Here is a 282917-nt window from a genome sequence, read left to right as displayed (position 1 = left end):
GAAGCGCTCAGGCGATGAGGCCTTAAGAGGAAGGACTTCTTAGAGCCGAAAAGGCTGAGGGGCTGTGAGGCGGCAGCCTTGCCGGGTTCTCGGCGGGAAGCCCCGGGTCCTAGTTCCGCCAGACAGGAGACTGGGAAGAAGGCTGGAGGCAGTGAGCAGGGAAAGCAAGGAGAAGCGACGGGCCAAAGAGCGAGGCCTTCAGGCAGGAGCGGCTGCCAGGCGGGTGCAGGGTGAAGGTCGGGACGGGAAGAAGCCGCTGCAGTAGAGGAGCCACAAGGGAGGCGCCCTCTTCAGGGAGAAGCGGGGTTTCGGGCAGGAAGGAGAAGGGAGAAAACAAGAGGCGGGACCACTTTCTGTCCCTCCGTCCAGGCAATCCCGTGCCTTAGTGACCCAGCATCAGGCAGGGCTGGCAGGTGGAGCACTCGGACACGCGGGTCTGCAAACAGCACAGCTCTGCGGGGGGGCAGCTCAGGAGCACACACGTCCAGAAGAGACACACGCGCACAGTGACACCCTGCATCAAGTCAAGAAAAACAAGCCACAGCCAGGAAGGAGACACTGCAAAGCACCTAAGTCACAAAGGATTAAAAAGAAGACCATATCAAGCACTTGGAGAAGCAACAGGAAAGAGACAACCCAAGTGAAAAACAGGCGAAAGAGAGGAAGAGACGATTCAAAGCCAAGGAAACCCAGATAATCAATAAAACACGAACCGAACCGGCACTCCGCCTCTGAAACCAGGAAAACGCAAACGAAGCCACGCGACGCTGCTGCACAGTCGAAGAGTGGAAGACACCGAGGCGTGAAGACCCTCCAACGTTAGCAAAAACGCAGGGAAAGAAAAACTGTCGGCATTGCCGGTAAACACGTAAACCACCACCAACAGCGAGCAGGTGTGGCCTCGCAAGGGGAAGCATCGCACACGCCGCTCCCGCCGGCTGGTTTACGGGGACGCGAGCGCGTTCCCCGTATAAGAACGCTGGTTACTCACAACACGCGGAAAGGCTCTGATCTCCCCGCAAGACTACACAGCGGCTCATCACACACCAATTAAACGGAACGATTTTATCCAGGCCCACTTTCCGACAATGACACGGGGTAAAACAAGCCCCTGCCAACGGCTGCGTGGAGAAATGGTGTCGAGTGTACAAAACTGAACACACACGCTGCTCTACATCATCCAAGGACACACAGAGAAGACGACCGCGTGCCGGGTGAGGAGGCTTAGCGATTTCCGAGGGGAAAGGACTGGGAAAGCTTATGCGGAGTCGCCGTATTTTTTCCTTTTTTCTTTTCTTTGTCTTTTCTAGGGCCACACCCGTGGCCTATGGAGGTTCCCAGGCTAGGGGTCGAATCGGAGCTGTAGCCACCGGCCTACACCACAGCCACAGCAACGCAGGATCCAAGCCACATCTGCGGCCTACACCACAGCCACAGCAACGCAGGATCCAAGCCACATCTGTGGCCTACACCACAGCCACAGCAACGCAGGATCCAAGCCACATCTGCAGCCTACACCACAGCTCACGGCAACACTGAATCTGAGTCACTATCCAGCCATGTCTGCGACCTACACCACAGCTCACGGCAACGCCAGATCCTTAACACACTGAGCGAGGCCAGGGATCGAACACACAACCTCATGGTTCCTCGTCAGATTCGTTAGCAACTGAGCGAAGGGAACTCCAGTCATATCTGTCATATTTTAAAAAATTTTAAATAAGAGACCTGAAGCAAATACAGTAAAATGCTAATATTAAATCTGAGTGGTGGGTGCACAGGTTTTCATTAAATCAACTTTTTTCTTTTGCTTTAATATTTGTCTGTGGAAGATACCCAAATAATATTAGTCAAAAAAGGAAGTTTCGACACAATGCTATGTGCGTTTGTTTTTTGCTTTTAAAGAGCAAACCTAGAACATATTAAAAAAAAGGGTTTAATCCCAAAACATAACAGTACTTAATGCTACTCTGGTAATGGGGTGATATGTGATTTTGGCTTTTCTTCCTAATAATTTTTGCTGTGTACAAATATTCTGCAACGAGCATGGCTTTCTTCTATTATTTAAAAATTGTTGAAGTTAGCTGACTTTGCACACAAGAATTGAAAAAGTAAAGGAAACGTGGAGAAGCTGGTCTGCCAACAGGAGGGGCTTTTACCGGGAATAGGGCAAGAGGTTGGCAGGGAAAGAGGGAGGCAGGGTGGACAGAAGTCTGACCAAAGCTCTACAAAAATGAAGCGTTGGGAGAGCAGGGATCAGAGGGTCACACACCCGAGGGAGAATCTTCCAACAGGAGACGAAGGCAGAGGCAGACGGTCCCCGAGACCCAGAGTCACGGCTGTGCTGACTGCACAGAGCACGAGGCAGCGAGGACCACGCGGCCCCCAGTCCCACTCACAACGCTGGTAACCGCTCATTCTCCATTCAGAGTCTGAACCTGGCAGAGAAACCCGCTCGAGGGCCGGAAGGAAGACTCCAGGCCAAGCCGCCTGGGTACAAAGTCCCTCCTAAGAACAGACCCCAGAGGAGTGACCTTACAGCCCAAACCCTGCCCTCTCCTCGGCTCGCCCACCCTCCCGCCCCGCATGCACCCTCGGAAGCTTTGAAGGGATGCCAGGCCTGACCGCACGTGCTGTGATGAGAGGGTCACTGCGGCCCCACAGTGGCCTCGGCCTCGTCCGCACAGCCACCGACCCTCCTTCTCTGGACCTCGCCAGAAAGGCGAGGGGCATTCAAGGGACAGAACGAGAAAGGTGGGCTGCTGAGCAGCTGGGGCTCGCAGGCCCATCCTGCACTTGGGCAAATACGAGCTGTCTAAAACCTCAAACCAGCCAAGAGAGCACCGGCTGTGCGGCACTTAGGCACTGACACACTCTGCCGGCGTGCGCCTTTTCCTCCTGGGAATGGCACCCCGTCACGTCAGCTCCCGGAGGGTCACGCCGCTGTCACACAGCCCCGGGAGGCCCACCGAGCACGCGCGGACCTGAGGCCGCCCTGCACGCTTTTACAAACTGCGGGCCTCGTCCGAGGAGCCAGCGGCGGTCAAGCTTCGCCCAGAGGCCCCAAAGCCTCAATCTGCCTAATGTCAGCTTTTCTTTACGTTGAAAACCTCACGCCATTTCAAAAGTCTACCAACAACAGACGCCAGAGAGAGTTGGGGGAGAAGGGAGCCCTCCTGCACTGCTGCAGGAATGTGGGGATGTAGACGGGCACCGCTGTGGGGAAGAGCAGGGAGGCTCCTCAAGAACTAAAACTGCAGTTGCCCTACGATCCACTCTGGGGCATGGATCCAGAGAAAACGCTCGTTCCAGAAAATGCATGCACCCCAGCGCTCACGGCCACCCTGCGTACAACAGAGGAGACAGAGGAGTGGACTAAGAAGACGTGGTATGTAGATAGCACACCACACTACTCGGCCGTAAAAAGGAATGAAATAATGCCACTGGCGGCAACATGGATGGACCCAGAGAGGATCATCGTAAGTGAATTCAGAAAGAGCAAAACAAATACCACATGGCATCACTCACACGTGGATCTGAATGTGACGCAAAAGAACTTTCTTATGAAAGAGAAACAGACTCAGAGACACAGGAGACAAACACGGTTTTACCCTGGGGAGGTACAAGGGATAAATGAGGGTTAGCAGATTCAAACTACTGTGTGGAAGACAAGAACGAGGTCCTACAGCAGAGGGAATTAGAACCAACATCCCACAGTGACCACCGTGAAAGAGCCCGCGAGGAAGTGTACACACGCAGGCACGCACAAAGGGCTCACCGTGCTGCACACCGGAAATCAACACGAGACTGCAAATCAACTACACCTCAGTTTAAAGAAATAAAAATGGAACATTGATTGTGGTCACAGCGGTTTTTCCTGTTTTTCTAGGACCACTGCTACAAAGAGGAAGAGGCGCAAGAGGGTGAAAGAACACACACGCAAGTGCCTCGGTGGCTCAGTTTCCCCTCTTTCCACCTGCCTCTGACCCATGACGCCACACTGCAAGGGGTACCTCCTGCACGCGCCTTCTTGCGAGAAGGCGGCCACCCGCCCCACCTAGGATCATGATTTGTTGGGGATGTGAGCTTCAATCCACAGCTGCCCGGGACGGGTGTCATCTGGAAGTGACGGCAGGCACTTCCAGATCAGAAACTGTCGCACGGATGAAGCAAAGGACAACCCCTGCCTGGCGCCAATGACCCAGGAGCTGGAGAAGGGCGAGGGGCCGGCAAATGGCTTGTCCCTGACCTCTCACCACTGAGTCAGCCTCCCGTCTGTGAGTGGAGGAGAAGCCCAGCCCCTGGTGGTGCCGAGGGAACTCAGCTCTCGGTCGGCCCTCTTCCCACCCAGGGCCGCTATGCAGGTTAGACAAAATCATGCCTTCGCAGGGGCCAGAGCACAGGGGACGCAGCTCTGTCTTGTCGGAAGCCAGTGCTCCCATCCGGTTCCCAGACGCCACCGATGCCTTCCCCGGACGTGAGAACACAGGCCTCGGGCCTCGACCGACTGCAGTCGGCTCTCAGGACACCGAGACTCACAAAGCGGCGTTTAAAGACCGTCTGCGGGCGCTCGAGGAACATCCGGGCCCCGGGCACGTTCAGCTCCCTGTCTCTCATCCCTAGAAAGCGACTCAGACACACCATGAGCGCAGCTCCGGACAGAGTGGTTCTCTCCGAGCCGCAGTCTCACCTCGCACATCTGTATTTTATCAGCCGTCCCTGTCAGAGCTTTGGAAATTCCTTTGTGGTAAAAATGGTACAGAAATGTCCTGTACTTGTAAAAACAAAAGGAACACAGCTCCGGATTTTTAAGATGGCAAGGATGACTACTTATGACACCATTCAACACGCCACCAGAGATGGCGTTAAAACTGAGCCGCGTTCACCAAAGAAGAGGGTCTGTCTCCTCCCTCCGACGCTAAGGTGTCCGAGGTCCGCCGCCCAGCCTGCCGAGGACCTCCGAGCGGACGGCCCTTCCCGGAACCCCCTTCGCTGGCGACGCCAGGACCCCCGCATGCTCTCCTGCTCGCTGCTGTGGACGCTGTGTCCCCCTCCCGTCACCTGCGGGGTGCCAGGCCTCTCCCTGTGGGTTGGCTGCGTTAATTTCATGCCCCAAAACAATCTTGGGTGCCAAGAGTTGTCCATCCTACTTCACCAAACAGGAAAACTACAGCCCGAGATCCTACGGCTGCCCAAAGGCGAAGCCGGGCTCCAGCAGGCCTGACTACGGCTCCTGTTCTCCCACCGTCCCGTGGAAAGTGCGGCCCGGTGCTGCTTTTATCGCCTCCGCTTCTGAAAAGGAAAAGCACAGAAACCGCGAAAGAGTCCATACAATACTTTATATGCTGTTATTCCTCAAATGCGAGTGACTCTCGTTACCTTCCAGGAGAAGAGGCACAAAGCAGGGCTGACTCGCTGCTCACGCGCGCACACACACATGCACACGCACGCATGCCAATAGTCCCAGGAAGTGAACTCCAAATGCAGCCCGACAGGAGACTTGTCTCTCAACATTCAAACTCATAAAACCCTGAAAACCTGTGGTCCGGTCCCCGCCATCACACAAGGTGTTTGGCAAGACGGTGAGCAAGCTTCCCACTTCCGGCCTCCCTGGCACAGACTGGGCTTGCTGCGGGTATCAAGTCAGCTAGGCCTTCCTGTCTGCCACCCCCCAATCTCCTCTCCTTCTGTGACGACCGTCCTTAAAGCATTATTTCAAGACACACTGTCTTTAGGAGGAGCAACTGCATTTCAAGTTTTCACTCCTGACTCCTGCCCAAGCCCGCGACTCTGGTTCCAAGTTCTTGAAAACGCTGAAACCCACAACCCGCTTCGTTCCGTAACCTGGCGGCCGTGGCCAGGGGAAGAGAGCCCGGCGCCTGGCCCCGTATTTCAGAGACAAAGTTCAGAGAAGGCGGGTCAGGAAAGAGGACGCTCCGCCTCTAGGCCTGAGGCACGAATGGCTTTCGAGAAGTTTAAGAGGCTGGCGGTCAGCGGCAGCAGGAAAATGCCCGAAGTTCTGGACCAGTTCTTCATTCAGGGACACACACACACACAGTCCACAGCAAGAGGCAGAGAACACAACACAAACCCTGATGAAGGCTGGCTCTCAAAACCAGACTCACTCAAGAGGTACAGGGTCCGCCCCCAGAGGCGGCCCTCAGGGAGGAAGGGGTGAGCAGGGGCTCGACGGCCAACCCCCCGGTGCTGGTTCCACCTGGGCGTCCCGTCCCGCCTGTCTCCGGGGCTCCTGCCTCAGCTCGCACCCACATTTCACACTTCGCTTCCTCTTCAACCAGTCCCCGTCCGCAACCAGGGGATGCAGGGTCTACCAGAGCACAGCGGGCTTAGTTAGAAGCTCTCGAAAAGGGTGTCCTGCGTTTTTCCACCTTGCCCTCTGCCACCACCGACACGCTCACGAGCTTTCCTCCAGCGCCCCCACTCTGCTGTACAGCGACCCCCCCACGTCCTTGGGCTCGCAGACGCGCCGGCACCTGCTGCCCTGAACGCACACCAGGCTCGCCCTGGGCCCTCTCCTCCCCTGGCAACCTCACCGTCTATGTGCAGGGCCCACTCGGACCCTCGCCTCCCAACGGGCAGCCTGGCTTCAATTTTACGTTGTCACCCATGCCTATTGATCGTTCTCGGACCTTGGCGTTGCCTGAGATAATGCATCTCAGTCTTGCCTCTAAAACCCTTCCCCCTGAGCACAACGTCCCTTCCTGGCTGTCCATCTTTTTAGCATCCAACGCTGCCCTTTGGCCTTGGTCCGGGCCGCTTCCCTGGAGCCCCTCCTCCTTCCTCGGTGCCACCAGCCCGCCCTCTGTCCTTCCATGAGCCCACGATCCGCCCCACCCTCGGATCCCTGGCCCTGTTCTCTCTCACTGCCCAAGGAGGACACAGGTACCAACACATGGGGATACTCGGGGCTCCTACAGGACGCAGCATTTGCTTTTAGCCAGTGTACACACTCCCACGCCCTTCCGTCCTTCCTAGCATGTTACAAACCTAGGACTACGGAAGGGACATGCAAACAGTTGTAAATGCAGTGTAAACGCTGGGTAAACAGTTGCTGATGCGGGCGAGGGGCACATTCAAGCTTTGCTTTCTGAAACTCTCTGGGACTTTTCTCCTGAATATCTGAGGTTGTGGTGGAATCTGCACAGGTGGCGCCCACGCATACAAAGGAACAACATGCTACTGATGAGGCGCGACGCGGGGTCAAGTCAATCATCAGCCTTCTCTGCTCCTTCGGGGGGTCGGCTCAACACGGCTGATCAGGAATCAGTACAGCTGGGGGTTCCTGCCGCGGCACAGGGGGTCCAGACCGGGTTGCTACAACCACCATGGAGAACAGGATGGAGATACCTCGGAAAACTAAACACAGAACTACCACGTGACCCAGCAATCCCACTCCTGGGCATCCATCCAGACAAAGTTCATTCAAGAAGACACACGGGGAGTTTCCACTGTGGCTCACTGGTAATGAACCCGACTAGCATCCCTGAGGACGCAGGTTCGATCCCTGGTCTCACTCGCTGGTTACAGATCTGGCTTTGCTGTGGCTGTGGTGTAGGCCAGCGGTCACAGCTCCAATTCGACCCCTAGACTGGGAACCTCCACATGCCGTGGGTGTGGCCCTAAAAAGAGAAAAAGAAAGAAAGAATCGGGTTGCTGCGGAGGCACAGGTTTGATCCCCAGCCTGGCGCAGTGGGTTAAGGGATCTGACCGCTGTGGCTTGGATTGAATCCCTGGCCCAGGAATTTCACATGCCCCGGGTGCAGCCATAAAATTTAAAAAAAGAAAGAAAAAGGAAGAAATCAACACATCTAAACGTGCCTGAAATGTCTTTTCAAGACGCTGTGAAGCGTTCAAGAATGAGATGGTCTACTGTCGGGAATTCACCTGCAAAACTCCACCGGAGAAGGAGAGGGAGCGGACGGGGCAGGAAAAAGCAGCGGGTCCAGGCGCCGCTGGCAGCTGAGGCTGGATGGGGTACGCGCGTCCATCTTCCACCCCTCTGCTTGGGTGCCTGTCTGACATTTTCCACAATAAAAGTTAAAAAATAAAACCGCTTAATTTGAAGATTGAAGGGGAGTTGCGCCAAAGGTCACCCACAGATTATCTGCTGGTTACACACTGAAAGCTGTAATTTTATAATGGAGACATCTGGCTGCCCTACCTTACGTGGTGACCAAAGTCAGCCTCAGAAATAGTGAGGAAACCAGCCATTATGCGCCTCCGAGCTGCTGCTTAACCCAACCCTAACGAGCCTCTACGTCTAATTCACAGAGAACACGGGGCAAAGAGGAAGAACCTGAACAATACCCGCGAAGAAACAATAAGACGAATCCATCAAGTGGCAAGAAAATTCATGCTGAAAATGTAAGAAGGAGGAATGCCTCCCACTGCACTCGTTTCCCACTGCGCCTCCCGGAAGCCACCTCCCACCTGGCCTCTTCCACGGTGTCCCCAGGTCTCTGCCGGTCACCCCGACCCGCCGGTCTCCCACCAAGCGCTCCAAATTCCTCCTCCTTCCACTCGCGCCTCCTTCCCCGCCGCTCTCGGACCCGTGGACGTGACGACCTACGGCAGAAGCCTCCTACAACCAGTTCTTTGCTCCACGTTCACCTTCTTCAAATCTATTCCCTACAATTCAGCCAAAGTGATCTTGCACATTCAACCCTATCAGGCCGGTGTGCACTTCTTTCAGCAGCTCGACTGCCCAGAGCAGCGCGTCCTAAAATGTGGGAGGAACCACCAGACTGCATTACACAGAATTAAATGGCATAAAATCAGAAGGCCAACAAGCCATTCATTCTGTAAATCTTTCAAACCTTCTCACTAGACTAAGAGGAAAGTCCCCACCTGCCATGTCTTGATCACTGAGAATCTTGGGGAACCGGGGGCGGGGGGGGGGGGGGGGAGCAGACACTCAAGGCAGCAGTTTCTGGCAAAATTTTTCCAGACTGTTTTTTGCGTTCACTGTATTTACTTTAGAACGTACCTCCTGATTTTGGCAAGTTATTTTGATCTTCCACTTTAACAAAGGGAGATAACGTTCCCTTTGAAAACACATTTCAGTTGGGAAGTTAGCTGACTTAAGTACGTAAATCTCAGTTCAGAGCGGCCTGAAGATGGTGAGCAGTGATTTGGGTCTGGGGAACACTGCCCCACAGCATAAAATCCAAATTAATCTGTGTGACCGTGGGCATCTAAAACAAGCTCAAATGGTTTGATCTGTCGCCGCGAACCAGAAGGACCTCAGCAGCCACCTCGAGGACGTGAAGGAACCTACTTTCCAAGGCTACAGGGTAGACAGGGCCAGGCAACTTCCGCCAGGCTCTCGGGCCACTGACTTCCCAGGCCTGAGCCGTCACGTGGAGGGGCCACAGGGGTCACGGTAGGAGGCCGAGGAGCAGCGGCCAGAGGGCCAGGGTCCCAGCCGCTGGAGTTCTCCCCAGTCAGGCTCCACCTGTGGGAACGAGTCCAGCCCCAGCCCCCTCTGAAAAAAATTACATGAGCAGACCCCAGGCAAGACCCCAAACCACGAGAGATGATACGAAAGCTGTTGAAGGCTCCCCGGTGTTTGGGGTGGCCTGGCACGGCCACCAATGCACCTGCAGGCTCCCCTTCTCTCTGCCCCGAGACTGCCTCCGCCCAGCGCGACCCCTCAGCATGGCTGCTTGGCTCTCCTCTGGCCTCGCGCAGGCCCTGCCCGCCCTGCACCGCCCCCCCATTTGAAAAATAACTCCTCACAGCGGCCAAAGGCACAAAGTATCAAAAAGAAAGCCAACCGACCCTACTTCACACTTGGAACCAGCACGACTCCCTCTGCCACCCACCGCCCTGACCCACCCGCCTTCCCGCCAGCAACTGGATGACTCCTGTCCTCTCGGGACCCCTGGACGCTGGCGGCGGCCTCGGCCCAGGGTCCTGGCCCTGCCCGTCCCGGCGACCCCCCGAAGCCGTCTCCCCCGTGGCTCCCTTAGCCGCGTCCTTCCTCGAAGGGCCTCCCGGGAAGCCTCTGGCGGCCCCGGGCATCGAGGCCGAGGGGTCCAGGCTGTCCTCTCGGCAGCCTCTCACCCCGAATTTCCGGTCCCAAGAGCTTCCTCATTCTGATCGGTGAACAAGGCTTTCTTTTCTGGGTTCACAACCCTCGGGCGCCGCACGTCCAGGTGGCTGAAAGGTGCTGTGGTTTCCAACGCAACCAGGAAGCGCCTGCGAGCCGCGTCCCTGGGGCTGCGGCGGGGCCTCGTCCTCCCCTCGCCCCGCGGGCCTTCCTCCGTCGGTCCCAGGCAGCCGAGCACCTCCGCACTTCTTCCCGCCGCATCCTCGCGGCCCCTGACCCGCGTCTCCCCAGCAGCAAGCCAGGCCCTCCCCCAGGCGGCCCCTCCCGGCCACACCGCAGCCACAGCCGCAGCCGCAGCCAGGCCGGGCCGGCGTCACACCGCCTGCGATCTAAGAGCAACCCCTTTCCGTCGCTGCCACGCCGTCTGGCCCTGGAGCGCCGGGTCCCCGGCACAGAGGGGGCGCCGGCTCCCGGAAGGGGCCCGGTGCAGGGGCCCCCAGCACCCAGAGAAGCCGCCGGGCTCCCGGGGAAAGGGCGAACGAAAACAGGCTGGGACCCGAGGACCTCTCACACAAGGGCGTGTTTTGGAAACCGAAGGGGAAATGTTCCCTATAAACAGCGCAGCACGTTTTCAGGGGTCAGGGTTCATGCTGAACGAGGAATATCCGAAGAAGCTGAAGCCAGGCAGCCTCGCGCCCTAAGACCCTCAGGCGAACAGAAGCCTATCGATTTTATCTCAAGACCAAATGTAACATGAAAAAGTTATTTTAGGTTTTTTATCAATAGAATTTAATTCCTGCTTCACCTTACTACAAACTTACTTAGTTTGAGTGTAAGAACTGGAATCATAAAAACACAAGAAAAAAAGAATCAATTATTTTTATAATTCTAGCGAGTGAAGAAAATTTTTCAAAGCATGACATAAAATACAACTCAAAAGCCATGAAGGAAAACATCATACATGGACCTACACAAAAATTTAAAACATATGAAAGGCAGCACAAAGTCAAAAATTAAAACAACTGAGGAGAAAAATAATCACCAGCACTTGCGGCAAAAACAGCTCTAACGTGATCTGTATGGAAAAGCACTTAGAATCTACAAGAAAAACAATGACCACATCAAAAATAAAGCATTTGAACAGAAAATTCGCGTAAGAAGCAGCTCAACTACCAGCGAGCATCAAAGGGCTTCAGTGTTCCTAGAACGGAGGCGATGTTACAGACGGCAAGAAACCCTGCACACATCAGGCCGGCCAAGGCCGGACACCCCAGAAGACCCGTGTCGGCAGAGGGCGGTGAGGCAGGGCTGCTGCTGAGATCCCAGCCGAGGCAGCCTCTGCGGAAAGCGGTCTGCCGGTTCCTACCGACACGCTAAATGAGCACGACCTCGGATCGGCAACCTTCCTTCTGGGGCCTTTGCCTAAAGGGGCAGGAGAAACGGGGGCAAAGACAGCTGCTCACCACTGTTTCCTGCTCACCTGTTTCCAACCGGAAACACGGGGAAGGACTCAAACACCCATCAATCCATCAATCGCGGTGGTTAAATAAATGAGGACACACCCACCTGGAGAAAGCTGCTCCTAACACTGATGCGCCGACGTGGAAAGACGGCCTAGGTACATTATCAAGTGAGAAAATCTCAACCAGTTTTTAAATTGTGTTAAATACATAGAATATAAACGTTGCTGTTTAAAGTTTTTTTTTTTAATTTTTATTTTTTTTTTGTCTTTTTGCTAATTTGGGGGCCACTCCCGTGGCATATGGAGGTTCCCAGGCTAGGGGTCCAATCGGAGCTGTAGCCACTGGCCTACGCCAGAGCCACAGCAACGCGGGATCCGAGCCGTGTCTGCAACCTACACCACAGCTCACGGCAACGCCGGATCGTTAACCCACTGAGCAGGGGCAGGGATCGAACCCGCAACCTCATGGTTCCTAGTCGGATTCGTTAACCGCTGCGCCACGATGGGAACTCCTGTTTAAAGTATTTTTAAGGGGCAAACCCAGTGGCATTAATGTCATTCACGATGGTGTGCAACCATCACCACTATTCCCAAGACTCTTTCGCACTCCCGGAGAGAAACGCTCTAACCATTTAGGACAGCTCGCAGTTCTCCCCGGGCTCCTGGGAACTGCTCATCTACCTTCTGTCTCTACGCCTTAGCTTGTTACTGATGTTGCACAGAAGCAGAATCAAAGACTCTTTGTCCTCTTATGCCTGATCTACGTCACTTAGCCCCCAGTGCTTTAAAGGTCCATCCGTGTATCAGAATCTCATCCCTTTTTATGGGTGAATAATATTCCACTGCACATACACACCACATTCCCTTCATTCATTTATCCATGGGTGAACACTTGGGTTGTTTTCACCTTTGGGGACAGTGAATAATGCTGCCATGAACGTGCCGTGAAGCCTCCGAGTTCTGTTTTCAATTCTGCTGGGTTCGTACTTGGGAGTGGAACTGCTGCATCACGAGCTTTTCGAGGAACCAAAAGAAGGCAGTCTCATGCACCATTTACATTCCCGTCAGCAGCATAAAAAGGTTCCGAATTTCTGCACACTGTCATAATGCTTCTTGCCATGTTTTTATTAAAGTATAATCTGTTTTGTAAAAGTAAAATAAATGTATATACAAATGTAGAAATAAATCCATTTTCACCCAACTGTTACCAATGATTATATTCCTGAGGCATGGGTTTATACAACAGGTTCCTATTCTGACTTACAGATTTTTCTACTTGGCAAGTTTTTAGAACAAATGTATTGCCTTTGTTACCGAAAAATAAAAAAGGAAAAAAATCTTACACAAAAATGAGCCTGGCACAGTTCTGTGCATGCTTGCTCATCTGAAATTCTAACACCTCCCAGCTCTTGAGCTGTGGACACAGCAGGTGGGTCCCGAGTGGGCAGCAGTGAGAAGCTCTGCGTCCCAGCCCTGCGGCTCTGCCACCTTGGCGCTGGCTCTCTCCCCTCGAAACTCCTGCGCACGGGGCTGGACCAGGCTCTGAGCCGGCAGCCCCAGAACCGTCCTGGCCGCTCAGGCACCTTCGAGCCCGGGGCCTTGCCAGGGCTCAGCGCCACCGGCAGCCCCCTCCTCTTAGCGGGGTATGCCTACGAAAACCCTCGTTTCCGGAGTGTGCGGGACACGACAAGGCTGGGCCGAGGAGGAGGAGGTCTCTTTAGCAGCCCTTCCTAGGCCGAGACAGGGCTCCACGGCTGGGCCGAACTCGGGAGGGGGCTGAAAAGGAGAGCGTTAGGAACACCTAAGAGTCACTGACCACAGCAGACAGGAGCGCAGACACGGACTCGAGAACCTGAGAACGTCCCAGACGCACGGGCAGCTGGCATCCACCGCGACGAGGGTCACACCTGAGGCAACAGCAAGGCGCTGGGCCTGCGGCCACGCGGCTCCAGCAGGGGACCTTGCCTACGTCGCCCACGCGGGCAGCAGACAAATGGAAAGCCTGACCTCCGAGGGAGAGGCCTGAGACCCGGCGGCGAAGGGGAGCCAGGGCAAGTCCTCCCTTCCAGGCGTCCTCAGCCGACTGGCCGCCAACTGCGGACTTTGCCCTTGAAATTCAACTCCTGGGCTAGAGAGAGATAATCCCCCGGGCATGTCCTGTGCAAACGTGGCTCATCCACAGAACTACCAGATGCCGAGCCTGCGGCAGGAGGCTGTCCCGAAGGGCGGGGGACCTTTCGGGCATGAAGGTCACCCATCTTAAAAGAATCATGTGCCCAGACGGCCGTGTCCCAACTCGAGCGCACACAGCTGGAGAGCTCACGCGGAGGCGACAGGGATACGGCGAGTCCTGGGGGCCTGGACCAGGCTCTGCCGATGCTCTGGCCTAAGCACCCAGGAGTCGCCAAAATGCAGCCGTGGGACTCTCAGCGAGAGAAAGAAGGTGCGCGGTCAACACCCGGCCTCACGCCCTCCCGGGTCCCAGCCAGAGCAGGAAGCGACTTAGGAACCTGCTAAAAAGGCAACCTCTCAGGCCCCACTTTAGAGCGAGTAAATTGGAAACAAGCTTTCCAGGTGAGTCTGGGGCTGCTCTGGTCTGAAAACCACGGCTCTAAGAGCCTAGAGGGCTCTGTACAAGGAGCTGGGACGCCCCTAAAGTGCATTTAATTGGACGGCAAGGGGCGTCCGGACGGCGGGGACTGAGGGTCCCAACTCCGAGTTACACCCAAGAAGACCAGTTTCTTCCCGCTCTAATTCTATCCCCCCCGTAGGCTCCTAAGTTTCTTTTCTCCCCACTGAATTCAACTGTGTCCCTTTTCTGCTTTCAGAAGAACGACGCCCCAATTCTTGAGGAGTCCCAACACTTCAAGTTCTGGCCTCAACCAAGCTTTCCCCTCATCCCCTTGCTCACTTTGTCCCTCACTCACGGCAGGTGACCAACTAACGCGGGCTCAGTGACAGGGGCTGGAGACAAAAGCACCTGCTGATGGAGTCTTCCCAAACCACGGGGCAACCTCCGATGCAAAGGGGTTGCTAAGACAGGCAGGGCTGGGGAAACAGGAAAGCAGAACACAGAGCAGCTGCTGTGTGTGTCCGCAGTCCACGCTCAGAGCGAAAGCCAAAGGCGCCCTGCCCTGCTCTCCACGGACTCTTCCGTCCAGCTGGTGCGCTGGGCTGAACTCGGACCTCATCAAGCCGGGGGTTCGAAGCCTACAAACACCTCATCCATCTTCATGTCAGAATCCTGGCCCTTCCTTGAGTCACTGCGTCCAAACATGACCAGTCCCTCAAAAAAGAAGTTCCCACCAACAGAGACTAGTCCACGTTCAATTTCCCGCAAATGGAAGTTGTGACCTGATACATTTCTTCCCTCAAATACGTCCCACAAACTTGAAGACTCTGAGAGAGACCTGTACACTGGAAAGTCAGTTTATAAACGCTGGCTTACGGACAAATTCAGTCTTCCAGAACCAAACTCCGTCTTCTCATCCTGAACCGGAGGGGACCTCACGGGAGATCTAGCGAACTCACCGTGGAGGACTGACGAGGGGTCGCGGCCCCTCCCGCCCAGAGAGAGAGGGGGGTCCAGGCTCTTCCCGGCCGGGCCCCACCCGCCCCCAGGCCCCGCTGTGGCCGCCTTCTCCACTCGTAACCAGGGGCTCCCTTCAGAGAAAGACACTTAACCCCCGAGACAGACACTACCTACCCCAGCTGTCGATGGAGAGAGGAGAACAAGACGGCAGACAACACACAGCGATCCAGGGAAAAGAGGCTCATTCCTCGTCCGGGGCGAACCAGGAGGGGGTGCAGAGGGCTTCAGAGGAGGGCACGGCGCCGGGAATCACACCACCGCGAGCTGGATTAGGCCCGTCAGTGGCTCTCAGCTCCTCAGCTGTGGACACGGACACCAACAAATTCACCTGCTGCTGTAAGAACTCGCTCCAGTGACGCCAGTGAGAACACCTAGCACGAGGCGCTGCCCGAGCGGGGCTGGCATCTCCTGGTGACGCGACACAAGGCTGCCATCTACGAACGCTTCACCAACACACACTGCTTGATCCCGAGCATCACCCAGACCTGTCAACATCGTTCACGCTTCTCTCGTTCATGAGTTATGAGCCTATCCACCCTCCAGGTCCCTTCGACTGCCCCAAACTCCTTCCCTTGACTCTCTTCCATCAAATTCCGTGTTCCCCTTAGCCAGCCACCCCTCTCGAGTTTCGACACCTCATCCCGGGTCGTGCCAGAGACCTAGAATCCGCCCCGACACACTGGTTTTCCACAGACGGGCGGCGGGGGGGGGGGGTGTTAGATGGAAAAAAATAAGTTTCTCCTTCCTTATTTAATGAGATTTAAATACAACTAAGCCCTCCCGTTGCTCCTCACTGCTCCCTTTTCAACTGGATCCACTTCCCTTGCGGCTCCGACCCAGAGCTGATAAAACCCACGGCCCTCTCAGTGCCCGTATCCTCTCGGCAGGCCCTCCTAGCACAGCTGAGCAGTGACCCAGTCGGGAGCGGTGGCGACTCTGGCAGCACAGGGCCCAGGCCCAGAGGCCTGCTCTCTCCGGCATTCCCATTTCTGTCCGAACCCAAAAGGGTGAGTAAATCCGGTGGGGGGCGGGGGGGCAAAGAAAAGAACCTTGCGCACTCTCTGTCCCTTGCAGACTCCAGAGCGCGAGTCGCCGAGTCCGTCAAGTCACAGACTGTAAACCAAGGCCACTGCCACCGCAATCCCGGACTTTCCTCCGCGTCCAGACGCCGCGGCCGGTCGGGCTCTTCAACTTCTGCTCCTGCGGATCCCACGCTCTCATTCTCAGATCCCACACGGGAGGACAAAGCCCCGCGCGTGGCTCCTGCGCCCTGCCTCCTCTTTCCGCCGCTCCTTCGGAACACAGAGCGGCTCCACGCCGCCGATCCACGAAGGCGGGTCCGGTGGAGCTCCGTGCCAGGCACACCCGCCTCCGGGACTGGGCTTTGGGAGGTGACAGAGCCATCACCACGGCTGCGCCTCTCCTGCGTCCTCAGGGAGCCACCCACAGTCTGAGCTCCCGCCTCTGGGAGCTACTGAAGGGAAACTGCCGGAGAAATACGCCGCTTGGCCTCACCTGCGGGCCTTGGTTCTCCAAAGCGAAGGAAACTCGAAATCGAGAGCCTCCCTCAGGGGCCAAAGCCCGGAAGCAGCCGCGCCCAGCCTGTCCGAGGCCCGCGGGGCACAGAGGCCTGCCAGCGGATGCTGCTGATGTGCCCTCCCTATTTCCACACGAGACGACAGCACAGCTGAGTGCTTTGGGGGCGCTCAGAGGAGATGTGAGGCCTCCCAACACGCTGCTCCGTCCGGCAGCAACGCTCCTGCTTCTTGCAGTTGAAAAAGAAAACCTCTTTCTAATTACACTTGCAGATGAGATGCACCAAGCTGCGTGTGCTACTCCTTCTCGGGAGGAAGGGGTAGAACCTCCTCGTCCCGACCCACCGCTCCTCGGAGACGGAAATCCTGGTGTCCGCTGCGGAGGCAGTCTCACCCGAAGCGTGTCTCCTGGAAGATCAAGGACCCGGAGCTTCCCACACAGCTCCCGGTCTCGGCCACACGCACGTGCCAGGAGCCTCAGCACACTCTGTCACCTCCCTCTCTCAGCCCCTGAATTTACCCTCGACCCACCTGCCATCCTGCTCTGCGACTCACGGCTCTGCCCACAGAGAGGGGGTCCCTTTCACCTCGGAGGCTCCCCCGTTCAGCCAGACTGCCCTCTGGTTTACATCCTGCTTCACAAAAGCAAGTGACAAAAGCCAGCTTAGGATCCATGTACGGAGAGGGAACACTCGCTGCTGCCCTGCTAACACGAGACACCTGTCCAGGACACAGAGGAAGGGGCTGCCGCCTGGCATTCCTCAGAGAGCAAACCCGACGGATCAGCACTCCGACACAAGCTCTGCTTGGCTTAGTCATGGTTCACTCGGCTTTAGGCAGTAACGCAGGTACTCTTCTCAGCACCTGACAGTGAGAACAGCATAGGCACGAAATCTCGCCAACCCTCCGAAACCGGGGCTATCGCCACCTCCATCGTACAGAAGCGGAACAGGGGCTGCAGAGCTGGGAAGTGGCGGAGCCAGACGCAAGGCCCAAAAGTCTGACCCGGCTCCGAACATCACTCTTGGGTTGGATGGCTCTTCTCCTAACACACAGATCTGTCTCTGAACACAACTGGCCACTCCAGGCTCTAAACAAGAGAGGGGCAAACACTGCCAGTTTTCTCCACTGAGAGGAAAACAGTGCCAGCAGTATTCATTCCCAGAGCTGGTCTCAGTCTAGGTAGCAAAACAAACGCGTGCCCCAAACACCTGCCGACCAAACTTTTCCCGGAGGCACTGACTGAAACCACCCAGCTCCTTCCACTGACCTGGAAGCCTTTCCGGCTGCCTGGGGGGAGCCTCTCCAGAAGCCGTTGCAACCAAGCCCCAGCCGGCTGAGCGCCCAGTCTCCAGCATGAGAACCAGTTTGAAATGCTCCAGCTGATGAGGTGAAGTTACTCAAATATTTTTAAGCATAAATGACGTATAGTGGTCAATTTGAGGAAATAAAACACATCAAACATTACGCTTAATTTCACAGGACTTGAGGGAGTCTCGCGGCAAAGGTAAGAGTCAAGTCGGGACGTCGAGGAAAACGATCCGTGACTCCCACTTCCCGGAAGAGGGAGCTGGAGCCTCGAGAAGCCAGCTTTCTTCCCCAAGGTCACCCTGTGACCTGGCGGGGCTCTTGGCCTTCCTCAATCAATAGAAATGGATAAGAGGTCCGATAAGAAACCCAGGCAGGGCTTTATCCCAGCCCTGCTGCGGCGGGCGAGTGAGAACAGCACCAGCCTCCCAGGCAGCGGCTTCTTGGTTGCGGCGAAGGCAGGGCGGGGGCCAGGGCCGGGCCAGAGGGCGGCTGAGGGGTTTCGCCCACCCTCTGGGGGTGTTGTGTGCAGCACCCTGCTTTTGCTCAGCTCTTCAGAAGTGGCAGCTGGGTGTTCTGGTCTTTGTGGATCTTGTCCATAACTTGCCCCAACTGCACAGAACACAGTTGTTTTGGTCGCTTCTAGTTTCCTTGGATGTTGTCGCTTAGAGGAGACATTTTTCCAGGTCAGGCACTGCAGCGAAGGGTCCCAGGCCCCAGCCTATCTCAACCCAGCAAGTCACAGCTGGAGCCAGGACTAAGCCCAGATCTGCTGACAACCTGGCCAGGCCTCTTGCGGCTGCGCTGTGCACGCAGAGGGCTGTGCACGCAGAGGGCTGTGCACGCAGAGGGGTTCACGGCGGAGAGCAGTGACAGAGAGCACAGGTGTGCCAGAAACCAAGTGCTTTATGTCAATTAACTCACTTAACCCTTGCGACAGATCTCTGAGTGGGTACCACTGCTCCCAATTCACAGACGAAGACACCAAGGTTGACAGAGGTTGCCTCTCTAGAGGCCCCCAGACCTGGGTCTGGAAGGCTCGGAGTCAGAGCTGGCGGAAGCAGAGGCGAGGCGCGCTGGGGCAGCTGGGTCCAGAGCACCGGGAGGAGCCCCCGCTGCCGGGCAGGACCTCAGGAATCCTCCCGGGGCTGGCCTGCAGCTACGGAGCGGCCAAGAGGCCACTCGAGACCCCATGACCTAGGAGGAGAAGCGTCCCACAGGCAGGCAAAGCCGAGCCGATAAAGCTGGGTGAGAAGGACCACCCAGAGACCCTCCTGGGGTCTTGACAGAAAGATGAATAAAATATTTGCTCCTCCTAACAGAGTGTCCGACTGGACCTGGCCAACAAGTAAGCCAGGCTTCTTCTCTCCAAGTGCTGCTGTGCACGGGTAACGATGACGGAAAAGCATGGACCGCTCACCACGCACCGGCCCTGGGCTGAGAGCGCCGCCTGAGTCCGCCCCTTCCATCCGCACCACGACTGTGACAAGCTAAGAACTACCATCACACCCACTGTACACGTGCCTCACGGGAAACCGAGGCTCAGACAGATTCGATCCATGACCGAGGTTCCGCAGCCGGTGAACAGGAATGGCAGGTTCTTAACCCAGGCGTTTAAGAGCCCTGCGTGCCAGCTTTCCTCTCTCCAGCGCACTGCACGTGAGACCCGCTCACGTCATGTGCAAACAGCTCCATCGGAGCCCTCCACGGCAGCACCGCACGCTCGCTCGGTGTCCAGCAGGCACTGAGAGCGGAATAAACACGGTACAGGCTGACTCAAAAGCAATCTCTAAAACTCAGTTGCCAGGAGGTCCCTGGTGGCCTCGCAGGTTAAGGATCCAGAGTTGTCACTGCTGTGGCGCAGGTTTGAACTTCTGCATGCCACGGCCAAAACGGGACAAAAACAGAACCGCAGTGGTCCCAGCTCCGCAGGGGAATCCGTGATCTAAGACACAAGTGAGCCTGGACCGAAATGAAGGCCTCAAACACAGCTAAAGATTCTAAAAACTGGCTGACTTTAGTTTTCTTTCCAGTTTTCCCATTTTCCTATTCCCCACCCCCACCCCCACCCCAACACACATGCACCTCACGTTGGACGCCCACAGGGAAGCTCTGACCCCGGCCCGGACCCGTCCCCCCGCCGCTCCCAGCCCGTAGCTGGCTCTCTTCCATCCGTCAAACACTGCTTCAAATCCGAGTGGAAGCCTGGCACCATCTCCTGCCCAGCCTGAAGCACGAACGGTTCAGCCCCCAGCTCCCCACCCCGTCGAAACCTGCAACCACGGGAGGTCCATGTTTTTCCTGGTTACACGGACAGAGGGGAGGAAACGACTGCAAAACGACGTCTGACAAACGAGAGCGGTCTGCGTCCACACCTGATACCTCTCTGGACCGGCCCGGCTCGGAGCCTGGAGCCTTCGTCCCCACGGCCTAAGCAGGACACACGGGCGCTGAGACGACCACGGGCCCAGAGCAAGTAGACAGCGGGGTCCGTCCCAAGGCGCCCGCCTGCGCAGCGCCTGTCAGGCCGCCTGGGGACAGATCCGCTTTCTGCTAAGTCAGGAAGGCCCCCGAGTCCGCCCAGGGACCCCCTGTCACCCCCCGTCCTGAGACCGACCTTCGCCCCAGGCCCCTCTCCCATGAGCCTGAGCAGCCTCCCTGCTGCTTCCCACTCAGCCGGCTCCTTGCGCCCCCGGGTTCAAAGGTCCTTCCTTCACTGTCCCGCTTCCTGTCGGCCAGGCCCCAGTAACATACAGACCCCTTCAGGGACAAGCCCTGCGGAAGAAGGGTCTGGAACTGAGAAACAGACAGTGTCGTGGCGAACCCTCATCGGCGGGTCTGCTTTAGCTTCGAGGGGGCAGCTCCTGACCGCAGGTAACCCACCCTCACCCGGATGCCAGTCGGGCGGGTTTGAGAGGAGATGTCGTGAGCCTCTTGGCAGCGTCCCAACATCTGCGCATCGGAGCCCCCAAACGAAGACGGGGCTCTGGAGGAGCCCTTCGACAAGGCAGCCCGGCCGCCCCGCGGCCTCCAGGCCCTCCGCCACACGGGCCCGCTTTCCAGGGCCTGTGGCTACCAACAGAGACCCCGGGTTTCTCTGTTGGACGGTGTGGTGCAGCATGTCCCCAGGGACAGACGTCCCCGGAATGTCGCTGCACCCCCGACACCAGGAAACAGCACGCAGTTGCCCGCCTGCGCACCCGGACGCCGCTCGGCGAGGCCCCATTTCCCACAGAGACAGAGAGTTTGCGGACAGGCCGACGGCCGCGTTTTCCTTCCAGGCCTCAGCTCACTTTCCTGGGTCCCTGTAACTCAGAGAACTCGACCACCTGCCAAGACCCGTGCCCTCCCCGCGCCAGCCCACTGGCTCCCCAAGCTAAGGCAGAAGCACAGAGGGAGACAAGCCGCCCGCAGGCTCCACACGCAGCCCCTTTTGCGATGTCCCAGGCCAGGGGTCAAATCGAAGCTGCAGCCGCAGCAACGCCGGATCCTTAACCCGCTGAGCGCGGCCAGGGCTCGAACCCGCGTCCTCATGGATACCAGCCGGGTTGGTGACCACTGAGCCACCTTGGGAACTCCCCTGCTAGACTTTAGTTTAAAGCCGAACCATAGCACAGATGTGTGGGGATGAACCACGGGTGTGTCTGGACCCCTCTTAGCCACCTGGCTGCCTCGGCCGACTGTCCTGGGCCCCGCACGGGACATCAGGAGTCTCCGGGGCTGCGACCAGTCCCGGCCAAGAGAAGCAACAGGAAGACACGCTCCCGCCGGCCTGCAGGGAGCAGCCCGCGAGGCCCAGGCCACAGGCAGTCCACCTCCCTCGGGCGCCAGTGGACCCCCGGCAGCAGTTCTCCGAGTCGGGTCAGGTGGGGAATGGAGCCCACGGGGGCTCCGGACCAGCAGTGTGGCCCTGACATCTGGAGTCGGGGTGCCCGTCCAAACTTCCACCCAAGTCCTTGTCCAGGGACAGGGCGGAGCCAGCAGAGCTGAGGATGGCCTTGGCCTGCCCTCAAGGCATCTCCAAGTTGCACCCTCCCCGGGTAACTGACCGTCCCATTCGGTGGAGAGAAGGAGCCCAGGAGGAGAGCGCACAGCAAGAGGAGCAGAGGAAGCGGGAGGGGACCGGACAGCAGGGCTCCCGGGCACAGCCCCACGCACAGAGAGGACCTCGGCTCTTGGAAGTCCCACTTCCTCGTTTCTTTCTTTCTTGTTTCCCTCTGAGCTGTGGCTGCAGGTTCCTGAAAGAGCTGCCCAACCCCCAGGCACCTGAACAGCAACAGCTCCTCCTGCCAGTGAGACCTGCCTTCGAACCCGAAACCTAGGAGAAAGCCTCTCTGCCCACTCAAAACAGACTCCCCAGAAGAACCTCGCAGGATGAGGGGCCGGCCCGGCAACCAGCAGCCTCTCCTCCAGCTCCGAAAACCGATGCCTCTGAAACAGCCAGGTGTCTGCGGGACACTGGAAAAGCCCCTGCGCTGTACTAAAGACGTGAGTCAGGAGGTGGCTGAAGGGTCACCTGGGAGGCTCAGAGGCTGCAGTCAGCGTCACTCTGCCCAACTTCCCAGCACAGACAAAGCACTTTTTGTGTCCTTCACCATCTTGCAGAAGTTTTAAAAGGTTTTCCTCATTTTTATTTATAAATGCAAAAAAGAAGACGGGACTTTATTAATGGGAAAGCCAGAAGCGAGAGGCAAAGTGACCTCCCAGAGAGAGGGGGACCCTATGCTTCAAGTGCCAGGACTGAGAGGCAGAGTGACCTCCCAGAGAGAGGGGGACCCTATGCTTCGAGTGCCAGGACCGAGAGGCAGAGTGACCTCCCAGAGAGAGGGGGACCCTATGCTTCGAGTGCCAGGACCGAGAGGCAGAGTGACCTCCCAGAGAGAGGGGACCCTATGCTTCAAGTGCCAGGACAGAGAGGCAGAGTGACCTCCCTGAGAGAGGGGACCCTATGCTTCAAGTGCCAGGACTGAGAGGCAGAGTGACCTCCCAGAGAGAGGGGGACCCTATGCTTCGAGTGCCAGGACCGAGAGGCAGAGTGACCTCCCAGAGAGAGGGGGACCCTATGCTTCGAGTGCCAGGACCGAGAGGCAGAGTGACCTCCCAGAGAGAGGGGACCCTATGCTTCAAGTGCCAGGACAGAGAGGCAGAGTGACCTCCCTGAGAGAGGGGACCCTATGCTTCAAGTGCCAGGACTGAGAGGCAGAGTGACCTCCCAGAGAGAGGGGACCCTATGCTTCAAGTGCCAGGACAGAGAGGCAGAGTGACCTCCCTGAGAGAGGGGACCCTATGCTTCAAGTGCCAGGACTGAGAGGCAGAGTGACCTCCCAGAGAGAGGGGGACCCTATGCTTCGAGTGCCAGGACCGAGAGGCAGAGTGACCTCCCAGAGAGAGGGGGACCCTATGCTTCAAGTGCCAGGACCGAGAGGGAGAGTGACCTCCCAGAGAGAGGGGACCCTATGCTTCAAGTGCCAGGACAGAGAGGCAGAGTGACCTCCCTGAGAGAGGGGACCCTATGCTTCAAGTGCCAGGACTGAGAGGCAGAGTGACCTCCCAGAGAGAGGGGGACCCTATGCTTCGAGTGCCAGGACCGAGAGGCAGAGTGACCTCCCAGAGAGAGGGGGACCCTATGCTTCGAGTGCCAGGACCGAGAGGCAGAGTGACCTCCCAGAGAGAGGGGACCCTATGCTTCAAGTGCCAGGACAGAGAGGCAGAGTGACCTCCCTGAGAGAGGGGACCCTATGCTTCAAGTGCCAGGACTGAGAGGCAGAGTGACCTCCCAGAGAGAGGGGACCCTATGCTTCGAGTGCCAGGACCGAGAGGCAGAGTGACCTCCCAGAGAGAGGGGGACCCTATGCTTCAAGTGCCAGGACCGAGAGGGAGAGTGACCTCCCAGAGAGAGGGGACCCTATGCTTCAAGTGCCAGGACAGAGAGGCAGAGTGACCTCCCTGAGAGAGGGGACCCTATGCTTCAAGTGCCAGGACTGAGAGGCAGAGTGACCTCCCAGAGAGAGGGGGACCCTATGCTTCAAGTGCCAGGACCGAGAGGGAGAGTGACCTCCCAGAGAGAGGGGACCCTATGCTTCAAGTGCCAGGACAGAGAGGCAGAGTGACCTCCCTGAGAGAGGGGACCCTATGCTTCAAGTGCCAGGACTGAGAGGCAGAGTGACCTCCCAGAGAGAGGGGGACCCTATGCTTCAAGTGCCAGGACTGAGAGGCAAAGTGACCTCCCAGAGAGAGGGGACCCTATGCTTCAAGTGCCAGGACTGAGAGGCAGAGTGACCTCCCAGAGAGAGGGGGACCCTATGCTTCGAGTGCCAGGACCGAGAGGCAGAGTGACCTCCCAGAGAGAGGGGGACCCTATGCTTCAAGTGCCAGGACCGAGAGGGAGAGTGACCTCCCTGAGAGAGGGGGACCCTATGCTTCGAGTGCCAGGACCGAGAGGCAGAGTGACCTCCCAGAGAGAGGGGGACCCTATGCTTCGAGTGCCAGGACCGAGAGGCAGAGTGACCTCCCAGAGAGAGGGGACCCTATGCTTCAAGTGCCAGGACAGAGAGGCAGAGTGACCTCCCAGAGAGAGGGGACCCTATGCTTCAAGTGCCAGGACAGAGAGGCAGAGTGACCTCCCTGAGAGAGGGGACCCTATGCTTCAAGTGCCAGGACTGAGAGGCAGAGTGACCTCCCAGAGAGAGGGGGACCCTATGCTTCGAGTGCCAGGACCTCAGTTCCGCAGAACCTGACTTGCTGCAGACTTTCCCAGGGGTGATTTCCTTTGCTCTCCCAACCGTCCTGTGACGGAGTTACTCTCATCACCTCCGTCTCACAGCCACACACCCAAAGGTACCCGAGGCCCAGGGCCTCCCCACGGCCCCCTGTCCCACAGGCAGGAGAACCCGGCCTGCCCATGTCCTAAGCGCCAGTCCGCTATTCCCGCTGCTGCACGAAAGCAGGTTCACCTGCCAGCCCTCCTCACACGTGTGGGGGCAAGGACACTGGAGGAGCGGCCCCGCCACATCCACGGGAGTAGAGAAGACCCCAGATCCTGGATATGCGTTGCCTGCGAAGGGCCCGGTGACTCAGAGGCCCCTCCTCGCAGCCCCCAAGCGAGCCCCAGCCTGTGGTGCCCGCACCCCCAGCCAAACAGAGGCTTCGACCAGGCGGAGGGGCCGCGGAGTGCAGTGCAAGGGCCTGGCTTTCGAAGGGGCCCATCTGAGGCCCAGGGCCACTGGGTTCACCCTGTGGAGCCTCAGGCCACATGCGGGCAGCCCGGCTGGGGACATGGCCAGTGCTTTCATTGGCAAGCTGACCCAAAGTTCATCAGAAGCCCCCTCCTTGTTTGCCAGAGTACAAAAGACATTCTGTTCAGAAAGTTCAAGAAGAAAACCGAAGAGCCAGGACAGCAGCTGTTCCCTCATCCCACAGAGAAACCAGAGGTACCCACCAGGCTTCCTGAGGCCCAGGAGGAAGGTCAGCGACAACACGGCTGAGGCGGAGGCACCTCCCTGACGCGCTGCAGGAGTGTCTCCCGCGGCCTTCCTCCGGCCAGCATTGCGGCTGATAAACCTGAAGGTTCTAGAGTGGCCGGCGCCCCATCGCCTGCAAGGCGCTTTCTGGGCCGTCTCCTCTCTGAGGCCACCCCGAGGGCACCACCCACCAGGTCACAACAGGTGCTATCAAAACGCCCGTGCAGAGAAGGGACAAGGTTAAATCACCAGCCAGGAATGCATTCGGCACAAGCTCAGCACCTCACGCGTCTTGGCAGCCGCTCACTCTGCCATCCGGCTCAGACACCTCTCTACAGGCCGCCGCCCCCCCCCCCCCACGCATCTTTCAGCAAAGCCGAGGGCTTCACCAGTCAAGGGGGACAGCGTGCTTCTCTCCAGGCTCCCTGGGAGGGAGCGCGGCCTGCTCAGACCTCGCTGGGACAGCCCCTCTCCTGCGGACTCCGCTGCCGCCGGAGCCCTGGAACGCACCACCGGCTCCCAGCTGAGTTAATTCGCTTTTCTTTCTTTCTCTCTTTTTTTTTATTAGGTCAGACATAGCAGCACCAAGAGACAAAACAGGCAGTGTTCACTGGAACAAACCAAGCCACTCAAAAGACACTGGAATTTCCTTGTACAAACTACAAACACAATGAGGAGTGATGAGAACTCATTTTTTCCCTGCATAAAGGACTCTTCCTGTGCTAAACAAAAGTCAGACGATGATTTCCCAGAGTGGAGTCCCCACACCGCAGGTTCAGCACCAGTGAGCTCAGCAGGATTTGCAAAGTCAAGCGAGCTGGCTCTTTGCCTCCCCCTCCAGCTAAGAGACTCCGACCGCTGGAGCCCGACGCCCGGCGCGGAGCTCGGGGCCGGGGCAGGGACACTCGGAGCTCTCGGGACGCCCGGCGCGGGGCTCGGGGCCCGGGCCCGGGACCGAGCAGGGACGCTCGGAGCTCTCGGGGCGGGAGCAGGGACGCTCGCCGGCCTCCCAGGAAACAGCCGGCGGCCAGGGAAGGAGGAGAGAAGGGCCGGCGCCCGGGCCCAGCTTACCTGAGAGTCCCGGCGCTTTCCGGTCCACTCCATCCTCACACCCCGTCTGCCAGCGAGCCCCGGGCCCCCAAATCCCCTCACTCGGCTCGGAACCTGCGGAGGGCGGCCCGCAGCTCCTTCCGCTGACCTTCCCGGCTCCTTCCAGCCAGGCGAGCGGGGCTGCGGGCCGGCCGGGCCGGTCGTCATGGAGACGCGCCCCGCCCGCCGGCCCCCCTCCCTCCCGCTCCCTCCGCCTCTTCCCGCCTCCGCCCTGCCCGCTCCCCCCTCCCTCCCTCTCCTCCGCCTCCTCCGCCTCCACCTCCCCCTTCCTCCCCTGCTCCCCCCATCTCCCTCCTCCCTCCCTCCCTCCCTCCGTTGGGAGGCTTGCAGGGTGCAGCACAGTCTTTCGCTCCCTGGGTCTCCGCAGACATTCCACTCCTCCTGCCTCCCTGCCCGTCAAGCAAGGGCTCCGGGCTGCCCCCGGGAACCGGCTTCAGCAGCCCAGGGGGAGACGGGAAAGGACAGCGAGTGGATTTGTCTTGCTCCCCCCAGGGCCTCAGTTTTTGTAACTTGAAGAGTCCCGGCCGCCGGGAGGGAGCGAGCGGGCGCACCTGGAGGGGAGCAAGCCCTTCGCCTGGGTCCTGGGGCGCGGGGAGGACCCAGAGGCACTGCCTTGACTTGTCTGTGCACTTGGGGTTTTCCGGCGGCCGCTGAGGCGGAAATGCACTCACGCCCCAGGAGCCGCCTGGACTGGCCGCTCTGCTTACCTTGCTGCTGCCCAGGTCCCGGCGATGGCTTTAACCAGCGCAGGGCCTCATGGTACTACTGCTGGTGCCAGAGCCGTCTCTCATCTTCCTGCAGTGAGAGGAAAGGCACTAGGTAAGGGCCAGAAGAATCCTGGCCCAGCCCAAAGTCACAGCCTGAGCAACAGCTGTGATGCAGACACAGCCTAACGCCCAGGCTTTCTGGGAGCTGCTGCCACAGCCACAAGGAATATCAGTCCTTTCAGGAGTGCGCACAGAGCCTGGGACACAGCAGGCCCTACTGCCTCCCCAGCCCAGCCCATACCCCCGTATATTTCTGCTTTGTGATATTCTTTTATGTGCACTTTTATTTTTTTTCGGGCTGCCCCCACTGCATATGGGAGGTCCCAGGCTAGGGGTCAAATTGGAGCTACAGCTGCCAGCCTACACTACAGCCGCAGCCACACAGGATCTGAGCTCCGTCTGCAACCTACACCACAGCTCATGGCAACGCCAGATCCTTAATCCACTTTGCGAGGCCAGGGATCGAAACCGAATCCTCATGGATATTAGTCAGTTCGTTACCACTGAGCCACACTGAGAACTCCTATATGCACTATTTTATTCGATCCTGAAATCCTTTTAAAGTATACTGGATAGATATATGACCATTTTATGGATGGGAAAACTGAGGCTTGGGGGGGTTGTCAGATATTTAGTTGGTAGCCATGAAGCCAGTTAGGCTCTCGCGAACCTAACAGCAGAAACCAACCCGCCACCCTCTGGTCTGGTGCTTTCCACTCAAGTCCACCGCCATCTGACCTTAAAAGCTAACAGCTGTTTTGACAGCCAGCGATGAGCTAAAAGGCTGGTCCCAGGGGAGACAGAGACCCTTTCTGAGTCATGATGAAGTAGTCCTGACTCAGCCCTGAAGACCCCACGAGAGCCTCCAGGAGACGTGGAATGGACTGGCACAGTTAGAAAAAAGCCCTGCCCTACTCCTATCAACTACCTTCTAATTTGCTAAAACACACTCACAAATCTTGGCTCATCCATTCAACCCAGCAGACCTGACAGTTAGGATTGATGTCATCATGCTAATTTAATCGATTTTTTAAAAACCTAAGAGAGGCCAAATAACTTGCCTTCTTCCTTGTCACAGAACCAGGAGATAACAGACGTAGCAAGAGCAACCAAGCCTTTCAACTCTCTTTTGCCACATTAAGCAGAGAGGGGATCAGAAGACCATGGCAGTGCCATGTGTCCGTAGGCAAGTCACCCAGCCTCCTGGTTTCCACCTTTAAAACCTGTCCCCTGGCCAAGCGACAGGGCTGGGACGAGCATGAAAAGAGACAATGCGTGTGAAAGCGCTTCTCCTGAAGTCGGGCACCGTGCTAAGAACTTCACCTCTGCTGCTCTTCGCCACAAACAAACAGAAACTTGGGGCAGCTGGTGCGTCCCTAAGAAGTAGACACTGAGGCTCCAGAAAGATGTTTCCCAGGTTGCTTTTTCCTAAAAGGGTGCTAGAGACCCTGCTGGTGTCTTTGTACTTCTAACCTCCAATGTATCACAAACGTCTTGAGATCTGAACTCACTTGAAATTAAAAGGTAAATATATGCCAGGAGCTGAGGTAAGAGGGGTGTCACAACATCCAACAGGAACTAACAGGACGGCACCAATCCTACGTGGGGGAACGGTTGCTTTAGTGAAGCAGTCATGGCTTCTAAGAGCGCTTACTCAACCACCCACTAAAAACACCCGACCCGGCCCAAGGACCAGTTCAGGAATCCCTCACGGGCTCCGGCGTCCCTGTCTGCGAAGGAAAACAAGATGGACCGGCAAGGGCAACGCCACTGACTCAGTAAATTCCTCCCCTCTTCATTCCCAAAAGGAGCCCTTTGCTCTCCTCCTGACCCCCCAGGGCACAGACCATTGGCCACACTCGAGGAAGAGGCGGCACCCACTCGTGTGCCTCCTACTAACACTAGTAACGCTCACCGAGCACCTGCCACTGGAGGAGCCAGGGCCCAGCACTAGAGAGGACATGCTCAGTCTCTAAAATAATGCAAATTTCAAAAAGCTCCCCAGACCAGCACAAAATGCAGGCCTTGTGCCCCCTAGCGGCAGGCAGGGTTATAGCAGCTCCTAGGGCCTTGCCCTGGGCAGCGACCCAAGGGTCGCAGTTAGAGCTCCAGTCATGGGAGAACTGGAACCTCTGCTTAGGTGCTGCTATTGCTTATATGCTCCTGGAACTGGGCCAAGAAAAAGCACCGCTGAATCCTTCCGCTGCCTCTGCAAGGCTGGATTCAGTCAATGCCACCTCACCCTTCCAGAAAGACAGGGCTTTGACCGTCTCACGTGGTCTAGGGTCTGCTGAGAGACCCACAGGCAGAAACTGTGCCGGACGCCCGGGAGATACCCTTGCAGGCCCCCAGTTCTCTCCTCGCTGACGATCCACCCACAACTTGGAGAACACAGCTGTAATCGCTCCACTGTTCTGCTCCTCCGCTGCCTTGGAGTCGCCCCCGCACCTACGGCGCAGCCTCCTCCCCCGGCTTTCGCTCGGGCCCTCACAGCTCCACTGGCCACGGAGCTGCCTGAATCACCCTTTGACACCAAATCATGTCATTTCCGGCCTAACACACATCAGTGGCTGCCCACTGCCTTTAGGAAAAACATCTAAATTCCTACCAGAACGGACCAGGCGAGCAGGAGCCTCCTCCAGCCTCCTGGCCTCCTGCTCTGGGTTCCAGCCTCCCGGCCTCCTTTCAGTCCCCGAAGGGCCAGATTTGCTCCAGGCTGTTCCCCTCGGCCCAGGACACTCCCCAGCCCAGCCTTCAGCTGGCTGGCCCTGCTGAATCCAACTCGCCTCTCCCCTCCTCAGAGAACCCTGCAACGCAGCCGAGGACCTCTCCTCTCGGCGCGCGCCATACCCTGTGGCTGCATTTGGGGGGGTCTTTGCTTCCTGCCAGTCTCCCCAGGTCCTCAGAGGCGGGCGTCCTGACTGCCTTGCTCACCAGCACGCTCTCTGCCATGAGCGGAGGGCCGCGCTCACCGCTGGCCCGCAGTAAGAATCTGCTGAATGCACGCGGACCCCGTTTCCTCCTGCCCAACAGGACGAGGACATTCGGAGGAGCTCTTCCGTGTCCCTCGCTGCATCTTGTCGCAGACCTAAAACTGTCATGGCATCTACCTTCCTCATGCGTCTGGCCCGCGGGCTCAACCGAAGATTCCTATCAAGTCTCCCTGTGGCTTCCTTCCCAGAACTGTCCTCGTAAGGCCGCTCTTCTGGGGACACGCTCTAGGGTTTTACAGGCACTGCCACCCGCAGGGGGCCGCTCCCAGGGGGCCGCTCCCAGGGGGCCGCAGGCATGGCCGATGGCGAGGGTCTCAGGCCCGCTCCACGCGGGGACAAGACTGCTTTCTCTCACCTCCCCGGCGCCGGTCACTGTGCTCACGGAGAGACGGGTTTTACTGTAAAAAGCCACCTTAGGTTTTGTCGTTTGGAGATGGGTATAGAGGCTGCGTGAAAAAGAAAGTTTTTCCATTACGCCGGGTCTGGGCGGGGGCATAACGGAGGCCTAAGTAATCGCGACAGCAGCGGCGACCAAGGCCAGCCCTCTCGCATGACACACATGGCCACCAACATCTGAAATCCCTTCAGGCTTCATCTCCGGCCACAGTCCCCTGCCGCCACCACCCCACGGCCAGGGCATCCCAGCCGGGCTCGGAAAACTGCCTGTTTCCTCCCCTCCCCGACTGCTCACTCACACGGGCACCGTTTTCTGAGCGCCGCTCCTCCCCCAGCGGGCAAAACCAGGCCCCCTTCGAGGCCCAATTTGCTCACCACCTGCTCCCTGAGCCGCTGCCTGACCTCCGGGCAGAATCTGTCCGCCGGGAGCCCAGGGCAGCTTCCCGAGGCCTCTACCATCGCGATTATGCCGCTTTCTCGCTGCTCCTTGGGCTCCTGTCTCCCCTGCAGTCGCCAGCCCCTTGAAGTCTATCCATTTTCAAATCTCACTCGGAATGAGCAACCGATTAATGTGCGTCTGATAGATGAGTCACTTAAACAGACACTTTAAGAAAAAAACAGGGATAGCGGTCCCCTCCCTAAGACGAGGGAATTTGACTGGATGGACGTACATAATTTACCCACTCAAATTCAAAAGAAGAAAAAAAAAAATATATATATATATACACAGACATTACGTATGTGATCATTAGATTCTAGATTTAGTCACTAGAAGAGATTACAGTATTTCTTGTCCCTTTAAAAACTGCAACTCCAAATCCGAAAACCCAGGAGCAGGATAACCCCCCCGCTTTTTCTTTGGCCCTGCCCACGGCATGCACAAGTTCCTGCGCTAAGGATCAAACCCACAGCACAGCAGCCACCCAAGCCACAGAAGCGACCATGCCAGATCCTTAACCTGCTGAGCCACACAAGAACTCCCAGGATGAATCTTTTAAAGTCACTCCTTACTTTGGGGTCAGTGTAATTCAAGAAAAGAAAGCTGTTATCTCAGGATTACTGGTTGGATCCCAGAATGCCTAGGAGATGCAGCATAACTTCAGATGCCTCCAGGGAGCCCACTCCCAGTGCGCAGCAGACGGGGGCCCGCTGCACGTGCCCTGAAGACCTTCCGTTCTGCCCAGGGTCCTGCCCATCTTCCTACATTCAGCTTGGCTGCTGCTGTGTGAGAGGCAGGTTTACACACGAGCTCTCTTCCTCTCGCGCCTCGGAGTGGCAGTGTGGTGAAGACGGGGAAACTAGAAATCCAGTAGAAAAAATCATTGGAATGGAGCCCAGGCCCTGGTTACAGGGCGGTGGGGTCTTGAACAGACTCCTAACCCCGCAGGGCCTCCGCCTTTCCCCGCATCTAATGAGGGGCTGCGGGGCTGCTGGAAGGAGCTGCTCTCCAACGTCCCTTCCAGCGGCGACCTGCTATGGCCTTGTTCTCTGGCAGTCACCCAGGCCTACTGCTCAGGCCTAGGCCCCCAGGCCCCTTGCTGTCTGCAGGGGCACGGTCTCCCCCTGACCCTTTCCGCAGCGTCCCCGTGGGCGCTGGAGTCACCGGCCTGGGGTCAGGCAGAAGAAGACCGTTTCCTGGAGGAAAAGAGGGCAGATTCCGGCTCCCCGCCTCACGATGGCTGGAGAGAGAAGAACGTGCCAAACACAGGATGGGGAAATCAGGCAACGGGCTGGGAAGCGTCTGGAAGAAGACTGGCTCTGCCGGGGCCTCAGGCCTGGCCCTCGGTCTCAGACGCAGCAAAAGGACACACGACACCTAAGGAGGTTCTCCTGGGAGACGATCTGCCTGCTGCCAATCAAGCTGTCTCTCTGCCGTCCCACCAGGGCCTTTGAATCGGCAAAGCAAACATCTCCCTCCAGACGGCAAGCCCAGCCCTCCTCTGTCCCGGAGCCACGCCGTGGGACCTCCAGGGTGTGGCCACTGCTTCCCAGCCTTTGTTTCCCAGCCTTCCTGGGAAAAGAGAGAAAGGCCCCGCTGGGCTCAAGTCCTGGCGTTTCAGGCAGGGTAGGGAATTCTCCCAGGTCCTGCTTGCTGCGCTCGTCCCAGCCGCCTCTGACCCATTTCCCACCCACTCCCCTCCAGCGCTAGGCTCTGAACTAGCAAAGGGTGGCCTTAATTCTCCTGCTTATCAGCCTGTAATTACCCAGGTCCCACTGCCTTGTGGGGAAGCAGCTGCTGGACCTCTGGACATCTGCATGCTGAGCTGGGCATGCCCTCCTCCCACGGGCCAGCCTCCCAGCCTGCTACACCCCGACATGACGCTCACATCCAGATCACCGGGACACCAGGTACTCGGTTCCTTGACCCAGTCTCTTGGAATATCTGCCACAAGCCATATCAGGGCTAACTTCTGGAATCTCTCAATCCACAGGCCCCGGAGCACTGCTCCTGTTAAGTCCAAGCAGTTACCACTGGGCGACATAAACAGAGTCCCAGGGCCAGGAAAGACTGGACCGAGGAGCTCGTATCCCAGGCCCCTCTGGAAGCAGCCTTTGCCCTTTCAGAGTGGCCTTCTCAGGCCTGCTTGGCTTGGAACTCAGAGCTCGACCAAGCTTTTACCTGTTGCGACTCAAGTTTCAGGATGGGGGGTAGGGTGCAAAGTAGGGGGAAAGGAGACGGGGGCGTAAGAGGAACGTGGACTCAAATGCTTTGCCAGGACACGACCGAGAAAACACCCTGAGCCCGGAAAAGGTGTACCCCTCAGAATAAGTTCTGGGCAAAGCTGTGACGAATGTGGATCCAGACGGTGTCCCCTCCTCCACGCTGTCTGCCCTGATTTTCCCAGGCTGGGCTGGATTCTCTACCCCCACCCCCTATACCTCTGCCACTCCAGTGTCAGCCGTGTTCACTGCCTGGTCGTTTGCACCAAGGCCTTTTCAGCTCATTTCCTATACTAGCCTAGAGCTTGTCTTAACTCTGAACCCTACCTTAGGGTTCTGTACCAAGTACAATTAACAAGTTTTTAGCATATGAACTAGAGAAACCAACCAACTAACCAATCTAACTAATACAGGATCAATAATATCACCACCGAACCTAAACCATTTGCTGCTGAGCGCCTCACAGTGGTGCAAGGGTTTCAAGACCTGGTGTGTATACAAGGGGATTATAAGTGGTAGACGACATTTTTTTTACATTTTTAATACTCTATATTTATTCTAATGTGTATTTTTTAAAAAGATAACCAGCTATGCGCCTCATTTTCACTGATCTCACTGATTAGACCAAAGCTAAAGAATCTATATATTTTTTGTTTGTTTGTTTGCTTTTTTGTTTTGTCCTGCTAAAATTGGTAGGTAAAAGTTTAAAGAGAAAAGCGGATACTAACTCAAAGCACCTGTCTCGGAATACTCCCAATTACAAAGGCAGAAAGTGTTCATTCATCCGTGGAGAAACCTGGCAGGTGTTACCGCAACCACGCGGTCAAGGTTAACAAACAGTAATGGGCCACGCGCAGCCCGTGTCCCTGACGTGAAGCCCGGAGAGGGCCCTTCACCTCCAAGGTGCTCGGCCCCACATCCGCAACCTCACTCTAAAGACGAGAAAACACCAAGCAAACCCGCACAAAACACCTGCCCGGCACTCCCCAAAATCTCAAGGTCATAAAAGTCAAGGCCAAACTGAAGACCTGCCATAGACTGGAGGAGACCAAGGTCTAAGTGGAAAGTGGGATCCTGGACTGGCTCCTAGAACCGAGAAAGGACCTTAACAGGAAAGACGAATGAAAGTCAAATCAACCGACGGTTTCCTCAACCCACCGTCAGCTTCTCACCTGACGCTCCTGCCACAGAGACATGAGGGGAACTCGTACTGTCTTTGCAGCTTTTCTGCAAGTGTACAATTATTTACAAATAAAGACTTGTTTAAAAGCCAGAAGGAAAGATAACTAAAAGTATATATATGGTATAAATCATAAAGATGAGCAAGAATGACTCAAGTCTGACAACCAAGAGTGGCCACGGGTCACCCCTCATCCAAGGAAAGCTGCCCCAGAATAAGAATCCTGGATGCAGAATATTTAGTAAAACTGGCAAGTTTACAGCTTATACTACTGGAGAAAAATCATTACCCTATTTTGTAGAAAAGAAAATAGATATTACATGTAGAATGCATAGGAAAGAGGTCTGTATGAAATAAAAATAACCTCTGCTGAACAAAGTACAGATGGCATTTATTAAACAGCAAACAAGATAAAGCTTCCGGAAAGCAACTTGTCTAGATCAATTAAAATGTGCGTATCTTTTGTTTCAGTGGCCTCACTTCTGGGAAGCTGTCCTAAGAGAAAAACTCCCAAGAATGAGGAAAGTAACTCATGTTCCCAGCATTATTTATAATAATGAAAACTAGAAACAACCTTCATGTCAGTCATGAGGAGACTGGTCAATTTCAAGCGTTTCTGACCGTGACCCACGGGAAAGGGCATTTTACACAGGAAAGGAGCTTGTGCAGACATAAAAGAGCAGGTGCCACGGGTGAACCCCTACAAAACTGAAACAAAGTTTCTCCAAACAATACCTATGTTTACTTTGTGTGATGCTCTCTGCTATTTTCTCTCCTGATCTATTACATGAAGAAAACAAACAGGAGTTCCCGCTGTGGCTCAGTGGGTTAAGACCCCAACACAGTCTCCAAGAGGATGCAGGTTTGATCCCTGGCCTCATTCAGTGGGTTAAGGATCCAGCATTACTGCAAGCTGTGACGTAGGCCTGCAGCAACAACTCTGATTCGACCCCTAGCCTGGAAACTTCTGTGTGCTGCAGGTTCAGCCATCAAAAGAAAACAAATACAAGCTTGCAAAGCCCCACTAAATTGCTTCCCCAACCCTCTAATGAGGACCTGCAGCCTAGCAAAAACCGCACGAGATGGACCGTTGTGCGGCCATTAAGGAAACGACTAGGGGAGACAGGACTCAGACGGTGGAGGAGAAGGACTGGAGCTCACCTTCGCTCATAAAACCAGCAAAATCACAACCAACTTCTGAACAACCTTCCACCAAACGGACTGTAAACCATCAGAAAAGATATCCCTCCAGGAGAGGCCACACTGAGATGGTGGGAGGGGCGATTGCGTAATACAAGCAACCCTACTGCCACCAGGGGGGCGGCCCACAGACTGGAGAGTAACTGTATGGCAGAGACTCACCCATGAGAGGGAAAGTTCTGAACCCCAAGTCAGGTTCCCACGCCTGGGGGTCTGGCATTGGGAGGAGGATCTCCCTGGAGCACTTGGGGTTGAGGGCCAGTGGGGGGGAGACGGAGACTCTACTCTTGAAAGGTACATACCCAGGCTTTCATGTGCACTGGGTCTCAGGGCAAAGCTGAGGCTCCATAGGAATCTGGGTCGGACCTGACTGCAGTTCTTGGAGGATCTCCTAGGAAAACAGGGGGTGCCTGTGGCTCGTTGTGGGGGAATGACATTGGAGGCAAAGCGTGTGTTTCTCTAGAGGTGGCCACTTTGGGAAAACCTGGCCCCACCCATCAGGGCTGAGAAGCCCCAGGCCAAACAATAATCTGGGTGGGAACACAGCCCCACCCTTCAGTAAACAGGCTGCCTAAAGACCCCCCCACCCCAGGCACACAGCCCCCTCTAATCTCACCCAGAGACAAAGCCCAAACCACCTGAGAGATAAGAATCGGCTCCACCTACCAGTGGGCAGGCACCAGTCCCTCCCATCAGGAAGCCTGCAGCAAGCCCCCATAACCAACTTCAGCCACAAAGGGGACGGACATCAGAAGCAAGAGAGGCTACAACTCTTACTATCTGCAAAAAGGAGACCACACCAAAAATATATACAAAATGAAAAAGCAGAGAATTATGACGGAAATAAGGCAACAAGACAAAAACCCAGAAAAACAGCTGGGTGATCTTAAGAGAAGCAACGTCCATGAGAAAGACTCGAGACTGATGATAGCAGAGAAGAGTCAAGATCTTGGAAATAAACCAGAGACAATGACTGACAAATTACAAGAATCACTGAGCAAAGAAATAGAAGGTTTGAGGATTAAGAATGCAGAGATGCAGAATATAACCACTGAAATAAAAATTCACTAGAAACAGCCAAGAGCAGAATACAGGAGGCAGAGGAGCCAATAAGTGGGGTAAAACCAGACTAGTGGGACCACCGACGCAGAACAGAAAAGACAAAAAAGACTGAAAAGAAATGAAGAGCCTCAGAGAACTCCGGGACAGTGTTAAACGTACCGACGTCCGCATTACAGGGGTGCCAGAAGGAGGAGAGAGAGAGAAAGGGCCGGGGAAATACTTGAAGGGATAACAGCTGGAAACTTCCCTCACACGGGGAAGGAACCACTCACAAACCCAGGAAGCACAAGGAGTACCACGCAAAATAAACCCAAGGAGGAACACCCCGAGACACATATTAATCAAACCGACCAAAATGAAAGACAAAGAGAAAATCTTGAAAGCAGCTAGGGAAAAGAAACAAGTAGCATACAAGGGAACCCCGATAAGGTTATCGGCAGATTTTTCAGCAGAAACTCTGCAGGCCAGAAGGGAGTGGCATGATACACTTCACGTGATGCAAGGACAAAACCTCCAACCAAGATGACTCTACCCAGCAAGGCTCTCATGCAGATTTGAAGGAGAAATCAAAAGCTTTAGAGATGAGCAAAAGCCCAGAGAATTCAGCATCACTAAACCAGCTTTACAACAAATACTAAAGGAAGTTCTCTATGTGGAAAACAAAAGGCCACAACTAGAGACAAAAACATGACAAATGACAAGGCTCATTGGTAAAGACACACATATAGTAAAGGTAGGAAATCACTCACACACAAATATGCCACCAAAGTCAGAAATCCTGAGAAGAGCAGGGTCCAGACGCAGGACACTGGGGAGGCATTTGCAATTAAGAGACCAACAATTTAAAACAATCTCCTATGTATACAAACTTTATCAAAACTTCAGTGTAACTGCAAACCAAAAACCCTACAATAGGTACACACGCAAATAAGAAAAAGCAATCCAAATATGACACTAAAGATAGTCATCAAATCACAAGTGAAGAAGTGAAGTAAAAAGACCAACAAAAACAAATCCAAAACAGTTAATAAAATGGCAATAAGAACATAACTATCAATAATTACCTTAAATGTAAACGGACTAAATGTCCCAACCAAAAGACACAGACTGGCTGAACGGATACCAAACCAAGACCATATATATACATGCTGTCTTCAAGAAACCCATTTCAGTTTTAGGAACACAGACAAATTCAAAGCGACTGGATAGAAGGAAATATTCCATGCAAATGCAAACAAAAGAAAGCTGGAGCAGCAATACTCGTATCAGACAAAATAGACCTTAAAATAAAGAATATTATAAGAGACAAAGAAGGACATGACATAGTGATCAAGGGATCAGTCTAAGAAGAAGATAGGTAACAATTACAAATATATATGCACCTAACATAGGATCACCTCAATACATAAGGCAACTGCTAACAACCTTACAAGGAGAAGTTGACAATAACAAAATAGGAGTGGGGGAGTTTAAATGCCTCACTTACAGCAATGGACATATCATCCAGACAGAAAATCAACAAGGAAACACAGGCCTTAAATGATGCATTAGACCAGATGGACTTAACAGATATTTAGAGAACATTCCATCCAAAAGCAGCAGAATACACATTCTTGTCAAGTGCACATGGAACATTCTCTAGGATTGATCACATTCTGGGCCACAAATCAAGCCTTGGTAAATTTAAGAAAAATGAAATCATATCAAGCATCTTTTCTGACCACAATGCTATGTGACTGGAAATCAACAAGAAAAAAAACTGCAAAAAAACACAAACATGTGGAGACTAAATAACATGCTACTAAACAATCAGTGGATCACTGAAGAAATCAAAGAGGAAATTAAAAAATACCAAGAAGCAAATGACAACACAGGTACAACACTCCAAAACCTATGGGATGCAGGAAAAGCTGTTATAAGAGGAATGTTTACAGCAATACAAGCCTGCCTCAGGAAACAAGGAAAAGCTCAAATAAACAACCTAACTTTACACCTAAAGGAACTAGAGAGAGAACAGACAAGCCCTAAAGGTAGCAGAAGGAAAGAAATCATAAAGATCAGAGCAGAAATCAATGAAACAGAAATGAAGAAAACAGGAGTTCCCACTGTGACACAGCAGAAACGAATCCAACTAGGAACCATGAGGTTGCGGGTTCGATCCCTGGCCTCGCTCAGTGGATTAAGGCTCCAGTGTTGCCATGAGCTGTGGTATAGGTCGCAGACACAGCTTAGATCTGGCATTGCTGTGGCTGTGGCATAGGCCAACGGCTACAGTTCCAATTCAACCCTAGACTGGGAACCTCCATATGCTGCTGGTGTGGCCCTAAAAAAACAAAAAGGCAAAAAAAAAAAAGAAAGAAAAGAAAGAAAGAAAAAAAGAAAACCATAGAAAATATCAATGAAACTCAAAGCTGGTTCTTTGAAAAGGTCGACAAGCCAGACTCATCAAGAAAAAAAGGGAGAGAACTCAAATCAATAAAATTAGAAATGAAAAAGAAGTTACAATGGACATCACAGAAATACAAAGGATCATAAGAGACTACTACAAGCAACCATATGCCAGTAAAATGGACAACCCAGAAGAAGTGGACAAATTCTTAGAAAAGTACAATCTTCCAAGACTAAACCAAGACAAAATAGAAAAGATGAATGGACCAATTGCAAGCACTGAAATTGAAACTGTGATTTAAAACCTTCCAACAAACAAAAGTCCAGGACCAGATGGCTTCACAGGTGAATTCCATAAAACATTTAGGGAAGAGCTAACACCTATCCTGAAACTATTCCAAAAGACTACAACGGAAGGAACACTCCCAAACTCATTCTATGAGGCCACCATCACCCTGATACCAAAACCAGAAAAAGATACCACACACACACAAAAATTAAAGGCCAGTATCACTGATGAAAATCAATGGAAAAACCCTCAACAACACACTAACAAACCAAATCCAGCAACACATTAAAAGGATTGCACACCATGATCAAGTGGGACTTATCCCAGGGATGCAAGGATTTTTCACTATCTGCTGATCAATTTGTGTAATAAACCACACTGTAACAAACTGAAGAATAAAAACCTAAGATCCTCTCAACAGATGCAGAAAAATCTTTGACAAAATCCAACACCCATTTCTGATAAAAACCCTCCAGAAAGTGGACACAGAGGGAACCTATCTCAACATAATAAATCCATATATGACAAACCCACAGCTAACATCATTCTCAATGGTGAAAAGCTGAAAGAATTCCCACTAAGATGAGGAACATGACAAAGATGTCTGCTTTCACCACCACTATTCTACAGCTTTGCTGACAGCCACAGCAATCAAAGAAGTAAAACAGATAAAAGGAATCCAAATTGGAAAGGAAGAAATAAAACTATCCCTGTTTGCAGATGACATGATACTATACCTGGAAAATCCTAAAGACACTACCAGAAAACAGAGTTTATCAATGAATTTGGTAAAGTTGCAGGATACAAAATTAATACACAGACATGAACTACATTTCTATATACCAACAATGAAAGATCAGAAAATTAGGGAAACCAATCCCATTTACTACTGCATCAAAAAGAATAAAATACCTAGGAATAAACCTACCTACAGAGACAAAAGACCTGTACCCTGAAAACCCTATGATGCTAATGAAAGAAGTCAAAGATGACACAAACAGATGGAAAGACATCCCATGCTCTTGGATTGGAAGAGTCAGTATTTTCAAAAGGACTGTACTACCCAAGACAATCTACAGATTCAATGCAATCCCTATCAAACTAGCAAGGACATTTTTCACAGAACTAGAACAAAATATTTTAAAGTTTGTTTGGAAGCACAAAAGACCCAGAATAGCCAAAGCCATCCTGAGAAAGAAAAATGGAGCTGGAGGAATCAGGCTCCCGGACTTCAGACTATACTTCAAAGTAACAGTCATCAAAACCATATGGTACTGGCACAAAGACAGAAATAGAGATCAGTGGAATAGGATAGAAAGCCCAGAATTAAACTCACGCACCTACAGCCAACTCATCTATGAAAAAGAAGGCAAGAATATACAATGGAGAAAAGACAGTCCCTTCAAGAAGTGGTGCTGGGAAAACTGGACAACTGCATGTAAAAGAGTCAAACTAGAACACTCCCTGACACCATACACACAAATAAACTCAAAATGGATTAAAAACCTGAATGTAAGACCAGATACTATAAAACTCTTGGAGGAAAACACAGACCAAACACTCTCTGACATAAACCACAGCAACATCTTCTCAGATCCACCTCCTAGAGTAATGACAATAAAAAAAAAAAAAAAACAAACAAAAAAAAAAAACAAAAAACAAATGGGACTTAATTAAACTTCAAAGTTTCGGCACAGCAAAGGAAACCCTAAACGAAACGAAAAAACCCACAGAATGGGAGAAAATCTTTGCAAATGAGGTGACCGACAAGGGATTACTCTCCAAAATATATGAAACTTCCTGCAGCTCAATACCAAAAAAACAACCCTATCAAAAAATGGGCAGAAGATCTCAATTGACATGCAGATGGCCAAAAAACACATGAAAAGATGCTCAACATCACTCATTATTAGAGAAATGCAAATCTACTATGAGGTACCACCTTACACCAGCCAGAACGGCCATCATCAAAAAGTCTACAAACAATAAATGCTGGAGAAGGTGTGTGTGTGGAGAAAAGGAACCCTATTACACTGCTGGTGGGATGTAAATTGGTGCAACCACCATGGAAAACAGTATGGGGATTCCTCAAAAAACTAAAAATAGAACTACCATTTGCTCCAGCAATCCCACTCCTGGGCATCTATCCAAAGAAAACCACGACTCACAAAGACACATGTACGCCAATGTTCATTGCAGCACTATACACAATAGCCAAGACATGGAAGCAACCTCAATGTCCATCAACAGAGGAGTGGATAAAGAAGGTGTGGTACATAGACACAGTGGAATATTACTCAGCCATGAAGAGAAATGAAACAATGGCATTTGCAGCAACATGGATGGAACTAAAACTATCATGCTAAAGTGAAGTTACTCAGACAGTGAGACACAAATGTCATATGCCATCACTTAAATGTGGAATCTAAAAAAAGGAATCAATGGACTTGACTGATTGAGTCAGAAACTGACTCACAAACTTTAAAACCTTATGGTTACCAAAGGAAACAGGTTTTGGGGGGAGGTATAGACTAGGAGTTTGGGATGGAAATGGAAAATTGGGTTGTGACGATAGTTGTTCAACTATAAATACAATAAAATTCATTGAGTTTAAAAAAACTCTTAATTAGTAAGTACAACTAACAAAAAAAGAAATGACTGGAGTTCCCGTCATGGCTCAGTGGTTAAGGAATCTGACTAGCATCCATGAGGACAGAGGTTCGATCCCTGGCCTTGCTCAGTGGGTTAAGCATCCAGCATTGCCGAGAGCTGTGGTGCATATCACAGATGCGACTCAGACCCCACGTTGCTGTGGCTGTGGGGTAGGCCAGCAGCAACAGCTCTGATTCGACCCCTAGCTTGGGAACCTCTGTATGCCTCAGGTGTGGCCCTAAAAAGCAAAAAAAAGTAAAAAGAAAAAAGAAATGACTAAGGAGTCCCCTCGGCTCGGCAGGTTAAGGATCTGGTGTTGTCACAGCAGTGGCTCAGGTCACTGCTGTGGCACGGGTTCGATCCCTGGCCTGGGAACTTCCACATGCCATAGGTGCAGCCAAAAAAAAAAGAGAGAGAGAGACATGATTATAATCCATAAACTGGTAAAAGCGACAGGCTCTGGGGAAAGAAAGGAAAAGGTGGAAAGAAGCCTTGCTTTGCACTGCACACGTTTTGTAGTTTTTGAATCTGCAATTTATACAAGAATTCCTAATTTTAAAAAGCTGACTGTGAGGAAGGACTTCAACAGCATCAGAAAACGCCAATTATGCGTGACAAAGCTGTGACTGCATTAAAGTGTAAAATCACATACCAGTGAAAAAGGAAATCATACAGAAACAATAATCGCGCATTAGCAATTTTTTCCTGCTTATTAAGTAAGTTCTAAATACTCCACATGGTCATTCATAAATTATTCCATAATTTAACATACATGTTTAACAAAATTTTTTAACTGAAAGATTGCAAAAGTGGAACCTTTTTTCCAGGTCTGCCTCTCCTTACCCTCAAACTCAAGAAGACACTCCAGCCAAGTGCTGGGACAGGATTTAAAGCCGTCAGTCAAAGGACACCTGCCATTCATGTGAAGAGTTTCTAACATGTTAGAACCTGGCTCCTAAAGACTTCCATTCAGAACACGGTAGGTGGCCCAGCCTCAGGGTTCAGCCACAATCAGGACTCTTTTTCGCTGTGTTGTTGCTTTTCTTTTTCCCTTCCACGAAGCCATCGTTTATTCCTTCACATTTTTAAGCACATATACGCTCTTCCAAGCAAAGAGACCATTTCTTACTCATCTTTGAATATCCAACAGGCTGTAATGCAATGTTTTCTTACGCACAGCAAATGCTCAGTAAGTATTTAGTTATTTATTTGTCTTCTGTCTTTTTAGGGCCGCACCCACAGCACACGGAGCTTCCCAGGCGAGGTGTCAAACTGGAGCTACAGCTGCCGGCCTACACCACAGCCACAGGAATGCCGGATCCGAGCCATGTCTGCGGCCTAAACCACAGTTCCTAGGAATGCCAGATCCTTGACCCACTGAGCAAGGCCAGGGATCGAATCCACGTCCTCATGGCTACTAGTCAGGTTTGTTAACCGCTAAGCCACCACAGGAACACCCTTGGTAAGTACTTACGAAATAGGCAGTATCATAGGCAGAATTCCAGAACAGACTGTATGAAACATGAAAAGCAGTGAGGACATAGAGCAGGAAGCACTGATCACTGGAGATTCAGTGAAGTCATGCAAAAAAAGGCACTACTTCAATAAAGTTAACATAGAATTACAGTAGAGAGTAAAGGAGATGACACAGGCTAAACACTCAACAAGAGACAGCAAAGCAAGTGGCCTCTAAATAAGAGTCTGGGGTTTCAAAAACAATGTGCACACATATTCACGACACATATAGGGTAGCTATTACGCATCACAGAAATAAACACATACATATGCACACACACATAGCAAAGACTGCTGGGACAGGATTTATCTGGACATTAGAAAAAATCTCTTGATCTCATGGATGAAGTGGAAACGCACTGGCAGCTGCATGATCTGTAACTCAGGACAGCTGGGTCCAGGTGGATGGCAAAACGGATTTCCCATCATCTGGAAAGGAGGGCTCTGGAACTCCTAGAAGGCTGGACAGTCGCATCTGTCCTAGACCCTGGCCTAGGCACCCTTCTCATCAATGACCTGGGAAAGGCACACCTACCAAAAATGCACATAACAAGTTAATCAGGAGGGAAAATTGATGTATTAGAGATAGTTCCAAAAAAGGCCTCCGTAAACTAGAACCATAGGTTAAGTGTAACAAGATGAAATGTTAAAAGGACAAAAGATATCATTTTACACTGAAGTTTAGAAAAAAGCTGCATGACAACAAGATGAAAATGGTTTAAGTGAAAGAGACCTGAGGACCGGTTCACTACGAGTCAACGCGGTTGAGTTTACTGACTGAAAACGGAGCCCAGAAAAATGAGGGCCACGTCTCACTTGGGTCCATTCTTACTAAACCAACCGTGTACCCACAGGACACAAGCTAGACTTGCAGACCCAGGGGCAAAAGCTGTCCTCATAGTGTCACAGGCAGGTGTGCTGAAAAGAATGAAGGAAATGACGTCGGGGGGCGGGGCCACACCGAGAAGTGACGCGTCTGGGTCACGCGGCTCCGAAGGCGACCTGGGGGCAAGAAGACGGAAAACGGTCGCGCTGCCCAGGAGTCAAGTCTGGAACCGGGGCTACGTGAGCTGAGAAGGCTCACGGGGCAGACACTGACCGAGCTTGTAAACCAACTATAATAAAAACTGGTTCATTTTAAAAAAGGAAGCCCACACTAAGAAGAGACCGCTGCGCCCTGCCTGCCCTGCCCTTTGTCACTCCCGCTGCTCACGCCAGACCCTCTCGTTCGGGGCTCTGACCATCCTCCAAGCTCTGCTGAGAAACCCAGGAATCCAAACAGGCCCCCACACCGAGGTTCACCACGGGCAGAATGACAAAGGGATACTGTTAACTCTCCGAGTGCATGCTTGTGGGTCTTGAACCTTCTCTGCCGGGCTGTTCCCCGACCGGCTTTGACTGTGGTGGCTGAAACGCCACACAGCAGGAGGGCAGCAGGTCAGCCCCCGCCAGCCTGGCAGGGACACAGACCCGCCTGTCTCCCGCAACGGGACCACAGGCTTCTGAGGACGAGAGAGTCGGAAGGAAAGAGCAGCGGTGGGCCCTCGAACCCGGGTTCTCATCCTCGGAACGTGGAAGGTGGCCCTGGTCTTCGGAAGAGTGTCACACTAAGTGAACGCCGAGTCCACAGTGGAAGAAGCTGGGTTTTTTTTTTTTTAACCATTCTCTCTTTTCTCCACAAGGATAGGGAGACCATCCAAGCTCTGGTGAGAAACTCAGGAAACCTTCCTTTTTTTTTTTTGGTTTTTTCTTGGGCCGCATGTGCAGCATATGGAGGTTCCCAGCCTCGGGGTCGAATCGGAGCTGCAGCTGCCGGCCTGCACCACAGCCACGGCCAACTCGGGATCTGAGCCGCGTCTGTGACCTACCCCACAGCTCATGGCAACGCTGGATCCTTAGCCCACTGAGCGAGGCCAGGGGTCGAACCTCGTCCTCATGGACCCTAGTCGGGTTCATTGCCGCTGATCCACAACGGGAACTGCTAGAAGTTTCTAATCCGTGCCATGATTACACGCTCTGGGTGTGTTCCAGAGTCATGTGCAACAGACTGAACGAGTTTGATTTTGGTTTGGAAAGAGGTGCTTGTAAACATCATTCGCTTGGAGATGAACACAGAGCAGAAGCCGGCGGAGGTTTCGAGGAAGGGAAGGGGGTGAGGGTGAGCCCAGGGGCTGCAACTGGGAGACGTGGCTCGCCTCAAACCCGAGCAAGCAAAGGGAGCCGCCGGCTGGGAGTCCTCGAGGTGACCAAAGGCGGCAGCCACTCGTCCCCGACGCAGATGAGCTCTGCCGTCAGTGACGCACGGTCACCCGCTTCCAAGGACGAGGCTGCCGGAGCCGAGAAGGGACGTGTACCCAGGAAGAGCCACCGGGAAAAGGCGGCGTGTGTCCTGCGCCCCAGGGAGCGGCCGCGGCCGAGGTCAGCCCCCTCTCCAGGCCCCGCATTTCTCCCAGCACGGCCGCCCGCCCATCCCAGAGGGTCCGAGACCCAGAGGCAGCTGTGAGAGGCAAAGGCGGGGACGCCAAGTTGCGTCTCGAGGCTTCAGAGGACCGTGAAGGTGCTGCTCGGCTCCGTGAGCTCTCTCGGCTCCTCCCCGCCCGATGCGGGGGACAAGGACACCAGCAGGCGGGTCAAGGCGCAGGGGACGGCCCGGAGCGGAGGCTGCAGCCAGACTGACTCCCAGACCCCGGCTGGGGCCACGGAGCACCAGCCACCACGTCCAGGAACAGACGAAACGGAATATTCCAAGGTGCTCTGCGGCTGTCGGGCCTGAGTTTCACCGAGACGGGAAGCCGCTCCGCACAGGAAGTTACTTAGACAACAGGACAGACGAGAGCGGAGAGGACAGAGATGGGGAAGCGGGACAGACGAGAAGAGTAAGGAGAAAAAATAAAAAGGACAGCAGGGAGAGCCGGGGGGGACTGGAGTGCGCGCGTGTGTGCGCCCGGGTGTGCGTGCGTGTGTGCTGCACGTGGGGGGGGGGCGCACTCGTGTGCATTTTAAGGGAAGTGGGAAGGGGAGTGGCTGACACAATCAAGGCCATCCGTGCACCTCTGCAGAGAGCGAGTTCCACTGTCGGCCAGAGCCACTAACAGCGGAGGCGTGTAACCTCAGCAGCGAGGTCCCGGTCAGCGCACAAGCGGGGGAATCACGGGCACTCAATTCGCTCTAGAGATTCTCACAGGGGAAACCAGCTCGATACTCTGTGCACTCTTAAGAATCTCAGAACTAGAAGCACCGCGGAATCCACCTTCCCCATCCAGGGGTTCTCAGCAAGATGCCTGGTACCAGAACCGCGGATTCAGCAGACGCTTCTGAGGGAGCGTCAGGCAGCTCAGAGACTGGTAATCACCCAATGTCCCCCGACTAGACCAGACCGCTCTCTGCCACCCCCCAACCCTTTCTCCGCGGCACTCTGTCTGAACGCTCCCCTGGAGGGGGTGTGGAGAAAAGGGAACCCTCCCGCACTGTTGGTGGGAATGTATGTTGGTACCACCACTGTGGAAAACAGGATGAGGGTACCTCAGAAAACTAAATACAAAACTACGGTATGACCCAGCAATTGCACTGCTGGGCCTCTATCTGGACAAAAGGTTCCTTGAAAAAGACACATGCACCCATATGTTCACTGCAGCACTATTCACAAGAGCCAAGACACGGAAACAACCTAAATGTCCATGGACAGATGAATGCATTAAGAGGGTGTGCTACAGATACACAATGGAATACTACTCAGCCATAAAAAAGAACAAAATAACGCCATTTGCAGCAACATGGAGGAACTAGAGACTCTCATACTAAGCAAAGTCTGTCAGAAAGAGAAAGACAAATACCATATGCTATCACTTATATCTGGAACCTAATATACAGCACAAATGAACCCTTTCCACAGACAAGAAATCCATGGACTTGGAAAACAGACTTGTGGTTACCAAGGGGGAAGGAATGGGAGGGACTGGGAGTTTGGGGTTAATAGGTGCAAACTATTGCATTTGGATGGATAAGCAATGAGGTCCTGCAGTAGAGCACAGAGAACTGTGTCTAGTCACCTGTGATGGAACATGATGGAGGATAATGTGAGAAAAAGAAGATATATACATAGATAGATTCATATATATATGACTGGGTCACTTTGCTATACAGTAGAAAATTGACAGAACACTCTAAACCAACTATAATGGAAAAAATAAAAATCATTTAAATAAATCAATAACTAAAACTGAAACTCCCCAGGGGGCAGAAGGCCGAGACGGGACATCCGCTCCACCGCCAGCTGCGGTGCGAACGGGGACTAGCCCCTCTCCTTCCTTGGCTCGCGTCTCCTCATCTGGAAAACAGAGCCAGATAAGACGGACTCTAAGAGCGGGGTAACTGAGAAACTTCCTGAAAACGCGCTTGGAAAAGTGCTTCACAACCCTAAGATGCCAGTAACGTCCAGCTCTCCCGGGGCAGAAAGGCCGGCGCCCACGCATCCCCTCGATCCCGCGTCCGGGTTCCGCCGAGGTGCCTCGGGAATATCCTCCAGGACGCCCCCCTCTCTGTTCTGTGGCGGATATAACCCAGACTCTAGAGGGCTGCCCTCCTGCCCACCTCTGCCCTCAGCAAAATCACCTACTTCCTTCCGTGGAGAGCTCCACACAGTCCCTTCCACCGCCTCACTCCCAGCTCCGGGCACAGGGCAGAGCCCGCAGAGTTCAGACCTGCCGGTCCCGGGGCGGGAGGGCGCAGGGACCCGGGGGCCGCACCCTCTCCCCGTTCCTGCGGTTCCCCGCAACCGAAGCTCGCCCTCCTCTGCTCCTATCAAGTCGGCCCAACTTTCAAACGCCTCCTCCTATCGTTTTAAGACACAGCTCTCCTCATGCTGAACCTTTGTGTACACACACACACACACACACACACACACACACACACACACACACACACACACGGCTGGTGACCAAAGCCAGGTAAGGCCTCCCACATCCCCCGCTGAGCAAACGCTGCCTCTCCCAACAGACGCTCCATTCCCTCGGTGAGAAGCCAAGTTTCACATAATATCTGGACCCTAACGGCGGTTACCCTGAAAAATTCAGCTGCTCCTGTTACCTGTCTGATGGCTGAACAAGACCTCGGCCTTGACCCGTCACAGGACGTGTGTCAAGCGTGCGGCCAGGAGTGGGGGGGGTCAATGTGGCCCCGACTCGCGAAGCCCCTTCCCACCTTCTCCTCCCGACCGCCACGCGCCCTTCCTGGGGCGGAAGGGCCCCTCCGTCACACGTTCAAAGCAAGCTCTTCCCTCAGGATGAGCCCGGCCCGTCGGGGCAGCCCTCCCTACAACACTGCGTTAGCCTGGGCCGTCCTGCCCGCTCCGCTCTGAATCCCGAGCGGTCCGATCACAGTGAGAGCGGCAGGCAGGCCGCTGAAGGCACGGGAGCAACGCAGAAGAGAGAAGAGCTGAGACGAGCAGGAATTTGGTGACACACGTGTCAGATCGGACCCCTGCGACAGGTCTGCTTCAAATTAAGCCCCATCTGTTGTCGCGCCCCAAAGAGGCCGGGCAACCATGAAATGAGGCCCTGGGACCTGCCAGGGCCCAGGCACCTCGACCAGCCAGGCCAGCGAGGCCCGGAAGCTGCAGGAACGCTTCTCATCCCCAGGGAGGCAGCCGCCTGGAGGCGGGGACTCCGGCCGAGCATCTCTGCCAAGGGTTACCCACACATCCTGCCACCACCCCGAGTGTCAACGTGCCAGACGGGAGAGACACCCAGAAGACGGGGGCTCCACCGGCCTCTCAGTTCCCTCCTCACCAAAGCCCTCTGCTGCCCCCGCCTCGGGACCGAAGAAACACGCCAGGGAGCTGAGCGCTGAGCTTCCGCAGAGGCAAGGAGACAGGTTCACAAGTCAGGGAAGGCCTTAAGAGACTCCCTACCACGGCACCCCACCAACAGCTAGCTCCTGAGTCCAGGAACGCAAGAGAGGGCAGCTGTGCATTCAGACTGCGGGGTGTCTCCAGGGGCTGGTCTCCGGGGCTGTCTCAGCACCTACACCACAGAGGCCCCCAAGGCAGGGAGCTCCGGGCAGGGAACGCGGACGGCTTCCCAGAAGCGCCCGATGAGAAGGACGGCACGCGCCGAGCACAGCCCGCGGGGCCCGGAGGGAGGAAGGAGCCTCGGCCAAGGACCCTGGCGGCTCAGCGATCGAGAGGTTCTTCATGTCGGAACGTCCGGAACAAGAGAAGGGACAGTGGTGGGAAGACGCCCGAGGACAGCAGCCGGGTGGGCCCCAGATGGCCTCCCGGGCAGCGGGCCCCTCAACGTGAGCACATCTTCGCGAGACCCTCGACGACAGACGGCTCCGGAGAAACCCATGGCGGGTCTGGGTGGGGTGTCGGGACCTCTCGGTCAAGCTTTTCTGGGGCTTTATCATCTGCCTTCCATGCCGAAGCATCAGATTTTTTCCACATCTTGGGGGAGGAGGTGGAACCAGAGCCAGTGTCCAACATCTGGCAGGAAAGCAAAGCTGGTGAGCAGATGGCTTCGTGGGCTCCGGTGCCCCCAGCACCGCTCTCTGCCGTGACCCGGAGGACACGAAGCTTCTTCCGTCCCTGCTGTGACCTGCGGGCTTCCCCAGGAGCCCCCACCTAGGGCTGAGCAGAGAGGAAGCGCTTCCCTGCAGAGGGGAGTCTCCAGTCTCGGGAGGCTCTGCTCCAGAATAAGCACAGGAAGCTTCATGAACATGCTTTCCTGTGGGGCAGTAAGCGTCCCCATTCACCGTGTCAGCGAAAATCATCCAGTAATTTTAATTAAAAATGAGTGGACTCGTAAGCTGCCTTCCCTTCCAGGGAAAGGGCACCTGCTCCTACAGATCCCCAAACTCAGACGACGCGTGCCCTTCCCTTCTCCCTTCGGCGTCGGCTTGGAACCCCTCATCAGCTGTCAGCATTAGCACAAAAGCACACAGACCCACAGAGGTGCACACGTCTGCTCATTCCTCAAAGCTCTGTTCCCACAGCCACGGTTCCAAGACCCTCTTTCCAAGTCCAGGTCCCCATGAGGCCGGCAGGAGGCAAGAGTCAGACGCAGGCTTTTCTAAGCAAAGGCCCAGGCTGCCAACAGGACCCCGCCCCATGCAGGACGGAGGCTGAGCGCCTGGAGTCCCCCCGCCCAGACAGTCACCCAGCTGATGTCATGGCTCCAGAAGCCACACGCCTGCCTCCAGCCAATGGGATCTGGCCCATCCTCACCTCAAAACTGCAGTCGGGGAACTCCCTTTGTAGATCGGTGGTTAACAAAGCCGAGTAGGATCCATGAGGACGCGCGTTCGATCCATGGCCTCGCTCAGCGGGTTGAGGATCTGGCGTGGCTGCAGCTGTGGCGCAGGCCAGCGGCAACAGCTCCGCTTGGACCCCTAGCCTGGGAACCTCCACATGCCGCGGGTGCGGCCCTAAAAAGCAAAAAAAACCCCACAAAAACCCCTGCCGTCAGGTAACTTACAGCCTGGTACGGAGACAAAGGTGCAAGGCTGCTCCTTATAAAACCATGGGTCTCGCCCTGCCCTGGCACAGGCCACACCGCCACACCTTAATTAACAAGCGCACCGCTTTCTGCAAAGCATGAGACCAAAGATGCGCTCAGACCGTCTCCGGGCACCACAGACAGAAAGACAGAGAAAGAGCAATCAGCTACGGACATGCTTCTTTAGAACTGGATGACAAATACCGCCCCGGCCAAACGGCTGGATAAACTTTCCCACGCGGACAGGAAATCCTCAGACACTTGGAACCCGGTAGAGTGTGGAATTTTATTCCACAATTTGTTCCATTCTCCTGAACTGTTCATTCCACAAGGAGACGTTACAGTTTACACACGGAGCACAGGGCCACCACCGGTTTGCATGAACTGGCAGCAGATTTATCCCACTGGAAACAGATCCAGATTCAAACTAGAAGCTTTCCATTCAGGACCTGACAGTGTCACAGTAAGAATGTATTGTTTCCTACTCAAAACAGGAGGAGAGAATTCAGTTAACTCCACTGAAGACGTGTTTAAAGACTGTGGTCCTGTCCTAACTGGGTCCTGATTTTCCAAGAGGGGGACTTCCTGGGCTTTAAGCTCAAGTATTTCCTGAAGCGACAGCCAGAGAGAGAGAGGGGGGAGCTGGGCTGGGCAGGGACCTCGCCGCCCAGCTCAGAGCCTCAGGTCAGGCAAGGACCCCGCTCACCCAGTGCAGCAACAGGCATCTGTGGGGAGCACCCCCCTCCACCCCACGTGACAGGAAGGGACTGGCCCTTCCTCAGCAGCATCGGCCGGTCAGAGGGCCAACACTCCTCAGTCGGTCGGTCACTTTGATAAGCCGACGACACTTTCCCAAAGAAACAGCATTAGATGCGGTAGCTGGATGCCAGACAGGGTCATGACGGGACAACACGGCGAAGAAGCCACCTCTACGCAGTGAGGACACGAGAAAGTGCCCGTGTAAGTAAATCCTTGCAATTAAACAAAACATAAGAGATACAAAACTAGGTAGTTTTACATATCCCCAAATTGTGGTCCTGGAAGAAGGGCCCACAGTTAACGGAAAGGTGGGCGGTTTTGAGGACTCAGACGGCGTCCTGCAGGCCGGGGCCACAGCACGCGTTTCCCCACCATCTCATCTCCCCCACACGTGTCCCTTTCCAAGGAAAGCGTGTTCCTGGTGTCACGCTTATTAGCTGTGACCTAGCGGCTTTCAGTCCACAGCCAGAGAGGGACAGGGACAGGGGGGTAACGCAGCAGAACAGGCAGGAGAGAACGAGAATGGAGAGGAGGTTAGAGGGTGGGAGCAGGATTTGAAAAACCCACACTTGACGGGGAGCTGTACGCGCCCCGACACGCGGGAGGCCTGGTGGAAAGAGGCTTCCTGAGCTTCTGGAGCTGGGGAGGCAGGGGGGCTCTGTCAGGCGCTGCGGGGCAGCCACTGCCGGGTTTACGGACAAGCGGGGTAGAAGGAAATGCGGGCTCACGGCCCACATCAGGCCCAGAGGCAAACCACCGTGTCGCCCAGGGACCCTGGCATATTCACACCAGGCACGTCTACAGAGCCCAGGGTGACCGCCCGCGCTGGGAGCTGGCTGGACTGGACTCCCCAGCTCCCTAAAGAAGAGGGGCTGCCCCAGGGTCCATGTCACCCAGCTCCAAGCAGCTCCAGGAAAGGAGATGGACCCTCCCTGGGGACGGAGGATCAGGATGGAGCCAGAGCGTATCAAGCACAAAAAAGAAAAAAAAAGAATCTAGCACTGTGGCGTCTGTCGCAGGGCCCGAGGACTCGGAGCTGCTCAAGGGCAGAGGCCCAGGCAAGAGAATACACAGTCCAGCGGGGAGCTCCTCCCAGGCCGTTCGAGTCCGTCCCATGACCTCCCGCAGCAGGTCTCAGCAGACAGGCTCCCGCGCCGGCGGAGCTGGAGCGAGGGCGGGTCTTGCTCACCGACCCCAGAGAGACAGGCCACCCTCTGCCAAGCTCAAGTGCCAAGGTTTCTGCTGACTATGCCTGACCGAGGATGACAGGGCAGCAAAAGAGGTTGCCAATCTTCCTCCAAATCTGCACCGGAGGAAACGAACGCAAACCTGCCACTGGAAGGAAGTATCACGGAGGCAAATCTGATGAAATCCAGCCACTTCGGAGCGGCCAGGGCGGGATGGGGAGACGTGTGGCTCTGCCTGTCTGAGGATGTGTGGGGGGCTGTGGTTTACACGGGAAGACGTTAAACGGCCTTTGTTCTCCTTCCCAGAGCTGCCTCTCACAATCACCGGTGGGCATCTCTCAGGGCTTCCGTCTACCTGCAGCTCCCAGCTGCTGGGGGCAGGATCCCCGTCACACCCCCCTGAGTCACACCACCTTCGGGCACAAGAACGGGCACGCGGCCACACACAGCAGGGCTGTCAACAAACGCAGAGGCTGGACGTGTCAGCCAACGCTTACGGTTTCTGGAAACTACCACGTCCAAGACGGGGAAATCAAAGCCAGGTGAACATCTGGGCTGCGTTTCAAGTATTCCTGGGTTTATGAAGGAGGTGGACGGTGGGAGGCAGGATTCTGGAACGGAACCGCAGACGGCCAAGCTTCCCACCTCCCAAGGGGGACAGCAAACAGGTGTGGCCCCGGAGCGAGCCCGGCGGTGGACAAGGCAGCTATCTCCTGGTCCTGTCACAGAACTTGTTAACACAGCTTATACTTTTTCGAAGTGACTATGAAGTGACATTAATTTTATCTCTTTGGATCTGAGTTTCCCTCTGGTCCCACTAAGGATACTCAGGGTCCCGGTTCTCTGCCTCCACACTGTCCACTCTAATTTTTGGGGCTGCGCCCACGGCATATGTAAGTTCCTGGGCCAGGGATTGAACCCACGCCACAGCAGTGAGCCAGGCCGCTGCAGTGACAGTGTCAGATCCTCAACCCACAGCACCCCAGGAGAACCTGTGTACTCTGTGACCCCCCCCCAGACGCACTCTCTGGGTCCCCATCTCACATCCAGAGATTCCTGTCTTCTTTATCACAAGGTCCCTTTTGGCAAAAGGAAATTGGGACATAGATACGAGCCTTGCGCAAGATCACACCGCAAATGAGGAGCACAGCAGGGACGAGAGTCCAATTCTCCAAACTCTAGTCCAGCGCTCTTTCCAACTGACCACAAGACCTCCGTTACAGGAGGAACGTCTGCCCCGGAGCGCCAAGACCAAGAACTCAAAACAGTTTATCTGCATGTCTTCTTAAGCAAAACAACACGGCCGGAATGTTTGGCAGAGACTGACCAAATAGTTCCTCTGTGATCTACGCCGGAGGGGAAGACAGACTGTGGGAGTCAGGCGGGCCCAGAACACGGGGACACCAGGGCCAACCAGGGCCATCCGCGGCCGAGGCGGCGAAGCAGTGACCAAGAGGAGAGACGCAGTCTTGACAGAGGACAAGCTGGGCAAAAGAAACAGATTTTCTCTTTAATCCTGAGGTTTAAAAATAGGATTCTAGAGCTAAATGTGACTGTAAACAGACTGTCATCTAAGAACTGACCCAACAGAAGCTGGAAGAAGAGGGATCAGAGTTTCAGGTCACGCAGGCAGCAATCTACGCAAGCGCAATGGGGGCGCCTAGGAACCCGGGGGCGGGGCCACAGGCTGGAGGCAGAGACCCTCCCTCGAGCATCATTAGCAGAACTGGAAGGGAGCTCAAGGGACTCCCACAAGGCTCTTTCAAATGCAGGGGGAAAAAAAAGGCTGGGGAACTGAAGAAGTCACTGCACAGACTAGCCCCACTGGCTTAAAAAAACAAAAACCACCGCAGACAAACAGAAAAACCGATTTGAATTACCCAAGAGAGAAACCCTCCCAAGAGTGCGTAAGCTGCGGACAGAGAGTTACTACCCCCAAGGAAAGTCCACTGAGCTTTTGAGGGGCCTTTAAGAACAGGCTTCAAAGGGCAGAGACGATCCCAGGATTGTGTCAAAGAAAAGGGAGAGGCCCACAAAAGGAGGAGGAGGTCTGGGCAGGCCCTGCGCCCCGGCCTGCCCCCCACCCCACCCCCACCCCGGGGGGGGTGGGGGCAAAAGGCTTTTCTCTAGCGGGGAGCGCACAGTGAGGTCAGCAGACTGGGAGCAAGTGAGGCAGCCTCACAGCAAACTCAGCCACTGGTGCAAAGAGGAACAAAGACCCCAGAGCTTCTTAACCTCAGCAGATTTACATTCCACTTGAGGCGCCAAGACACACGCTCCAGAGAACTAAGAGGAGTTCCCACTGGGGCACGGTGGGTTAAGAACCTGACTTCAGCTGCTCAGGTCGCTGTGGAGGTGCGGGATCCATCCCGGCCCCATGCGGTGGGTTGAAGGATCCAGCGCTGCCGCAGCTGCAGTGCAGGTGGCAGCGGAGGCTCAGATTCAATCCCTGGCCTCGCATGTGGCCAAAAAAAAAAAAAGCAAAAGATCCAAGAAATTCAGCATCACGGGAGGTCCACAAGCTCCAGAAGCAGTGCCGCCCTGCCTGGAAGATGTTCCCTTCCTAGAGGCCAGGACCCAGGCCCGCCGTCACCGCGCAGCCAGAGGCAGGTTCCCTGCTGGCTGGGACCTGAGTCCCTCACTAGGCAAAGTCTATGCAACAAGAAGTTAAGCCAAAGAAAGTGGATTTTTTGGGGGGTGCTCCTCCTCATGTGGAAAAATTGAGAAAAAAAGCAGACGAAAGGAGGACTGAGCTCCATGGCTACAGGGAGAACCCCCCCCCCGCCCCCGCCCCAGGCCTCTTCTGCAACCAAAGGCAGAAAGGACCAACTACTCTAAACAGACACGGGGAGCCAGCCTGCCCGCCTCGGAGGGGCCAGCACACACCCTTCCCCAGCAAGGCCTGGAAACGCAAGAGGCAGGGGTTCCCTGGACAGGACCGGAGCGGCGGGCAGGGCACGGGGGAGTCCTCCCAGGCTAAGTTCTCAGGCACTCAGGGCTCACGAAGACTCCCGGCACAGAGAGCAAGCGGAAGGTAAGGCTGGGATGGCATCGCTCCGAGGAAAAGGCAGTTTGCCCAGCGCTCCCAGAAGAAAACCACCACGCAGAGCAGCAGGACCCCTCCCAGTCTGGGCACCGCGGCCACGGGCTGCACGCCCGCCTCTTCGGCGTGGATGCAATAAGCAGCTGCCCTGAGAAGACAGGGGGCCTCTGCCTGCGCCTCTCCTTGAGATCATCTTGGAGAACCAAACAGGGTGACCCTTCAGAGGAGCGGTTCTCTTAAACACTAGCTCAGCCACGATGAAGGCCGCGTCATCCTCAGCATCCCTCTCAAGTCCGCTTCTACCTGTGCAGCCCTTGCCCTCGCCCGGCACTCAAGCCAGTGGCAGGCAGGCCTGGCAGCACCCTTCCTGGAGGCCTCATCCGTCAGACACCAGAGCTGCGACTCCTGCAGTCTCCTCGGCCTGGCAACAGAACGAACTGCTGAACAACTCACCCCTTCTCTCCACTGACCAGAATATCCCGTCCTGCGTGAAGTACACAGACTGCTGTTTTCATGAACACACCTGGCGAAAGGCACGGTCAACAGTAACGGCGATAAAGCGAGAAATGAGAGAGACAGGCAAGGTCCTGTGCTGTCGAAGAGAAATTCCCAAACTGACAAAGAATGAACTGCATGTGCTAAGTCTTGATCCAAAATGTTTCGAATCTAAATTCCCTTCGTAAAAGATGAGAATAAGATGCTTTTCTCAGAAAGAGCTGTTCTTTATTATTTTTAATTTATCATTCTGCTTTTCAAATGTCCTTTCGTATATGGTATGGACGGTGATGGGTGTTAGGTTTTCGTATGTTTCGGGCCTCTTTTCCCGGGGAAAATCTTAAAATCTAGGAATTCTATGTTGGCCTCAAAAACAACCAACCAACCCCGAGCTGTGTCTCATGAAAAGCAACATCCTGCCGTGTGCGGGTCATTTCCCCTCTGCCGCAACAGAAATAGCTGGTGGCAAATGAAGTCAGGAGCCGTTTCTTTCAAACCACGGCCAAGGCCCCGACGCCTGAGCGTAAAATCCCTCTGCGGGGAACAGAGGCAGCTGAAGAATCTTCCTGGAGTCCGTCCTCAGTGTCCCCGCATCAGCGTCACTCCTCTCCTCCGATGCCTCCAAACAAAGCGGCCTCGGGTTTTTCGGAGCCGGGGCTGGAGGCCACGAGCTCCCTCATTCAAGCCAGAAGATCGCTCCTGACCGGGGATCTGAGCACCAGGAAGCAACGCGAGGCAGCAGAAAGGGTTCTGGAATCAAACGCACGTGGGTTCCGACGCGGGATCGGGGGACAGTCACTTGATCTTTCCGAGCCGCGATGTCCGCCTGCTCCAGGGGAACCGAGGAAAGCGGGGAGCCGTGACCGCTGCGCAGCCCCTCCCGCCCTGACTCCCTGACGACGCCCCTCCTGCTGCCCCCCAGGCGCTGGGCTCTTCAGAGGTGTTTTTGAAAACAGATTTGCTGGAAACGACGAGGCCGCGCACACCTCTTCCCGCAGCACCGCCGTGCGTGCGGCCTTCTCGACTTTGCCGCCGGCCGCGTCCTGGCGCAGCCCTGGGCTCCGTTCCGGGCTCTGCTGGCAAAGGCCCCGGGGAACCGTTCACGCTATCAGTGTCCCTCGTCTGCCCGAGAGCCTGGAAGCAGGAATGATGAGGCGGCTCAGGGCTGAGGGCAGGACTCTTAGCGTCACCCCGGAAAATATGACAATGTGGAAAACGGCTCGTCCCGCACCTCATGTTTGGGTGGCAGGGACCCGGCCCTCGGCCGGTTTCCTCTTGGAGTCGGCTCGGTCCGCCAGGCATCAGGCCTCCGGAACTCTGCTGAGCACATGCTCCAAACAGGCAACTAAAAACGGTCATCGTGTTTTTCAAGACGACATACAGTCTCGTCTTCCGGCGCTCCTGTTTGGGTCCCGATTAAGGGAAGCCTGTCCATGAAAGCCCGAGAACGCCCAGCACCCGACGGGCCAGCAGAGGGACGGCTCGTGCTCGATTTGCTGCCCCGCGAGTTTTACGCAGCGAAATTCCTTCTAACAAGGGTTATTCGGGAAGTGAAAATGTTAACTTGGATTGAATCTGCAGAATTTTCTAAGTTTTTCATGTAAACACACTCACAAATTAGAAAAAAACAATTGTTTACTGGCCAAGGAGCTCAATTTTTCATTCCAATATTGAAGCTACCCTTTTATTTATTTATTTATTTGTCTTTTTGCTATTTCTTGGGCCGCTCCCGCGGCATATGGAGGTTCCCAGGCTAGGGGTCGAATCGCAGCTGCAGCCACCAGCCTACGCCAGAGCCACAGCAACTCGGGATCCGAGCCGCGTCTGCAACCTACACCACAGCTCATGGCAACGCCGAATCATTAACCCGCTGAGCAAGGGCAGGGACCGAACCCGCAACCTCATGGTTCCTAGTCGGATTCCTTAACCACTGCACCACGACAGGAACTCCGAAGCTACCCTTTTAAATGCCAGGCTGAGGGCCTCATCCAAGCCTGCAGCCAGGGTGGATGCCAGGCCCCGGGACTGGCCAGCTCGCCCCGAGCTGCCCTGGTGACTACGAGAGAAGCTGTGAGAGGACGAGGCCCCGGGCCTCACGTCCCTCCCGCAGCCAAATGGACATGAGGCCTCCGCGTGCCAAAGAGGAGGATCAGCCACCGCAAGACAGGGCCAGGAAGGAGCGGCTCGCCACCTCCTGCGGGCCCCGGCAGGACCCCCTCGAGAGACCCCCACCCAGTCGCCTCCGCTGTCCAGGCCGGGGGGTCGACTGTCAGGTTGGCGTCCGTCGCCGTCCGCCTCACGGCACTCCTGCCACCGCCCCCAGGTCTCCATGACCTCTTATGCCCCCAGGCCTTTTGCACACACTGTTCCCTCTTCCTCGAATGCCCTTCCCTCTGTGCTGCCAGCCAGCTCCGAAGTCCCTGGACTCGGCTCCCCCGGCACTCCCCTGCTCACTGGCTCTGCCCCGGGGCTTCCTCTGCCGCGCTGCCTCTGAATCCTGCCCTGCCCTGGGATCACGCTCCATTGTAACGGTTCACTTTCCATGTGCGTCCTAAGCGAATTTTACGGAACAAGTTCTCCCTCCATATATTTAAATTCACATTTACATTCCTGCATCATAGACAACAGTCTGGCATACTGCAAACATTGGCATTTATACATATTGACATCTGAAAATAAAACTGCATTACTCTGGTAAATGAATTCAGTGAAAACTAAACACCACAGTGCCTTAGAATCCATCACCACTGGAGCTCCTGCCGTGGTGCAGGGGGTTAGGAATCCAGCTGCAGCAGCCCTGGCTGCTGCCGAGGCGCCCAGAGCACTGGGTTAAAGGACCCAGCACTGCCACAGCTGCAGCTGAGATTCAACCCCAGCCCAGGAACTCCCATGTGTGGTGATGCAAAAGTAAAAATAAAATCCATCCTCATTCATTTAAAAGAACCTGATTTTTTTTTTTTTTTTTTTTTGGTCTTTTTAGGGCCACACCTTCGGCATATGGTGGTTCCCAGGCTAGGGGTTGAATCGGAGCTACAGCCGCCGGCCTACACCACAGCCACAGCAACGCGGGATCCGAGCCTCATCTGCAACCTACACCACAGCTCACGGCAATGCCAGATCCTTAACCCACTGATCAAGGCCAGGGATCGAACCCCTATCCTCATGGATACTAGTCAAGTTCATCAACTACTGAGCCATGTCAGGCCCAAAAACATGAAATTTTATACTATTTGTTTTTCTCCTTGTACACTTACCATTTTTAATTCCTCTTTAGAATTTTCTCTAGTATTTATGCTTTAAAGTGTTTTACTGATAAACCTATGATATTTCTCTGCAATGTTATTATACACAAATATAATTTTTAAAATTTTCCTATGACAGTAAACTCTAAAGTTACACAAAATTTTCTTCTCTGGATTGGGGTTTCATTACATTTATTGTTAATATGCAATTGATCAAAAATATTACGAATTTGTATTATTAAATATAAATATTATTAACCATAAAAAGTAAGTTTCTATTATTTATTTTATTGTCTTTTTAGGGCCGCACCCATGGCATATGGAAGTTCCCAGGCTAGGGGTCAAATCGGAGCTATAGTGGCCAGCCTACACCACAGCCACAGCAACGCCAGATCTGAGCCTACACCCCACCTCCCAGCAACACTGGATCCTTAACCCACTGAGTGAGGCCAGGGATTGAACCCGCATCCTCACGGATCCTAGTCAGATTTGTTACTGCTGAACCACAAGGGGAACTCCGAAATTTTACTGTAAATGCATTAATTTTCCGTTTTTATAGTTACAAGTGTCAAGACATTTTGTTCACATAAATAACTAGGATGGGAATGAGGGAAATTTTTGTTGCGTCAAGTATCAGTCAGCCTTTGAACCTTGAACTAAATCCCAAAATTACACAGTGACCTATCATCGAAAAATATTTGTAAATCTACCAACTGACAATTCTTCCAGTTCTCTTGAAAGTAAAAACGAATATCCATCTGATTTGTAAAAGGATTTGTTACTCGGCGTCGTTCATTTTCTTAAAAGTATTTCTAACCATTCCTTTGTTAGCCAACGGGGAGGTGTGCACACAGACAGCAGATTCGGGACGAGAGGCGCTATGCCCTCCTTCTGGCACGAGAGGGAAGAGTGACCGAGAAAGGGGCGTCTTGGGCGCAGCTGCACACGCACAGGCCCGGCGGCCTCGGCGCCCATCGGCCGGCACCCCAGAAACAGGACAGATTCCGCGTCTCTCGGGTGCCAATGACGTCCCTAGAAAGGCTGTCTCCTACTAGGAGGGGCTCTTCCTTCAAGTTAATCTTAACAAAGATGAAAGGGGAGCTTAGAGTTTCATTTCTCTCACACAAAGTAATTTTCCAAAATGAGGGGTCTGTAATTCAAATGTGGCCATTAATTAGTTTCACACTGCAAAAAAAAAGGGCTCAATTCCTCCAATTCCTCAACCTTTATAATGAGCCTGAAACGAAACTTCTATATTGAAAGACTTCTCAAAAATCTCAGTAAACACAGCACAAGCGAAACAGTCTGCAACCATGGAAGGAAGATTAGCAACTAAACGTACAAGAATGAACAAATAAGAAAAAGATGTATGCGGTCCAAGAAAAAAATCTTATTGTAGAAAGAAGAACAAAGCCAATTCCTTTCAATGAATGCCTTCCCCACAATAAACAATCAATCAACTCCTCAGAGTGGCTGAAACAGACATAACTACATAAGCACAGGTTGCAAAGCAAACAGTGGAATCATAAGGTCTGCACAAAATCAATGAATAGATAAATGTAATAAAAACAGAAGTGATGCTACAGAGAAAGCTAATCAGAGAAAGATATCATACAGAGATCTTTTTAACGAAAGAAATAGAGAAATTCAAAGAATATGCACAAAACGACGGTCATGTGAAGAGACGCGGCTCAGAGACCCAGCCAGCAAACAACACAAGTCTTTGAACAAATGGCCTCAAATCTATGATTAAAAGCGTAATAAAAGCAAACTGTTCAGAAATGTCAAAAGAGCATAGTCCAAAAACAAAAGACTTAGGGAATCTTAAAGACAATTAAGAGCCAGAAACTAACATTATGATAGTCTCCCCCGCCGCCTTTTTTTTTTTTTTGGTTTTTTTAGGGCCGTGCCTGAAGCACATGGAGGTTCCTGGGCTAGGGGTCGAACTGGAGCTGTAGCTGCCGGCCTCATCACAGCCACAGCAATGCGGGATCCAAGCCTCGCCTACGACCTACACCACAGCTCAGGGCAACGCCAGATCCTTAACCCACAGAGAGAGACCAGGGATTGAACCCACAGCCTCATGGTTCCTAGTCGGATTCGTTAACCACTGAGCCACAACGGGAACTCCATCACGTTTTCAAACATGAAAGAAAAGAGAAAACGGCATATAGAGAAGATCCAAATTTGAATTCCTTAACCCACGGAGAGAGGCCAGGGATTGAACCCACAGCCTCGTGGTTCCTAGTCGGATTCATTAACCACTGAGCCACAACGGGAACTCCATCACGTTTTCAAACATGAAAGAAAAGAGAAAACGGCATATAGAGAAGATCCAAATTTGAATTCCTTAACCCACGGAGAGAGGCCAGGGATCGAACCCACAGCCTCGTGGTTCCTAGTCAGATTCGTTAACCACTGAGCCACAACGGGAACTCCATCACGTTTTCAAACATGAAAGAAAAGAGAAAAACGGCATATAGAGAAGATCCAAATTTGAATTCCTTCCAGTTTTGCAAAGGATACAATTAAAGCCCAGAGCGCCATTAAAAAAACTCAGACAGGAATTCCCAATGTGGTTCAGCAGGTTACAAACCTGACTGCTATCAATGGGGACGCAGGTTCGATCCCTGGCCTTGCTCAGTGGGTTAAGGATCTGCCATTGCCATGAGCAGTGGTGCAGGTCACAGACCTCAGAACCAGCACTGCTGGGGTGCAGGCCGGCAGCTGCAGCTCCAATCTGACCCCTGGCCTGGGAACTTCCATATGCTGTACCTGTGGCCTGAAAGAGAAAGAAAAAAGAAAAAAAACCCTCTGAGAAAGTATTTTACCTCAAATTTTTTAACAAGGTGAGATGACTCCTTCTGAAAATGAAAAGCAATTAAGAAATTTACCCCTCACATATCTCAGTTCGAAATACACCTCAAAGAATAACTTTAAATGAGACTTAAGTCTTTAAGTTTAAAAAATAAGATCCAATACCCCAAATCAACAATTGCTTATTAAAAAGATAACCAAAATGTTAAATCGGGAAAGAACAGCCGTCAGGAATAAGCCATCAGTAAAACGGTAACAAAAGTAAGAAGCGACAGAGAAGGAGAGCGGAAGTGTCGGAACTCGAAGACACGTGAGCGGGGATCTACAGTGTCACCGGCATCTACAGAAGAGGCAGGGCAAACCAGTGGGCACTCTGGCGGCATTGCACAGGTGCCCACGCACACATCCCGTTTAAGAGACATCTTTGGACAATAGAGGCCATCCGAACATGGCCTGAGTAACAGATGATATAAAGGAATTATTGCTAATTGGTTAAATGTGATGAGGGGTTTTGTGTGTCTGTGTGTGTCTGTGCATGTGTGTGTGTGTTTGGCTGCTCTTGCAGCATGCAGAAGTTCCCAGGCCAAGGATCGAATCCAAGCCGCAACTGCAACCTTCATTGTGGCTGCAGCAACACCGGATCCTTAACCCACTGCACTGGGTCAGGGATCAAATGCACATCTCCACGGCAACCCGAGCGCTGCAGTCAGATTCTTAACACACTGCCCCACAGTGGGAACTCCCGCCTATACTCATAATTAAAAGAAATACTAAATTTCAATCAGTGGTCGGGGAAAGTGACGTAATTCTTCCTACCCAAGTCACAGGCCCTCTGAATTCTATCCATGAGCCTACAAGGATTACATCGTTGTGCAAATATTCATTAAAACATCTACGAGGTGACAGCCACTGCGAGGCACTGAGGACACAAAGAGGAGGCGCATACCGTCTTTAAGCTACGCAGATTAAAACAGTGTCGCATCATCACCAGGACCGTTCCGGGAACAAAAGTCTAGAGACACACCTAAATACACCTATGAATTTAGCATATGATTAAAACTGGCATTTTCAAAGCAGTGGGGAAAGAATGGTTTCCTCAACAAGTAACAGTAAGACAATCCTTGTGGGCAAAAACAGCAGAGTCGTTAAGGGCAGGGGCTCTGGGATTCAACCACCTGAACTTGAATTCTATTTTTGCCACTTACTAGCTGGACAACCTTTAGTCCATTCGCAGTGACTCCAACAGGGAAAACAACAATGCCCACATCACAGGGTTGCCCAAAGCACTAAATGAGTCTCCAACAGAAGCAGGCGCCGGGAATCAGCGCCTGGCACACGACCTGCACCCGAGAATGGTAGCTATCATTACTATTTCACAACAGAGCAAATTCCGGGTTGAGTCAATCTTAAAATGCAAAACATAACAGCATAAACAAGTTAGGAGAATATATAATGAATATTTACTAATCTTGCTAAAGGAAGATCCTTCTAAGAAATGACACTACAGGTAAAAAGTTTTGTTAAAAGACCAAGAATCTTCACTACATCAAATCATTTTATTTTATTTATTTATTGTCTTTTTGCCATTTCTGGGGCCGCTCCCACAGCATATGGAGGTTCCCAGGCTAGGGGTTGAATCAGAGCTGTAGCCGCCGGCCTACGCCAGAGCCACAGCAACACTGCGGGATCCAAGCCGCCTCTGCGACCTACACCACAGCTCACGGCAAGGCCGGATCCTTAACCCACCGAGCAAGGCCAGGGATTGAACCCGAAACCTCATGGCTCCTAGTCGGATTCGTTAACCACTGAGTCACAACAGGAACTCCCATCAAATCATTTTGAGGTGGCAAAATCAATAAGAATAAAATGTAAAACCATGAACATGTAAATTACAAAAGAAGTATAAATTAAACGGCATTAAACACGTGAGGAAATATTCAGCCTCAGGAGCCAGCACACAAACGCCCAATAAGACAACAATGCAACACCACCTTCACCTCATCGGATTTGCAGATGCTACCATCATCCTCTTCGTTAGGCAGGAACGGCTAAAACCAGGCGCGCACTCGCCCTGGGCAAGTGTACCCACCTTAAGGACTTTCTGGAGGGCAGCTGAGCTAAATGCCTCAAATCCTTCGAGCACGTTCCTCTCCTCACCTACCCGTTCATGGCTATGAACGTATCCTCCAAAACCACACACGCGGCAGCACGTTATCACGGTGTTTTCAGAACAGAAACAACAGGTAGGAAACCAAATGTAAACAACGTTGAAGTGGGTACTTACATTTCGCGACTGTTCGTTCATTTACGTCACAGTGTTGGTACAAATTCTGGCATGAAAAGTATACAAGGGTCATCTCTGTATGGTGGGATTAGGGGTGATTTTTTTAGTCTTTGTTTTCTAATTTTTCTGGAAAGAATATGAATTACTTGTACAAAACTCAGATAAATAGGGTTCCTGCCCCATCCATGGGCTCTTGAAAGTGCTGAACAGAGAAAGACATGTAAAGAAGTAACTACGTGTAACAATCATGCCTCCAAAGCACACGGCAGGGCTAGACTCTGTCTGGAGATGAGTTTGGAAGGATGAACTTGCCAGGGAATGGAGTCAGAAGCCAAGAGAAGAGCAAGTGCAAAAACCGCAAGCGAACAAAGCCTGAGTCGGAAACTTACGCGCCTCTCAGGCCGGGAGGGGCCAGGCGTGAAGGGAAGCAAAAGCCAGACGACAAAGATTTTTCAATGAGCTGCTAGATGAGTTGGGATCACCCCACCAAAGAAGATTCAATAAAAAGCTTTTGCGATTCACTTATAGGAAGATCAGAAAAGGCAAGAGAGGAGCTCCCTTGTGGCACAGTGGATTAAGGATCTAGCGTTGTCACTGCAGTGGGCCAAGTCGCTGCTGTGGGATGGGTTCGATCCCTGGCCCAGGAACTTCCACATGCCGCAGGCGTAGCCCCCCAAAAGGGACACACAAATGGGAGAGAGGTTAGGGCGAGGACCCAGAAACCACCCAGGCAAAGAAAAGGCACCCTGTGGGCTGCTGGAGACGCTCACATCGTGATCTGAGGGGCAGAGTCACATGGCAGACACAGCCCACGCTCGAGTCCATGAAGTTCCACGCTTCCTATGTGCACACTTGGCTGCGTGTCGTAAAAGGAAAGAGTCCTGAGCAAGGCAGAACGGGAACTGTATTGGGAACGCGCTCTTGGGAGAAGCCTGGGAGACTGACTGAGGAACATTCCGAGACATGCAAGCCGCCTTCCAGGAAAACGACGGTCAGGACTCTAAACGGGCTGGAGGCAGCAAGACAGCAGGAGGCCTTGGGGAAATGGGACGGGCGAGGCTGCCGGAGCACGGCGACCGAGAAAGGGGGAGGAATCCAGGTGACTCTGCAAAGGAGCCGGACAGGCCGGAGGGCGGAGGGCAGCAGGCCAGGCTGACCCCGGCGAGGGAGGGTCTGGGGTTCGAGGGGCGCCTGGCTGTCCAGCGACACTCATGAGACACACCGACCACGTGCCAGCTCGTCTTCTGAGCACTTCACACGCAGGAACTGACTGCCCCTCGCAGGAACCTTAGGAGGTAGGCACTGTTCCCAGGGCATCTCACAGACCAGGAGACTGAGGCACCGCGAAGATAAATGACCCGCCCGGCATCAGACAAAATAAGAGGCAACAGAATGTGACCCCAGGCCATCTGCTCAAGAGCTCATGCTCTTAAGGGGACCACTGAGACACAGGCGATGTGGCCTCTGACATAAACAGTGAGGCCCTGGGGAGACCTGACATCTCACAGGAAGAGAGCACACAACACGCTTCTTCGTGCCATCATAAGGCTTAAGTGAGGAGACATTTGATGCGCAGGTCACAGAGTCAGTACTCAATCAAAGGAATCTATTGAGCATACATAATTCTTCAACTAGATAATATCTGACAAAAGGACTCACTGGACTAGATTAAAAGAAGTTCAGGGGACATAAAACCACATTTAACGTGGGGTAACGTGCAATGTCGGTATGGAAAAACGACAGGATACTTGGGGGTCAGTGGGGAGCTGAGACACGGTCTGGGTGTTAGTTAAAGCAAATTCACTGAACAGCAAAAGGAGATCATTTTTAAAAAGCAGAATGAAATATAGCATGGAGACTATGATCTTGTTTTGGTTTAAAAAGAAAAAAAAGGAGGAGTTCCTGTTGTGGCTCAGTGGTTAACGAATCTGACTAGGAACCATGAGGTTGCGGGTTCAATCCCTGGCCTTGCTCTGTGGGTTAAGGATCTGGCCTTGCCGTGAGCTGTGGTGTAGGTTGCAGAGGCGGCTCGGATCCCACGTTGCTGTGGCTGTGGTGTAGTGTAATCGCAGCTTCAGCTCCGATTCGACCCCTAGCCTGGGAGCCTCCATATGCCGTGGGTGTGGCACTAGAAAAAGACAGAAAGACCCCCCCCAAAAAAAAAAAGGAGACTACAAATATGTCCACAGAAGCTTAGAGAAAGTTCTAGAAGAGGGTGCACCAGACAGTGGTGACATCCAGGTGTTGGGAAAGTGAAGCTTTAAAGTTTTTATAATGTACTACAATGCACGACAGTATGTTTTCAAAGGCACCAGTTTAAAGTTGAAGGTAAAGATAATTTTATATTCCGTAGTTTTCTATTAAAGGAGCCCACAGACATGAAGCAAGCAAACCTCAAACCGTGTACAAGCTGGTTCCAGATGCCAAGCACAAGAGGGAAAGACGACCTCACTCCAGACGGCAATGCGAAGGGTCAATGAAACACCCTCTTCTGCCTCCGTCCTCTGCTCTGAGCGGCTGCCCCCCAAGTGATGGGAAAATTCAGCAGGACTGCCGCCCTCTACTTCGTGTCGCTCATTCTAAGAAAACAAGACACATGCCCCTGCCAGCATCCCCAAAGAGCCAGCAAAGCAGGCAGAGGGGAAGAGCCTGAGAAATACTGAGCCCCACGTGCCCTGTATCACAGGGCAGGCAAAGCAACTTTCCAAAGAAAGAAAAAAGACCCCTTGGAGAAGGCTCTTCCTGAGATTTCAAACTTAAAGCTTTCATCAGGAAAGCTGTCCTTCCCAAAGGTAATGCAAAGAAGCCAATTTTCATCTCTCTGCAATTTAAAGTCGGCCCCGGGACAGGGGGGAGGGGGGAGGGGGCCGCTGTGGGCAGAACAAATGCAGGGCTTACACCGCGAGGCCCACACTCGCCTTTGGCCGGGAATCCCAGCAAACTGGGAGCCGCCAGATGTTCGGGGAAAATCCCAGTCACCCAGCTGAGGACCGCCTCGGTTCTCACGCTCCTCAAACCTGCCTGAGCCTCCAGCAGATTGCCCGTCACGCGGCAAACCCTCAACAAGGGAACCCCGCTTCGGTGAACCTCGGAACGAGGGCTTGTGCACTGAGCCGTGCGACCTTAGGGGCTTTCAGACCTTAGTGCAGAGTGGCATCAAATGTTAATGCACTCGAATGCTAACAGTGTGACCACAACACTCGGGCGGGGAACAGGTCCTGCTCATTAAGCACCTGCTGAATTTAAATGCGCCAGGACGTTCTCTCAACGCAAAGTCTTCGACCCGGTGTGAGCCATTATTTGAAGGTCTGTGTTCTCCCTGTCTTGCTGACTTTTAAAGTTTTCCCTTCGAGATGGAAAAAGGTTCCCGAAGACGGAGAAGCTGTTAAAGCATCCCAGCCCGTGCCAATTCCCTGGCCTGGAAGGACTGTATCCCTCTACTCCCTACAGCTCTGGCTGAGAAGTGATGTGGACTCCATGCCGGGGCCTGGCCTTCAGCACAAGCCACCCCAAAGCCTTTGTGGGCCCGAGAGCCAGGTCTTAGCTCCATCAGCTTCTTGCGTCCTAAAAAGAGAAGCAGGTGGAGGGTGGGGTTGCCGGGTGCCTGACCCGCTCGGCCCCCTCGGAAGCTGCCCCTTCAGCCCTCGCATCCTCATCAGCGTTTCTCCTCTGCGGGGTTTTCTCCTATCCCTGCTTTCCTAAGCTGGCCCGGCTTCCTTAAGAGGAACTACCACTTAGATGCTAAACTGTCATTTATGGCCACATACAGAACGAGGGGAAGAGCCGTTCTTCGGGCTTCTTACTCCCGCCTCTCTTAGAAACCTGGAGACACCTACTTTACCAAAGAGTCTTCTGTCATCTTCAAACGTCCCCATTTCCCAAACCAGAAAACAGGCTGAAATGCTACTAGGCCCCTCACCACACTAATACCTCGGTTGCTACGAGGGCCTGTAATCCTCCGAGGCTCCAGTTTCTTGCTCGACTCCAATCCGTGTTCCACGCTGCCTCTCGTGTCGCCTTCACTGGGGAGAAAAGACAGACCACGACTTGAGGCATCTTCACACTCCTCCCGCCACGACATCAGGACGCTCCAGGATCCGGTCCTCCCTCGCCCGGCTCCCCGGCTCCCCTGCATCTCGCACACAACCTCGGATCAACCGGGAGGGCCTGATGTCCACCGCAGTCTCGCTCTCACAGCGCGGAGAGGACAGCGGACCACGCAGGGACCGACACACCTGGACTCCAGGCACGGCTCTGACACAAACCAGCTGAAGGCCTTTGCCGCTCCGAGCTCCATCTCCCTCCTCTCCACGATCGGAAAGACGGAACGAGATTTTTTCCCCCATGCCCATGGCATGCGGAAGTTCCCAGTCCAGGGATCAAACTCACAAGAAAGCAATGACCCAAGCCACTGCAGTGACAATGCCGGATCCTTTAACCACAAGGCCACCAGGGAACTCCCAAACCAGATCATCTTAATAGACCTTCCAGCTTTAAAAAGAAAAAAAAAAAAAATGACACTAGGATTCCTCTATGAGCAGCCAAATCTATCCTTCCTTCAAAGTCTACGAGTCCTCCCAGAATTTTCTCTAAGCACTCTCATGTACCCGACTCTTTTTCTGAACTTCTTTCTCCATCTGGAATTCAAAAACAAATCAAATTCATTCAACCAAGATCTTCTGAGCACTTTCTTGGCCAGATATCATGGCAAAGCCTTGGTAAAATACACGTGAAGTCAGGGGAGACCTAGGCCTGTACGATCCCTCCCCTGCCCTCTCCACTGTTCCACATGCCAAGCAGTCACATTACACACGGACACCCACTGCACGACACCACTTGGTCACTGAACGAATGTTTAAAGGAAACTTTCTACGTCCTGTTCGCAAAAGGAAAGACACCAGCAAACAGATGGACCAACTCCCTAACCTCATGGTGTTTATTTTTGTAAAAGCAGATAGGGAAAGGCACGCAAGTATGTTACGTAAGTTCGGGAAGGAAGACAAAGCAAGGATTAAGGATTGACGAGTTTGCAAAGGACGGTCAGGGAACGCCTCAGGACGAGGTGCACGGGAGCCCCGACGCCGACGAGAAGAGAGGGTACCTGCCGGCCGTCTTCAGGCAGAGGGGCCCGCGTGCAGGGCGCGCGGGGCAGAGGCTCGAAGGGCAGAGCCGGGAGGAGGGGGAGGGTGGTGGAAGGGCTGGGGTTAGAGCGCACAAGGACGCGGCGGGAACTGCGAATTCTTCCTCCCCGTGTGACGGGCAGGACGCCTCGTGAGGGCCAGCGTTAGCGGTGAACGTCCACTCTGGTTACGATGTCGAGAAAGGACAAGGAGAGAGGAGTCAGGGCGGTTGGAAGGCGAAACAGAACCGTCAAGAGCCTGGCATCCAGGCTCCAGGGATCTGAGTGCACCTCTGGGCTTTTCCGTGTAGGAGCTCTGGGCCCTCGGGAACGTTCGTTTCTCTGTCCCTGGGTTTCCGCATCCTCACGTGGGGATGACAGGAGCCTCGACGTGAAGCTGTCGGAAGGTTCGACGAAGGCATGCAAAGCCCTCAGAGCCAAGTCTGCCCCAAGGAAGCAGCCACGAAGGCTAGTGCTTTAGAGCCACCAGGTGGCCCAAGAAAAGCACAGAGAGAGAGAAAGTGGCTGGAGCTGAGCCCTGGGCACACGGACGCCTCCACGGGCCTCGGCCAACCCCAGGCTGTTCCACCAGCCTGCATGTCCTCAGCCTCGCCCGGGGCCCCAAGCCCTGCCTGTGACTCACAATGTAAAAATGTAAAACTTGATAATTGGATACTTTCTGTAGTTCTTTAGGCAACAATGACATGGTCCGAGTTCAGAGGGGTTTTATCCCCACACGCCTGTGTGTCCCTATCATGCCTGGCGTAGAGCCAGACACACACCAGGGTGTTCACAACTCACACGTGGATACATCAGAGAGATGGGAACAAATTTTTTCTGTCTTTCTGCCTTTTCTTCTAGGGCCGCTCCCCGCAGCATATGGAGGTTCCCAGGCTAGGGGTCTAATCAGAGCTGCAGCCGCCAGCCTACACCACAGCCACAGCAACGCGGGATCCAAGCTGTGTCTGTGAGCTACACCACAGGTCACGGCAACGCCGGATCCTTAGCCCACCGAGCAAGGCCAGGATCGACTCCGCAACCTCGTGGTTCCCAGTCGGATTCCTTAACTACTGCGCCACGACGGGAACTCCAAGATGGAACATTTCGAAGCCAGTGGTACTGTACTTACTCTTGGGGGAAACATCATCTCCTTCCTCAAGGAGTGACGTGGATGAGGAGACACCGTCCGCACAACCCCATCAGCCAACCGTCAGGTCCATCGTGGCAGCGACGGTCCCAACGGCCAGGGCACCTGCCACACCATTTCCCTCCTGGCGTCCAGTCCTCACGCGTGGTCTATGAACCTTCCTCTCCCTTCCTTCCTGGAGATCTGTCCAGGCACAAAGGCCTCTCCCATCCAGCAACACGCATACTCAGCCTCCCTATCCTCAGTTCCCACAGCCCCAAAAAAATCTGGACACTGAACCCAAGACATTCTTAAAATACAACAGTATCAAAACTTGGGTGAAAAAGAGGGAAAGAAAATGGGGATAAGCCAAGAACACATCCAAAAAATCACCTGGGAGGGGGAGGGCCCCTCCCTGCCCTCCCATGTCCAGGGGCCACAGGGTCTTCCGGTGGCTACCATACGTATAAAATGACCTCAAGGGACGCGTCTCCAGCAGCTCGAAGGTGCACGTCAGTGAGCGGAAGAAGAGTTCTAAGAGTGTATTTCTTGATTCAGCTTCCACAGAGCCATCTGCCCTCTGTTTTTCTTCCCCATCCCACCCCCGCCTCCCCACAGCCCCAGCCCTGGGGACAACCACAGAAAACACTGCTGAACCTCCAGGACCAGCTCTGGATGTGGCTTCACCCAAGTGTGAGGCTCAGATCCCGAGACCCGCCCCGGCCCCCCAGGGACCAGGACGTGGGAACTATGCAGGCGACGTGGATGTGGGCAGAGCTGAGCCCAGAAACTGCTCCCAAAGTGTCTATTTCAGGGTTAGAGACCAGTGAGAAAGCCAAAGGGCTGCTACATGTTATTTTATCAACAGCTCTCAGCAAAGCTCTCTCCAACTCATTTGGACCACTTAGCTACCTTAGGGATTTTAAAAATGACCTAAGATACAAAGTAGCCTCTGCCCATCTCCCAGGACTGCTCTCACCCTCTGAATAAACACTTTGGTCCTAAATTCTAGTCTACTTCACAGGGATGTGGAGAAAAAACGGCAAAACGAAACGCTCTGGGCTGGTATTTCTGATTCACTGGACATTAAGGACTCAAACGAGCCACACGTGACCCTTAAATCCCATTCTTCCGCCTTCTTCCTCGCCCTATACAGCACTACCTAGTCGCTGTGAGCTGGCTGTGCTCACTCCCAGGTCTCCGTGCAGAGATTCGAACATCCACTGAGAAGCAAGAGGCGTGGATGCCCCTCCCATCCTAACACAAAATTTCAGAACCGCCATCCCTCTGGATCCCGTCGTTAGCGTCACTCCGGTTTGGGTGGAAGTGCTTCGGGCTGGGCCCCCAGAGCCCATCCCCGGCTCAAGGGGCAGGACCAGACTCTCAGGAAAAACTTCTCCCAGCAAAAATCATTACCACTGACCCCAGTGGGCATTTCCTAATGCAAGTGACAGCACCAGCAACAGCAAGTGTAATCTCAGGTGACTAACAGCCAAAGAAACTGACCAGGCCCTGGCGACTCACTAGAAAACACCCACCCACTTGAGCCTCCTTAGCCGGGGTCATCTCACACCCAGAGCGGAAGCCAGAGTGATACATAAACAGCCACTTCCCCATAGCAGTGCTCTAAGCAGGGGGTATCCAAAAATTACTTTGCATCTAATTTCTTATCGCTACTCATTCATTGATTCATCAAACACCTAACATTAAGCATGCTCACGGAAGAAAAGCAATAAGAAAACAGATGCTTGTGGAGAAGGTGTGGAGAAAAGGGACCCTCCTACACTGCTGGTGGGAATGTAAACCGGTACAACCACTGTGGAAGATAGGATGGAGGTGCCTCAGAAAACTGAGCATAGAACCACCATACGACCCAGCAATCCCACTCTTGGGCATCTATCCAGACAAAACTTTCCTTGAAAAAGACACACTCGCCCCTACGTTCACTATTCACAATAGCCGAGACATGGAAATAACCCAAATGTCCATCGACAGATGACTGGATTAGGAAGAAGTGGTATATATACACAATGGAATACTACTCAGCCATAAAAAGGAGTAATGCCATTTGCAGCAACATGGATGGAACTAGAGACTCTCATACTAAGTGAAGTCCGTCAGAAAGAGAAAGACAAATACCATATGCTATCACTTATATCTGGAATCTAATATACAGCACAAATGAACCTTTTCACAGACAAGAAATTCATGGACTTGGAAAAGAGACTTGTGGTTGCCGAGGGGGAGGGAGTGGGAGGGACTGGGAGTTTGGGGTTAAAAGATGCAGACTTACTGGGAGTGGGTAAGCCACAAGGTGCTGCTGTAGAGCACAGGGAACCATATCCAGTCACTTGTGATGGAACACAGTGGAGGATAACGTGAGAAAAGGAGTATATACATATGTATGTATGACTGAGTCACTTTGCTGTACAGTAGAAATTGACAGAACACTGTAAACCAGCTATAATGGAAAAAATAAGTCATTAAAACAAGAGGACAGATGCTCGAAAGCACTAGCCAGTGCTTTTTCCAAAGCAGATCTTCAAAAATCCCGAACATCAGAAAGAGCTTGTGAATGACAGTGACACAAAGCACTTCCTTGAAGACCAGTGTCTGACAAAACATCCCAAGACACTGACTCCTTGATCACAGGCGACTTCTGCTCCGCCCTAGGCAGCCTCCAGGAAAGGGAAGAGTCGGGAGGAAGGGAGAATGACCTAAAAACATCCATATTCAAAACTGGCCTGAGCTAAGTTAACACCTGAGATCCCAACTTCATGTCAAGGAAAGCCAAAAAGCCACCAACACTGACACGTGTCCACTCAAAGTCATTTCCAGAACACTGACCATCAAGGGTCCTCAGCATATTCTAATCACACGGCCTTTATCACCAGGGGTCCCTAAAAAGAGTTTTCTTTCTTATGCTATCAATGAAGGGCCCAGAGGATTAGTTCCATCATATTTGCTTCGGGCCCTAAATTCTGGTTTAAACAAATGATCCCCACACAGTTAGAAACGCCTTAACTGGGTTAGTCTGTTACTTTTAGTGCAATCTTGCAAAGGCTGGATTCTTTCTAAGTCCTTAGAAGACTCGGGCAAAATTCTCGTTGTGATATTTTTTTAAAGCTCATCTCCAGAGTTTACATATGTTTCACAATTACTCATTATGACGGGGGAGAGAAAAGGCACAATTACCAAAAGGCTCCCTTCAATCTGAAAGCTCTAATTGCCTACATTCTCTGATACTGACTTCCTGCGTAAAACAACATAGCATAATCATAGGTCTACAAAGCAAGCCTTAAAGAAAAAAACAGAGCAAGTTCAGCTTATTTAAGCCAGGGCAAAGGAAGGGAGGGACAGGTGCAAAAGGGACGACCTTTGGTAGCTGACTGAGGACCCAGGAGAGACAACCCGTTCGCTCGGTGACCAGCCGCACTGAAGAGGGATGAGGACACGGTGAGAGAGAGAGACACTAAAAGAAACTCAGGCTAACTGCCAGGAGATAACCCGTGAGCATCAGTCTGGAAAGCTCAGAAGACATTTCCTGGAAAGGATGTAAAGTCTCTTGAGAGAGATTTAAGGGCATCTGGAGTAGAGCACGTTAAAACAGTCAAACGGTTCTACTAAACTAGGAGGTTACACCTGAGTGTCAAAAGCATGTTCTGGTCCTATTTCTGTAAGCTTTTGACTATCTCAGAAAATCTAAATCATTCCTTTAATAAATTACAAAAATGACAAATGTGTACCAAACATAAAGCCATTAACAACTGTGTGAGCAACGAGCCGAAAATGCAACCAAGTATCTCTGACATTTAAAACAAGAGCACTGCCAAAGTCTTCTTTCGAGACCCCGACTCTCAAAACAAACCTCAAGAGCATTCTCACAGAAATCCACACCAAAAGGCCACCAGGCAGCTGACAATGAAATCTGCCCTTCTCTGCAGGAAACCCTGGAGGCTTTTCCTTTCTCATCTCTAACCGCCGGCTACAGATCAAACAATGGCCTTCCTGTGATACTAGATACAAAATGGGATAAGGAGCCAAAAGACTGCTCAGGGCACCAACTCAGCTGGTCCTGGGGTTTCCCTGATCTGCAAGAACTAGATAACGGAGTTAAGACACTTCTCCAACGTCCAATTCCAGACACGTCTAAATCAGTGGCAGAGCGGGAACCTCAATCCCTATCTTTGGACTCCGATCCCCTGCACTGAGAGGTCACATTCCTCAGAGGTCCAAACCCCAAACTGAGTCACATCCTGACACATTTAGAGGGGCTGGTGAGACTGTCACACACCAAAGCCCCAATCAGTAGGGCCAGCTCTCCCGCAAGAGGCGGTTAAAGGAACGAAGATCAAATCTTGGTTTGCACTCTTTTATCCTACAAAAAATAAACCAACAAACAAAGAAACAGGGTTGGCTCTTAACATGAATTAAAAGAAAACTTTCTCTTGTTGTCAAACTTGATTTTTCCGACCGCTGCCATTTTTTTGTGCAACCTCCTTGTCCAACAAGGAACAAGGCTTCGGAGCGCCGACACGCACAGAGGAAAGGTCTGGAGGTTTGCACAAGGAAGAGCAAGAAATCTGGACGGTTTTCATCGAGGAAACATTCCAGCAAAAGGCTCCACGAGCTGCTGCCCTTCCTGAGCCCGTGATCTGTAAAGAATCAAAGGGCTATAAACCCGGCATTCAAGGGCCCCAGCTGTACCTCGGAACAACACGATTCACTGGTGAGAAACCCGGCTGAGGAGAAAGAGCCCAGCACATCTCCAAATCCTGGCTCTCCTATCCCTCCCAAGGACACGGTAACCCCCCCAAAGGCGTCCTGTTGCGCCTCCATAACAAGAAGGGAAATGAATGTACATTGTCTCTCAAGTGGGATCGTCAGTGGGAAAGGTACTGTCCGTTCATTTTCACCGCGCTAGCACCAAGTGTGAAAACTGCTGGAGAAACAAGGGACTGCCAGGGGGAAAGGGCATCTCAACCTAAACGAGATCTTCCGGGCAGTGGCCCTCGATGGGGACATCGACTTCTGCCCGATTCCAACACTGACCTCCACCCCCGCGAAGGCTGTCACCAAAGCAGTGGGAAGCACCGGGAGGACACAAGAGACAGAGCAGCAGTCGGGCTGCTCGACCCGCACACGCCACGTCCACGCTCACCCACGCGGACCCAGCTCTTCTCTGACCCCCGGCAGCCTCGTGGTCTGGGCCACCAGTTCTCCCCCGTGAACTGAGGCATCGAAGGGGGCAGAACCCCAGGCAAGAATGCCCACGGCCAGATATCCTGCCCACGTCACGTCCTTTAACCTGCTAATTAAGAGCCACATCCTACACGGTACCTGAGACACGTGTCACATTCCTATACACAGATGTCGCATTAATCTGCTAAAAACAGTTTTGCCCGTCATTTCTTTTCTCAAAAATCTTTAAAAGCTGGACAGTGTTACAGGATAAAGTTTTTTTTAAAAAAAATCAACTATCAAGCCAATCACAATTTTTTTTTTGTCTTTTCTAGGGCCACACCTGCGGCACACGGAAGTTCCCAGGCTAGGGGTTGAATTGGAGCTGTAGCCACCAGCCTACACCAGAGCCACAGCAACGTGGGATCTGAGCCGCGTCTGCAAACTAGACCACAGCTCAGGGCAACGCCAGATCCTTAACCCACTGAGCAAGGCCAGGGACCGAACCTGCAACCTCGTGGTTCCCAGTCAGATTCGTTAACCACTGTGCCACGACGGGAACTCCACCAATCACAATTTTTAAGTGTTCAGTAAAAAATACCCTGAAGATACAGTTGCCTTGAGGTTGTCTACCAAAAACGGTTGCCCTCTGGCCCAATTACTGGATAACACCACCTTGCCCCTGTAGGTGAGTAAATCTGTCCCATGTCAGATACTATTTTGGGGGTAAAGGAACCTGAAGACTTTGGTCTACGTCTTCCGGGGCTCCAAGCAGGCCAGCGGAGCACAAGGAGGCTTCTCCACTCCACGCACTCAACACACTCCTTTTCAGCTCTTGCTTTGTGCGGTCCTTAAACCAGCCCGAGACACACCACGACCATTCTGGTTGCGACCTCTGATGAGCCTTCTGGAACCCAGACTATTTCTGGTCCTGTGGAAACCCTTTTTCTGAACTCTCCTCAATGCAGGGACTCACCTTCTAGAATTACACTTGGAGAAAAAATAAAACCACTAGACTCACTTAGGTTTTACCCTTGCAGCCCTACCTTGAGACGGCCAGCTGAAGCGAGGGCACATAAGGACAGCTCAAAACAGCCTGGAGATGGGCCAGCCACCTCTTACCAGTGCCCAGACTCTGCCACCCAAAGAGCAGAAGCACCTGCATGGGGATAAGAGCAAGCCCTGGATGCGGCAGTAAGAAGGCGAGTTCTCTCACGCAGCGAGGCTGTCTGACTCAGGTTCAAGCAATCATAACCCATCCTCATTAAGATCCCAGGAAAACCCCACCATCTCCTTAGAAACACTTGAAGACGCCCAGTGTATTCGACTCTACAAGCTACTAAGTTCTTTAATAAGGCAGCATAAGTGTTGGCTAAAGTGCGTTCCTTTAGCCTTGGGTCACTTAAAAATAATACACCTTAGATACTCAGTGCACTTCAGACCCGAAGGGCCGGAGAGCACAGGCAATCGTAAGCACGGTTTAATTTGCCGAAGGGACAGCGTGCGCAGTTATTTTCCCTTTGTTTGAAATGCGTGTGTGTGTGTGTGTGTGTGTGTGTGTGTGTGTCTCGAGGGACCCCGCACACAAACGACCAGGCACGAGCGGCATCGGGGACCCGCCGAGAGCCCCGCGCCAGGCGGGCCGGGGTCTCGGCTCGGCGCCCCGCAGCCCGGCCCCGCCCGCCGCCCACCCCCGCCGGCGCAGCCCGGGAAGCGGGAGAGCGGCGCTCGCCACCGCCGCCCGGAGGGCCCGCAGCCGCCCACCTCTCCGCGCCCGCGGAGGCCCTCACCCCGAGAGGCCGGGCGCCGGGACGCAGACACTCACCGGGCTGGGAGCCCGCGGCGAGCGGCCGGGCGGAGCGGGACCCGGGCCGGGAGGGCGGCGGCCGCCCGGCCGGGAGCGAGGGCCGCGGGCGGCCAAGCGGGCGGGGGCGCCGGGGCGGCGGCCGGGACGCACTCACCTCGGCGCCCCCAGCCAGGCTGGGCGCTCGCGCGGCTGGGGGCTCGCTGGGGCCGCGAGGCCGGGAGGAGGAGCCGCGCCGGGGAGAGGGCGGTGGGCGAGCGCGCCTCGGCGCCCGGGGCTGCCGCCGGGCTGGAAGCGGGGCCGGGAGGCCGCGCAGATCCGGGCGGCGGGGGCGTGGAGGGGGTGTGCCTCCGCCCGGGACCGGGTGGGGTGCGGAGCCGGGAGGAGGGGGAAGCTCGCAGGCTGCGGAGGGAAGCAGAAAGCCGCGCGGCGAGGGCGCCGAGGGGGCTGGGAGGGCGCCGGGGTGGGGAGGGGGAGGGGGCAGGAGGAGGAGGAGGAGGAGGTGGCCCCCCAGCTGGACCGGCCCTCACCTCGAACCCTCCGACCAAGACTCGTCTGGGTCTGGAGCAAAGCACGAGGGATCTGAAACTTTATGTCATTTTCTCATACACACGTGACCCCCCTACAGTCCAGATGGTTTCAATCACTGGAGGAAAAAAGCGGCTCTGCTGGTCTGCGTGAAAAGCCGGAGCTGGGCGAGTCTGGGAAAAGCTGCCTCTACAGCCTGCCTGCCTGCCTGCCTGCCTGCCAACTAACCGACGACGAGCTCTTTCCGTTCTCCCAGCCCGAGGCTCGGGATCCCTGCAAAAGCCAAAAGCGCAGCGCAAGAAGCTCCGTTTGGTGCGGCCGCAGTAGCGAAAAGCCTGAGAGCGCTAGAGTCCCAAGGCGTCCGAGCTGAGCGGAGACTTCTAAGGGGATCCTGAGAATTTGTTTAAAATACTCCATTAGCTTACAAAGCCAAAAACTGGAAAAGGGTGGCATGCAAGAAGAAGCAATGGAATACTGCCAGTGAGAATCTGTGATTTATCAGTGGAATTCTGAAAGAAACTGTTAACCCAGTAGGACCATCCACTTGGAAAAGAATCATGCAACTCACTTAAAATCAAAACCCGGACCTACTCAGTGGATGTGAGGAAGCCACGTCACCTAATTGCTCATTCCCTAAATCACTCTAAATGGAACTGGATGCTGAAATGCACAAAATTGACGTTCACAAACCTAGCTACATTTTGAAGGAACAAACATGTATGAATGACCATAAACAGACTCTAAGGCCAAGCCAATTCAATTGTCATATCCTAAAGGAATATTTACTCAGCTCCAGGGCAAGCATCAAAAATATGGGCTGTTTAAGATACATCTTGGAAATAATTTAACTTGTTCATGGTTCAATAGAAATAGTTCCAAGAACCAAACTCACCGTCTGCTGTTCCTTTGCCAAAAAAGTCATCGATGTGAATTACCAGTATTAACACTTTATCTCAGTAATACTGGTGCCAGAGGAGACCTTAGGTCTCTCTAGCAGGAGGCCTTACACACCATGGGACCCAGTTGTCTCTGCGTGAAAAAGAGGTCAACTTTTGTGACTTGGTTCTACGTTAGGAAAACCCAAGTTTCCATTTTTCTACTGGAAAACACAGACAACCTGAAACACGTTTCACTCCAAACTCAAAATCTAACAGTGACTTTCTCCTACTCCAGTTCACTGACATGCTTGAACCCTGCAGGAGACCGAGGCCACCTGGATGGACTGAGTCCTCTCCAGCCTTCTCCAGCCTCAAGTGAGGGTGGCCCTACCCTCCCCAAGCCACACGAGAAGTCACAGAAGAATCCTCAGGGAACGAACCCAGGCCACATAATTTAACAATGCTCTAGGCAGACTCCACCTGCAGCTCCCCAGCTCTGAAGGGAAGTTCTTAGGTTTCCCACTTCCAGAACTATTCGCATTTGTATTAGAGTCTTGTTCCTCTTACGAGTGACACCTGTGAAGAAAGCCAGCTCAGCGGAAGACATCAAGATCTCCTCCATTGTGGTCGCCAAGGGGTAGTGAGGGTTGGGGAGAGAAGGGTTGCGCGTCTGGGATTAGCAGCGGCAAACTGGCGCATACGGGGTGGATAAACGAGGTGCTGCTGTGCAGCTCAGGAAGGGCTACTCGCTGTCCTGTGATAAACCGGAATGGAAAAGCATATGAAAAAGAGTACGGATGTAGGCAGTATAACTGGTCATTTTGCTCCACAGCAGAAATGAACGCAACATTGGAACTCGACTATACTTCGTAAAGTTTTTAAAAAAGATTTTCTCTATTCAGACCCAGGATACTAACTCCTTTCACCCCTGGCAGCTGCTGGGGCCTCTCACATGCGCTAAAGACAAGTAAGGGGGCAATAGCGAGATACAGATAGTTGTTCTTTTTGTTTGCCAAGGCTTTGCAAATTATGAATGGGGCTTTTTTAATTCCTAAGAAAAACCTTAATTAGAGATCCTCTTTCAGAAAGAAAAAGTAATGTCCCTTAATTTTTCTAAATACAGTCTTGAGTCTAAACTTCACTGATGTCGGCATTAGGTAATCTGCTTCTCTCCTTTTTCAGCTGCACCTGCAGCATATGGAAGTTCCCAGGCCAGGGGTCAACTTGGAGCTGCACCTATAGCCTGTGCCACAGCCACAGCCACAGCCAACAATGGATCCGAGCTGCACCTGTGACCTACGCTGCAGCTTGCAGCAACACCAGATCCTTAGCCCACTAAGCAAGGCCAGGGATCAAACCTACATCCTCAGAGACAACATCAAGTCCTTAACCTGCCGAGCCACAATGGGAACCCCTATTTAGTTAATCATAACACTGGCCAAAGATTTTTAGAGACACTAACATATGAAATGTTTTTAATGCTACTTTAAATAGTGTTAATGTAGTGATTTGCATCAACCTAATGTCCACGTCACTTGATAAAAGCCAAATGTGTACGAGGTGCTACGGGAGATGCAAGCTCTGAGCCTGGGTCTGAGGCTTTTTTTTTTTTTAAGGAATGCACCTGCAGCATATGGAGGTTCCCAGGCCAGGGGTCGAATCAGAGCTACAGCTGCCGACCTACACCACAGCCACAGCAACTCCAGATCAGAGCTGAGTCTGCAACCTACACGGCAGTTCACTGTAACACTGGATCCTTAACCCACTGAGCAGGGCCAGGGATCAAACCCACAACCTCATGGATATTAGTTAAGTTCATTACCGCTGAGCCACAATGGGAACTCCAGAGTCTAGGTTTATCTTTCTAAAAACTACATCCTATGTGCCTACCACAGTGCCCAGCATGAAAAAGGTGCACAGCAAATATATTCTCTTTGAATAAATGAAAGATAAATAAAACACTCGTCACAAGGTTACAGTCCTGCAGAGGCAAGAGATACGTAAACAGCAGAATGAAACAACTGCTTTCAGAAGGATACCAGCAACAAAACAGAGAGAGGAGTAATTAGAATTAGCTGGCTTTGGATTTTAATCACAACAGATATTCAGAAATGTGCAGAGATTGCCCCAAAGAGAAGCATTTGCAGGAGAAACGTGGGATGTTCCATGTATCTCAGAGACTTGCTTTCCCATGTGCTTCCATTATTCAGTCCCCTCTGCACAGAGCCAGACAAGATCTGAGCGTAAACATCCTGGCTCTAATTTGGAGAGTATGCATGCTCTGCCTTTCATCCTCCCCAACAGCTCCTCCACCCCCAAGCCGCTTCCTCCGTCCTGTCTTCTCTCAGTCTAATGAAAGTTCCCTAATCTTCAGAAGCAGTAGTGCTGGTTCTCTTTGTGGGGAGAAGTACAATGCCCTCTGATTACGTGGTTATGTTCCACACAGATGCCTGGCAGCACATCATATAGCTGAGGGGCTGTTTGACATTTTAACTTCGAGGGACTTATAATTCAACTGTTTTGCTAGGACCAAAATAGCAGCTGACGTCACGGAGAAGGGCTTTACTTCCTTTTGCTATTTTAAATCCTTACTTAAGCACAGTGAGTAGTCTGGATTTTTGGTTCATGGATTTTGCGTTGGCATGTTTTTTTTTCTCTAAGGAACAAAGGGGTTAAGATTTGGAGGCGGTCTTTCAGGAATGAGGCCTCGTGCCCATGGAGCAGTCAATCCCCCTAGTGCCCTTTCTGCCCACAACGTGATACGTGGTCATTAGAGGGCTCACTTGTGCCAGCTGAGCCGCAAGGCGGGCGACGGGGCTGTGGTCGCCCAGACGACCTTTTCCTCTTCTAGGTCATATGCCCCAGCGCATAGCAGTTCCTTCTTCAATGGGTTTTTGGTTTTTGGGTTTTTTGCTTTTTTAGGGCCACGCCTGTGGCACATGGAGGTTCCCAGGCTAGGGGTCAAATCGGAGCTGCAGCCGCCGGCCTACACCACAGCCACAGCAACACCAGATCCTTAATCCACTGAGCGAGTCCAGGGATCAAACCCGCATCCTGATGCATCCTAGTTGGGTTAATTTCCCCTGAGCTACAACGGGAACACCCCAAGTTTTTTTATTTTGAATAAAAATAGTATGTTTTGTTGAAACAGGTAAATTTAAATGCTAAAGATTAAAATGAATTCCCGTCGTGGCTCAGTGGTTAAAAAATCCGACTAGGAACCATGAGGTTGCAGATTCGATCCCTGGTCTTGCTCAGTGGGTTAAGGATCTGGCATTGCCGTGAGCTGTGGTGTAGGTCACAGACACGGCTCAGATCTGGCATTGCTGTGGCTATGGGGTAGGCCGGCGGCTACAGCTCCAATTCGACCCCTAGCCTGGGAACCTCCATATGCCATGGGTGTGGCCCACAAAAGACAAAATAAAATAAAATAAAATCATCCTAAAATTTTTTTTAAAAGAAAGTAATTATTGGAGTTCTGTTCGTGACTCAGTAGTGAGGGAACCCGACTAGGATCCATGAGGATGCGGGTTCAATCCCTGGCCTCGCTCAGTGGGTTAAGGCTCTGGCGTTGCTGTGGCTGTGGTGCAGGCCGGCAGCTGTAGCTCCCATTCAGCCCCTAGCCTGGAAACCTCCCTATGTCACGAGTATGGCCCTAAAAAGCAAAAGAATTTAAAAAAGAAAATAATTATTCATCAGGAATCCGTAACCTCAACAAGTACTACCTAATGGAATCCTGCTTTCCATTCTCCCTAAACTTAAGTACATTTCTAAAGCACCTCTTGGAGTTCCCGTCGTGGCGCAGTGGTTAACGAATCCGACTAGGAACCATGAGGTTGCGGGTTCGGTCCCTGCCCTTGCTCAGTGGGTTAACGACCCGGCGTTGCCGTGAGCTGTGGTGTAGGTTGCAGACGCGGCTCGGATCCCGCGTTGCTGTGGCTCTGGCGTGGGCCAGTGGCTATAGCTCCGATTGGACCCCTAGCCTGGGAACCTCCATATGCCACAGGAGCGGCCCAAGAAATAGCAAAAAGACAAAAAAAAAAAAAAAAAAAAAAAAAAAAAGCACCTCTTATTCACTCTGGATGTTCCTCCAGAAGCTTGAAGATTTGGGGCCAGTCTGGACAGAAACCCCTCCCCCTGTAACCTGCAGGGGCCGGCAGACCTCAGAAACAGCTGCCAGGGCAAAGGGACGGCCTCACCCTCCCTTGGGCTTTTACTTTCCTCTTTTCCAGGCATTGAAAAGGTGAATGGGGCTCACGTTCCTACAGATGTAACCAAGTCGGCAGCATGAGTCCTTGTAAACAGCTTTTGCAATCGGTAGAGCATAGCAGTGTGTACTAGATCACTAATTCCCACACCTCCTCGCCCTTCAGAATCAGATAAGAAGCTTGTCAGAAATGCTGATTTGGCTCCAGTCCCAGATTTACTGAATTAGAATCTCCAAGGTCAAGAAACACAAGACTAAGTTAATTCCAGGATTTTTACTTTGCCAGTTATACATAGGGTAATTTTCCCTTAGAAGAAAGCCCCTCTTGGAGTTCCCTTTGTGCTGAAGGGGAAACGGCTCTGACTAGCATCCACGAGGACATGGTTCGATCCCTGGCCTTGCTCAGTGGGTTAAGGATCCAGCATCGCCGTGAGCTGTGGTGTAGGCCGGTGGCTACAGCTCTGATTCGACCCCTAGCCTGGGAACCTCCATATACCGCGAGTACAGCCCTAAAAATAAAGAAGAAGGGGGAGGAGAAGAAGAAAGCCCCTCTGTCACCACACATTCGAACAGGCTTCCTGAAAAGAACCAAGAATAAGCAACTTACTTGGGCACAATGGCCGTTACAGCCTACCTCTGAAAGGAAAAAAAAAAAAATCCTCAAACTGAGTGTTTTTAAAAAATTATTCCTACCAAATACTCGTTTAAAAAGTTTAAGAAGATTATAAAATTGAGGAACCAGCAATGTTTTGTTAGACAAACATAACAGCAATAATAGGCCACTGAAACTATTGATTACATTTCTATTTTTGTAATCAAGTAAAATAATCCATAATAACAACTGACTAAATATATATTCTATTAAAATATGTGTGGCTCAACAGCTACAACCCCAGCTAGTATCCATAAGGACAGGAGTTCAATCCCTGGCCTTGCGCACTGGCTCAGGCCAGTGTAGCCATCGGCCTACACCACAGGTCAGTTAAGGATCCGGCGTTGCCGTGAGCTGTGGTGTAGGTTGCAGATACGGCCTGGATCCTGCGTGGCTGTGGCTGCGGTGCTGGCCGGCAGCTACTGCTCCGATTCGACCCCCTAGTCTGGGACCCTCCACATGCCACAGGTGTGGGCCTAAAAAGACCAAAAAATATACACATACATGATAAGATACATGTGTACGATATAGACCCGGCTTAAAGCCTTTAAAAACAGTATAAAGGAGACGACAGGACGTCTTCCTTCCTCCAGTTCCTCCCTTCAGACAATCACTGTAGTTTCTTACATATTTTTTCAGAAATGTTGAAGGCGAATGCAAAATTATTTCAGTGTGCGTAATACATGCTGGGGAGGAGCGATCCATATCCCGTAACAGACTTTCAGAGAAGCTCATGATCTCAAGAAAGGTAAAAATCACCATTCCCAGCAGGGCTAAGGGTTCCGGCTTGACCCAGTCCGCTGGGAGGGTCGGCAGAACTCAACGTCCAGTTTGCTGCTGAGTCTTCCTGTGCGCAATTCCGCACACAAAACAGCCGCTGAAAGTGCTGTCGCTTAACACAGAATGTGGCCAACAAGACACCACATCTGTCTGTAAATGACCGCCTGATTTTTATGTTCTTCTCGAAGAATCTCTGTAATGAATAGTTCCTTCTGAGGACTGGCCGACAATGAAAAGCTGCAGGAAATTTCTTGCAGATACACAAAGACAATCGATATTTTCCCCTCACCACCTAACAATTTTATATCAGGATAAAATAAACATTTTATTTATGTCCACACAGAATTTATGGGGGGGAATTAACTTAGTAGTCCTGGTAGACATAATTAACCTAAGTTTGGGGTTAAGAAAGATCTTAAGAACCTGTCCTTCAGGATATAAATTAACTTTGTCAAGCTGGTAGGTCGCATTTGGATTTCAGTGATTATTCCTTTCTCGCGTGTTTTCGTTGGGATTTTAAGGTAAAATTACAGATAAGCTATTCGTGTGTTAGAGTCTCTGAGGGATAACGGCACGGAAGTGCCTCGCTTATCCCTTTTCATAGTATTTCCCCCCTTCGCCTAAGCATCACATGCTGCTGTCCACTCTCCCTCCCACGGTACTCGAAAGGTAAAGCACAGGACATGAAGCTTCCTTCTGAGAGTCAGCTGGCAAAAGGTTCAGTCTGACCTAGGTTCAGTTCATTTTTCTTCTGTAATATTGTTTGGGTTTTATTCCCATAAATAAGGCTATTTGTTATTGAAAGAAAGTATGAGGCTAGCCTGACGCGTGATGCCGGGTGGGCTGGACCTGTGGGAGATGAGGTGAGATGCCAGGAGCTCTCCAGTCGGAGAAGAGACAAGCACAGGCTCAGAGAGGCTCACGAAGCCCGGAGCGAGCCAAGCCTCACGCAGCCGTCCTGCGGACCGGTCCTTTTTCCCTCTCTCCGAGGCGGGAAGATAATTTCTGATTGGGAGACATTGAAAGAATGAGTTGCCCTCATCACTAAGTCCACTGAATGTTGCTCAACAAGCATCCCTGAAGTAAGCATTGGAAGACTGTAATATCTCCTGTTCATTTTCCATATTACTTGCAAAAAAAGAACTTACAGTAAAGAGATACCCATAGCTATTTACTAACTTATTTACCCAACAAGCACTTATTAAACATCAACAACGAAATGATTCCATCTGGGGAATACACGACAAACACATCATACAAGCAAGTTTAACATCTAGTGAGGAAGGAGCATCTAAACAGCTAGTCAGAATAAAATAAGAGGTTTAAAGAGGAGGAAACACAGGAATTCGCAGAAGTCGTCGAGATTCCTATTGAAAACTGAGGGAGAGGCGGGCCGAGTCTTGAATGACTGCTAGAATTTCCATTTCCACAGACAGAAAAGAAGGGGAAATAATTCACAGCCAGAGGCTTGCCCAGCCCTGGAAGGAAAACTGCAGCGCTGGGAGCCGGGGCTCGTCCGCTCTGGACGAGACCAACACAGGCTGAAAAGGCAGATTCGGGGGGACGGCTGGGCAGCTCCTCAAAGAGGAGAATGCACGCTCGCGCCGTAACCCCGCACCATCACTCCCGGGTACACACCTCACGACGGAAAACACGGTCACGCTAATCCTCGTGCGCGAAAGTTCACGCAGCGCTGTTCTCAGCAATCGGAAAGGAGAAAACCCCAGCTGCCTGTCAACAGACGACCGGAGAAACAAAATGTCTCACATTCAAATGCTGGAACACTCTCTGGCCACAAAAGGGAGTTAACGCACCTGCACGATGTGGAGGGGACATTATGCACCTGAAAGAAGCCAGACTCAAAGGTCGCCACGTCGTGTGATTCCATTTATACGAACCATCTAAAATAAGGAAATCCAGAGGGACCAAAAGAAGACCAGTGCTAGGGTTCGGGTTCGGGTTCGGGTTGCCAGGGGCTGGGGAGGGAGAAAGGGGCCTAAGGTCTCCTTTGGGGGATGGAAGTGTTGGAACCACACAGAAGCACTGGTTGCACCTCATTGTGAGTGTGATTCATGCCACCAAATTACACGTTTTAAAATGGTTCCTCGGTGACCTAATGGTTAACCATCCGGCGTTGTTACCACTGCGGCGAGGCTTTGATCCCTGACCCAGGAACTTCTGCATGACACGCGTGCAGCTAAATAAATAAGTAAATTAAATGGTTAAATGTTATTTTATTTTATTTATTTTCCTTTAACTTTTTAGGGCTGCACCTGCAGCATATGGAGGTTCCCCGGCTGGGGGTCTAATCAGAGCTGGAACTGCCAGCCTACACCTCAGCCACGGCAATACCTGATCCGATCTGTGTCTGCGACCTACCCCACAGCTCACAGCATCACTGGATCCTTAACCTACTGAACGAGGCCAGGGATCAAACCCACATCCTCGTGGATACCAGTCAGGTTCGTAACCTGCTGAGCCACAACAGGAACTCCAAAAACGGTTAACTTTTATGTTGTATGAATTCCACCTCAATTTGTGTAAAAACAACAACAGCCACAACAAAAGGTAGACCAAGGGCCTGTGGTACATAGAACTGGTGCTTGCCAACACCCTTCCCAGGCCTCAGCAGTTTGTGTCGTCCAGTCACTCTGCAGCTGGGCAGGGCCACAGGACTATTCGAGCAAAAGGCCGTGAGCAGGAGCAGCACTTCACTTCCTGGCCAAAGAAATGGAGGGTGGATGAAAGACACACATGCCTCTCTCCCCTGCCACCTGTACCCAAGCCACGCGAGCAACAGAGCCGCCGGCGACCCAAACCAAGAGTGCCTCCCTAACGGCCCGTGCTGCACGTGTCACAGGCGCAAGAAATTACGCTTTTCCTGTCTTAGCCACTGACATTTCAGGGGTTGTTCCTGCCGTGTACGCTCAGCCTACTCTGACTGACTAGAGGAAGATCCAGGAGAGCCATGAGGACAATGGTAAGAAATCTGAATCTTATTCCGAAGGTGGTAGAGAGACAGGGTTTTAGGAGGGACATGATGTGCATTCGAGGAGAACAGCTCTGGACCCAACGTGCTGAGGAAAGCGGAAACCAGAGCAGTCCCCAACTCTGGTGGCCTCAGAAATCACCCGAGGAGAACGGCAGTTATCGTCTAAATTCTTTACATTTCTGTAAAGAATAAAATACTCGTCTTCTGAGAAGGAAAAAAACCGTCTGAAGAGCTTCTCAAGATGCAATGCTCTGCTCCAGGGGGTCTCTGGATATTCTGGGTGTTTGGGGGGGGGGGTGTCTTCATTTTGGCCGACCCCTTGGCATGCGGAAATTCCCAGGCCAGGGGTCGGACCCCTGCCACAGCCGTGACAACATGGGATCCTTAACCCACTGAGCCACCAGGGAAGCCCTAGTCTGGACCAGACTCTCTAGAGGTGGGACTAGGCACCTGTAACTGAAAAAATTCTATGGGAAATCCCAGACTACAGGTTAGAGTCAAGGCGGAGCTGTCTGGTTCTGAGATGACCAAAATTACCCGGGTAGTGAATTTAAATAAACAGTATAACAAAATAACCATTTTCTTGACAAATGGAATGATAAATGCTTAGGGAGTGTCTGTTAAAACACTAAGCCACGAAAAGGTGTCTCACCTTGACACTTGCGTGGAGGGCCACACAGACAACGCTCATTCCTCTGTAGGGATTTAAGCCTTGCTGAGGTCTTTTGGTTTACTTTAGTTTGGGTTTGATTTTCTCTTCGAAAACTATGCCCTAATGCCAAAACCTTACATTTTTTTTCTTTTTCCTGTTGAACTGATGCTGCGTTAAGATACAGGCACAAACATCTTGTAAGTGTTTTAAATCCATCCAGTTGTTTGAGAAGGCATACGTGCGGGGCCAAAGAAGCCAAAACATTAGAGCTAGGAATTTTGATGAAGATAATAATTGCTTACAGACCAGCTTGTTTTAACTTGCTGAACAAAGAACACAATTTTATAACACATTTTCATCTCAGGCTTTTTCTTTAGATAATCACCACTATACATAATGAGCACTTTGAAAAGGGAGATTATTCACAGGTTAAAGGAAGTTATCAATTAGATTCCATCATCTTCAAAATTTCACTTACTCAAACGCTGTATTAATTTTAAAAACCCTTTTTTCGCTGCGCTAAGCACTGTTTTGAAGCTCGACAATCCGTTTGCTTCGTGTGCGCAGCATACATCTAGGAATGAAGACACTTCATTTCCAGTGCTTCCCTGAATGGTTCTAGAGCCTTGGTCAGGTCAATAATTTCTTTGTGCCTGAGTTTTTTTCTAGGATATTCCTATATGGCAGTAAGGTTCCATCTTCCTCACATCCGAAAGCTGCACTCGGCTCCCTGCCTGTGTCAGGAGTTAAGCCCTCACTCCTCCCATCCGCTTGCTCCCATCACTCGCAGAGCCCACAGTTCAATACGCAGCCCCCACACAGGGCTTCCTACCCGCAGACAGCGCAGGGAGGGTGGGGAGTTCTGTGCCAGGAGGACGGGGCATCTAGTTTCCTAACTACTACCTAACAGAAAGCCTGTCTCGGTCCTTCTGCTTGTCTCTGCCGACTCTGGATTCCTATTCTCCACCTCCTCTGGAATACACAGCTGGAAGTCCTGAAATTTAAGGTGGTATAAATTCTCAGGACTGGGTTAAGGCCGTCGCTCGGTGACCAGGTGGTCACAGGGCCACATAGTCCAAGAGTCAACACGGTCTCGAGACAGAGATAAGACGTAAGGAAGGAGCCAAAGTCACAACACCGAGATAAGCCTTTGCAGGGTGACCCCAGGGGGCTGCATCTTTTTGCCCTTGTAACTCCAGCCTCTCAGGCAGAACTCTTCGGACCTCAGCAAGCTGTGCTGAGTTCTGATTCCCTTAAAGCAGGGAGCCATTCACCTCGGCGTCCGTGTGCAGAAGCAGGGCCATGACCGCCAACTGAGTCTGAACACTTCTAAATGGCAGGTGAAAGGGAGGGTGGCCGTGAGAGACCCGAGCTGTCCAGAAATTCCAAGGGGGCAGATTCTAATGGTAGACCTTAAGTTTGAGGCCGCAAGCCCCGGCCATGTGCTCAGCATCCCCCGTCTACCCAGGCTGCAGGTGTTTGCAGAGCAGTCTCTTACCTTCGGTCTCAGGTCTGCTGCTTGCCCTGGGCCTTGCCATGCGGAGGCCATCAGATCCTGACCCATGGCCTTGTTTTGGTCTGTATGCTCCCAGTCTCAAACGCTTACCTGATTCCGGATCCCTGGCCCAGGCCTGATCACAAATGTTATTCTCTTGCCACCTATTCTCATGCCATTAATTTCAGTCTCGTCACAGCTTCTTGTCCTGCTTCCCCATCCATTGTTGCCTACAGTTTGGGGCTGGACAGAATTTTAGGGTCCTTTTTAGCTCAATCTGGCAGGACAGAGGAGGTAAGTAAGAATGAGTTTTTAACAACAGTGTACAGAAAGGATCTAAATTTGCTCACATTTAACTGCAATATGTACATCAAGTTATTATGACTTTCTGCATCTCAAGTTTCTCATCTTTAATACATTTACCACCTCTTTTCTTCAAAGGTATATTTACACTTAACTGAAATGGCATGCATTCTGGGCTTATAATAAAGCTATATATATGTTCCTGCATTCCTAACTGTATTACGAGCATAAAAAACATTTAGAAACAAATGGGATCCCTAAAAGAAATCAAAGTTGTAATTTATTTATTTATTTTTGTCTTTTTAGGGCTGCACCCACAGGTTCCCAGGCTAGGGGTCAAATCCGAGCTACAGCTGCCGGCCTACACCACAGCCACTACAGTGCAGAATCCGAGCCACATCTGCAGCCTACACCACAGCTCATGGCAACTCGGGATCCTTAACCCACTGAGCGAGGCTAGGGATCAAACCTTCATCCTCACGGAACTCCTGTCATTTATTTTAAATACAGTATGCCTCACTTTAGAAAATATTTCTGAAATTTTATTTAAAAATGTATGTATTGGGAGTTCCCATCGTGGCACAGTGGTTAATGAATCCGACTAGGAACCATGAGGCTGCGAGTTCGATCCCTGGCCTCGCTCTGTGGGTTAAGGATCCGGCATTGCCATGAGCTGTTGTGTAGGTTGCAGACACGGCTGGGATCCCGCATTGCTGTGGCTGTGGTGTAGGCCGGTGGCTCCAGCTCCGATTAGACCCCTAGCCTGGGAACCTCCATAAGCCGCGGGAGTGGCCCTAGGAAAGGCAAAAAGACAAAAAAAAAAAAAAATATATATATATATATATATATATGTATATGTATCATAAATGAACTAAGTAGAGGATCCTCTTCTGAACAAACTCACTGCTGGGTTCTTTTCCTTCGTGAAGAAAGACTTCGGAAATGCTAACAATTGTCCCATCATTTAATAAGCTTGACATATTCAGATATAATTGCACTGAGTTTTGTGAAAGAGATTTATCTTAACAGTCTTCTGGGAACGGAATATCCTAAGTACATTTTGCTGGGTTAACTCAGTTTAAGGCTTTGACTTTTCTGCTAGCGAACTCCTAAAACAGATGCATTTTTCTTTTTAAAGGCATAAGAATTCTCATTGTTCTAGTAGGATGAAGAGCAGATTCTAAGTGTTATATAAAGCAGGCTTCTACAATTTAAAAGTTAAAGGAGATTCCTCCTCTTCATTCCTAGGAGATGCTGTATCTGGAAAGGGTAAACAGAAGCAAACAGTTTCCTGAAATTGTGCCAAGGCTGCATGTCAACTGCCTGGCAGGAAATGCTTCTGGAGGGTCCAGATAAACACACGATCATCTTTTTTTGGAAAAGTCTTCTCCTCTGACTTCTTACAAAGCAAACGTACTGAGTCTAACTAACATCGTGCGTACACGAGGCAGAAGAGGGCACGGGGGATTTTACACGATGGAATCTTCAGGACCTCTGACGGGTCACTGATCTGTCCCCACGTGCAATGCACGTGAACCTCACTGTTCAGCAAACACAGTCAGTGCACGCTTGCTGAAATTTTGTGGTAAATGACATCTCAGCGTTTCCTTAATTTTCATCATCATTTTGGTGAAGCTTTATCTTGCGAGGAATTTCCATTTAGCAGCAGCTCTTAATGTTTCAGCATCATACAGTAAGATCGCCTTGCATTTATGTAGAATCCATTTTTCAAAACATTTACATTCTTAATTTTTGTTCTAACACTTCATTTTATAAGCGTTAGCAATGACGCTAAGCCAGCACGTAGCGTCCAGTGTCTCATGAGATGTCAATGTAAAAATCAAGTCAAAAATCAGGTTGGTCAGAGGATCAGACCTAAGGCTATTTGTCTGAAATATTTTCTAGCACATTTCCCTCTGTCTCCACCATGTATCAGATAACAGATGCAAAAATCTTCCTATCACGTTTACTAAAATAATCCTCCCACCTCATTGCACTTTCTTAAACTGCAAAAAGAATGATGGGGTCTTAGGGGTGGTTCAGAACACCCGGTATCAGCCCGAGAAATCGCCTGCCTTGTGGACAGGCTGATCAGCTCTGCTGCACCTCCTCTGTCCCCAGCCCACCGGTTCTATTCCCCCACCATCCCAGCCACCCACCTCCTCTTGCCCTGAGGGCATCTCTGCCTCACTCATCTGATGCCCAGTCTCACCCAGCCCACCCCGCAGAACAAAACCCCCCGACCCCAGGAACGAAGTCGTGCCAAGTGTGGCACCTCTCCCTGCCTGCCTCATCCTGCAACCCGGGCACCTCCGATAACACGCGAGCCACCGTGATCTGGGGCTCCTTCCCCACATTCCACGGCCCCCGGCTATCGCGTCCAACCTCCTCCCAGCGTGCTCCTTCCCCCCAAACAGGACAGCTTTGCCTGGTACCTACAGGGCCTCACGGGAAAAAGCGAAAAACACAGCTCTGTGTTTTACGCTCTCTCCACAAAATGTGTGCAGGGGATGGCGTGTGACCAGAAAGGGCACAAAACTGAAAGGTATAAACATCTGACTGTGAAGAGTAAATTGAAAATGACACAGTCACCCTATCATTTCTTAAAAATAATAGCCTTCTTAAAATAAGATATACCTATTATCATAACGAGGTAAACTTAGTGTAGACCAGGAAACATAACTCAAGTTTTCTCTAGAGCTGGTGTAATTCGAACCCTGGAAATCTGGCTTCGTACTCCTTTCGTCAGAGTTTCTGGGAGTGGAAATACACCCAAACATCAACACAAAACAGAGGCTTCATAAGTGACTGCTGAACAAGTAAAGAAACCCTGGTGGCAGGCACAGACATACATTCTGTCTTAAAAGGATCTGTAAAAGAAAAACTTAAGAGAGTTAAGAGTTATACTATAAAAGGTTAGGAGGCTTACAAAATGGGAAGGGAACAGGAAGATCAATACACGAACTTTTAAAAAGCTGCTGACAAACCATCGACCCAAAAAACGATACGAAACTGTCCAAACCATCAGTTCAAGGTTTTTTTCCTGGAAAATTAACCCGAGGTACACAGCAAATTAAAAAGCATCATTAAAAAACCCAAAAACACCCAGCAAGCGTCCCCGTTTGGCTCTCTGTGAGGAAGTGTTCAATCCCTGGCCTCGCGCGGTGGGGCAAGGATAGGGAGGGCCATGCGCTCCCACATAGGTCACAGGTGCAGCCCAGATCCGGCGCTGCCGTGGCTGCGATGCAGGCCTGCAGCTGAAGCTCCAATTCGACCCCTGGCCTGGGCACATCCTACGGCACAGGTGCAGCGATACAAAGAAAGAACTACTACGACTACTGCTAAACCTTTCTTACAGAGACAAGTGGGCATCAAAGGATGTTCCCACCCCCCGCCCCCAACTCCAACGTGGCGGGCGTCTCAAGACAGAGCGAGCCATGAAAACCAGCAGCTCTACTGTTGGAGGGTGAGGGCTTGATTTGGTGTCCAGAGTACTGTCGGGAACAAGTGATCTTAGACAACAAGTAGTAAATGATTATGGAAAAATCAGGACTACAGCTGGCCAATGGAGTTCCCGTTGTGGCGCAGCAGAAAGGGATCTGACTAGGAACCACGAGGTTGCAGGTTCGATCCCTGGCCTCACTCAGTGGGTTAAGGATCCAGCATGGCCGTGAGCTGTGGTGTCGGTTGCAGACGCGGCTCGGATCTGGCATGGCTGTGGCTGTGGTGTAGGCCGGCAGCAACAGCTCCAATTAGACCCCTAGCCTGGGAGCGTCCATATGCCACAACTGCAGCCCTAAAAAAGACAAAAAGACAAAAAAAAAAAAAAAGACTACAGCTGGCCAAGACGGCAGTACTGGTTAGGGCAAGCAACAGACCAGCCGGAAATGGCAGCGAGATCCAGGGCACAGACAGCCCCAGCAGACCTCCAGCAGCTCCCACACATACCAGGTCTGGCGGGTGCGGCCGCGTGCAGGGCTATACACTGGCTGAAAGGGAGGCCTTGCGTGTACAGAAAGCAAGAGTCACAGCAGACCTGACCAGCCCATCCGCAAATGCCCAGCAAATGGTCGAGTCAGGACATTTGAGAACAGCCTGTTACCCATGAGCTGACCGCTAACTACACTGACGATCCCCAGGAAGTCAGGTTTAAAACAAAAACAATTAAAACAAAAAATCTAAGGAGAGATGTCAGTGGCCACACACTGCAGGGAAACAGACTTAATCCAGCAAATTGCCACACAACCAACAAACCACAGTAGCAGCATCAACGCCTGGGGAGGGGGCAGGTCAGAATCCAGGGTTGCTCTATTATCTAAAACAGAGGCCAGCAAACTAGAGCCCTTGGCCCAGTTATGGCCTATTGCCTGTTTTTGTTTTTTTGTTTTTTGTAAACATAAAGTTTTGTTTGTTTGTTTGCTTGCTTTTTAGGGCCGAACCCACGGCATATGGGGGTTCCCAGGCTAGGGGCTGAGTTGGAGCTAAAGCTGCCGGCGGATGCCACAGCCACAGCAGCTCAGGATCCGAGCCGCGTCTGCGACCTACACCACAGCTCACGGCAAAGTCGGATCCTTAACCCACTGAGCGAGGCCAGGGATCAAACCCCCAACCCCAGGATCCCTAGTCGGATTTGCTTCCACTGCGCCGAGACGGGAACTCCAAACAGAAAGGTTTTGAAAGGCTCTATACTCACTCTTTACATAGTGTCTAAGTCGACTTTCACAACCTCCAGCAGCAGAGCCAGCAGTCACCACAGAGACCACATAGCTTGCAAAGCCCAAAATATTTACTGTATGGTCCTTAGAGAAAAAATTTGTTGGCCCCTGATCTAAAATGTTCCGTTTGCAGCAAAAAATTACAAGACATACAAATAAATAGGCAAGGGAGGCCCATATACAGAAAGAGGGCACACTTACTAGAAACTAACTCTGAAGGGGCCTAAATGTTAGACCTAACAAAGCCTTCAAGGCAGCTGTTACAAATGTGTTCAAAGAACTAAAAAAGTCAGTTTTTTAACTAAAGGGTTTTTCTGTTTGCTTGTTTTTCTGCTTTTTAGGGCCATACCCGTGGCAGATAGATGATCCCAGGCTAGGGGCTGAATCAGAGCTGTAGCCGCCAACCTACACAGCAGCCACAGCAACGTGGGATCTGAGACCCATCTGCAAGCTACACCACAGCTCACGGCAACGCCGGATCCTTAACCACTGAGCAAGGCCAAGGATCGAACCCACCAACCTCATGGTTCCTAGCCAGATTTGTTTCCGCTGCATCACAACAGGAACTCCTTAATTAAAGTTTTTAAAGTATGACAACTGAATAGAGAACATCAATCAAAAGACAGAGATTATGAAACAAATGCCAGAGCGGAAAAGCACAATAACTGAAATGAAAATTCACTAAGGGACTCAACAGCAGATTCACGATTGCAGAAAGAAAAGAATCAGTGACCTAGAAGACAGATCAATAGAGATTATTCAATTTAAAGAAAAGAAAGGAAAAACAATGAAGAAAAATAAACACACACTAAATATGTATAAGGGGAGCCCCAGGAGGAGGGGAGAGAGAGAAAGGGGCAGGAAAAAAAATTTAAAGAAAAACTAGGCCCCCAAATTCCCAAATTTGAGGAAAAACAATCTACACATTCAAGAAGTACAATGAACTCCAAGTAAAATGACCACAAGAATCCACAAAAAACCTACCAATACTAGCAAATGAGTTCAGCAAGGTCAAAGGATGAAATATCAATATGCAAAAATCAACTATATTTCAATATACTAGTACATAACCTGAAAATAAAATCAAGAAAAGAATTCCATTTCCAATGACATTAAAATATAAGTATTCAATACCCTCGTTCAAAGAAGCGCAAAAGTACGCCAATAACTACACTTTGCAGAGAAAAACTAAAAAAAAAAAAATAGAAATAGACAGACATTCCATTTTCACGAATTAAAAAACTCAATGTTGGAGTTGCCGTCATGGCTCAGTGGAAACAAATCTGACCAGGAACCATCAGGCGCAGGTTTGATCCCTGGCCTCAATCAGTGCGTTAAGGGTCAGGCGTCGCTGTGAGCTGTGGTGTAGGTTGCAGATGCGGCTGGGATTCCACACGTATGTGGCCTGGGAACCTCCAGATGCCGCCCACGTGGCCCTAAAAACCAAAACGAAACCCTCAATGTTGTTCAGGTTACATTTCTTCCCAAACTGATCTACAGGTTCAGAGCAACCTCTATCCAAATCCTAATATTCATTATGCATAAGCCGAGAAGCCGAGTTTAAACTTTATGGACCTGCAAATGACCTAAAATATCAAAACGGTTTTGAAAAGAAAGAACATAGTTGACGGATTTAGAGTTTCCAATTTCCAAACTTACCAGAAAGCTTTGATAATCAAGACAGTATGGTGCTAACATGAGGACACACACAGATCAACGGGGCAGAATTAAAAGCCCCAAAACTGACACCTATGTTTATGGTCAATGGAGAGGCAACAAAAAATGCCACAGCAATTTAATGAGAAAAGGATGGTCCTATCACAAATGGTATTAAGATAACTGGATGTCTGCGTGTAAAAAGAAGAATGAAGACCCTCACTTCATGACACATACAAATGAGTGCAAAAGGGCATAAACCCAAATGTAAAAACTAACACGTTAAACTTCTTGAATAAAACATAGGGAAAAAATTTTCATGAACTTAGTTTAGGCAAAGATATTTAGAGGTGACACTAAAAGTATAATCCGTAAAAGAAAAAATTAATCAACAGGACTTCATCAAAATTTAAGATGTTTGGGGCTCAAAAGACACTATTTGCACAATGAGAATGAAAAAGCCATGACACAGACTGGGAGGAAACACTTATTAAATGATCTCAGTGGTAAAGAATTCTTTTTTTTTTTTTTTTTTTTTTTGTCTTTTTGCCTTTTCTAGGGCCGCTCCCGCGGCATATGGAGGTTCCCAGGCTAGGGGTCCAATCGGAGCTGTAGCTGCCAGCCTACGCCAGAGCCACAGCAATGCGGGATCCGAGCCGCGTCTGCAACCTACACCACAGCTCAGGGCAACGCTGGATCCTTAACCCACTGAGCAAGGCCAGGGATCGAACCCGCAACCTCATGGCTCCTAGTCGGATTCCTTAACCACTGCGCCACGACGGGAACTCCAGAATTCTTATTCAAAATAAGAACTCCTACAACTCAATTTTCTAAAAAGCAATTTTAAAATGGGGCAGAAGATTTGAATGAACCTTTCACGAAAGAAGAAAGAAGAATAGCTTCTACCTATCAGAAAACATGCTCCACGTCATCTCGGCCATAGAGGAAACGCAAATTAAAGCCACAGACTACCACGTCCGGTCCACTGGGATGACTGTAATCAAAAAGGCAGCAACGAGCATTGGGGCGGATGGAGGAAAGCTCGAACTTTCATACACTGCTTGGGAAAATGTTAAAATGGTACAGCCGCTCCAGAAAACAGTTTGGCAGTTTCTTAAAATGTTAAACATGCATTTACCACACCACCCGGCAATTTCACTCCCAAGTGGTTGTCATTCCCCAAGAGAAATGAAAATCTGTTTCCACACACAGTCTCCCAATTTTTCACAGCGGCATTATTCACAATAGCCACAAACTGGAGATCAGTAGATGGACAGACAAAGCGTAGTATACCAAAATTGTGGTGGAATATTATTCAGCCATAAAAAGGAATGGAGTACTGATATATGCTACATACGGATGAGCCTCAGAAACACCATGCTAAGTGAAAGAAGCCAGACCCAAAAAGGTCCCATGTTGTAGGATTCATTTATGTGAACTGGACAGACAACACAAACTTGTAGAACTGTCAAGAAGAGTGTTCACCGGGGCCTAGGAGTGGCCACTAAGACTGACTGCATATGTGGGCACCGGGAATCTCTTTCAGGTCATGAACATGTTCCAAACCTAAATCGCAGTGATGACGGCATAATTCTGTAAATTAACTAATATGTGTCGAATTGTATGCTTAGGTGAATTTTATGACCTATAAATTATACCTCAAAGTAGCTTTTAAAAAACTTGACATGGATTCCAACTATTTGTATCTTCCAAAATTACTGTTCCTTTAATCTCTGATACTTTTTAAAAATAGCAAAACTTCCCTGATCATTCCTGCTCTGGAACCAATTTTTTTAATTTCCACCCCATTTTTACCATTTTGTGAAAGCTAATTCTCAGAAGTTCGATTCGTCTTCCTTAATCTATATAATCCAGAGGACGATTTTGATGAAGAGCTTCTTTCATTCCCCACTAACCCAGTGGGTTGATGTAATCAGGCAAAATGCATGATCTAATGACTCACTCAGTCATGATCCAACGACTGCCACACTACTTCGCAAAGCTGTAATGACTCTAAAGCTCTCTAAGTCTGCTGAAGAAATAAAAATGCCACCTGTCAAATAAAATGACGGATGCACTCCCTGGTACGAACTGCATAAATCATTACCTAACTCTGGCACGATACCCCATTTGCATGCTAGATTTTTAACCCCTTTTTTCCCCTTCCACGAAGAGAAGAAGAATTTACACTGCTCTCTCCTAGACGGGTTTTTCCCCTCGAACATTCCCCAGCACGGCACCAACCTCCTTCCTCAGGTCTCAGGAATAAAGACTCCCTTCAACTCAACGACCCCCCCAAACGTAACCTAGACAAACAATTTCTACGTGTTCTCGGCAATGGAGGCACCCCAATGAAGAGGGAAATCGCGGGCCGTTTCTACCAGCACTTTCCTTCCCCAGCGCTGACCAGGTACATTCCCGATGCGGGGCCCTCCCTCTGCTTGCTGTTCCAGCTCCAGGTCTCCAGTGGCTTTCAGGAGGATGTGGCTCGGGCTGTGTTGGATCCACAAGGGCCCAGATGGTAGGTCATGTTCCATCGTTACTCCCATCCAACCTTTAAAAAAGAGAAAAAGTATTCTCTCTGTTTGTAGTTTACAGTATAAACATTGAAGTTATTAAATTATACTTGCATACATAACTATAAATGTACAAATAAATGCAGAGACTTAATCTCAGAGTTCCCACTGTGGCTCAGCAGGTTAAGGACCCGACGTTTTCTCTGTGAGGATGCAGGTTTGATCCCTGGCCTTGCTCAGTGGGCATTGCCCGAGCTGCTGCTGCATAGGTCACAGATGTGGCTCAGATCCCGTGTGGCTGTGGCTGTGGCTGTGGCACAGTCCGCAGCTGCAGCTCCAATTCAACCCCTAGCCCAGGAACTTCCATACGCTGCAGGTGCAGCTGTTTAAAAAACAAGTCTTAGTCTAGTGTCAGTTTTCAGGCTTCAGTTTTATTCCGAGCACTCTCTTTCCCTCAGATGACTAAAGGCTAAATCCTGGGCATCAGTGGCAACCGAGTACTCATTGTGCTTATTGAAGGCAGAATCTTTTTTTTTTTTTTTTTTTTTTTGCTTTTTGCCTTTTCTAGGGCTGCTCCTGGGGCATATGGAGATTCCCAGGCTAGGGGTCTAATTGGAACTGTAGCCACCAGCCTACACCAGAGCCACAGCATGGAGGGATCCGAGCCTCATCCGCAAGCAACACCACAGCTCACAGCAACACTGGATCCTTAACCCACTGAGCAAGGCCAGGGATCAAACCTGCAACCTCATGGTTCCTAGTCAGATTCGTTAACCACTGTGCCACGACGGGAACTCCGAAGGCAGAGTCTTTTTGAAGCCAACTCTTATCTGGCCCTACGGAGATCTATTCAAATTAAAAATTCAATCAGGAAGTTCGACAAATATCTATTAAACATCTCCTGTTTAATACTCCCTGGATATTTAAGGACAGATAAGGAACAGTTTTCACCTTCAAGGAGTTTATAGGCTGATGGCGGAGAATGCACCGGAACTACATATAACTTAAAGTAGATTGAGATAAGTACCACAATATTAAAAAAAAAAAAAAAAGCCACAGAAAACATAGGTTGTACCTGGGAATAGCAGATTTCAAAAAGTTCACTTGATAAAAAGATAATGCTTCAGTAGCTCCCCCTGTGGCACTACAGGATAGATGGCGTCTTGGGAGTGCTGCGTCACAGGTTCCATCCCCAGCCTGGTACAGTGGGTTAAGGATCTGGCATTGCCGCAGCTGTGGCTTAGGTTGCAGCTATGGCTTGGATCTGATCCCTGGCCCAGGAACTCCATATGCCACAAGGTGGCCAAAAAAAGAAAAAAAAATAGATAGATAATGCTTCATGTGGAATGGAAGTGGGGGTGAGGAGTAGAAATATAATCCTGGTAAAAAGAGTCAAGGGGATGGCAGTGTGGACATAGTATCAGACATATGAGGGCATACTGGGAGACGAGGCTGAAGTGTGATGAAGATAATAATACCAGCTAATGTTCACTGAGCATTTACTATGCACCAAGTCCTACCTTACTGATATCAACTTCTTTGACCCTCACAACTACCCTATGAGGAATGTATTGTTATTCCCACTGTAGAGATGATAAAACTGAGGTATAGAATAGGTAAGCAGTCCCCTCTTGGTTACACAGACACAGCTAACAGTTACACAGCCAGGATCTTGCAATCCATAAACAATAAAAGACAAATTCTATATCACCCCTAACTACACTCATTAGAAGAGCAGTTAACGGGTATCTTAACTACCCCTTTTCCTGTTTATCCCTAGGCCATCCGTCAAGGCTTAGCTCAAATGCTTCCTTCTGCAAAGCCCATCTTGACTCCCCAGCTGAGCAGTATCTATTTCTCCCCTGAGCTTCAAAGCACGGCATCTCTGTCAATCTTATGGCAAACAGCTTATGAACAAAATCTTAATATTTTGTTCCTAGCATGACAGAGTTTATGTGCATCATTCCTTCTTTTTTTATCCTCCTTTATAGGTTGTGTTCTCCAAGCTGGGAGGACAGCCCCGGGCAGGTAATGGAGCGCTACACCTATGCAGCACTTACTCTTTGCAAGGCAGTGTGCTGCGGCTTTTACAGGAATTCTCTCACAAAATCCTTTCAACAACCCAATCCAGGCAGTCCCTTCCGGGACTGAGAAAACACTACATGCAACTTTAACGCAGTGAACAACGCAGTCCCTTCCGGGACTGAGAAAACACTACATGCAACTTTAACGCAGTGAACAACGCAAGCAGCTCACCGTCCGCGGAGAGGGGTACTCCCCGCATCCCCAGGTACAGAGGTGAGGAAAAGCGAGGCTCAGAGAAGTTGTTCACCCCGAATCACACAGCAAAAGCGGCGGAGTCTGAATTCAAACTCAGCTCTTCAGACTGGGTGTTCCCAACCCAGGGCTCGTAACGACTAGGTCCTAAAGCAGGCGCCCGAACAAACGATTAAAGGACAAGTTTGAGGAAACTCCTGCGATGAAAACTATGCAAGGACAGGGACGGCTTCCATTCCGTCTCCTTCTGTGAGAGGGAAGCAGGAAACAGCAAAAGCGCAGGTAGAGGAAGCTGAGGTGAAGCTAAAGAAAAGAGGCCTCCAGAAGCGCGAGGACGCTTCCCACCGAGGCCGGCGGATCACGGGAGACCCCCAGCACCAGGCAGGGCCCGGCTGCAGCCGCGGGCGGACGCACGCCTTCCCCAGAGGCCACGTGGCAGCAAGGCCACGCGCAGCTGCAGGGCTCCGACCCCAGCCGTCGCCTCAAGCAGGGTAGGTTTTAGGGCAGCGACCGCCCAAAATACAGACCAGGTGTTAAGAGGTGCCTGGAGGCACGTGTATTTCCCTACAATTCCTAGCCCTACGGGAGATCAGCCGACTTTTCACCAAGTGCCCGGCGTTAAGCGGCGGAGACCACTTCTAAGGGCCAAGTCGCGGCCCAAGAACTCCAGCGACGCGAAGTCAGCGGCCAGGGCCGCGCGCTGCATTGAGCTGCCGCCCCCAGGCCCCGCCTCAGGCTCCGCCCAGAGCCCGCCCCGCGGCCTCCAGGCCCCGCCCCCTCCAGGCCCCGCCCCGCCCGTTGGCCCAGCAGCCCGCGCGCGGGAGCCACGCCAGGACGCAGGAGGCGTGTCCTGCGCTGGCCGCGTTCCACCGCCCCTGGCCACGCCCCTCGCCCCCACTCCGCCAATGGCCTGCTGCGCCGGCGCAGGGCGCTGAGGTGCCCGCCCTCCACCGCCAACCTAGAGCTGAGCGCATGCGCCTTGGGAGGCTGGCCTGGTGAGGGCCCCCGCGCCTCGGGAGGCGGGGGCGGAAATGGAGGGGTTCCGCGAGCAACCCCTCGCTGCCGACTTTGCCCCCGCGGGAGAGCGCGTTGGGCGGAGCCGGGGGCGGTGGCCGCCGGGGAGGTCGAGGCCCTCTGGGTCCGACTCCGAGCTGGAGCGGGGTGCCGGCGGCCCGCCGACCCGCCGGTGTTTGTGTGTCTGTGCCCACCCAGGGGGACATGGAGAGCTGTCTGGTGGCCGCGGCGCTGAACGGGGTGGACCGACGCTCCCTGCAGCGCTCGGCTAGGCTGGCTCGGGAAGTGCTGGAGCGAGCCAGAAGGAGGGCCGTGGACTGGCGTTCGGTGGAGCTTCCCAAAGGCAGCGTGGGGGTTATTTCGCGGGAGCTGCCCTGCCGGGAAAGAGGGCTGGCAGCCGGCCCCCAGCGCCTGCTGCCGGGAGAGGTGAGGGCTCCTGTGCTGGGGGACCAACCCATTCATTCGCCGCACCGGGAACCAGGGCACGGCACACACAAGCGCCCGAGGGAGCCTGTCCTTGGCGGACAGAGCAGTGAACCGAAAAGCCCTTTGAAAACGCTTGACGTTTGACAGATTCCTATTGGGTAGCTTTAGGATACTGCGAGAGACCGCTAGTGCTCGGCCCTGATTGGTTACTTTTAAAACAATTCTTACATGCTACCCTCTGGTGTTAGATAAACCTATCTTTGTATTGGAAAATTGCACGTCTATGTATTCCTTTTAGAATGGGAATTCTTTCTCAGTAATGTAATTCTTACTGACTTCAACTTGCAGGGGTCTTTCCAAAAGTAAAAAGGAAGCTATTCCCCAAATGACTTCATTCTCCAGTAGGGGATAGCAGATCTCACCTGTGACTTGTCGTTTATTACTTATTATTATTCAAACAGAGAGAAGAAAGACTCCCCACCCTCAGTGCTTCCTTCAGAACAATGGCAGAATTCATGGACTATACCTCAAGTCAGTGTGGGGTAAGTCGGTGTAAACCAAAGCCTTGCCCCGGGGCTGCCTGCTGGTGGGTCACAGAGTAGATGGTCGTGGAGTTTAGGCAGACTCTGGCGACTGCCTGTTCACCCTGCCCTCCTGGGTGGGCAGGTTGTAATCAGCCAGGGTTTAAACCGGGTCATAAATCCAGGTTGGAATTCACTCAGCAAATAATAAGTGTTAGGAGGGTACAGCACTGAGCAAGCCAGAAAAAGGCTCTCCCCTCTCTGTTGTTTTCAGACTGGGGAGGGGAGGGAGGGAGCCTACTTGCTGAGTTCCAAAACAAGTTTGAATTTTAGGGGTTCTTAAAACCTCGAACTGCACTAAAGTCGTCTTTGTTTTTGGCTTGTTTTTTAGATCATTAGGCTTGCTCTAAATTGCAAGTGAGCCTCTCTGGGTTCCCTCCATTAGATCTTAACCTCTACTCCAAGTCCCTGGTGATGTAGTTTTTAAGTCTGTCCCTTTGGGTTCATATCACTTGCTGACCACAAAGGTGGTTATGGCACAGTTGCAGTGCCCTCATCGGAGGCAGTGTGGCTTCATGGTAGCAGCAGCCTCGGGGCCAAGAATCACTCCATGCTCTGCCTCTTACTGGCTATAATGCCGCAGGCCAGTCAGTCTCTCTCGGCCTGACCCTCCCCAGCGTAAAATGACCTTGTCTCAAGTCCTTCCCAGCCCTATAATCTGTTGCTTTGGTTCCCATGGAAGATGAACACCAGAAAACAGACTATAGCACAAGGAACTCACTCAAGATTCTTTGTTCCATTCATTGGAATGGGAGAAGAAAGGCTTCAGAGACCCTCTTCTCAAAACCATGCACTGAGGTCATCTTTATGCACCTCGAAGTACTCAAACGTTGAAAGGCAGCCAGCTGACATTCAAGAAAACCCCTGCATAGGAGGTGCTCTCTGTCCTCGGAGAGTTAGAACAGACTGCAGCCTCTTGCAGCCTCAGCCTCTTATGATTACGTGCTTGCGGGGGATGGGCTGCCCCGCAGAAGGGGGAGAGTTACTTGGTTTCCGTCTTCCGTCTCGATCTCATAATGAACATGAAGATTCAAAAGAGTCGCTAATATTTCTATGTCTTTTATAAAGTCCTCGTGACTGCAAGAAGAGGAGTCCAACCAGTGAGGTACGGTTCGGAGAGTATTTGTATGTGCTTGTGCTGGTAAATGGTATACAGAACAATCCCTAACTTTGGCTCTACTGTAAAGTGATCAAGTTAAACATTTTGGTTCATGGTTCAGTAAAAGGAATAATATTTGTCTTTGATTTGAAGTTTCGCAATTGCGTGTTCTTCATCTTGGTTTTGAGGTCACGCTTCAGTTCAAGTCTCCATTAAGGAATGGAGCCTCGGAACCCCTTGGCTTTCAAGAGATGGAATTGAGAACAGTGCTCTGAGTTTGCTTTCGGAATTTGGAAGCAGCCCCTAAATTACATCATAGCTTCATGTCCTGACCTGCTTCCTCCAGCTTCTCATTCTCTTCGTCTCTTGCCTTAAACACTGTCCCTACCCTTGGTTCAGAACAAGCAGGCTTACAATGTCCTCACCGTGCGTCGTAATCAAGGGCAGGTCGAAGCTTAGCTGTGAGGGAGGGAAGGTACAAGACGAAATCTGCCTTCTGCCCCTTTGGCTTCTTCTGCTTAAACCAGAGCCCTGTCCCTCCTCCGCCGCCGGGGAAAGAGGCGCATAGCTGCGGGGCTGTGCTGCGCTCCCTGTTGCGCATCTAAATTTCAAGGCAATGCACGGCTGTCTCTTCCCTGGTCTCTGAGACGCAGGCAGTAGACGGACCTGGTCGTCAGGACTTGGCGTGAGGAGATGGAGGGAGTGTGGTTGACACCGGGTGAAGCTGGGAACATGTCCTGCCCAGCTGGAGCTGCCAGAGCGCTTGCCCTCCAGAGGCAGCAGATGGCAGCAGAGCAATGCCACGTGCAGCCCCTCTCTGCGGCCGCTTCCCGCAGGCCGAGACGTGTCCGTGACTTCGGGGTGCTCTCCAGGCGGGCCGCCTGCCCTTGCTCTCTTGCCTCCCTCCCTAACGGCACTCTGCCCAGGTAACAGGGAAGGCTTTGAAACTTCGGCCAGACTGTTTGGTTACCCACATCTCTCACATTCCTTCCCCAGAAATACTGTTCATCGCTGCCCGAGGAAGGAGGGTCAGCTCACGCCTATCGTTACCACAGAGGCAAGTCGGAGCTGCGCCTGGGCCCGGACCCGGGGAGTGGCCAGGTGTGTGTCCTCAGCTGTGCCATGTCCTCTGCTCCCCAGGCGGGAGGCCCCACGTCCAGGAGCTCCTGCTGGACTGTATTACCGGATGGCAGCGCCACTCAGCATGACAGCGCTCAGAGGAGACGCCCCTCCAGGCTTGGAGAAGTTAGAGCAATGAAACAGGAGTCTGTCCAGAAGAGAAGATTGATGCTGCCATAGGATCTTCAGTCCTAGGCAGACCTAAAGGAAAAGCTCCTTAAACACCCTCTTCTACATCAGGGATAGGAAAGAAATATTTTCTTTCTTTTTAGCCACTGCACCTGTGCCATATGGAGGTTCCCAGGCTAGGCGTTGAATCGGAGCTGCGGCTGCCGGCCTACGGTGGCCTCCACCACAGCCGCGGCCACGCCGGATCCAAGCCGCAGCTGTGACCTCCCCCGAGGCTTGCAGCAGAGCTGGATCCTTCACCCACCGAGCGAGGCCAGGGGTCAGATCCACATCCTCGTGGATACTAGTGGCGTTCTTAATCCACTGAGTCGCAGCAGGAGCTCCTGAAAGAGATTTCTCAGGAGAACACGTTTCACTGTAGGGTGGTGGTAAAAGTATCATGTCTTTGGTAGTTTGTAAAAACTGTAAGGAGGGGTCTCTTAACAAATCGCTTTTCCTAAAGGTACCAGTTACAGGCCTTTCTTCAGCAAATCACCTGTCTCTTACTCTGTGTCACCCTGGGGGAGCCATAGAGTCTACGTTGCACTGACTCAGCAGGAGCCCTTTGTTGTTGTTTTGAGGAGAGTGGGGGTTTTTGATCTTTTTCAACTCCCCTGGTTGTACTCAAAGACAGCAGCCCTAAGTCCAGAGTGTGATCCACTGGCTGGGTTCCTGACTTCTCTGCCCTGCGGACTCAGGCAACAGATGGGAGAGTGGCCACAGGGCCCTGAGCGAGGGCTGGCTGCACCCTGGCACCTCCGGTGCCTCTGGGCCCGGGGAAGGGGGCCGTGCCAGAGCCCAAAGCACAGGCTCCCTTTTCTGGCCTGGCCAAGGGCCCTTTTAAGTGCCCCCTAATTGAGTGGGAGAAAATTCCTCTTGACCGTCCGGAAGGCCGAGTTCGGGCCCTCATCGATGTCATACCTCTCTCTGCAGAGAAACCCCGCCTCCCTTGGTGTCAGAGGCAGCTGTCAGGCATCGGAGTGTGTTCTGGGGGTGTCCCGGCCGGTGAGTACACAACAGCCAGGGCCTGGGCTCCACCGCTCTGCAGTGCCAGGAACCAGACAATCTGGTCGCTGTCGGGCGCCCTGTACTGGGTCTGTGGTATTTCTAAGCCGAGGTGGTTTTGCCCTTGGGGAAACTGCACATTTTAGTTCAGTGGAAAATTATGTTTTCTTTCCATCCTTCCTTCACTTGAAATTTCAGGGATACGCTTTGTGCCTTGAACGCATAGTTGTGGCTGGAAAGAATGCCAGATATGCACAGCTCGGTTCCTCCGGCTCCGCTGGGCTGGCACTGGGTCCTGCCGGAATTCCGCCATCTGTTCAAGCAGCGCGAGGGCCCTGACCCGCCTGCTTACAGAGTGGAAACCATTGCTCAAATTCTGAAACTATACATTTGGGTAGATCAGGTTCCAAAACATTTGAAGGGATTTGTTCCTATTTTCCACACGTGCTTTTCTGTAAAAACATAAGTGGCGCGTTTCTCATTTTTAGAATGAAGTTCTCATTAGGTCATGAACCCAGGGACCTTTTGGAACATGGAAGGGCTGGAATCCGAGGAATGGAACTCAGCGTGTTGCTGCAATAGTTTGCTTAGTTTTCATCTATATATAATGTGCTACTAGGCAGGATCCAGCATATTCGAGAGGTATCGCTGCTCGGCCTTTGGGCTGAGATCACGTGCAGGATGTACTGGAGTTAGTAGCAACTGAGAACATTCCGCTTCTAGTACAGGCATCGGTTGTCAGACTTGGATGCCTCAGCGCTCGCGGATCTGACGATGCCAACGGACCTGGCGTCCACGGCGTCGGAATCTCAGATGCCAGTCTCGCCCCTTTTGTGCAGTAAACGAAGCGTCCTTGGCCTGTCAGTTCTGATGCAGCTGTACTTCCTGCAACTTACTTTTAAAAAATATTCGATTCAAGTATAGTTGACGTACAGCATTATGTTCCTGAATCCTTCCTTCCTTCGCTCACATGGTTGATGACCAATAAGTCGTTGTGGGAGTTCCCGTCGTGGCGCAGCAGAAAGGAATCTGACTGGGAACCATGAGGTTGCGGGTTCCATCCCTGGCCTCGCTCAGTGGGTGCAGGATCCGGCGTTGCTGCGAGCTGCGGTGCAGGTCGCAGGCGCGGCTCGGATCCTGTGTGGCTGTGGCTGTGGCGCAGGCTGGCAGCTGTAGCTCCGATTGGACCCCTAGCCTGGGAACCTCCATATGCCACAGGGGCAGCCCTAAAAAGATAAACAAAAAACCAGGTCGCCAGATGGAGGTGCCCTGATGGCACTGGGACCCAAAATCTCTAAACCGCTCACACCTGCTCATCCTTCCAGGCCGAGCCTGTCTCTAAGGACCTCTACATAGAAGTGTACCCAGGGACCTATTCCGTCACCGTGGGCGCAGACGACCTGACCAGGAAGACCCACGTGGTAGCGGTCGATTCGGGACAAAGTGTGGACTTGGTCTTCCCTGTGTGACGCAGGCCGTTCCCCTTGCTGAAGGACCAAGAAGACGAAAGCCATTGGATGCTCTCTTAGTGTTTACCGGGAACCCCGCGCTGGGCCGGCCTTCCGGGAGCTGGAGCTCATCTCTCTCAGCGCCTGTCTTACCTCGAAAGTCCCTCACCCTCTCTTGCCCGAAAGCCGCAAAGTAATGATGCTTGTCTGAAGAGTTTTTACTGCTTGCTTTCCGAGTAAAGCCTAATTATGATAATAAAGGGAGAGATTTGAAGTGAAGAGAATCCCTTCTTATAGGCATTAAGAAGTGGAACAAAATGTCACTCATGTAAGAGAAGATAGCAGAGAGGCTAGGACACGTTTGCCCAAAGCCAGCCGCGTTCTGTGGCTCCTGCGGGAGAGGCACCCTGAGCAGGTGGCACCAGGCTCCTGGCAGGGAGCCCTGGAGGGGCCGCCTCACTGCTGCGCCCCTCAGGACAGGCGCCGTCCCGCCACCCACCTCGGGGACCTCTTCTTGGGGTGAGGTGCTGCTGTCTGCTGCGCTGACATCCCGGCTGGCAGGGCACTGTTTCCATGGAGATCCCGGCTGGCAGGGCACTGTTTCCATGGACATCCCGGCTGGCAGGGCACTGTTTCCATGGACATCCCGGCTGGCAGGGCACTGTTTCCATGGAGATCCCGGCTGGCAGGGCACTGTTTCCATGGAGATCCCGGCTGGCATGGCACTGTTTCCATGGAGATGGCCATCAGCCACCACTACTCTAGTTTCTTGTAAGAGAAAAAAGTTCTGAGAGTCTTATGCTGACAAAAATTTTAAGGACCAAAAGTCACTGACTAGGAGTTCCCACTGTGGCACAGTGGGTTAAGAATCCAACTGCAGCGGCTTGGGTCACTGTGGAGGTGCAGGTCTGATCCCCAGGCCGGCATAGCAGGTTAAAAGGATCTGGCGCTGCCACAGCTGCAGCGTAGGTCGCAGTTACGGCTCCGGTTTAATCCCTGGCCCAGGAACTTCCATGTGCCCTGGGCGCAGCCGGAAGAAAGTCACTGACCTTAACAAGTCACCGGTGTGTCCTGCACGTCTTTAGCTCCCGCCCTAGCAGCACTGTTGGATCTCTCGGCTTAGCTGTCTAGTGGTGCGTCTCCTTTTGCCCGTCTCCTGGGGAAAAAGGCTAGTATTTTATATGATAAACACGCAGTTTTAAGTAGAGCTGTCTTAGCAGTCCTGGCGAAGGACAGACTCTCAGACCTAGGAAAGCAGGTCCATGCCCACCCCCATAGGGTAGACGGCCACTTAAACCGGGTCTTGCACCCCCAAGAAGCCATGGCGAACCTCACGGGTTCTGCAAGCCTTCTGAGATAGTGTGCAACCCTGTGGGTGTGTTGGAAGAGCGGCCTCCTTTCTGGCAAGAGGGCCCTTGGATGTGACCCCAAAGATCAAAGAGCCACGGGAGGAGTTCTTCGGGGGCCTGTCCCAGCCGTCCTGCCTTGCCTGGACCTTCTCGGCTTTTAGTCTGAGGGGACTTCGGGTCCCTCTGAGGAGTTGCAGTGCCCCAACTCAGTTTTTGGTGCCCAGCTTCCACTGGCAGGATCTGTAGCGGCTCCAGGCCAGCAGCTCTCAGGACCAGCTCCCTGCTGCTCCCACTGCCACCCTCTCTTCTTTCCGGATGTTGCCAGGTCTTGTTCCTAAACCCAAAATTCAGTTAGTTGAATATGCCACCCTTTGATGGGCTTAGTCTTGATGACTTAAGGGGAACCATATCGGGCATCAGAGAACCTCTCAGCTGCCTGAGTCCCGTCCCAGGCACGAGCGAGGGAGGAGGAGGCGGCCTGCGGCACGAACCTGGCCTCCAGGACTGTCAGGCTGGGACCAGACGGTAATCTCACTGCCTGCGACCGAAAGCAGCAGCAGGTCTGGAGGGCAAACGACCCACCCCAGCAGGTCTCAGGAGGCAGAGCCTCAGACCAGACTGTCAGGCATCGGGAGTGACGTCTACAAGCGCAGCTGGGAGAAGCAAAGCGCACATTTCCTTACAAGGACGCAGAACGAACGGGAAGGGGGAAGAGCAGAGCGCTGGTGTTTGCCACCGTTTCCAGCCCTGGCACTTGGTCTCCCCAGCTGGTGTGGCACGCGTCCCTGGCAACGGCCCATCCCAGGCTTACTCCCCAGTCTGTGGGTACGGCGTCAGGACCCAGAAGAGGGCAGGCTCCCTGACTCGGTTCTGCTCCAAGAACTAACCTTTGCCCAGAGCGATACAAACCATCCAATCCCTAAAGGAAAGCCGGGCCCCGGATCTGAGGCTGCGGTTCTTCTCTTTATAGCAGATTGTTGGAATTCAGCCGGGGAGCAAAGGGAACTCTAGAGCGGACCTGTGGGAATACGGTGATGGGGAGAGGGGCTGAACGCGGGCAGGCGCAGGTGGCTGGGCGGGGGCGGTAGGACAGTGTGTGCTTGGGGACCAGGGGAAACTGGTTTGGACCTCGTGGGGCTTGGAACCGGTCTGGATAGGGTGCCACAGCGCAGGCCGCTGCCACGGGAGTGCCACGTGCCCACCGTGGCCCTCTGGCTCCCCTCTTGTCTCTCAGATGCTCCCCGCAGAATCCTCCCTGCCGGGCGGGTGCAGCTTTCCTTTCTCTGGTCTGTGCTGAGGCAGGAGGGGGTGGAAGCTGCGGAGGGTTTGGCAGCATTTTCTTTGTTCCTCCGCTGGTTGGAGGACATACCCCGCGGAAGTGCGGTCTCCGAGCCGCTTCAGCTGAGACCTTTCACTGTGGGAAGAGCTGCCCGCCCCGCCTTTACATCCCTGCACGGTCGGCTCAGACGCTGGGCGTCGCTAGACCTTTGTCCCTCTAGTTGCTTCCCTTGCAGAGCTGGGGAGGTTCTACACCCGGGGGGCCAGGGGCTCCCTAGGCAGGTTAGGGATCTGCTGTTGTCACTGCGGTGGCACGGGTTTGATCTCTGGTCCAGGAACTTGGCTTTTTGTGGTTGTTTTTTGTTTTGTCTTCTTAGGGCTGCGCCTACGGCATATGGAAGTTCCCAGGCTAGGGGTCGAATCGGAGCTGCAGCTGCCGGCCTGCACCACAGCTCGCGGCAACATGGGATCCTTAGCCCACTGAGCGAGGCCAGGGGTTGAATCCGTGTCCCCATGGATACTAGTCGGGTTTGTCACTGCTGAGCCACAACGGAACTTGCGCAGGCTGTAGGCACAGCCAAAACAGCAACCACCGCGTCCATCCTGCCTGCTCCAAAGCCCAGGGGTCCAGAGGAGGCACCCAAGAAAGTTCTTCAGTGTAGACACAATTTCTCGGCTTCCTGGAACAAGACCACATTCCTTGTCAGTGAGAGGCCCTCCTGGCTGAGCAGGTGGCAGAAACAGGGCAGTGGCTTCAAAGGGGACCCATGATGAGCCCTCACGTGGGCAGTGCCTACAGATCCTGACACCCGTGGCGGTGGCAGCCTTCAGCCCTGTGTCCCTGCCCCAGACGGAACGTTCATTCAGTTCAGGGAACGTTAAATCAGCCCCCACGGCCCAAGAATCCAGTCCCAGGGGCCCACACGGCCGCCGCCTCACAGAGCTCGGCCGGCCGCTGACTCCGGCGGGGAATTCAGACGGGACGGTTCCAGGCGCGTGGGTGAGTCCCGGCCCCAGACCTGTGAGGGCATGTAATGGGTAACGGGCTTGGGGACGGCTGCAGACGGCCAGCGACAGGGACACCGCCTCCCTCTCAGTTGTGGAGAGTGAGCAGCACGCGGCAGCACCTGCTTCTTCCCATCTGACTTCCCAGGGGCCCCGCTGCAGACGAAGGTCTGGGGACCAGAGTTTTAAAGGCCAGTTTCGGAGCTTCTCGGGGCACCGAAGACTCCGTCAACACCCGGAGGCTGTGGCTGTTCAGCTGGAGGAAGACCTGCACGGGGAGGGAGGGCAGAGCGGACGCCGGCAGGGGCCTGTCGGCACAGCCGGGGGAAGGAGGGAAGGATGGGATGCCAACCGCAGCAAGAAGGTCAGCCCAACCTCTCCCGCTGGGCTCCCGTGAGTAAAGTGGAAACGGCCGTTCCCTCTGACCGCAGCCGCAAGGGTCACTTCCAACGCCAGCACAGTGGGCACATGCATCAGATCAGACAGACACACACACACACACACACACTCACGGGGGGGAAGGGAGGCCTCGGCCCGGCCTTAGACAACGTCTACCTGGCTTCCCAGGATGCGGCTCGAACCCGTTTCTCCTGCGGTACCTCCACGCGGGCTGGCGGAGGCCACCCTGCCTGCTCGGAGACTTCTCAGGAAGGACAGGGTCCGTGTCGGCTGTGCCGCCCACCGGCAGCCTCCGGGAGGCCTGTCCCAGCTCATCCTCCAAACCGTCTCCAGGAGAGGCGGTGGCGGCGGGACTGCCCGGGAGCTCTCGCTGCTGCTCCTTCCTCCTCAGGGCCCTCTACGCGCCAAAGCTGTGCTCTGGGCTGCAGCTCCGCCTCCGATTCGCTGGCTGTGACCGCTGAGGTCCTGAGGCCACTGGGGGGGGGGAATCCGGCCCTGGCACAGCAGCTGGCAGCAGGCTTGAGAGTGGCAGGACAGGCACAGGAATGGCGCGTCCAGAGGAAGTGACCCAGCCAGCGACAGGCCCCAGGAGAGGCCTGGGGTCTCCCTGCGGAAGGGCTGGTGCAGCCGGTCCACAGCCTCCTTTCCGACGGACGGCGGGGCACCCACCTGCCCCTCCGAGAGGCGCAGGGGCTGTCTTGCCCTTCCGGAAGTGAGGGGTAATTTCTTCTTTCGATGCCACACATCAGAAGAGGGCAACGCGCGTTACACTGCCTGTCTCTATCTTGGGCTACGCGTTCTCCTCTCCCCAGAGGCAAAGCCTCAGCGCAGCCCAGCTGCCCGCTGCCGCCTCATGCCACCTCTCGCTGGAGAGCCTGCCAGGGACATTCGGCACCTGCTCCATGCCCGCCCGCCCTCCCTGTGCTTTCCACGTCTGTTTTCGTGTCAGCACCGACAGGCACCCTGTGTGAGGGGACTGTCCCAGGCCCTGGACGACGGTGGGGAGGGGTCATGTGACCCCAGGATGACCTCCCCGCACCACAGGGTAGCCAACCAACACAGACCGGGTGGCCTTGGGCCGTTTTGTCCTGGTACAAAACATCATCTGAAAGACACGATCCATGGATCTGCGGCCCCTCGGGCTGGAGCTGCACGTGATGCTTAAGCCTCTGAGACCCTGAGCTGTACAGACGCCCTGTGCTCTCGCCTCGGCCTGGGCACCAGCCTGGCTCCTGGGCACAGGGAGGCAGAGCAGTTTCCTGACCTCTCTGGGGGTCTCTCCCCTCCAAGCCCCTGAGAACGGTGCCCGGGCCATAGCACGGTTGGTCCGTGGGTCTGGCCCCCGGAGCGCCACACCTTGTCCCAGGTCGCAGCGAGTCTTCCATGGATGGCGAGGGCCGAGTGGCATCTTTCTCTAAGACCATGCTCTGCCTCTGGGCAGGCAGCTCCGAGCCTGTGACGGGGGAGCCTCGGATCCCACCAGCAGGACCCCGCCTCCAGCTGTGGGAAAGAAAGCCTTCAGGATAAGATCTGGCATTGGAAGTACCATGGGGCCCGCGGTTCCCCAAGATGCCCAGAGCCAGGTCCAGGGTCTCCCTTCCACGCAGCAAGGGCCCGCGAGCGGAGGGGCAGGGTCGGGTGCTGCTCGGGGCCAGCTGCGCCCAGGCAGGCGGGCAGCGAGCGGCTCGTCCCTCTTCTCCTGCCCCCGGCGACTTAGTGACCACTCCCCGCCTTTCCCTTCCCAGGCCCTTCCTCTTCCTGTTTTTCTTTTCTCCTGTTTATATTTTTGGCCCGCAATTCACAGGAGTGACCCGAGCGCTCTGGCTCGCTGCCCAGAGCACCCCTCTTCCTCCCAGCACCCCAGGAAGGGTCATTTCCGTGTCCAAGATGCCTGTGTCATCCTGGGCAGGCAGCCCTCGGCACTGCCATTCCCCCGTGAGGAGAGGCTGGGCCGGGGCAGCCACCGAGCAGCCCACAGAGGGCGGGGCAAGTAATAAGCGGATTAAAAGAACACACTGGCTTGATGCTCATGGCCGCTAATTATGAGAGAGATGCCAGTCAGAACTGCAAGGAGGTTCCGCAGCACCCAACCAGGATGGTGTCATCAAAAAGTCTGCACACAGTAAACGCTGCGGAGGGCGGAGGAGAGGAAGCCCTTCTACCCAGTCGGCGGGGATGTGAACTTCCATACAGCAGCTCTGGAAAGGGATGGAGGTTCCTGGAAAAACTAAAAATGAAACTACCCTGGGACCCAACACTCCCACTCCTGGGGATACACCCGACAAAACCACAGCTGGAGACGTATACATGCGGCCTTGTGTTCACAGAAGCACTGTTCACAAGAGCCAAGACAGGAAACAAGCTCAGTGTCCATCAGCGGAGGAGGAGATGAAGAAGATAAGGAGCACGGATGCGGGGGACACGACTCCTCCATAGGAAAGACGAGATAATGCCATTTGCGGCAACGTGGGTGCAACCAGAGATGCTCATCGAAGTGCCGCAGGCCAGAAAGAGAAAGGCAGGTGCTGTGGGATGTCACTTGTAATGTGGCGTCTAAAGTACGGCGCAAAGCCTGCCTACCAGACAGACAGACGCGCAGACACGAGAACAGACTTGTGGTCGCCGAGGCAGATGTGGGAGTGGGGAGGGACGGGGACGGGCGGGGGGTTCGGGTTAGAAGATGCAGACTCCTGCATTTAGAATGGGTACGCAGTGGGGGCCTGGGGAACAGCAGCGGGAGCTGTGCTGTCCACTCTCTAGGGACAGACAATGATGGAAGGTGAAAAGGGAAAGTGTATGTACACACACGTATGGGTCCCTCTGCTGTACAGCGGAAATTGGCATATCCTTGTAAATCAACTGTGGTTAAAGAAATTTGAAGAAAGAACAAGCCCTCTTGAGAATTCAGTATGATTTTGAAGAGAAAGTGTGGTTACAAATTAACTTTTATCAAATCCCTGGACAGAGCCTATATTTGAGCAAAAACTCCACTAATATTTCACTTGAAAGCACATATTAGTTACTTGAAAATGACAAAATGACTTCTGATCGGAAAGTCCACAGTTAGTGTATTTTTTAGAATTCCTACTAGTTTTCCCTCCATGGATCCACATTCACCAAGTCTGACTCTGAAAAGAAGGAAAAATCGCAAAGAAGCAAAAGCAGCCGCTGAAGTGAAGCCCAGGCTTGGCCCCAGGACGCAGGGACCGCGCTGCTCCATAGAGGGACACAGGCGTCCCTGGGGTTCACGTTTGCTTCCTCTGTCCCTCAGGCTGGGCCCGTAACTCAGCACGCTGAATTTTCCTGAACGAAGTGCTTTTACTGTGCACTTTCTTCAGTGTGATGGGTTAAACTGCGTCCCCCCAAAACTCACATGCCCCGGATGGCCTGGCCTGTCGCACCTCGGATGTGACCTCATTTGGGAATGGGGTGACTGAAGAGGAGGTAAGACCGAGCGGGTGGGCCCCTAATGCAGTGAGCGACGTCCTTATGAAAGGGGAGATTTGGACACAGACGTGCACCCGGCGAGAACAGCGTGCGAAGATGAAGACAGAGACGGGGCGCATCCATCAGCCAGAGAGCACCAGGGGTCGCCGGCAAACACCAGAAGGAGCCGCCCCTCCCGCCCAGCCTCAGCCCCGCCAGCCCCGCCAGCACCTGCACCTGCGGCCTCCGGAACCAACCCGTGCCTGCTGTTGAAGCCACTCGGTTTGCCCCATTTGTTACCTGATGCGGCCCTAGCGAACTCATGGCGTTAACTTAATGAACCTGACGTTGTCTTTTCACTTCCACCCCCTGCCCACGGGAGATGTGTGCTCATCCGGGATGCCGAACTGCTGGGCACCCACCACCGAGGCCTGCCAGGTGTGACAGGGCCTCCCAGGGGAGCATGTCGGGGGCGTGGGGAGCAGCCTTTATCCGAGCCCTGTCATAAAGGCCATCTGGTCCCCTTCTCGCCAGGACCCATGTGTCAGCAGCGTCTCCACCTCTTCCCTGCGAGCCAGGCCGCCGCCGTGCCCCCGCCGTGCCCGGGCCTCAACGCAGAGACACGGGTGGTAAGGGGCACCTCTGGGACAAAGCAGACGGGATTAGGGAGGAGAGAAGAGCAAGCCCTGAAAGCAGTCACAGCGGAGCAGTGCCGTGGTGCGTGCGTGACAGATAAGGCGACGCGGAGGAGAAATCCGTCTGAAAAGTGGCCCTCTGCCTTCCGCTGAGATCAGGTGAACTGTCGCACGGGGCAGCGGAGAGGAGGGCAAGGCAGCCACGGTCTGGGGACCGGGATGCGTTTCAAGGTCGTCAGAGTGCGATTAGCCTCCGTATGTTGAGGTTAACAAGCGCTGGTTCTGAGACTAGATGGCAGCCAGAAGGAGCTCCAGGAAAGTAAACCCTAAAGCGGCGTGGGGGACTCCAGGACGAGGCGGCGCTGGGAGCTCAGAGGGAAGAGGAAGCAACCAGCAGCGGAAGCACACGGGAGCCCACTAAGGGGCTGCGGGACAGAAAAAAGGAGAGGCCAGCTCTGGGAAGTTCTGCGGACAGGACGGAGCTGGACAGAACTGCTGCGTCAGGGGCTGGGTTTCTGAAGAGACCTGTTTGCTTTGTGGACAGGCCAGGATACAGGGCTTTTGAACCCTGGCTCTAGCGGAGCTGGCCCACCCATGAATCACCAAAGGGGCGGGAGGCGTTGCAGCTGAGCCGCAGTGGGTTAACAACCCGCCTTGCGTCTGCGGCGGTGCAGGTTCAATTCCCCACCAGCGCAGTGGGGTAAGGACTGGGCGTTGCCACAGCTGTGGCACAGGTTGAGTGGCGGCTCAGGTTCGATCCCTGGGAACTTCCGTGTGCTGCGGTTGTGGGAAGAAAGAAAGGGAGGGAGGGAGGGAGGAAAAGGCAAGAAGAGGCTACAAGTTAGAGCTGGCGTGTCTCTAGCCTGGGCAGCGGGAATTGAGTGGCACTGATGTGAATCCCTCGGATTTGCCCCCGTTGCAGGGGCTCGCGGGCCACACTGTGGACACAGCCGACTAAGGAGACCCCTGACAAAAAGCCAGGACCATTGTGGGCCAGTCTCAGGGTTGGTGGTGCCACGGTTTACAACCAGGGTGATGCCTGGCGGGCTTCTCTCACGGATTCCGATGCTGACAGCTGCCCCCAGGCTGGAGGGCAGGATGAGGTGAGGGCTGCCCCTGCTCTGGCCTTGCGGGCATTGTGGACTGGGGTCATACAGCACCCCACGCAAATCTCGGCCCAGCCGCGAGGAAGGCTTTCGGCCTTTGCAGGAAGTGAGGTCTCTCCCTCCTCCGCCTGGAGCCAGGAACAGAGGAAAAAGGAAGCCAGGGCCCCCCCCGGCTCGCGCCCGAGGCATGGAGATCCGAACCCGGCCAGGACGCCGTGCGGGGGAGCCTGGTGCCCGGCGCTCGGAGGGCCGGGTCCGAGAGGGGCAGGGCCGGCCCAGGGTCACGGGCGAAGGCATCCCGGCCCCGGAGCAGAGCTCTGCTCCCGAGTCACCTGCAGGGGCCGCAGCTCAGGGAGCAGGGGGCGTGGGCCTCGGAAGAGCCGGCGCCGCGGTTTGGGAGATGCCCAGCTGTAGCCCCTTGACGGCCCGAGGGCCGCCTGCCCTTCACCTGCCGGCTCCCGTCCCGCCGAGTCGGTACATGGGCAGCACGTGGCCCGGACGCCGCTCCGTTGCTTGTGGGCTCGCTCCACCGCCGCCGTGTTGCAGGGACTCCGGGCAAGGCCGTCCGTCCCTCCACAAGGCCGACCCTGTGGCCAGACGGCCCTCCCAACCCGGTCACCTGCGGGGCCAACCAGACCGACTGGGAGCCCGGGACGGCCTCCGCGGGGCAGCTGCCGCCTGGGCCCAGGACCACAGTCCGCGGCCCCGCCCGCTCGGCCCTGTGCCGTCTGCTCCTGCCGGGTCCACAGTTCTGAGCCGGAACTCCTGCACCTCAGCCTTGGCCCCTGGGAGCAGTTGGGGTTCACTGCCCCCCCCCCGCAGCGCCCCACGGAGTCCTGGTTGCCAAGCAGGTTGCCATGGATGCGAGCCAGCGGCGGTGGGGGGGTGAGTGCACTGAGCAGGTGCAGAGGGGCAACCCGGGTTTGGGGCGGCTTGGGGGGTGGAGAGGATAGGGGGTTCTCCTTTTTCTCGTTGGAGAAGGGGAGGGGGCGATGGAAAGGCCTCAGTTCCCAAAAGCTCCGGCTTCCTGCTGCTGGAAGCCCGCGTGGATCCCGCGAGAGCCTTGCGAGGAAGGGCGCCAACACCACTGAGCCTCAAGGTGACTGATCTGCCGCCATCCAGTGCAGGTGGGAGGCTGGGGTGGTCGTGGGGGGACCACCGGCGGGCCTAGGGACCCTAAAGATTTATCTGTCATTTACGACCAAATAACCAAAAGCTGGGCACGTTTGCCTGTAACAGGACTGCTGAGGAGCGGAGGCGTGGTGATCGCGCGGGGCGTGGGAGTGGACAGCAGTGACCAAAGGGACAGAGTCAGGGTGCTGCCCTCATTTGAACACCCAGAGGCCTCTGACGGTCTGTGTGCATCAGTTGTGTGCGCAGCGCCGTGTTCAGCGGAGAACGCCAAAAAAGTGAGTAGGAGCCACTGTGCCTACCGCGTCCTTTCCTGCCTCTCACCAGTTCCTGCTCCTGTGTGTGGGTCCTGTGGCCCTCAGCCCACTCCATGCCCTGGCCGCGTGCGTCTCCTCTCCAAATGAACCTCAAGACTCCTGCTGGAAATGCTGGGCTGTGTAGATTGTTCTCTTTCCTCCTCTACATAAATAAGAAAGCTTGTAGTTCTGGGAGCTTCTGAGAATCTTTTGTGGGGGCGTTGAAGCTGTTCCTAGAGAGGCGAGGATGGGAATAGGAAATATAACACCCCCAGGCGTTTCCCTGATTGAAGCTCTTTGCTGGGTGCTGGGAGTGTGGGATGAGTAAGACTGGGCCCCAGCTTCAAGAGCTTACAGTCAAGACAGAGATAGGTGTGCAAATCAGGGAACAAGTGACGGGAAGCGTTCGCGGAGAGGTGGCGGCGGAGACGAGTGTGACAGTGCGTGGGAAGTCCTGCCTGGGCTCGGTGACAGAGAGCCTCCGGGCCTTAAGGAAGAGAAGAGCGGAAGCTCATCGTGGGAACAGAGATAGAGCTGTTGGGAGGCAGACAGCACGACCGGGGCCTCGCTGTCCTTTCCTCGTTTTTTTGGCCTGGAGAACCCAGAAAGTGGCGATGCTATGGGTGAAAAAAACAATAATCTTACAAAGTAATGGTGATGAAAACGAATCAGGTGTCAGGCACTGCCAGTCCTCATGATAAACATACAGAGTAGCTGCCGTTGCTATTCCTGTCCTTCTGCGGATGAAGAACTGGGAAGACACGAGGGGGCGGGGAGGCGGAGGCTGGACGGGGCGGGGAGACCGCAGAGCCTGCCCCGTGGGCCCTGAGCTCCGGCCCCGGGGACGTCTGCGGCGGGCGGGAAACGACGGCTCCCCTGCAATTCCAGATGACGACAGGTCTGCGAAGTACTTTTGCTCTGCTCCAAGCTACCTCCCCCTCCATGTTATGGGTAAGGCGTAGATTTCTTGCCAACCCGGAATAATACAAACCACCAAACTGTGACAGTCAAGGGGGCTTCCTTGTGACTGCTTAGCACCAAGTGTCTGCAAGGGGCGTCACAGGCGGTGACTAGTTCTTAGTCACACTTTACTTTTGTGAGAGTTTCTGACAGCTGAGCCTGGCCCAGTGTGTGAGAAGGACAGGCCAGAGGCATGCAGAATGCTGGGGACTCTTAAAGTTCCTGAAGGAAATCACCAAAGCCTAAGAAGCATTTTCTCAATCTACGTAAGATAAAGTTTAGTACAGCTGAAACCCCGGTAAGAAATATCCAGCAGCATAGGGAGTTCTCACTGTGCCTCAGCGGAAACGAATCTGCCTAGCATCCACGAGGATGCAGGTTCCACCTCTGGCCCCCGCTCAGGGGGTTAGGGATCTGGCGTTGCCATGAGCTATGGTGTAGGTCACAGACGTGGCTCGGATCTGGCGTGGCTGTGGCTGTGGCTGGCAGCTGTAGCTCCGATTGGACCCCTAGCCTGGGAACCTCCATATGTGGCAGGTGCAGCGCTAAAAAGCGAAAAATAAAAAAATAAAAGGGGGGGGGATAGCCAGCATAGGTTAGCATTTGAACTGTGATCTGCCCACACAGCATTTGCATGAGGAGAACTATTGAATGACGTCAGGACCACGTTGTGTGAAATTATTTGGTCTGTTTGGAAACAGAATCAGATGATTGTAAAAACGGGGTCAGGGTGGCGGCCGGTGGCTGCCGTCCCCGAGGGACGTTTCCTGGGGTGATTCTTGGTCTCAGCCTCCTCGGGGTCCAGAAGGGCCTGCAGGTAGTTAATGTACTTGATGGCGGCTCTGAGGGTTTCCACTTTGCTGAGTCGCTTGTCCAGGTACTGCTCCGGCAGGTGGTGGCGGAGCTGCGCGTAGCCGTCATTGACGCCCTTCACCCGCTGCCTTTCTCGCTCATTCCTCCTCCGGATAAAGGCCGGCCCGTAGGCGTCGTCGCACCTTCTGTAGTTTGGGTGAGGCAGTGAGAAGAAGGTGCGGGGTTCACCACGGTTTTCCACGATCAGGGAGTCACTGGAGAAAGGCAGCAGTGGCAGGTCTTGAGAGTAAGGGGCTGGCACAGGGCCCTCGGGGTGCAGGTGGACCGTGACCGCGGGGTCCAGATAGAAGGACCTGGGCAGTGGCAAGTGGGCAGAATCAGCGCAGACAGGCGGTTTATCTGGCAGGTTGGAGTAGTTTCTGTGGCCCATCATTTCCTCTCGAGCCTGTAACGACCAAGTTGGTGAACTTGGCCAGATCAAAAGAGAACAGGTATCATGCATTTCCTCAGAGATCAGAGACTGTTCTGCTGTGACGAGCCGTCTGAGCTCCTGACAACTAGATGGGGTTACAGCATCGTGTGGGTGGAGAGAGGATGTTGCCGATACCCGGAACCAGCGCGGGAGAGCCCTGTCTTGTTGCCCTGTGAGAAAGTTACTCCCTTTCGGTCCCCTTCCGTCCTCGTGATTAGAAGGACTTACCTTTTGTCTGGTCAGAGCGCCTCTTCCGCACTGCCTTCTGATCCTGCTCAGGGGGGAGCCTTCAATAGGCAGTAGTGTCGAGCCAGAACCTAGTAATAATTTACCACGAATTTCTATTTACTTTGAATTATATTGGTCTCACATTTACAATGGGGATATAAAGTCCCTTTTAAAAATAAATCTGGGAGTTCCCGTCGTGGCGCAGTGGTGAACGAGTCCGACCAGGAACCATGAGGTGGCGGGTTCGGTCCCTGCCCTTGCTCAGTGGGTTAACCATCCGGCGTCGCCCTGAGCTGTGGTGTCGGTTGCAGACACGGCTCGGATCCCGTGTTGCTGTGGCTCTGGCGTAGACCCCTAGCCTTGGAACCTCCATATGCCACGGGAGTGGCCCAAGAAATAGCTAAAAAGACAATAAATAAATAAATAAATAAATCTACTTGAGTAGAGAATGTGAATGGATTCAAAGCAGAGGGCTGAGTAAATGGCCGCACAGGTGCAGCTGGGACACGGACAAAGGCAAGGCGGTGGGGTGTGTGCAAACGCTGACGCCTGGGAAACACTGGGACACCTCGCCACTCGCTCACACGGTGGAACGACTACAAACCAGTTAAGGATCAAGCGGCCTCATAGCCTCAGGCATAGCGTCCTTTTCTTTCTTTCTTTCTTTTTCTTTCTTTTTTTTGGCTGCACCCACGGCCTATGGAAGTTCCCAGGCCAGGGATCAAAACTGTGCCACAGCAGTGACCCAAACCGCTGCCGTGACCACACCGATCTGTAACCCGCTGTGCCACAAGGGGACTCCCTGCACGGCCTTCTTAAAGGACTCCTGACATGCCAGGGGCAAAACTAAAACTGAAAATAAGGAAATGATCATTTGCTCTTAACAATTCACGGTGAGAGCGCCTTACCGCGAATGCCCTCAACACTTTTAAAACATAGTCAATGCGCATATCTTCCTTAGAATTTTAAATATATTGACTAAAGTGCATCTGCTGGGGGTTTCTCTTTTCATGGAAATTAGAAATAAAGTAGTATTCACCGCAAGAGGCCCCGCGCCAAGGCGTTCCCTCTCCTGGGGAGGTCTGGCCCAGCTCATGGACGACACCAGCAGGACCCTGGGCCTGTGACCGCAGCAGTGCGGTCACAGCGCATCTCACAGGGACTCAGCTGGGCCAGTGAACCGGGGGGCGGGGAAGCGCTGGAGGAAAAGAGCCTTTTCCTTCCCGTTCTTAACGTTGGCGCGTTTCCATCGTGGCCTCGCCTCTTCTTAGCTGTGTGTCCTTAGGTAGGTTCCTTAGCCTTTCTGAGCTCTAGCTTGTTCCTTTGTCCAGCTGAGATGTGGGCTATTGTACAGGGTGGCTGCAAGGATTAAAAGACGGCAAGTTCGCCCTTCGTCCCCTTCCTGCCTGAACAGCTGAAGGCGCCCGCGCAGCCTCTTTCTCAAACACACGCTCTGGAAAACCGGCTTTTATTTCCTCTAACGCTGGAAAGTCAAGCATTGATTTGAGAGGTGAAGAAATACCCAGGGTGGAAACGGAAACGCCGAGTGACGTCTAGGTGCGGCTTTCGGAAAAGAAAGTGAGGCGGCTGCTCTTCCCACAAGCAAGCAGCCCGACTGAGTGCGGGCAGGATTCGGTGGCACGGGCACCGGCTTCTCTGCCTGAGACAGTGCAGCTCTGCAGGCTGCACTGGGCAATGCCAGGAGCCGTTTCTAAGCACCAGGATTCAAGTGCAATAAAGCGCCTTCCAATTCTTGTGAAAAAGCCAGTCCTGCCTGTCACGTCTGGCCACTGGCCTGGAACCAGAGGCGTGGGGGTGGGGTGGGGGGGGGACGGGTGATGGGGGGAGTGATGGGGGGGTAAGTCGTGGTGAGACAGGCTGGAAAAGGAGAAATGCCAGCAAAAGCCCTTCCCGGCGGCCGGGGAGGGCGCGGTCTGTGCGGCAGGTCCAGTTAAACATCAAAACGGAGGAACGGGAACTCGGGTTCCAAAGACTGACCAAATGCCCAAAGCAACTGACATAAAGTGCAAATCTTTGGGTTACAAACGAGCCAAGAGTCTGTCAGAAGGGGAGGGCTGCTGAGAGAGAAAGGGTTGGACATCCCCAAGCCGGGAGTTCTAGAGGCTCGGAGCGGAAGGAAGGACGGGAGGGGCAGGGCTGTGAAGTGACAGCACCGCGGCTTCAGGGCCCAGGTGACGACACCTCTGAGAAGAGCAGGGCCTTGCTTCTGCCCACAGGTACCCAGCCAGGACGATGCAGCAGGGTTCCAGAAGGCAGGCAGATGTCACCAAAGCCAACTACACCCAAGACCTCTGTGAGACTGCTTCATTCTGACAGATACATTCCGTAAGACGTCAGCCTGGACCCAGATGACACCCACCTCGTTTGTACACACACAGGGAAGCAGCAGAAGTTTCTAGGTTTTAACCATAGACTTTGCATAATTCTTGGGAAAAGAGCCTGATGCCTTTAGAGACTCCCTGAGAAGCATTTTCTATTGAGCGTTTCCAAAAAGCTCACCAATCCATGTAGTAAACATTTAAATGCCACTATTTTTTTTAATTCAAAGAAGCAAATTTAACAACAGAGATAGAATGAAAAATGCAGTTATAAAGAGAACCGAGGTAGGAAGCCTCGTGGAAGCTGGTTATGTTTATAGAAATTGAGCAAACTCTTTATAAGGGAGCAGCACATTACTGTTAAGTGCTAAGCCTCCAAAGCTAGATGCACCTGCAGTTTACACATGCACCCCTCTTGGAGCGAAAATCTCAGGTTTCTGTCTTAGAACTCTTCTGGGGAACCGGGGACTCTTAATGATAAAGCCTTAAGGGGTTCTGGAGGCTCTGCTGAGCATAAAAGCTTCAACCGTCAGAGACATTAAAAATACCTAGCATGTAAACAACAAAACTACAACTGCACACATAATGGAATTATGGAACGTTAGGGCTGGAGACAGCTTAGAAATCCTCTTACTCAATCCCTCAGCAATTGTCACAGAGCGAAGAGCAGAGCAGAGGCCAGAAACAAGCGTCCCGACGTCCAGACCCAAAGTCCCCTGTGCTCCCCCAGGGAGGTACCCGTCTGCAAGCCTGAATATTTCAGCATTTAGGGACGGTTGGTCGTTTAGGATCCTGGAATAATCAGCTGGCTGAAAAAATTCCTCATTCATAAACTGTGCCTCGGGGTTTTACCCTCCCTACAGGCCTCTCCGAGAAGAGTCTCTTACCTGAGTTTTGTTGCCAAGATGCTGTATTTGGGGCTGAGTCAGACTCAACCTGATTTATAGGTGATCTTTTAGTAACAACATGCAAAATAGCTTACAGTCAAACAGAACTGCTCCTTCTGGTTTAGCTGTTTTTTTCTACTTAATATGTAGATATGACAACACACAATACTAAATGGAAAGGTTTGCTTACAAAATGGGACTCTTGTAACAAATCCTTTTGTAAAGAGAATGCCTGTCCATTCATCTGGGTTATATAATTTTTTAATTTTATTTTTTAATTGTTATTTCCCCAATACAATTTTTTTTCTACCGTACAGCAAGGTGACCCAGTTACACATACATGTACACATTCTTTTTTCTCACATGATCATGCTCCATCATAAGCGACTAGACAGGAGTTCCCATCGTGGTGCAGCGGAAACGAATCCGACTAGGAGCCATGAGGTTGCGGGTTTGATCCCTGGCCTTGCTCAGTGGGTTAAGGATCTGGCATTGCCGTGAGCTGTGGTGTGGGTGGCAGACGCGGTTTGGATCACGCATTGCTGTGGCTGTGGTGTAGGCTGGCAGCTGTAGCTCCGATTTGACCCCTGGCCTGGGAACCTCCATATGCCTTGGGTGCAGCCCTAAAACGACAAAAAGACAAAAAAAAAAAAAGTGACTAGACACAGTTCCCAGTGCTACACAGCAGGATCTCATTGCTCATCCATTCCAAAGGCAATAGTTTGCATCTGTTAACCCCGAGCTCCCATCCATGCCACTCCCTCCCCCTCCCCCTTGGCAACCACGAGTCTGTTCTCCAAGTCCACGACTGTCTTTTCTGTGGAAAGGCTCCTTTGTGCCGTATATTAGATTCCAGATATAAGTGATATTGTATGGTATTTGTCTTTCTGACTTACTTCACTCAGTATGAGAGTCTCTAGTTCCATCCATGTTGCTGCAAACATTTTAAAATTTTTATTATTGATTTATTTATTTGGCCTCGCCCATGGCATGCAGAAGTTTCTGGGCCTGGGGTTGAACTTGAGCCACAGCAGAGACAACACTGAATCCTTAACTGCTAGGCCACAAAGGAACTACAAGGGTTAGATAATTTTATATCCAGAGTTGCTGCAACTGCGGCGTGGGTCACAGCTCTGGTTTGTATTCCACCCTGGCCTGGGAACTTCCATATGCTGTGGGGGCCGCTGAAAGCGAAACAAAACAAGCAAAATTTTACATCAAAACTATTCGTGGAAAAATCTTTCGGTAATAGTCTCATAAAGGGCAAATGTTGTCAATATTCTTTTTTTTTTTTTTTTTTTTTTTTTTTGTCTTTTGTTGTTGTTGCTATTTCTTGGGCCGCTCCCGCGGCATATGGAGGTTCCCAGGCTAGGGGCTGAGTCGGAGCTGTAGCCACCGGCCTACGCCAGAGCCACAGCAACTCGGGATCTGAGCCGCGTCTGCAACCTACACCACAGCTCACGGCAACGCCGGATCGTTAACCCACTGAGCAAGGGCAGGGACCGAACCCGCAACCTCATGGTTCCTAGTCGGATTCGTTAACCACTGCGCCGCGACGGGAACTCCTCAATATTCTTTTATATAGAGATGAAGGCCATAGCCAGGAGGGCCACTGTGAATGTGCATTTTATTATTTGCCTGTTAAATTTTTTTCCCTTCCTAATAGACTTTATTTTTCAGAGCAATTTTAGATGCATGGCAAAGCCGAGCAGGAAGTACAGCGTCCCCCACGGCCACCGAATCAGCACAGCACATCCTTCTCACTCAAAGCCCACGGCTGATGTCAGGGCTTCCTCTTGGTATCGCACATTCTGTGGATTTTTACGAACGTGTGAGACACACAGCCACCGTTAGAGCTTCATACTGAAGCGTTTCGCTGCCTTGAGAAGCCTCTGTGTTCCAGCTGTTCACCCCTCCTGCCCCCCAAAACCACTGCTTTTTTTCCTTCATAGTTTTGCCTTTTTCAGAATGTCATAGAGTTGGAATTAGGTAGCCTCTTCAGATTGATTTCTTAGTAATATTCATTTAAGCTCTTCTGCATGTTTTTTACGCTTGATAGCTCATTTCTTTTTAGCACTGAGTAACGTTCTTGTCTGGATGTACCGCAGTTTACTTATCTACGAAAGGACTGCTGAGGGGCTTTTTGATTGCTTCCAGATTTTGGCAGTTGTGAAGAAAGCTGCTATAAATACCTATGTGCAAGGTTTTTGTGTGGACCTAAGATTTCAACTAACTTAGGTATGAAATACCAAGGAGTGCAATTGCTGGATCACACAGGAAGTGTATGTTTAGTTTTCTAAGAAACCACCGGCCTGTTTTCCACAGTGGCCGGGCCGTCTTTGTATTCTCCCCGCGACGCATGAGGGTTCCTCTTGCTCCACATCAGGTCAGCGCTTGGCGGTGTAAGTGTTCTGGATTTTGGCTGCTCTAACGGGTGTGCAGCAGTGTCTCATTTTAATTTGCATTTCCCTGTGGGCATTCGATGTGGGGCATCTTTTCACATACTTATCTGCCATCCATATGTCTTCTTTGGTGAGGTGTCTGTTCTGGTCTTTGGCCTTTTTTTTTTTTTTTTTTTTTTTTTTTTTTTTTTTTCCGTCTTTTAGGGCTGCACCTGCAGCATATGGAGGTTCCCAGGCTAGGGGTTGAATCAGAGCTGTGGCTGCCGGCCTGCCCCACCGCCATAGCAATGCGGGACCCAAGCTGTGTCTGTGACCTACACCTCACTCGAGGCAAACACTGGATCCTTAACCCACTGAGCAAGGCCAGGGATCAAACCCGCAACCTCATGGTTCCTAGTTGGATTTGTTCCCATTGCACCACGATGGGAACTTCTTTGGCCCATTTTAAGATCAATTTAGGGAGTGTCTGTTGTGGTGCAGCTGTAGCTCCAATTTGAGCCCTAGTCTGGAGACTTCCATGCCAAGGGTGTAAGGCCCTAAAAAGCAAAAAAGAAAGAAAAAGAAATTTGTCTTATTGTTGAGTTTTAAGGGCTCTTTGCATGTGGGGTGGTGGTACTTTATTAGACTCTCCTGTACAAGGATTTTCTCCCAGTCTAGGACCTTTGTGTTCTCTTGACAGAGTCTTTGGTAGAACTGTGTTTTTTAATTTTCATCAAGTCCAGCCTATCAATGATGTCTTTCTTGATTCGTGTTTTTGGTGTTGTGTCTAAAAAGCCATCACCAACCAAAGGTAACCTAGACTTCGTTTTCCATGTTTCATATGGATCCTCTGATTTCTTCGAGGAGTTTGGTAGTTTTCTGTTTTGCGTTTAGATCTATGATCCATTTTGAGTTTTTTGAAGGGTGAGGGCTGCGTTTTTTATTTATTTATTTCTGCACGTGGATGTCCAGTCGTTCAGCACCATGCGTTGAAAAGACTTTTCTCCACTGTGTTCTCTTTGTTCCTTTGTCAAAGATCAGTTACGGCCATATTTGGGTGGGTCTGTTTCTGGGCTCTCTGTTCTGTTCCATTGGTCCGTTTGTTCTTTCGCCAGAGCCACACTGGCTTCGTCACGGTAGCCGTACAGTAAGCCTCGAAAGCAGGTGGTGTCAGTCTTGCTATTGTGCTGGCTTCCTGGCTCTTTTGCAAACTCTCCGTATAAGCTTTAGAATCAGTTTGTTGAGATGCACAAAATAACTTGCTGGGACTTTGATTGGGATGGTATTGGATTATAGATCAAGTTGAGAAGAATTGACATCTTGATAATACTGTCTTCCTATCCATGGATGTGGACTGTCTCTCTCATTTAGTTCTGTGAGTTCTTTTATGAGTTTTATAGTTTTCCTGATATCTATTTTGTACATATTTTGCTAGATTTGCAGCTGTTTCATTTGGGGGGATCCTTATGTAAAGAGTCATTGCGGGTTTTGCTTAGTTTTGTTTTGGCTGCATCCATGGCATGTGGAAGTTCCCAGGCCAGGGATCAAACCCAAGCCACAGGAGCGATCTGGGCTGCTGCACTGACAACACTGGGTCCTTAACCCTCTGTGCCACAAGGGAACGCCTGGTAACTGTGTTTTTAATTTCACTTGTTTATCGTTAGTATATAGGACAGCAATTGGCTTTGATACATTAACCTTCTATCCTGCAACCTTGTGATAATCAAATCGCTTACGAGTACCAGGAATTTCTTTTCCCAGTTCTTTTGGGTTCGCCTCACATACTCAGGTCGTGTGCACACACAGATGGTCTTTTCTTTCCCCACCTGTGTGCCTTGCCCTTTCTCTTCGTCTTAGTGCATTAGCTGCGACTTACAGTGTGATGTTGCGAAGGAGTGGCAAAAAGAACAGCCTGTCTTGTTTTCCTCTATTCCTAGTTCACTGAGCACTTTTGTTATGAATGGGTGTTGGATTTTGTAAAATGCTTTTTCTGCCGCTATCGGTAAGATCACGTCTTTTTTTTCTTTACCCTGATGATGTGATGAATTTAATAAATTTTCAAATGTTCAAACAGCCTTGCATACCTGGCATAAATTCCACTTGGTTGTAGTTGAACTTCTATCTTTTAATACTAACATAAAACCAATAATTTTAGGTTAGATTTGGGGGGTTTAAAAAATTGTTTTTCACGAAACAAAACCCATCAACAGCTCCTAAAAATCTAACCTTGTGAACTGAATGTAATTTAGTTTTACTATGTTTTGCCAAGAATTTCTTAGAACAAGCACTCCTTCATGCTTTTTTAAATCTCTCAATTTATCAAAACCTTAGTATTCTTTCAGAGACCTAAGTACCAATACATTCTCTCCCCCTCCCTTTCTTTCTTCCTTCCCACACAATGCAGATGTAATTTAGCACCAATTTTTATGACTAGACTAGTATAAAATAATGGTAGTCTTGGACTTCCCATCGTGGCTCAGTGGTTAACGAATCCGACTAGGAACCATGAGGTTGCGGGTTCGATCCCTGCCCTTGCTCAGTGGGTTAAGGACCCGGCGTTGCCACGGCTGTGGTGTAGGTCGCAGACGCCGCTCAGATCCCGCGTTGCTGTGGCTGTGGCTGTGGCCGGCGGCTGCAGCTCTGATTGGACCCCTGGCCTGGGAACCTCCATATGCCGCGGGAGCGGCCCAAGAAAAGGCAAAAAGACAAAAAAAAAAAAAAAAAAGTCTTACAATAGGGTACTAATTGTCTTTGCATCTTCAAGTTCATCATACAGCCAGAGAGGGAGAAGAGAAAAGCCAGAGGACACAGATACATTGATAGGCGTTTCAAAAATCATTTTTATTGTTACATTTCAAAGAGGACATAGGAGGAAAAAGCCAGTTATTCACTAACTGTTACACCTTTTTTTCCCCAAGGGAGGCAGCCAGGACTCCAGTCGTCCATCAGAGCTGCACACACTGGAGCTCAAGGAGCGGCCTCCCAGCCTGACTGGGATGCTGACAAGTAGGCGTGTGTCTTCAATTCGGAGAGGCTCGGGCTTAAAGGAACGTGTCTTTATTGCAAGCGTCCACGTCCTTAGGATTCATCCTTAAAGATACCAGAGGAAGACGAGACTGCTCACAACCGAGACTGGTCATTAAAGTAAAGCAGATGGCCAGTTTGTTCCAGGATGCATTGCATCAGACACCGCAGTATAAAGAAAATCTGCATCTTGCGAAAAGCCACCAGGCATTTCAGATCCAGTTCAGCATGAGGTGCAGCCCCAGCCAACCAGATGTCCAGCTAACACAGCGCACAACTCCGACGGGTGAGTCGGGGCTCGGAGCAGGCTCGCTCCGCCGCGAGATGCAGGCGAAACTTGGAAACAAAGGCAACGTCTACGTACAAAAGTTTGTTCAGTAAAGCGACTTGAGAAAAGTTACGGTCAGCATGTCCCACGCACCCCTCCCTCCCCTGCCAAAAACCAAACCAAAAGACACCGCGCAGAAACTCCGCCTGAAAATTATCTTGAAAACCAAGTTAAAACTTTGTGGTCAAAGAGGGTGCTTTCTCCAGGTGAAGGACGTCAAGATGATCTGCAGGCAGACTTATCAGAAAGAGTCGCGGATGGGAAAGGCCTGGTGGCCGACTCTGTCTGAGGTGTGTGCTTTTCAGATGTCTCCAGTGATACATGAACGAGAAAAGAAACGACCACGCACGGTTTTGTTTCCAGTTTTGAATTTTCCAGCAAGAGCTGGTGAAATCAACAGGGTATGAAAACCAAAGCCCGGGAAACAGTCAGCTTTCCCCACCGTCTGCCTCATTTCTTCCAGTCGCCTTGAACGCGGTTCCCACTTAGCTGAGGACAACGTGACGGTCAAAGACGGATTTTCGCTGCTCTTGAACCTGAAGCTTCCAGCGCTGCTGGGCGTACTCCACCTTGTTCAGCACGTTGGCTCGGCTGCGGGAGCGGGCCAGCACGTCGTGGGCATTTGCAAAAGGCTGGTGATCCTGAAAGTCCAGCAGGGGAGAACATCAGATGGTATGGTCCATGTAAAACACAGACAGACAGACAGACAGACAGACAGACACGAGGATCCAGCGTGGAGGGGGAGCAGCTGGACTTGCCAAACAACAGACCGTCTCATTGGCCCAAACACTCGCAGGCACTCAACTGCCAAAAGCAGGGGGACGCAACTATTGAAACAGGTGGTTCAGGGGAACTAAGTGCCATCTCCCAAGACATGTCCCTCAAGGAGCAGGGCCCCAGACAGAGCCCGTGGTCAGTTACGTTAAACAGAAGCCCTTCTTGATGCGTCAGGTAAGAAAATCCACGTGCATCTGGTCATATCTCCATGTTAGAGACACAGAGAGGAGGCTTCTCCTTGCTTTATTCAGCCCACGCAGCTAACCCGTGGCTGAGGCAAGACCTGTCTTTTGATTGTCTGACTCCCATTATGCTAGAACTGTTCTTTGCCAGCTTGGGGCCCCATTCATCTCGGGAGAGACGTTGACTGGATCCTGCCCTGGTTGGTTTTAACCTCTTCCTGTGCCTCCCACACTTAAACCAAACCTGTCTTGCTTCCCTGGTCTGTACTGAAAAGAGAAGGCGCAGGTGCTTCAGCCCCCACGACCAAGGGGGGTCAGGAGTCACTGCTTCCGTGTTTCCACTTGGTGGAACCTGGCACCCCTGGGCCGAGCACACGGCGGCTTCCGTGTGAGCTGCCGCCTCAGCCAAGAGGCAGCTGAAGGGCCTCCGGGGCGTCTGTGTAGAAAGCCAGCCTCTCCTGGTCAGAGTAAACCGATGCCCCGCTGTTTGTAGTCAACACAGAGGACACGACTGTGCTGACCTCTCTGTGAGGGCGAGAGAAACACAGCTGCCTGAAGGACAAAAGGCAGCTCAATACCGATTTGCTGCTCGTGTTGGCCTCTTCCTTGCCCTCTTTTTCCTGAACCTCGTATCCGCAAAGCTTCTGAATGTTCCAACATGGGATACAAGTCACCAGTTGGACCTCGTACCAAACTTCGCCTCTTGGAAAGAACAACACGGCCTTGCTGGGCATGTCTGCAGCTGCGACGCACCCAGGGCGGGAGGCGGCGTGTCCGCAGAAAGCTACACGTGGAACCATAAGCAGCGTGAGGACACCTGGTCTTTTCACAGCAGCGTCTTCATGCGGTGTCACCGTGTCAACGACATCAAGGAGTTCTCCGCAAGGACTCTGTCCCTGCCTTCTTTGCCAGAATTGCTTCATCTTTTCACTTAATTTAGGTAACATCTCACTCAAACCTCATTCATTTTTTAAACTACAAATGAAATAACAACAAACTATTCCATGAAGTTCACAGAGTTTCAAAGATGTGAGAGATAAGAAAAGAGGAAGGCGGCTGCTGTCGCTGGATGGCTGAGTTCCCCATGAGGAAAGAAACTCATCCAAGGTCAGCCGACGAATGAGGACGAACACAAGTCTCTGCTCCCCTCACCTTGACCTGGTGTCATATCTTCTCAACACACCGATTTCGTTCGGGTGGATTACAGTGACACTACACGAGCACAGTGCTTCAGTGAACTTGTATATAAAACATTATTACCATTGGCTTGTTTTGACATAAACAAGACTGGGAAGAATGAGCGCTGCATCAGCAGAGTGCGGCTCAACGCATGGTCCTGTCAGCTACTCTTCGGGGGCGGGGGGGGGGGGGGAGAAACCTCTTCTTAGGGAGCAGATTTAAAGGCCAAACAAGCCAGCCAATCCTTTTGGTCTCATCTCCATCTGTCAGAACAAGACTGAACTAGCTGCTCATGGTCCTGGATGCTGAGATGCAAGTCGAGATTTACCCTTTATATAAAACCTGACTCTTGTCTTTGTCTAAGGGGTTTGTTCTTTTTATACCTGATAAAACTACAATAAATACACATGTTTTAATGTAATGCTTTGGTAATAGCAATGACGTGTCATGGATACATGAGAGAGTAAACATTGTGACTAGTTGCGGTAATAAGCTCCTTAACTATTTGTGCTGCTAACCTATCATTTAGTTTAAAATGCTCCCCACCAAGCACACTAACTAACATTCTAGGGGCCCCAGAAGGAGGAGAGAGAGAGAAAGTATCTGAAGAGGTAACAGCTGAGGACTTCCCTATCCTGGGAAAAGGAAGCACAGACAAGTGCAGGAAGAGCAGAAAGTTCCATGAGGATGACTCCACAGAGGAGCACACTCAGACGCACTGCAGTCAAAACGACAACAATTAAAGATGGAAATTGTAGAAGCAGCAAGAGACACACAAGGGGCTCTCATAACGTTATCAGCTGCTCTCTGAGGAGAAACTGTGCAGGCCAGACGCGAGGCACCGCATATTTAAAGCGATGAGAGGGAAGGACCTACAACCAAGAATCTTCTCCCAGCCAGGCTCTCGTTCAGATTTGAAGGAGAAATCAAAAGCTTTACAGACAAGCAAAAGCTAAAAAGTCAGCACTACCAGACCAGCTTTACAAAAAACACTAAAGGAATTTCTTTAGGCTGAAAAGAAACAGGAAAAAGCTCACTGGGAAAATGCTTTTCATCAAACAAAAGTGGAAAGACATCAAAACAGAATTCAACTGAGAGTTTAACAAAAGCCCATGTTTCACAGCGCTTAAAGAGTAAAGCACTCTCATCTCGGATGAGAACAATTGTAGGAATTTAAATTTAACTTCTTTTTGTACAGAGCTGTTACCATAAATTCGCTGCCTGGTCAGAACAGCCCTCTTTGCTCAGAATCAATTGAACGGACAGCCCAGAGCCAGCCCGGCCTTTCGGAGAGGATGCCCTCCCGCGGTCCGTGTACACATGGCCTCCGTCCCGGGGAACGAAGTGGTGACTGAGCGGTGACCCTACCATCAGACGCCTTCCTACACGTCTTCATCGACGCATGTGTGCCTCCTTTTCTTTCATGCTCAGGGTACTACGTTAATATTGTCTATTCCAAAAATCGGGAACCAGATATTTAAGGCTATAAGGGAGGCAGGTTAAGTGAGACTGTCTACCTATGTGCCCATAATGAAATGGTTTACGTGGCTTTTGATACTTGGCATTTTCATATGTTAGTAGTTCTCAACTAGGTTTTTCTTCTTTTTTATGGCCCACACCTGCAGCAGAAGGACGTTCCCGCGTCAGGGGTTGACGCTGAGCTGCAGCTGTGGCCACGCCAGATCCTTAACGCACTGAGTGGGGCCAGGGATCAAACCCGCATCCTCACAGAGACAACATCACATTCTTAACCTGCTGAGCCTCAGTGGGAACTCCTAGCCGAGGGGGACTCTGGCCCCCAGGTGCGTTTGGCAGTGTGTGTGGACACCTCTGACCGTCGTGACGGCAGTGCAGTGTGATCCTGGCATCCGGGAGGGAGAGGGCAGGGGTGCTACTGCATACCATAGGTGACCAGGACACCCTCTCAGAGAAGCATCTGACCCAAATGGCAACAGAAAATGTCACATGGGAATGAAAACCCAGATGGGACAGCACTCGAGACGCTACTGCTTCCAGTGCACAGGCTTCCGGTTCTCCCGCCCCATCAGCCCCACTGGGCCTGGTCTGGGTCTCATCCGAGCTCCAGTCTTGACCCTTCTCTCCCAGCCTACCCCTTCTCTCCTGGCATCTTCACAATCAAATCAGCACTTCTCATATGATTAAACATAAAAGGTGGAAACACTATCAGGTACCTCCTTCACACGTCTCTTTCCCCCGGACTCAGCACGGGGCCTGACGCGGCAAAGCCACTGCTCACACTCAGCACGGGGCCTGACACGGAAAAGCCACCGCTCACACTCAGCACAGGGCCTGACGTGGCAAAGCTACCGCTCACACTCAGCACAGGGCCTGACGGGGCAAAGCCACCGCTCACACTCAGCACAGGGCCTGACGTGGCAAAGCCACCGCTCACACTCAGCACAGGGCCTGACGCGGCAAAGCCACTGCTCAGGTGCTGGCTGACGTGGCAAAGGACGCAAGGGGAAAAGAGCAGACAGGTGCTTCTGTGAAAGTTCTCGACCAAACAAATGAAATCTTGCTCGAGTGAGTATTCACGGAGACAGGCGGACTCTGTTGGTGGCTAAGACTTAGCTACCCAGGCACGGGCCCTTTCTCATCCTTTACCAGCAGGTCCCCTGCCATCCCAGAGTGAAACGACTTCGGACTGCGTTGGCAAGGGTTCACCCTGGCCTTGGCTTTTGGAATTGATTCTTGAAAAGCTACTGAATTTTATCTCTTTTAAAGAACACAGTCCAACAAATGAATCCAAAATAAAAACTAATTTCTAAAAAGAGTATGTATACAATAATGAAATAGTGGAAAATCTGGAAACAAAGCCAAACAGGATAAAACAGTATAATCGCTAAGCCACATGGAATCATAAATTTGAGGACTCTGTTGATTTCTAGACGTTTTTGAATGAAGTAATATTCACACAAAAATGGAGGCCCCGAATCAGTTTATACACTGATTATCCCAACTATATGTACAAATAGGAATGTGCTTTAAAGAAGAGAAGCAGGAGTGCTGCTTTCGTTTTTCTCTAGCGTTAAAGATCACAGGCTTTTTTTTTTTTTAAAGAAGGGGAAACAAGGAAATATAAAATTTCAGCAGGTTATCAAGCTGCATTTCGTTAAGTAAAACCATCATGGTTTTCATGCTTCCCTTCACTAAAGCCTCTGCCTTTGAACATACTGGGTGATGCTTTTCAGCGTAAACAGAAAAGGCCATGAAAACTGCGCCCTTGGTCCTGGAAGGCTAAGCCGTGTGCAGCTGGCTCCCCAAGGACCCGTTTCAACCACCGTGTGTACAGCGTTACGCAGCAGTTTCCTCATAGAGAGACACACGCTGATACTGGAACTGCCTTTAGCTCCTCTCGCTGAGGATGCTTCGCCTGCCCTGTACCTCATGTGATCGAAAGCCCGGCCCTGAGCGGCTAGGGTGTGCTGGGAACTCACCCCAACGTCGTCGTCGCTCTGCATCAGCTGAGAGTGGCCAAACAGACGCCTCTTCAGTATGGGCTCCACCAGAGTAAGATACACCATGTACAGGAGCAGAAGGCCCAGAATGGAGAGGTAAATTATAATGGTGACCTGGAGGAAATTGCGAACAAGTTACGTCTCTTTCAAGCCAAGAACTCGGAGGTTTGTGTGAGGACGCTGGAGCCGCAGCGAAGGCTGACCTGTGTGTTAAGCAGGCAGGATTTCAGTACAACCCGATTCCAACGTAAGCAACCAACGCAACCCTCCCCCCAAGCATTATGTACAGAAAAGGAGGAAAGAAGGCATTTTGTCTTCGGGATCTTTTCACGAGGCTTCAGAGTTCCAGCTTCACCTACTGCTCGTCATTTGCCACCACTGCTCGTAGAGCAGTTTCCTTTTCCACCAGATACAGCATCCCGGGGTCAGCAATGCTGATGTCAAGCCCACTTTCGTGACGAACCCAAACAGACAATGCAGTTCAGGGGAATTTCAAGAGAGGTCTGTTTCCGATCAATTTACACATAAAAGTACATTTTAGGCAAATGCTTTTCTTGAGCTCTGAATTCACGTGGTGTCAGGCAGGGCAGCGCGACACCCACTGCAACGCCCGCAGTAAAGACAGGCGGCACCGCACGTTGGCGAGGGTGTGGCGGACGGAGCCCCGTCTGCTGCTGGCGAGAATGTAAAAGGCGCAGCTACTGTAGAAAACAGCCTCTTAACAAGTAAACACACTCAGCTCTCTGAGGAATCTGCCCCAGAGAAGGGAAAACATATCCACACAAAGACATGTACGCAGATACTCGTGACAGCGTGGCTCCTAAGAGCGAAAACCTGGAAACCATCCAAACACCCATCCACCGACGGAGGACAAACAAAAGCTGCTCGGGAAGAAGGGGACACGGGGCGCGGGACCTGCTCCAGCAGGAGGAGGCCTCGAAACCGTGAGGCTCCGTGACAGAAACCGGCCACGGGAGACCACACGCCGCGTGAGCCTGCCTCCACGAGACGTCCAGGTCTGAGACACACGCAGCAGGAGGGACAGTCAAGAGCTGGGGCAGAAGAGGGTGCATTGCAAACAGGCTTAAGGGCTCTGGGGGATAACAGGGATGTGCTAAAAAGCACTTTTACAAGGTTTAAAATCTGCTAATTTTTATAGAGTTGTACACTTACAATGAGTCACGTCTGGGGTGTGAACATTATACATAAAGTGTGCTTAAAAAATTCAACGGTGGAGTGATGCTTTCTCCCAGGAGAACACCGTGCTGGAGCAGGCGCCCCTGCAGGCTCTGTCACAACAGCAACCTTGGTAACCGGGGCGGCTCCCCACCCCAGAGCCCCCTGAGGCCTTTGGGGGGCCAGGAATGGGAGGCTCCATGTGAAAAAAACTGGGGAGAGGGAGTTCCCTTGTGGTGCAGTGGTTGGGATCTGGCGTCGTCACTGCAGCAGCTCAGGTCGCTGCTGCGGCATATGGGTCTGATCCCTGGCTGGGAACTTCCTCGTGCCGCTGGCGCAGCCAAAACAAATGAAGGAGAAGAACTGTCCGCCCCACCTAAAAGTAAGCGGACTCATCAGACGGCCCAGGTGCCGTGACAGTGGTCGCCCCTCCATCTGCCACAGCAGGGAGCACTTTGTGTGGCGGTGGAGGGGCTGGAAGAGAGGTCCGGGCACTCAGCTCCGGCCCGCGTGGCCCTCAGAGAAGCCGGACTAACTCTCTGGGAAACGCTCGGCACACGCAGCGCGTTCTCAGGCCGCGTCACTTGTCACGCCTGTGCGAGGCAGCCTCACGAACCCGCAGAGCATCTCGGGGAGGCCGACCGAGAGCGGGCCGTGATCCTTTTGGGGGGCTCTGGGGACGAGGGAGGAGACGGGGGACGGTGGTGGGGAAGAAGGTGGAAGAGCCCCAAATTTTCTTCCTGTCTAGACACCACCAAGATCCGTTCCAGAAGCAGATGGAATTTTTTTTTTTACCTTGATGGTAACGGAGCTTCTTTCCTCGTACTTGCACTCGCAGCGTAGACAGTATGCTTCCACGTCTGGCCCCCGCACAGGCATGGGATCCACAACATGAAGGCAGTCACTGAAACGAGACAGAATATTCCGCCTAAACCCAGGTGGACTTTCTACCTACACTGACAAAGCCTGTCCTGAAATCCAGAACACGCCTGAAATCACCCAGAGAAAGAATACAAAGAACACATAATGAGGAGGGGACTGAAGTCGTTTCCTCTATCAGTCATTAGCAATTGGGTGAGATTTAACAGTCTAAGAAACCATAAAGACCCGCATCCAGCAAACTGTTCACAAAAGTGCTATATTTAGGAGTTCCCTTGTGGTACCATGGATTAAGTATCCAGTGTTGTCACTGCGCTGATCCGGGTTGCTCCTGTGATAGAGGTTCAGTCCCTGGCCTGGGAACAGCCATGTGCTGGGGGTAGGCAGCCAAAAAAAAAAAAAAAAGTGCTACATTTATAGTTAAAAATGTACCTGAAAGATCCCAGATGGGATTGAAAACTACTTAGCAGCAGATCAGTCATACTCAGACCTGTTCATTTGGCAGTAACACTGCTTCAAATGACGGACCTGGGGCATTGTTCAAACACTTGTCGACTGACTGACACTGCCCCCGCCACGGCGTGGTATGCGGATGGCTAATCACACCTCCCGGCCGGGAGATCATGCAACTCTGAAAACCGAACACCAGAGTAAGAAACAATCACTTTTTAATGAGCAAGAGTCTATTTAAAAAACATGGAGAAGTAGGGTTCAGACAACAAAACTATTTTAAAATGAAGACTGATTAACTGCAAACAGTACATAAAAAATAATAAAAGGCTGAAAGTTCTTGTCGTTGGATGTTTATTTCCCCCCCACTTTTCAGGCCATGTATTTGTGATTTATGAAAAAGCAATTCTATCCAAAAAAGTCTTTTCCCCCAGATCTGTCAATTCGAGGACATTAAATTCTATTGCATTTGGAGTGGATAAGCAACGAGATTCTGCTGTAGAGCCCAAGAAACTGAGTCTGATCACTTGTGATGGAACAGGATGGAGGAATAATGTGAGAAAACATGTGTATCGTGTATGTGTAACTGGGTTACTATGCTGTACAGCAGGCGCTGGCACAACACTGTAAATCAACTATAATAAAAAATTTAAAATAAATAAACTCTTACTCTCCCAGCTGTTAAGAGCCCACTACTCTGACCACCTTCGGCAAAGCAGGCAAAGCTTTCCTGTCCTCCCGCAGCTGCTGGGCAATTTCCTTCCCTTCTGCCCGGCCTCCTTGGGCATTTCTGGCTGCCTGAGGAGCTCTGCTAGAGCCAATCCCGCCTCACGCCACCCGCCTCCTGGGGCGCCCAGCACTCCAGCTGACCCTCTCCCTTTGCTCTGTTCTTGCTCTGTTCCCTCTGAGCTGTGGCAGAGGAAAGAACACCCAACACGGCATGAATGATAGAAGTTCGGTTTTCCTTCATGGGTGACTTAATTTTAACAAAGGTAGTAACGAAAAAACAAGTCTGGCAGAATTTCAAACAAGAGGACGTTCCCACAACTCACACAATCCAAGTGTGTGACATTTGTTCCAAACACAGAGAAGATCAGGAGCACATCCAGCCGGATGCAGGCGTAACGCGGGCATTGCAGGGGCATCTCGCTCAGAGTCACAGGGGCACCCAGCCCTGCCGTCTCCTGCGCGAGGCCACAGAGCACACAACAGCCAGAAGGACCGGAAGCCAGGGCTCCTGCTGCCGAGGATGGCCCCCCTCTTTCTCTCTGGAACCTCAGAAAAACGAGGCTCATCGCCTATGTAACTCCTACTTCAGCATCAGAAGCCCTAGTGACAATACGTAGCAGTGACTTGGGACTCTACGTGCGAGTGTGTTAGCATCGAGGGTTCCCCTGAGGCGCAAACATCGCGTCCCAGCCAGGCGACCCTGCGAGCCGTCAGGTAGAGGAGAGGCAGGAAGGGTGGCTCCGCTGCGGGTCACGGTAAACACAGAACCTCCAGGAACCGGGCAACACCGCCCCCTAGCGCCGAGGGAGGACGTGAGCCGCTCTCAATCCCACCCACCCGCAGCCAGAGAAGCCCAAGTTTTCTCTGGTTACTCAGCGAGTCAGTGAGGAAGGAAAGCTCATCACCGAACAGAATGGAGAAGGGGAAAGCACCCCAGCGGCTCAGAGTCGCAACTTGCCCTGCCTCCTAAAGTCGGTGAGGAACCCTCGGCTGCGTCTGGGAAACTCTCCCAAACCTAAAAGGCGCATCTGCAGGAGGGAGGCGCGGAGAGCGCGAGGAAGCCCCCCAGAGCAAGCCTTGTTTCAGCTGCTGACCCCCCAAGCTCCCTGTTCTCACCAGGAACCAGGAACAAATGACACGTGGGTATCTGTGCTCCGGAACAACAAAAACTCAGTGGAAAGACGGGTGCTGAGAGCTGGAACACAGAGGTCGCTTGCCGTTCAGGTGAAGAAACGGATCGTAAGTGCTCAAGACACTTGAGAAATTTACAGGAATACCTTATTTGAGCTTTCTTTTCACATAAAGTAACTTGCTGATACAAAACCTCTAAGAATAGCTAAATCACTTTGTAATAAGAGACAATTTAAAGGGCAACACAGATGCTCAGAAGAGGGTCTGAAGCGCCCGCTTATCAAATATCGGATTGAACCCGGATGCCTATCAGGGGGAGGGCAGCAGCAGCATCGGACAAGCTACACACGCTCAAAGGCTGCCTCTTCTTTTTCCGTCAGCTTGGGATATTGTAACTGAATGAATTTAATTCTGCTTTCAAACATCCAGGGCCACTCGGCTGTGAAATCGGGTGTATCGCGATGGCACGTTTGGAGCTCTTTTTCGTCCATGCCAATCCCAGCGACCTTCCGTTACAAACCATAAAGCGTCCCGGTCCAGGGGAAGGAACCCATCTGTCCTGCTACAGAACGGCTTCTCGACTGTTTCATGGCACGTGTAGAAAAAGGCCTCATTTGTAAAGCCCACTGGGATCAACGGAGAAGGCTGCCAGTGGTTGTACAGCCAGTCGGGAGCCCGTTGCCTCCCTGATTATGCGCCAAGGCCTCAAGGGAACAGTGACTTGGCACACCTAGAACCTATTCTTGGCACACCAAGTGGTAAACTCCGATACACATGGCACATTCCCGCTCCTTCCTGAGTCTTTTAACAGTTTTAAAGATAGTCTCCTATGTTGACAACACATCATCGAGGCCTACAAGCTGTGAAAATTATAACCCAGATAAATGAGGCTTGCTTACCTACCACGGAGAAGCAGGAGGGAGGACCGCCATTTAAGGGGACACAGAAGGGTAGCTCTTGGTAGTTCAGGTGCCACAAACTCAGCCCCATCCTAAGGTAGAAAGCCTGCCTGCCTGGGGCTTGGACTTTTGGCTACATTTGTTTAGGCTTACGTTCTGCACTCGGGGCCTCACTCCCACTTTGTCAAACAGGAACATAATTCATGGAGTTCCTGTTGTGGCTCAGAGGGTTACGAACCTGCCTAGTATCCATGAGGACGTGGGTTCAATCCCTGGCCTTGCTGATCTGGCGTTGCCCTGGGCTGTGGTGTAGGTAGCAGATGCAGCTGGGATCTGGCATGGATGTGGCTGTGGTGTAGGTTGGCAGCTGCAGCTCAGCTTCAACCCCTAGCCTGGAAACTTCCATATGCCCGGGTGCAGAGAAAGAAAGAAAAGAAAGGGAGGGAGGAAGAAAGAAATGGAATTCAACACATTTGCTTAAAAAGAAATACTTCAAAAAGAAGACAATACAGTGGGTGCACAGCCAGCACTAACAGTGACGACCACTGTTAAGGAAATGTGACCGGTGATTCCGTAATCCAGAATACTTACCAGTCCTTCTGGGATATGTTCTTATTATAAATATAACCAGAATTCTCTTTATAGGGAGGACAGATACATTTGCATCGGACATCTTCGGAGTTCTGTAACCAAAATGGAAACTTAATATAGCTTGTTGACAGTATATCATCAGTATTTTTAAAAACTGCAACATAAACGTTTTGCTAAGCATCCCCTGCCATGTGTTCTAAAACCATTCGCTTAAAATTTTAAATAACTTTGAGAGATACAAGTTTTTAAAAACCATCAATAATGCTAATAATGATCATTATATATTACGTAAAATTAAATTTGAAATACATAGTAGATGATCTGTGACTTATTAACCACACCTTTTGTCCAAGACTATCAAATTGTGCCAACGCTATCACCAGGTACCGGCCAGAGAAGGACGCTGTACCCTGACAGCTGTGCCTTCCGCTAGGAATGCTGACCACAGAAGGATGGGGAAACGGCAAACCAAAAACTACTCACGAGACAAAGTCACAGTTCTTCCGCTCCCGCCCTTCCACCCTTTGGTAGAGAGGCACTGATGTGGCTAAGACGGGGTGAGCCCGGGGCCTCCAGAGGGAGGAGGTTTTCGAGGGCTCTCTCTGCTACCGTCGGAAAGGAAGTATTTGTGGAAGAGCAGCTGGAACCTGGCTTCCAGCCCTGGGGTCAGGGAGGACAACGTCCGAGACAGCCGTTTCCAGAGGGGGAGGAAGCGGTCACTAAACCCATGCGTAGCGGGAGGCGGAGCTGCCTCCTCAGCAAAGGGGCATCCGTCTGAGACGGCGGTGGCTCCTGAGTCTCCAGAGGACCAGGCCCAAGCGCCCCATACGGCCCTAGTCTGGCAGAGGTGTTGATAGCTCATTCACTCATTCAGCCACTAGCAGTGAGCATCTGTCCTGTGCCAGAGGGCGCTCAGTGAGCTGGATTCTGATACGCCCAAGATGTGGTTCCTGCGGGTCATTAGGACACGCCCGGGAAAGGAGACTGACCAACACCTGGTTACAACACACCGCTTAAAGGGACGGGGATCTCTGCAGAGGGGGCCAGCAATGGTTTGCAAGTCAGGAGACTTGCTGCTGCCTTTGCTTCTGGTGGGAGGTAGGGAAGATTTCGAAAAGCGCTGAACTAAACAGCAGGGCAACTAACTACACTCCGTATCTTGTAATAATCCGTAAAAGAAAATAATCTGAAAAAGAACACACATATCTAACTGAGTCACTCTGCCGTACCCTTGACACTGACCCGACACTTCAACTACACGTCAGTGAAAAAGAACCCTAACCACCCTTCCCCAAGCCGCCGCCATCTCTCCCAGCCCCGACACAGAAGGATGTCACCCATTTAACAAGCGCTGACGTTTTAAAAACGCAGATGTCATTGTTTGCCCATCACTTTACTGTGCGCACCTTCTGTTTTCCCCAGCAAGGAGCCAGCTCTTCGAGGGGGCGGGCAGGGCTCGGGTGGGGGTGGGGTGGGGTGGGCCTGGAAATGGAGCAGGGGGGGGAGCCACGAACCGCTTCCCTCCTGATTGTGGCTCCTCCTTTCCCCACTAAATTATTAGAGAGACGGCAAGAAAGGGGCCAGGCTCCCCGGCGGCGGCGGGTGAGAGACGCCACAGGTCCTGCTGAGAAAGCCGGCTGCAGCGGGAAGGGCACCTGCTCAGAGCTGACTTGAGAGGCGGTGGCTCCTAAGCGGGGAGGCACCTGTGTGTGTGTGTGTGTGGGGGGGGGGGTCCTGTCATTCTGAGTCGGGGAAGGGGCAGAGGGGGCAGCAGGGGGGCCGCGGCCGCCTGGCAGCCTGCGGGAGCTGGCCGGGGCCGGTGAAAGGCTCTCGGACTGGGAGGCTGGAGGCTTCGCAGTGCTGCTGGCGGCCGGGCAGGGCGCGGCCGCCTAAGGGGTGCGGGCGGAGCGGGGGCGGTGTCAGACAGGGGGTGGGACCGCGGGGGTTATGGGGGGGCTGTCAGGGCCGCGAAGGGGCGGCAAAGCTGTCAGGGCGGCGGGGGGGGCTGTCGGGGCGGGAGTGGGGGGGCTGTCGGGGCGGGAGGTGGGGGGGCTGTCAGGGCAGGAGGTGGGGGGGCTGTCAGGGCGGCGAAGGGGGGGCTGTCAGGGCGGGAGATGGGGGGCTGTCAGGGCGGGAGGTGGGGGGCTGTCAGGGCGGCGAAGGGGGGGCTGTCAGGGCGGGAGATGGGGGGCTGTCAGGGCGGGAGGTGGGGGGCTGTCAGGGTGGCGAAGGGGGGGCTGTCAGGGCGGGAGTGGGGGGGCAAGGCTGTCAGGCCGATGGGGGCCGGGCTGCCAGGCCGGGAGGCCGGGGGAGGGGCCGCGGTCGCGGCGGCGAGGCTGGGGGGGCGCTCAGGCCCGGGGCGCAGGCGGACGAGGCCGCAGGCAGGAGGCGCTGGGTCGGGGCGGCGCCCGCGCGGGACTCACCTTGGCGGCGTCTGACAGCTGCAGGGGCAGCAGCACGGAGAGCGCCAGGCAGGACAGGCCGAGCGTGGAGCCGAGACGGAGCAGGCCGGCCCGCAGGGGCGCCATCGCGGCCGGGCCCGGCCGTCCCGCAGCCCGGAGCCCCGAGCCCTGCTCCCGGTCGGGCTCCGGCTCGGGCTCCTCCGCCCGCACTTCCGCCGGGGCCCTGGCGTCACGGGCCGCGCCGGGTCAGCCGCAAGGAGCCTTCACCCCGGAAGCGGTCCCGGGGCGGAGGCCGGGCGGCTGCGCGGTGGCGGCGCCGGCCGGGCCTGCGCTCGGCCCGGGAGCCGAGGCGGCGTCTCTGCGCGCGGCCGGGCCCCGCGGCGCTCTGAGGCCCTCGGGGTCTTTGCCGGCGCAGAACAGCGCGGCCGCGGCCCCCGGCGCCGGGGAGACCCCCCAGCAAGCCCGGGGTGCCAGACAAGGGCCCCAGCGCCCCGCGAGGCGCCGGCGCCGGGGAGCCACCGGCCCCCAGCAAACGCGCGCCGCCAGATACGCCCCGGGAGGCCCGAGCGCTGGGCTTCCGCCCCGGAGGCCGGCGGGAGCCGAGGCAGGAACCGCCGAGAGGCCGCTCGTCCGGCCCGCGGGGCGGGCGGGCGCGGGACTGGCCGAGCCGCCCCTCCCCGCACGCGCGCCCCCGCCCTGACGGTGGGGCGGCCGCTGTGGCGCTTTGGGTACCGACCTGCCGCCGGCCCGCCCCTCGGACACGGCTCCCCCGGCGTCTAACAATTTGGGCGCTGCCTTGGCGGCTGCGGCCTCGGCTGGGGCTCCCCGCTCGCCTGCCGCTGGGGCTGACCGTCTAGGCCGAGCCGGCCGCCAAGATGTGGGTGACGGCGGAGAGGCTGGGCCGAGCCAGGCCGGGATGCGGAAGGTGTGGAGCCGGCCAGAGAACCCCCAGTAGCCGCCTCCGCCCGGGGCTCCAGAAGGTGGGGTCGCTGCCCTCCACGCCTGTTCAGGGCGGCTGGCCCCTAAGTCCGAAGCGAGGGCTCGCTGACCTGGCCTTTCCCAGAGCAGGTGACTTAGGAGAACCCTGGGGATGGCACCGCGGCTCCAATTAAAACAGTTTCCGTTAGTAGAGACAGTGGGTGGCGACAGGACGCAGGGGCTTATCACAACCCGTGAGGATTCGGCGAGTGACCTTGGTCCCAGCTCTTTTCATTTCTGGGTTCCTGATTCTTGACTTAACATGAGAGGATTGGACACTTGTCTATGGATTTCAAATTCTGCTTTCATGAAATACCCGTCTTTCTTTCTCTAAACAGAACTTACAAGTGGTCTTAATTTGTGGAAGTGTTTTAATTAACAGAATTTTCTCAGTACTTTTCTCCTACGGGATTCCTGCTGACGCCAGACTCCAACACAAGAAGACACCTGATGTGACGCCACACACATTGAGCCCCTTGTGTCCCCAAATGGCAGGGGCCCCCAGCTCAAGCAGAACGAAGTGGCAGGGCTAGATGACCTCTCACCAAGGCCCCTCCAGGCGGCCCTGGAAGATGCTGCACAGGAATTACCAAGCTTTCTTAGGGGGTGTCCTGCTGGCCGGAGGACAATCTGGAGACACCGGGGTCCCATGTGCCTGACCAGGATGGCCTTGTGCCTCTGTGGTTGCTAGAAGCTGTCTCATCAGCAAGTCTGGGGGGATTGTGGGAGAGCTGTCCAGGTCTGGCCTCTGAAGAGAGCACTGCCTCTTGGGCAGAAATCTCCTCAGCCATCCCTTCCTTTTCAACATTGTTCTCAGGGCCTTGGCTGGGGTTCAGCGACCTGGAGCAGAGGGACAGCAATGCCTCCCCAAGTGCACTCAGTCCGGGCAGAGTTTTAGGGGTACGCTCTCTGACACTGGAGCCACTATGCACATGTGGCAACTGAGCACTTGAAGTGTGACTGGTCTAAATGGAGAGAAGCTGTAAGAATAAAATATACATTGGATTTCAAGATTTACTATGAAAAACAAAATATCTCAATATTTTTATATTAAGGTTGAAATATTTTGGATACTTTGGGTTAAAATGTTATTAAAATAATTTCACTTGTTTCTTTTTACTTCTGAAATGTACCTACTAGAAAATGTATCTGTATTAGGCACAGATATTCTGGAATACAGGGTATGGCTGCCACGAGTGAATGTGACTGTGAGATGGCTGGCAGCCGGGCCTGGGTGAGGAGAAGGGTGGCAGGGATGAACTGGCAGAACTAGAGCCAAGGGTTTGGAGCGTGGGGGGATAGGGCACCAAACAATGCATGTAATTCCAGGTGACACGTGGGACTGGAGGGGCCAGTTCTTGTTCTGCCTGCCCGTGCCCTGGTAATTCCTCCTCCTCCTCTTAGGTCAGGGGACCCTAAACCAGCAGCCTTCCTGTGTCTGGGCATATTTCTTTCCTAACGTAACCCAGTGTGATAAAATTATGCCTCTAGATTCCTAACCTCTACCAAAATTGTGGCAACTCTTTGAGGGCAGGGTGTTATTAGCTCCTTACCTGGAGACTGCGATAGAGTAAAAACTAATTAATGTTGGCGAGGACCCAGAAAAGAGAAAAGGAACGGGAGAGGCTCCTCTGGTCAGTCCCCAAGAATCAGGTACCTACTTGGATGCCCACTTCATTTCTTTTTGACCATCAGAGGGCGATGCTGAGATGCCCAAAGAAACGCAAATAGGAAGTTCCTATTGTGGCTTAGTGGGTTAAGGACCTGCCATAGTCTCCGTGAGGCTTCAGGTTCAATCCCGGGCCTCACTGAGTGATTAAGGATCCAGTGTTTCTGTGGCTATGGGGTAGGCTGGCAGCTGGAGCTCCAGTTCAGCCGCTAGCCTGCGAACGTCCATGTGCCTCAGGTGAAGCTATAAAAAGAAAAAAAGGTGTAGATGGGATTTGAGCACCGTAGAAGGCAAGAGAGGAGAGATCTCTGACCTGAGTCTTCCTAGACTTTCAGGTCACACCAGCGTTCTGTGTACAGGCGAGAATGGCCACAGAGTGACCTCCTCTTTCCCCGCTTCCTTGTGACTGAGCGTCCCTCCTCCATTCCACTCACGGAGTGACAGGTCCAGGTACACCTGCCCACCTCTCACTTTTCTGTAAGGCCTGAAAAGCTCCCTGGTGGGGGATGGTCCGGAGAATAAGAAGCGTCTTCTCTAAATTTAAGTGTGTGTGGAAGTCAGAAGATTAGGAAACAGAAGTGACAATTTATGCATCTGGGACAAATGTGTCCAGGGAGGGGTTCTGCCAGCTCCGTCTGCAGTCCCCTCACCCCCGTGCCGCTCCAGGGCCCAGACATCAAACAGTCCCCTGGATGCTCCTACCGTGGTTCGCCACGTCCTCCTTTCTGATCTGCTCAGCACGTTCCCAGGCCGCACGGTCCCGGAGAGCACATGGACTCGGGGACGCCTCGGGGACGGTCTCCTTGGACTGTGTCCCCAGATGTTCCTCCAGTTCTTTCTGAGCACACCCTGGAAATGTCTCCTACAAGCCTTCTCCTTTCCCGTGGGCATCACCAAGGGGCTCCCTCCTACTCAGCCCTGTCAGTGAGCCTTTCCGCCCCCACCATCTGGAAAGCCACGCAGGACAGGCCGTCGTGCACTGGCTCCCGCCGTGGTAAGAACAGTGTTTGAGGCCGGAACACGATCTTTCTGTTCCTAGAGATTCTGGTTGTCAGCAACAGCTGACAAGCTACCAGAGTCCAGGAAAAAAACAAAGCAGCACAAGGGTTAGTGCCAAAGCAGCGAGAATTTTAAAAGTTTTCTTCAGAGGGGTGCAAAATCAGTATTCTTGATTTCCCAGTGTCTGATATCTTGCAATACCCAAGTTCTTCCTCTCTGGTTGCTAAGGTTTTCAAATAAACATATTACTTGTATTTTTATTTTTGCCAATACAGTACATTTTAGAGTCAAATGGTATTTCCCAGCAGACCCTAGCCCAGCCCCCTATCCTCTGTGGATTTCTACTCCCCAGAAATGACTTTTTTCTTATCTTGTAGCTATATCTTTTCAGGGATTTATCTCTATATTTCCAAATAGCATGCTTCTATTATTAGTTTTTGAATTTCAATTTGGGCTGTTATTTTACTTCTTGCTACGGTAAATAAACTATGCATCTATACTCCAATGGCCTCTCCTAAACAAATGTACTTCTTCTCCATTCTCTATCCCTCAATCTAGCTATATCATCTTGCATAAATCACTATTCCTTATATTATTATGACTGTGTACATATTATTCACAGTTGATCCAATTAGCATAATATGATTTCATTTCTTTTGATTGAACTTAGCCATTGCCTCTTTTCCCATGTTTTTTTTTTAACTATTTAGCATTCAAGTATCTATAATTAATTTATCTGAAACTGTCCTCTTAGTACATTCACATACATCAGGTAGCCTATCCGTTTCTCTAACTAAATGCAACCCTCCAGGGGCCACCACCCTCCTTCACTGGGCCCTGGTTATTCTTTAAGCCCACCACACAGGTTTTAACCTAGAATTTCATCATTTCCTCCCCACTTCCACCTTTTTTGTTTTTTGGAAAGTGTTCTGTCTTTCAACTCTTTATTTTTTTAGGGCCACATCTGAGCTGCGTCTGCAACCTACACCACAGCTCATGGCAACGGTTGATCCTTAACCCACTGAGCGAGGCCAGGGATCGAATCTGCAACCTCATGGATACTAGTCAGATTCACTCCCGCTGAGCCACGACAGGAACTCCCCCCGACACCTTTAAATAGCAATCTGCTCCTTCTGGAAATACAATATCTTATTTCTCTGAGGATATTTCTAATGTTTTGTGTCTTGAATTGTCTACATTGAGTTTTTCAGTCTTTGTTCCCACTTTTTTGTGTCAGCAGCTCTTAAGTGTCTGGAGATCCTTGGCTGTCCATTCATATGTAAGAGTGAGGCACTGGAAAATAATTAAAAGCTCAGTGAACACAGAGACGGCTTGTAATAAGTATTTTTCAAACTTCTGGTTGCAAAGCCATTAGTGGTTTGTGAAATCTATTTAATCGCTCGCAACCAACTTTTCTCCCAAAATGACAGAATGGGAAATACTGTGTCATGGAGCTCCCGTCGTGGCTCAGGGTTAACAAACCTCACCCGGATCCATGAGGATGCGGGTTCGATCCCTGGCCTTGCTCAGCGGGTTAAGCATCCAGCATTGCCCTGAACTGTGGTGTAGGTCGCAGACAAGGCTCAGATCCTGTGTTGCTGTGGTTGTGGTGTAGACTGGCAGCTGCAGCTCCGATTCCAGCCCTAGCCTGGGAACTTCCACACGCTGTGAGTGTGGCCCTAAAAAAAAAAAAAAAAAAAAAAAGGCAAAAAAAAGAAATAATACTATGTCAGAATACGTCACACATAAAAAGGAAATGGTTGTGTCAAACTTTGGTGTCTCTCAAACACACACACGCATGTGCATCACATACACATGTCACGGGCTGCGTCAATTCCATAACGTGGGATTTTTACTGGAGGGGTTTCCTCTACGAAGTTTGAATAAAACACCACTTAGAGTGCTCAAGGAGGTCTCCAACCACCAAGGCACGGAGTTTCTTTCTCTCGGAAGGAGTGGTTAGTTTCTCCAGAGAAAATTCTTTCAACTCCTGCCTGCTGGAATCTGGTAGCCAGTGTTCAGCCAGCCGAGCACTTACTGTGTGTGAGACGCTCACTGTGCACTAAGCACTCTTCCAGCACTTGGTGCCTGTCGACGAGAAGAACAGACGGAAACCTCCGCCCTCCTGGAAACGAGCGTTCTCGTCTGGGGGACGAAGCACGAACCCCATGCCTGACACGGCACGTGGTGCTGCTGCGCAACACAGGAACAGCACAGAGAGCCGACTGTGCAGAGACGCCGGCGAGACGGCAGGTGCGGTAGGAGCGGTGAATGTCCAGCTGTTTCACGAACGGAGCGGAAGCAAGGCCGTGGTCTGAAGGTGAGGCTGAGGAGGGCTGCGTGAGACACTTGAGAAGCCAAGACAAGGCTGTGCAGGGACTTGAGGGTGGAGTCCGGCCAACGGCCGCCCACGGCCCGATCCTGTTTGGTACAGTCTGTGAGCTCAGGACATGTTTTATACGTTCACGTGGTTGGGGAGAACCCCTGAAGATAAATACTCAATTGTGGCATGGAGCAACTACACAATTCACATTTCACTCACTTGCTCTTGGCTACCTTCCTGTTACAGCGCAGGCTGGAGTAGCTGTGAAAGAGGCTGTGTGACCGGAAAGGCCTACAGACTTCCTATCTGGCCCTTTGTAAGACAGAGTTTGCCGTCCGCTGACCTGAAGCAAGAAGGCGAGTGACTAGGGCTCTATGGCTGCCGGGCGGTGTGAGGGCCTGAGGTCATGGACGTGACCTCGAAGCGAGACCGGTCAGCCCGGTGGCTGCACAGGCAGAGGGCAGAGAGCGGGCGCAGGCCAGCGCTGTGATTCTGCAAAGCGAATGTGGCAAAAAGGGGGAACGTGCGTCAAAGCACACGTTCACTACACCCACCGCCCGGGGACTGGGGTGGTCACGCAGGGAGGAGACACTCAGGAAGGTCAGGGCCGTGAACAGCGATAACCAGGGCGTGCGGCAGTCACGGCTCTCGGGGACGCCCGGACGATGGAGCTGGTGGTCAGGCAGGTGCCAGAGCCTGGGATCACGGAGGAGCCCCAGCTTGGGGTCGTGAACTCCGAGACGGAGGGCACAAGCGCAGGAGGGAGGGCAGGAGACAGAATCAGCGGAAGACTGCTTCGTGGCGCAACCAACACGCCAGGTGGTAAAAGGGTCAAGGGTCCCCCCGCCCCCGCCCCCGTGTGTAACTGGATCACAAGACTGAATCTGGAGTAGTGCTGGGGCGGGGGGGGGGGGCGCTGAAATGAGCCAAGAGCCAACGTTACTGAGAAATGAGGGGCAATGGCTTGTAGATTTCGCAGATGACAGCAACAACGCAGGGACGTAACCCATGTCATTCGATGGCACGAGACTCAAGCTGGGGGCCGGGGCCGGGTTAAGGAGGCAGAGGAGGGTGTCTGCAAGCAGCCATCAGGAACAAGGAGACCACCTGCCCGCCCCTAGGACGTAAGAGAACTGGGGGGAGAGCGCCACCTCGACGGGGCCGCCGTGAGACCCCTGTCCCAAGAGCCCGGCCACAGCCCCGGGTTCCGGGATCCAAGCCAGGGCACGCGCTACGGAGGCGCGGCGCGCCAAACCGGAAAGCCTCGTGGCAGTGGGACGGGCGCCTGCTCGCAGCTGCCAGCTGTTCTTGGTGGCTCCAGCTAATCCAGCTTCTCCAGGGAGAAACAAATGGACAAATGGACGAGCAAGGGTGAGGATCCCAGGTCTGACTCACGTTCAAGTAATCGCCGTGTGCTCGGCCTCTGCCCCATCAGCCAGCTTTTCAGGGAACTGCTGTCCCCAGCTCCTCCATCCTTCCCGGGGTCACGTGTCACCCATTTGCTGGTCACTCCTACTGCCTCCCCAACCCCCGCCGCCTGGCTTGGGCTTCTGCTTTTCCTGGTCTGCTCCATCAGTTGTTACTTCTTTCACTTCCTAGATTGAAAGATTCTGTTGCATTGTGCGGGTGCTGCTGTGTTTTTTCCCATTTTCTTTGTGCGCATTGGTCTGTGTCATTCAACATCACTTGGCTGTCATTTTCGTGGGGGTGCAGTAAAAGGAGCAGCGTTTCCGGTCCCCTGTTTTCAACAAGATGTTGACAACTAGAGTTTTGTCGCGGCTCAGAGGCATCTGACTGGCCTGCTCGTCCCAGGATGCTTTTCAGTCTCTCAAACACAAAGGCTCCCACCGGCCACTCTCCTGGCTCCTGGTACCTGAGAGATCTGAATCCCAGGGGTGGGGTCGACTTAGGCTAATGCTGGGATTCCCACGCATTTTCCCTTCCCTTTAATCGTCACTCTTTTAAATTCCTAGCCCACCCCTGACCTGCCAAAGCTGAGCCTTTCTATAGGACGCTCCCCCCGCCCCCGACAGGGTGCACCCAGCCGGGCCCTCCTCTCTGGCTGCCCCCCCCGCCACTTACGCCTGTGACTGCCCTGGTCTTTCGGAGACCTGGTCACTTAATGGCCTTGCTATTCCTCGACTGGCTCCAACATGCTCAGAGAAACCGTGTGAACTTGGACACAGGAGACAGTTTCTGCAGAACTTTTCACACTGATTTCTCATACGGTCAGCCCCAGAAACAATCAAATTCTCATGTCCTTACTCACTGTCAAGATAAGTAAGAAGAGAGCCCCCCAAGCACGAGGTCATCCGGCATTTCAGGATGGGCTCCCCAGACATCCCTTGCTGGTTCTCCGCAGGATGAAAGCAGAGCCACCGTCCCACTGTCCAGGCTGACAGCAGAGAAGACCCTCGGTTTCCACGCCCTTCAATCCCAAAGCCTCTTCTGACAAACACAAGCTGTCCCTTCTGGATCAGCCCAGTCCCTCCTCCTGACCTGTCTCTCCTGTCAAGGCAGCTGTGGGTTTGCTGTGTCAACCCCACAACGTGCGGGCTCGCGGAGGCCTTCGGTTTCCTAACTCATTACGCCTGGGGAGGCTACTCTGGCTCCAGTAAAAACAATGCCAGGGCTGAATTCTCCTCTGATTTTGGTGGCTAGGATTTGTTGTTAGGGGCACAGGTCCAGGAAAGAGCAGTGATAAAGGTGCCGCGGAGAGACAGGGCTTGGGGTCATCAGGCTGCAAGAATTCCTGAGACACGTCACTTCCTAAAAGCAGGTAAAGACCCTGCACCAGACTCCCCCACTATGGTCAGGCGTGTGGCACCCCCGTCTTCTGGGATATACCCCAATCCTTGAATGCAAAGAAAGCAGCTACCACAACGCTTACCTGCTTGACACCATGTGAAAAACAGCCAGTAGGCCACTGGCCAAGACAAGTGAGCATAAAATAAGAGAGCTGCACAGCTCAGGATGCGCCACAATGGAAGGAAGCAGCAGCAGCGGACGGAGGCGTCCCAACTACAACACACACGATAGTCTTTCTCTGCTTTTGACTTCTCGGCAATTCTCCAAAGCTGGATAAAACGCTCATAACTTCAGCCTAAATCAATGCGTCAAAAGGAAACCGCATTTGATTCATGATGCCATTTCATAACGACGCCCTGGAATCGAAAACTTTGGCGTCAGAAACGACTTTGGAAGCCTTAGCCAACCTCCCCCCCAACGCAGAAATGTGGCTGCGACACTGCCAGGGACGAGCACGCCACCTTTCACCTCCCGGGAACGAGGCTTCAGAGATGGAGACAGTCCACTTAATTGCACTGAAGAGCTGTATCCAGACGCCACTCGGAGGCTTAGCTTTTCTCTCTGCGACATCGTGAGCAGTACCACCTTCTTTGCAGGAGTCAGTAGAGCCCCTGGTTTAAAGCAGAGCCTTCTCTCCAACTGCGTCAGGATACGCCTCTCGGCACACTCTGCCTATTGCAAACGCCTGCCTTCTGCTGCCGGAAGGAACGCTTTCCCATGGCCCTCAGAGGACAATGACCAGGTTACACCGCCATCGTTCTGGATGCGTCACAAGCCGTTCGCACACCCCTGTCCTACAGATGACATCTGCACACTGAGCCCTTGAAACCTCTACACACACACAGACTCCGCAACCGACTCAACACCAACACCAACTTCACATGAACTTCCGTCAATTCAAGTTCTCCCCCACCGTGCAAATGCAACAGACTCTTTAAAACTGAAAGTTGGGATGTATTTTTTTTTTTTTTTTGGCTTTTTTAGGGCCGCACCCGCGGCATACGGAGGTTCCCAGGCTAGGGGTCCAATCAGAGCTGTAGCCGCCGGCCTACACCAGAGCCATAGCAACGCGGGATCCAAGCCACATCTGCGACCTACACGACAGCTCACAGCAACACCAGATCCTTAACCCACTGAGCGAGGCCAGGGATCGAACCCAAAACCTCATGGTTACTAGTTGGGTTCATTAACCACTGAGCCATGATGGGAACTCTGGGATGTATTTTTAAAACTTTGTTAGAACTTAATTTTGTTGGTTTCATTCTAAGACGATTACAAATCTTGATTCTGTTGCTTATTATTTAAGAACCAGATTGGTTAAGACGTTTCGCTTTTTTTTTTTTTGCTTTGCTTTTTTTTGGAGGGTCAAGGGTGAACCCAAGACGTATGGAGGTTTCCAGGCTAGGGGTCTAATCAGAGCTGTAGAGACTGGCCCACACCACAGCCACAGCAATGTGGGATCCGAGCTGCGTCTGTGACCTACACCACAGCTCAGGGCAATGCTGGATGCTTAACCCGCTGAGCGAGGCCAGGGATCGAACCCGCATCCTCATGGATCCGGGTGAGGTTTGTTAACCCTGAGCCACAGTATTTCCCATTCTGTCATTTTGGGAGAAAAGTTGGTTGTGAGCGATTAAATAGATTTCACAAACCACTAATGCATTTGCAACCAGAAGTTTGAAAAATACCCTCCTGTGTTCTACTAATTGCAAGATGTCTCTGTGTACATAGAGCTTTTAGTTAGTTTTCCGATGCCTCGCTCTTACATATGAATGGACAGCCAAGGATCTCCAGACACTTAACAGCTGCTGAGCCATGAAGCAAACTCCTGAATTTTTTAGATTTAGAATAAATGGACAAAAGACAGACAGAAAACCTGTTGAAACAGCATGGTAGTATCATCTGAGAGTGTTAGAACTGTAATGCTAGACCGTGATACCCTGTCACAGGCAGACTGTTTCTTGTTGACTATTTAATAACCACACCGTTTAAATACTAAACATACTGACACTTAAAGGGTGAGTTTCCGTCATCTGTAAAATGCATCTGTCTGGGCTCTCTCATGCAGACCCACCCTTTTCACTCTATATCAAGGCACCTTCGTCCCTCCCCTCTCCATACCTATTCGTTTGAACTAAATAAATAGTTCCTTGCTAAATAAACACATTTATCTGCAGAAAGTAAACGCCTTAATAGACGTCTGGAAGCGTTCTCTCACACCCTGTGGGCCCGCCACACGAAGACTGTTCCCACGCACGGCCAGATCTCGGGGGCCGGCCAGACGCCAGCCCCTTTACACGGTTCTCTCATTTGATGCTGTGCCGTAAGTACCATTTAACAGACCGCAAAGCCGAGCTCACGGAGGTTCACCCACTTGCCCAAGGACCCTCCACCGGCCAGAGGGAGCTGAAGGGCGAGTGGCAGTGGGGGGACATGAGAACCACAAAGCCGTGGAGAGAATCCCTATGCAGTTAGGCTGTGCCCGGGCTCCCCATCTTCCAGGGGCCCTGACACAGAGACTTCGTCAGACAAGCACACGGAGTGGAGGAGTTAACTTTATTAGCACATTAATCTCACAAATAAACCCAACACAGCCAGAAACACTGAGCAGGTAAAGTGCTAACGCAGAGCCTGGCAACAGGAGGAGGAGAAGCCGGTGCGTCCCCTCCATGTTCCCGGCCCGGGAAGAGGTTTCTATGACACGAGCGTGAAGGCAGCCGACCAGCCCTGCAGTCCACCTACAGACCCTCTGAGCTGAGGATCAGAAATCCTACCAGGTGGGATCGGTGCAGGGCACGGAAAGAGAAAAGTCAGAAAACGTTTGCTCCTCAAATGAGTCAGGCATAGAAACACCAAACACCAAAAACGACGTTTCTCAGACTCCCCGTATTTGAGAGGGACACCTGATAAGGTGAGGAAGGGGCAGTTGTAGACACTTGCGCCTTGCCACTGCCTGTCTTCCCGAGCTGCGACCTGGCTAGACACCCAGCCCACATCCTCACTCAGAGGCGCCGGGGAGAGCTGCCCTTACCTGCTTATCCGGAAGCAGACCAGCGCTTCCTCCCGAACACCAAGGAGCCATGGGCTCCCAGAGTCACCAACCTGGCAGCATTTCAAGAAGATTAATGAAGCTCAGATATTTTTAGGTACCTCTATCAGGGCTGAGGTTTAAAGCACAATTATTTGGTTAGTGAATTCAAATGATTTGACTAAATTGAGTGAGACTATGACATCCTAAGCTCAGACCACCCCAACTGCCTCTATTCCAAAACTGGAAAATCACTGACTCGTTTTCAGAGGCCAAGAAGACCACTAGAGGCCATCTCATCATCCCCCGGACGCCACGCAATCCTGAACGCTAAGGGCCAGAACCAGTGCCATCTTTCTAGCACCTGAGAATTCCCGGCCTCGTGTGGTCCATAAGGAACCCAAATAAAAATAAACCGGGCCAAGGAACTTCCAACATGCCTCAGTCGTGGCCAAGAATCAAGGCTCAGCGTGGCACTTTCAACGAGGGAAGGAACGGGTGACATGTTCCAGCTGGGCCCCAGGAGAAGAAGCGGGCCAAAGTGCCCAGGGAGGAGAGCCGAGAGGCCTCAGCGGAAAGGCGCAAGCGCCCCTTTGCTAAAAAATGGGGGTACTTTGAGGGGACCCTGCAGGCCAGTAACATGGGATCCCCCTGCTGAACTCCTACTGCGGCTGGGCTTAGGTTTCTCTGCAGAGTCTGACAAGGCAGGGGCCTGGGGATGACCCAGTGACAATTGGCTGCGGTACGGCTGCCTAGCTGTACAAATGGGGGTCGCCAACTTCCTAGTCTTTAGGGAGCTTCTGTAAAGCTAAACACACTCAGAGCTCCAAAGAGTCGTTTGGTAGGAAAGCACGTGGACACTAGGCGAGATGGCTGGTGGGCCCCGGCCAAGCTCAGAGTGGGATCAGTAAACACTCAGGGAACCACTGCTCTGAACCAAGGTGACCTTGGAATCTCTTAAAGGGACACCCAGAGATGGCTGTTTCTCTGACTTCTCTGAGCACATGCCTGACCCAAGTGAAGGGGAGAGTCCATTACAGGGGCCTATGTGCCCAACTGACACTGCAACAGAAAGCTTCGAGAAACCCTGCGATCTCCAACCCTATGAGGGGGTCAGGAAATAGGGGGCAGTCAGAAAGAGTTCTTAACACTGCCAGCTTCTGCCTGCCTCTTTCCTTGTACCAGGACGAGCTTCCCAGCCCTCAATTCCCTGCCAGGAAGTTTCGTCTCTCACCTCCATCCCAGAAAGGTTTTCCTAAATGGGCCTCCCCACCAGCGGAGTCTGCCCTTCTCCTTTAGACCTGCTTGGGGTTTTTTCATCTTTCCCTACTCCTGCGCCCAGCTACCGGAGTCCAAGGCAGACAAACGACAGGCTAAGCAGAAGTGCTGACCGCATCTCAGGGGTAACAAGGTCTGACAATGAGGCCCAGACCATTAACTGAAGCCTGCAATTCCATCTCAGAGAGTGGCGGATGTGCTTCTGTCTGCGCTTCCTTCTTCCTCCTCCCTCCAAGAAATTCAAGCTGAGAGGCCGTCCCTTATACCCATGTCTCTTAGGCACCAAGATAAGCACCTAAATGTGACGGTCTGGGTCAGGGGACTTTAGTGGGCTTAGCGCGCAGGAGGGAGGGCTGCGTCAGCTCCTCCTGGCGTCCGTCTCCAGAGCAGAACCTCCCCTACGAGGGCAGGCGAACCCAGAGCCTCCGGGCGTCCGTCTCCAGAGCCCCACCTTGTCTTTTTACAACCCCCACCTCTTCCATCTCCTCTCGAGGCCTGACAACAAATGGAGCACGTGGGAGAACGGGCTTTGTCAAGTCTGAGATCCAGGTCCCCTCTGCCACTGACTCGATGCGTGAGCTCAGACAACTCGCTTTGCCTCTCGGACCTTCAAGAGAAAGGGCTGGACCCGATGATCTCTCTGGGCTCTTTCAGACCAACTCGTACTTGAGAAATCAATGAATGACTTAGAAGAAGTTCTAATGCTGAGACATCTCAGGTATCCTGCATCTCTGTGAGACAGCTCAGAGGCGGCCAAGGTCGGGTCCCTGGTTATCACACACGAGCTAGAGGAAAAGATGCAAGTGTATCTACGGAGAAACAGAACCTGGCAGCCCCTAAGCTTGACTAATAAAAGCAAATTCCTGGAAGAAGCAGAGAAATAGGCCACAACTGAGACCTGGCAGTGTCATAAATGTCTATACAGTAAGTGATCAAAGGAGTAAAAAATAACGGCTACAACCAGACAAGATCTCGAAGCACAGACTACAGTCTAGGGGGTTTGGGTGGGAAGGAGCCCCTGGAGCTTCTATCCGAGGGAGAACTTGGTCCACAGCAGGTGCTACTGCATTTGGTTCAAACCCAGTTTTCTCAATCTGTCAACCTGGTGTGTGTGCACACGTGCAGACACGCTGCAGGCTCTAGTTATGCTTCTGAAGTGCTGAAATGAGAAAGAAATAGAAGAGATGATACCAAATTCAAGAAAATTAGGCTGAAGGCAAGTATAATTTTAGTTTAAAAGCTACCCATTTCCTCCACTACTCTGTACGCCGTACCACTGCTGCCCATTCTGACATGCGGGCCAGCGGGTTTTGTGGGACTGTGAACTCGGGGTGGGAGGGTGTGCTGCGGTGCGACCGAAGGCCAAAGGCAGGACCCGACCCGGGACCCCGCGTGAGGACCGCTCCGGTTGGTGACCCATGGGTTCGGCCTGCCCTGAGCCGGCCCGGCACTCACTTGTCTTCATTCACGGCAACCGTCTCCACAAAAGGGATCCCTTCCTTGTCTGTCTTCCCCACGATCAGCCGGTGCTTGTCCAAGTTTATGACACACTGAAAACGAAGGAGGCTCACTGGTCGCTGGGAATGGTCCCACTGCGGGGTCTCCATGTCAGAGGACCCCCTGCCTCAGAGAGGAAGTGCCAAGGGGAAAGCAGAATCAGTCTTACCTTCAGAGATCGGAGAGTCTGGAGACCAAGAGACAAGGTTTTCTCATTGTCCTCTAAGAAAAAAATTAAGATGTAACCATTTTCGTGTTGGTTTAGAAGTCGGCCTTGTCATCATTAGGTTCTAGCCAACCTACCATCCACCCATCCACCCATCCTTCCTTCCGTCCAACAAACATCTGTTGAGTATTTATCACATTAAGCAATTTCTCCAGGTGACTGTAGTTCAAAGGTGACAGAGTCAAGATTCAAACCCAGTTCTTTTTAACTCTAAAGGACAAAGGCCCTTGGACGAAACGCAGGAACGCAGAGTAGTCTAGACTAGAGGGCGTGTGGGAAGCACAGGAGGTGGAGGGACCCGTCGGGGGTTTAGGGCAAAGGAGGAAGAGCACCTCGCCGTCTCCCGCCCACTAGCCCAGGGAACCTCTTCGGGGCCGTTTTTACTGGCACAAAGAAACGTCTGTTCTCATACCCCTTGAATTTTTTAATTTTCTGGGTGATTCTCCACATGTCTTAAATGTAGCTCAGGGCCCATCTGGTACTTTGGAAGGAAAAATTGGGAGGAGATTTATAGCACAAAAAAGCGGAAACCTCGGATTTTGAAGAAGTCAGTCTTCACAGCCACGAGAGCCCCCCGAGGGTTTGGTGGAAGGAGGGGTGCCCAGGTCCAGGCCGCAGTTCTACTCACCAACCACAGCTGCTGGGCAGTCCAGGCGGAGGGAGCCCAGGGTGATCACCAGGTGCTCAATCTGCCCCATCACTTTCAGATGCCGGGGGAGACAGAGCTTCTCTCCCTCGAGCCTGTGAGATCTGACGTGCTCCTTGAGCCTGCACAGAGAGAAAATACCAGAATCCCCTGGGCACCAGGTTTCTGGGGAAATCTGGCAACGCCTACTTTTTGACGGACAGCTGGAATTTTCCAGGAATTTCCTCGGTTTAATTTTACCAAAAAATTGCTAGCTTACACTTCTTGTTTTATCATTTTATCCTAAACATGCCAGGGAATATACAAAAGTAGACTCAGCTCCTGTTCCCAAAAAACTATGTCACTATCTGCATTGGTGAAAGAGGAGAGCTGACACACTCGGAGGGTCCTTTTCGGCACCCCAGCATTCGCCCCCCGCCACGGCCCCCACCCCCGCCTTTTACCCATCTGTGGGTAGCGGATCTAGAGAGGGCAGGTGAATCCTAATGTGAGAAGATGCTTTGTCCCATGCCCAATCCTCTCTTTGTCTATTTCGGTCTATCCTCCTCAGTGAGTCTCAGGCCACAAGGTTGGTGCAGCAGGTACCTGTCTGTTACGGGCATTGATGCTGGCATCAGCAAGGAATGTTGTGGAGAAAGTCTGCCCAGGGGAGGAGGGGAAAACAGCACCAACACTTCACACAGTGGCATGAGCTGACTGGGACAGCTGGCACCCAAGCTATCCGGGCTGGTGGATAAGGACTCAATTATGGACTTTCCGTGCCAGCACTCCCGCCTCACTCCACCCCCTCTCTTTGGGTGTTACAGCCCATCTGAAAGAAGGGCTGCGGTTTTGCAGGTGGTTATTAATCCCTCGGGAATCACGGCAGTCTGCTGCCTAACTGTGCACCAGGACAGTACGAGTCTTTCTGGAAGCATCATGGTGCACTGTATCTGGCCTCTTTAGCACAGAAGAGAGCTCAGGATTCTTCCCACAGGAGCGCTGTGTCCTGGACGCCCTCCACCACCCTCAACAGCAATGCACAAACCCAGAGAGCCAGCTTCAAAGAGTCGCAGCGGTGGCGAGGGTGAGGAGGCAGAGACGAGAGGAAACAGACCACGTGGCAGAGGTCACCGAAGAGACAAACCGGACTTGTGCAGGCCCTTCCCGAGGACGAGGACGGGGGCGGGCCCTTCCCGAGGACGGGGGTACCTTGAAAGGAGCTTCAAACGGGCCATGCTGTCTTCCCTAGGGATGGCTGCAGCACACAGACGTGGGCTGGGAAAGGGCTAGGGGGGTGGGAAGGGATGCGGTTGACCCTCCCAGTCTGGCCGGACCCCAGGGCCTCTCTGGTGCTTCGGAGGGAAGAGAAGGAAGAGAAGAAAAGGACACGCCGAGTGAAAAGGAAGACAGGCACAAAACGGCCTCCTCCGACAAGACAGAGGGAGAACTCAACCCCGCCCGCCAAGAGGACTGAAGACACTCAACGTGAGAGGGTCCGCGCCACACCCCGTCCCAGCGGGGCAGTGCGACCTGAATTTGCGTGTCATCTGCAGAGAGGAAAGGCACCGGCCTCCTCCGCGCAGGTCCGGTCAACAGCGACAGCGCCCGGCTCCTCGGTCTGACTGAGGCTTCCCAGGCCTGGCAGTGTGGCCTCCAGGAACAGGACCCCACATAAGCGAAGGCCAGACACACTCTGCTTTCACCTCTCCAGGGCAAACCCCCAGGGAAGCTCCCCCTGACGTGCGGTCTGGGGTACCAACCAGGACGCGGGCATGGCACACGCTCTCTCATTCCAGAGTCCAAAGTCTCTGCTCAAAACTTAAGCAGTGCGCGTTAATGGAAAGCCTGAACCTCGAAATCAGTTCAAGCCAAGAGTGGATGAGCATCTGACTTCCACCGCCAGTGGCTACTTACCCCAGTCGGTCCACACAGGCTGAAGAGATGAGATTGTACTGGCAGCCCGTGTCAACCAAGGCTTTCACATCCTTTCCAGCACACTGTGAGAGGAAAGAGACTTTCAGCAGATGCCAGAGAAGCAGGAGGGAAGGAAGATCCAAAGAGCAAGAAACAGATGTCGCAGGAAAGGCAGGGCTGGCGAGCACCCTCACAATTACCAGCCGGCGTGTCCCAGCTCCACCACCGCAGCGGCCCTGGAGGGTTCCTCCTGCTGGCCCAGCGCTGACAGAGGGTCCCCAAAGGGGACCTTCATTCTGTCCACCCAGCAGCCCTTGATGTGTGTGTGTGTGTGTGAGCGCATATCCCACACCCCTTTGCAAAACCGATGAGACCCCTGGTCCTCCTCCCAGTGACACACATGTGAACAAAATCCGCGGAGACGTCCCGTGGTGCACGGCGTGTCCTTGGGGCTCGATGGTGACTATTCCGCGATTAGACGGACATTCTGCACAATTGGGAGGCGAGGCCCCAGGACAGGGATCACGACGGGACCACACCTTGGAAAGGCTGTCCTCAGTACATTACCTGGCAAGGAACCCAGATCATGTCCTCCTCAGACTTCCTGAGCCCCTCCGACTTGGCCTGACTCAGTCTGCTGGACTTGGAGGCCCAAGGGACACGACTGCTTCGCAGCTTAGACAGGTTGGTTTCCAGGAGCCGTCTCTGCAGAATGTTGTGAGGTTGCTGGGGGGACAGAAGCGGAGGCTTCTGAGCCGAGGGCATGCCCTGCTCCCGCTGCCCCCCAGGTGCCCAAGAAACAGCGAAGGACCTCAGCTAACTGAGCTCCACCTGGGCTGCTTCTTTATTCTTCCTTCAGCAGGGACTTGGCTGGCCTGTCAGAGCAGGCACTGTACCCCGGTGAGCAGCAGGCCGCCCGGACGGAGCGGAAGAGCAGTGGGGACCCTGGAAACGTGGACGGGGCTGACGGCCTGGGGCTAAAGAGAACTGGGGCCCTCGTGATCTGGATAGCCTGGGCCTCCGGCCCTTCCCTCCCTGACAAGGCTTCTCAGGGGAGGGTCTGTGGAGCAAACGTCTCTCTCCAGGGGACTGAGAGAGGGCGGCGCATTCTCACGGCGGAACAAACCTTGGCACTGGTTTCAGAAGTTCTGCGTTCTTCTATCTCAAGCCTCACTCCCTCATCGTCTTACGATTTGGACCCAAATGAGTCACAGGCACTTGCCCTGGAGACCTGGCTCCCCACGGGCTGCGTCATCCACGGAGAGGATGAGGCAGGAAGACAGGGGTTGACGCCTGCGGAGTCACTCCCGCAGGAAACGCACTTTAGAACCTGGTGGAAGCCACGGGAATTATCCTTACTGTTATCCTCTGGACCTCAAGGAGCACACGGCTCATCACGGATTCCAACGCTCTTCAGCGGTCCAAGATCAAGAAGCAGGGCCTTAATCAGACCTTATACCATGTGGGGTGCCCACTGTCGGGAAGCAGCACGAGGCATGCCAACCCAAGTCTGCTCTCTGACAGAGCTAAGGAGGGCTTTGGGGCAGATTCAGCCATGCCCTACTGTTGCTACCCAAAGAGGCCTCCACAAAGTGTGAGTCACCTCTTGAAAAAATGTCATTTGACCTGAGAGATTTCTACACCGAAGCATTATAGTCCCAGGTTATGGTAATTTTTAAAATCCCTCCAAGAACAGAGCCTAACCCCAAGTGTCTGTGTAACACACACCAGACGGTGTTCTAATTCGAGGGAGAAGAGAGTCACTCCAAGAAGCCTGGAGCCCGGAACCCTCCCAGGAAAGGACGGAAGGAGAAAAGGCCTTCGTTATCCTGCGCCTTCCAGAGTCCTCAGAAGAACGGAGTCAGAGCCATGACTCACTGTAACCCTGGTGAGGCAGTGACAGGGATGCCCAAAATATACTGATCTTTGGCAAGGCAGATTCTACGTTAGCATCCTTGGGAAAGGAGGGAGGGCACTTAAAAGAAATGAGAGCGTCTTAACTTGGTCAGGAAGCACTAACTCTATTGCACCTGCCGGTCTGAACCGGGAGAAGGCTTGGTCCTCAAAGAACAGAAATTCTCCACTCTTAGCTCTCTTACTGACAAGCCTGGACTCACACCAAAGCGGGGCGTTCACTTCTTCAAGTCCGTGCTCGGCAGGACCAACTCAGATAAGCTGGATGTGTAGACGTGAGACTGGAAGGGCTTCGAAAGCCCTTCTAAGCGAAAGTTTGAGGCTTCCTGTCTCCACTGGGCTTGCTGAACACCACTTTACCCGGCTACTCTCAATCTTGAGAGGGTCTAATTGCCACTGGACCGATGAGGCAAAGGGGGAAAGTTCTGCAACATTTTCCTTGAAGTCCTCTCTCTCCTGAATCTTCCTACGAGACCCCTTCTCCACCGGCTGTATACACACTCAAAGTTCTCATCTATTGGAGAAAAGACTCCTAGACAAAACCTCAGACCCTGCCTCAGCTCTACGTCCTAATCTAATCCTGTCCTAAATGGTCTTTAAAAAAGTTGAAATGACTAGTCTATTTCCTGATAGCCTATTGAAATCACGTGTGATCCCACAACACCCATAAGGATCCCTAATTTCCAAACCTGATAGACACTTCCGGCCTTCATTTTACTTGACTTCTCCAGGGCATGTGGTCCTGCTGACTCTTCTGTTATTTGGTGACCCCAAATCGTTCAAATGCAATACATGCTCAGTGTAAAATGTTCGAATATCACTGAACACATGCAATTCAAAGGCAGAGCCTACCCAACCCTCCACCCTTCTCAGTTTCATGTTCTACAAATAACAACCATTACCTTTAGAAGTATATCCCTGCAAAATTTTAATACATTTACAAACATAAATAAAAATAGAATCATACTATAACAGTCTTCCAAATTCTTCTGTTTTTGTTTATAGAAAGGCATTTTTCTATATCAGTACATCTAATTCTCTTCATTTTTGTAACTAAAAGTATTCATAGGAGTTGAAAAATCACAGCCAATTAACTCATAAGAACCTCAGAAATGCTCTTCTGAGGTCATTTAATTTTGCCCTCATGTTTTCAATGACAGTGTAACTATACATTTACCTCTGCTCTCAACCAAAATGTCACCGACAGTCAAGAAATAAGAATACAGAGAACAGTAAACAACAACAACAATGACAACAAAAGAAGAATGCTGGCAAAATTCTGGAATCTAAAAAGCAGACCAAAAACTAGTAACTGATCTAGTCTAGAGAAAGCTAAATGCTTCACGCCTTCCACCGGAGTGGCAGACGTCCCTTGCGAAAGAAAATCCAGGGCCTCCTCTTCTTTCCGGACGCACCTGGACTGCTTCCCAGGCTTCCCCGCAGTGAGGCAAGGCCACATGCCTGAGGCTGGCAAACAAGGTGTGGGTGGAAGTGACCTGCACCAGCCGCAGGCCTGGCCTCTGAAACGCCCCTGAGCGCCCTCCTCTGTGTGCTCGTCCTCCCCCCGCGGCCTGGAGCGGCAGCCTTTCTGGAGACAACAGGTTGAAGACAGAAGAGTCACTGTCAGCGTGGGCCCCCACATGACTACATGGAGAGGGCTGTCTAACTGACCTTCCCCTAGAACGAGTACTTAAGGAAAAAAACAAACCATTACATATATATATATACACATATTTTTTATTTGAACTATTTTATACGTGGGGATCTGGCTGTAAAAACGTTGCCTACTGAAACTAAAACCTTGGAAAAGTTTAGGAATTATAGGTATTGTATCTCTACAGTTGGAAAGTACAATTAGGGTTGGAAAGAGATCAGTATAAAGCCTGCATAAGACTCCTACTTGACCCAGACAACTGGTAAGAATGCCAAAAGTTTATTCCTTCTGTAAGGGTAAGTCAAAAGTCTGGTTGGTCGAGTTTGGCTGGGTTCAGAATACATTTCCACAACAGCTCAGCATGAGGGTGGAGTGGCACACCACATCAGAACTGAAGGGTGCACAAGATTGAAAGGGCCCACCTGGAGCCTTGCACAATGAAAGATAAAAGACTTCACCTCATTAAGAATTTTTGGAATTTCGTGCATGACAAAGATTCCCAAGGCTTCCAAAGAGAAAAAGATGATTCAAATACAAAGGATTAGGAACCAGAATTACACAGGACTACTCAATGGCAATAATGGAAGTTAAAAGACAATGGGATTCTACTTTTAAAAAACCTGACAGCACGTAATTTCTAAACCTAGTCAAGCTATCAATTAAAAACCAGGAAAGTTATTTTCCATACATCGTCAAGCAGCTATTTAGGGACAGGCCCTACCAAAGTGAGGGAAGTCCCCAAACAAAGAGAAAAGCATAGGATCCAGGAAATAAAGCTCCAACAGAGAAGAGAAATATCAAAACCACTAATGAGGTACCAACTTACACTGGCCAGAATGGCCATCATCAAAAAGTCTACAAACAAGAAGTGCTAGAGAGGGTGTGGAGAATAAGGAACCCTAGTATACTGATGGTGGGATTGTAAATTGGTGCAACCACTGTGGAAAACAGTATGGAGATGCCTCAGAAAACTAAACATAGAACTACCATTTGATCCAGCAATCCCACTCCTGGGCATCTACCCAGAGAAAACCACAACTCGCAAAGACACATGTACTCCAATGTTCATTGCAGCACTATTTACAATAGCCAAGACATGGAAACAACCTAAATGTCCATCAACAGAGGAGTGGATCAAGAAGATGTGGTACATAGACACAATGGAATATTACTCAGCCATTAAAAGGAACGAAATACCGGCATTTTTAGCGACATGGATGGACCCAGAAATTATCATGCTAAGTGAAGTCAGCCATACAATGAGACACCAACATCAAATGCTTTCACTGACATGTTGAATCTGAAAAAAGGACACAATGAACTTCTTTACAGAATAGATACTGACTCGCAGACTTTGAAAAACTTATGGTTTCCATAAGTTGATCACTGTACAACTACAAATGTAATAAATTCATTGAGTCTCAGGCAATCCTGAGAACGGTACTGAAGGAAAAGCCCAGGATGTTAGCTGTGGGGCGGCCTTGAGAGCAACCAGTCCAAGAGGAAATGGGGGAGAGAGCACGTCAGAAAGGATGGCGTCCCAAAAAAAGAACTTCTGGATCATGCAGAGTTTTAAGTTTCTTGTGAGAGATTTAAATTGCACACAGAAAATTAAATAAAGGGGAACACAGGCAATTATTAATTGTGATAGAAATATTTGTATGAGAAAGGAGACACAATTAAGGTATAGTATTTGACTCAGCTGTGAGTAAGATGAATATAGTTACAAGAATGTAAGCAGTAAATGCTGATTTGACCCAAAGTAGCCACTTAACTATTATTAACATGTTATAATATTAGCACAGTAGGAGAGGGAACATGGGGTGGAGGTAACATCAAATTAAGGACTAGTTTAAATTTTCTTAAGTTTTAAATTATATACCTGCAGGTTTTTTATAAAAAGTAAATTTTAAAAATACACCCCAGGAGTTCCCAACGTGGCGCAGCAGAAACAAATCCGACTAAGAACCATGAGGTTGCGGGTTCGATCCTTGGCCTCACTCAGTGGATTAAGGATCTGGCGTAGCTGTGAGCTGTGGCGTAGGCCGGTGGCTACAGCTGCGATTCGACCCCTAGCCTGGGAACCTCCATATGCTGCCCCAGTGCAGCAGTGCCCTAAGACAAAAAAAAAAAAAAATAAACAAATAAAGATATACCCCCATACAGTAGGAAAGCATACAGCCACAAGAAAAGCCAGCTTACGGTGGCCTAAAGGGAGGTGTATTTTTTCTCACATAACAAGAAGACAGGGGTAGGCAGCTGCTGGCATCAATTCAGCAGCTCAGCAATGTCAGGGTCACTGCTCCTGCACTTCTCTTGGCCATTCCCTCACGGCCACAGGATGGGTGCCCCAGCCCCAGGCATCACACCCACATTCAAGGAATGAGGAGGGAGGAAGGGGCTCTGTGCCATCTATTCTCTTTCCCAGGAAAGCAAAAGCCTCCTCAGAATCCCCTCAACAGTCTTCTGCCTTCATCTTCTAGGGTTCATGTGGCCACTTCTAACTACAAGGGGGTCTGGATGAATTTAGCTTTTCTAACCTCCGTACAGGAGTCAGGCAGATAGCAAAGGGGTGAAAATAGGTGATAACTTGGCCAACTAATGATGTCTGCCGAATTGTGCAAAAACGAAACGGGTGTACATGCGTGCACACCAACAACGTAACTTAAGCAGATGTAATCCCGGTTACCCTCTAACCAACCACCTTACCATCTATTTTCTTACATCTGGCCTGCTCTCCGCATGTTAAAATAGCACATCATCTGTACACACAGGCGATTAAGGTATAAACATGCCTCAATTCACTTAACTGCTTCTGAGTTTGCCCTCAGGAATAGTGCTTTCGTAAACCTAGCATTCCATGTTTCTTGAAACTCTCCTCAAGAAAACCACTGGCTTCTAACACCACTTTTCTGTCTACTCTGCTTCCGTCTCATGGATTGGTCCCTTTGCCTCTGCTCATCTCCTCATCAGTCTATCTTTGGTCCTTTCCCACTCTACAGATCCTTTCAGGGCAGGCTCAGCTACAGAGCCTGCCCGCAGCCTTAGCTGCTTTCACCGCCTGTGCAAACCTCTGCCCTTCTGGCGCGGACTCTCCCTGGTCCCCGGCCTCACCCCGGAGTTTTACACCCGCGCCAGCCACCTGCGAATCCCCACTCAGACGTCCTGCCGGAGCCCGTCCCGCCGGCCTTTCCCGCAAAGCCCGTACCTTCTCCGCATTCTTCACCTTTTGGGGAGTGAAACTCCGCCTCTTCGACACCTCGGTGTCCTCCGCACGCCTGCCCTTATTACTAAGCCCACGTTAGCTCTTAAAACAGGACTTGGACGGCCTCCTCCCCACAGTGGCTCCCCCGCCAGCTCGATCATCACGAAACGCGCAGGCCAGCACTTCAGAGCTCTCGCCACCGCGTCCCCCTGCCGGGTCTCGTCTTCCGGCCTCCGTGAGGGCTTTTTCTACCTGAGCAAAACGACCTTGGGCAAAGCGCTCGTCCGGCTCAGCACGCCTCTCCTCTCAGCCTCGCCGGCTCCCTCGGTCCTAAGAGAGGCCTGCGCTCCCAGGTCCTGCCCTGCTCGCCGCTCTGGATCACTCCTTCCCCACCAGCCCCACCGCACCCCACTTCCCGACTCTTTTCTTTCCCTGACCGCCCCCCCCCCGCCCCCGCCGCCCCGTTCCGAGTGCAGGTGGTGCCCAGCTGAGAACAGCTCGGCTGCGATGTCTACAGCAACACGCCTCCAGCAGGAACCGTGCTGTGGACCCCGTCTTCTCCCGCCAGCGGCTCCGCAGAATCCCCTCTGGGGATGCCGGGCGGGCGGCAGCAGCTCCCGGTCAGCCTCAGGATCACCAGGGCAAACACGTGGCCCGCTTGCTACGCCGTACATACAACCATTCTGTCTTTCCCTCTCTGGACAACATTCGATACCGTACATGAGCGACTCGCTACTTCACACAACAGAGGCTTCGTGTTAGGTGATGCCCCCCCCCCCCCGCCCCCGCAGGGAGGTGCAAGTGTTCTGAGCCTGCGCGAACCGGGCTAGGCTAAAACGCAATGTTCGGCAGGTTGGGTATTTCACACGTATTTTCGACCTACAATATGTTCACTTTACAATGAGTGCATCAGGTCGTAACCCCACGGTTAAGCTGAGGAAGATCCATGCCGTCGCCACTTCTTCCAAAACGCATCTGGCAGCCATCTCCTTCTACCCGCTTTAGTGCCTCCAATAAGAGCCAAGCCGCCGCCACCTCCAACTGCGCCACGGCCGTCTCCCACCCCGACGTCCGCCTCCTCCTTCACCTTGCGGCAGTTCCTGCTCTACACGGCCAGCAGAGCAGGCTTTTAGAAGTACCAGAGAGATGATACATTCCTTTACTCAAAGCCCTTGGATGGCTTCAGACAAAACTCAAAACTTCGTTCCACGGTCTACAGGGGACTGCACCATCCAGGCCCTGCCTAGCTCCCCGACTCTGCAGACGCACCACACACACCGCTCTCTGGTTTTGGGTTTTGGTTTGCTTGGTCTTTTAAGGGCCACACCAGAAGCACATGGAGGCCCTCGGGTTAGGGGTAGCGGCCAGCCTACACCACAGCCACAGCAACGCAGGATTCTTAACCCACTGAGGGAGGCCAGGGATCGAACCCAGTCTGCATGGATACTAGTCGGGTTCATTAACCACTGAGCCACGACGGGAACTCCTGCTCTCCGGTTTTGCCTCATGGCTCAGAAACGCCTCTCATTCTAATGCTCTGCACCTGCCATGCCCTCTGCCTGAAATGTTCTCCCCTAATGCTTCAAACACTTAGCTTTCTCTCATCTCTCAGGTCTCAGCTCAAGGGTCACTTCCTCACAACGTCTTCCCTCACCATGTCATTTAAAGTAGGTACCCCCACCTCGTTAGTTACTAGCACACCCTATTTCTTTTATTGCGATTATAAATCCAGAATGACCTTGCTTACTCACTTGTGTACTATTTCACTCCCTCGCTAGAGTGCTGATTTCACAGGGGCAAGGACCTTGGTGTCGTGACCACAACTGTATCCCCAGCTCCTGACAGAACACTGAATGCACACGTCTCTAATTTTCACTTCTTCAAAGAGCCCTTCCTGAGTCACCATCCAGGGCTGTCTTTCGGAAGCCCCTCTCTACCCTACTTACACGGTCTGCGTTCCCTGCACTCCCCCTCCTTGGCTGTTGCTTTGTAAATTGGCGTAAGTGATTTATGTTTATGTTTGTTGAAAGGGCGAGCTTCTATTTTCCGGCTCATGATACACAGGGTTAGAAAGACAGGAGCTGCAGGCACTTTGGTGGCTTCTGGACAGAGCTGGCAAGTCGTCCTCCTGACAGGGGTCCTGCTTTATGCTTTAGCTCAACAAGGCAACTACTCACCGAAGCAGTCCCTGGTTCTCTACTGTACCTGCAACGTGGCTGCTAAACCCTCACCAGGGTCCAGGACCTAGATCTTGGGCAGGTAAGCTCGGACGTGTCGCCTGAATCACCAGCAGGAGCAGCGGAAGGAAATGGGCACTGTGGGAGGGCGGCACTCTGGGTAGACAGAGCTTAAGCTCCTCAGCCTGGCATCAGGTCTGACTAAACGTCTCTTCTAACCAAGCTGCACAGTGGGAAGAAAAGTGAGGGAAGACAAAAGAGGCTACAGCAGGTAGCAGAGAAACGTGATTTGAGGATGAACTTCCAAGCTCACTTTCTCAGTCCCTCTACTGATGCTGCGCTGAATCCAGGCAGAATCAAACTAAGGGATTTCTGGGGTCCACAGAATGGGCCAGACTGGAAAACAGGAGAAATGTCATAAGTCTGCCTTCTTTGTAGCAGCGACTCTCAGAGGAGAAACCCAAAGTTTCTAGCCTGCAGTAGAACCACAACTAGAACCAGTTAGAAACAGGGGTCAGCAAACAGCCCACAGCCCACAAGCCAAATCCAGCTTACTGCCCAGTTTTTTGCTTTTGTTTTTTAGGGCCACACCTGCGGCATATGGAAGTTCCCAGGCTAGGGGTCCAATAGGAGCTGTGGCTGCCGGCCTGCGCCACAGCCACCGCCACACGAGATCTGAGCCACGTCTACGATCTACACCATGGCTCGCGGCAACACCAGACCTGTAACCCACTCAGCGAGGCCAGGATGAAACCCACATCCTCATGGACACTAGTCAGGTGCGTTACCGCTGAGCCACACCGGGAGCTCCCTGGTGCCCATTTTCGTAAGTGAAGTTTTCTCAGAGCCACTCAACACCGCTTGTTCACTGTCTACGGCTGCTTCTGCACTGCGGCAGCGGAGCTGAGCAGTCGAGACGGACCGGCCTGCGAAGCCAATCTGGTCCTTATAGAAGACGTTTGCTAACCCGTGACTTGGCGGATCATTTAGAATATACATGCTCTGGAGTCAGACAGAGCTGAGTCCGAGTCAGTCATTACCTTGCCGAGTTTTGTGCGGACGGAGTGAGACGGTCCCTCTGGAGCCAGCTACGGCCCGAGTGCTCAAATGTTAATGATTACATGCATGTGGACCCATCTACTTTAAATTCTCCTGCTCGGCTTCAAGTTGAAGCGGATGAGCATTTGCTTTTCTTTCCTTCAAAGGGCATGACATTCTCCTCCCCATTTCTGTGTAGACAACCTGGACCCCGCCTGTCCTTCCCTTCAAGCCCAGCACACACGCCTCCATCTGGCCTTGGAATCTAAAAGGCGCCAGTACCCGTGCTTTCTCTTGCTTGTTTCCTAGCGGAATATACAACATGCGGCCCATCCTACGCCACAGTCACACAGACAGACTGTCCTCGGGTTTACAGCTGCTCAGGACCCCACGGGAAGCTGCCTAAGGTCTACCACAGGCCCCGGGCCTCTGCGTTCTCTTTGCCTTGAGGCCCAGCAGACGTGCGATTTCAGAGACGAAGCCTTATTCTTTTTTTTTTTTTTTTTTTTTTGCTTTTTAGAGCTGCCACCGTGGCATATGCAGGTTCCCAGGCTAGGGTGGAATCGGAGCTGTAGTCACTGGCCTACGGCACAGCCACAGCACCGCCAGATAGGAGCCGCGTCCGTGACCTACACCACAGCTCACGGCAACACCGGATCCTTAGCCCACTGAGCAAGGCCAGGGTTCGAATCTGCGTCCTCACGGATGCCAGTCAGATTCGTTAACCACTGAGCCACAACGGGAACTGGGACAGCCTTCGTCTTGACTGTCACCTGCTGGTGTGAGATGGTGGTTTCTAGCTGCCCACAGCAGTCTGCGTTTCTGTCAGAAAGGATTCACCCACAAGCAGGGAATCTGACCAGAGAACCTGCACAGCTCTCACTCTGAGGGGCATACTCTGGAAGCAGCTTCCTCTCCGCATAACCTCCTAGTCGGCTGCCTCGCCAGGGAACGGCGAGACTTTAATTGGGATGCCAGGCTCCATCACAACTGTCCCGCCAGGCCAGAGTAACCGCTTCTGCCACTGAACTCCTCCAGTGCGGACGGACTGTCACATCTGACAACTAGCATGGGCTTCCTGGGGGCTGTTCATCTTCTGGAACCACGCACTTGACACCTACGCTCGAATAACTACTAGCCGCCTCAGACTCAGCCTGTTCAGAATCGAATTCCTGATTCTTAGTCCCTGTCCCAGTCTTGTAGTCTCTTCCCTCTCCTGTGCACTTAGCCATTTCAGTAAATGACAAACCATTCTTCCAACTGCTAGATCAAAACCCTGAGATCCTTCTTGGGAATTCCCTGGTGTGGCTTTGTCACTGCTGTGGCATAAATTCAATCCCTGGCCCGGGAACCTCTGCATATTGCAGGCGGGGCCAAAAGCAAACAAACAAAACGAAAAAACAAAAAACTCTGAAGTCATTCTTGACTCTTTCTTTCAGACCCTTAATCCAACCGCTGGATTAAACTGCCAGCTCTGTCTTCAAAGTACCCCGGCATCTGCCGTTTTCTTTCGCCTTCACAGCCAGCACCGCTGAGCCACCATCGCTTCTCACCCGACTGACCACCCGCTTCCTAATCGTGTCCCTGCTTCGACCCCTGCCCTCTGCGGCCTGACCCGCCCAGCGGTCTGCTTTAAGAAACAGGCCACGTGCCGGGTCACACTCTGCATGGTTTTCCACCGGTTCCCGCGTCAGACTAAAAGCCACATGGCTGTACGATGACCTGTGCGGCCCTGAGCTGTCTGGCCTCCCCCATCTCTCTGAAGTCACCTCCTCTTGCTCATCTCACTTTGGCACAACGGCCTTCTCAGAGCTCTTCGATCACAGCAAGCACACTAACAATTCGGGGCTTTGCGATGACTGCTCCTTCTGCCTAGAACATTCTTCCCAAAGACATTTTGCTCTCTCCTGTGCTTCCATATCCCCTAAAATGTAATCTTAGCAAGGGGCCTTTCCTGACCCCCTACCCACAGCAGCAAGGCTCTACTCCGCCCTGCCGGGGCCACATGCTCCCTATTCCCTCACGCTGGAGTGTTTTCTCCAGAGCACGGGTGACACGTCATATGCTGTGTGTTTACTCGACTGACTTCTGCTCTCTCCCTACAAGAACACAAGTGCTATGAGGCTAGGATCTCCATTTGGTTACTATTGTATCTTCAACCTCTAGATTATGCCTGATATGTCATAAACGTTCAATAAATTGGGGAGTGAATTCATATGTTCTATCCTCTCTCCTAACCTATAAACAGCTTGTGCAGGGAGACTATGCTATCTTCTTCCTGTGGTCCTAGAACCTAGCACTGTGTCCTGAACACAGCAGGTGTTCAAATAGTTTGCCAGAATTAGGATTCAATCACAGCTCTGGAAACCTGGAGTTTGCATCAGATCCTGATGCTATACTGGTATTTCAGGCTCCTCTTCTAGGACTCCAGAATTCTCGGGTCCAAAATCTACAGCATTATGGATGTCTGCGACACTATGAATAACTAATCTACAGGGCACCACTGAGAGCTGCCCTCAGTGACAGAGATTCTGATCAAGTAGATCAGATACTCAGATTACAGGGCTACTCATTTCATGGTCAGCCGGCTCTGCTGTGTGCCACCAGCCTTCCCCCAGCCTTCTCTCATATCTAGTGCATTTTGTGAAAGTATTTGGCTATAAACAGAATCAGTCATAGACAGGAAACCAAAACTCTCTTTCTATTGCTGGATAAGTAAGGATATAGCCTGATGGTCAGTAATACTATCATATAGGAAAGACAATGTATTACCTCATGACATGGCTGTTTTTAAAAATGACAAAGTCTACCTCAATGAGAAGAACATTTACGAACCTGGTAGCTAAAACAAAGAAATTAGAATAGGCAAAGCTCCTAGAGTGACTTTTCTTCTCGAGCTTCATTAACTTGAAAAATAATAATAGATCAATTAAATATGACTCATATCTCTGATTTTGGTTCTGAATTTAATACAGAAAAAAAGCCAGCACAAGATGAAAGAATAAACAAAATAAGAGAGCCAGACATGAGAAATAAGATTAATTTCGACATCAGACTTTGCAGCAGCCAGCTACACACAAACAGGAGTGGGGCAAAGGCAGGTCCCTGGGCCAAGAGAGCAAGACGGCGTCTGACTGCCTGTGGATGCCCTTTGCTGATCCAAAAACAGCTGGCAGGCTGGGTTCAAACCGTGAACGTTACTAAAGGGCAAGGTAAAAGGCAGATGACTCAGACAACTCAGCAGTCTAATTCAAACACAGGTCACTAGCACGAGGAAAACAACCCGCCATGTCTCACTAGGACAAACCCCAGCATCAGATGACACCGAGCTGTGCTTTTCCTCAGCTCCCTCTGAGCCCCCGCCTCCTTCCCTGCCCCTCTTTACTGAGTCTGTGCTGCACCAGCCACTTTGTTTTGGAATCCTCAAAACTCCCCTTCAGAGAGAGAACGCAAGCCAACACTGCTCTATACTTACTACCAAGTGGGTCAATAAAGAGAAGCAAAACAGTCCCTCCATGGTCATTTCTAAGACTGTCCTGAGGCAGCAGCATGAGGTCCAAGAGAGCTTAAGCAGCCACCTCACCCAGCGCTCAGGCTCTCCAGCCCCATCCCAGTCTGCCTGGCACCTGCGACCTCTTCCAGCTCTTCAGAGCACTGGCTGCACACCGCAGCTGTGAGGACAGGGAGGGAGGGACATCAACTCCACAGCAGTGGGGAGCAGGATTTGAACCCTGTTCAGGGTCTCCCAGTAAACCGCTGTGTGTCGCATGCATGGCAAGAAGCTGCTTCTCCTCCCAGCCTGCTTCTACCTTCCACGCTACCAGCTCCCATGTGGCTCAACTGACACAGCCTGGAGTCAGAAAAGCAGATGGAACTCATCCTGCACAGGATAAAGCAGAATCAAGAACGCTAAGGAAGAACAGAGAGGCAGTTCCTCAGGTTGGGGAACTCCCTGACACCCCAGGACAACCAAAGGTCAGTCATATCTTAAATCCAGCATGAAGAGAAGAAAAACATGCCAATTTTTACTTGTGTTCCTATTACTCTTTATTGGTTCCTTAGGCTTCCGGAAGCTAGGATTATTTTGGTCTGAAGACTTGAACCTGAGTTGCTAAAGGCATCTAAACAGTTGCAAAGTGAAAGAAGGGAAGAGAGACAGTTACCTGTTTTTCTAGGACTACATTTCGGTCACTCACCACTGAGTCAGCATTAATCAGATTAACTATCCTGTGGCTTGAGTAGGTAAAGTATCTTTTAAAAAACAAAGCAGTATAATTGAGAAGTCATGCCATGCACATAAATAACTAAAAATAATTCCCTGTCACAATGAGGGGAGGACAATTCTGATCTTGGTGTCTGTGTGTCACTAGAGGTGTTGAAAAAGAAAAAATAGAAGTGGATTCAGCAACCCTGCCCTTGATACATCCTGGGGCTGGAAATGGCAATTTCAGTGGTCCCTGAATTTCCTACCCTTTCCCTGACAAATTAAACATTCCGAAAGCGCAGAAAAATTCTGGAAAAAAATATGCAAAGTATCTACTTCATTTAAAAGATGTTTAAGTAATTATTCATAAATTACTGCCTTATTTAATAAAGTGATCATGAAATTCAAGAAAATAAGTTAAACTACAGGAAAATTCCAGATAAAACTACAAAGCTAAACACCAATTTGGTCCAGCACTACTACAGTGACTTAAGGATGGAGACTCAGATACAGTTTTTAAACGAGTAGCCCTTAGATCCCTATAGCATCCCTCCTATAGACGGAAGACAACATGGTCTTTGAACCCAGCCCTCCGGTCCTGAGTTTCTCCCTCTTAATGCCAAGAACAACCCCGCTAGAAAAACAAGCCTGCGCCAGCCCCAGCCCCAGCCCCAGCCCCAGCCCCAGCCCCAGCCCCGCACACCAGCTGGTGGCTGAGAGGCAGCAGCTTCCTCCCTTCATCCACTCTTTGGGGCTGGAGCAGGAGGGGAGAAAATGTTCAAGAGCGGTTTGGGGCTCAGGAAGCCTCCACGGTCCCACCCTTCTTCTCCTCCCCCACCCCCCAACCCCGTTGGAAGGTCAAAGTCAAAGAAGACAAAAATCGCACGGAGAAGCACACTTCGCAACGGGGGAAAGGGATTCGACAACAGTCGTCTGGAGCTGGACACGGCGACTGCCCAGAAAGCTCCCCCCGCCACTTCGTCCTCCCCCCTCACACGTTCCGGGTCACCTCTGTGTGGGTCACGGGCCGGCCAAGCAGCCCGGGAGGCAGCGGGAGCTCCCGGGCCGCGAGGCTCCAGCCGCGCGCGCTCAGGCGTCGGTACCGCGAATGCGGGGGAGGAAGGGGCCCGAGGGCGGGAGGCGGGGCAGGAGAGACCCCAGGGGAGGATGCTGAGCAGGAGGGAGGGCGAGCTCGAGAAGCCCCGACGGAGTCCGAGCGAAACGGAAGCCGGGGGTACTGGATGGAGCGGAGTCCGAAGGACGGCATCCGCACGACAGCGGCCGGCGGGGGCCGGGCCGGTGACTCAGGGAAAGCGGCCAGGGCGGGCCCGGGAGACCGCGCCGCGCGAAGGAGACGGGCCGCGCGCGGGGACCCGGGGGCGAGCGCGGCCGCGGGGGGCTCACCGTGTCCTTGGACGAGCCCAGCTTCTTGAGGCCGTCCAAGGGCAGCAGGTCGGCCGAGTCCTTGTGGATGAACTGCACCGCCTGCTTCATCCGGCGCTGCTGCCGCAGCGACGCCGCCTCCCGCATGTCCGTCTCCTTGCGGCCGCCCTCGGTGAGGAGCCCTGAGTAAAACATCGCTGAGGCGCCCGTGGCCCAGCGTCCCAGCCTCCGCCCGCTCCCCGGCCGCCCGCCGCCTCGAGCCTTCCAGCGCCGCGAACGCCGCGCGCCGCCTTTTTTATAGCCGAGCGTGACGTCACGGGGAACAGCCAGTGCGCGCGCAGGGGGCGGGGCCGGCACAGCGCCCCCCCCCGGGGGGCGGGCCGGCACTGCAACCCCGGCCGGCGCGCGGCTTCCCGGCGTCCGCTGCCCACCTGCGCACGCACCTGCTGCGGGGCTGGAACTGGCGAGGAGGGACGGCGCTGGTCAGACTGACTCCGAGCGCGGAGGCTCCCCCGCGGCCCAACCAGTCCCTCCCGTTGTAGGTGCCCCGCATCCCCAGGGATGAGATATAGGGGACCCGATGCCGGAGCAGCTTCTCCCATTCCAGCCGCCGCCACTCCCTGGGCCCTACCTGTCCACGCCGTGGCTGACCCCGGAATCACCGACAGCTGGGCCATGCCCGAGTCCCGCCGTCCGCGCTGCTTCTCGGCTTCACCAGTTCCCTCTTCCGCGCTCCTCCTGGAGCCCCAGAGTCCTAAGCCCCGGCTCGGGAGGACGGGCGTTGCACTCTAAAGTTGGGATCGCTCGGGATTTCTCCAACTTCACATCGGTCCCCACCCACCAGGCCACGTGACTGGGGAGGGGGCAGCCCCCGCGGGCCTGCCGGAGTTGTTCTTCCGGGACCCTCCCTCCTCCCAGCAACCCCTGCCCAGGGCCCCCACCCCCACCCCCCGCGCCCGGCACCGCGCCTCCGCGCTGGGGAAGCAGGGCCTGGCGGACGCCTGCGGGTCAGCCTGAGGCTGGGGAGTGGAGAGGGTCCCCGCCTCGACTGCACGCTAGTGTGAGCCCTGCACCTGCTCCTCCGCACACCTAACGGAAAAGCACGTTTTTCTCTGCCAACTCCGGTCTTCTTTCACGGGTCTCAAAAGCGTGCCCCTGGGAGTAACTGGAACCTGGTTTTCTTTGTGAATCTCTTACTTTCAAGCCATTTAATGGGGCCTTCAGGCATCCTGGGTCCGGGCCGCGATGTTGTGACTTAGTACAAACTGCGTTTCCACCCAGAAACCACCACCATTACATTCTCGCACCCCGTCTCACAAAAGCAGGCATGAGGCAGGAAGCTCTGCTCTCTGAAGAGAACCAACCAAAGTGACAATAACAACATTTACTGAGCCTTTACTGTGTGCCAGGCACTGGCATAAATACTTCATTGAATCCTGGCAACAGCTTATTAGATGGTATTATCATCATCATCCCCATTTTACAGGCAAACATCCGAGACTTCCTAACCAGACTCCCCCGCGGGCCTTGGTTCCCTTCCGATCCGGCGCTGGCTGCTGCCAGAGGAATCTTTTCAAACCGCACACGTGATCATCAGCCCCACAGAAGGCTTCCCATCGCTCTCAGGTAAAGACCCATACTCTTGCTGGCTCTGCCCTCCACCTGCACCTGCACTTCGGCCATGTCAGCCTTCTTTCTTCCAGGTCCTTCGAACAGCCATTCTCCCTCCCGCCAAATGGCCTGCCTTTGACTATCCCGCCGTGCCCTCTGTCTGGAATGACCCTGCTACCCTGTGCAGTGAACAGACCTCGGGTCCCAGGCATTTCTTTAGGAAAGCCCTCTCTGACTTCCCAGAGGGGTGGGTTCTCCCTAATTATAAACTGTGCCTCTCTCCTGGACATTCCACCTTTTTGGTGGTAGTGGTGGGGGCATTATTGGTTATTTGGTTTATATTTCTCTCCTTCACTAGCTGTAATCTCCAAGAAGGAAACTGGGTCCATTTTTTGCTTAACATTGAATCCCTAGCACACAGGAGGTGCTCAGTAACTACGAGTATAAGTACGGCAAGAAGTTAGGGTCTTATCCAAGGAAGGCAAATGGTACCCCACACTGTCTACCTCCGGAACCCAGAAGGGCTGGGTTTGACCTCCTGAAAGTGCTCCTTTCCCTCTGTTCCTGCCTTCAGCACTTGCCCCAGATCCAGAGCTCACATACTCCTGTGGGAAATACATCCAGAAGGCTGCTTACCTGGCTTCAGGGAAGCCCCCGGTTTCCTGTCCCCCAGGACACTCATGGAGCGCACTGTCTCCCGGAGGGGGGCAGCAAGGGGGATGGGATGGCAGCTCACCTTCCGGTCCCCTGGCACACCCCCAGCAGTAAACAACAGTGGCTGCCCAGGGCCGTTCTGTCCTGTTGCCTGGATCCCTGCCTGGTCACTCCTCCAGGCCCGAGGCACCCAGGGGACGGTGAAAGACAGCCTTGCCTTGTGTCTCTGGGGTAGGTGCCTCTGAGCTCAGCAAAGCGTCCGGACAGGTCCGACAGTGAGCGCTCCAGGGGATCTGGCCAGGGCAGCCACTTTCCACTGAGAAGAAGCCAGGCAGGCAGATGCCAACTCTCCATGCTCAGGCAGCTCAGCTCAGAACTGCAGCCTTTTTGTTGAGGATGGCCCTGCGGAAGAAAGGGGCTCTTTTCACAGGTAAATTCCCCCACGCCCCATCCAGAGCACCGGAAGCTGAATGTCTCCGGTTGAACTGGAATTGGGCCATATCAGGTGTTACTGAACAATAAATAGGGCCTTGGCTAGAGCTGAATGCAGCGCCCTTTGCTAGAGTGGGATCTGTGTGCTGCAATTGGGCCTGTGGCCCCGACACCGCTGGTCCTGTCATCTCTCAGAGCTCTTCCTCAGCCAGACTGATGCCATCACTGCCCTGGAGCTTGGGTCAGGACGGGGACTGACCCTAAGAGTTTCTGCAGACGGCAGACCTCTGCGTGGTTTAGCTGGTGTGCCCAGACGACTTTGACAATGACCCTTCCTACCTCCAAGCCTCAGGTCCTGCGTCGGTGAAAGCGATGCAGTGGGACTGCATGGAAAACTGGCCTCTGTAAACTCTGGACGGCTCTACCAACACGAAAGTTCTCCACATAGCCAACCTCCCTGCCCCACTGACCCATCTTGGGAGCAGAATAGACGTGTTAAAAGCGCAGGTTCTGGAGTCCAGCACTCTAGACCTGAATCTCTGCTCTGCTGCTTACCAACTGCACAATGAGTAGGTTACGGCACTGTGCCGAGTTCAGCTCCTCCCCTAGAAAATGCCGTTAGGAATACATCGCTGACCTCTCAGCTCTGCCGTGAGGGTTAAATGAGATAATAATGCACCCAGCACGTGGAGGCGGGTAGTCCGGGCTCAGCAGAAGGCAGCTACCCCATCACCTGGGACAGCCTCAGGAAAACCGGAGGCTGCCGAGCCTCGGAATGGGCCCTGGCCTGGCCTCCTCTGTGCCCCCCTCCCCCAGGGCTCCAGACCTGAGCCCCCTGCCCGGGCTAGGCCTTCCAGGGCAGGGGCTGCCTCCCTCTCTTCCTCTACATGGCACCTCTGGGTCCTGAATGTACCAGGTGGCTCTGTTCTGAGGTCCTCTACACCCTGCCATGGCTGTTAGAGAGGGTCTGCCCTTGAGAATCATACTAGACAAGCTGATGCTCTTTCAGTTAGAATTTTATTCGTGTTGTCCTCATTCTAAGTGACAGGAAAGCCAGTTGGAGATTCCTTCAGCAACAGTGAAAACTTTTTGCTCCTGAAACTAACACAATATTGTAAATCAACTATACCTTGATTTTTTAAAAAAGGAAACCTGTGTTGTCCCCTTAATTTAAAAGTGCAGGGACTTCAGGCATGGCTGAATCGGGGTTCAAGCAACACGATCGCTGTGTTTCAGCTCGGAGCCTATGTCGCTGGAGGCAGGCTCCTGGAATCCTCTGGCCATTAGCAGCTCCCGGCTGACAATCTGGTCCTTTAGCTTCTCTTCTTTCTTTTGGGTCTTCAGGTAACAAGAAAGGCCTTTGTGAACGGGTTACAGATGAGTGCTGGGACTGGCAGCCAGAGAAATAGAGAAGAGCAGAAGAGAAAAGGCAGAGAGCCCAGGAATTGTCACCTGTCTTCCCGCCCATGCGTCCTTGGCTCTGACTTTGCCCTTGGGCCCACCCTGAAGTCATGACCACTGCCTGGTCCCCTCCTCGCCACCCGGTCCTTGTGGCGGCAGGTCTGCTTCCTGCCCTGGGGCCTCCCACAACCGCAAAGCCCTCCGCAGGAAGTGTCTCCAAACTGTCCACAGCAGCTGTCACGTGTACACCAAGGTCTCTGGCAACACAGTGCGTGCAGGTTGGCACCCAGCCCTGAAGACTGTCTGCTCTGGCAGGTTAGTACGGAGGCAAGAGTTAGGTCTATTGCCTTCCTTCAGGGCAGTGCCAACATCACAGCCTCATAAAACTGGGCTCATGGCAGCCTCGCCACTGTTTTCCAAAGTGGGCTCAGTCTTTTGGATCCATTCCTGTCAACGAAGATTTTGTTTCATCTCCTGATGAGGATGGGCCGTGACCTCCAACCGGACAGTAGAAAAGGGGAGGGAGAGGGACCGGTCTCAGGATCTCAAGCAAGAGCGTCTGGCGGAAGAGGCTTGCCTGCTGGGAGGCCTCCGCCGAGGGCTCTGCGCCGAGGGCTCTGCGCCTCGGCTTCTCCGTCTGGCCGGGCTTCGTGTGGTTTCAGCGAGAGACAGCGGAGCACAGGCCCCCCGCAGACTGCGCCCGCAGGGGACCGACCCCTGCCCCCTTCCCTTTCCCTGTTCACCCCGAGCAAGGAGCTGGAGAAGGGGCGGCCCTCCAGAGGCCCCGGGAGAGCCCTTCGGTTGGAGCTGGCCTGGGAGATGCCAAGCTCCTCAGGAGGCCGCACGGCCTCAGCTGTCACACCCAGCCAGAGGTGAGAAGGCTGCCAGGAGCTCAGGGCACCCTGGCCACCTGTCTATCTCAGGAGCACGGAGGCCGCCCCCGCCTCCGTATGCTGGTAGCTACCCATGCTGCGTGGGTGTGACAGTGACGCGTCAGTGGCCCTCTCTGAGCAGCTCCGGGCTTGCGGGCCCTGGGCACAGAAAGGCCAGGGACTGTACACTCAGGTGTGCGGGCAGCCACCCCCCCACCCCCCACCCCGCGCACGGCACTTGCGGGCCTGTTTTCACACAGCTCTGCACCGCCCGAGCAGACACGTCACTGTGGTTGTTTCTGAAAGGTTTTATTTTCAAACAATTGCAAACTTAGGAAAGATTGCAAAACCAAAAACAATACCAAGAACACCTGCATGTCCTCCAACCAGAGCCTTCGCCTTTCACGCCAGAGCCACGGCATTCGCTGTCCTCCAGCACAGACACACACACACACACACACACACACACACACGGGCACACACCCCCAAACACTGTCTTCGGACCCACCTGAGGATAAGTCACACATACGCTGTGACGCTTTCCCACTAGGATCTCGCCGCGCATTCTTCCTAAGAAGAGGGATTTCTCTCGCACCTAACAGTGCAGCTACAAACCTTGGGCGTGTTCGCTGACACAATACTTTCATTTATTGTGGTTCGCGCTTCCGTTTCGTCCGCTGACCCAGCGATGTCCTCTAGGATCCCCTCCTCTGGCCCCGGGTCCAGGCTGGGTTCGGGGGCTCCGCGTCCCACGGAGCTTCCGCGCCCTCCAGGCCGGGACGCAGCCCCGGACTCCTCGGCCCTTCGTGGCAGGGACGTCTGTGAAGAACACAGTCCTGCGTCTCTTTCACTAAATGTTTCTTGAGACATAATTCACACCCTGCACAACGTACCACGTAACGTGGGCAATTCAGCGACGTCGAGCGCTTTCACGGAGCTGGTGGGCCCCCGTCACCAGACTCAACTTTAGAACACACTCATCGTCCCCGAAGAAACCGTGTCCCCATGAGCCGTCCTCCCCACCGCCTCCGCAGGCCTCGGAGCCCAGGCGGCCTGTCGCCTGCAGGCCCGTGGCTTTGCTTACTCTGGACGTTTCCTGGAACTAGAATCATGCCACACACGGTGACTGGCTGCTGTCACCCGACGCGTGTTCATCCCTGCTGCGGCACACGCCTCGGTGCTTCTCTTTATGGCAAAAGCTGCCGGTGTGTGCGTGTCGCAGCCGGCGTAGCCACTCCTCAGTGACACGGCCGTCAGGGGCGTCTGCGCCTTCTGGCGATTGTGACTATCGCCGCTCTGAGCTTCTGGGCACGCGTGTTCGCGTGGCCGCACACTTTCATTGCTCTTGCAGTGGCGTTGCCGGGTCATCCAGCAATTCTAAGTTTGACCCGCCGAGGCACCAACACGCTTTGCCAGAGGAGCCGTGCCCTTCCCACCCCTACGGGCGTGTCTCCGCATCCTCGCCGCCCTCGCGGCTCTCACGCTGCCATCCTAGTGGGGAATCGTGTCCAACGGTGGTGTCGACAGCGCAGAGGACAGCGGCTTCTCACGAGCCCTGGGGGAGAACCCGGTCTCCCGCGAGGCCCCGCGGCTCTGGTTCCCTCCTCAGGCTCTAACGCCTCTGTTCCCAGAACGCGTTCCACTAGAAAAACTGTAACGAAGGGATTTTCTGTTTCGTTGAAGTGGGAGAAACCAGCAGAGTGTGAACCCACTTTTAAAATGTAGCTTGGATGTAACTTCTCTCTTTCCAGTCTCAAGGAGTGAGAGATGGCGCTGGCAGTGCTGGTGGTGCTGGCGGTGGAGACAGCGAGCATGGATGGAGCCCAAGGGACGTTCCAGGCAGTTTTCCGTGTGTGAGCTCATTGAATTCTCACAACGACCCTATCCAGCAGGTACTGTCTTTATCTTTATTTACCACAGGGGAGAACTGGGGTACAGAGAGGTTAAGTAACGTGGACAAGGTCACACAGCCAACAGGCGGCAGAGCTGAGATACAAATCCAGAGGGTGCAGAGGGCACAATGGGAGCCTTGAAGAAATGAGCATTAGGAAAAATAAGTTTTGGAGAAATCTTTCACCAAGACAAACAGAGAGAACGCAGGCCCAGAAAAGTGCAGCGGGACACGGGGAGGGGAGGACGGGAGGACGGGCGGCGTCCCACTGCCGAGTCCCTTCAGGGCCTCGTCGGGAGCCCTGAGGAAGCGTTTCCCAGGCCTCTTGTTCTTGTACCCACTTCACTCAAAACCTCAGCTCTGCTACCTGATGCGGCCGCTAAAGGCTGCTGCTCTCAAGTCGGGTCACCCGGATCTAATGCTGGGGTTCTGGGCGCCACCACTACCGTGGTGTTTAGTGTCCCGTTTCGCACCAGGACGGGCATCACGTCGTGCAGCCACGCTGCCCCCGTGTGACGACGCCCAGCTGTGGTCACACACAGCGAGTTACACGCAGCGCCCGGCTGGGGCTCACCACACGCTCACACTCTCTGCCACCGCCCCTCCTGCCGGCCGTGACTGTGTCGGGCACCCTCTGCTGGGTCTGCCCGCCCTGGGGCACCGGTTCCATTTCCTGCTCAGCAGCAATTAATTTTTTTCCACCATAAAGTGTGTAATAAGGTAAAGGCAGCACCAAAGCTCGGCTCCGAGGTCGGTTTGTATTTCTGCTTTTTACGCTGCGTAGAAGAAAGGCAGGAAACTCCGAGCTGTGCCCCACAGTTATCCTTCGGTCCAAGGAGAGACCACAGGCTCACAGGACAGTCCAAGTCAGTGGGGCGCGGTAGCTCTTGGAACGACACGAGGTGGCAAACACACAAGGTGACAATTTGGGGAGTGATGTCCCCTCGTTCTTTCAAGTCCTCTCCCCTCCTGTCTCGGCAGCGTGCATCCAGCCTAGCAAGGTGCCGGGGCCACACGAATGAGTGAATGGGGCGGGGGTGTCTTTGGACACGGCCGTGACTGACTGCGTTGCCGACAGTTGCAGAGGCCCTGAAGATCAATGACGGCTTACCCGGTCGGGAGGTGTTAGGCCAGGCAGAGGGAAGGAAGAGATCCATACGGATACATTCTGACGACTGTAGGAAACAGGATGCAGTCCGTCAGTTGTCAAACCACAGCCCTGGTCCCCAACACCGCATTGGGAACACTGCGTCTGGAATCAGGAACATCGACCTTCCAAGGTCATTGAAGCCCAACGGCAGGGGGATGTGACTGGAAACACAAGTGGATTCCATTCACGACCACTAGGTGGCGCCTGTTCTAGGCGGTGCAAAAGGGCTTGTTCCATCTTGGAGCTTCCGGCAGCCTGGCCCCAGAGCAATCAAGGTCCGGCTGGGTGGGTAGAGGGCGTGGCCAGGGCCAGCACTGCCAGGCTTGGTTTAAGGAGCCAGTGTCCTGGGAGGGGACTGGATTCCTGATTCCCAGGTGAGCTCACCCTATCTAAAACAGTAGCCCTGCCACCACCTCCGCATTCTCCCTCCTTTGTCCTTTCCTGTCTTCTCTGAGACAGTTATCACACTAGTTATTTTCTGTCTCCTCCCACTAGGATTTAAACTCCACAGGAGGATTTTGCCCGCCACAGCACGGCCCGCTCCTCCATACCCAGCACTTTGTAAACCCGAAGCAAACATGCTGCATAAATGAATGAGTTCGCAAACCTGTAACAAAAAGAATTGTCCCTGACTAAGGTCTGGAGCCCATTCTCCTAAAGAGATTGTGTGGAAACCAAGCGGGCTGAGCTGTCACCACTGCTCAGCGAAGGTGGGTTGAACGTGTACCCCTTCCATTCAGCTAGAGCAACCTGCCTGTGAATTAGGGGGTTTCACGTGCCAACCCTATTTTGATCCTGCTGTGCTCTCTGCAAGTGGTCCCGGCTGCGCAGTTAGGTCTTTCTGGCTGTCAGTCACAGGAGCAGCCTTGCAGGCCACAAGGCCCTGAGGTTGGTCTCCTGCCAGCTGATCAGGGATGCCCGAGGGAGGAGGAAAGGGCACCACAAATGCTCAGGAGCCCCTTGAGCTGGGTTCAGAGCCCCTGGAGCAGAAGGCAGAGGACGCCTCACTCGGGGCTTCTCGTTTCCTGCGGATGGACACCCAGGACCTGCACTCGGAGGCAGCTGATGGCTTACCTGGCACGAAGGCCGCAGGTAACCAGCTCCCCTCGACTTGGTGAGGAACCACTTTACTCCAGCCTCACCAGATCCCTGTACCGCCCCAAAGTGGCCGAGAGTGATGCAGACATGGGTAAGGCTCTGGGAACCCATCCTGCTGTGTGAACGGAAGCAGAGGTGCTGCCGGGCCAGTGAGAAGCATGCCTTCTGAGCGGAGGAGGAGATGGAGGCGGGCCTGGTGGAGCCCCGGGTCCCCTAGGGCCCAGCCCTCAGCCACAGCGTGGGCAGCAGCCCTGGGGCATCCTCCGGCAGACGTCTGTGCGTCTGGGCTCTATGCCATGCGGCCGCTGCCTGCCCCAAGTTTCCACATGACGATTAGAAAATCACCTGCAAACCTAAATCCAGCGCCTACAGCCGACACACTTAACAGCTCAGAGAATGACTCAGAGGAAGCCGTTTTCCGAAGTGAGGATGAGCACCCGTTAGTGTGAAAGGCGGCCATTCTCTTATCAGCACCGGCCACTCAAGGGAAAGGGGGCGAAAGCTGGAAAAGCAGCTCTTGAGTAAATGCCCGAGAACACGCCCCCAGCGGGAGGGCGTGGGGGCTGCACAGACGCGGCCCCACGGAGGATCCCAATTCGCTGCAGAACCCGCTCGCGGGGGGGGGGGGGGGGGCAAGCAAAGCTCCGCCCTCTTCCTGAGACGTAACCAGCTGCGCCGGTAGGTTCTGTCCCTGTGGCCACACGGGGAACTCAGAGTTCCCTGGTCTTTTTTTTCTTTTTTGCCATCTCTTGGGCCACTTCCACGGCATATGGAGGTTCCCAGGCTAGGGGTCGAATAGGAGGTGTAGCCACCAGTCTATGCCAGAGCCACAGCAACTCGGGATCCGAGCCGCGTCTGCCACCTACACCACAGCTCACGGCAATGCCGGATCCTTAACCCTCTGAGCAAGGCCAGGGATCGAACCCACAACCTCATGGTTCTTAGGCGGATTTGTTAACCACTGCGCCACGATGGGAACTCCCCCATGGTCTTTTTTCATCTGCGTACTTTTCCCAGGTGACCTCGATCCACCTCATTCTTCGCTCTGTGACCCTGAGATTCCGAGTCTCCCCTGAGCTCTCGCAGGACTTCGCAGAACGAGGCGCCCACCTGAAGCCTTTATCTGGGTCTCTAATAGACAGCTCGGGGCCAAAACCGAACTCACCAAACTCTTCACCTTCTCTCCTCTTCCACCGTTTCCTTATTGCACAAGAAATCCTCCAAAGCCTGGCACCTCAAAACAACAGCAATCACTGATCTAGCTCACCAGTCGGCCGTTTTGGTGCAGCTCGCAGGGACAGCTCAGCGAAGCATCAGCTGGAGAACCTGTTCCTAAGGCGTTCATTCACCCCGCTGGCAAGTTTTGCTGCTGTCACCCGGGAGTCAGCTGGGCAGTGGGGGAGGGGAGGGGTGGTTCCCCGAGGCATGGTGTCCGAGGTCCTGGATTTCCCAGAGAGAGGAAGTGGAAATTGTCTGACCTCCTGGGGCCAGGAAGGGATAAAGCCTCACTCCTGCCATTAACAGTGGTTAAGCCATCGCAGACCCCAGGTTCAAGGGGAGGGGTGAGACACCCCCCAGCTTGCCCCGGAAGGAGCATCAGAGAGTTTGTAGACAGGTTTTTAAACCATCACAGGTCCCACACCGGCTCCTCCCAAAGCCTTGTCCATCTGCTGCCTGCTCAGGCAGCTCGGGGTCACCTTCGGTTGCTCTTTTTCCCGCCCCTCACGTCTGGACCTCAGCAAGCGCTGTTGACTCTCTCCCCAGACACGTGCAGAACCCTTCTGCTCGCTTCCTCCGCTGTGACCAGCCCGTCCCGGGCAACCTCACCTCCCACCGGATGACTGCTTGGTTGGCAGTCGTTTGAGAACTGCTCTCTGCATCCACGCCCACTTTCTGAAACCTATTCTTTGTACAGTAACCTGAGCTATCTTTTAAAAACATGAGTCAGATCATCCCACTTTTCTGTCGAAACCCCTTCCAAATGCTTCACGGTGTGTTTAGAATTAACCCCCAAGCCTGCCTTCCGGATTCCAAAGCCCACGGTGCTCCGGCTGCCGTCCAGCTCCCTGCCCGTCTCGTGCCATTTGCCTTCTTGCTCGTCTGTGGTCCAACACGTGCTTGTTCCTGTCTGATGGGAACTTGGCTTCTCTCTCTCTGGAATGTTCTTACCCCTGATTTCCCCAAAGCTGGCTCCTTCTCACAATTTATTTTTCAGCTGAAATATCATTTACCCAGAGAGACCCCCCCCCCGAGTTCCCAAACCTCAGGTAGCCAGGCAGCCATCTGTTACACTAACCTCTTTTAATTTTCAACATAGCCCTTATCTCTAGCTGATACTTTTCATATTGATTGATTCGCTGTCTGTCTCCTCCCTCCACAAACTCAAAAATGACAAGACCTTGTCTGTGTCGTCACTGTGCGTCCCTATGGCCTAGAACAGTGCCTGGCAAAAGGCAGATTACAACAACTATTTACTGACTGAGCAGGTGGCAACAGCAGCCCCCGCCACCGAGTCTTCCGACAGGACCACGGCATCTCTCAGGGTGGTTGCTGGGTATGGAGACGAGGCTCCAGGGGGGCCTCAGTGGCTCATGCACGGTTGGCTCCGGAGGGTGCTTCAGAGCCCCGGCTTCTGCGGCCTCCTTCCTGCCCCGTGCACAGCCGTCCCTAGCCTTCCTGTGAAGTCAGCAGTACGGAGTTAGTCTTAACCACTGAGCTGCCAATTCTTTGGGCAGGATGGCGCAGTTGAGCTCAGCAGCCCTCCACGTCGGTCAGGTCAGCAATGTGTCCACATTACATTGGAATGTTCACCTTGGCCAGGCTCAGGCACACAGGCCAAGTGCCGGCTTACAAATTCCAAGTACTTGTATTAAAGACTATTTTTTTTAAATGAAGACGTCAAAATTTTGAGGAAAGACAGAAATGGGTACTTAGGACCATCCAAATAAAGAATAAATATTTGATTCTGGCTTTAAAAACCATCCATGTTATTTGTAGGTTAAAAACACCACCAAGGTAAAAAGTGAATTTAACAACAAATGAGATAGTCTTTGTTTTTTTCAAAGCAGTTGTTAATCACTTTTTGGGACTTTGGTGTGCAAAAATGATCAGGCACAGAGTTTGTTGCTGAAATAAATCACGGGCTGTGTGTGGGCAGCCCGTTCATTAGGGAACCGGTAGCTTGCTTGAGAGAATTCTTTTAGTCACTACAATGAGGTTGGGTTTTTGTTTGTTTTTGTTATTGTTTTTTTTTTTTTTTTGGCCTGTGAATTTCAATTTTTTAAAATGCAGTCCTCAAAAGACAAAAAAAAAAAAAAATAAAATAAAATAAAATGCAGTGATACTGAAAAATCAAGTTCCCGGGGGAGAGAGTGATTGTGGGGCCCCGGCTGCAGAAAGCAGGCGGCCTCGCGGTGCTTAGAGGCCGGGCTCTGTGTAGCGGCTCCTGGCAGCGCCCTGACCACAAAGGGAGCCCGAGCACCCCTAGCAGTGTGCCTTGCACCCTTGGAGCCGAGTCAGCCTCTGAGCTCGGAGGAGCGGGGAGGGCAAACGCGACAGGCTGGTCTGCACGTCGCGCCTGGGCCTGGCTCGCCAACTCGGGGTGCGTGAGATCTGTTCAAGGGGACGGACGCTCATCCGCCGGGGAGGTCTCGTCGGGCCTGAGCTCCCCAGGCCCTGCCGTGGTACCCGCGGTGCGTAAAGGCGCATCTGCAGGTGTGAGAGCAGACCTCGCATTCGCTGCGAGGCGGGAGCTGGCAACAAGGAAGGCCCCCGAGGTCCAGGTCGCGAGGTCCGTGCAGGCGCTTAGCTCCGCTCTCTCAGGCTTCCCGCCTGAAGCACCTCTTAGCCATCACTGCTCAGAACTCAAGGCCTGGGACCAGACCTGGGTCACGCAGGCTGGAGAAGGCGGTGGTCTCGGGTGGGTGGATGGGGCCTGGAGCTGCTCCGCCCCAGTCCTGTTCCCTGCTGCCTGCTCGGAGCTGGAGCCTGCGTGCCGAGCCCCCCCGCCCCCCAGTTCCCTGCTGCCTGCTCACAGCCTGCGCCTGCGTGCCCGGGGACCCTTAGGGTGGGCTGCGCTGGAAGAAGCTGAAGCTCCAGGCGGGACAGCCCTTCTGCGGCCTCCTTTCCACCACGGCCCCCTCGAGGAGCCAGGACCGAGGACTGGTGAATCCCGCCTGCGCTGACTGAGTTCCAGCTCCGCCAGCCCTTGATGTATCCAGACACCTGCCTTCGGCAACAAGAAGACGGACTCAAGGTGGCTCTCGGTCTACACCCCAGGGCTGGCACAGAAAAACCAGGTTCAATTTACCAAATCATCTGTATTCTCTCTAACAACTGAACTCCAACCGGTCGCTGCTACTAGAGGCACCGTGTCCCCTCTGCTGGCGCAGAAGCGGAGGGCCGTGTCCTGCCAGCCCACAGGCCGAAGGCCGTGCCCACGGCACGTGGCAGACTCATCTGTAGGGCCGCAAAAACCTGGACACCTTGGAACGGAGCAGCCGGATGAAGGATCTCGGAAACATCTCCCGGGACTCCTGGGCTGTGTACCTGAAGTAGTTCTGGGGGTGGGCCAGGACGTCGAACAGAGCCTTGATCAGTTTCTTATCCTAGAAGGAACAGACGTTTTGTAACTGAGCCATTTCGCCAGTGGGGCCATAACGTCCCACTGTTAGGCAATAGTTGATTCGCTGAAAAACACTTTGCAAAAATTATTTCCTCTGCTTTTTATGTTTCCCAATATTTATTTTTCCTAATTATCCACGAAGAGCACATATTACTTTGAAAAAAGGAAATTTAATCTGTAAGAGTTGTTTTCCGACACACTCAGGGTGACCGAAGGGGAGGAAGGGTGGCAGGATAAGTCGGGAGTTTGTGGTTAAAGGCCACACACTGCACTGATCACACAGAGAAACAACAAGGCCTACTGCACAGCACAGGCAGCCGTGCCTGACACTTTACAACGGCCCCGAAGGGAAGATCACCTGAAAAAGACTGTATCTACCTCCGAATCGCTTTGCTCTATACCTGAAACTAACAGCACAGTGTAAAGCAACTATACTTTGATTTTTAAAAAATACCAAAAAACACCAAAAGAAAAAAAATCTTTTTCGAAGCCAGATGACAACTTTGGACTCTCGGCAGTATTTATAGGGTCAGTGATGTGGCAAGTGTTTATTTATACTTAAAAGTATCTAAAATTTGGACTTCAGGCTTGAAGGATGACCAAGGAGCCAAGAATCTTCAACTGTGGAGAATGAACATGCGAACACTATTTGCCGCTGGCTTAGATTTGTGACAAACAAGTTTCCTACTGCTCCTCCACTCATTTCCAAATTAAAAAACGCGAATTTACTTGATAGCACTAAAAACAGCTACTTAAAATTTCTTTTGAAAAATTAAGTCTGGTAGAGATATAAAACGGACCTCAGCCCAGAGCAGGCTGAGTGTCTGAAAGGCAGCGCCACGCGCCAGAGGAAGCCTGCCTGGCGGGGCCTGCAGCCCAGGTACGAACCTACCTTAAGTATCTCCTGATGGTTCTCAGACGCATAGAGCCTGCCGTCTCGAACTATGTCTTCAATGAGTTCCTGGTAGTCCTCTGTTTGAATAAAGGACATATTTTGCATTTATATAGTTTACTTATTTCCAAGCCCACGCTTTCTTTCATTTTTCAAACAAGGTTCTGAGAAATGCCCCTTCTGCAGTTGCCATCAAAAAAATTAACCCTCTGAAGAACCCAACTAGTATCCATAAGGACACAGGTTCGATCCCTGGCCTCGCTCAGTGGGTTAAGGATCCTGCGATGCTGTGGCTGTGGTGTAGGCCTGCAGCTGCGGGTCCCATCTGACCCCTAGCCTGGGAACCTCCATGTGCTGTGGATGTGGCCCTAAAAAAAACAAAAAAGAAAGAAAAAGGAGGAAAAATGAACCCTCTGTTACTAAGAAGGCAGTCAGAGGGGCGGTCCACAGCCCCCCGCCCCCAGAGGAGCCCTCCCTGTCCCAGGCTCTACCCCGCTTCCCTCTCGCAGTCCAGGGCTCTGCCCAGTAATTCCGCCTTCCTTTCCTCCCTGAGGAAATGTTCTCTCTGCTGGGCTCTCCCATCAGCATGCAAATATGCTGTTGTGTCTTCAAAGGAAAAAAAAGCAGCAGCCCTCTCTGGACCTCTGGCTTCCATTCCGTGGTTCTGCTCCCCTTTGTAGCAGAACTCCTTGAAGGAATTATCAGCACCCACTGTCTTCAGTTCTCCTCCTTCTCTCTCAAACCCGGTCCAGGCAACTGGGGCCCCCGCCACTCTTCCAGAGCTGCTTGTTGGGGTCACCAGGGACCTTCCCGTTGCTAAATCGCAAAGTTCGGCTCTCAGTCCGCATCCTCCCGGAGCGTCAGTAGCATCTCTAAGCCTCGCCTGCCCCACAGTCATAAATCAAATCAGGCATATGCAAAACACAACCTTTCTCAAATTCCAGGCAGGGTAAAAAATGCCTCTTTGTATGCACATCACGTGCAACCAAACCAAACAATCTTAAGAACTTCACTGGAAGGGCGTGGGAGGAGTTTCTGAGAGCGTTTCTTCTCGTCAAGCCGTGTTAATGGAAAGTCCTAGTCTCGTCCTTGTCACTACTAAGTTAATCCCACAGCGCTGGTGCTCCAGTCACATGACCTTCTTACCCTTTCATTCTAGAGGATATAAAATATGCAACGTATGAGGAAGGTGCCTTTTCTTATCTTGAACTCCTCTGCTCAGAGCACCAGCTCCTTTTGGCGATGGGAGTGTTGGGAAGGGACCACCGTGGCGCTGTCGGCCAAACGCCTCCAGGCTGACATCTTTCTTCGTTTTTACTTTTTGGGCCGCAGAGTGCAGCGGCGTGACGTGGGATCTCATTTTCCAGACCGGGGCTTGAACCCACACAGCACCACATCCTAACCACCAGACCACCAGGGAACTCCCAGGCCATGTCTTTTTAAAAAAATGTATTTCCTCTGCCTTGAAGAACGGCCGTGTCTAATACAAACTGTTCCATTTATAATGGGTAGACAGTAAGGCCCTACTGCACAGCACAGGGGACTCTATCCATCTCCTGGGAGGAACCACGATGGAACATAATAACATTTAAAAAAAGAATATAGGGATTCCCATTGTAGCTCAGCAGAAACAAACCCAACTAGGATCCATGAGGATGCGGGCTTGATCCCTGCCTTGCTCAGTGGGTTAAGGATGCAGCGTTGCCGTGAACTGTGGTGTAGGTCACAGAGGGGGCTTGGATCCTGCGTTGCTGTGGCTGTGGTGTAGGCCGGCAGCTGAAGCTCCAATTTGACTCCTAGCCTGGGAACTTCCATATGCCGTGGGTGTGGCTGAAAAAGCAAAAAAAAAACAACCAACCAAATAAACAAACAAAAAACCAATATATATATAAGTATGACTGAGTCCCTCTGCTGTAGAGCAGAAATTGGTACAACACTGTAAATCGACCATAACAAAAATAAAAATAAAGAACTACTGTGCCACGTCACTTGCTCCCACTTTCATGAGAAAAGCACTGCCCTTGAGGCCCTTGAGCCAGCGTTGTAGGTCAGCTCTCAGGCCCTGCAGCCCCAAAGACCTGTGCAGCTTTGTCCTGCTGTGATCTTGGGAAGTTACTTAAAGCTCTGAGCTGGAGTGACCTCATCTGTAAATTGGGAAAGGTCGTGTCTCCTGCCCGGGCAGCTGCCAGCAAAGTGCAGCGTCTCGGGCTGGGGCAGGGCCCCGGGGCCCCCAGGCCCAGCACGTGAGCTGTGGCTGCACTTCACCCCCTCGCCGGGCCAGCAGGCTGCCCTGCAGCGGAGTCTCAGCTATTTCTTCTCAGGGAGGATGCTAGCCTGCTGGGCTTGGAACCAGATATCGAACTTGTCTGCAATATAGGTTGAAAGAAAACAAATGAAACAGGCCCCAAGAGGCTTCTGCGTGGGCGCAGCAGCCGCTCCCAGCCCCTCTGCCGTGGCGGCGCCAGACCCGCCCTGGTAGGTTTCGTCAGGGTTCTAAGTCATTTCCCCAGTTCAAGCTACTACTCTTTAGCTGACCTTTTCCAAAAAGTCAAGACGTTTCCGTGTGTCGCCGAGTGGAGGACAGCTCGACTGAGAGTGAGCTCTGGCGACATCTGTTCTGGAGTCTCCGCGGCGTTCTGTTCCTTCCTGATTCCCCCTTGGGGAGGCTGTCACAGGCTGCCCTCGGGGGCGGGGGTGAGACGCCGCGTCTCTTGGCAGAGCCACCAGAGCCACGTGCGTGCACCTGAGTCTGATGCATGGGCCCCTGTCTCAGTGTCTGGCATGGTTTCAGCCACAGGGATGAGGATTCCAGACTTTTCCACATGTTGAACCACGTGAGGCATTTTTGGGAACCCAAAGAACACTGTCTCGCCCAAACGCCTCCATTTGGCACCTGTCTGCCTAAAAGCCTTTGATGGCTCCCTAGGAAACTAGGCTTACCCTTCTGAGTGTGGCACTCAAGGCTTTTCAAAGCCTAAGGCAATCCCTCCTAATCTCACCTCTCACACCCCCTACCAACTGGCCACATCAGGCTATTCCTCATTCCCCAGCATGCCAGGTCTCCATCTTTTGGCCCATGTCATTCCCTTTTCCTGAAGGTTCCTCCTCCCATTTATAAACTTACATTACCCATTGACAGATGAGTGGACGAAGAAGATGTGGTACATATATACACAGTGGAATACTACTCAGCCATCAACAAGAACAAAATAATGCCACTTGCAGCAACATGAGTGGAACTAGAAACTCTCAAGCTAAGTGAAGTAAGTCAGAAAGAGAAAAACAAATACTATATGATATCACTTATATCTGGAATCTAATATATATAGCATGAATGAACCTGTCTACAGAAAAGAAACAAACTCGTGGACATGGAGAACAGACTTGTGGTTGCCAAGAGGGAGGGGGAGGGAGTGGGATGGACGGGGAGTTTGAGGCTGGTAGATGCAAACTTTGGCATTGGGAGTGGAGAAGCAATGAGATCCTGCTGTGCAGCACAGGGAACGCTACCCAGTCCCTGTGATGGAGCAGGATGGAGAATAACGTGAGAAAAAGAGTGTGTGTGTGTGTGAGAGAGAGAGAGAGAGAGACTGGGTAACTTTGCTGTACAGCGGAAATTGACAGAACATTGTAAGTCAACTAACAGAAAATATAAACATCTTAAAAAAAATAGCATAGAAAACAACAAAAAAAGAAAACTCACTCATTCTTTCAAGATCTACATCTCCTGAGACTGTGCTCTATTCTTTCCAAAATCCTATGCAAAATGAACTGCTGCCCCTTCTCTATCCTCACCCTGTCCACGCCCCGTTTCAGCATCTGTGACACTATATACGTTTTTGTGTCTCTGTCTCCAGCACCTCACCCAATACCTGACTCGGGAGACGCTCATCAAACATGTGATAAATTCATGATGAACAGATGCCTTCCTCTGCGAGACCACCAGCTCCTCCAGGTCAAGGTCCAGTTCATTTTGTGTTCCCAGAAAATGTCACCCAAGTCTCAAAGCCAGGTAGTGCCCGGGCTGGGGTGGGCCAGGCTTCATTTAACAAGAAGACAATGAAACCAGAGAAGTCCTCTCGCGGCTCAACGTTACACAGCAAGTTAGGGGCAGAGACAAGACCAGAACTCAGGTCCTTCCCCCTCCTCGGGCGTCTGTATAAGGAAAGCCGCAGATGTGATAAGTTCATATTTAGGGAGGGTTTACCCGCACCAGGAGCCGCGCCACGTCCTGTGCGGATCAACCCACCGAACGCTCACGCTAGTGTAATGAGTTTCCTCATTTGCGCCTAAGAAACGGGAGCTTCCAGAAGGTGAGGAACCTGCTCAAAGGTGCGGAGGCGGAGGTTACCCCCACCTGGCTGGTTCCCAGGCCGCATTCCTCCCCCCAAGCTAGGCTCACCTTCATTCACTGAAAACATCTTTTCAGCCCTGTCGTCAGTGTCCCCAAAGGCCTGCTTACGCCTTGAGCCTGATGTCCTTTCTCCCACCCTGCCTGCCCTTCTGAGCGCGGGTGCTGGTCAGCGAGGCACCGCCGGCCCGAAAGGTGCTTCTGCACAAAACAGACGCTGCTGCTGCTGCGCGCACAGCCCTGCTCACCGTCGTAGGTCACGTAGGGGACCTGGAACCCTTTGGCGCTGTTCCCTTCGTTGGACTTAAACTGAATCCACAGCCTCCTGGACCTGGAGGTGAAGGCGATGGGACGTTCGTAGGTCTGGCAGGTCTCGTACGTGGTGGCGGAGCCGCGGGAAGCTGCCGAGGGAAGGGAGGGGACAGGGCTCGAGAGCCGCAGCAAACACACCTCCCTTGGACGCCCCCGGCGCGACTTAAGCTTGAGGGCGCTGCAGGACCGGCTGGGCCACGGTCCTGGAGGTCGCGGGCACCCCGGGGCTCACGGAAGGGGCTGCCGCTAGCTGGTGGCGGCAGCCCGGGCCGCGGCGCGCCTGCGGGAGCTGAGGCCGGCCCCTCGCGGTCCAGAGCCAACCTGCCGAATCGACGACGATCGGACACTGTCTGAGGACAACCGCCACCACCCGCTGCCCTCGGAGGCCGGGAGTGCGCGCTGCCCTTGAGGCCCTTGAGCTCACAACCCGGGCAGGTGCCGCCGCGCTTTCCTCCCCCCACAGACGCTAAGCACGTGCTCGGGCCACACAGCAGGATGTGGGAACGTCAGGACTCAAACCCACACCTGCCACTGTCACTGCTAACAAGACTGGCCACACTCACAGCAGTGCCTCCGTGTGTCATTATTATTTTAAGCGCTTTACAAATATAAACCCATTTATTCTTCACAATAGCCCCCTGGGGGTAGTAACTATCACCATCCCCATTTTGAGATGAGGACTCTGAGGCACAGAAAGTTCCAGAATGTGTTGCCAAGATCATGGGACACATCCGAAGCGGAGGTGGGACTCCCGCCCAGCAGTCTGGCTGCAGAGCCCTCCTGACACTGTCCCCACACTGCACTGATGGCAGTCTTCCTTGTGGACCCCGGGTCGCCCATCAGGAGGGGAGGCGGGTCCCTCCCGGCTGGACCGTGCCCTTGGCCTCGGTCAGTCCCCAAGACGTGAGCTGCTTCCCCAGGGGAGCAGGCGTCTGGGGTCAGCCCTGCGTGAGCTTCACTGACACTCTGTGCCCTGCTGGAAGAAGGTCCCCAGGGAGCACGAGGAAGACCCACCTGCAGGCCTGCTACCTCTAGCTTCCGCAGGAGGCCTCGGGGACTGGTTCTGGTCTGAATTTTGTTTTCTTGGCAAACTGCATAAGCTCATGTCCCATCTCTGCTCTAATACAGAGGTGGCATCCAGGCCTGCTCCTCCCATTTCAAGCCGGGCACTGTGCCATCTGGCTTCCCTGCTGGCCTTGGGCGGGGAGGGGAGCAGGGGGTGAGACGCACCTGTTTTCCGCATCACCAGGAAGTCCCCGCAGTCGTCCTCTATGGGCAGGAAGATCTCGGGGACCACAACCAGGATGCGGCGCTTGGGGGGCGGGTTGATGACCCATGTGCACTCGGCGTTGGCCGGGTAATTGCCCGGGTAGTTTGGGGACTCGATGTATCCAGTGAAATCACCCAGCTCCCCTCCACATCTTCTGTCTGGAAGAGGAAGTGCCCTGAGTTCAGAAGGCACAGCGCAGCCATTGTCTGTCACGGTCCGTGCCAGCTTGGCCTGGGAGAACCACCGCCACCCCACTGTCCTCGAAGAAAGGGCCCGGGAATTGGGATTCAAACCCACACAGTTCGACTTCCCATCTCGGAACGTCGGCCCTGTAATGCCCACGGCCCCACTGGGGGCCCAGCTACACTAACTGCCCACACAGAGCCCACGGCTCTGAGCTCCCAGGGCACGATTTTCTCCCTAACTTGAAGGCATTCGACCTCAGGGACAGGTTGAAACTGCATCCTGTTTCTCACAAAAGAAGAGGGTAACTTCAGTTTTCTCTATCTTGTTGACAAAGTCCAAGTGTCAGAGAGCCTGTGGCACAGAACTGGCAGGTCTGGCAGAGCTTCCTGGTCAGCGAGGGTGTGGGGCTGCCCCAGGGCCCCAGGGCCCAGACCAGAGCAGGACAGCCTTGCTCTCACGTTTCTCGCTGGTCTAGACCATGCTCTGTTTTAAGTGGGGAAGAAAGTTCCATTCAGCCCTCAGTCAGTGTGCTGGATGCTCACTTCTGGCACCAGGAGCAAGGAGCATACACACTGGGCACAGGTGCACACACACACACACACACTGTGGGCACAAGTACACATGTGCACACACACTGGGCATAGGTATACACACATGCACACACACACACTGTGGGCATAGCTGCGCACACACACACACATGCACACACTGTGAGCACAGGTGCACACACACATGCACACATGGCACAGGTGTGCACACACACACTGTGGGCACAGGTACACATGTGCACACACACTCGGCACAGGTGCACATGCACACACACACACACACACGTGCACACACGCTCCGCCTCAGCCACGTCTGCAGTCACTGAATCTCCACTTATCCAACAAATATTCTTGCCCTCAAGGAGCTTATTGTTTGAAGCTGCAGGTCAAGCTGTTCAAGAGAAGATGCTGAAGGGATTGCCCTGGTCCTATAACTGCAACTGGGTCCATGACTCGGGGTGGGGGGGGACCCAGGCTTTCGTTCCCTGCCAGGGGGGTGAGAAAACTGCCTCCAAGCCTGAAGGCCACCTGAGGGACCGTGCCACGTGGCTCAGAGGGCCGACCAAGGAGCAGGGGCGGGAGGCCAAGGACACGGATTCCATCTTCCCAGGGAAAGACACTTGTGACGCTGTGAAAAATCTCAGTCCGACTGACCAAGAGGCGAGGATACTGCAAGCGTCTGGTCTCCAGCAGAGGCCGGACGGCTGCTTGGGAGAGTGCTGCTAGAGAGAACCAGGAAACCTTCCAGTGAGAAACGCAAGCAATTCCCTGCCCCTTCGAGCCCCTCCTCCTCCAGTCTGGGGCGGCCTCCTGCTCCCTGCGTTACAGTCTCAGTGACCCTGAAGCAGCCGAGACTGACTTCTGGCCTGTACTAGAGAATTTAACATAACGGTTAAAAACAAACAAGCAGGGAGGTCCCACTGTGGGGAAGTGGGTTAAGGAGCTGGCGTCATCACAGCTGTGGCGTAGATCGCGCTGTGGCTGGGATTTGATCCCCGGCCTGAAAACGTCAATATGCAGCAGGCGTGGCTGAAAAAAGCAAAGCAAGCAAACAAGCCCCCAGCAAGCCCTTGATTGATGTGCATCCTCCTTCCTCCAGCATAAAAATCAAGCTCTCGGCTCAAGACTGTCACTGGGAGCTCCCGCTGCGGCGCAGTGGAAACGAACCCAACTGGTATCCAACTGGTATCCATGAGGATCCTGCCCCGCTCAGTGGGTTGAGGACCCGGCCTGGCCGTGAGCTGCGGCGTAGGTCGCAGATGTGGCTCGGATCTGGCGTTGCTGTGGCTGGGGTGTAGGCCGGCGGCTACAGCTCCAATTCGACCCCTGGCCTGGGAACCTCCCTATGTCACAAGTGCAGCCCCAAAGCCTGTCAATGAGAACACGTGGGCTGCCACGTGCGTCAAGAGAGGATGCTGCGGCAGCAGCCCCCGCCCGGCAGCCGCCCCCCAGCGCCCCCAGGAGACGGGGCTGGGAGCGCACAGGACGCGGCCGCAGCGGAGGCGCGCGTCAGAGGAGCGCGCGCAGCGAGCCCAGACCCGATCTCCCAAACACGGCAAGGCGCTCCCTCCTGCACCGGAGCCGCCTGGCGTTCTCCTACGGACAGCAATGTTCTCCCATCCCGACCACCCAATCTTTGCTGAAAACACCCTGTGTATCCCGGCTCCTCCGTTATGTCTTCCGAGCACAAGGCACAGGCTCCCTCCCCCGGGGTTGTCTGAGAGGCCAGGCCCGTCTCAAGGCCTCTGAGTAAAGCGTGACTCTCAGCCCTGAGGTCTTGCGTTTTTCAGGCGGTGAGCTTCCCCTGCCGGCCGCCTCAGGCCCCCTGCAGCACGTTCCAGCATCGGACCCGGGGTCTCTTCGCCTAAGGCCTTTCACTCCGCCGAGCCTGTGCCTGCTGCCGGCTGCCCTCTTGGGCAGGAGGCTCTTCCTGCCACACGCCCCCGACCTTCCGCATCCAAACCGTGGCGCCCCCTCCTGAAGCTTTGCCTGCCCTTGGGGTGGGCAGCTCCTCCTCTGCGTCCCCCAGCCTGTGCTGCCACAGGGCGAGGGGCTCACGCTGCCCCCAGGGCCTGGCATGTGGCGGGTCCTCGAGTGACGCTCGTTACTGAGGATCCTGCCGGTGAAGGTGCCTGGAGAGGCGGCCTGGCTCAGGGCAGCGCCTGGCGGTCAGGCCCTGCTCTCCCTCAGCCCTGCAGAGCCACAAGCCGGGCCCTCGGCCTCTCTGCGGTCCTGAATGAACCGTGAACCGGGGCCCCTGCCATCTGCCACCCCCAGGTGGACCCGGCACCTGCCCTCTTAATCAGGGCTGTGAAAAGCTTTGGGGGGCACCTACTTTTACACTGGGTTAAGTTTGTGGCGCCGTCAAAGTCAGTCGTGGTATTTCCTGGGCAGGAAACGCAGCTATTTTTTCCAAATTCGGGCTGGTATGTCCCAGCTGGGCAGCGAACACACCGGTGCGTGGTGGTGTAGAAGTGTCCAGGTGAACACTGAACTGCAGGGAGGGCGGGGAGAAGGGGCACAGAGAGGGCGTCTGTGTTTTCAACAACTGCAACACGAAGGCTCTCACAGCTCCCGAAAGAAACATTTACGCCCCAACGCAGGACTGCTGGCCTACCCATCTGGGGCTAATCAACACTTAGGGCCCTAGACAGCCAGCCTGGGTGGGACTTGGGACCCATGCCACTGAGAACAATACAAACGGAGCGAGGGTGGGTGTATCTTCCAGGTCCGTGGTCCGAGCGCGGCTCTGTGAGCACTGACCCCCGGCTCCGGGCGGCTGGGCAGAGGCAGGGGACACGGAGGCTCCGCAGAGGGTGGGGCCCTTTCTGGAAGGGGCTCTAGGTGCAGGACGCGGACAGAGGAGGCCTGGGGAGCAGCCGATCTCTGCCCTCGTCCTGCCGTCAGCCCCGTCCCAAGGGGCTGGCTGGGGGTGGGAGGGTCATGGCCAGAGTTCCTGCGCTCCCACCGTCCTGGGGGACAAATGGCCCTGGGGACCTGACCTCCTTGCTGCTGGGTCACCAGACAGGGCACCTCATGCTGGGCTGGAGGGAGCTTTACAGACTCCTGAGGTTCTCCAAAGGGAAGCTCAGCTCTGGCAAAGGCCAGCTGCCGAGTCCTCACCTCTGGTTTCACAGTCCTGGAAGGAAGTGGCTCCCAGGCGTTTGGTCGGGAGGCCTCCCCCGCAGGGCAAGCAGGAGGTACGGCCGGCTTCAGGCTGGAATGTGCCCAGGGCGCAGAGCTGGCAGGGTGCAAAGCCATCGGCGGAATATTCACCAGGTTGGCACAGACCTGGGGGGACCAAGGACCCACCGTGAGCAATGCCCCGGGCAGACGGATCAGGATCAGAGGGAGACCAGGAGCCGCCCCGTGCCGACCTCAGTGAGAGGAGGCTGGTCCTGCCCCCGGCTGGGTGGCACGCAGGTGCCTGGCGTCGATACACAGGGCTGCAGGGCCTGTCACAAAGATGGAAGCCACGGTGACAAGGGTCAGAGGCTTCTGCCTCTCGAAGCAGGCCCGGGTGTGCTTCAGGCTCCCGTGGGCCCGGCAGCCGCTGCAGAGGGAGGGTCCCCACCTGCGCTCGCCCCAGTCATTCCACCCAGAAGTACAGGCTCCAGGCCAATTACAGCCTGGGGACATAAAGACCTCTCTGGTCACGGGAGGGTCACCTGTCTTACCAATTACACGTGTTTCACGTCCTCACCCCGAGGTAAGGTGTATTCTGGCCTCCTCAACCTGAGGCTGCACCTGCCCGTCCATCCACACTGCCAGAGCGACCCCGAGGCGTCTGTTCTCTTTAAATGCCTTACTTTATTATCTTTTAATGACAAGAACGACAGCCATAAACAGAAGGACTTCTAAGGCTCCCGTTCCGTAGGAATCAGTCCGTCACTGCAAGAGGCCATAAAAACCGACTATCTCTTGGCTTCCTAACCATGTTCCTCTACTCAGTCCCGTGAGTTTCTCTCTGCCTACACGTTATGGATAAAACGCCACTCAGCAAACACACCTGGGGACGAGTCTGCCATCTGTCCGACCCGGGTTCGAGTTCCAAATCCTCCGCCCTCGAGTGTGACCTTGAATGAGCCACTCGAACCACGTGAGGTTTTGCAGAGATACAGCAACCATGCAGACGACCGAGGCCGGCACCATGGATGCCTGCGTGACCCCGGCACAGGCAAGCATTCAGCAGGTGTGAGCCGTCATCACCATTCTTACTAATACTGCTTAGCATAAACAGATCTTATTAAGGACTCACACGGGTGTGAACAGATGCCCCAAAGAGCCTCCTTATTAACCCTGCCATCAGTGCCAGGATCTCCTAACAGGCCAAAGGTACGGCAGGAGTCACACAGGCAATCTGAAGATCTGATTCCTAAGCCAGAAAAGGTCCTGCAGTTGATCTGGAGTCACTTCGTGGGGACGAAAGCGGGCTCCAGGGGTCACTAGAAGGCGAGGCAGGGCCACTGGGGTTCCATCAAAACCCCCAACTAATCAGATCTTCCGCCCGAGCCCAGAGAGTGTCAGGACAGCTGGCCCTTCTGCTGAATAAAGACATTTCCTAATAAAAGAAATAGGAAAGAAGCCCAAAGAGTCTAAGTAAGCATGGTTCCAGCATTAACTTGTTTTTATTCTGTCCACACCCGTGGCACGTAGAAGTTCCCGGGCCAGGATCAGAGCTGCACCACAGCAGCCACCCGAGGCACAGCCAGACCCTGGGGAGTCATCGGAGAACTCCCTAGAGTTAACCTTTTATAAGAGGCAATTAAAACCTCTTCACAGAGTTTTAGCAAAACAACCAGAGGAGTACTTCAAAAAAAACCCCAATAAGCTGTGGCTTTGAGACCAGAGCTGGAAGAATCATCAGAGCCACGTTCTCCACTTTTGACGCTTGCAGTCGGCCCTTTGCACGGCGGTCGCTCAGGTCTCTGAGGCTATTTATCCACAGCGTGTAAACACGCCCTGGCGATGCTCACACGTCTTTTCGGCCACTGCGTTCAGTCAGACCTTGTTTGTCCGGTCAGTATGTGTCAGGGCTGCACTAGGCCCTGGGAGCCAGGGCGAGCCCACCACGGCCCGGCCCTCGGATCCCCCAGCGCAGTGCACACCGCCTGCCCTGAAGCGCCGCTTAGGCCTCCGTCTAAACAAGGACTGCGGACTCTGGGGGAGGAGGACGGGGCAGGCACAGTTCTTACCTCCACATTCAGACACATTCCAAGCTTCTGGGGTCTTCTGGACCCCAGGATTTTCTGGCCTTGGGCATGGTTCACACGTGATTTGACCTTCCTCATTCTGGAAGGTTCCATCCGGACACAGAATGCAGCGTTCTTGGGCTCCATCGTAGTACGTCCCAGCCCTGCAGCTGACTGGCCAAAGGGGAAAACGATATGGTCAGTGAGGGGACAGAGGCCAAGGAGGGACGACGGGAGAGGCCGAGGTGAGGGCGAGCGGAAGGCGCGGCCCCTGCAGAGCGAACGTGCGCCTCTGGGCTCCCCGCGCAGCGCTCCGCCGCGCCCTGCCCCCCGCCGCGGAGGCACTCACGGGCCCCGCCCACACCAGGAGCTCCCCGCGGGGAGGGACCCCAGGGGTCCTGGCCTTTTTGAGCACGAGCACCTGATGACATGCCCCACTGCGCGAGGCTGTTGGAAGGGCTATAGAGGTGCAATTCATTCACTGAATTCAGTGCTGGAAGAACAGAGAGGAGGTGCTGTTCTGGCTGGTGCATCCCGGAAGGCTTCCTGGAAAAGGCCACATTTGCGTCTGGCCAGGAAGAATGAGGACGAGCTCCGCAGAGAGGAGAAGGGGCAGGCTGTAAAGACACACGCCTGACTCAGGGGCCGGGAGGGAGGAAAGGAAGGCTGGGGACAGGCCGACGTCCTCGAAGGCCAGGCCTCTGGCTTTCAACCAGCAGGTAGGGAGCCACTGAAAGGAGGGGATGCCACCGGAAGCTGTGTTTAGAAAAGCTCACTCTCTGTCGGTGATCGCAAGGGTCTTGCAGACGAGCTCTGCGAAACGGCACGTGCTCCAGGTTTGCAAAGAAGAAGGCATTACAAGGGTAAACCCCAGTAAACGGGGAACTAATAAACTGTGCTTCCAGTTCTATTTTTGGTGCTGTTAGTTAAACGTGGGCTTATTTTTATCTTAGGATCCGAATATAAAGTAAATACACTGAATTGGGTTCCCGAGTATAATAGCTAAACATCATCACCACCACCATCGAAACAGGCTTCCTTCCTTTCTTTTGTCTTTTTTCTGGCTGCCCAGGGCACACAGTTCCTCAGCCAGGGAGCAAATCCGAGCCAAAGCTGCGACCTGCACCACGGCTGTGGCTCAACCTCCTTCACGCTGGATCCTTAACCCTCCTCGCTGGACCGGGTGTCAGACCCGCGTCCCTGCCGCTTCAGAGCTGCCGTCAACCCTGTGGCCCTGCAGCGGGAGCTGCGAAACAGGCTTTCTGCTAGCTAACACGTGCTGAGAACGCGGGGGCTCCTGGACACCGTGCTGCCAGCTTTACGCGCAGTATCTCACGGGGTCTGGAAACCACCCTAAGGAGCCGGGCGCGGTGGCGAGAGCTCCACCGCACGGAAACCGACACTCGGGAGGTTAAATCTTTTGGCCGATCCGTGAAATACACCAACAATGAGATCCAGAGCTTTGAGCTTAGAGAGGAAAAAGCTCGTTAAACAAAGGCGTAGACCGAGTCACAACACCAGACTCTGCCCTGGTTCTCTACGCGGCATTAGGAGAGTTTGGCTGGAATAAAAACATTTTCTTCTATGCCTAAGCTGCCAGGAAATAGGAAACAAATAGCACATGATAAAATTAGTGATTATAGCTCTTGAATGTGCCTAAGGAGGAATGCCGGTTTTCATCCTGTGTTACAAATGCAATTGGCATACGTACTTTCAGGGTTAACCATAGCAAAGTTCTCTATTACCGGTAATAAAAGTGTCTTTCCATTATTTACTCCATAATCTAGAGAAAACAAAAATGAGGCTTTAAGAAAAAAATCACAGTAAGCCGAAATATGCCACATTTCAAATATTATTTCTACAATTACATGCAATCGATTAAATCAAAGTCCACTCTAAAGTCTAAATCTTAATACTTTTTTATACTGTTTGGATTTTCTTTTACAATATTTACGTATCATTTTTATTTAATTTTATGATTGTTTTAAAAAATCCGAAGCACACCAAACTCTTGCTTTCTTGGCAAATGACATTGTAATGAGTATGCTGCACAGAGCTGGGGCAGGTAGAGCCTATATTCCAGATTTAGTCTCTAAATGCAGCCCTGCTGGATAATGGCGTTCCACAATTACTCCGGCTTCAGCTCACCCCCCGTGAAAGGCTGGGCAGAATTACGCACCAGGAATTCACAGCTTTTTGGCCGGTGTCCCACCTGACTACCCCAGGGTGCACGGTGGTCCCTTCCACGGGGGCATAACCCCTTCGTGGCTTTCACGAGCCACCTGTCATGAAGACTGGCAGCAAGTTAGTAAAATCAAGGCTGCCTGGCGCCCGGAGCCCAAGCCATTTCCTCCGTGGCAATGGCTGTTTTCGCAGCATTTGTTCACCTCGAGGGACAGTGCCCACCCACAGCAGTGACTCAACAGCCCTGTGAGTCAGAGTCCGAACAGCTTGGTCTGGTCCATCACACGTCCTCTGGCAGAAACAACTCCCCCGGGGGGAGCGAGAAGGGACCGGGTTCTTGCTGGGGGCTCCCGCAGCACTGAGGGGCCATTCCTCGCTAGAACCACTGAGATCCCCAAAGCCTTTTCAAGCTACATCCTGCGAAGCCTCAGAACGTCTCACATCTGCTGCCATTTCTCAAGTGAGCTCAGGACCGAGAAATGCCCCTCAGGCCGCCCGGGGACAGAGGCGCCCGCTCTCTTTCCTCACCGTGAAAGGCCTGCCCACGTAAACAAACTCGTCTCATCGCTCACAGGTCCCATCTTCCTTCCAGGGAGAAAGACCTATAGAAATAATCCAGGCCAAGCACCTTCCAAATTAATTTGCTTCTTTTGCAAAGTAAAAATGAGCTAAACACTAAAAAGCGTTCTGCAAGGCCAGCAAGAGCCGCCTGGCAACAGCCCTTGGCATCATGCCCGTGCGGAAGATGCGGCCTAAAGAGGCTGCGGGCCCAGCGCCAGCTGCTCCTCTTCCTCCTCGCGCAGCCAGTGCGCTCTGCCGCCCCAGATGAAGGAGTTGAGGCCCCGAGAACACTGCCCCATAGCCGCAAAGCTTTTGTGTGTCTCCAGTGACCATCAAACGTCCATTCTCGAATCCCACGCAGCTGTCTTCTCCCTCTTCCAAAAACGAAAAAACAAGAAAGCTGTTCTGTTGCAAAAGGGAGAGACCAGCGGGGACCAGGACTAATGGTGGCAAAGAGACCTGAAGCCTGGCCCTCCTTTCAGCGCCACGGCCTTTGGGTATTTCGGGCCACGGACAAACACCGTGGTCTCTCTGTGGCTAAGACGGGAACCGAATGAAAGCGGCCGCCCTGCAGCAGCGGACCGATTTCCTAAGAATCACGCCCTGTCTTCTGCAGGAGAGCCACGGCCGCCCTCGCGCCTCCCCAGCGTCCCCTGGAGCTGCTGCTCTGTCACAGCTCAGAGGCAGTGCTGTGGCCTCAGGAGCCTGATTCAAACCCCCTGAAATGAGGGTTTCGGGATGACAGGAGACGGAGAGGCTGACATGTCACGTCTGTCCAGGTCTTTGGGGTCCAGGGGCTCCGGTGTGCCATTTGGAAGCCCTCGTAGAGTTGGGGCCGAGAGACACCTTGAGGCCCCCGAGAGACAGACCCACCTTGAGGCCCTCTGGCCAAGTTCCCCCACGTGCCGGGGGGTGGGGGGCTGAGACCTCACTTGCTGAGAGGACCTCTTTTGCCTCCAGTTGAAAGGTTTCTGCAAAGATTTGCCCTTTGCGCTTTTTTCGCTTCCTTGGGGTTTCGTCTGCAGACCCCGGGAGGCTCATCTGCTCATTGATTCAGTGACACGCGTGGCCTGCCCTGAGTGCAACCCTAGGAGCTGGAGAAGCAGAGGAACAGAGAGACAGGGGCTCGCACCCTAGAGGAGCATGCGGACAACACGGGCGCAAAGACATAAATACAGGGGGTGGGGGCATGGTAACTAGAGGCAAATGCGACTCGGGAAAGTTTAACAGTGGGGGGGGGGGGGCTCGCATGAGCGTGGCTTTAGCAGAGCAGCCGGGAAGGCCTCTCTGAGCAGAGCTGAGGGCGATGAGCAAGACGGCCTCGTGAGCAAGACGGCCTCGGGACGCTGTGGCCTAACAGCCGGAGCAGAGCGCAAGGGCCGAGAGAGAGACAACCAACGCGAGACGCAGGCCGGGGCCAGAGGACCCAGGTTCTGGGCGGTTCTGCTGTGGACCGGGGAGCTTGCCCGGAGAGCCGGAGGCTGTGAGCGGGCGGCCGGGATTCCCGGTTCTAAAAGGTCTGCTGGCTGCCGCGGGGAGACGAGGCTGAAGGCGGGAAGGGCGAGAACGGAGAGCCCATGGCAAGGGCCGGGCCGGCGGTGGCGGGGCCGGGCGCAGGGCGGTAACAACCGAGGAAGCGGACCCATCGGACTTGGGATGGAACTTAGAGGCGGATCCAGGAGGATTTGCTAGCGGATCCAAGAGGAGCGAGACAGGAGGAAGGAGGCCGCCAGGGACGAGCCGGGCGGAGGACGAGAGGCGCGGCTCACACGCGTTCGGGTTGAGGTGCTTTCTGGCCGTGCGCCGGCCGGCGTCAAGAAGGCCCTGCTTATACTGCCGGCCTCCCAGGGGAACACGGTGCCTCAGAGGCTTAAAAAAACACCCGATGGGTGGGAGCAAAGCGTTTTCTCATCCGAGCATATTCATCTTAACCCAAAAATAAGCCATAAAGAACGAGTCACTGGTTGCGTATCTAAGCCAGACTCACCGTGGTGATTTTGATACGTCTAGTGGCGTGGAGTCACCACGCCAGGTCCCGGGAAGGCCAATTACCCTCCAAAAACAAACCAGCAGACTCACGGAAGAAGAGATTAGCTGTGTGGTTACCAGACGCCGGCTGGGGAAAGAGGAGGGGTGTTCAAACACACCAGCTTCCCGTTACAAGTACTGAAGGTGCAAATACAACACAAGTACATTTAACGCGACTCCGTGTTACAGTGAAAGCTGTTGAGAGCGTAAGGCCCAGGAGTTCTCATCACAAGGAGAAAGCATTCTCCTACTGCTTTAATGCTGCATCGACACGGGACGAGGGGGGGTCATCAAACTCCCGTGGTGACCGTTTCATGTGCACACCCAACATCTTACACGGACACCTCGCCACACGTCCATTGTATCTCCACAAAACGCTGAGAAAAGAATTCGTTTTTTAACCTCTTTTGTTAAAAAAAAAAAAGACTGGCCCCTCGGTCAGCCCCCACCCCCACATGGCAGAGACACATGTGAAGACACGAGGTCCCCAGGCAGGAGAGGAGCGGGCTTCCCGCGCTCCAGGCAGGGAGGTACCGACTGAGTCGCCTCTTTTTAGGATCTTGAGAAGAATTCCAGCTTACCTGGGCCTCAATTGCCTGATGACACTACCTAGTTTCAGCCAAACAAACCATCACAAAGCAGAGAGCAGCTTCAAACAGTTCCTGTAGAAACCCTGGCGCCCTGACGCAGGACCCACAACACAGACCCAGGTGACCCACAGGACATGCAGAACTGGCACAGCCTGTTCTCCTGGTACTAGGTCCTGCCGACCGCATCAAGAGATGGAAACAATGCTGATTTAATCCGACGGACAAAGTTTCAGCCGGAACACCGGCAATGAGCAGAAGGACTCTGAAAAATGACTTACGACCACTGCTGTCAGCAACGAACCTTGCCAAGCTGTCAAAACGGTACCTTCAGAGGCTAGCCAGCTATTTAAAATTTGGTTTATGTAATCTGTATCTCATTCCTCTACTGTTAATGATGTACACAGTATATTAGCCAATAGTGCAAGCATATAATTTTAAAATAAGCAAACTTCATAAATTCAAAAGTATTGTGTGTGTGTGTGCATGTGAGTGCGTGTGTGTGATCAACAATGATCAGCACCTCTAGGACAGAGAAGTTCACAACCAGAGAGCCTCCCTGGGGGAGGGCAGTCTGGGAATCACCCGCAGACGCTGTTAGTTGCAGCTATCGTGCTGACCTAAATGTCCACTGACAGAGGATTGGATTAGGAAGATGGAATACCGATACACAATGGAATACTACTCAGCCATCAAAAAGAACACAATAATGCCATCTGCAGCAACATGGGTGCAACCAGAGATTCTCATACTGAGTGAAATAAGTCAGAAAGAGAAAGACAAATACCATATGATATCACTTATATGTGGAATCTTCTATATGACACAAACGAACCTATCTATAGAACAGAAACAGACTCTCGGACATAGTGGTCCAGTCAGAGCTGCAGCTGAGGCCCAGGCCACAGCCATGGCAATAGTGGATCCGAGCCACTTCTGAGACCTTCACTGCAGTGTGCAGCAATGCCAGATCCTTAACCCACTGAGCGAGGCCAGGGATCAAACCCACATCCTCACAGAGCTCATGGCAGGTCTTTCACCTCTGAGCCACAATGGGAACTCCTGGCTACGCTCCTTGTATAAACAGCATCTCTGCACTCCCCGACTCACCACGGCCCCAGGCTGCAGGGACCACAGGCTCCTCTCCTCCCGGCAGCAGCATCCTGACCTTGAGTCCCCCTGACCACTCCCGAGTCTCCGCCCCAGGGCACTAGCGCCCTTGACCCTCAGCGCCCCACTCCAGGGGACGGCCACGGCCCTCCCCAATCCCCGGCCTCCACGCCTCCCGGCCTCGGCGCAGCTCTCACACCAAGTTCAGCTTCCGAAAGCGCCCCTCGGACTGCGTCACTCCCTGGGCGCCTCTGTGTCCCAACTTCAACTCAGCCGTGGTCTCTTTCTCCGTATCTGAGTTTTCATCCTTCTCATGCCCCTCAAGGGCCTATTTTTTTTTTTTTTCTGCTTTTCCCGTAAATCTTTTCTGTTTCTCCCCAGTGACCACATTCATCTGCCCATTCAACCAGCCCACGGGCTTTTGCTCAGCGCCCCGAGTAGGAAGCTGGGCGAGACGAGGGCACGTGGGGAGCAAGGGCCGGAGCCGAGGCCAAGAGAAAGACTTCCTTCCTTTCCTCAGGCCCCAGGCCCGCTGACCACCAAATGCTGCTCGTGCTTCCTCCCAAGTTCCTCTAATCCATCGCTTCCTTTCTGTTCCATCCTGGTGCCTTCATGTTCCGGCTCTCTTTTACGCATTCAGAAGCTCCCAGGTCGGTTTTTCTGCCTCCAGTCCTGACCCCCAATTCAGTTAGAGAGATCTTTCTGGAATACAGATATGACCTTATGCTCCCTGATGCAACCTGCAGTGACATCTGGCCCTAGAGATCACGTCGCCTTTCCTCAGCAACATACCCTAGACCGCCCGTGGCCTGGCCGTGCTTTTCCCACCAGCCCAGCCACCCACGGCCTTCCACCTGCCGCGCCAGCTCACGCCGAAATGGCCACGATCGGCTGTGGGCATCGTGCTCGCCCTCTTGCCCCAAGGCTGTCCCTCTGCTGAACCCCCCCCCCCCATTTCTGCTTCGCCTGTGCGCCCTGCGACGCTCAGCTCAGGCTCCCTCTGCGGGGAAGGCTTCTCCAACTCTTCTCGGGTCGGCTGCAGCCTGAGGGACGCGGTCCCATTTGTTCAGGGCTTCTCAGCACCCACCACAGAGCTGCCCCGGGAGGCCTCTCCATGTGCGCGCAGCGTCAGGGAGCCAATCCCAGGGCATGGGCTGTCCCCAGGGGTGGTGCCGGTATTCAAACCGGGAGAGCTGGGAACAGAGGCTCTTGAGTCGGATCTGAATTCGAATCCTGGCTCGGCCGCTTGCTTGCTGCCTGACACCTTCCCACGCCTCCACCTCCTCGTCCACAAAAAGGAGACGCAAACAGACTTGTGCGGACGACTGAGGGAGAAAAGATGGGCAGAGCGCTTAGCGCAGTGCCGAACGCACCCAGGGCTCAATGAACAGCAATGGTTTACTAAACTTTAAACTTTTTTAACTAAAAGAATTTCCTGCCACGTCTATGTAATAAATATTGGTTTAATATTGGTCTATATTGCTAATTCAGGCTCTATATTTTCTTTCATCTAAAACAGAAATTTTCAGGAGTTCCTGTCTTGGTGCAGCAGAAATGAATCCGACTGGGAACCACGAGGTTGTGGGTTCAATCCCTGGCCTTGCTCAGTGGGTTAAGGATCCAGCATTGCCGTGAGCTGTGGTGTAGGTCGCAGACACGGCCTGGATCTGGTGTTGCTGTGGCTGAGGCATAGGCCAGCAGCAATAGCTCTAATTAGACCCCTAGCATGGGAACCTCCATATGCTGCAGGTGCGGCCCTAAAAAGACAGAAAAAAAAAAAAAAAAAAGAAATTTTCTGCCTGTCCAATTCTGAATCATTTCTCAGTTTTGAAAAACTGAAGGAGAAAGTGCCTGACTCCTTCCTGCCCCAGGCCCTTTGCACTGGCTGGCATCTCCTCCGTCAGAGCACCTGCCTCCTGAGTTCTGCTTGGCCAGCTCCTCCTCCTTGAGGTCCTAACCCAACCGCCACGTGCTCAACAGCTTCCTTGAACACTCGCCCCCCTCACCTCTTGTCTTTTATCACCTCAGCAGCACTTTAGCTTCTGGGATTAAGCCTTCTTTACTCTTTACTGTCCATCCCCTTTTGCAGAATGTGAACTTCATAAAAGCCGGTTTCTTACCCATTATGTTCTCACTGTTTCACCCCAAGTTCATAGAGTGGCACAGGGTGCGATTTCAATAAATTGTTTGAATTAATTTTTCTCAGCTGCTGCAAAGGAAAGCTACTGCTATTAAAAACTGAATTCAAATTTTCCAGTCTCTCAAGAATCCAAGTGCTATAATACTTCCTGCTTTGCCAGGTGCTTGGATTGTGTCTTTTTAAAATTTCATTAAATTTCAGTTTTGAGAATAATCAAATACAAAGACAAATATCTTAGCAAACATAGTCCTTCCATAATACATCCCTTATGAAAGGACAAATAACTATGAAAGAAAAATAGAAATCCATGTCATCAGTAATCTTGCTTTAGACACGAAGGACTTTAGGGATTACTATGCGCTCAAGGAATTTGTTCCTTGGAAAACAGAAGCGTGCTTTTTTGTCATCTTGCCAAAACTGATCACTGATGGTACAAAGGTCGCCTGCGGGGCAGGCCGTCCCCAAAGGTCTTCAACGCCAAAGTAGGAGATTTTACCACATAAAAATGACTCAAGAAAATGTCTAGTCGGAAGGGATTATGTTCTTTGATACAACTGGGGGCTTTACTTTTTTTTAATGATATTGGAGAAACACAACACTTGATGGAAAAACAGGCAAGGTCTGTGGATGTTCGCAGAAGAAGAAATCCTGACGGCCGCGGCCATGGGACAGCATGTCTGTCGCCTCACTGACGACCAAAGGAAGACGCGCTCAGAGGGCGCCGCTGTATTTCCAGACTTGCAAAAATCGAAAAGACCAATGACACGTGACCGGTGTGAGCGATGACGTGGGCAATAAACATGCAGACGCACGCGGAGGAGGTCGGTCGTTTCTGGGGAGTGACTCAGCAGCGCGTCCACTCAGTTTTTAACACGCATGTCCTTCGACCTGCCACTGGACATCTGCAAGCCTGTCTTTCAGGAACACTGACCAGGCGCACAAAGAACAGTCACCGCGACTCTGTTTAATGGAAAAATTAGATGCCGTGGGCGTGGCCCTTAAAAAAAGGACAAAAAAAAGAAAGGAAAACGGGGAGCAGCTTGATTAAATGTCCGTCAGCGGGAGTGCGGCTACCACACACAACGTCTTTGCACACGCACAGACGGGTAAGCTTTAGAAGAAGAAGGCAGCCCCTCAGCGAGGAAGAGCATCTGTGATCCAGTCCCTGGTTAAAAAAGTGCACACAGTTCACAGCACTGCGCAGATCACACCGATATATTTTAAGCGTTTTTTTCACACTTAAACCTACGGCCTATTTTCAACACAGCAGCCAAAGTTCTCCTTTCGAAATGTAAGTCGGAACCTTGCTGTTCCTTGGCTAAGTCCCTCCCTGGCTCTTCTCTGACTCGGACCCCGAGGTGCCTTACCACCATTCCACCCCCCATGGTCTGGCATCTCCGAGGCTCTGGCTCTCTTCCTTGGCCCTCCGCCTCCTCCCTCGGCTCCCAGCATCCCGCCTTCTCGCCAGGGCCTCAGGGGCTTTGTGCTTTTGCTGCTTCTTCGCCCAGAAGTCCCTACAGCTGGTTCCTCCCAGCCTTTAAATCTCTGCTCGGAGGACACGTCCCCAAACCACAGTCCTTGAAGCGTCTGCGGACACCCCGTCCTCGTCCCCCTCCCTTCCCTGCTCGCCCGCTCCTCCGCTTGCTGGATACAGTTCTCTCTTCCCTCGAAGTCTAGCTGATGTGCAACGCTGGGCCAGTTCCTGCTGAACAGCAAAGTGACCCAGTCACGCAGAGACGCCCCCTTGCCTATGTGTCTTCCGCCACGGTCGCGCCCAAGAGACTGGACAGAGCTCCCTGTGCTGTACAGCAGCACCTCACTGCTGATCCCCTCGAAATGCAATAGTTTGCATCTACTAACCCCAGACGCCCGCTCCCTCCCGCTCCCCCTTTGGCAGCCACAGGTCTGTTCTCTAGGTCGTGTTGCTTCCTTTATTGGTTTGTGGTCTATCTCCCGCCTCTAGGTCACGAACTGAGATTTTGCTCTTTTGTCTCATTATTGGATTCCCAGGACCTAGAATGGTACCTGGCACACAGCAGATGTTCAATAAATATTTATTAAATGAATAAATAGTATTTCATTTTTATAAGTGCATAAAAACGCATTTGGAGGGAATTCCCATTGTGGCTCAACAGAAACGAACCCAACTAGTATCCATGAGAATGTGGCTTTGATCCCCGGCCTCACTCTGTGGGTTAAGGATCTGGTGTTGCTGTGAACTGCGGTGTGGGTCGCAGATGAGCTTCCATCCCGAGTTGCTGTGGCTGTGGCGTAGGCCAGCAGCTGCAGCTCTGATTCGACGCCTAGCCAGGGAACTTCCATATGCTGCACCTATGGCCCCAAAACCAAACAAATGAAGAAAGAAAGAAACAAACAAAAAACCAGATTTGGATAAAATACTCTTGGAACGGATTAACCCTGAGATCCTTCTGTGCAGCACTGAGAACTACGTCTAGATACTTACGATGCAGCGCAACAATGGGACAAAAAATTATGTACACACGTATGTGTAACTGGGTCCCCGTGCTGCACAGTGGGGAAAAAAAAAGTGTGTTGGGGGAAGTAACAATAAAAAATAAATTAAAAAAAAAAAGAATGAAAAAATACACAACAAGCTATTGATGGCGATTATTTCTGGAGAGTAGGACTGGGAGCTGACGGAAAATTTTCCACCCTAACTCTGTACATTTCTATACAATTTGAAAGATACAACACGCAGGTAATTAAAAACTAAACCATTTTAAGGGAAAGACAATGATCCCGTCTCTCCTTCCAGATGACCTGGAATAGTCTGTGCTCTTTTCCAGAGACACACAACGATTTCCAACAAGAACCATCCTGGGTTTGTCTCCACTGCATTTGCCATCGGAGTTTGGAAAACACCAAGTAAGCCTGGTCTTTATGCTGAACCAACACCGTCGAACAGAACAAGAATAGAACACACACACACACACACACACACACACACACACACACACACAGACAACACCACGGCTTGCTGGTGCAGGTGCCTGCTGGGTAAAAGGCCTTTCTAACCAACACACCTGACCCCTCTCTGCCTGCTTCCTCCTTTTCCGGGAGGAGGAAGGGGTCCATGGGCACGTCCTCGTGCTGGTAAAACTTTCCGCACGGCAGACAGGCAGCTGGACGCAGTCCCTGTGGACTACAAAATTCATCCAGTGCCACAGGGAGCTCCGGAGACAAGACACGGGGCCACCCTCAGAAGCAAATCCAAGTTCACTCCGCGAGCATCTCAGGGACACAGTCACACACCCGACGGCTACAGGCCCCCCGCTGAGCGCCTTTCACAGGCTTTCCTGGTCAGGAGGCCCCTGTCGAGCACCTCCTGGCCCGCAGCCCGGGACCTCTACCCCAGCAGTATAACCGCGGCAGCCTTCATAACCCTCTTGCCGGGCGTGCTCCGCGGGGCCCTTACTCTGGCTTTTCCTGGATTCTTAACTGGCCACCACGGCTCCCCGGTGAGCCGGCAGGGCCTCTTCCTAACGGGGCAGCGGTGGGAGGAAGGGGGCGCCGTTCATCTCTGAGGCCAGAAAGAGGCCAGGTCTGCTTGTCTCCAAAGGTTTCTGCAGCTCGCCCTGGAAAGCAGGCAGCAACAGCCGGGGCTCATCGCCCCTTTGGGGTGGAAAGTGGAACGCTTCAAATTTTAAATGAGAACAAACCAACCAGCTGGGTTGTTTTCAATCTTTTTGTTGGTTTGTTTTCTTTCTAAGAGCATTGGCTGGACTAAAGTCAGAGCACCGGCCCGAGGGAGAGTTACCCTTGGTTTTACTGGATTCCCACTGGGCTCGGCTGCGGGGCTACTGCTACAAGCGCCCCCGGGCGCAGCCTTGCTTCTGCAGAAACGCCACTGATCACCACCGCTCAGCTCAAGTTTCAGCTCTCAGGACCTGGGGTTCTAGTGACACTTCAGAAAGGCCCTCCATTTACTCTGGAGGGGTCTGCTTATCAAAATTCACCTTTCTCGGGACCACAGCACAGGCTTTGCGGTGGGACCCCATCTCCATGTGACCCTGAGCAAGAGGACTTAGCCCCCGAACCCCAGTCTGCTCATCTGTGAAACGGAGAAAATATGCTGCGTGGGAAAGGTCCGTGAGGACTGAGAGAAGTCAGGCGGATGCGGTGCCCGGGTGCAGCGTGACGAGTGAGGACTCGGTAAATTACTGCCATCGTTCCTACAAGGTGAGACGCTCATTCCCCACCTAAGGCTTTTTCGGTAGACTCTCCGTAACTGCTCAGAACAGTCTCTCAGCAAACAAATCTCAAGACTGACCACCCTGGAACCTCTGGCCCAGATTCTTCTTGCCTGGAACCTCATCGGAGGAACAGGGCTGGTGCTGCTCCAGCGCCGCGTCTCAGATTTAATTCTGAAACACACACACGCATCACCACCAATAATGACAACCACGTAGGTGGAGCTGAGCCCGCTGGGAGGCTCGGGCCACAGCGCAGGGATCTGAGCTAAGGCCGCCGTGCTGTCTCTAGACGAGCTGTCTCTACACGAAACCCAGAGCGGAGTCCGTTCGTTGCCACCACGGGCCAGACCAGAGGGAGACGACGGGGAGCTGCGACAGGGGAGGGTCTGATACCTGCAGTCCTGCCTCAGCCGGGGCACCACGGTGCCCTAAGAAGAGGTCCCCCAGACTCTCACAGCAACGCTCCGTCTCCTCGTCAACCTGCCTCTTCCACCCGTCCCTCAACTCGGCGACCTGTGCTAAGTGCCCACAACATGCCAGGCGCTCAGCCAGGTCCTGGGGGGCCCCTGATCCAGGAGGCAAGGCCAACGCCCACGTGTAGGTCTCAGACGAGCACGGCTGTCCCCGCGTCCTCCAGAAGGAGCGAGGGAGGACGGCTGGGCCAGACGTGCCCCTGGCCACCCTGAGAACTCGAGACAGTCCTGGGAGCGAGGGCACCCGGCCAGCAGGCCACTCACCACACTGGCTTCCCACGCGGCCCTGGCCCACGGCACAGGACTCTGCCTGCGGGCCTGCTGTCCCGGGAGACCTTTTAGCCACTTGGAGGTCCATGCCCACGAGCTGGAGGTGAAACTGCTCCCTCTGGGCGGCCTTCCGGAGCGTGCGGGTGGCCTTCCGGAGCCGCCTCTCTGTCCGCTTTATGACACAACTCAGATCACAAGAAGCTGCAGAACCGAGAGAGACGGCGGAGAGGGAAGGTCAGGCCACACGGTGTGAACACGTCCAGATGACTGCAGGACCCCCCGACACCCACAGCTTCCCGAGGACAGGACGGGGAGAGCCTGGAGCGGGTGCAGAGCAGGCTGGGCGGCATTCGATTCAAACAGAAATGTATGGGCCAAAACGGTAGCTTGGGTTTTGGTGAAGCAGGTAAGATTGCCAAGGTTCCAGACCAATTCAGTTTACTTTGGGGTGAAAAAAAACAGGAGATGCTTCCGTGATTGCACTAGCTGCCCCCAAGAATGACGCGGCATGAAAGGCACGGCAACAAGGAGCAGAGCTGCGAGAAGCCTGGCACCAAAGACTGCTTTCAAACCAACCTGTCACCTCCTTTTGGTTGGTTTCAAGCTCAAACTCAACAGTGACAAACACGTCCTCCGGGGCACTCGGTCGGCCAGGGGCTCCCGGGACTTGCTTGCGGGAGCTGCATGTAAGGTTTGCGTAGCGGAAGCTCTCTTTCACTGAGCTGTGCTCCTCTGCATGAAGAAACAGAATTAAAGGAAGTCAAATCCTGGCAAAGCACTCGGCTGAGCATTCGCCAGATCTCCGTAAACATTTCATTAGAACAACTCTCAAGGGACTGAAGAGTAACTCCAGACGCCAAGACGTCGGAAGCCCTCGGCCAGGAGCGCGATGCCATTTTAATGGAAGAGCCCGTACTGCCTCCTGCGATGACTTCACCGTTTAGCTCCCGAAACCTCGTCTCGGGGGAAACGGCGGCTGCTCCCACCTGCCCGCCGCATGGGAACCCGGACTGTCCCGCAGCCCGGACTGGCGGTTGTGAAGGTGGGTTCCTTCCTGCAGGTGGTTTCTGCCAAGCTGGACCACAAGGTCCCAAGCACATAAGGCACGAGCATCGGCGTAGAAAGGACACTAACTCCTGCTCTCGGGCAAACCGACCTTGGAGTGGCGCAACCCCAAAGGAACACTGGAAACCACATCAACAGGGACGGCTCGTTTGGAAATGACTTGGAGCAAAAATACGTGGCACAAAGAATCGACAGGACCACCCAACACCACGACGGCGTGGAGGACGGAGAGAGGGCCACGCAGGCAGGGACGCGCGTGTCTTCCCTCCCGACCTTGGCCGTCCCTTCTCCCCCGTGGCTTCCAGGGACTCCTTCCACCGGTGACTGTCGCACCTGCAGCCCGTTCACACAATCGCCTTGACTCTGTCTTACAGTCTCACCTCCCGGGACGAGGTGCTGTCTGTCCCACGTTCGTCTCTAACATCAAGGACGTTTCAAAGCCCACGTCATCGGAGCCAAAGGAAGGAGGGCGCGGGTTCACGTCCCCTGAAGACCTATCTCACCTTCTTCTAAAAGGCTACTGTCGAATCTCAAACCGAACGGACGCTCACTTTGCACCAGTCTCCCACACCTCTTTCTTTAAACTTTTTTTTTCAAAATAAGTTTAGATAAAAAAGTTGCTAAGATGCTGCTGAGAATTTCCAAATGCTCTTCACCCTGTGTCCCCAGTGGTAACCGCTTACAGTAACATGTATCTTATTTTATTTTATTTATTTTTTATTTATTTATTTTGTCTTTTTGCCGTTTCTAGGGCCCCTCCCGCGGCATATGGAGGTTCCCAGGCTAGGGGTCTAATCAGAGCTGTAGCCGCTGGCCTACACCACAGCTACAGCAACGCGGGATCCGAGCCGCATCTGCAACCTCATGGTTCCTGGTCGGGTTCGTTGACCACTGCGCCACGACGGGAACTCCCGTAACATGTATCTTTATCGGAGCTCCCGTCGTGGCTCAGCGTTAACTAACCTGACTGGGATTCATGAGGACTCAGGTTCGATCCCTGGCCTCGCTCAGTGGGTGAAGGATCTGGCGTTGCCGTGAGCTGTGGTGTAGGTTGCAGATGTGGCTCAGGATCTGGCGCTGCTTTGCCGTGGCATAGGCCAGCGCTGCAGCTCCAGTTTGACCCCTAGTCTGGGAACTTCCATATGCCACAGGTAGGGCCCCAAAAAGCAAAAAAGAAAAAACAAACAAACAGACAAAAAATATATCTTTATCAAAACTAAGAAATTAACATGAGTGCAATAGCATTAACTGAAGAGAACGAATTATTTAAAGTCTGTTTTAAATAAGGCTTTCCCCTTCTCATTGAAAAGTATAAATGATCACTATGGAGAATTTGGAAAAGTCAGGAAAAAAATTAAAATCACCTGTCATCCTTCCACCCAGATATAACCCACTAGTAAGGACATGGTGAGTTTTCTTCATCTTTCTTCTACTCACGCTTTTTCTTACACAATTTGTGTTGTATTTGATATACAAAACATTATTCTCTCTTTCCGTCTTAGCATTATAATAAGAACATTTTCTTATGTCATTAAACTTTCTTTGAAAACCTGTAGCTAATAGCTGCATAAGAGTCCATCAAGTGGAGGTGCCCAAATTAAGCTTGGTTACTGCTTAAAATAGGCAGTAAAAAGTGACTAAAGCACACTTACTAGCTTGTTTAACATTTGAGGGTAGACCGGGGAGAAAACACCCCCAACACATGAACCTTTTTTTTCCTCTTCTCCAGAATCATTCCATGAAATAACACTGGAAATAAGCCGGGAAGCGAGAGGAGGGTGCGGCTCTGCTCTTTTCCCAAGGCCGGGTCTGCAGGACAGCGTCTGTGCGGCTGAAGCCAGTGGCACCACGGTCTCAGAAACCAGACCCGGCAGGAGGCTGGACGCGGCCTCTGTGCTCCTCAGGATTCGCCCTTCCGAGCAAACTGCTCGTCGTCTCTCTGGCTTACATTTTAAGCAAACCTTAACCTTAACATCTAGAAAACGTAAACCAGCATGATCACACGTTACCAACGTATCTGGAACGCTCACTGGTTCCTGTGAGCTCACAGGTCTCGGTGAAGCTTCACGCGCTGCACCCGGCAAAGCAGCAGCCCCAGCGTAGCCCCAGGAGCACAGGGGGCACCACGCCAGGCCCTTCGTCCTCGTGTGAAGAGACTCCTTGGAGACGGTGAACCGTCTGACCCCAGCGGCAGGGCTCGGCTCGTCACAGGTCCCCTTTCCCAACGCGCAGGCGGGCGCCCCGCGCCGCCGTCTGGCTCCATACCTGGTGGTGCTGGTCGCAGACCCTCCGGAAACGGCTCGGCCTTTTTCAAACTACATATGCCTCCATTTAGCTTAAAGGTTACACTCGTCCTGACGCTGGCGACATCTTCAGAAAGAAACAAGCGAGAGACGTTACCCTCCGAGGCAGGGGCACGGGGACACCGGGTGGGTCCCCGAGAGCTCTCTGCACGCAGCACACCACAGGGCCCTCTCTCACGCTCAGGCCACAAGGCTGGGAGTGTGCAGGTGCCCTCCCCGGGACTGGGGGTGCCAGGAGCCTCCTAAGGGGTTCACTTATATCCTCCGTCTGAGACGGACCCAGAGCCCAAACGAGGGGGCCAGAGCCGCCTCAAGAGGGATGAAAATGAGGTCGTTCCTGAGCCTTTCCAAGAAGAAGGCCAGAATCCCCAGTTCAGACTGGGCAAGGATGGCACTCACTAAACGTGGCTAAGATTTCCAGGGTGTGTGAGGGAGCAGGGCTCCCACTTTGAGGGCCTCATATGGAAAATTCTGCTCTCCTTTCATGGTCGGTCTTAACCATATGTCAGGTTCTGGAGCCAATGACCAGGATTCAAATTCCAGCTCTTTGACCTGTGATGAGAACTTGAGGAAGTCACTTCCTCTCGCTAAGCCTCAGCTTCCTCATCCGTAAACCGACACCGTTATAGTCTGTATGCTCCTGGGCTGCTGTGGGTTCAACGAGATGATATAAACCAAAGGTGCTCCTGTCTGGTGTGGTGTCAGAGCCGGACGGCTGTTAGCTGCCTGCTCGCCCGCCCTTAGCGTGGCCTTAAGCTCCAAGTGGCCATCACCAGGGCTTTGGTGAAACAGACCACGGTGCCCCTCCAGCGGGGTCCCAACGCGAGGCAAGGGGGGCCGTGAGGGACAGTGCCTAAGACTCTGGATCCAGACGCGCGGTCAAAATCCCGGCTCCGGGAGTTCCTATCCGAGTCACTTTGGATTGAATCCACCGCTCGGGGCCTCAGCTGCCTCGTCTGGTGGATCGCCAAGCTGCCCCGAGGGCCGTGGTGGATGGAGTAGCTAGCCCCTGTGACACAGAGGCCGGCCTGCTTCAACCGCTCCATCAAGCCACACGAGCTGTTCGTATCAGCTTCGAGTCCCCAGCTCTGCCCGTGTCCTCAATGCGGACCTCAGCGGCCACTTCCTCACTGTCTCTTCTCATGACGTCATCCCAGACGGGCGTCATCTGGGAGGACAGGTCCTCATTCTTAGTCTTTTGACAAAACCAGAAAGGGTTTGGGCCCCTTTCTTTGGACAGAACCCTTGCTCCCCTCCCGCCAGGCTCAAGCCTCCACCACGGCCCTGTGCCCCAAGCGCACGTGTCCTGCTCGGCCTCTGAGGGGCTCTCTGGCACAGGGGGCTGGGAGACCTGTGTCTCCTGGTCCCGGGGCTGCGTGGGCCTCTGCCCAATGTCATGACCCCCCGGGGCCGCACAGAGCCTCCCAGCACACATCCCGCAGCATCTAATGTGGGGCGAGTCAGACAGCAGGCACTAGGCCTGCAGGTAAGAACATCCTGCCTCGTGCCTGAAGCATCAAAGAGATTAGAGAACAGAAGAGAAAGCCAGCGCCCAAGACCAGCACCCCACAAGGGAGGCCCAGGGAGCACGGCAAGCCCCAGAGACAACACACAGATCTGGTAATTACCCCCGGAGGCAGAGCCCGCTGACTCTCGCTGTTTGCTCCTGGGAGGGGAGGAGGAGCCGCAGGTGACGGAATAGGCCTCTTGCAATCCTGACGGACAGAACGTGGGTGAGCGGCAAGCGAGCAGGTTCCGCACAGGTGCTCCTGGGGCAGCTCGAGTCACCCCACCCCCTGTGCGTGAGCCACCAGGAACCCCCAGGACACAGGGTCTCCGAGCCGCCTCCGGGGGTCGAGGGGCCACTGTCAGAGACCTGGGAGCCCTTTGAGGGCATCTAACACCTCACGGCCGGAACGTCTGGCCCTGGCATGAGGACCTGCCCAGGGCCTGGGAGCCACTCACCTGAGGAGAGGTGAATGCCAGAGCGACAGCTGAGAGAGCACCTGTCTCCTCCAGCGCTCCTAGTGCACTGCAGGGACACGCGGGGTGACGCGCCAGCGGCCACGGCCCCCTCTGCTTCTAGACAAAACACAGACACACAGAAAGAGGACACTTTCTGGGGGGGGAGAGGACGGCTGGGTCCCTCGCACAAAGGCCCCGAGGAAAGACGGTGGAGCGACACCCCGCGCAGAACGGAGACCCCACGCTCAGCCCAGGGTGACGGGGTCCCTGCGGGCGCACCCCTGCGGGCGGAAAAGCAGCCGGGAAGGCAGAGCGAGGGCCACGCGATGCAGACGCACGGAAGGACCCCCGAGAGCCGCCGAGTAGCTCCTGTTTTTAAAGCGTTTCGAGCCCCGGCAGCCGCAGCCCGGGGCTGGGAGCCGCCGTGCCCGCCCGGTGCCCCTGCCCGGCACGGAGCCCGACTCTTACCCACACAGTCCTTTCCGTTCCAGTGCAGCATGTGCCCAGAGAGGCACTGGCACTCGTAGCCGCCCACCGTGTTCACACAGACCTGCTGACAGCCTCCGTTGTGGACGCTGCACTCGTCGGTGTCTGTGCGGAAACCTGCCCGTCACGCAGCCGTCGTCCCTGAGCCGCGAGCGGCCCTGCGCTGGGGAAGGAGCGGGGGCCTCTCGGGCGGCGCCCCCCGAGCGGAGGCCGGGGGCACGGCCTCCGGGAGCCCAGTCTCTCCCAAGCGCAGGCTTGACCGGAGACCCCCAGGAGGGTCCCTCCGAAGGGGTCCCCCTCCACGTCCAGACACCCAACTCTGACGCCGCACAGGTTTCCAGCTTAAACACCCCATGGACGGCAGAGTGAATTGGGAATGTGCACTTGACAGTTCACCACGCTGGGGTGCAGAGAAAACCGACCTACACTAGTCGCCGTCAACCTGAGATGGTGCGCGGTTCGGAAGGTGACTCCTACTAAAACCCAGACACACCCCCGTATTCCGAGAACATTTCTGGGAGGCTCCCGGGGGACCGTGAGACTGGCCTCAGCCAGGCCAGGGATGTGTTGGAAAGGAGACGAGAAACACAGCTACAGCCAGTGACTATCATCCTTCTTAACACAGGACACAGGACACGGGATTGGGCAGGAAGTACTTGGGCCAGTGGTCCCCACATCCTCGGACCCCCAAAACCGTTTGGAAGTCTTGGAATCAGACTCTGTTTCCTCAAAGATGAATTGCTGAGTGAGTCTGAGGCAGCAGGGGACGTAAAGTCCGATTGAAGCCGTTTTCGGCCACGTGGCCGTGAAGTCACGAGACTTCAGAACCTGTTGCTTTAAGGGCTCAGAGCAGAGAGACGGAGCCATGGTCCCACCTCCAGATCAGAGAGCAGCTCAGGGAGCGGGAACCACACTCCGCAGCCCGTTTCCCGGCCCAGCGGCCTGTGGAACCGGGCGGTGTGCTGCCACGCCTCTCTGGGGACCGTGAGCTCCCTGTTTGTTGGGAGTTCCAGCAGACAGGGCGTGAGGTCCCGAGAGACCCTCCCTCCCACACTCCGGGGACAAGTGCATCAATAAGTCCATGAAGAACTCGGAGCTGAAAGAGCTCAGCTCTTCTCTCTGCTCCATTTCACATCTGATGAGTTAAGGGGATGAACGAGGAGGGTTTCCCGTAGCAGATGCTCCACGTGAGTGGACGGCCTTGCTACTCCTGCACAGGGACTGGCATGTCTGCTTCACCCCCCGAGTAGAAACCTGGCCCTGATCTGGGGAAGCTCAGGAGGCAGGGCCAGCCTCACCAGACCCTGGAGGGTTCCACTCACCTCCGCAGTGGGTGAAGCCGTAGAGGGTATACCCCGCGTTGCAAGCACATGCAAAGGAGCCAGGGCGGTTGATGCAGCTGTGGTCGCAGGTCCTCTCCAAAGAGCATTCATCCACATCTGCAATTGTCGAGGCAGAGGGGAGCTGAAACCATGTCCGAGGGATGAGTTCGGAGGAGAAGAGCCGGTGTGGACCAACAGCAAAAGCAAGACGGTGAAAAGCTGTCTATCGGGGCGCCCCGCTCGCTTGTGCTCGGGAGCGTGGGGCAGCCCACAGCAGGCACACCACGGCCGGGACCCTTATTTCCAAATTCTATTGCAAACTGCACTTGCCTTAGAAGCTCAGCGGGTCCCCCGCCCCCATGCTTACCTGCAGGGCTGAGTAATTTCAAATAATGAAGTGAGATAAAATACTTAAAAAGGTTTGCAAGCCCGTGTATTATTACTGTTCTTTCATTAACTGGTAAAAGAGCAATAGTAATTTTATAAGGTGTGGCCAATTAAAAGCAGAAACCACTTGAGCTGGAGCTGGGTCTGGCTCCTATCTCTTCCAGATCAGCCAGAATTAGTTTTCTGGCCCCAGGAGGCCAGCTGATCCTGGGTTCTAATGCCGTCTGCACTAAGACAAAGCACTACTGAGCATCCTTGAGAATCTCCTACTGCAGCCACTGAACGTGGTGCTTAAGCGCCCAACAGGGCCCTCTTGGCCAGTCCTTGGCTGGGCTCCTGCCCACAGTTCGGTCCCACGGGGCCCCTCCCCTCAGAGGTCAGCGTGGAGGCCTCCTTGGCTTCAGCTGAGGCTACGGCGTCTAGTGTTGGGAGGCTGCTCTGCTGGACGAATCATCTCTGCCCCCGGGCCTGGCCCCGCGTCGCTCCCGCGCATTAGAGTTCAGTGCTTCACGGCCTCAACTCTCTGGAAGGTTTTAGCAGAACTGCAATTTGTGGTTCCAAATGGATAAACCAGGACCCATGCGGGACGCAACGGAAGCCAACGGGACCCCTGCAAGATCACGGTTTCAACACCAAATGTGCCCTAAGAAACCACATTCAAGAAACACCAACATTTGGGAGGAATGGGGGAGTGAGAAAAATGAAACCAAAAGGGACAAAATCTTGCAAAACCGCTTCTTCATCCGTTGCGCTTCCGTAAATAAACGTGCTCTGTGCAAATCTTTGTTCTCCAAGACGGAGCCGTGAAAAACGAGAAAAAGTCCATTTCTTCTGCAATAACTGGTATCACTCTGAATTGTGTTATTAACGCCAGCCAGGTGCCGAGAAAGTGGGTTTGTTCAGTAGCTGACTTTGGCTGCTCGCAGCCGGCTTTTGCTTTGCCAGAAATAACGAGATCACTTCTCTAATTCCTTTTTAACGTGTTTACACAGCTTGAACAGGATTTCTTGCTCTATACATTAAGACACATTATGTGGAGCAGCATATTTGCTTTCCAAGTCAAATGGAAGGAAACCAGGCAGGAATCATCTGGAATGAACGTGTGAGTTTAACAGGGGCTACGGGTGAGGCTGTATCACGAAGAAAAACCGAGAGAGAACTCTAACTCACAGCACAGGATTTTGAAAAGGTAACGTGCATCTTTGTTATCTGAAGTGAAATTATGTATTATTTTCTGATTTAATTCTGGAGTTTCTTTTTAAAATTTTTTTTTTGTCTTTTTGTCTTTTAGGGCCGCACCCACGGCATATGGAGGTTGCCAGGCTAGGGGTCAAATCAGGGCTACAGCTGCCAGCCTACACCACAGCCACAGCAATGCAGGATCCAAGCCTCGTCTTTGACCCACACCACAGCTCATGGCGATGCAGGATCTTTAACCCACTGAGAGAGGACAGGGATCAAACCTGTGTCCTTATGGACGCTAGTCGGGTTCATTAACCTCTGAGCCATGACAGGAACTTCATTAAATTTTTTTATTATAGTTGATTTACAGTGTTCTGTCAGTTCCCACTGTACAGCAAAGTGACCCAGTCTCACACACGCACACGCACACGCACACACACACACATTCTTTTTCTCACATTATCCTCCAGCAAGTTCCACCACAAGTGATCGGATATAGTTCCCTGTGCAACACAGCAGGATCTCATTGCCTAATTCTGGAGTTTCTATCAAGATAAGTTACGTTGTTCTTATTCTCGGAAGTGGAACAGGGAGTTGCCTCTGTGGCTCAGTGGCCACGAACCCGGGTAGTATTCATGAGGACGTGGGTTCGATCCCTGGCCTTGCTCAGCGGGTTAAGGATCCAGCGTTGCTGTGAGCTGTGGTGTAGGCCGTCAGCAGCAGCTCCTATTTGACCCCCAGCCTGGGAATTTCCATATGCTGCAGGCGTGACTCTAAAAAGAGAGAGGAAAAAAAAAAAGAAATGGAGCAGGAATAAACGACAGCACATCTCCTGAGAGCGTCTTCCCTTCTATCGACAGGGCACAAAAGGGGCTCATCTAGAAACAGAGGACACCGCCCAACCCCAGACAGCTTCCTAGTGTCCAAAGCAGCGCTACCCAGAGAGGGGCCCTTCCCGCCCCCTCGCGTGGAAGGGATGTGTGAGAAGGGTTTGCATCCCGCCTGCGCCCTGCCCAGCCTTCCCTCCCTCGAGCCCCTCCCACCACCACCCCAGTTCCTCTCCCCAAACCCCCAAAAACCAGGCCCATAAGGAAGAGGCCGACTGAACCTGACAGCGATTATGGGTTGTCCATTTCCCAACATCTTGCTGGGAAAAAGTGTGTTAACTAAATCAACATCCTTTAGCCACCAAACTTTGTTCGAAAATCCAGAACATTAAAGGAAATTCTGGAAAAGGACAATGATTCCTCATCTCAGCACCTAAGGCAACGCTGCGAGCCCTGCGGTTCACGCCGTTTCTGGCGAGAGCTCGGCAGGCGGGTCCTTCGAGGTGCCCTCATCAGCAGCTCAATGTCCCAAATAGACCTGCGAAGCCACCTCAGTGCTTTCACTTTCCCTCAGAGGCAAAATAAGTGAGGCAAAGGCTGCGGGTTGGATTCAGGACTTGGTCGAGAGCCCAGCGAGCCGGTCTCTGCCCATCTTGTCAGCCCCACCAGTGGGCACAGCACACTCACCTTGGCAAGACTTCTCATCTGTCAGTAACTTAAATCCCTTTCGGCAGCTGCAGTCAAAACTGCCCGCGGTGTTTCTGCAGACGTGGTCGCAGCCTCCGTTGCGCGTCTGGCACTCGTCAACATCTGTAACAGACAAGCACTGGCACGTCGGACGCCATGCCTGCCTCGCTTGGCACAAACCCCTGAGGTCCTACTGTGTGTGCTTCATCACCCTCTGAAACAAAAACACCCATAAAAGCATTAAAGGAGTCTGCTGATGTGTTTAGTCTCACGCACATTCTCTCGTCTGGCTTAACCCATGTTGGGAGACAAAGGCCTGCTGCCCCGAGGAGCTCTGGCTGCACTGCCCTTCCCTGGACCAGCATGAGGCCACAGGTATGGAAAGAAGGGGAGCCTGTCATCGTCTCATCCCTGCACTAGGCTCTCGAGATCAGATGGCTTCCTTTCCTACACCTTCCCTTCCTGTTGAACGATTAGAGTTACAAGAAACTAGAATATTTGTTTTGGCAAATTACATAACAATAAACAGCCTCGATGCTTTTAAATGATTTCTGGTAATCTTATCTTTTCAACAGTTTCATGTGGTAACGGGCTCTCTGCCTTTTATCATGTTAAAGAACCAAGCCTCTGCACTCTTCCCCGCTAGCAGCTCAGAGGGTCTCTGTTCGAGGTACCAGTTAACGATAAGGTTATTCATTAAGCTCTCCGGATAACAATCTCGGCTGTTATTTATATAATCATCTCTAGGCTGTTATTTACGATGTTATGATGTTATCTCCCGCCCATGAATGCTGAACAGCTGCTTTGTTCTAATTAGGCCACTGCCTGAAATGGATCATTAGATGCTTGTAGAAGCTGACCTTCTCAACACTTAGTGTAATCAAGGTGGTTCTAATTAAGCTTACTCAATGATAACCTTCTCCTCGCCCAGGGGAGGAACGCTTCCTTTTGATCAGTATGAATCCTAAGCAAATCTGGAGCCGCTCAGGAGGAAGGGGGGACAGAGCCGCCTTCGCCCGACACGCGAGCGCGAGCGGCGTGCAGCGCGGCTACCTCTACAGGTCTTCCCGTCCGGCTGGAGCGTGAAGCCGATAGGACAACTGCAGCGAACACCGGTCGCCGTGTCCTTACAGGTGCGATCGCAGCCTCCATTGCCAACAGCACACGTCTCTGCAGGAGGACAGAAAGCCCAGTCGGCTCCCTTCAGAGGAAGGGGTCAGTGCGGGGGGTCGCCTGACCCAAGTCCCGGAAGGTCGGGCAGCGTGTGGGGCCCTCGCAGCCACCCCAGGCCCTGCCACCGCGGGGGAGCTACAGGGAGAGCACCACCCAAATAAGTGACAGCTCCTGGGGAAGCCTGGCAGGGTGACAGAGCGGTGAAGATGCCTCTGCCACCCTGCTCAGCTTCTTTTATGCCATATTTGAAGCCACGAAAATGTCCTGTTGCTGCTACCCTGGCAGCCTAGAGGTGGATGCAGAACAAAGGGGGTGTCCCTTCTTCCACCCCGCCCCGCCTCTATCCACGGCACGTGGGGGAAAAGGCAAGAGGGGGTACACACTGCCCACCCCACCCAAGCTCTGCAGCAGACCCGCGACTTCCTCCTTGCAATTGCCAAGCACCTCGGCCTGGAAGTTTAGCTCCCCTGTCAGAGCCCTGTCACAGCTACAAGAAAGATCAGCCGCGCCTGCAGAGATGAGGCACAGCAAGCTAACGGCCCAGTTCTGCAAATCACAGAATAATTCCAGCAGCACACAGACGCTATTCGAGATGCATTCAGCTGTTAGCATCCAGACATCCAGAAACTAGTTTTACTTCCATAGCTGCCTCTTTGCAAAGCCTTGGGGCACAAACTCAGTTCTGATTCAATATGACAGACAACAGATAGGACGTGGAGACTCATTTCTATTCCCCCAAACCTCTCTAAAAATGAGTGTGAGTAAACCTCTTTTTTCTTTTTAGGGCCACACCTGTGTATAGCAGTTCCCAGGCTAGGGGTCAAATCAGAGCTACAGCTGCCGGTCTATACCACAGCCACAGCCACGCAGGATCTGAGGCTCATCTGTGACCTACACTGCAGCTCAAGGCAACACCGGATCCTTAACCCACTGAGCGAGGCCAGAGATTGAACCCACAACCTCATGGATACTATTCAAGTTCTCAGCAACAGGAACTGCAATAAATCTTTTAAATTATCCATCTTTAAGAACAAAGAAAATAGAGAACAATAGACAAAAGACGTCAAATCTTCTGGACGTGGCACGTCAATGGAGAAATACAGCAGAAAGTTAAACCTTAGCAGTTCAACTCGGCACAGGGTTACCAACACGCAGTAGCACACCGGAGCCGCAGACTCCCAGGCAGACACCAAAGTTACCCCAGAGGCAGAGGTGAGGATGGAGTTGAAAACAGGACGCTTGCCTGAGAGTCTCTGTAGCAACTAGGCCCCCAGGTCCCATCTTCATCCCAAGGCCCACAGCCCCTGCCTGGGCTACTGTGGCTACATTCACCCTCTGGAAGAGTTAGACTCAGGGCACCAGCAACAGCAGAGGAGGGGGAGGAGCTGCCAGGTGAAGAGAGCATCTCAGGCCTCCCCCCACCCCCTCCCCAGCTCCCAGGGCCCCGCAGGAGAGTGAAGGACTCTTCCCGGGCTGAACTGACCGCCCAAGGGCAAGGACCTACGGCCACTGGCATCTGGCATTCTAAGCCACTGCCTAGTCCCCAGAGCAAAAAGCCCACCCGTTGGCAGAGCATCGAACTGGCTTTCCGTATTTCACTACTCAACAGGCAAAGGCAGCCCCGAACTGTCAGACATTTCAGGAAAGCCTCCGGTGTGAAATAAACACATCAAATCAAAGCAACAGGAGGAAAGGAGCCTGGAGGAATCAGAGATACCACAGGGGACAACAGGCAAGTTGGCAAATCTCATCCTTAACTTCCTCAGGGAGGTAAGAGAAGCATCAGTGAGCTAGGAACCTGCTCAACAAGAGACCAAAGTAAAATCCATGAAAAATTAAAATATGAAAGGATAAAATTTTAAAAGAACCCTACGGGAGGATTAGAAGAAAAAAAAAAGAAAGAAAGAAAGATCTCCGAGGAAGTAAAACAAAAACATCGAGAAAAGAGAAGAAAATGTAAGGAGGATTCAGGAGTCCAACAGCCACTAACAGGAATTCCGGGGACAGAGCAGAGGAAAACTATCGAAAGAAAACCGCACAAAATTTCTCGGGGACGCAAACGTCCCTGCTGAAAAGGCCTCCTGAGTGCTCAGTGCGACAGACCCCACACGGGGACAGTGCTGTGACATTTCAGATCACCGGGGACAACAAGACGACCCCAACACCCCCAGTGAGCGCGTTCCCGGCTCCATGTGAAGGATCCAGAATAAACACGCCGCAGACCCCTCGCAACGAGCCCGGGTGCTCAACACGACGGAGCACTTTTGAAAACTCGATGGAACACTCTTCCCAGCTCCGAAGTCTCTGCTGAGCCCAATTCTCAGGCGAGGGTGCGGCCGACTCTAACAGCACTTGCAGGTGGGCAAGATTTCACAACCTCGCGTGGTGTCTCCCCACGTCAACACCGAGGGCAGACAGAGGCTCTCCGCCCAAACCAGGAAGGTGGGGAAGGGACTTCCCAGGATGTGAGGGAGGAGGGGCCAGGGTGACGAGGACAGACGCCCGGAGGGGGCGCCGGAGCGGGTGGAAGCCTCGCAGGAGACTCGTCCAAGAAGAAGTGGAATTGATACGTTCCCTGCTACACAGGCACGCACTGTCGAAGGTTTGAGAACTGTCAGAAGGTGGCAAAAGAACTGGCTAGGAGTTCCCGTCTTGGCACAGTGGTTAAGGAATCCGACTAGGAACCATGAGGTTGCAGGGTCGATCCCTGCCCTTGCTCAGTGGGTTAACCATCCGGTGTTGCCCTGAGCTGTGGTGTAGGTTACAGATGCAGCTCAGATCCCTCTGGCGTAGGCCGGTGGCTACAGCTCCGATTAGACCCCTAGCCTGGGAACTTCCATATGCCGCGGGAGCGGCTCAAGAAATGACAAAAAGACCAAAAAAAAAAAAAAAAAAAAAAAAAAGATTATTCGGGAGTTCCCGTCGTGGCGTAGTGGTTAATGAATCTGACTAGGAACCATGAGGTTGCAGGTTCGATCCCTGCCCTTGCTCAGTGGGTTAAGGATCCGGCGTTGCCATGAGCTGTGGTGTAGGTTGCAGACGCGGCTTGGATCCCACGTTGCTGTGGCTCTGGCGTAGGCTGGCGGCTACAGCTGCGATTCGACCCCTAGCCTGGGAACCTCCATATGCCGTGGGAGACAAAAAGACAAAAAAAAAAAAAAAAAAAAAAAAACTGGCTAGAGGTCCTTAGAAAACTAAGGAAAAACAGGGTGAGTCATACTTGGATATTCACCGTATGTAAGCTCACATGCGGACTTAAATCGTGATAAAACTACACTGTGTGCACTGGAGAAGGGGGCCTGGCGGGAGCTACAACTCAGTCCTCACGGCAGGAAGTCAAACGCCAGCATTGAAAACTGACACCTCAAGAAATAACCATAGACGCTTCTCTTTTCCGAAATTCCGAAATGCAGGGGGCGGTTCCAGTCGTGGCCCAGCAGAAACGAATCCAACCAGGACCCGTGAGGGTGCAGGTTTGATCCCTGGCCTCGCTCAGTGGGTGAAGGATCCGGTGTTGTCATGAGCTGTGGTGGAGGCCACAGACCCGGCTCGGATCCCGTGTCTCTGTGGCCGTGGTGTAGGCCAGCAGCTGTAGCTCCGATTCGACCCCCAGCCGGGGGACTTCCACGTGCCTTGGGGGTGGCCCTCAACAAACCAAACAAAACGAAACAAAAAAGCAAAGAAGCCTAGATGTGGGGAGTCGGGAAAAGGAGAAACTACTCAGAGAACTGAAAACTGTCACCTCTGGCAAGTGGGAAGTGAGGAGGCAAGGAAATGATGTATTTCATTACAAGCTTAACAGTACTAATTAAGCTTTTAAGGATTTTATATTATTCATACGTACTCTTTTAAGGCGATTAAAAACAGTAACTTTAATACGGCAGAAAAGAGCTGGGAAACCTCACCTGCCTGGTAACCAGTGGCTTAGTTCCCTACCTGTTAAATCTCTAAGCTGCCTGAGGGTCAGTCTTGTTTAGGTCAAGCCAAGCCTTCTCCAGAATAACAATGTCAAAGGACCCACCCCACTCCCACCCCCTCAGCCACCACCAGCTCGGCTGGCAGCCCTTCCTCTGCCCCCGGCCAAGACCCCTCGCCCGCACTCATCTCTCCTGCCAGCAACACGGGCTGAGGCCGAAGCAGAAGGCTCAGTGGGCAGAGACCCAGCCCAATCTCCACGCTCAGCGGAGCCCACCCCCAGGGCCCCTCTCGTCACGGTTCCTCAGAAGGGGGGTCTCATGCCCCGACCACCCTCCAAGCCCCAGGCCTGGCACTGCGGGCACTTCTGCACGTTATTGGCGCAGCTGAGCTCCCTGAGGACCCGGAGCCGGCGACTGTGTCACAGCCGTCTTAGAGGAGGACCAGGACACGGAGGCTCGGGGCCGTGCTAGGATGCCACCTGGGTTATTCCAAGTACGGTCCCCGGGCAGCGCTCTTCCTGCAAGACCAGGGGTCCTGGATGGAGACTAAGGAGCAGCGTGTGGAGAACAGACCCCCCCCAGGCTGGACGAGCGCTGCTGAGTCCGGTCCGGCAGGTCTGGGGGCACGTAGGCCCCACTTCAGGCCGAGGCCGGCAGTCGGGGAGGGAGAGGGACACGTGACGGCTGGGAGAGGGGGTGACGGGCCTACCCATGAGCAGCCGCCGCTTCACCCGTTTATCCCCGTCCGCCATGGATGTGGCGCTGCCCTCTGTCACCTCCAGGGCAGTGTCCGGTCGCTCTGCAAGAGATGCAAAGAGCACAGATCTCAGACTGAACACGCCAGACTGTAGGGCCACGTCTGTGGAAATCCAGCCACGAGGACAGAGGGAGGTGTGAGACCTCGCTGGACGGAGCGGGTGGTCTCAGGCCCTGTGGGAAGCACGGCGTGTTACACGCCCACGGAGCCTTAGGAAACGCTGAACATGGAAAAGACGTTTTTATTGTATGGTACTGACCAGAGACACCGGGGAATGCAAGCTTCAGGTGCGCTCCAGAGCCCTTAGTCTACAGGACGAAACACCTGGGGTCAGGGAACCTCTACACTGGAGCCGGCAGAGGGCCAGGCAACCACCCCGCCGGAACCAGGACACTGTGGCTCCTGCTGACAGTCAGGCCCTGTCATCACCAACAGCAGGCCTGAGCTGCGCTGCCCTGGCCTCCTGGGAGGTGCTGTTCCAGCTTCCAGAACACCAGCTTCAGCAGCAGCTGGTCTGGAGGAGGAGGAAGGGCTTGCCGGGGTCTCACAGGGGAGACCCCACCCCGGCCTGGACTTGTCCCACTGCCACGTGCGAAGAGGCAGGGGACCTGTCTGAGGGCGAAGGCGCTGGAAACTCCCTTCATCTGATCCTAAACACTAGAACAGCTGGTGTTGGGGCTGGGTTAGGGTGAGCAGGCCAGCAGACCCCACCCGGCGGGAGGGTCCCCGCTCACCGGGGCAGCTCCTCCCATCCACGTGCAGCTCGGACTGAGGGTGGCAGCTACACTCTGGGCCTGCAGCCGTGTCCTCACAGGAGTGCTGGCATCCGCCGTTTCCATGGCCACAGGTCACTAAGAGGAAAACGAATCGGCACATAAAGCCCTGAGATTTCCGCTCCCCTGGCTGCGTCTGCGGCAAAAGAACTCCGCTTTTATTCAGGAAGTATCTGAGCACCTCGCTCGTGCCTGGCGCTGTGCAGAAAAGAAAAACCTTGACCCAGCCCATGTCCCTGTCCATGGAAACAGGGGGTCACAGTGTGACTTGTGCAAATGCTGAGTGACAGGTCTGGGCGACATTATACAGGAAGATAGGGAGGCGAGGCTGGGGGGAGAGTTTCACTCTTTAAAGGGAATTAGGAGCCCCTGCTGTGGCTCAGCAGTTAATGAACCTGACTGGCATCTATGAGGATGAGGGTTCGATCCCCGGCTTCACTCAGAGGGTTAAGGATCTGGCACTGCTTCGGCTGTGGTGCAGGCTGGCAGCGGTAGCTCCAATTCGACCCCTAGCCTGGGAATTCCATATGCCATGTCTGTGACCCTAAAAAGATGAAAAAAAAGAAAAAAGGAAATTAGATCAAAAGATGCTAAACTACTGCTTTGCTCTCTCAGAAGTGCTGGGACTTTTGGAAATGCCGTGGCCCTTTGTGAGCAGCACAGACACAAATACTCCACGTGCTGTGTGTGCCGGGGCTTCTCATCAGATTCCATCTGGATTAGTGGGAAGGGAGAGTAGGCAGGGGAGGGACGGCTCTGCACACAGTCAAGGCAACGTGAACCAGTAAGCACAACGACTGTGCACAAACACACTGACAACAGGCCGAAAAAAGGAAAGAAAAGAAAGCTACAAAACCACCTGTTCCTCAGTCTGAAAGGGGTCGCCCCTGGCAGAGGGAATGGAGAGGCAAAGGCCATGTGTCCTTTACGCTCCGGTCCGCAGTTGTATTTGACTTTCTCATGAAGAAACTGAGAGCATGTCTGCGCTGAGAGGAAGAGGCAGAAGCTGCGCACACATGCCGACGACTCGGCAGGAATGTGAGATGGTAAAACCACCGGTCGCGCCGTAAAATTCTGGGTGTTTCTGCGTTCCTTCCTCGAGTTTTATAATTGATTATGAAACTATTTGAGCGGTAATATTTTTTAAAAATTTTTTAATTTTTAAAAATAAGCTTTTAGGATCTCTACTGTGGTACAGTGAGTTAATGACCCAGCTTGTCTCTATCGAGGCACTGCTTTTGTTTTGGGTTTGTTGTTTTTTTTTTTTTTTTTGTCCTTTTAGGGCCCTGTCCTTTTGATGCCCTATATTAGAGAACGTTTGGTAAATTATGACTAAAAGCCACAACAGCAACGCTAGAAAATGCCAGCTTGCAGTGGTCACCTGCTTTCAACCATTTTCAGGGTATCGACCGTGGGTTTGAAAGCCTATTTTAACACAGTTTCTAAGGGTTTCACGTGCACAGCAAGGAGGACAGCCTAAAGCAAGCTGTTTGCAGACGGCTCTGTTTGAAGAGGAAAAACCCTCGGCTGCAGGGGGCCGAGGAGCCGCCTCCAACCTCGCCGTGACCTTGCCGAGCACTCGGGCTGAAACAGCAGAAAATCACAGGAAGCTTCCAGACACTCAAACTCTTGGATTTTGCTTTTAGCTCCAGACAAATACGCTCATTCTAAATACTCTTCAGGGGTTCTAAGAATGTCTAAACTGCAGCAAATTTAGAAAACACAGATTGTGGAAAGGAATGGACGGCTCCTGCACTTACTTCTGCTGTGAGGGCCTGTGTCGGTAGCCAGTCTGGGGGTTTGCGGGACAGGAGCGGGCCGAGCGAGGGTGAGAGAGGCCCGGAATCGCTGTGAGGGCGTCGGGAGCAGTGGGCCCCATCCTGGGAGTGGGCACACACCAGCTGGACCTACCGGGCCCGCGTCCCTCCTGCCACCCGAAGAGAAAGCCACCTGACCTCCCAGGAAGTGGCTTTGAGCAGCCACATGGGAGAGGCCCTGAGATGGGGTCATTCGTGCTGCTGGCTTCTTAGGTCAGCCTCTGACCAGACGCAGAGCTCACAGAAGAATCCAGAGAAGCTGGCGGGAAAGTGACGGTGAAACCTAAGTGCCACTCACTCAAGGGCCACCCCTGCACGAGCTCGGCAGCCGGCCTGACTGGAGGCAGGTCCGTGCCCACGCAGCTCACCCAGGGACGGTGGGCAGGCCGGGGGACTCCCCACTTTTCTGGCCGCCCTCGGTACCTACACAGGCTTTCTGGTGAAGCCACATCATTCTCTGCAAATGAGGCGAAAACCATTTCCCACAAAGAAGCCCTTGAAAAGCCACTAGAACCACGATTAAAACAGTAACGCTACAGATCTGTGATACGTGGTAGGAGACCTTAAAACGCACCTCGTTTGTGAGTTACGAGAATGCGCACGCATCACAGGCCAAAAGGAGTTAACAGGCTAGTATCTGGGGCGCGTCCCTTAAAAACAGGCACAGGAAATCTCGGGGGACGCGCAGTCATCAAAATGTGGGTCTGTGGCTGAAGACGGAGCGGAGGAGAACGAAACGCCCGTCGCCCACTTAGAAGCGGCTGACTGGCCTCAGGCGTTTAACGCCGCTCCCTCCCGAGACGCCCCTGAACCGGCAGAGGCGTGAGTACACACTCCCAGCAGAGCCATCGGAAGCCGTCAGAGGAGGAAACCACAGCCAGGGACCCCCGATCTGGGGAGGGGGGCCGCCTCCCCGCTGGAACCCCGAGGCTCAGATTCAAAAACGCAGAACACGGGGGCCAGGTCCAGCCAGGGCTGCAAACAGGCATCGCCGAGGCCGGGAGGGAGGCTCCCGCCGGTCCCGCCACCCAGGCTCCGCGGGCTCACACTCGAGGCCGCGGTCTCTCCTGAGACCCCGGGTCGTGTCGGAAATGCAGTCCATTTAGCGATCGGCGTCAGAGAACGGGCGAGTCTGCAGAGCCAGGTGGGGCAGGTGAAGCCGAACGCCCCGCCTGCTCGTCCCGGCCTGGGCTTTCCACCTGCATGTTCCTCCCCAGAGTCACGGGGGGCCGGGGGATTCTCAGGGGTGCCCCCCACCCCGGCAGAGCAGAGGTACCTTCTGAGTGGTGAATGCACGTGTGCTGATTGTCACTCAGGAAAAAGCCCTCCTTGCAGCGACACTCGTAGCTTCCCATGAGGTTCACGCAGCTGTGCTGGCAGCCGCCGTTGTCCCGCAGGCACTCGTCCGCATCTGGAGGGGAGAAGGCTTAGCCTCCGCTCCCACACACCGCCCCGCCTGGCAGCCACGGGACTCCTGCTAGGCAGAGACCAGGCCCCTCTTCAGGTCCCCAGCACCGGGGAGCCCAGGGGAGCAGCCCTTGTGGGTCTGGGGGTCCCTGGGATGGGCCCGCCCCATGGACGCAGATAATCGTTCAGTAGTTACTGAGCATTCCCTTGCCAGGCTGGGTGCCAGAGGAGACAGGAGAAGAGCCCTGCCCTCCCGGAGCATGCCCTGGGGCAGAGGCAGGGACACAACCGTCCAAGGAGCGTGAGAGAAGGGATGGGAGCATCCCTGATCCGTGGGCATCGGGATGGGAGCTGGCGAAGGATGCACCCCGCAGGTGTCCCCAAGCACAAATCAGGGCCGGGCAGGCGGGCAGGAGAGGGCGGGAGGCAGGAGCAGAGCGAAGGTGGTGACACGAAGACGCGGGACAACAGGGGCCACCCAGGCCCGCGAAGCAAGTCTGTGCGGTGGAGCGACAGGAGACAGAGCTGGGACGGTGGACGGGTCACGCCTCGGAGGACCCTGACTCCCAGGAAAGGGTTCCTGCTTCATCAGAGAGGCAGCTGGGAAGCCCTGGAGCAGGGGGGACACAGTCGGCGCCCGGCGCTGGGAGAACAGGCTGCAGCTGAGCAGAGGACACCTGTGCCCGAAAAGTCCACGGCCGGCGCCAGCGGGGAGCAGGCCGGGGCCTGGCAGGGGAGACGCCTGGGACGGAAGAGACAGACGGGGCTGGGACGGGGAGCCATGTGGACACGGCGGGAGTGGCCGAGAAACGGGGGAGACCAGGGCTGGGCAGAGAACTGGGGGCGGAGAGGTGGCTGGTCCCCAGCACGGCAGGGAGGTGATGCGGGTGAGGTGGTGACCTCCGGGGCCTGGCCCAGCGGGGCTGTGGGAAACCTGACCTGGCGTTGTAAAGACACCTTTGGGAACCATTTACCTGCCGTGTCCTGGTAAAGAGGGGGCTACAGATGGGAAAATCAAGGCAGGAGTGTGGGGAGAGAGAGGGGAAAGCAGCGAGACGGCCGGAGTAGAGCTGAGAGAACACGAGGAGCAGGAGGAGCCAGCAGACAGCAGGAGCCGCAGAGGAGGAGCCCGGAGCAGAGGGGGCACGCCTTGGCAGGGCTCTGCCTCCAGGCTGAGACGGGGTCTTCCTTCCACTGGACTACATGCTACCCCCAGCACGCTGCATCTGTACGCTCACTGCAAGGCAGTCTCATTTTTTTTTTTTTTTTTCTCCTTTTTTGGCCACACGCTCAGCATGTGGAACTTCCCAGGCCAGGGATCAAACCTGTGCCACAGCAGTGACCTGAGCCACTGCAGTGACAATGCTGGATCCTTAGCCTGCTGCACCACAAGAGAATTCCTCAAAAGCTTTTCTTATTTTGCACCTTTTGAGTCCTCAAAACCCTTTACCCATCCATCTCCACTAGACTGCAAGCTCTGTGAGAACAGAGATTTCTGTTTTATTTAGCGTAGCCCTGGAACCCACAGCACATATTAACTATTCAACGCATGAACCACCAAGCAGGAGAGTATAGCCTCATCAGAGCTAACGACGAGGAAACTCCCAGAAGGAGTCTGGAGGCTCAAGGAGAAGGCTGATTGGAAAGCAACTGATTTTCTCCAGCCTTGATTCCCCCCCCCCCTCCGCAACCCCACCCCTGCCTCTCACTGGCTCCTGTAACAAGCTCATTCACATTTAAATATCTGTTATCTGGTTCCAAGCGTTCCTCCTACACCCTGCTGCTGCTTTTCCAAACTGATGGGACTCAAGCCACATCCCCTGAAGCCCAACAAAGCACCCTTCTCTGTGCCAAAGGCTGAAGGAGCACCTGCCAGAGGGTGAGCCGCGTGGAACACACCTGGCCTCCGGGTTCCGCGGTGACACTGTGGTGAGCAGCAGGGACGGGTCTGCCCAAACACCAAATCCTGGCCTGGTTCTGAGCGAAGGGGTAATCCCCTCCGAGCCCCCCACCTCTCCCCGTGTCTGACCCACCGTTTGTTTCCTCCAAAGCCCTGAGAAAGGTGTCATGGAGTCGAGCGATGCACCTGGACTGAATTCACACCAAGCACGTGTGTTCAGAGGCACCAGGGTGTCTCGAGCCGGGTGAGCGTCCCCAGACGGTACAAGGGTGTCCTGCAGCCCTGGCTGCAGGTTAGAGCCCCGACGTCTGGACCCCACCTCCAGAGACACTGAGAGAGCTGGTCCCGTGTGAGACTAAGACAGGGGTGACCTTTGAAACGTCTCAAGGGAGGCTGCTGAGCACCTAGCAGCGACGGGGCACTCCCAGGTATTCGGTAAACGGGCACTGAGTGGGGTGCGCTGTGGGCAGGACCCGTGCCCAGTTCTCCAGGCTCCCAGGCACCCGGGTCTGGGAGGCTAAGGGCCCGAGCTCAGCGGAGTCCCGCTCTGCGTCCCCTGGCTGGTCCGCCGGGGGCTGATGTGCAGTCAGGGGCCAGGGGAGGCAATCCCGGAGGACGCAGGAGCCGGCCACTCCTGAGAGTTCGGGCGCTGAGCTCCTTTCTTGCCACAAAGCGCCTCAGCTCTTTGAGTCCAAAGGGCAGAGGAGCCTCTATGTGCACTGGGCCTGCTCTGCTCCATGTGCCACTTGACTTTCTCAGGCCTCCCGCTTCAGAGAGTCCTGAGCCCCTCCAGACAGACCCCGAGGGGAAAGGGGTCAGTGTCAGCTCAGTGTCCTCAGGGCTCAGGATTCCTGGGCAGGCCACGCTCCAGAGCCCCGCCAGCCCAGCCCAGGTCCCTCTCAGATGGTCGTTGTTCCTCGGAAGCGCCCGCGTCCCCGGGCTGAGGGTTGCAGCACCACTGTGACGACTGGGTCGCCCTCAGATACAAGCCCTCCAAACTCCGTTACTGGCTAGTCAAGGGCATGAGTGGTTTCCGCCAGAAAATGGTTTTTAAAAACTCAAACATACTGTATGGGTCTCAATTACACAGTAAATGTGATTTTTTCTTTCTTTCTTTGTGGTTTTTCATTAACCTCAATTGATGGCTGCTCTCAGGACGGTCTCTCTCATGCACCTTTTTGCGGGGCTGATGTTTTAGAAAGTCTGCAGAGCAGCGGTGACCCCCAGCCCTCAGCCATCCCTGCTGACAGCTGCAGGTGGGAAGGCCCAGGGCACAGGCAGGAAGGGACAGTGCCTACAGGTGGGCAGGGCTCCAGGTGACACGGTAAAGGTCCCATCAGGGCTGAGTCTCAAATGGAAATATTCTCCTACCCCAGGGCTCAAGATGCAAGTTCTGCCTGCACTCATTTCATGACTTTTCTGCCAACCTCAAAGCACTGGATCAAGTGGCCACTCCCACTGCAGGGCAAGAAAGCTCCTGACCCGCTGTCCCCACAGAGCCAGGGCCCAGCTCAAGCTGCTCCCTGGTCAGCCAAGTGGACATCAGTGGGTCCACCCCATGAAGGATCTGGGTCACAAGTGCCAAAGGAACCTGATGCCATCTGTCTCTCGTGATGTCCTCCTGTCCCCTGAGAACAGCAGCCTTAAAGGGCAAACAGACCACAAACACCTGCCTTCCAGGCGCTGGTCCTCAAAGATTCCCACCGCTCAGCCTCCCCAGTGCTTGCTGATTTTAAATTCTGATTTACTCCTGGCATAGGGGCCACGTGCACACGGTGTCTGCAGTCCCTAACCCAGAGACTGCACCGCCAACAGAGGTTTCGGTTTCACGGATGCCAGGAGGAGGTTAACGGAAGGTTTCTGTTTGAACTGCCCTCTCTCTCAAGAAAAAGGAGGGGGGACCGACCTGGCTGAGACGCAAGCACACATGTGGACTCTCCAGAACAAGGAGTTTTACATGCTTCTGGAATCGAGACACTTACAGGGCTAAAGAAATCCTTATAAGTCAAGACTCCTCTACTCCAAGACCAAACTTTTTTTTTTTTTTTTTTTGGTCTTTTTAGGGCCACACCTGCAGCATATGGAAGTTCTCACTCAGGCTAGGGGTTGAATCAGAGCCACAGTTGCCAGCCTACACCACAGCCACAGCAACGCAGGATCCAAGGCACATGTGCAACCTACACCACAGCCCGTGGCAATGCTGGATCCTTAACCCGCTGAGCAGGGCCAGGGGTCGAACCCGCATCCTCACAGATACTCGTCGGGTTCCCTACCGCTGAGCCGTGACGGGAACGCCTAGGACCAAAGATGCTGGCGGGGACGAGTCAATGCCGCCAAGTCAGGAAGCAGCGAGGTCGACGTCCACCCACCTCCGTGGACGGGGGAGGACTCTCCCCTCACAAACCGCCACAGAAAACCAAAGGCCCGCCTAGTCTTCTGTCGCGGAGCGTGGTTTCTGGGGAGCCCGAAAACACAGGCCTCTGATCCCACTCTTGCTTTTCAAAGGAAAGAAAGGGAGCAGCCGGCAGGCGGGTGAAGGAGAACCGCCGTCCTCTCACCGAGACAGTCCCGGCCCTCGTGAGCCGCGTGAAACCGTCCGGACAAGCGCGTGCAAAGGGTCGCGGACACAGCCTGCGCTGAGTCCCTCCGCACACGCGGCGACGTCTGGGGACAAAGCAGGAGCGAGCCGCACAGCGTGAGCCGCACAGAAGCAAACCGCGCTCCTCCCGTGGGGTGGGGACACAGGCACTCACCGCTCCACCGGCCGCCCGCTTCCAGACATCCACCCTGAAGGCACAGCTGCCCCGACAGCGAGCAAACAGGCGTGAGGTTATCCGCGGACGCGTCCGTCATCCCCAAACACTGAGCGCAACCGAAAAGCTCACACACAGCAAGCAGCTGAAGAATTCGGGGACGTTTACTCAGTGGGACACTTTACAACATTTTTTAAATTAAGAAGAAACAATAAGAAAGGTCTCTATGATGGGTTTGGGGTGATTTTTCGCATGTCCTAATACGTATTTTAAAAATCAAAATGCAAAAGAGTACCTGTATTGTACTACATTCATGTTCAACATAACGGGATATAAACACACACACATGAAATTTCCAGCATGCCTTTTTTTTTTTTTTTTAACAGAACTTGACATTTTATATGGAAACACAGAAGACTGAGCAGAGCCAAAATATTTTGCAAAAGAAGAACAGACCTGGAGGATTTTCACTTACCATAAAGCTGCAGTTATCAAGACAATGTGTTTCAGGCAGAGGCAGACACACAGACCACTGGAACAGAATCATGAGTCTAGAAACAAACCCTTATGTCGATGGCCACTCCATTTTAGACAAAAGTGCTAAGGCAATTTACTGGGAGAAATGAGAGTCTCTTCAACAAATGGTGCGGAGACAACTGGATATCCACGCGCAGAAAGGATTTATTTAGGCTCTTACCCCATGCACAAAAATCACAACTTGCAGCAGAGGCCTAAATGTAAGAGGGAAAACCAGAAAGCTTTTAGGACAAAATACGAAGCTTTTCCAAGAAAATCTTTGAGACCTCGGGCTAGGTAAAGAGTTTTTAGGTACAACACTAGATAAAAACCAAACACCCAATCTATGAGTTTAAAAATTACTAAATTGGACTTTATGAAAATCCAAAGCATCTGAACCTCAAAAGACATCATCAAGAAAATAAGTCAGGAGCTGGTGGGAAAGATTTGTAGGCCATGCGCCTTACGAGGGCTGATGAGGAAGGGCAACTCGACAGCACAACAAACAACCCAGTTAGAACGGACAAAAGATTGAAACAGACGTTTTTCCAAGGGCAGTAGGTTAATGGCTAATAAACGCATAAAAACTGCACATCATTAATTATTCAAGAAGTACAAAGTACAATTATGAGATACCACTTCACACTCCCTAGAACAGTTATAATTTTAAAAAGACAGACAATGGCAACTGCTGTCAAGGATGTGGAGAGATGGGCACCCTCGGGCATTGCTGGTGGTGATACAAGACGGCAGAGTCACTGCGGGAGGTGCCTGGGCGGTTCCTTGCAAACGTAAACATACGCTTACCACCTGACCCAGAGGTTCCATTCCTAGGTCTATAGCCAAGAGACGCAAAGACCTACAGGTGAATGTGCATGGCAACATTTTCATTCACAGTAGCCCCAAAGTAGAAACAACCCAAATATCCACGAAATACCAGTCCACTAACAAAAGCAATGAAACACCAGAACAGCACACAAGGTGGATGAACCTCAGAACCATTATGCTGGAGTTCCCGTTCTGGCTCAGCGGGTTATGAACCCAACTAGTCTCCATGAGGATGTGGGTTCCATGCCTGGCCTTGCTCAGTGCGTTGAGGACCCAGCGTTGCCGTGAGCTGTGGGGTAGGTCATAGACGCGGCTCAGATCCCGCGTTGCTGTGGCTGGGGTGTAGGTCGGCGGGTACAGCTCTGATTCGACCCCTGGCCTGGGAACCTCCATATGCCGCAGGTGTGGCCCCCCCCAAAAAAAAGGCCAAGTGAAAGAAGCCAAACTCAAAAGATCACATATTGTACAGTTCCATTTATAGGAAATGTCCAGAGGAGGCAAATCGCAAGTGACAGGACGTTTCGTGACCCCCTAGGGCTGGGGACAAGGACCTTACTGCCGTGAGGGAGGCGCTTGAGAACTCTGTTCCGCGATGACTGCACGACTCCACTAACCTGCCCCGAATCCCCCATCTGTACACGTACTCGGAGTCGGGGGATTTTACGGGATGCAAGTTACCACTCAGCCTCCTAAGCTGCTCATACGTTGTGCAAAAGCAACACAGGAAAGCAAAGCCAGAAACTGCCGAGCTCCGAGGCCCGCGGTGCGAGGAAGAAGGGGCAGAACGAGGAGGAAGGGGACAGAAAAAGGAGGAGAGAGGACACTCCCCCAGGGGTTTTACAGCTGCGACCCTCAGAACAGGGGGGATGTGCTACATACACGCCTGTACATGCACGTGCGCACACACACACACACCCTCTCCCCAACCAGGAAGCAGGGCGGCGGGGGTAGGCGAGGGGTAAAAACGGACCGCAGAGAGAAACGAAAACCTCTCCGTGCTGTCGGTGAACCACACACGCACGCCGAGGATGTGGAAGCCACGCACCAGCCTGCGTAACTTTGACAAACAAGATCCTGACCAGGTGCTGTGAGGCTAGAAAGCGTTGTGCACGGATACTGCAGCCTACTCCTCCGTCTGTTCCCCTCAGGGTTATGGAGCAGTAATTCTGTAAACACCTCAGGTGGATCCCAGGCTGGAGCCAACAGGCACCTGCGCTGCAGATGAGGAGGGTCAGGTGTCTCCCTGCTGGAGGAAGAGCATGAATAAGCCCAGAGGGAGGTCGGGTGAATCCCGAGGTGCTGCCGCGGAACCGGACCTGCCCGTGGGACCCACTGTTTTTCACGTCCACAGAAGTGGACGGATGTAGGGAATAAACAGTAAGTGTCCATGTGCGGGGTCACGACGCACACATGTATTTCCGAGCTCTGTCTGCTGAGGGGACCTTGCAGTGATGACGTCACAGTGAAAACACCAAGCAGGAGTGCCCACTGCGGCTCAGCAGCTTAAGGACCCAACTTGTCCCTGTGAGGGTGCAGGTTTGATGCCTGGCTTCATTTAGCGGGCTGAGGATCCAGCGTTGCCATAAGCTGAGGTGTAGGTCGCAGACTGGGCTCACATCCAGGACAGCCGCCGCTGTGATGCAGGCCTGCAGCTGCAGCTTGCATTCGACCCCTAGCCCAGGAACTTCCATATGCTGCCGGTGTGGCTGTAAAAAGAAGAAATAAAAAGAGGAAAGAAAGAAAAAGTACCAAGCATCCAAACCCTGGTTTCCACACACCGTTTTCCAAAAAAAGGAAAACCAGGGCTCCTTGGAGAAGTGGCCGATTCCAGGGCTGGGAAGGAAAACACAGGTTGAGGCTGGAGCGTTTTGTGGGACCAGAAAAGCGGACTTTCTCATAAAAGCATGGGGGTGTGTCAACAGGACACAAAAGACAGTGTGAAGGCGCTCCATGGCTAAAACCTAAGCCAAAAATAAATAAATACATAATTACATAAATACCCATGAGTCCTCCCGGCATAAATACATAAACACATAAATCAATGCTTAAACAGGACAGAAAGGACAGATCTTCCTTAGAGAAGAATCCCAATTAATAGACGCATAAGGCACAAGGGAAATACAAAACTCTGAAGAGACACACGTCACGCAGTGATAATTGCTGCAGTCAGGATCCACAGCTGGAGGCCAACGTCAGCGGACAAAGATCTGGGGACAAACAGCGTATCAGCACACAGGCTGAGCGTGTCTGCCCCGAGATACGTGTCTATTGAAAGGGGAAAAACAGTCACTTTGTCGTGGAGAAATCCGGCATACAGCACCGTAGCCAGGTGACTGAGCTTCACAGCACCTGCAGGGGGCCGAGCGGGTGCGACGCACCGCAAAGCCCTCGGTGGCACTTCCGGAGCAGCCGCGCCCAAAGCTTCGCGTTCCTTCCGCGACAAAGACACCCCGAGAAGACGCAGGGCCTCCTCCTCTCGGGTCAGGTCCCACAGCAGCCCCTGAGACACAGACAAAAGAACGCCTCAAAGCGTCACTGCCACGAAAGGTCAGGAAGACTGGTTGGAGGAGACGAAGGTGAAGTGCAACGGGGACTTTGAGCTGGATTCTGAGCGGAAAAAGAACGTTAAGAAAAAACTGGCGGCGTCTGAGGGAGGTCTGCACTTTAGTGGCCCAGACTGCGGCGGTTACCTTCCCGGTCCTGATGCTGCTCTACGGTCATTCGAGGCTCGACCATCAGGGTAAGACGAGTGACAAGCACCTGGGACTTCCGCGCTGTTCCTGCAAGTTCGCTAACGTCCAAAATTTTTTCAAAATCAATAAGTAAAAAGACAAATGCCAAAAGCCGAATCTAGATTCACCTCCATTAAACCTGATGCAGCTCCTTAGACCGAGAAGTGAGAACCACATCGTGAGTACTGACTCGCTGAAACGCCTCCCCAAAGTCCGGGACACAAGCAAAGATCACTTAGAATCAAACAGCATTTACTCAAAGCCGCTCCGGAATCACCCTGTTTTAAAAATACTTATTCAGGAGTTCCTGCCATGGCTCAGCGGAAACAAATCTGACGAGCATCCATGAGGATGCAGGTTCAAGCCCTGGCCTCGCTCAGTGGGTTAAAGGATCCACTGTTGCCATGAGCTGGGGTGTAGGTCACAGACGTGGCTCAGATCTGGCGTTGCTGTGGCTGTGGGGTAGGCCAGCAGCGACAGCCCCGATTCGACCCCTAGCCTGGGAACCTCCACATGCCATAGGGACAGCCCTAAAAAAGCAAAAATAAATAAATAAATAAAATAAAAACACTTATTCAAGGCCCATGCTTTCATTTTCCCAACAAGTTGGCAGAAGAAACTGCAGAGAATAAAACTGTGTTCTCTCTGGGCGAACCAGTTCCCGTCCCCGAACTTAAACGGGGCGGCGATGCTGCTGATAATCGCGGCACGAGGTGCCACGGCTTTGGAGCCACGAAGCTTAGACACCGACAGGCCAGGAAACACACGTGAAGGAGCCATGTCTTTGAATCTCCCTCGCTGAACCCCTGCGAGTCCCACTTTCCTTCCTTCTCCTTCTTCGAAGAACGTTTCCACCTTCGGACCCCTGTCCCGAGAAACCAAACTAAACACCAGCTTTATAAATAAGACAGGTACTCAAAACAGCAAATCCCTCTAAGGTTTTAGTTTAAAGTGACAGCACAAAGAATCCACGCTCCCTGTGGACAGTGACGGCCTGTGGATGAAGGTACAGGAGGGTCCCAGGTGTCCAGTTTACAACACATTTTCGTATTGCTTTGTGTGACTTTTTATACAATAATCCTCTATTATTTTAAAACCAACGCAAATGTATAAAAGCGGCAATGCCAGGCAATCATTAATTATTTTTTATTATTATTTTTTATTTTTATTTTTTTTGTCTTTTTAGGGCCGCACCCACGGCATATGGAAGATCCCAGGCTAGGGGTTGAACTGGAGCTGGAGCTGTCAGTCTACACCCCAGCCACAGCAACGCAGGATCTGAGCCGTGTCTGCAACCTACACCACAGCTCACGGCAACACCATATCCTTAAACCACTCGGGGGGCGAGGGATCGAACCTGCGTCCTCATGGATACTAGTCTGGCTTGTTACCACAGAGCCAGGACAGGAACTCCAATCATTAATTATTTTAAACTAAATAGTAGACTTTTCATTCTAAACTGTTAGCAATTCAATTTCACTTGTGTTAAGTCAAACCCAACAGCTAAGACTAACCAAACTTGCCACCTGTTTTTTTGGGTTTTTTGCCTTTTTGTCTTTTCTAGAGCCACTCCCGTGGCATACAGAGGTTCCCAGACTAGGGGTCTAATCAGAGCTGTCGCCGCCAGTTTACACCACAGCCACAGCAACACGGGATCCGAGCCGCAGCTGCGACCTACACCACAGCTCACGGCAATGCCAGATCCTTAACGCACTGAGCAAGGCCAGGAGTCGAACCCGAAACCTCAGGGTTCCTGGTCGGATTCGTTAACCACTGCGCCACCACGGGAGCTCCTCAACTTGCCACCTGTCATTCAATATTATTCACTAACTATGTACTTTACCCCAAAGAGGCCGTGGCTTGGTGTTCTTCCCCCGAGAGCGTGCAGTGACTGGAGGTGACAAAGGGAACTCTGTTTTCCCCGAGCAGGGTCCCCACCTGTGCGAATCCCAGCACCGAGAGCGGAGCCTTCGACACGGTCAGGGGGCGGCACGGAGGGACTGGCAGAGACACGGCTCTGAGAGAGGGAGCCCTTTGGCCTCGCAAGATGCCGAGCAGACGAACCTGACCGGGAACCTGAGCGGGACACGCCTCCCCGGAGGGGAGAGGAAGCTTTGCTCCTGGTGCACAAAGGAGACTGCAGACACGAGGATTCCTCACCCCACCAAAGGGGGGCCCGGGAGACGGAGGGAATGGGAGACGCGGGGCTGGGGACCGAGCTAGGCTGGGATCTGACCTTCTTTCGCCCGCAGGCCACCTGTGCGAGCGTGCCCACAAAGCCTTTCCCAATCCCTGCGCGCCTCCGTGTCCCCATCGGTCGAATGAGAGATGGGACTGGCTCAGAGCGCCCCGGAGAGCCCTGCCAGCTCCCACATCCACGGGTTCCATGCCCCCGAGCAGCCCCTCCTATGAGAGTCCAGCCTGTGGCCCGTTCTCAACCTCAGAGTTCCTGAGAGGGGGCCGACCCCCAGGGGCCCAGAGCACAAAACGGCCGAGTCCAGACTTGAGGATCTCAGACCTGGAGCCCCAAGGACTGAAAACATCCCTCTGCACACGTCTTTCCAGGGCAAACCTGCAGCTCCAAATGAGGCAGGTTCTTGGCGTCGGTCCAAAGCCTGGCAGGTCACAATGCCAAACTGGAAAAGTCATGGAAAGACAGCCGCCGGAGCCTCACGCGAGAGCAGGCCCTGGCACTCCAGCTCCGGAGTGAAAGTGCCAGCTGCCTCAGGGAGGCGCCAGGCCAGCCTTGCTCTGGTGGCATGGCTCTCCCGACCAACAAGGCTGCTGACCTTCTGCCCCCTAAGCTGAGTGACTCGGGACCAAAAGATACGAACGTGCCTTTCGTTGTTGTTGTTGCTTTTAGAAGCTAGACAAAAGGACAATGCAGAAGCAGATAAAACAGTATGACCAGCCCTCAGGAAGACCCGATGTTCCCTGTCTCTTAAGGATCTGAAATGCGCTGCAGGGAGGGGCTGATGTGCTGGGGGGGGGCAGAGCAGCACTTTCACCAACATGAGCGGCCAGTGCAAGAGCTAAGGAAGCTTCCGCCGCTGGCGCCCCTCTGCTGGTCCCCAAGTCACTTACCCTCACACCGCCTGCCCTCCCCCTGGTAGCCAGGCCCACAGGAGCACTTGTGGGAGGTGGGTGTGTTCTGACACAGGGCATTGGTGTGGCAATCGTCCACCCCCTGGGCATACCCGTCCACATCTGCAAAACAGCACGGCAGCTCCTGGTAGGGTGTCCTAAGCCCTGGGTGGCCTGGCCCTGACCCCTTCCTGGCAACACCAGCTAAACCGCTTGGGAGCTCCTGGGATGAGCCTCCAGGCCCGGTTTCCAGGCACACCCTGCGCCCTCTGCCCAGGGTGCCCTCTGCCTGGGATGCCCTCTACAATGGCCTTCAGGACTCTGCTCAGACCCACCTCACCTAGGAAGCCTGTCATGACCCGGGAGTGTCAGAAGGCGACCCCTAAGATGTGTCACATATCACACCACCACTTTTCCTGCCTGTCTCCTGGGCTAGACGGCGTCCCGGGACCACAGCGCGGATCTGAGTCCCTGCGGCCTAGGCCAGCGCCTGGCACGTGAGCAGGCGGGGCAAGGGCCCGGCGGGGGAGAGTTGGAGCGGGCACAAGCGCTCTGAGAACAGAGCCGCTCTGCCAGCTTCCTCCGGGTTGGGGTCTGAGGCAACCCTCTGGCTCTGGGCTGGCACACACCCCAGACGCGCCGGGCCCCGGGAGAAGCGCTTCCCGGGCTGAGAGCGCTCCGGGGGCTCCTTCAAAACAAAAGCGTTTTGAAAGTATTTTGATTCCAGTTTGGGTGCAGAACGGGGTCTCGGCCTGTCAAACAGCGGCTGTTGCGCAGGGAGAAAACTCCCCGGGGCGGACGCGAGGCCCGCGGGCCACCTCTGGGCCGCGATGCCGGGGGCGCAGCTGCCTGGACCTCGCGCGGGCCGCGGCCGAGCCCTCGGTTCCCCGCCTCCGCCCGCGGCCGCCCGGCCCGCTCCCCGCGCAGACCGCTAGCGCGCCGGGGGCACGGCCATCGGGGCCGGGGCCGAGGCCGGCCGTGTCCCCAGGCCCCGGGCCTCAAGCCCGTGCGGGGGCGCCGCCTCGGCCCGGCCTGCGGGAGAGCCCCGGGCGAGCAGGACACGCGGAACCCTGCCGCCGCCCCCGCCCCGCGCCAGGTGCGCCCCGCGGCGGGACACTCACCCTCCTCCGGCGGCCCGGGGCCGGCCGCCCGCAGCAGCAGCAGCAGCGGCAGCGACAGCAGCAGCGGCAGCAGCGCCCGCGCCGCGCCCCCGCGGCGGCGGCCTGCGCCCCCCATGGCCCGCGCGGCGGCCCGGAGAAGAGGCGGCGGCGGCGCGGAGAGGTGAGGGCGGCCTGCCGGCCCCCCGCCCCCGCCCCCGCTTCGCACGGGCCTCCCCCGCGCCCTCCCGCCCCCGCTCGGCCGAGGGGCGCGGCCGCGGGGCCCGGGCGGGGGCGGGCTCGCCGGGTGCCCCGGGCCCTCGCGCAGGCCCCGCAGCCTGCCGCGCCCCGGGCCCTCGCCCAACCTGTGCGGGGTCCTCCGGCTTGGCCCGGCTCCTCTCGGGAGGACAAACGGCGCTTCTGGCCTGAAGTAGGCGGACACGGGGAGCCCAGCAAGTGTCCTAGAGTCCCCAGATCCCAAAGCCACCTGCAAGGCTTACCTGCCTTTAGTGTGGATGGAATGAGAGCGACCGCAGACTTCAGAGTTGCTTCTCTGCTCCCCTGGCACACCCTGTCTGCCCCTTCCCCATCCTGCCCATCCCAGGCCCCCTTGCACCCCCTGCCCCCCAGTCCTCCCAGGACGGCAGTCCTCTTGTCCTAGCCTGGGGTTCGATGTCTCTTCAGAGCAGCCTAAAAGGCGAAGGGAAAGGAAGCGGGAGGTCGAGGGTGAGGCACCAGGGACAGGAGACCACCCCACTTTGCCTGGGGCACAGGTGGCACAGGTGGCACCAGCTGGACTTGTAAACCTCAGGTCAGCCCAGCTGCAGATACCGGCAGCCACCTGGGTCTGCGAGCAAGGCACCTTTACAAGGAAACACACCTACACAGGGGCACAGGTGACCAGAGCCGCCCCCTCAACCCCCAGCATCAGCCTCTCCCCAGGTAGCAGCAATTCCAAGGTGCGACAATCCACCGTACTCAGGGGTTTGCCTGTGCTTTGAGCTTCTCTGCATTTATTAAATTTTCCCTATGACTAGGTACATCCATACAGGTGTGTGTGTGTGTGTGTATACATTCCTTTGATAATCAGAAAAAAATAAACATCACAAAAAATCCCCACCGAGCTCAGGCACAAAACCTTATCTTCCTGGGGTCCACCGCCCTCCCCGGGCCCCCAGCCCCCTGCCCTCTCTGCTGCTGCCCCGCGGGGCTGGGACTGCCTCTTCGGGTCTTCATTGCTAGCGCCGCTGCTGTCTGCTGGAGAATCTGAGAAAATAAGAACTTTGCTGTGGTTGGTTTGTTTTTGTTTTTGTTTTGACCTCTTCATCCCCAGCGAAGGCAGGCAGGTTTTTTCTTTCCCTCCTCACTCTCGCCCCCTTTTGTTTGGTGCCAAGAGACACTCAGCTATTTCTAGTCCTAAGGGTGGTTTTACACATTTGTAAATCTTCACTAGGTGAACGGTTCTCTCCGTCTTTGTCTTTGTGTCCCTAACAGTGGCCATAAATTACCACCTTCTTTTCTCTCCGCTGCATTAAGCGTCATTGCTTTTGAAATGATCAAAGTTATTTTCCTTTAAAATCCAACCCAAAAGTGCCCACTGTGTGGCACAGACCATTTTGGCTCCAGTCAAAGCATCTAAATACACAAGGCTGCCCAGTCAGCTCTCTAGGCGTCTTCTCCAGCCCCTTGTGCCGGGCAAGAAACCAGACACGCTATTCTTTGCCTTCACTGGTCCCCCGAGCTTATATTTTAGTAAGGATACAAAGTAGTTCTAAGACCCAATGTTTTTTTGCCTAAGAGAGTCAGTTTTTGTTGTGTTTCCTGGAAACGTTTACAGCTGGCACAGATCTCCAAAAATGTTCGGAATCCTATTTTGTTTGCCCTAACTTCCATACAGATGTGCTTTCAGCGGGTCAGCTCCTGGATTCCTGCGCAAACCTTTCTGACGCTTCCAATCAGTCAAGATGGTTAATAACTGGGAATTTCCATGGAGGGCTCCAGGGGAAATCTGTGCTCCAACGTCAGGGACCCGCTGCAGGAGGGGCTTGGCGGGCCCAGGGCCAGCGGCTGTCCGCCCTCTATTGTCCCCCTGAGGTCCCCGCATGGTTCCTGAACCTCCCTCTTCCCGCCCCAGGCTGAGAGGCCATGAACCAGACCGGAGGGGACAGGCAGCCCAGCCTGGCCGTCGCACTGGTGGGGGCCTGGGGCCCCAGGAAGACGGCGGAAGCGGAAACCACGTGCAGCTCAGGAGGACTCTGCGTTCGCTGCCCACCTCTCAGTGCCCCACTTTTTCGACTCTTCAGCAGCCTCTGGAAACTCCCTTTAGAAATGCTCTCTCCCTTGGCTCTTGTTTCCCTGCAGCAGGCAAGCTCCTGGTTGTCCTCCTAGCTCTCAGGAAATGCCTCCTCGGTCCTCTTCTGGGGATGCTCTTTCTACATCCTGGCCCTGATGCTCGCTCATTCCCGCGTTCCCATGAGAGAAATCTCCAGCTCGGATCTCTCCTCTCAGCTTCAGTTCTCTGTATCCAGTTGTCTACTGGATGCCTCCAGCGTGAGCTCCCTCAGATCCAAGATGTTCAAGATGAGAGTTCCCTCTGCGGCACAAAGGGATCAGCAGCATCTCTGCAGCACCAGGATGCGGGTTCCATCCCCCATCCAGCACAGAGGGTTAAGAGGATCTGGTGTTGCTGCAGGATAGGTCACAACTGCTGCTCAGCTCTGATCCCCGGCCCCGGACTCCATATGCTGTGGGGCGGCCAAAAAAGCAAACAAACAAACAGATGTTCAAAGGGCAGTTCACCTTCTCCCTCGAACCCGCCCTTCTCGAGCGCTTCCGCGCTTATATAGAGAGGCCACCAGCATTCTGCAGACACAGCTCAGACACCTGCAGTCATCCCGACTCCACTGGCTCTCTTGGCACCAGAGTCAAACCCTCTCACGATCTCCCTAAACCGCTCTCCTCCTCCAGGCGGGCATCCAGAGCCCAGGGCCCAGCGTCCCTCACCTGGCCTGTTGCTCCTCGTGGGCGCGTCCTCATCCCCCTTTCAGTATCTTCCTCGGGGGCTGCCGGAGGAAGAGGCAAACCTCCTCCCAGCAAGCCCGGCCCCTTCAGGCTCAAGTGCAAACTCCCCTGCTGCAACCACTCTGCTGAACTGCTGGGCAAAATCTACTACAGCAAAACGGACAACCTCCTTCTACGCCTACGAGGAGCTACTTCATATGTTCACCCAAAGACACATGTAACACTGTCCATGACAGCTGTATTCACACTAGCACAGAACTGGAAATAACCCATACCGTCAACTAGACGGTGCAGGGAGTTCCCATCGTGCCTCAGTGGGAATGAATCCAACCAATATTCATGAGGATACAGGTTCGATCCCTGGCCTCGCTTAGTGGGTCTGGGATCCGGCGTTGCCATGAGCTCTGGTGTGGGTCTCGGACTTGGCTCAGATCCCGCATTGCTGTGGCTATGGTGTAGGTGGCTTCAATTCGACCCCTAGCCTGGGAACTTCCGTGTGCTGCAGGTGCAGCCCAGAAAAACACCATTCTCGCTAGTCAAAGGCCTTTGTGACCTGATCCCTTCCTGCCTTGGCAGCTTCTCCCCGCTGACCCCTCGCCCACAGGCCACGCTGATGCTCTCCAGCGACATCAGGCTACTGATACGAAGAGTCGGTGGTGTCCCCTCATCCTCGTTTCCTCTGCTCGTGCCTCTCCCACACCTGAGAGAGGGAGTGAGTCTCAAAATTGGAATAAACAAAGGGCAACGTCCTGATTAATAAATAAATACCACTGTCTGCCCCCCGCACAAGGGAAAAAGCTCTTGACAGCAGTGAGATGTGGGTGGAGGGGCCAGGGTCTGCAGGTCAGCAGGTCCTGAGGGCTAATCGGAAAGGGAAGCCCGTCCACTCTCGCGCACACACCCCGCAGGCGCTCCTCCCCAGACGGCCTTCGCATCTCCTGGAAAACCTTCCTGCCTCTCTGACCTGGAGGCAGTCCCACCTCAGGATTTCTGGGCTCTGGGCCAGTAGCTTCCTTATTATTTGCATTCTTTTTCCAAAATACAGATTTTAGTTTTATTTTTTAACTATATATATCTATATATATATCATAAAAATTACCATTTGAACCATTTTAAAGTGTACAGTTTAATGGCACTTAAAATTTACCATTTTATCATAAAATTTACCATTTTAACCATTTTAAAGTGTACAGTTTAATGGCATTGAGCACATTTACGAGTTTACTGCCCAAGTGTTGGCACTTCCTGTCACAGAGCTCACCCCGGAGCTAATCCTTGTGCAGATGCCGCAGGCAGGGAGGGACACCATGCATCTCAGGAGTGCCCCCCAGTGTCCTCCTTTCTTCTTGCTGCTGCCCCTGCCCCAGCTGCCAGTCTGGATTCTGTATTAGGATATGAGCTATTTGTGTTTGTCTGTTGTTTTTTGCTTCTTGGTCCCCTGCACCAGGGATCAGGTCTGAGCTGCAGCTGTGACCTAGGCCAGGCCAGGACTGAGCCTGCGTCCTGGGGCTTCAGAGACGCCGCTGGTCCCACTGGCCTGCAGAGCTAACCCCTGAACTCGTGTTCTTACTCTCATGGTAGCAAAGCCGTAGATACTGTCCAAAGAAAGGGAGGGAGAAGGACATCATAGAAGGATTTCGTTACAAAGGCAACTTATGAGAAGAAAATCCAAGATTTCTGAACAGCAGAAGAGCCATGGCCATAAAACTGGAAGAGAGAAGAATGCTGGAGGCTGAGAAACAAAGAACGTTGTTAAAGAGCTGCCCCGCCTCATAAACGCAGCAGGACTGGGTGATTTCACCGGAAAAATTCTAACAAACTGTTTTTTGAAAATTAAAGTGTGGTTGATTTACTACGTTATGTTAGTTTCTGGCGTTCGGCGAGGTGACTCGGTTACACACACACACGTTCCCCTTCGGTAACCGTGTGTTTTCCCGTCTGCGAGGCTGTTTCTGTTTTATAAAAAAGTTCATCTGTAGCATCTTGTTAGATCCACACATAAGCGATGTTCCTTGTGAAGACAACTTTTAAAGCATCACTAAAAATCATCCCAAAGAGAACTTGAAGAAGTAGGAATGTAACATATGCTCCTGGATAAGACACACAGCACCATAAAAACGCCAGTTCTCCATAACTTAATTTAAAACTTTAATGTGGTCTGGAGTTCCCATAGTGGCTCAGTGGTTAACAAACCCGACTAGCATCCATAAGAACGTGGGTTCGATCCCTGGCCTCGCTCAGCGGGTTAAGGATCCGGCGTTGGTGTGAGCTGTGGTGTAGGTCGCAGTCGTGGCTTGGATCCCGCGTGGCTATGGCTGTGGTGTAGGCTGGTGGCTACAGCTCCGATTTGACCCCTATCCTGGGAACCTCCATATGCCTTGGGTACAGCCCTAAAAAAAAGACGGGGAAAAAAAAAAAAACCCAAAAAACAACAACAAAAAAAAACTTTAATGTGATCCAAAGTCCCCCCCACAACTAAACTGATTCTCAAATTTACACAAAAAAGAAATGAGCAAGAATAGTGATTTAAAAGTATGAAAAAGGAGTTCCCATTGTGGCTCAGTGGGTTAAGAACCCGACGGTGTCTGTGAGGATGTGGGTTCAATCCCTGGCCTTACTCAGTGGGTTAAGGATCTGGCGTTGCCACGAGCTGCGGCATAGATCACAGATGCTGCCTCGGAGCCGGTGTTGCCATGGCTGTGGTGCAGGCCGGCAGCTGCAGCTCCAGTTCGACTCCGAGCCTGGGGACTCCCACATGCTGCGGGTGCAGCCGTGAAAAGAAAAAAGAAGTGTGACACGAGCAATGGCAGGCGAAGTTGAACGGTACTACTAGATAGGAAAAGATAGTACGAAGCCTTAGTAATCAGAGTGGGGAATGCTGGCTTATACACAGACAGACAGGCTCGTGCAGTAGAATATAATATCCAGAGATAGTTAGAAAGTCACGCAAAATACAATATAATAAAATTGACGTATCAAGCCACGGGGAAAAATACAGACCACAACTAAACGGGAGTGGAGCAGATGGGTAGCTGCTTAAACAAAAATGAAGTTGAATCCACTCCTCATGCCTCACTGAGTTAACTTCAGATGAATAAAAAATTTAGCTTTTTAAAAAACCTCAACAGTTCTAAAGGAAAACTGGGAAAATATCTTTACTCTTGCAGTAAGCATAAGTCTTTCTGTAGCCCCAAATCCGGAAGCCATGAAAGATTCCTAAGTTTAACCATACAAAGAAAGAGCGCTGATGCTTCAGAAACAGTGTAAGTCAAAGAATAAATAAATAATAAATTGTGAAGAATGTTTTCGCATCAGATCACAAAGGAGTCACCTCTTTCACAGGAAAACACCTCCAGCTGTCAGTAAGACCCACCTACCCAACAGAAAATGGGCCAAAGACCCGAGTTAAAAGAAGTATAAATGAATCTTAAGCCCACGAAACCGAAAGGACTGGAGTGGAGGTGGTTTCATTGCTGTAACCACCAGAGTAAAACCTAAAACTGAGTGAGGTCTGGATTCCTATCACTTTTGAAAATCATGGGAATTTCCAATGTGAGATTTTTCCATAGTTTATTTTCAGCCACAGAGTATAAGCACGTTTCTCCTGCTGCCTTAGAATTGTTGACACCGGATTATAGTCAGTTATCACCCTGAACCAGTTTAGGCTAAGCAGGTAACAGGTAACATCTGAATTCTTGTGGCCACATTTTTAACTATTGCCTAAAGCCGGTGGGAAGAGAAGGAGCAGCCCAAACACACACATACACACTTTGGTCGTTATTAAAATCATAGAAGATTGCCACTGTTAGTGATGCTGTAATCCTTTTCAATTAGCTCACAGAGGCCTATTAATAAGATGTGGCTGGTGATTCCTTGCAATCATCCATTTTGCAGTTTTATTGCCGGTAACTAGCTATACCCTTTTATTTATTAATAGCTCAACACAAGTCATTTTGTCAATTATCTCTTATTTCTGAAATATTGTTCATGTCAGTGCAATGAAAAAAAGAAAAGAAAGGAAAACGAAAATAGAACTCCTGTATCTTTTATCAAAACCTGGGCAGGATCTGTCATCAAAGCAGCAGGGACTTGACAATGACGTAAACACGGTCACAGAAAGCACAGCCCTTGCTTCCCTCCTGCTACCGCCACACCAACGGGATGATGAGAGAGATCAGACAATGAACACAGATTATTTTCATCATTTAAAAAAGAGAAGAACTCGTTCATGTAAACGGTGGACGCTGACCGTGAGACAGACCTGATGTTATCTGAGCGTCTCAGGTGAGTCGCGTCACCGGCTCAGAGTCCGTCGTCCCAAACGTCCACTGAGGGTGACCACGCCTGCCCTGCAGTGGTTTTGAGTCGTGGATGGGCTGACGTTTGTGGTGTTCGGAGCACAGGCTCTGGGGGAACGGGCACCCCGTGAAAGAGGCTCTCTCCCCACACACCGGTGGAGGAAGGACCCCTGGAAGCCAAGCCCGGCTGGTGCCCTGTGTCCTGGCGTCCTCTGTTGGGCTCTTCTGCAGCTGTGCCAGCGCACACGCTCTGGCCCCTGCTTGTCGGGAGAATCCTGGCTCTTAATCCACATGCCCAGAAACCGGGACTGGGGGAGACGAACTGGCTCTATGAGATCCCCGAAGGCTGTTCCCCTCATTATGTTTGTGAGGAGGTTTCAGTGCGGGAAACTGGAACGGCTGTGAAAGTATTTAACAGAGAAAACTGAGCACTTCGAAAACGTTTGGAAGAGCTGGAGGGGTGAGCGCTAAGCTGGACCTTCAGCAGCAATTCCCAGACCTAAGCCACCTGGGAAGCCACTGCCTCTGCACACTCTGGGCGCACCCGAGGAACGAATTCCTGCAGGTGAGCTTGAAAGGTCACTTGCTATCTACGTAACCTTGAACGGGTTACTCAAACCCTCGAGAATCAAGATGAAGACGCTGCCGTCACAGCAACTGCTTCTCGGTACCTGGAAATGGCTGTTGGACTTAGCTCCACAGTCTGGATCATGAGCAAACCCACGCGAACGAAGCCAGATACAGTTGGGAAGTGGCCTCCGCCTCCGTCCGCCTTCTCAAATCTTGAGCACGTACATTTCACGGGCAGGATGTAAGTCACATCCAGGGCCCCAGGGAGGCTGGAAGTTCTGTTGCAGCCGGGGTTTTTTGGCTTGTCAGACTATGCGGTGCAGAAAGGCACTGGAAAGACTTGGAAGTCAGTGCTAACGACCAAACAAGCAAATCCATCACAGGGAGGGTTACTGAGTTCCTGGGAAACTGGGAACTCAGTTCCCTGCCTACACCTGTTTGTGCTGCAGCGGCTCCGAGAGAAGGCAGGGCGTAAGCACACCGTGCTCACTGGAAAGTGAAGGCGCCACTCAAGCATCCCTCACCCATTATCTCCTCCTAACGATGCAGAGATGTTCACCCCTCATTTCACTCAGGGATGCACCCCCACCCCCACCCCGAGCACGTGCTTTGGGAAACCGGCCCCATTCCCTCCCCCCACCCCTCACTGGTTTAGAGAAACCAGCACGTTCCAGCCTCTTGGCTGTGGTCCTTGGTACAAAGGCACGTCTCTCCCAAAAGAAGCGGCTTCAATCCCACAGTCCTTCTCCACACAGCATCCGAACGGTGAGAGTAACTTACAACTTTTCTTCTTCAGCTGTCGACGTCTCTGCTGCTGCTTGTTCCTCGCCTACGCCGACATCCATTTCTCCTTTGTTGCCTTGCTCTGCGCCTTCTGTATACAGGCGTAACATGGAGGTTTATTCAGCCTGAGGAAGCAAGCGGATCCTGCCGTCTGCGAGTGTTAACGCCGGTGGGCCTGGAGGGCACTGGACGAAGAGAACTAAACCAGACATGGAGAGAGGAGGACCGCAGGAGCTCACACGCGTGTGTGGCCTGAACACCGAAAACAAAGCGAGTGGAGCGGCAGTTGCCAAGGGCAGCGACGAGGGGGGAGGGGGGGGGATGATGGTCAGAGGCCAGAGTCAGGGTTTCGCAGGATGCGTAAGGCCGGACATCGACGTGCAGCAGGACGCCTACAGTTAATTCTACGACATGCCGGAAATTTGCTTTTAAAAGTAGCTCTCAGGTGTTCTCACCACACACACCTCAAAAACTTATGCCTAACAGAATAAAGGCAAACCACAGAACGGAAGAAATTACTGCAATATATACTACCAACTAATAGTCATATCCAGAATATACCAAGAACTAGTACAAGTCAATAGGAAAAAGATAGATAAATAAATACAAAAATGAGCAAGAAACTTAAATGGCTATTTAATACCAAAGGATATCCAAGTAGCAGATAACTTAAGAAGTACCATCAGTCACCATGGAAATGCAACGGAAGACCACAGTGAGAAACCACTGCACTCCTGCCAGAAGGGCTTACAAATAAAAAGATGGAGCAGGGAGGTGGCGTCCAGGACGCAGCGCAAAGAGCGCACTCGCGCCCCCTGCTGTTAGGAGTGAAAATTGGTGCCACTGCTGTGGAAAAGAGCTGGATATACGCTGCCTGCCAGCAGCTCCTCGCCCGCGGGTTTATTTCCAGCAGAAACGTTCGCACATTTTCAGCAAAATACTCCAAAGGAATGTCCTTAGTACCGTCACTCCTAACAGCCAAATACTGGGACTAGTCCAAACGACCGCCACCAGCAGAACAGATAAATAACTTCACACTCAACGGCAGAGTCATACTACTCAGAAGTTGAAATGAACTTCAGCTACTTTTTCTAAAAGCATTAATTTCACAAGGTTAATTTTGAACAAAAAACACCATACACCAAAAAGGACAACGGTATGATTCCATTTGGTTTTAGCTAAAGAACCTAGGCCAGTGGTTCTCAGCAGCAGCACCTGATAACTTCTTAAGAAAATTCCAATACAGACCTACTGAATCAGAAACTCTGAAGTGAGCGCCAGCAATCTGTTTTAACAAATCTTCCGAAGTTCCCGTTGTGGCTCAGCAATAGCCGTGAGGATTCGGGTTTGGTCCCTGGCCTCGCTCAGTGGGTTAAGGATCCGGCGTTGCCGCGGTGCTGTAGGCCACAGAAGCGGCTCGGATCCTGCGCTGCTGTGGCTGTGGCGGAGGCTGGCAGCTGCAGCTCCGATTCAATCCCTAGCCTGGGACCCTCCGTGTGCTGCGGGTGTGGCCCTAAAAAGGTGAAAAAACCCACCCCAAATCTTGCAGGTGAGGCTGATGTACACTAAAGCTTGAAAACAGTGGAAGTGAACTGTGGCGTCAGCAGTCCTGGGTGACTGTCGCTGGGAGAAGAGGGAGTGGTGACCAGCGGGGCAGGAGGGGAGCAGCAGGAAACAGCAGCGCGCTATCCCCTGGCCGGGGGGGAGTCATGCAAGAGTTTTCCGTTTCTGGAGAGCCACTGAGCTAAATGCACACTTGTGAGCTGTGCCCTTTGCTGTTTACCTGTCGGGTTTCATTTTAAAAACCTACTAGAAAAGAGCTAGATTACAAAACTGAGGAAATTGTCCAAAAATAAAAACAAAAAGACGGAAAAACAGGTAAGGGGTAAAACAAGGTACAGGACACACAGTGGCTCAGTAAGAGACATTCGGGAAAAGAAAACAGAAAAAGAAGGAGATGGAGACACCCACGGAATGACTGAGGAAAAAGCTTCCCGGGACGCGTCCCATGAACTTCCAAACGACTCGAAAGAGCCCCCACGTGCCTACAACGGATGAAAGAAAATATATATACACACATAGGCCATTTGTCATCAAAAACAAAAGAGATCCCACAAGCTTCCAGGAGGGAAAACAGGTCTCGAGAACAGGTCAGACTCCGGAGAGGCTTGGGACCTCCCAGTACCAACGCGGGAAGCTAGGAGGCCTGAAGCAGCGCATTTCAAATCGAGAGAAAGGGCAGCTCCAATTAGATCCCTAGCCTGGGAACTTCCATATGCTGCGGGCGCGGCCCTACAAAGCAAAAAATAAAAAATAAAATAACGTAAAATTGAAAGTATTTCCAAGCTATTCGTCTGTGCTATTCCAAACTAGGAATCTGAGGACAGAGTAACACTCCCATGTGTAAGATCTCAAAAAGTGTACAGTCCACAACCGTACTTTCTGTGGCTGTCACTGGCAGAAGTGCAACAAGGACCACGCGAGGAAAGACGCAGGCGTGGGTACAGGGAAACAGTGTCTAACAGGGAAGCACAGTGACCAGAACCTCTGTACAGCGGGAAGCCCTGAGGCCCAGGGGGACAGTGAAAGGAAAGCCAGGACCACAGCAGCCCCACGAGCCCCCAGTCTAGCCTGGAGCAGCCCCGAGGGTCCAGGAGAGCTGCTCTAAGAGAGAAGTGCACTGACGATCTGGTGTAAACGAATGCCTTGAGAGATTTCTGACAACTTGCCGAGGATTTGGGTTGACCTGGTGATGAAGGCAAGGAAGCAAAACTACAGGGACGGCTCTGGAGTTCCACTCCGCTCCCGAGCTCCCAGGCCGCTGGTCAAGCCCGTGCTCGGCCTGCGTGAGTCTCGATTGCCTCCTCTCCCAGAACCTGGGTCCCGTCTGCTTCCCCCTCTCTCCGTTAGTACTGATCCTCCAGCACTTCCGAAAAACACCCTCCACGCTAAGGCCCGTCTCAGAGTTTGCTTTCTGGAAACACCAACCTGCAACAGAAGACAACTCCAGAAAAAAGGAAAACTGCGGTCAATAGCACCGACACACCTATAATGATGTTCACGCCACACGCTGCTCTGACCCCAACCGCCATATCCTTCTGCCAGGAGGACCGGAGAACAGGGAGGCGTGTGGGTGCCCTGGGAACACAGGAGGAAGGTGAGATCAATGCCCCATTTCCAGAACAAGAAATGAAGAGATGACACCAGAGGCGCAAGTGAACAAGTAGCAATTCTAGGCAGTTATTTAGAGGCACGGAGTAAATACCAAAATAATTAGCTTCATAGGAGGTGAAAGTGGTTGCCTCTGCTCCTGGGCAAAGAGGGAGGGTGGGTAGGGAACTGCTATTTTTCATAGCAAGTTTTATAGAATTATTTGACCCTTCCAACTATGAGCATGTCTAACTTTCATAAAAACATGGCTAAAATCAAAACATTAAGACTGGTTGTGTGATCAGGTGGCTTGACTGGTTTCTCCATACAAGATATTATTACACAGCCCCTCAAAATGATGCCAAGATAAATACTTATCAAAGCAGAAGGAAGCTCCTAAGGCCATGTCCGGTGGAAAAAGTGGACTTTAAGCTGAAGGGCACAGTAAATCGACTTTTAAAATTAGATACAGACGTGTATGTGTACACAGACAGAAGTCTGAGAGTATACACACCAAAATGTTTGAAGTTACTCTTCTACATGGTGTGGAGGGGGTACTTTTACTTCCCTGCCTTTGTTTACCTCCTAGCCAAGCCATCTGTGCACCTCCGTCTCCCAGCCTCTCAGTACTGTCCTTTCTTTCAACATTTAAATAAAAATGGCTGAAGCCTTCCTCCCGGGTACTATATATGTAAGCGTGTGTGTGCGTGTGCATGTGTGTCTGTGTGTGTGTGTGCATCTGTGTGTGTTTATGGAAGCGTGCACGTGTATGTATATGTGTGTGTGTGTGTATGCAATTCCAACACCCTCCCCCGACACTGGTGCACGTTTCCAGATGCCCCGTCCTCATGTTCACTGACTTCCTCTTCCTGCCCCCCTCAGTTGCCCTGGCCCCCCATTTCTGCAGCTGTTCCCTTCTCTGCCCCCAGTCAACACACACGTGGGACACTGTTCCCTTTCTGATTCCTCCGGCTATTATCTCACACAAGGCACTGCTGAGGGGCTGCAGCTCTGCGGGCAACGGTAGACCAACTTCGCCAGAGCATCCCCGTTCCACTGTGTCCTGGCTGACCCTGCTTCTAGGGGATCCTCACTGGACATTCTTCCTGACCCCTGCCTCTCACGGGGGGCGGGGTCCCCCACTTCTGCCCCTGGGCCCCATTCCTTCAGGTCCTTCAGTTTCCCATGCAGGGGAAAGGCCTCCCTCATGGAACATGCTTTCTCCAGCAGGAATATCCTGACCTTTCATATCCACAAGACCATGAAGAACCCTTTACAGAGTCACCTCTTCCAGCTGGAATGAGCAACCAGAGCCAATTCGTTCGTTTGTCTTTCCATTACATGTGCAGTGGCCATGCGTTCTCTATAATGACTCTTCTGCTTTTCTAATGAAATTATTTTCAGTTAGAGAAGCACCATGGGAGTTAGGAGTCCAGGCCATGAACAAGTGTAAACGTTCAGTCCCAGGAACCCAGCAACTGGCCGCGAGCTCCTGCTCCGCCAGCCTGAGGCGATGCCCTTTAGCGCAGCTTGGGCATGGGGCCATGGCAGGCCCGGAGGTGCACCAGGCTGCTGCGCCTCGTGTGGGCAGATCAGCAGCGGGATTGCAAGGAGACACGCGGCCAGTGCGGTCAAGGGAAGGGCCTTGCCCCCACTGACCGTGTCATCAGCCCAGGCCTCCCCAGAACCCTTCTCTGAGCCCTCTCTCCCAGCGGGTCCACTACTTTTCAGCTGTGGCAGGTTAGTCCACCTCCCTTGTGTCTCAGTTTCCTCATTTGTGACATGGGAACAATAATATCTGTAAGAACCAAAGGAGCAGTGCTCGTGAAGTGGTTGGAACGGTGCTTGCTCAGAGTCAGTGCTGCCCAGTGTTACCACCACCATTCCTGCCACCACGTCCACGGACTCCGCCCTTGACCAGGACGTCCTAGGGACGTGTCTCCCGGGGGAGAGCCTAGTGTGATCTAGCTCCGTTCTCCTCAAGCCAGCAGCCCCAGCATGGAACTCATGCCCACTGCCTACTTGATTAAAACTTTGGAGAGAAGAAACAGCCCAGCTGTTCTGCCCTGAAACCCACTTTGAGCTACTCTTTTATATGGTGCTAGGTAGGGATCTAACTTTATTTTGCACGTGGATATCCAGTTGTCCCAGAATATCTGTTAGAAAAAAAAAACGATTCACTCCCCATTGAATTATTTTGGCACCCCTGTTGACTACAGGGAGTTCCCTTCATGGCTCAGCGGTAACAAACACCACTAGTAACCATTAGGATGCAGGTTCAATCCCTGGCCTGGCTCATTGAGTTAAGGATCCGGCATTTCAGTGAGCTGTGGTCACAGAAGTGGCTCAGATCTGGCATTGCTGTGGCTGTGGCGTAGGCCAGCAGCTGCAACTCCAATTCCACCCCTACCCGGGGAACCTCCATATGCCGCAGGTGTGGTCTTAAAAAGCAAAAAAGAAAAGACAACTATATTCCATCAATCTATCCATTTAAGCTTATCCCAGTACCACAGTCTTCATTACTGGAGCTTTGAAGTAAGTTTCGAAATCAGGAAACTTGAGTCCTCTCCTTTTTTCTTCTTTTTCAAGCTTGGATTGGCTGTTCCGGGCCCCTTGAATTTCCATATGAATTTTAGGATCAATTTACCAATTCCTGTGAAATCAGATGGAATTTTGGTAGGAACTGCATTTAACTATAGATCAATTTAGGGAGCATTCCCATCTTACCAATTTGTTTTTCTTTCTTTTTTTTTTTTTTTTTTTTTTTTTTGCTTTTTAGGGCTGCACTTGCAGCATATGAAGGTTCCCAGGCTAGAGGTCCAATCGGAGCTGCAGCTGCCAGCCTACACCTCAGCCATGCCAGATCCAAGCTGTGTCTGCGACCTACACCACAGCTCACAGCAACGCTGGACCCTGAACCCATGGGGCGAGGCCAGTGATCAAACCCGCATCCTCGTGGATACTAGTTGGGTTTATAAGCAGCTGAGCCACAACAGGAACTCCCCATCGTACAAATATTGAGGCTTCTGATCCATGAACATGAATTCTATTTATTTACATCTTCTTTAACTCCCTTTAGTGACAATTGGCAGTTTTCAGGGTATACATTTTTGTTATACGTTCCTAAGAGTCTGATTTTTTGAAACTATTATAAATTATTTTATTAATTTTATTCTGTTCTGTTTATTGCTCTTGTAGAGGAATACAATTTATTTTTGTGTGCTGATCTCAAATCCTGCACCCGTGACAAGCTTATTAGTTCTCCTGGTTTTCAGTAGGTCATAAGGATTTTCTGTATACGAGACCGTGGCATCTGCAAATAGAGAAATGTTTACTTCGCCGCCCCAGCAGGAACGCCTGTCATTTCATTTTCTTGCTTAATGGCCATGGGCTTGTTTTAAAGGCATGTACTTGCTCGATCCTCTCAGCTTCAGCACACAGCAGCGGCACGAGGCTAAGGTGCGCATCTGACATGTGGGAAACCGAGGGACAGGAGGCACAGCGGCAGGCACGCGGGCGCCACGGCGCTCAAAGCCCGCAGCCTCCGTGGCAGCAGCCCCGATGAAGGCCCGCCTTTGGAGGTGAGCAGCCTCTCCCCAGAGAAAGAAAGGACCACCCATGAGACGCCCCGCAGCCGTGAACTCGTGACGGGGGTCTGCTGCAAACAAGCCAGGCAGCAGTGTTAGTGCCGCTTTCTGACTGCTTCCTACTGCAGAGTTGCATAAACCCGTGTGGCCTCAGGATGCTAGAAGGTCCATAAGCTCAGCAAAGGGCACAACCTGGTGAGGTGCAGCTGTGGGCAGAGGTCATGTAATTCCCGCTCTTGCCAGAGTGACTCCAAATGCCAAACGGAAATAAAGAGGCACAAACACAAACCAGGAAGCTTCTCACAAAGTCTTACAAGATCTTGGCTACAGTTTCTCTACCGCAAAGCCTGAGCCTACTGTGCTCTGCGTTTTGTCTCGCGGGTGCAGCCTCACTGACAACAGTAACATCTTGGACCAAGGACATATAAGGCTCCAAAGAGCCCTCCGGCCCAGGAGGTCCCACAAGGCGGGGACGGTGCCGCCTGCCCCCAGGACAGAATTTACCAGGCAGAGCAGATCAGGAGCCAAGAGTTGGAACCAAGATGGAAAGGAGCATAGAGCCTGGCCCAGGAAGGCCGTGGCCCGGCTTTGGGGTCGCCTTTGAGCTCTCGGCAGCCAACCCTGCAGTTCCGAGGTTGCTGGAGCCGTTCCACACATGAAGCCTGAGTTAAAGGTCAGAGCCCACGATAAGCCTCGCTCGGAAGCTGAGATCGCTGTGACCCAAGCCTGAACAGACGTGTTCGGGGCCTGACCCAGGCGGAAGGAAAGGCAGAGCCAACCAGCAGGCAGGGAGGAACGGCGAGGTCCAGAGGTTCCCTCCGCAGCCGGGCGGCCTCCTGCCGGGTCAGGAGAGTAGAGGACGGTCCCAGAGCTCGAGGGCGGCCCCGGCTCCCACGCACACTTGCACCAGGCTGGGCTCCAGGCTGTGGAACACGCACCCCAAGGCCTAGGAGACAGGCGACAACCTTCCCCGCCCACATCAGTCGCCCCCAGGTCCTGTCATCCTGCCGGAGGCAACCCTGAGATCTGCCCTCCAACCTGCTGCCGCGGCCAAGCCACGCTCACCTCTCCTTTGGCCCCTGGCTGGAAGGTCCGTGTGCCTTCCTCCAAATGCCACGCTGAGGTGTCACCCTCCCCCGCGAGACCTTTGCAGGACCTCTCAGGGCTCGATGGCAAAGACAAAACCCCTCCAGGTGGCCTCAGTGGAGCACAGCTGGGCTCCAGCAAGCGCTCCCCGCCAGCCTCTGCTCCAGCCGCAAGCCTGCCGGTGAGTCCTATGGGCTCCACGCACCTGCCCAGCACACACCTGGCAGGAGGTTGCTCCCTCCGCCCAGAAGTTTCTTCCCTCCCTCCCTCTGCGTCTGCCCAGTGAGCACCCGCCTTTAACCTCAGGGAAGTCCTGCTGGCCCCCTGACCAGGCCCAGCCCCTCCTGGAGGCTCATGGCATGTGGGTCTTCCCACAACTTTCACGGTTGCAGCCCGACCTCTGTGTGAGTTTAAAAATTAATAACTAGGAGTTCCCACCATGGCGCAGTGCTTAACGAATCCGACTAGGAACCATGAGGTTGCGGGTTCAATTCCTGCCCTTGCTCAGTGGGTTAACGATCCGGCGTTGTCGTGACCTGTGGTGTAGGTCGCAGATGCGGCTCGGATCCCGCATTGCTGTGGCTCTGGTGTAGGCCGGTGGCTACAGCTCCGATTAGACCCCTAGCCTGGGAACCTCCATATGCCGCGGGAGCGGCCCAAGAAATCGCAAAGAGACAAAAATAAATAAATAAATAAATGGTCCTGACAAAAAAAAAAAAAATTAGTAACTACCTCTGCAGCAGACCGCAAACTGCCTAGAGGCAAGAACTGTATGTATCTTAAAATCTTTTTATTATGGAAAGTTTCAAACACACCAAAGTAGAGAAACTGGCATAACGCACCTCACCCAGTTCACCAGTTAGAAACTCCAGGCCGAGCTGACCTCCTCTGTACTCCCGCCTCTCCCTTTACCTCGGTTACTTTGAAGGAATGCCCCTCGCTGTCTAGTATTTGCTCACAAGTGCTTTCTTTTCATTCCTTTTAGGGCTGCACCTGCAGCATATGAAGTTCCCAGGTGAGGGGTTGAATCGGAGCTGCAGCTGCCAGCCTACACCACAGCCACAGCCAACGCCAGATCCGGCCACGTCTGCGACCTGTGCCATAACTTGCAGCAACACCAGATCCTTAACTCACCGAGCAGGGCCAGAGATCAAATTCACATCCTCGCAGACACTGTGCCGGGTTCTTAACCTGCTGAGCCACAATGGAGACAGCCACGATTGCTTTCTCAGCGTCTAGAACAGCGGCTGGCACATAACTGAGACTCGCTAAGTTTTGTTGGATAAATGAATGGAAAAGTGAATGACACAATCTGTGTTGTTTTAAGGTTCAGAGGACTGGACACGCCGACCTACCCCACCGCCTGCGAAAAGACCTTTCCTCGGTGCAGGGTGGCCGCAGGCCCAGAGCCAGGGACTATCAGCAGAGACGATGCCCAGGATGAAGTCAAACCACAAAACGCCTAATCTGGGTCAGAACCCTTATTTCCTCCGAGATGGGTGTTCTGTTCACAACGAAAGGAAAACCACCCCAGGCCCTCACCGTGGAAGAGCACACCACGCACCTGAGATCACTCACACAGGACAACCCACTCCAAGGGGTATCTTAGCAAAATGACTCGACTTTAAAGCAAAGAAAAACTCCTCTGAGCATTTAGGCCAAAACAAACAAATAAATAAATAAAGGCCATGTGACTTTAAAAAGAAATAAAGTGCTCACTAGACTTTTGACATAACGCCTCATGCCAGAGTGAGGCGTGTACTTCAGAAATCCAAAGGGAGAACATGTGAGCCAAGAACTTACGACCCAGCAAAACTGGCCCTCGGCTCTAACATGGAAGAACTCAGGGAGTAACATTCCTATGAGTCCTTCCTACGGAACTTATGAAGGAATAAGCATCAGACACCCGATGACTGAAGACCACGTGAGGTCACATGAGGAGCAGAAACATACAGTTGCTTCTAGAACTGACAACAGATGAGGTTGGAAGGTCGACCATTTAGTTTGCAATGGGTGCTGGCCATGGAGACGTGCCACTTACGGCTCCGTGGAGGCCAGCCGTGGGAGCACGGGGGAGGTGTCGCTGCGGCCAGGGGACCCACCAGAAGACACATGCCGAGGTGGGCCTGCCAGACACACCATCCCCCAAAGGCATGACTGCCTGGTGAGCAGGAGGTCCGCCCCACAAGGACAGTCAGGGACGGCTCTCCTGCAGGCCCGATGTTACAGAGGCGCCCACAGAGCCGGCTCCGAGACAGCCTGGAAATGATGGGCCCCCCGGGAATGGAGGCCGCGTGGTGCAGCATCACCCCCAGGTGCCAGGAGGCCTTAAGCACCTTAAGCTTGGCAAGGTCGGAAGGGCGGCCAAAGGAGCCTGGGCAGCACGGAGCTGCGAAAACGGTTCACAGAACATGAGGCCTCTGGGCGCCAAACAGCCCTCGGGGGGCTGCTTAACAGCCGCAACTAGAGTGAGGCCAAGACGGAGGAGCAGAGGGTGGTCATCTCAGCAGAAAGGCACGCTGCCTGGCTCAGGCCCCAGCTCTGAGCCAGCCCGGAGACCCAGAACCCACCAACCAAGAGAAGGCTGGTCCCGGGACCCAGTGACACACGTAGGGCATGAGGGTTCCTCCAGGAATCCAGAAGGAGCCCAGGCCACTTACCCAGGTGACTGTACACTGCAGAAAGGCAACGCCCAGGCATTGCAAGGACTGCTGGGCACAGGGCCTGAGCCGACACTCCCACCAAGACCCAAAGGGCCAGCGTGCCTCACCGCGACCCTCGTTAGAGTGGGGGCTTCCAGGGTCAGGCAAGAGAGTCCCGGCGAAAGCCCAGGTGCAGTCCCCTGGGTCAACACCACCACCCAAGTACAGCACTCGACTCCCCTACCCCCCGAGTGGATGACTGGAGTTGACAGGCTGACAATCAGAGTGCGCCCACACTGAGCCCTCGGCCCGCCACCAGCACAGCCATAATGGAGAAAATCAGCAGAGGCCTCTGAAACTGCGCCCACCCTCTCCTGCCAAGGCATTAAGTTAGAAAGAAAACAGTGGCTCGACTTATGGGGAGGAAGCTGGCAGACTGATGCCACCGCGAACGGCCTAGAGGATGCAGGGATGGTGGCCCCGTTATATGTCCATTTAATTCACCAGTCTGGGTCCTGGACAACCAGACGGACCCTGGAGAGTGACTGCAGAGGCCACCACAGTTCATCCAAGTAGGAGCCCTCGTGGGAGCTGCTGGGCTGGGTGCGCCGTCCCTGCTAGAGCAGCCTCTCCAGGCCTCGGATACAGAGTGTCCGCAGCCACTGGCGTGAACGTAGTTTTTCCATTTCAGCGGAAGGGGAGGATCAGCAACAGTTCACGCGCACATGGAACGGACGATAACAGCTAGCTACACTTTCTCCCCAGGGTCACTTATCTCTCGCTTTCAGTCACAACAGAGAGAACTGGGCTGGGACGTCTCCTGCGGCACAGCGGGTTAGGAGCCCAGCATCATCACTGCCGCAGCTTAGCTCGCTGCTGTGGCACAGGTTCAGTCCCTGGCCTGGAACCTTCTACATGCCTCACAGCCCCCCAAACAAACAAACCAACCCAAAGAGATGTGAACCCTCTGAACATCCCACAGAATATCCCCCAGACCAGTCACAGTGACTGTGTCAGAAAAACAAGAAGTGGCTAGTTTATCAGAGACCTTAAGACACATGTGCCCCCAGGAGGTGGGCAACGCACCCTAGGAAGGCTCAGGGACCTACCTGCCACCTCAGTGAAGGTTTTAGGCGTCCAGTGGTCATGGCTGTGCCAGAATGTCCCCTTCAAACGAAGACAGACCAATGCCTCTTTCATCCTCTCCCACAACGAAGGAAGCGCAGCACCTGGACGCCTCTCTGGACTCTGGAAGCCACACATTCCGCACCAAGGAATCCTTCTCACAAAGCGCCAGCTCCTCTTTGGCGCCTGCAGCAGAAGAGGGCTCAATAAGAGGGGCAAGCTGCTAAACCAAGAGCCTGTCACTTGGGTCCTTGGGTCCAGCAGACTCTACAGTATGGATGTGACAGGGATGCGTCACGGCTGTCATCGGCAGCAGAGAATTAAGACACCTTTGCAGAAACGGCTCCCAGCGCGTGACTGGGCCCTGGTTTAAATGAAATGCCAGATGGTGAGAGCATCAGGTTAAATTCTTCGAGAACTCCTGCCATGAACTGAGTTTGAGCCATAAAGTCGATGCGGTCTGTAGTCCTTCTCTGTTTTGTTTGTTTGTTTGTTCTTTTTAGGGTCATGGCAGGTGGAGGTTCCCAGGCTGGGGGTCTAACTGGAGCGGTAGCCACCGGCCTACACCACAGCCACAGCCACGCCAGATCCGAGCTGCGTCTGCGACCTGCACCACAGCCCACGGCTGCACCGGATCCTTAACCCACTGAGCGAGGCCAGGGACCGAACCCGCATCGTCATGGATACTTGTCAGGCTCGTTACCACTGGGCCACACCAGGAACTCAGCGGTAGTCACTGGAAGCTGGAAACGGTGGCTGCATGACGATCACATTCGGGGGGTGCCCTGAAAGGCAGCGGGGAGCGAGGGAGGAACCCGCAGGGGAGCTGCCCCGGTCACGGAGCAGCGCTGTGTGCAGAGGCGAGCAGCGCCCTCCTCGCCGGGGTCAGGAGACAGGAAGGAAAGGATCTGGTTTCGGGAGACGCACGTGGGTGGACACGGGGGGGCCGGCAGGGTGAAGATTTCAGTGTCACACATCAGCACCCAGCACTGAAGAGAAGTGAACTAAGCAAATCAAACCTGAGCCACCCTGGAACTGGCCCGATAAGCATACGAATGGAGCGGGTCCCAAGACAGAAAGGGAGACTTCGCAGAGCCCAGCAGCACAGACTCCCACATACCTCATCCAGCCCTGCTGCCTTGGAGGGTCCCATCCGCCAGCAAGAAACCAACGCTGAGCCCCTGACACAAGGTTGTTCCTTGAGGAGCCCAAACAGCCGGGTGGGGGCAAATCGGCTAGTTCTATATACCGGGCGCCTTCCACCCCGGAAGGGCCAGCAGTCTGTCCTCACGGAGACACAAAGCTATCTGGAAACCAGTTTGCTTTTTCTGCCCACAGAACCTCGGCCAGCACCCATGTCCAGAAGCTTAGAGAACACCTGACCCTGAAGCGTGGAATCCCACCCAGCACGGCACACGGCCCGCACGCCCACTGCACAGAAAAGGAAGTTGGTGAGCGGGCCCAGGACGTTAGGGTTTTTACACATACACACAACCTCAAAGAGCACGGGGGTGGCGACTGAGGGGAGCGCCAGCTTAGTCATCTGCAGCAACTGTCTGTAAGGATGGGGTGCCATCCCTCAGGATCCAGTCTGCGCGATAAGTCAGAGATGTTCGTGTGGTGCTGTGTCCCTGAGGAGGAAGACGTGGCTCCAGGAACCGAGGAGCAGGAGTGGCCACACACACGGTCACGTGCTGCTTCCTGTTCCTGCAGCGCTGGGTCCTGCAGGGTCGGAAGCCCTGGTCTCCATAAGAGGCAGACTCTTGCCAGGGAACAAAGAACCCCATTCTGTGGGTCCTGGTGCATGGGACCACAGCCTCCGTCTGCCACCAGGGCACTTGGCACTCCCTGCGTCTGAGGATCAGCAGACAAGAAAGGAGTCACCATCTTGGCAGAGGAAAGTGAGCCTGAACAGCTGGAGGTGGTACCGCTGACTTTGCACGTGGGGGATGAGGCGAACACATGTGAGGAGAAATAGCTTCTTGGAGAACAGCTGATTCTAAGTTTAGGACAGAAGAGGAACCTGGGACATCTTGAAATGCCAAAAAGCAACCACTGGGGTTATGTCCAACAACTCAGGAGCCAACATGACGAGGCTCCCACCAACCAAGACGGGATAATAAAAATGACTGCAATGAAATGAAACCCATCAGATACGTTTCAATTAATGAGTTCATGATAATATTTTTAATAGCCATGTTCTGAGGAGAGCAGTGAACCAATCCAACTGATTATCTTAAAAGTTGAGTAAATAAAAGGGAAGAATTAAGCACTTATTCTGCCTTTCCTACACAAACTCTCCTGAAAAATCAAATGCAAGAGGAGGCAGCATCTTCTCATAAATTATTCCATCTAACACATGAAAACAAAATGATATATTAGAATATCCCCACTGAGACGGGATTAAGATAGAGTAGAAGGACTGGAGCTCACCTTCTCTCATAAAAGCAACAAAATTACAACTAACTGCCAAACAACCTTCAACCCAATAGACTGCAAACCATCAAAAAAGATATATCCCACTCCAGGAGACAAAGAGGAGGCCACACTGAGATGGCGGGCGGGGGGGTGATTACGCGATGTAAGCAACCCCACCGCCGCCAGATGGGCGGCCCACAGACTGGAAAGTAACTGTATGGCAGAGTCTCACCCATGAGAGGAAGAGTTCTGAGCCCCACGTCAGCTTCCCACACCTGGGGGTCTGGCATTGGGCAGAGGAGCTCCCTGGAGCACCTGGGGTTGAGGGCCAGTGGGGGAGACGGAGACTCTACTCTTGAAAGGTACATACCCAGGTTTTCAGGTGCACTGGGTCCCAGGGCAAAGCTGAGGCTCCATAGGAATCTGGGTCGGACCTGACTGTGGTTTTTGTGGAATCTCTTGGGAAAACGAGTTGACTGTGGCTCATTGTGGAGGAAGGACACTAGAGGCAAAGGTCTCAGGAATATTCATCACAGTGTGTTCCTCTGGAGGTGGCCACTTTGGGAAAATCTTGCCCCACCCATTAGGGCTGAGAAGCCCAGGCCAAACAATAATCTGGGTGGGAACACAGCCCCACCCATCAGTAAACAACCTGCCTAAAGATCTCCCCACCCCAGGCACACAGCCACCTTTAATCTCACCCAGAGACAAAGCCCCAGTGGGCAGGCACCAGTCCCTCCCACCAGGAAACCTACAGCAAGCGCCTGTATCAACTTCAGCCACAAGGGGGCAGACATCAGAAGCAAGAGAGGCTACAACTCTATTGTCTGCAAAAAGGAGACCACACCAAAAATCTGTACAAAGTGAAAAGGCAGAGAACTATGACTCCAATAAAGGACCAAGAAAAAAAAAAACAATAAAAACATCTAAGTGATCTGGAGATTACCAACCTCCATGAAAAAGATTTTACACTGATGATAGTAAAGATCATTCAAGATCTTAGAAATAAACTGGAGGCAAAGATTTAAAAATTACAAGAAACACTGAGCAAAGAAATAGACGATTTAAGGATTAAGCAAGCAGTGATGCAAAATACAATAACTGAAGTAAAAAATTCACTAGAAGCAGCCAACATCAGAAAACAGAAGACAGAAGAATGAATAATTAAGGTGTGGTACAAACTAGTGGAAATCACTGATATGAAATAGAAAAGAGAAAAAAAGATTGAAAAGAAACGAAGAGAGTCTCAGAGAACTCTGGGATAAAGTTAAACGCACCAACATCCATATTACCGGGGTGCCAGAAGGAGAAGAGAGAGAGAAGGGGACAGAAAAAATATTCCAAGAGATAATAGCTGAAAACTTCCCCAACATGGGGAAGGAACCATTCACTCAAATCCAGGAAGCACAACGTGTACCATACAAAATAAACCCAAGGAGGAACACCCCGAGACACATATTAATCAAACTGACCAAAATGAAAGACAAAGAGAAAATCTTGAAAGCAGCTAGGGAAAAGAAACAAGTAGCATACAAGGGAACCCTGATAAGGTTATGGGCAGATTTTTCAGCAGAAACTCTGCAGGCCAGAAGGGAGTGGCATGATACACTTCACGTGATGCAAGGACAAAACCTCCAACCAAGATGACTCTACCCAGCAAGGCTCTCATGCAGATTTGAAGGAGAAATCAAAAGCTTTAGAGATGAGCAAAAGCCCAGAGAATTCAGCATCACTAAACCAGCTTTACAACAAATACTAAAGGAACTTCTCTATGTGGAAAACAAAAGGCCACAACTAGAGACAAAAACATGACAAATGACAAGGCTCATTGGTAAAGACACACATATAGTAAAGGTAGGAAATCATCCACATACAAATATGCCACCAAAGTCAGAAATCCTGAGAAGAGCAGGGTCCAGACGCAGGACACTGGGGAGGCATTTGCAATTAAGAGACCAACAATTTAAAACAATCTCCTATGTATACAAACTCCTATATCAAAACTTCAGGGTAACTGCAAACCAAAAACTACAATAGGTACACACGCAAATAAGAAAAAGCAATCAAAATGCAACATTAAAGATAGTCATCAAATCGTAAGAGAACAAGAGAAGGGAAGGAAAAAGAGCAACAAAAACAAATCCAAAACACTTAATAAAATGGCAATAAGAACACACATATCAATACTTACCTTAAATGTAAATGGACTAAATGACCCAAACAAAAGACACAGGCTGGCTGAATGGATACAAAAACAAGACCCGTATATATGCTGTCTTCAAGAAACCCACTTCAGTTCTAGGGACACATACAAATTGAATGTGAGAGGATGGAAGAAAATATTCCACGCAAACGGAAATCAAAAGAAAAACGGAGTAGCAATGCTCATATCAACCAAAGAGACTTTAAAATAACAATTGTAAATATCTATGCACAGAACACAGGATCACCTCAATATATAAGGCAACTGCTAACAACTTTAAAAGGAGAAGTTGACAATAACACAATAAAGCGGGGGAATTTAACGTCCCACTTACAGCAATGGACAGATCATCCAGACAGAAAATCAACAAGGAAACACAGGCCCTAAATGAACCATTCGACCAGAGGACTTAACAGACATTTAGAGAACATTCCATCCAAAAGCAGCAGAATACACATTCTTGTCAAGTGCACATGGAACATTCTCTAGGATTGATCACATCCTGGGCCAAAAATCAAGCCTCGGTAACTTTAAGAAAATTGAAATCATACCTAGAATCTTTTCCGACTACAATGCTATATGACTGGAAATCAACAAGAAAAAAACTGCAAAAAACACAAACATGTGGAGACTAAACAACATGCTACTAAACAACCAATGGATCACTGAAGAATCAAAGAGAAAATTAAAAAATACCTAGAAGCAAATGACAACATGGACACAACAATCCAAAACCTATGGGATGCAGCAAAAGAGGTTCTAAGAGGGAAGTTTATAGCAATACAAGCCTACCTGAGGAAATAAGAAAAAGCTCACACAACCTAACTTTACACCTAAAGCAACTAGAGAGAGAAGAACAGACAAAACCCAAAGTCAGCAGAAGGAAAGAAATCACAAAGATCAGAGCACAAATCAATGAAATAGAAATGAAGAAAACCATAGAAAAGATCGATGAGACTCAAAGCTGGTTCTTTGAAAAGACCAACAAAATTAATAAACCCTTAGCCTGACTCATCAAGAACAAAAGAGAGGACTTGAATCGATAAAATCAGAAATGAAAAAGGAGAAGTACATCACAGAAATACAAAGGATCATAAGAGACTACTACAAGCAAGTACATGCCAATGAAATGTACAACCTAGAAGAAATGGACAAATTCTTAGAAAAGTACAATCTTCGAAGACTAAATCAAGATGAAATAGAAAAGATGAATGGACCAATCACAAGTACTGAAATTGAAACTGTGATTTTATAACTTGCAACAAACAAAAGTCCAGGATCAGATGGCTTCACAGGTGAATTCTATCAAACATTTAGAGAAGAGCTTACACCTATCCTTCTAAAACTCTTCCAAAAAATTGCAGAGGAAGGAACACTCCCAAACTCATTCTATGAGGCCACCGTCACACTAACCAGACCAAAACCAGATAGATACCACAAAAAAAAAAAAAAAAAAAAAGAAAAGAAAATTACAGGCCAATATCCCTGATGAACATAGTGATAGCAAAAAGCTAACCAAATCCAGCAATACATTAAAAGGACTGTACATCATGATCAAATGGGATTAATCCCAGGAATACAAGGATTCTTCAATATCCACAAATCAATCAATATGATACACCACATTAACAAACCATATGATCCTCTCAATAGAAACGCTTTTGACAAAATCCAACACCCAATTTCTGATAAAAACCCTCCCGAAAGTGGGCATAGAGGGAACCTACCTCAACAAAATAAAGGCCATATATGACAAACCCACAGCAAACATCATTCTCAATGGTGAAAAGCTGAAAGAATTCCCGCTGAGATCAGGAACAAGACAAGGATGTCCGCTCTCAGCACTGCTATTCAACATAGTTTTGGAAGTCCTAGCCATGGCAGTCAGAGAAGTAAAAGAGATAAAAGGAATCCAAATTGGAAATGAAGAAGTAAAACTATCACTATTTGCAGATGACATGATACTATACCTAGAGAACCCTAAAGACTCTACCAGAAAACTGTTAGAGCTCATCCATGAATTTGGCAAAGCTGCAGAATACAAAATTATTACACAGAAATAAACTGCATTTCTACATACTAACAATGAAAGAATAGAAAGAGAAATTAGGGAAACAACCCATTTACCATTGCATCAGAAAGAATAAAATACCTAGGAATAAACCTACCTCAAGAGACAAAAGACATGTACTCTGAAAACTATTAAGATGCTGATGAAAGAAATCAAAGATGACATAAACAGATGGAAAGACATACCATGCTCTTGGATTGGAAGAGTCAATATTATCAAAATGACTATACTACCCAAGGCAACCTACAGATTCAATGCAATCCCTATCAAATTGCCAAGGACATTTTTCACAGAACTGGAAGAAAAAGTTTGTTTGAAACACAAAAGACCCAGAATAGCCAAAGCCATCCTGAGAAAGAAAAATGGAGCTAGAGGAATCAGGCTCCTTGACTTCAGACTCTACTACAAAGCTACAGTCATCAAAACAATATGGTACTGGAACAAAACAGAAATATACATCAGTGGAACAGGATAGACAGCCCAGAATTAAACCCAGGCACCTAGAGTCAATTACTCTGTGACAAAGGAGGCAAGAATATACAATGGAGAAAAGACAGTCCCTTCAAGAAGTGGTGCTGGGAAAACTGGACAGGTACATGTAAAAGAATGAATCTAGAACACTTCCTAACACCATACGCAAAAGTAAATTCCAAGTGGATTAAATGCCTGGATATAAGACCAGATACTATAAAACTCTTGGAGGAAAACATGGGCCGAATGCTCTCGGACATAAACCACAGCAATATCTTCTCAGATCCACCTCCTAGAGTAAAGACAATAAAAACAAAAATAAACAAATGGGACAGAATGGAGTTCCTGTTATGGCTCAGGAGTTAACCCAACTAGCATTCATGAGGCCACGGGTCAATCCCTGGCCTCACTAAGTGGGTTAAGGATCTGGTGTTGCTATTAGCTGTGGTGTAGATCACAGAAACAGCTTGGATCCCACGCTGCTGTGGCTCTGGAAGAGGCCAGCGGCTACAGCTCCGATTGGACCTCTAGCCTGGGAACCTCCATATGCCACAAGGTGCAGCCCTAAAAAGACCCCCCCGCCAAAAAAGGGCAGAAGATCTAAACAGACAATTCTCCAAAGAAGACATACAGATGGCCAAAAAACACATGAAAAGATGTTCAATACAGCTAATTATTAGAGAAATGCAAATCTACTATGAGGTACCACCTTACACCAGCCAGAACGGCCATCATCAAAAAGTCTACAAACAATAAATGCTGGAGAAGATGTGTGTGTGGAGAAAAGGGAACCCTATTACACTGCTGGTGGGATGTAAATTGGTGCAACCACTGTGGAAAACAGTATGGAGATTCCTCAGAAAACTAAAAATAGAATTACCATTTGATCCAGCAATCCCACTCCTGGGCATCTATCCAGAGAAAACCATGACTCAAAAAGATACATGTACCCCAATGTTCACTGCAGCACTATACACAATAGCCAAGACATGGAAGCAACCTCAATGTCCATCGACAGAGGAGTGGATAAAGAAGGTGTGGTACATAGACACAGTGGAATATTACTCAGCCATGAAAAGAAATGAAATAACGGCATTTGCAGCAACATGGATGGACCTAGAAATTATGCAAAGTGAAGTAGACAAACGTCATATGCTGTCACTTACATGTGAAATCTAAAAAAAGGATACAGTGACCTTTGCAGAACAGATACTGACTCACAGGCTGTGAAAAACTTAGTTACCAAAGGAGACAGGTTGCAGGGATGGGATAGGGATTTGGGATAGAAATACTATAAATCTGAGCTGTGATGATAGTTGTATAACTATAATAAAACTCATTGAGTTAAAAGCTAAAAGAAAAAAAAGAATTTCCCCACGTTGCAACCCCCAGAGAATTACTTACCGGATGCAGGCGTTGAGCACCAGTGGCTGCACCGATAAAAGTCAACAACAAGACCCAGCGGGCCTCCTGACTGACACGGAAGCACACACACCTAGAGTCTCGTCAGAGGGGTCCAACCTGAGGCGAATTGGGTGTCTGGATCCAGCTCCTGATTTGCAGGAGATCCAGAGAATACAGGAGCACGTTGAATTGCACCCCCAGAGCAAAATTAGCAAAATCCAGGCTATGGAAAAATACAGAGCAACTGGCCCAGGCTCCTCAACACACAAACTGTGAGGAAAAGCAAGGGTAGAGAAGACCCTTTGGATAAGAGACACAAGTGAAAAAGTAAAGCAGTAGGACTAAACTATACGGTGTAGGGACGCATCCTTGGGTGACAAACTCCAGAAGGCAATTTCTATAAAGGTCAAGGAATGGGGAGGAGGGAGATGGTGGGGTTGGGACGAAGAACGGGGAGCATGGAGGACGCTGGGGGGCTCGGAAAGCTCTCTTCCTGACCCACGTTGTGGGCCCGGGGTCGGGGGGGGGGGGGGCCTCACTTCGTAGCAATTCACCAACTTCCCCTGCTTGCCTGTTTATTGGTCAGTCCCTGAAACCTGAGACTGAGGAGCGCGGGGTTAGCGCGAGAGCCACAGGCGAGGCAGGAAGGGCTGCTGGTGGCGCAAACGGAAAGCACCTGACTGCCCAGAGCTGCTGGAGAGGCAGCCGACTCGAGCGACTCAAACACGGAGCTGCCGACAGCGTCTGTTCTCTTGGATCCCACACCATTCCCAAAGGGATCTGCAGCGGATTATAAAACAAAACACAGTGAAAGTGAGACAGTCGCAGCACAAGCAGCTGTTAGAAGGAGCAGAGAAAGGCCTGGTTCCGGGAGCTTCCTGACTTATAAAACATGATTCACACTCACCTTCTCAGCAGCGTCTGCTGGGAAGAGTCTCCCCTGCTTCTGGTTGACCCAGGCCACCCGCACCCGCCACCAAAGTACTTGACCAATGCCGGTGTGGTGCATGCTTCCCCCTCCGCCAAGCCAAGCCAGGACCCGCTAGACTGTCTCACAGGCCAGGAGGGACGCTCACCTCTGACCGGCTCCAGCCCGGCTCAGGTAACGGGCATCCACAGCTGGAAGGTTAATGAAGACACGGCTCCCCTTGCTCCTCTGAGACCCACAGCCCCAACATGCGGAGTCCGCCGAGCAGGCCACACGCTTTGGTGGTGAGTCCAGGCTGCGGGTGACTTGTTCAGGCCACATGCTGACCGGGGACCTGCAGTGGTGTCCCAGCCCAGCAGTCGTGCTCTGACCAGAGGCTTCCACTTCTCACGTCGGCCAAGGAGGGCCCAGCGCAGCAGGGACATCCTTGGCGGGTGTTCACGTGCACAAGGAATGCCCCAAGCGGTGGGGTGGCTTTGGTGTTCACGCCTGGAGCCGGTGTTCACTCATTCAGTCAGCCCACCTCTGCGGAGCGCCTGCAGGGCTCAGGGCCCCGGGCGCCGTCAGCCTTCCCCTTGTCACTCACCTTGTGGGCAGGGCTGCACATCTGCCCTCCTTCCTGTCTCAGCCTCGACTCGAGCACGAGACTCGTGCCAGCCGCTCCCCCCCCCACCCCGGCAGACACCTTCACAACGTCAAGCCTCTGGCCAGGCCGCCTGCTCCGCACGCGATACCCACTCCTCCGACAATCACCACCCTGAGCAGAACTCATCATGGTCCACACCCACGGGGTGTCACACTCCCCCCAGCACTGGGCTCTGAGCCCCCCGAGGAGTCTGCTCGCAGCCAGGAACCAGGCTGGGGTCGGACACAGCCACCGACATTTCTACACACCTGACCCTGTTCCCAGCGCACACTCGTCCACACGGCAACCCTGCGAGGCAGCCTGTGTTCTTGTTCTCACTTCCTCGACGGGTCAGCCAAGTCATGTGCCTGCTCTGGGTCTCAGCAGCAGGACACGGATTCAACCAAGGGACTTCGGCTCTACAGTTCCTGCCGATGAACCCATGCTTCCAGAGACACCTACTCAGTGCAAAACTCGCACGGTTCCTCCCTTATAAAACCTACACTCAGAATCAGCAAATAATCACAACAGCGGTGGTAAATGTTACAAAGAAAAATAAGCAGAATAAGGGATAGAAAGTGGCCGTATTTTACAGAGTTCAGGGGAAGTCTCTCTGAGGACATCTGAGCAGAGACCCAAACTCAAGGGAGCAGTACAAGACAAGAATAAAAAAGGAGTTCCTGCTGTGGCATAAGGATGAGGGTTCGATTCCCGGCCTCGCTCAGGGGGTTAAGGATCCAGCGTCACCGCGAGCTGTGGTGTAGGTTGCAGACGTGGCTCGGATCCTGCGTTGCTGTGGCTGTGGTGCAGGCCGGTGGCTGCAGCTCCTAGCCTGGCAACCTCCACATGCCGCACCTGCTGCCTAAAAAGCAAAAAAGAAAGAAAGGAGTTGTACATGGAAAAGGCCCCGGCTTGGAGTGAGACAGCTGTGCAAATCACATACAGGACGTGCGGCGACAGGCAAGGACTTTCCTGCTCCAAGTGTCTGTGTCCTCGCCCAAAAACCGGGGACGATCCCAACGCACCAGAGCTGGGCGGTGAAGGGAGCCACGTCCTAGGTCTCCAACCTACGCCAGCCCCAGGGCACTGCCCACCCCCAGCCCTCACACAAGCCTGATGACGCCCGGCCCACTCGCACCCCCTGCTGGCAGGATGTGGCACAGCGGCCATTCCAGAGCCTCGGTCCCCCGCCCCCACCTCTTCCAAAAGCCTGACCTACGCACTGCCAGTCACAGGGTGGGGGGATGACAAGAGACCCCTCTGCCCTCTGGGAGCCCAGTCTAGAGAGCAAGTCCAACGTGAAGGCAGGCAACGACACCCCAAACAGGAGGTCCTAGGACCCAAGAAACGACGGGAGCCCGTGACACCAGAATTCGCCCATGACACCCAGAGGGTTAGCAGGTGACACCTAAGCACACTCTGAACAGTGAACAGAAGTGGACACAAGGGGAGGTCCTCCAGGCAGAGGGAACAGAAGATGCAAAATCCGGGAAGCATAAAAGAAGGCACTGGCCGGCCTGAAGCGCTGTGCTTGGTTGTGCCACACTTGTGGGGCTTCCTACCAAAGCGGCTTGATTGAAGAATAAAACCAAAGGAAGCTCGGGCGTTCTTGCTGTGGCACAGCAGAAGGAACCCGACTAGTATCCGTAAGGACTCGGGTTCGATCCCTGGCCTTGCTCAGTGGGTTCAAGGGTTGGGCGCTGCCATGAGCCGCAGCGTAGGTCGCAGATGCTGCTCAGATCCAGCGTTGCTGTGGGTGTGGTGCAGGCTGGCAGCTGCAGCTCCGATTAGACCCCTAGCTTGGGAACTTCTATATGCGGCAGGTGAGGCCCTACAAAGCAAAAAGAATCAGAACCAAAGAAAGCTGATTCCCAGGACCTCATACAGCTCGACCACCCACCATCCTGGGAAAAAACAAACTTCTCTCAAAAGAACCTTGTTCCACAGGA

The 282917-nt window shown here is 53.1% G+C and overlaps 7 protein-coding genes and 3 long non-coding RNA genes across 113 annotated transcripts in view; 2 read left to right on the top strand and 8 right to left on the bottom strand.

The window, feature by feature from the left end:
* Positions 1–78755, bottom strand: part of DENND2B (DENN domain containing 2B) — a 143065-nt gene extending 64310 nt beyond the window's left edge. For 9 of the 32 annotated variants that reach the window (XM_084974782.1, XM_084974797.1, XM_084974799.1 and 6 more), the window contains exon 1: positions 26501–26655. Coding sequence is in view for 2 of the 32 variants with exons in the window: in XM_084974781.1 (XP_084830907.1) it covers positions 15241–15311 (71 nt within the window). In the remaining 30 variants the exon portion in view is untranslated. Of the gene's footprint in view, positions 1–15240; positions 15427–26500; positions 26656–27246; positions 27335–67355; positions 67542–68892; positions 68985–78213; positions 78513–78722 lie in introns of those variants that run through there. The other 23 variants (XM_084974783.1, XM_084974800.1, XM_084974802.1 and 20 more) reach the window with 15 other exon arrangements.
* A 16972-nt stretch (positions 78756–95727) lies between these two features.
* LOC146399640 (uncharacterized) lies at positions 95728–102588 on the bottom strand. Of its 2 annotated transcripts, XR_014814445.1 has the most exons (3): positions 101823–102588; positions 97756–99604; positions 95728–95883 (listed from the first exon to the last, which is right to left on the bottom strand). It is a non-coding gene; the product is annotated as an uncharacterized LOC146399640 (long non-coding RNA). The 2 variants fall into 2 exon arrangements; XR_014814444.1 differs by lacking the exon at positions 95728–95883 and having other exon boundaries at positions 98460–99604; positions 100642–102571.
* A 216-nt stretch (positions 102589–102804) lies between these two features.
* AKIP1 (A-kinase interacting protein 1) lies at positions 102805–133319 on the top strand. Of its 19 annotated transcripts, XR_014814311.1 has the most exons (8): positions 102805–102838; positions 103056–103283; positions 103745–103825; positions 105960–106064; positions 107184–107255; positions 119141–119310; positions 126708–127429; positions 130327–133319. XR_014814311.1 is itself a non-coding variant. In XM_084974264.1 (6 exons), exons 2-6 carry the CDS (start codon positions 103062–103064, stop codon positions 130501–130503), a joined length of 657 nt encoding a protein of 218 aa, XP_084830390.1. In that variant the 5' UTR covers positions 102805–102838; positions 103056–103061; the 3' UTR covers positions 130504–133319. The 19 variants fall into 19 exon arrangements, 7 of the variants coding, with proteins under 7 accessions (XP_084830390.1, XP_084830391.1, XP_084830388.1 ...); XR_014814303.1 differs by lacking the exon at positions 119141–119310 and having other exon boundaries at positions 126708–127413; XR_014814302.1 differs by lacking the exon at positions 119141–119310.
* On the bottom strand, positions 109995–118198 carry C9H11orf16 (chromosome 9 C11orf16 homolog). Its single transcript, XM_084974705.1, is given in 10 exon segments — positions 109995–110255; positions 110257–110400; positions 111742–112010; positions 112891–113087; positions 113089–113202; positions 113204–113400; positions 113402–113474; positions 114001–114508; positions 116559–116768; positions 117853–118198. Coding segments are annotated over 10 exon segments (2319 nt in total).
* On the bottom strand, positions 120868–121878 carry ASCL3 (achaete-scute family bHLH transcription factor 3). The gene is made up of 2 exons (XM_003129388.5): positions 121802–121878; positions 120868–121568 (listed from the first exon to the last, which is right to left on the bottom strand). Exon 2 carries the CDS (start codon positions 121532–121534, stop codon positions 120992–120994), a length of 543 nt encoding a protein of 180 aa, XP_003129436.1. The 5' UTR covers positions 121535–121568; positions 121802–121878; the 3' UTR covers positions 120868–120991.
* Positions 130229–144864, bottom strand: TMEM9B (TMEM9 domain family member B). 5 transcript variants are annotated; one of them, NM_001444862.1, is given in 5 exon segments: positions 130229–131401; positions 136357–136491; positions 138349–138457; positions 142233–142324; positions 144656–144864. In NM_001444862.1, coding segments are annotated over 5 exon segments (597 nt in total). In that variant the 5' UTR covers positions 144761–144864; the 3' UTR covers positions 130229–131245.
* An 11084-nt stretch (positions 144865–155948) lies between these two features.
* On the bottom strand, positions 155949–177826 carry NRIP3 (nuclear receptor interacting protein 3). The gene is given in 7 exon segments (NM_001444861.1): positions 155949–158876; positions 159173–159267; positions 159384–159436; positions 160069–160208; positions 161983–162065; positions 162550–162708; positions 177579–177826. Coding segments are annotated over 7 exon segments (720 nt in total). The 5' UTR covers positions 177753–177826; the 3' UTR covers positions 155949–158860.
* Positions 177827–188948: 11122 nt separating this feature from the next.
* Positions 188949–250811, bottom strand: SCUBE2 (signal peptide, CUB domain and EGF like domain containing 2). 50 transcript variants are annotated; one of them, XR_014814434.1, is made up of 23 exons: positions 250611–250811; positions 237546–237680; positions 234414–234530; positions 233632–233721; positions 228886–229002; positions 227833–227955; positions 224750–224866; positions 223410–223532; positions 222942–223058; positions 222605–222691; positions 220939–221043; positions 218185–218340; positions 217603–217809; positions 204045–204215; positions 202859–203410; positions 202227–202304; positions 201973–202140; positions 201185–201343; positions 198076–198273; positions 196782–196934; positions 196055–196337; positions 192183–192262; positions 190966–191273 (listed from the first exon to the last, which is right to left on the bottom strand). XR_014814434.1 is itself a non-coding variant. In XM_084974740.1 (21 exons), the coding sequence occupies exons 1-21, from the start codon at positions 250723–250725 to the stop codon at positions 191121–191123; spliced, it is 2814 nt and encodes a 937-aa protein (XP_084830866.1). In that variant the 5' UTR covers positions 250726–250811; the 3' UTR covers positions 188949–191120. The 50 variants fall into 50 exon arrangements, 31 of the variants coding, with proteins under 31 accessions (XP_084830866.1, XP_084830862.1, XP_084830890.1 ...); XR_014814435.1 differs by lacking the exon at positions 223410–223532 and having other exon boundaries at positions 202859–203007; positions 203108–203410; XR_014814423.1 differs by lacking the exons at positions 202227–202304; positions 202859–203410 and adding an exon at positions 249490–249612 and having other exon boundaries at positions 188949–191273.
* Positions 250812–257636: 6825 nt separating this feature from the next.
* Positions 257637–261350, bottom strand: LOC146399638 (uncharacterized). Its single transcript, XR_014814442.1, has 2 exons — positions 258577–261350; positions 257637–258304 (listed from the first exon to the last, which is right to left on the bottom strand). It is a non-coding gene; the product is annotated as an uncharacterized LOC146399638 (long non-coding RNA).
* Positions 261351–266515: 5165 nt separating this feature from the next.
* On the top strand, positions 266516–273219 carry LOC146399637 (uncharacterized). The gene is made up of 2 exons (XR_014814443.1): positions 266516–267262; positions 268409–273219. It is a non-coding gene; the product is annotated as an uncharacterized LOC146399637 (long non-coding RNA).
* The last annotated feature ends 9698 nt before the right edge of the window (positions 273220–282917 follow it).

Source organism: Sus scrofa, chromosome 9, assembly GCF_054392235.1.
Source record: "Sus scrofa isolate SSC_HxYL_T2T_F1_AM1 chromosome 9, Sscrofa_HxYL_maternal_Yorkshire_Landrace_v2.0, whole genome shotgun sequence".
Lineage (NCBI taxonomy): Eukaryota > Metazoa > Chordata > Mammalia > Artiodactyla > Suidae > Sus > Sus scrofa.
Note: the sequence above shows the minus strand (reverse complement) of the source record. Positions and strands in the feature narration are given on the sequence as shown.

What these genes read in the sequence shown, in the direction of transcription:
- AKIP1 (XM_084974262.1), top strand. Translation starts at nt 103,062, where the DNA reads ATGGAGAGCTGTCTGGTGGCCGCGGCGCTGAACGGGGTGGACCGACGC. An exon ending in AGCGCCTGCTGCCGGGAGAG is followed by an intron (nt 103,284 to 103,744) that starts GTGAGGGCTCCT and finishes TTATTCAAACAG; the next exon opens with AGAGAAGAAAGACTCCCCAC. An exon ending in CGGACCCGGGGAGTGGCCAG is followed by an intron (nt 106,065 to 107,183) that starts GTGTGTGTCCTC and finishes CTCTCTCTGCAG; the next exon opens with AGAAACCCCGCCTCCCTTGG.
- TMEM9B (XM_084974278.1), bottom strand. Translation starts at nt 138,914, where the DNA reads ATGACTGATCTGCTGCTAAGTAGTTTTCAATCCCATCTGGGATCTTTC. An exon ending in TCCCATCTGGGATCTTTCAG is followed by an intron (nt 138,458 to 138,864) that starts GTACATTTTTAA and finishes GTCTCGTTTCAG; the next exon opens with TGACTGCCTTCATGTTGTGG. An exon ending in GAAGCTCCGTTACCATCAAG is followed by an intron (nt 136,492 to 138,348) that starts GTAAAAAAAAAA and finishes AATTTCCTCCAG; the next exon opens with GTCACCATTATAATTTACCT.
- SCUBE2 (XM_084974736.1), bottom strand. Translation starts at nt 250,725, where the DNA reads ATGGGGGGCGCAGGCCGCCGCCGCGGGGGCGCGGCGCGGGCGCTGCTG. An exon ending in AGATGAGAAGTCTTGCCAAG is followed by an intron (nt 224,867 to 227,832) that starts GTGAGTGTGCTG and finishes CGACAATTGCAG; the next exon opens with ATGTGGATGAATGCTCTTTG. An exon ending in CCGCGTGGGAAGCCAGTGTG is followed by an intron (nt 204,216 to 217,602) that starts GTGAGTGGCCTG and finishes CCCTTTGGCCAG; the next exon opens with TCAGCTGCAGGGCTGGGACG.
- ASCL3 (XM_003129388.5), bottom strand. Translation starts at nt 121,534, where the DNA reads ATGATGGGCCACAGAAACTACTCCAACCTGCCAGATAAACCGCCTGTC.